The 227,411-nt window shown below is 36.6% G+C and overlaps 4 protein-coding genes and 1 long non-coding RNA gene across 13 annotated transcripts; 2 read left to right on the forward strand and 3 right to left on the reverse strand.

The window, feature by feature from the left end:
- Positions 1-1,006: 1,006 nt before the first annotated feature.
- On the forward strand, positions 1,007-6,131 carry LOC125778603 (uncharacterized). The gene is made up of 3 exons (XR_007422812.1): positions 1,007-1,803; positions 4,038-4,128; positions 4,219-6,131. It is a non-coding gene; the product is annotated as an uncharacterized LOC125778603 (long non-coding RNA).
- Positions 6,132-13,223: 7,092 nt separating this feature from the next.
- On the reverse strand, positions 13,224-24,168 carry LOC105224770 (tyrosine 3-monooxygenase). Of its 2 annotated transcripts, none has more exons than XM_049457092.1 (7): positions 23,535-24,168; positions 19,332-19,443; positions 18,716-18,844; positions 18,447-18,524; positions 16,927-17,746; positions 15,931-16,057; positions 13,224-14,629 (listed from the first exon to the last, which is right to left on the reverse strand). In XM_049457092.1, the coding sequence occupies exons 1-7, from the start codon at positions 23,601-23,603 to the stop codon at positions 14,231-14,233; spliced, it is 1,734 nt and encodes a 577-aa protein (XP_049313049.1). In that variant the 5' UTR covers positions 23,604-24,168; the 3' UTR covers positions 13,224-14,230. The 2 variants fall into 2 exon arrangements, with proteins under 2 accessions (XP_049313049.1, XP_049313048.1); XM_049457091.1 differs by having other exon boundaries at positions 18,447-18,527; positions 23,535-24,167.
- Positions 24,169-94,069: 69,901 nt separating this feature from the next.
- Positions 94,070-115,695, reverse strand: LOC105224772 (serine-rich adhesin for platelets). Of its 6 annotated transcripts, none has more exons than XM_049459034.1 (10): positions 115,141-115,695; positions 113,287-113,305; positions 112,471-112,761; positions 112,317-112,405; positions 111,581-112,251; positions 110,787-110,951; positions 106,595-108,100; positions 103,976-104,689; positions 103,344-103,468; positions 94,070-103,289 (listed from the first exon to the last, which is right to left on the reverse strand). In XM_049459034.1, the coding sequence occupies exons 3-10, from the start codon at positions 112,496-112,498 to the stop codon at positions 95,197-95,199; spliced, it is 11,391 nt and encodes a 3,796-aa protein (XP_049314991.1). In that variant the 5' UTR covers positions 112,499-112,761; positions 113,287-113,305; positions 115,141-115,695; the 3' UTR covers positions 94,070-95,196. The 6 variants fall into 6 exon arrangements, with proteins under 6 accessions (XP_049314991.1, XP_049314994.1, XP_049314992.1 ...); XM_049459037.1 differs by lacking the exon at positions 113,287-113,305 and having other exon boundaries at positions 112,471-112,705; positions 115,141-115,236; positions 115,586-115,678; XM_049459035.1 differs by lacking the exon at positions 113,287-113,305 and having other exon boundaries at positions 115,141-115,236; positions 115,586-115,678.
- A 1,993-nt stretch (positions 115,696-117,688) lies between these two features.
- On the forward strand, positions 117,689-217,746 carry LOC105224771 (uncharacterized). 2 transcript variants are annotated; one of them, XR_007422979.1, is made up of 6 exons: positions 117,689-118,263; positions 152,054-152,166; positions 203,224-209,935; positions 212,076-212,838; positions 212,902-214,542; positions 217,279-217,746. XR_007422979.1 is itself a non-coding variant. In XM_049458272.1 (6 exons), exons 3-5 carry the CDS (start codon positions 205,319-205,321, stop codon positions 214,488-214,490), a joined length of 6,969 nt encoding a protein of 2,322 aa, XP_049314229.1. In that variant the 5' UTR covers positions 117,689-118,263; positions 152,054-152,166; positions 203,224-205,318; the 3' UTR covers positions 214,491-214,537; positions 217,279-217,746. The 2 variants fall into 2 exon arrangements, 1 of the variants encoding a protein (XP_049314229.1); XM_049458272.1 differs by having other exon boundaries at positions 212,902-214,537.
- A 1,381-nt stretch (positions 217,747-219,127) lies between these two features.
- On the reverse strand, positions 219,128-222,417 carry LOC105224773 (TOX high mobility group box family member 4-B). 2 transcript variants are annotated; one of them, XM_049458273.1, is made up of 2 exons: positions 221,750-222,417; positions 219,128-220,862 (listed from the first exon to the last, which is right to left on the reverse strand). In XM_049458273.1, the coding sequence occupies exons 1-2, from the start codon at positions 221,927-221,929 to the stop codon at positions 220,056-220,058; spliced, it is 987 nt and encodes a 328-aa protein (XP_049314230.1). In that variant the 5' UTR covers positions 221,930-222,417; the 3' UTR covers positions 219,128-220,055. The 2 variants fall into 2 exon arrangements, with proteins under 2 accessions (XP_049314230.1, XP_029405474.2); XM_029549614.2 differs by lacking the exon at positions 221,750-222,417 and adding an exon at positions 220,979-221,236 and having other exon boundaries at positions 219,363-220,862.
- Between the last annotated feature and the right edge of the window lie 4,994 nt (positions 222,418-227,411).

The following is a 227,411-nucleotide window of genomic DNA, read 5'->3' on the forward strand; positions in this document are numbered from 1 at the left end:
GGCATCAAATAGTCGGTTATCATGGTGTAATAACAGTCACCATTGACGGTCACGTTTTCACCAGCATCACATTTGAAGAAATAAGGACCGATTATCACATAGGCCCACAAACCACACCAAACCGCTGTTTTTTCTGGATGAGATGACAGCTCTAGAATCTCTTCAGGCTGCTCTTCGTCCCAAAAGCGGCAATTTTGATTGTTTACATATATATTGAGCCAGAAAAGGGCCTCATTGCTTAAGAAAATTTGGCTCGAAAACGTTGGTTCTTCGTGGAATTTTTCAAAAGTCCATAGAACGAAACAATGTCGAGCGGTTTCAGTTTTACACGATCTGTGGTTTGATCGCTTTCAACTTAAGATCTCAACGGTTCCATACGTCAATCCGAATTTTTGCGAACGGCGCCGAATCTTCTCTGAACGGAAATTATCAAGCTAAAATACCTCTAAAAATTTTATTCCACTTAAAACATCCTTAGAATTCGGTATATTCGGTATAAAAAATTAAATAATAATTATTATAAAAATAACTCATTAGCTAGATTAGCTTATTCATTTAACTGCATGCATATAATAATGCATGTCAACACTAGCCTGCTAATTAATTAAGGCGTCTAAAAGAAAAAAAGTGTAAAACGCTGCTTTAACTTGTTTTTGTAGTACATAAATATATGGATATGAGTATAATTTACCGTTAATTACAGAAAAATATGCAAATTTTTTTACGATACTTATTAATCTTGCTTCAGGGTATTATTTCTTTAATTGCAATAAAGAATGCATTTCTAGCAGAAATAAGTGCAACCAAACAATTTACAAAAACAAAAGTAAAGCGAAAGCTGGAATTGTTAAGGCGGCAGTGGGCCAACCCGACGGCGTAATAGCACACCTGTTAAGCGTTTGTTAGCAGAATGTAGAATCCCCCTGTAGAACAACTTTTTCTAATCCATTTTAGAATCATTTCAGAATATGTATGAGCACACGTGTTTTTTAAATCAATGCCAGTAACTAAACACACATTCAACAGGTGTGCTTGACCAAAGCATAACTGCAGCCGCAATTGTCGCCATTAACGCCCACTTCCATACGGTTGCACACGCACATACATATGTATATCAGAGATATACATCGATAAAGCGCTTAACACATATTTTGCCCCATAAATCAATAACAACTTACTTACATAATCACATGAGTTTTATTCGCAACTTTTGCACTTTTCAATTATGCCATCTGTTGATCCACTCATATAATTGTTGCTGTTGTTATTGTAGTTATTATTACCTTTCCATATTTATTTATTTTAATTTTTTTGCCTATTTATTTTTATAGCATATAATTAGAAATTACAATGCCTCAATTTATGTAAATTGTCACCCCGACACATATGTATGTATGTATATATGTGGATATGCCAGCTTGTGGCCAAAGTTCGTGGTAAACCTATAAAAAGAGTAATAAAAGCTCGCAGCTAGTTTGGTTAAATTTTCTTATGTGTTCTAACATCAAATTGTCCACAGTAAATCTGGAAAATTGCACCTGAGTGAAAGAGTGAAATTGAGCATTTGAATCATTTATCTAGAAAGTGGCTATCATATATGATTGATTACTGGCTAAAGGTCAGTTAGTACGAACACGTGGAAATAAGTGTCTAACTTTTTGTCGCTATAATCAAAATTGGAATTTTAAATTGAATCGAGTGTAACCACCTTTAATTGGATTACTTTAAACATTGGAGCAAATGATTTGTTTCGATAAGCAAACCTAAGCCTTGTTAAGAGCTTGGGATTGTAAAATAATAAAAGTAAGTGGTAAATTAAAGTAACTAGCAACTAGTATTATACAAATTCTGAGATATATAGTCGACTAATCATGTCAAACTAAATAGTGTTTACTTTTGACAATGTAGTTCGGGTTTTCATTGAAATACCACTCAGCTATTTTCTTCTTCGCCATCTACAGCTTTACAATTGTCGATAGATACACATCAGATCAAAGAACTTAACCCCTTGAATATATCAATACCATATGTAGAGAGAAGGGAGGTGGGAAATATCAGAGGGTGTATATGCCGAGATATTTCAATATCAGAGTTGGAGAGTGTTCAGTCGAAACACCTACAATTGCGGTGAGATTGACTTTGCTAACAGCAAGTAATTCGGAGAACCGCTTACGGTTAACTCTTGGTCAGATGGATCTAGCAGTCGCACAATTTTTGTTTGTTCCCTAAAGCTTTCCTAGCATATTAGAATAGTCATAGGTCTGCACTAGAATGCAAATGAGCATCGGAAATCCGACTCGCTTCCAATCGGATGCCCTACCTTGCAATCTTATCGGTTTTGCAGTTACCAGCGATTCTCTACGGCGATTTTGGCTGCGCTGGCTTTTAGAGTATAATATCACCCATGATATAACATACTGTATGAGATAATTTAACCGAGTAGATGAAAGCCCATAACCATTTTAAATGAATCGTTGAGAAGTGATGGTCTGATAGTAAACTGTTTACGCTCATACTAAACTATCTATGATACGATATATCTATTATTCACGATTGTCATCTGTATATTAGTACCAAAACCCTAAATACTATGGGGAGGAAAATATAGTAATAAGACATTTTAATGAAATGTCGCGCGAATTCGTCGAAATATTTTTTTCAAGCTAAGTTTTACTCTCAATGTCATCTTTGTCAAATGTCACATCAAAATATTCATTAGTGTTAAGTATACGCTTGTCTTTCTGAACTACATAAAGAGCATTTGGCAATTTTTACGGTGAGTGAAATTATTCAACAAAAAAGTTCCATTATATTTCGTGTGCGAAATCAAATTTCTAGTGCCGAAACGTTCGGAATGTTGGAAAAGGACATCGGTGATAATTGTTTGTCGCAAGCAAGTATTTTTGATTATTATAAATTATTCAAAGAGGGCCGGGAACGCGTTGGCGACGAACCACGTCCAGGGCGGCCATCAACATCAACAGATGATCAACACATCAATAAATTAAAGGTATAGGTGATTTAGCATCGGCGATTAACAGTCAGAGATCTTACTGACATCGTTGGAATATCGGAAGGTTGAGGAAGAACATTTTGAAAAATCATTTGAGCCTAAAAAGAATGAAAGCACTTAACTTTTTCAAAAAGTAGCGACGCGTTAACGCCTGTGAAACAATGCTTTCCAACTACCAGGATGTCATTAAACGTATCTATTATTACTGCAGATGAGTCTTAGATCTATGCTTACGACCACCGTATTCGCTTGATTTAGCTCCGCGTGACTTCTGGCTATTCAGCAAACTCAAAACGACCGCTCCGAGGAAACCGTTTTGGGTCAATTGTCATTAACTTAAGTCATTAAACGTGAATCGCTAATCGCATTGAAAGCTATTCCGGAAATTGACTTTAACAACTGCTTCGAGGATTGGAAAAAACCATGGCACAAGTGTATTGTAGCCAAGGGGATTACTTAGAGGGAACGACATTAATAATTTCAATATTATGAACAAAGTTTTACTATTTTTTACCCATAGTACCATATTCTTTCTATGACATGTGGAGGTGTTGATTTGAGATTTTCTCCTAAAGTTAAAAATATCTTACAATCTACCTTAATTCCTTTGGCACTCTGTCATAAATTTAGACCACAGTAGCCTCTGTACTAAAAAATGTTGTATAATTTCATTGAAATATTGAATAGATCTTCTTGCTTTGCTCATATTCTCATAAAAATTGAAGAGTGTATTACCTGATGATTGATTAAAATTTTTCCAATCTGTAAGTTATAACAAAAAGATATTCGCACGTGGATCAGATTATTAGATACAGTTTTCGGGAAATCAGTGTAAAAGAAATTCCGATCTCAATCCCAACAAAACCTACGCTACATATAATACTTCGACACAACCAATTTATATGTGTTTAATCAATCATTATGTTAAATGTTCCTAATAAAGTAGGTAGAGAAAACTCATATTTGAAATTTGGAAGTAGATTCTAACTAAACTTAAAATAACATTATCCTCACTTATTTTAAGGATCCTCTCATGATTTGTCATACTTTTAAATTTTAAAAGGATCTCAGAAGACGCAATACAAGGACGGGTTACTTTGGATGAGATATGCATGGTATGTTTACAGCACAGAAGAAGTGTGTAGCAAAAATAATACAGAGATGAGTTTTGCCGTGTCTTTACATACTTGTATATTTATCTACAGATGCATTCGACTCTTTTTCGATCGCTTCTTCTAAAATCGTTTCACCCCGGTAGCCAATTACCAAACTCAGAGTGTATTCGCAAATGAAGAAACATGTCATGAAATTGATTAGTCGTAAATATAACTTCCACGATTACGTTATATTATTTCAGACAATAAATTTGGCGTCACTTCTGGTTTTTACATAATCGTCAACTGGATTAGCACGGCTTTTAATTACGAAAGCTTCTTAGCTATGCTTAAAATCAGTTATTGCTGCAATTGCAACTAACTTATTTAATATTAATTTATTGAACAACCAAGTTGTTATAATATATTCTACATCATATATGAGATGCTGGAGTGGACAAGTTCACTAAGATGCTAAAAAGAACCCTGCAACGTTTCGCCTTAAGAACCAATGAATACTAAAATGTTAATAAATCAACGGCTGCAACTGCAATTGGTCGGTTACGTCAAAAATGGCTGCAATAAATCTTTAATCGACACTAAAAAGATAAATAATAATGAAGTAAAAGCGGATATGTGGCAGATAATGCAGCAGTACTCATACTAAATAAACCCTTATGAGGTTGCTAACTAAATCAATTGGAAGTATGGAAAGGAGTACCAAGTACTTGCTGTTCAAACACTGAAACGACAACCTGCTTTTGACAGTTAAGCATTACAGTTACTTTATTGATTATTTCACGAATACCACATAGTTTAACATTTAAAAGCTTTAGATATTTATTTGTAAAGAATTACAATATATACTTGGATATACAGAAATATTTTAGTTATATGATTTTTAGTGTTTTAAATACAACAATGGTAGCACAACACACGTCAAAATATTTAAACTTCATTAAAATATATAATATATTTAAACACATATATTAGCCATTAATCGATTAGTTCTTTATAGTATAAGTAAGACATTCTTGCCAGCATTTTATATATGACTTTTAATTACTTGTACTTGGCTACAATTAATTATGTAAGCACCTTATTTTGACAAACATATTTACACACAATACAATATTTTGGATTTATAATATTTTATAAGTATTTTTATTTTAATTTAGTTTATTGTTAAAGCTGAGCGCCGGTTGCATTACTAGCGAAATATGTTAGAACAAAATTTCTCTTAACATAATTAGTAAAAATTCCCTAAAAATGTTTCAAATATTGCTGTTTTATGTATTGTAACATATTTGTATATACCTTTAATATAAGTATTATTTTTACTTTTGTTAAGCCATGCACAGCAATGATCCCTAATTTTCGGACGTAAGTTTACTATGTGCCTTTTAATGACCTCAAATTCGCAGATAAAGAACATTATGGCGAGTGCAAATGTAAGTGTAAATGAAAATTATTATAATTAGTAAGTATATATTTTTTTTTCATAAATTTTTCTGAAAATTGCAAAGCAAATAAAAGTCGTAACTTAAATCGACTTTGGAGTTTAAAAATTTTTAACGTTAATACTGCTCATTGCACATGAAAGTAATTTTAATACATTTAGATTTAGTTTTACAATCAAACAGCTGTCTTCGAATCGAACAAACTATGCCAGATGCTCAAACAAACGGACGGCACTTGTATTGTAACCCTGCGCCAACATGTTTTTGACGCAGACCCAATAGTATTATGATGCTTTCTTAAAGCAAAAATCCTTTCTTCGCGTCAAAAAAATTTTCCTGTAACCCTTTATTTTGGTTTTCTAATAATTACTATAATTTTAAATCTTATCTTTTTTTAATAATAATACCCAACGATTACTTTCCTCCTGCCCAACCGACGGTAGAGGCGCAATCCTCTGGTTTCATTTGATTTATAGTTCATTTAACTCAAAATTTGTTCTAGAAAATTTGAAATGTAAAGGTTTAAACTTCTTGGTTGAGCGAACGGGGATGTTATAACTAATATCGGACAACAATATCCTTGGAAGATGGATCTTAAAAAGAAAAAATATTACACCGAAGATATAATAACCTTTACAAACACAAAAGACTCTTTACAAGAACCTAGACTTCAATTTGTGTGGCAGCTGTATGCCAAAGTATCAGATCTTCCTTAGTTACTTTGAAGATTGCATTATTGTCTCATATAATAATCCGTGCCAAATTTTGTGTAGAAATCTTGTTAAATGAAAAAGTATTCCATACAAGCACTTAATTCGACAAATCAGCAGTTTTTTGGGCAGAGAAGAACGTTTGCAAAATTTCAGATCGGTAACTCAAAAACTGAAGGACTAGTTTGCGTATATTCAGACAGACGAATAGACAGAAAAACATGACCAAACCGACACTGTTCGACGCGCAGATCATATAGATATACATTTTATAGGGTCTCCGAAGTTTCCTACTAGGTGTTACAAACATTGTAGCAGACTTAATATACTCTTTTCTGAGTATATTCGTAATTATGGAAAACAAAACTTGGTAGCACTGCAGATAGTGGATAACCGCTTGCTCTCTTGTGCTTATTAAACTTGATAACATTGTTGTTGCTTTTACATGTAGTTTTTTTGAGAATAGAGCAGAAGCGAGCAGAGTAATGGCGAATCGAAGACAGCTAATGTCAAAATATAAACCAAATAATGGCATACTTTTTATATTTTGGAACACACTCTAAAGCTTATTCAAATACAACTCTATGGTTGGTTATTTTTAGTTATACTTAAGTCAGTAAACTCCAGCATAATTATTCAATTTTTTTTTCAAATTAGTACTTAAAGCTTGCAATCTCGAGTTAAAATTATGTAAAATTCCAAGATTTAGAAGTTTTAATTTTGAAATTCTCTCATGTACAGATTTAAATTGTAATTTTTAGTCAAGATAGCATTTATATCATCAAAAGTCAATTTCTTATAATAATTACTTTATAATTAGTTTTCACATCAATATTTTAATAGTTATATAAATGTATATTTTTTTTTACTTTTAGATATTTTAGACTAAATACACATTTATTTTGGTGTCTACAAGCATTATAATTACAACAATGATGTTTTATACTTATTTTCACGCTTTATATTAACGGATTTATAATAATAATTAATTTTCTTAGTTAGCAGTTATTATTATTTTCATTATTTTTGTTAAACTAACTTTTAATATATTTTTTTTAATTTTTTTCCGTTAGTTTTGTGTCTTTCTTCTTTTGTTTTTGTTGCTTCCTTCGCCTTGTATATTACTAAAGCTTAATGCATTTCTAATTTTCTCGCTTCTCGGTAATGAATACTGTTGTATGATTATTTGTTATAGTCATACATGTATTGTAATTTGTTGCTGCTGTTTGGATTTTTTTAATTTTATATTCCTTATTTTCAATAATATACATTTATGCATTTAAATATTTATACTCGCTAATTACTCTTGTAATTTGCTTTAAGGTGCAAATTTTGTATATATAATTTCTATTATATTATTATATATAAATTTCTATATTTTGTATTTTCTCACGTTTTCTTAAAACTAAAAATAATAAATACTAGCCATATTCAAAGTCTACATATTTCTTTTAACACTATAAGTACTACATACACATAAGCTATATATATTTAGATAATATCAATTTACGTTTTTCTTTATTTTCTAAGCACTCTAAATACTTGATATTTACAAAGCCCACATTTTTTTTTATTTTATTTTTTATCGAATTAGATGATATATTTATAATAATTATAAATATTTTTTTTTTAATTTTTCGCTTAACTGAGTGTTAAAGCTATATTTTTCAAAGTCATATTTGTTTTTTATTTTGATTTAAAGTTAAATGCCATCTTAATTTTTCAAAAGCGCACATATTTCTCTTTACTTTTTATAATAACATACCACAATATACACTACATATATTTAAGTATTACATTTAATAAATAATATAATTTTCCGTTTCACTTAAGTCGATGTTAAAGATGCCATATTTTTTCAAAGTCTACATAATTCTTTAACTTTTCTACTACTTTTATTTTGATATTAACTTCTTTTACTCTAAGTATAAATATTAATTAATATATATGTATAACTTATAAGTTCTATATTATGTAAATATATGTTTTTTTTTTTGTTTTTATAATTTCTATTTTTTTATCTAAGCAGAACAACATACAATTAAATAATATTATATAGTTTTGCCGATAACTACATAATATGTTAATAACACATTCAATTATGTAAGCAGTTAACTTTATATGTTACCATATACTGTTATCATATATGTATGTTGTTTATATTCATCAACTACTTTATATACTTGCTTGTATTTCAATGAGCAAGCGTTACAGCTAAATACTTGTATATCAATATACATACTTATATTCACATATAAATCTTAACTAACCAAGCGAAGACGATCTAAAGCTTCTAAGCACGGCATGATTTTGACCAATTAATTAGATAAATTGGTAGTATTTTTTTCATATTTCATCTCGTTCGTTAATTTTCAATGTTTTTCAAATACTAAATAAATCTTCCTAGAAAGATTTTTTTAAGAAAGTTTTGCTAATATTTTAATTCAGAGACGAATGCAGAATCAAAGATCATCAAAATCGGTAAAAGAAATATTGAATAATAAATGGTAATAATAACGGTAACTAACCGCAGGTACCACCGAGGGTACTTCGATAAATATTATTACAAATCAGTTCCGTTCCCAGAAAATAATGCAATCTACAAAAATAAAATACATATATAATTTTGTAGAAATGGGAGTAGCCCAGCCTCCTAATAAATTTAATGTATATGTCTTTTAAACCACTAAATATTGTAAGAGCTCCCACCGATAGTGTGAAAATAGATTAAATCAGATGATAACACCGCTCACTCCTATATGGCGGTACTGTTAATAACTACTTAAAGCGCGAAAAATTAATATCTAAATACACCAGAGACATTATGTGAGATGAGTGAAACCTTTTCTGCCAATAGTATTAACTATTTCTGGTTGAATCGGTTCAATACTTCCCTGAGCCCCCATATACCTAATATAAAGATTTCCGAACTTCCGGTTCACCTTATACTGCATATATCGGCCAATATTTCAGTTCCCTCAACAAAATTACAAAGCGTTTTTAACCCATAACAGTGTTTTTTTGTGTCTAAAATAGATAAAATTGGGCGAAAACTTGACCTAGCCCCCATATAACTACTATCCAGATTATCGAACATTCGGCTGATTGGTGATTCTGTGTGAGGTACCTTAATGAAACCTCAGGAACATTTTTTTAGTATGTGGTATGATATTAGGTAATAGATAAAATCGGGGCCATACTACCCCAACTACCATATATGTACTACAGGGTGCTTTCCAGAGTAAACAGGACTTTTGGAATCTATATGGCGGCTGGTGCGTTGGAATTTGCTATCCTTATCGATTGTCCAGTGAAAATTTCATGACATTTCATTGATTAGAAGTGAAGTTATTGCGTTTTAAGTGTCAGTATTTATGTGGTATCGATGCGAAAATGAGCTTCAAACAAAGAGCCAACATAAAATTTTGTTTTAAAATTGGTAAAACTTTTACCGAAACGTTTCAATTGATGAAACAAGTTTATGGCGATGATTGCCTATCCCGTAGCAGAGCGCACGAGTGGTTTCAACTTTTTCAAAGTGGACGTGAGGACATAAATGTCGGTCAACATGTGGGCCTTTCAAAACCCGTGATCATTGAAATTCATGCAAATGTAATTGAATTCATCAAAAATCAGACGAAATCGATTTATCGCATTTTGACCGAACATTTGGGTTTACGAAAGGTGTGTGCACGGTTTGTTCCGCACAAATTGACTGACGACCAAAAATTGCTCAGAACCAAACATTCGAAGGACGATTATTTGACTAAAAATCAAATATTAACAATTAACCACTCCCCGTATACACCTGGTATGGCACCGTGCGACTTCATCCTTTTCGGAAAAATGGCGGCCATACCGGCCAACGAGCTAAAACATTGGTTCGACATGCTTTTGGATCGTGCAAATAGCAGTATTGAAGCAGAAGGAGACTATTTTGAATAAAAAAAATTGATTTTGCCGAAATAATCATTTGTTGAGTTTTTTTTTTTAAGTCCTGTTTACTTTGGAACGCACCTTGTATATGAATATATAAAATTGCTTGGACTCCGATCTGATTAACTTTTACATCTTGAGGAACTTCCCTGGCTTTGTAAGTTGCAAGAGTATGAAATGTTTGGTTACATCCGAACTTAGCTCTTTCATACTTGTTTTGATTAGTTTTGAATTGTTTCGAAACAATTTTTCTCAGTATCAAGCTTAGTTTTGTTTGGAGAAGAGTACGAAAGTGTATACAGATTTTAATTTAATATGTATATCAATATGGAAATTAAGGTTTGTTTGCGTGCTCTTTATACCTGCAGCATACTAAACTATGCATTTGGTCATGTGATGATCTTTAACAAAGTATTTGTGCATGAGCCCGAGAAGGTTTCTGAGTTGGCATGACCCATTTCCGGCAGTAAAGAAAATTAATAAAATTACTCAAAATGCATTGAATATGTGCGCAATATCTTTCCTACAAAAGGTACAGCTAGTTTTTTAATAAAATTTTATTTTGTACCGCAAAATAAAACTAAACAAGTTAAGATATTACATTTCCAAAACTCGACACCTGCATTTACTATTCAACTCCAAGCAAATCTATAATAAATTCTAACTTAAGTTTCAGTTTTTCCCTTGCTAAAAACACGATATAATTTTTGATAACCGCAGAGTTGTGCAACTAGTTACATGAAAAAAATTGGTTCATCAAAGTCAAAATTTTAAAATATTGATTTTGGATTACACTGCTCATATTTGATATGTGAATAAACTTTGGTATAAAAAAAATATTTTAGAAATTTTAACAAAATAAAAATATATATTTTAGTGAAAAGCCTTATATGAAATTACTATAATATATATAGTATATAAAAAACATGCAATATCACGCAAAATCAGAAAGTCTGTAGGTATATAAAAATCCAAAGAACTGTTGATTATTTCTAAATTACAACAAATATAGAAGTCATGCTAAACCCTAAAAAAAAGAAAGAGCAATTGATTAAATATATTGTAAAAATAAACAGTTAATTTCTGAAAAGTGCTTCATTACTAATCAAGAGTGATTTGCGCTTTATAATACATTTGCATTTCCGCGCACTTTTAATGACTCTGTTGTGATAGCAAGTGCCAAGCAGACTAGGCCTCTGCGTGGAGACGCTGTATTATAATGAATATTATAATATATGAAAGTATTTAAATCAAAAAGTCAATTAGTTTTCCTCCCAAAAAAATAAGTTTCAAAGTAATTTCACAAAATTTTACTTTTAGAAAAAAAATAAAATTTAGTTACTACATTTCAAACTCAATGTTGATGTTGCTCAACAAAGGCAAGGTTTGATGTAGAGCTAAGCAGAGATAAAACTTCGAAAAAAAACGAAAAAAAATATTGGACTTAAATTGACGTTAGAAAACTAAACTATTTTGGAAAACCAAAATTTGCAAAAAAAAATTAAAAAAGTATTAATACAACAAGTATAATACAGCAAACAATTTCTTAAAATTTTTTTAAAATTAAAGCTAAAATTTGGGTTGTTAACCCACATGTAAGCTGAGTTAGCATCTTTTAATGATTTTTGGCACTTCACGAAAAAGCGTGTATCATTGGATTTAAATTAGTAATAAAAAATTTTACTTATTTTAAACTAAAATTTGTGAAAAAAATTTTAAATTTTAACAGAAAAAAAAATTTTGAATTTAGCAAAAAAATATTTTACTAAAACTCAAAGCTCATTTAACAACAAAGCTCACAAACAACAAGACAAAAACTATCATCCCAGAAAATTTTCATTCAACTTAAGTTAAATTTTTTATAATTTTTTGAACTTCACGGAAAAGCGTGAATTATTATATTTCAGTTAATATTAAAAACAAAAAAAAAATTTTAAAAATTAAAAATCAAAAATAAAATTTAATAATACAAAAATTTTAAAGAAATAAAATAATGTCAAAATTCAAAGGTTGCGAATTTTTTAACTCAAAAATTTTGCATTTAAAATCAAATTTTCATTTTGTAATTCAAAACTTTAATTTACATTTTTACTAATTTTTGGAACTTCATGAAAAGCGGGTATTTTTGGAATTAAGTTAGTATTAAAAATTTTAACTAACTTTCAACTAAAATTTGCGGAAAAACAAATTTTAAAATTTTAGCACAAACATTTTTTTTTTAATTTTAGCAAAAAAAAATTAATAAAACTCAAAGGTCATTTAACAACAAACAACAGGACAAATACTATCATCCGAGAAGGTATTCACCCAACTGTAGTTAATTTATTTTACAATTTTTTTAGCTTGAAGAAAAAGCGTAAATTATTATATTTTAGTTAATATTAAAAAACTTGATCAATTTTAAAAATTAAAAGTTGAAAATAAAAATTTAAAAATATATAAAAAAATGAGAAATAAAATAAAATTCAAAGTTTATTTCATAACAACTTAGGTTGCTCACTTTTAAATTCATAAAATTTTGTTTAAAAAATAAATTTTTTATTTTAGAATCCAAAATGTTTGATATTAAAAATCAAAACTCGAAAAACGTTATTTTAAAAACATTTTTTTAATTATTAATTATATACTTGAGGATAATTTTTTTTTATTTCAAAAAATTTTGCATTAAAAATTCAATTCAAAAATGCAAAAAAATATTCAAAATTTATTAATATTAAAAATCAATTTATTTTTCGTGTTTTTATTATTTTCCGAACTATTTAACTCAATGCCGAGAAAACTAATCAAATTCATTATTATTTTAGTGTCGACTTTAGTATTACAAATTTTAACCAAATTAATTTTTTAATGTTTAGTGCCGAACGAAATGTTGAACACTTCATTCAAATTATGAAAAAATAAAGGCGATTAAACACTGTACCAACACGTTGCAAGCGTATAAAAATCATTTAGTTCTATGCCAAGCCAACGCTTGCGCCCCCCCTTTACCCCACAAATAATAAAGGCCGTATTTATGCTTTTATTCATTTATATATTCTCTGTGTATATATGTATGTATATATAAAATATCTTTGCGCTCTTATAACATAACAAAAATTAAATTCTACATACCTACAAAATAGTTACATTTATATAATATTTAATAAGATACAAAATAAAAACGCACACAATTCGTAAAAACAAATATTTCACAATAATACAAAATAAACGCTTTACTAAGACACATCCAAATATGCGACTTTTAAATATGTATATAATAGTAAACAAAAACAAAAATGCTCAAACAAACTAAAAATCGAATAATAATAATAATACATTTCGAAATAATACAGTATACATATTTGGATGCACACATTTGTGTGCGTGCTTGTGTGGGTGTGTGTGATTTGTGTTTGTGTGAGTATGTGAATTCGCTTAATTACTAACGTTTGCTTTTTGGTCCAATACAGTTGCAGTGTTATACAAATAAAATAAATAAGAAAATACGTACATACAAGGTGAGTGGGTAGGGGGTGAAGGGTGTACAAGGTGGTGGTGGTGTTGGTGGTAATTGCATGTGCGGTGAATTATAACTTTACAATTAAACAAAAAGCTATGCATTTAACCAAAAATCAATACAAAAAGGGTAACAACAATTTAGCGTTCAATTTAGTTTAAAAAAAATTGTAAAAAATTCTCTATTAGCAATATCAACCACAACATCAAAATAACAGGATATATATATGTAAACATAAAAACATTGAGATTTATGTTAAGCAATATTTAAGAGATATTCAAATAAAAAACAAAAAACAGTAAACTTTAAAGCGGCATGTCAATTTAAGTTAACAAGAGGCGCGGCACAACTACACAAGTGCTGGCCACGGCTGCCGACACGACCGCTCCACGTTGCCTACACACGTACATTAGGTGGGTACGTATGCACAATTCAGCTAAATATATGTTAGGGTGAGTGTTTGAGTTGGGTCACACATGCATGGGAGAGCTTAGTGTTTGTATGATTTAGAGAGATTTACTTTAGAATGGACGCCTTAACTTGGCAATGGCATTTGTCAAGTGGAGGATTTCCGTGTTCATTTGCTGCACCAGTGTGTCCAATTTGTCGACGGAGTCCAAAATTTCGACGCGTTCGGTGTGTGGGTTGAAGCGCACCTCGAATGGACGCGACATGGTCGACACCCAGCGACGGAATTTGTCTTTGGCATCTTCGAAACTCTCGGCCACATAGTAGATGGGTTGGTATTCTTGATCTTGGTAGGGTTGCACGGCAGTGGAGGCTGGTTCGAAAGCGCGATGTTCGCACTTGTCGCTGATGGCATGCAAGAGTTCGCCGTATGACGAGAGCAAACCAGCGCCGTAGGCTTTCACCTGACCGTGTTCCTTGCAGAGACCAAACTCAACGGTGAACCAGTAGACCTAGAGATGAGATGAGAAAAGAAAACAGTGATTAGTTAGCAGTGTATATATATGTATATGTATTGTAACGTGTGTGTTCATATGTATGCATTTTGGTGGGTGTGAGAAACTTTGTTGTAATTGGAAAACTTGACACTGACACTTAGTCTTTGACGGCTTAACAATGGCTTGCGCGTGTCTGCGCCAATGGCACAGGGCCGCTCTCAGCGCCGGCTAGCGCCAATGTGCAGCGCGTTTTGACCTCAATCTTTGGTGATTGTCAAGCGCGCCAGTCATAGCTGCGGTTTAGCATTGAATAACAATTTGCAAGTACACTTGTTGCTTTTGCATGGCTATATATATGTATGTATCCATGAAATTTTGGCCGCGTATTTGCACTTTTCTGCATGTTCTTTGCATGCATAACATTTTTTATCGCTCATTAGAATTTTTGGCTGCCAAAGTCGCCATTTTGAGTATTTGTTTATTTCTGTTACTAAATGCACGCGTTTAGCTGCCGCGCAGGCGCAAGGCCAGCAGTAAGAACGCCAGTGCTGTGCACATGCGACTCAAAATTAAGATAACTTACTGCAAATAATTACAGCAATGCACTTGCCCTCGCGCCGCCTAGCGCGCTTGTATATGTGTGTGTGTCCCAGTGACCATAGCCGCTGTCATGCTGCCAAGCGCACGAACTTGAATTAAGCAGGCACCACAAGTTTTTTTTTGTGGTATTCGATAGCGCAAGCACTTCAACTTGGCTTAGAAAACTCGCTTGAGGTGGCGCGTTCTTGCGCTAATGCCAGTTTTGGTGCATGGTCTGGCGTCAGTGTTGGCGCGGTAAAGCCGCCGAGCGCGCGCGCGCTAGTTAGTAACACACTAGCACGTTAGTGGCCACAGCCAGCAAACGCTGTTTCAAGTTTACAGCTGGGGTGGCGGTTATGGCTAAGTGGGCGCGCGCGCGCGCTTCACAGCCGCTAGCCAACAGTCAGCAGCCTTCATAGCTACTAAAATATCTAAATTGGCAATTAAAGCGAGCATTTAGACAAATTAAACTGCAAATGTACATTTGTAGCCTGCGCGCATAACTGGCGCATTTATGCATATTTGCGCGTTCGTTTAGTTAGTGACCAGTTGACTTTTACAATCAAATTTGTTTAGAAAAGTGATATTTGCGATATCGAATTCGGGTTGGCGAAACATTCGCGTCAAGGCTACTAATCGAGATAATGCTAATAAGCGCGCTGCTTGGCTAAGCGTTCTAATTGCTTATTGTATGTGTGTTTTTTATATCAATGTTGCGCCAATATTGTCATACTTACAGTGGATAGCTTTTCGATTTCATCATCGGAGGCACCCAACGAAGCCAAACCGATTTCTTGTGAGAATTGTGCGAAACTGGGATCAGCTAAGAGCGGCATGTGACCGAGCAATTCGTGAATGCAATCGCTATTATTGAAAAGAGAAGAAAGAAGAATAAGAAATTAGTTAAACTGTGTAGAATTAGGGGTAAAATACAAGTTAAACTACTAGTTACTAATACTAGGAACAAGTTTTTACCTCAAAAAGTCCTAAAATTATTATCAATCTATCCCTAGCTCAGTTCTAGACGCCTTCGAGTTACTTTCACTACAACAACATAGCTTTATCTTTTTATTGGCACTTTAAATGAGTCACTTATAATTCAATCAAATATTGAAAATAGCTTTTATCGTACTTTCTCACTTCTCTCTGTTGGCAAGCAGCCCCTGAAGCTCGCTGTTGGTCATTTACTGTACCCTTACTGCTTGCCTGCTTGAACACTGTTATTATGCTAAACTAATTAAGCGTCGGTAATGGCGCTGTGCTGCCCTTAAAGTGCGTCGAAGTGCTAAAGTGTCGACAATTTGCGACAATTCCATTTTCAACACTAACACTGATGCTCTAACCTTCCTTTTGTTTCACTACCACGCAGCCCGCCCACTCATCAGCAACAGCATCAGCCCCCCACTCATCAGCGTCAGTAAAAGCATCAGCAGTGGCAGTGGCACTAAAAGTTCTGAGGCAATTACATGCTTCCGTCATGTCAACGCCTAGTCCTCACTGCATTGTCGCACAGCTATTGTGGTTGTTGGCACACGAAAGCATATTTCCTGTCAAATGAAATTAGAGCATTTGCCTTTGTGCTTTGATTGCTGATGCTTGAGTTAATTTGCCGCAACGCAACGCAACAATATGCGTAACCGGTAGTAGGAAGCGCACAGCGCAAAGTTGCCTTGCCTAAACTTTAGCCCATTTTACAGCTAGTAAACGTAGAATTCTAGTACTTAGATACTTACGGCTCGGGTGTGTGGTATGGTGAGTTGACGTGGCGCACATATTGTGTGCTCTGGAAGATGCGGAATGCCAGCGAGGCGAGGAAGTCGCGTGCGGTCAACAGACCGGCAGCGGGACGCAGTGTGAAACCGGTGTTGCGACGCAAAAAGTCCGACATCTCTTGCAATTGTGGCAGACGGTGTTCGACAAAGATCTGCTCATCGCGCAATTTCTGGAAAGCCGCACGGTATTCCTGGCAAGCGTGTTTCTTCGACAAATCGACAACGGTCAACAACACCGAACGCCATGTCTTAACCTCAACATCGGAGTATTCAATGTATGGGATTGGATCGCCATATTTGTAAGCGAAAGCAATTTCGGCAATCTCCTTACGACGCTGGCGATAGACTTTATCAGCAAAACCGGGATGATTCATATCCAAATCGGGTTCGTATTTGGTCATCAAATGATTGCAGTTATCCAATTCGGAGGCATGCTTGGGGAACCATGGTGCCTTGACGCTGATGTTATGTTCGGCCAACAGACTGATGCTTTGGAACGAGCCCGATTGACGTAGTGAGCGTACCAATTGCAATAGATTGCCACGCGTCATATCGACCTTAATGAGTACGTCGTGTTCGACGCCTTGTTCGCGTGACACACGCGATTCGACATGTTGTACGGCGCCCTTGAACGTTTCGATCGCCTTGAGTATGCGGCCAAGCGAGGAGATGCCCTCCTTGAGGCGTACGACGAGCGCAGCGCTCTGCACGGCATTCTCCGCTTCGGTGGACTCGGCGGCGGCGTTGGCAAGCAAAACTTCCTCTTCGGTAAGACCGGCATCTGTGCGTGTGAGAGAACGAGTGAAAAGCAATGCAAAGTTAATAAAAATATATCGAATAATATGTGTGTGTATTATATTTTAATTTTCAAGTTGTACTTTATGCCAAATAAATCCGCTTGGCTTGCTAAGCACGCATTCTAAGCGGCACGAATGGTAGACAAGTCGGCTTAAGCATGAAAGATGCTGGCCGCATGCATTGCACTAGTAGGTAAGTGAGTAGTTAAGTGAAGAAAACCCTTGGAGAGGGCGGCGATGGCGTATAATTGGAATAAATGTTGGGTGAAAAATTGCAAATCGGCTTTTGTCACAATTTACCCCCCCATTTCTCATTTTTTTAGCAGCAGCCATTGTTGCCGTGTAGTCAAGCGCGCAAGATTCGCCTTTTATCATACTCAAACGCGCACAGTGACATAATAAAATCAGCGCCATAAAAATAGCATCGGCGGAAATGTACGCAATGGCGTTGGCAAAAGAAATGGAGATATTAAAAGGAAATGTGCGATTTACACATTTGAAATGCTCGGCGTACGTGCTGGCGCACAAGCGTATCCTGGACTTGAGTGCGTGTGTGCGTGTGGCAAGCATATTAAGTGGCATATGCTTCATCATCATCATAATGCGCTTGAAGGCACTTATGTGACGACTCTCTGACATTAACCCGCACCCGTGCGTCTAGTGTGGCGCTCAACTGTTGCTTACCATTTGCATTGTTGCTGTTGTTATTGCCCTCACCCTGAGCAGCAGCGCCCAACGAGGCGTTGTTGGTTTCGTTATGGGCTTCTGTGGCGTAAGTAGTTTTTGAAATGAAAAGAAACGAAAATAAAACGAAAAAAATTATAGAAATCATAAAAATTAATAAAAATAATAAAAGCAAAATTAAAAGTGAAAATAAAAGCAAAATTGCACGTATTTAAATAAAATGGTGCAGAACTAAAATTTGCTTTTTTTGGCTTTTTTGGATAGACTACCTGCTGGGATGTCATGTACTTCAGCTGGTATTTCCACATTTTCCACCGACTGATCGGCTTGCAATTCGATTTCTTGCTCGATTGGAGTGCCCTTAGCTTGCTGAATGCATTGCTCCAAGGTAGCTTCGTCTAATTAATGGAAATTAAAATAAAATTAAAAAAACAAATTAAGTAAAATTTGTAAATAAATTAAGTAAAAATTAAGTAAAAAATTAATCATAATGATTAAAAAATTGTGAAAAATTAATTGAAAGCAAATTAATTAAAAATTAAAAAAAAATTAATTAATTAAAAAAACAAATTAAGTAAAATTTAAAAATAAATTAAGTAAAAATTAAGTAAAAAATTAATCATAATGATTAAAAAATTATGAAAAATTAATTGAAAGCAAATTAATTAAAAATTAAAAAAAAAAAATAATTAACCAAAAATTAAATTTAATTAATTAATTAAAAATTTAAGCGCAAATATTTAAGAAAGAAGTTTGACTGACTTCACTTTGCAGCGCAGAAATTTCACAGGCACTATTTTCTCATATTTTTTTTTATTATTTCAATTCACTTTTCAATTTCATTTTTTTCTTACAATTATGCTTAATTCTACGCCTCCTACTTACCATTGGTCTTTTGGCGCGCTTCCTCCAGCACGGTTTGTTTGTTTTGCTTGACAACCAAGCTTTCAAAGCGCGCATCGTCCACCAACGAGCGACGGCGTGATGGATAGCCATTCTGTAAGAGAGCAGATATTTTTCTGATTATTTTTTTGTTTTTGTATAAAAAAGTTAATATACTAACTATTAAATATTTAATATACTTTTTTTACCACCCTAATACCGTTAGTGCTTAGTGATCAACCGACAACCACCTGTCGGTCGTCTAATGCGTTGCCATTGGCTACAAAGCTTTTAAGCGCCTTTTCCACTCAAATGACCGAGCAGCGTGGGTGTTTGATTGAGTGATTGTGTGGAGACCGTTTGCAGGGTGGCAAATGCTTTAAGCACACTTAAAACCGTTAAGCGCATTTTTGCCTGAGTGTGTGGGTAAATGTGTGTAAATAAAGTAGTAAAGCGGAGATGTGCAGGAAATTGGCGCATCAGCCACAGATTAAAAAGGTTTGAAGAAGGAAAATGTGGTTGTGATTACAGAGAAAGCTGCGGTAGCAAGAGAGATTTGTACGAAAAAGAATTTTTTTGGTAAAAAATATTAAAGAATTAAGTTTCGAAAAAGAAATAAGAAGTTTTTTCAGTTGTCCAAAGTGTGTCTCGCTAGCCAGGCTAGTTTTGAAAAGACAAAGGAAATTTATATATGCATATATGTATAAGCCACAGCTTTGTTTACATTTCCAAACAGCCGCCAGTTGTGGAATTTTTTCCACTATGTCTGCAAATCACTTGACACTTATGCAATGTGATTTACTTTTCTCTCACACGCTTACGCTCCGCTGAACGCTCTCCACATAACTCTACAACTTCGAACAATTATACAGCAGTTAAAAATATTTTTTTTGTTTAGTTTTATGTTTATGGTATGACACAATTTAAACAAATAAAATTATGTAGGTATGTACGTGCTGGCCTGAAGATGCTGTATGGTCGGTGGCAAGGCAACAAGCACTAATTTCAACACAACCATAATAAACGGACAGACAAAGTGGCAGACAAGTCGCCAGTGAACAAGCGGCTGACGGTTGGCCCAATACTCCACTGAACTGAACTGAAATGCGATCCGCACTGTGATGCGCTGCTGTTGTTGTTGTTGCAGCCGTACATATGCGTAGCCGGTTACAAAATCTCCGCGCTTGACTTTATCATTTGGCAGTTGGCTTATTGAAAACGAAAGTGGCGCTTTGTTTTGTTTGCTGTGTTTTTGTTGTTCGTACAACAACAGCAAAATTTCGGTACTTTTTCGAAAACGCAGCTACATGGCGCACGTCAAAAGCGCGCATTGTGTGTTTTCGTATATTTTATCAGCAAACAAAAACAACAATAACAACAATGAAAGAAGCGCTTAAGCGCGGAAAACAGAAATTTGCCGGCTAAAAACTGGTTTATGCGCCAAAATAAAAAAAATATGGCTAAATGAAAAAAAGAAAAATAATTTGCATAGCATTAAGGCTTAGTTTTTTTGCTTCGCTGCTGGCTGGCGCGCAAGTTCAGTACGCGCATGCGCGCGCATCACATCGTCTTTGCGTGCTGAGGCTAAATGATAAGCGCATTTTGTAAAGAAAAAAATCGTCAAAATAACTTATTCATTGACACAAAATGTGTACCATCATCGTTGTTGTTGTTGTTGTTGCTGTTATTATTGTCATTTGTTTTTATTTGGTCTATTGTGTGCACTTTCGTTCGAAATCTTAAATAACCGTGCGCTTACAGGCGTTGACACCGAATGAAGTCGTCAAATAGCGCGAGCTCGACACGTAAGCGCCGGACTTTAAGTAATATTTTGACAGCTTAAGGTGTGAAAATCGCATAAATTTGCCGATCAATGAGTTAAGGCACCTAAGCGAACGAGTTTACGCCATTATTGGGCGCACAATGGGATTTATGGAATTGTATTTTGTATAGATATTTTATTTAAATTTTATTTTTTAAAGCGCTCAAATATAGGATTTGTATATTTTAATGGATGCAGAGCAGCGCTCGTGGCAAGCAGGAAGTATTAGCGCGCTTTAAAGAAGCAGCGGATAATGCGCGTACTATATTGGTCAGCTACAATGGCTTAAGTAAAATTTATGCGCTTTTCCTGTTGGCCATTAGCCATTGAGCCCTTTCTTATACAATCTTTGTTTTCAACAACAATTTTTTTGTTTTTTTTTTTGGTTTTTGTGTTACATTGACCTTCGTGTACTACGCCAAATTTAGGCACACGGTCACATGGAAAAGCTGATGAAAGAGCGTCCAGTTTTCGAATCAGCTAGTAAACGCGCATTTCAACATGTTTATTGAATTTTTGTGTGTAATGCCACGGAAATTTGTTTAAATTTACATTTTTGAAGAAAAAATTTGTTTTTTTTTTTAAAGAAAAATTGTGGCATGTAAGGGACCTAGCAGCAGCAGCGAGCTCGAAAACGCCAACTAATGCAATTTTTTGTCAACCAAATTTTTTCCTGCCGTTGTATGAGACAGCTGCTTAATTGTGCCGGTAGTATTATGTGTTGTTGCTGGCTTACTTGCGCATAATTTTCCCTTTCTTCTGCTGCGTTACTGTCTTAAGCGCATCACTACAACTCAGCACTGTGGGTACACGCCCACTTTCACTCTTAACGGTTTATTTGAGCAGTTTGTTAAGTAACTCTGCTGTCAATTTGTCAAGACTAACCATTAAAGGTTGTACAATGTGTTGGTTGTGTTTGAAGACTTCGTATTCTGAATACAACTAGGAGCTTGTATTTTGTAGGAAATTTTAGTTTTGTCTTTCCAGTTAATAAAATAATCAAAATGACAACAATTGTTGTTGATAAATTTGCTTCATAAGAAATGGGTATGGTTGGCATCTGTCACGTAGACCAAATTGTTTGCTTATAAAGTTTACATATATATATGTATATATAAGCATGTACATATGTATGTATATGTGAGTGAGGTTGAAAACTACGCAATAGTTGATACTGATTTTCGGAATTTTGGGTATTTTCGCAATACAAAAAATCAGCTGTGACAGCAAGCTATGTTTGTAAGGTGAAAGAGGAATATAAACAAATATTTTGCAATTTTGAGTTTCTCAGTTAATTATTAGGTGAAAAGGGTAAATGGTTAATGTAATTAGAAAAATGGAGGATTTTTTTAATTCTTTAAAAAAGGTATTGAAATTTAAGAAATAGAGGATTTTCATTAAGAAAGGTATTGAAATTTTTGGTTTTCATTATTTTTTTAATTCATAAAACAATGTATTATACAAAGCAATAAATCTGCTAATTTGAAGAAAACTAAAATTTAATTTAAAAAAAATTTAAAAATTAAAAAAATGCATTTTTAACGCCATTGAATCTAACACAATTCTCAAAAATAGACAAAAAATTTAAATACATTTTTAATTTATAATTTTTTTTATTTTTTCAAAAACACGCTTTCAAAAAACTGATTCAAAAACGTTTTCAAAACTCATTTTTCAAGAGAAATCATTGTCCATTTTATATAAAACAGTTAAAAGACTCAAATTAAGTTATCTATTTGTAGTAAAATTATTTTTCACTCAAAAATAGTTTTCAAAACGCACTTTTCAAGGTAAATAAATTGCTTTTCGCATAAAACTCTATAACGCAATAATTTTTGAAAAATTTTTAATTAATTCTTTTAATTTTTTTTACGAATTTTACGAACTCAATAACGAAATAATTTTTGGAGATTTTTTAATTAATTTTTTGAATTTTTTATTTAATTTTTTAAATTTTATTTTGAATTTCACATAAAATTCGATAACGAAATAATTTCTTAAAATTTTTGAAATATTTTTTCAACATTTTGTAGTTCATTTAAATCGTTTTTCGAAATTTTTTATACATTTTTAAATTTTAATATTAATTTTCGAACTAAATTCATTGAATTAAAAAATCTCTAAGCAGTTATTAGCGCATTGCAAGTTTTCCGCTAACCTTTCTATTTGAAATTAGCCTATAAAGATTTAATTTATTCAAGAATAAGCCTTTTTAATGACAAAATTGTATGACAAAAATCAAAATAATAAATTTTTAAGATTTCATTTCAACAAAAAATAATTTTTTGCCAACATACTTAGTAGCTCACACATATAACTCTTTTCCGAAAAAAAATATTTTCCAAGTTTTCCGAATTTTTTACGCAATTTTCAGTGTAACTCACCTCAATACTGTAGGATTTTTTGATAGCGAACATTTCGCGGTTCTTTTGTGCAGCAGCTACGGCCATCATTTTGTTAGTGTTTGTTTTTTATAAATATACGGATACGAAGAGAATTCAAAATTTATCGCAAAGTGCAATTTATGACACTTGACTTTATAAATTTGCGTTTTTTGAGTTTTTTATTTAGCAACTGTTCTCAGAAATAAGCCTACGAAATGCACTTTCACTGCTTATTTCACAATAACAAAAAAAATGGTTCTTGCCCAATTTTCTGTTAATCAACTTTGAAGTAGTTTGCTTAAACGGTGTTTGCGTCTATGCAGCTCCAGAAATCACACTTGTTTTTTTATGTTTGTACGTATGTAAAACACAGGATCTTTAACTTGTTGTAGAACTTCCAGTTATCGAAACTTTTCAAATACTTGAATGAACTTTTCGATTTAGCTTGCTTTAACTTTAGTATCCTTCGATTTGTGTAATTATTTTACTCGCAGGCAGAAAAGCTAATTATTATTTTATTACAACAAACACAGCGTTTTAAATATTTATTTTATATTTAACAAACTACTTAACTTCTTAACCAAAGTGGCAAGTCTTAAGAGCGAATGATAGCGAATCAATGCATGCTTGGTGTCCGGCGGCGTTCGCTTAAATACCCTCAAAGCGTATCGTATGAAACGATAAAAGAGCCGCTGAGCCGAAGCTCGGCCGCAGCGTTGTTGCTCTTGGGGTGGCAAGCGAACTTGAGTGCGGCTGTGTGTGTGTGCGCGCACATACGGTGGAGCCATGTGTGGTGAGCGTGCAGACGGCCGCTCGAAAATCCGCTACAGGTTTCAGTTGTTTCGGTTGTATTGTGTGTGTTGTTGCTGTAATTTTTGCTCCCATTAACAGGTGATGAAGACGTCATCAGCGCGGCAATCACTGCGCAGCATCAGCCACACAACAGTAAACGCTCACTACAAGCGCGCGCTCTCTCCGCACAAAAACAAAAAGCAATGTATATGAAAGACTTGGACGCTGGTCATGCTCGTGGGGTTCCCTCACGTTTGCGCAGCACACCAAGTTCAAGTTCCAGAGCGTATACGCGTTGTATGCGCGCTCGCATGCTCACCGAAAAACGATGCTGACGTTAATCGAAGTGTTGGAATCACCCGGCGTTCGGTTTGTTTGTTTGTGTTGTTGTTGTTTTTGTGGCGGCTGTTGTGATTTTTGTTTGGTCCAGCAGACGTACAGCGCAGCGGCAGCTGTGCGCTACAGGTGAGCGATCGAGTGCCAAATTCAGCTGGTTTAGCACGCTTGCGCACGTCATCGCGAGCCTCGGCGACGCGTCATTAACACGTCGTTCTTGGTGGTGTGATGGTGTGGCTGTTAAGAACGTGTGCGTGTATGGTAGACCACCGAAATACCCACCCGTAAGTTAAATTTGTTTATTGTTTTTTGTTTGTTTGGATTACGAGTGTTTCAGGTCATCCTTTCCAAGAAAGTCAACTGTTATTTTCTACTTCTGGCGGGGAATTTTCCCACCACTCCTACTGTGAAGTGAAAACAATGACGTAAAAAGACCACCAAAATATACTCTGCTAGTTTTTTGGGTTATCACTAGTTATACTTCAGTGGCATATCTAACTAATATGCAAAATATGTCTACTAAATAATGTCGAGTAAAAAATATTGACATATAGGGAATTGGAAAATCTTTATTTCATAACTTTAGAAAAACATTGATGACCAATTTCGCTTCAAAATACATTAGTGAAATATTTTTCTTAGCGCAAAGCAACCACTTAGCCTAAAAGAGACATTATTTTAGTAAAAATATGTGAAGAAAATTTTAACTTTGGTAAATAATTATGTAAATAGGATCTAACCTGCCAACTCCCGTCGTAATTGATAATTCAAATAAGAAAAAACAATTGAGTGGTGGCATTTGTGAAATGAAAAGATTTTACGGAAGCTCTATGTCGCGTTTCTGCACTTCGATCAAAGGAACAGTGAGTCAAGAAGTGGCAGTTATTAAAGTAGCTTCAGATGTACTTCACTGAAATGCGATTTCTTTCAGGAATGTTTGCATCTACTCCGATAGCGGCGAGGCTATACAGGCATTGAGCTCGCTGACTGTAAGTTCAAAACTAGTTAAGGAATGCATGACTTTATTAGCATTAATAGCAAGCTACTTCCATATTGTCGAAAATTATAATGCCAATGAGCTTGCAAGAAAAGGAACCTATATCCAATTCCATGGGGATGGAAACAAACAGGTATTCCACTGTCTTCGTCCATTTGGGTGTTGGATCTATGGAAGTTGCGCGAGCTCAGCAACCGCTGTCCATCAACCTGCACTTCTGGAGTTGCGCAACCTTCTGGACCAGAGTGGAAAACAAAAAGTCCATTGAACTGCTGGCTCTTAACAAGGCACACATGGCCGCAATGATAGGCGTCCTAACTGGGCACTGTCCCACTGACACTAATGCGGTGACACTAAGAATTTTAGAGGACGCAAGTTGTCAAAGTTAACATGATAAACCAATCAATAGACATTACTGTGCCTTATTGGATCGATTGGGACCATTATTAACCTCTATAACCTCTATTTATTTCAAATTATAGAGCCATTCCAAAACAGGTTCAGAGTTAGCATGAGGTTCCTCGAAAGGTCTTGACATCAGACTTTGAAAACACAGTCTAGAGAAAAACGGTTTAAAGTTTTAAGTGTACAATATAACCGTCCTCAAAAATGCAATTTTTCAATGTTGTGTCTTCCAAACTATTGCTTGTAACAGCTTGGCAAGCTAGGACAATATGCTAGAGTTTTTATGGAATTAAATAAGATAAGAAAAATACCATTTTCGAAGCAGTGAAATCTATGTAAATCTTAAAGCGAATCCGTGTTTTTATAACCTCAGAGTAGTCAATTTATCGCTTCTCACAATGAGTCAAACTATCAATTATACCTAACTAAAGCATACCCATATTTAAATACACATATGCAAAGGCAAATCGAAAGAGTTTCAGACATCAAACGCCGCTTAACCACAGGTGGTATTAGCATGAAAGTTTCAACGCCCAAAATATTTGAAGACATTTTTCATCAACAAAACACAAACACATCGTTATACAAAAAACAAAAAAAAAAAAACAAATTAATGCTAAAAATACGAAAAAGAAACCAATCAAATTGTCGACAAGCTATTTTTAGCATTCGCGCAAATTAAACCTGAACAAATTCTTAATTAATGAAAACAAAGTAAATTGCGAAACTTATTCATAACTATTATTCATAACTAATTATGTACTATAAAAAATAATTATGTAATATTATAAGAACTGTACTAAAAATAGTGCAAAGTTCCTTTTCCTACTTGATATCCAAGAATTCGCTTCGATTTACGGGCAACATTGTCTGGCTGACAGCCGGTGTAAGTGGGAAATCCGGCAACTAATAGTACACACATACATACATACCTATGTATGTATAAATAACTATTTTCAATAATTACCAATTGTTGTAGCATAAGCGCACAACAGGTCTTTCATATTCATTCCCAAGTGAGTGGTTGAGTGGTGTTCAAGTGTTGGCTTGTCTATTGTTGTTAACATAACAAAGAATAGCAACAGGATTTAGCATTATGCTGTAAGAACATTCAGCAATTTTCAAAGGAATTTCAGTGATTTCCTTTGGATCATAGTTGCATACCTTTCCCTTTCACTGGACTTCAGCAAATTCACGGACTTTGCTATTCGCTTCAAATGAAATTATTAGACACTAATTGAAATGCCTCTGTGTCGTCTACTAAACAGCCGCATAGCTTAGAATTGCAATGTATCATTTACTAAAATTGAAAGTAGAAAAGTTAATAGCAACCTTGTCATTAGCGTCTTACTAGAAACGCTTATTAGTCAATGAAATTATGTTAGCAATCAACTCATAAATCAGTGTACCTGTCTAAATGTCATTATAGACTCTCGCAAAGTATTGCACCTTGTCTAAAACAGCGTAGTATTATGGAGATAGATGTACTGTTATATGCATACGAGTATATCAAAGTAATTGAAATGAAGGGAGGAATATAAATTTAACCTGTGCGTTCGTTTCGCCATATGACTAAACAAACGATATATGTAGAAGTAGTTAATAATCATTCGACCGAACTTAGACTTGGCTTACTTTGTGAAAGAATATTTTTTTCCATTTGATTGGCAGTCATAGGAAATTGTACCTTCCCGAGAAAATATTTATTTCTCAATTAATATGAGTACATCAAAAACCCACACGCTTCTAAGTTGCACCATCTCCTTCTTCTTAATTCATAAGGTGCAACCTACCTGTTGATGTCTGACCTTTAGAGACCTAGATATTTAGAAGTCGCATTGTGAAATCATCGAGACTAAAATCACCTCACATTATCATGAGGTTTGTCAATTCGAAAAGTTTTACATGTGCAACTTTCGAGTCATCGCCAAGAAACCTTGATCGTTGGTGGAGATTTTATTCCTATACAAAGCCTTGCTTTCGCATAGAAGATCTTCTATATTCCCCCTTTTTCACTTTTTGAACACTTCTAAAATAATCATTGTATGGTGCTTCCAGTCTGGCAGTATAGCTTCTAACAAGACAGTGTAACCTGTTAGCATTTATACCAGAGTTCTCATGTCATTTCTTTTAAATTTCAATAATCGGCATGTGGAATCGATTTTTCAATAATACCACATTTATCTGCTTGTTGATCAAGACAGGGATAGTTTTCCCCTAGACTATAACTACAGCATGTTTGTCGATTAAATATCTGCAAGTAACCAGCCATAAATATTTCTTTTTATTTGAGTCTGAAGGATGATCCATCTCGAGGTTCCCTAACTTTTAAAGAAAAAAACACAGAAACTTCGAATGTAATGGGAAGTGTTTACTATGACTCGAAATAACATTCTTTGGCATTTATTTTTAAAACATTATGTTTTTCGAATGCTGGACGCGGCTACGTCTCATATGGGCCATCCGTTGATGGCCTTGCTCGAGCATTTCGACTCGACTAAGTGGCGAATGACACGCGTGCTATTTTGTCCCAAAGCCTGAATCGAAGCGGGATCATCCGCATAGACATTAGGCTGGATGGAATGGCAGCTCTTCAATTTCTTCAGATTGCTGTTCGTTCTAAATGCGGCAATTTCACTCGTTTACACACCCATTGAGCCAGAAATGGGCCTCATCAAAACAAAATTTGGCTCGAAAATGTTGGCTCTGCTTGAAACTTTTCAAGAGGGGAAGGGATGTCGCTTGGAAATGTCGACCGGCTTCAGTTTTTGCACAAGCTGTATTTTGTAGGGTTTCAATTTGAGCTCTCGACATGAAAAGCGCCAACTTGTTGAGGCGAACAGGTTCGGCTGAATATATATATTTTCTTCACTGCCTGCTGGACTGAATAGACCACGGTCAAATATTATCCAATTTTGACTGCTCGATCACCTGTTAATTGTAAGCTTGTGCGTGATATTGCTAGATCGTCTACCTCACTGTTATTTGAAATATCCCTCTGTTGTGGAACCTATTGCTAGATAATCGCGAAATAGAATGTTAGTTCTTCAATATCATTGATGAAATTTCGTTTAGTGCCTGATTCGGCATTTTGTTAAGAGTTCCATTCCGCCTTCGTTTATCAGAGATCCTGACCTTCATAAAAAGAAAAATTCCAATTACATTCGTTTATCGATATTCAAAGACGAAAATGAGAGTTTTTCCTGCAAACAATTCTGAAAACTCGTCAGTGGTTGTGAGGAGTTTAAAATTTGTAGCAATATTCATTAGTTTAATGGAAAGAAATGAAGAAGTTTGTCGAATAAAAGTCTGTATCCGTGATTTTCGACGACATATCGACCGTATATAGGAGGAACTTTACATTGATAGATTTATTTATTGATACAGCGAATAGTATCGAATGGAGAATTAAAGCCAGGTCAAGTTAGCAAATATAAAAATGTTAAAAATTTTGTTTCTGGTAAATATAGTACGTATATAACAGGTTGTCTGGAATGAAACTTATTTCGTGGACTTCTTTAAACAATCGTTTGGATTTCAAGTAGTTTTTGTAGACATTTATATGCATATTGGCTTTTCAATGTGGCATCATATTAAACACTACTTTCAGTCTCAATCCCAACATTATTTAGTGCCTTTCAGTATGACAAAATATTTAAAAAAAATTAAAAAAAATATAAAAACACAGCCAAAACAAAAAAGAAAAAAATATTATTGATCTCATTTCTTGTTCTCAATATTTTTTGCAGTTGCGCTGCTGACTGACTTATCAACTTGTGAAAGTAATAATTAATGAGTCATATGAGAGTCTATCAGAAGCGGTTTGAGAATGGCATACCATATACCCGAACAGAGGCTGCAGACACAATGTGGCTAAACGCTATTTGGGGAATACTTTATGCGTCTACAATAAAAGACTGCTTTTAAAAGAATAGTAATCACAACTATATTATTGTCAATCAATAAGTATATGATTATAAATCAAGAAATTTCAATACAATTTTCGATCCTACTCTGAAATGAATTATGACTAGCGTATTGCGTATGCAAACTAGAACAATTCTCATTAAATGCAACAATCGCTCGGCATTAGCATTTAACCTGTCAGCATCTACTGCCATCTGTGCGATTACATAACTTATACACATACATATACATACATATATATGCACAGATTACAGGCGACTGAAGCAATTGCAACGCTAGCGCAGCTGACGTCTAAGTCCACAAGCAAGCTCGTTTGCTATCGTTAGGTATTACCCAGACTGCGAATTTCTCGCTTTGGCTGCGCTTGTTTCAATGCGTAAGTTCGGTTTAGAGGAATTCCGCTTGCCACTGGTTTTTCCAAAGCACATGTTCCTGCTCGCGCCAAAATTGTGGCAAGTCTCAATACATAATTTTTACGCTGAAAGTAATTATCGCTAATTCATAAATTCTCAAAAATTCAGCAAGGCAGTTGATGGATTATGGATGAACTTTGTAATATTTTACGTGAATTAATATTATGTGAGAAAATTGCATACTTGCATTCGCAACTAGTTACACGGAATATAATAACTTTAGTTACCTCAAATTCACTTTTCGTGCACAGCTTTATCTTGATACGTTACATTATTGATTTGTATACTGGAAAGTAAAAGTTTCGAATGGAAATTAAAAATTGTGTTATATGGGAAGTAATCGAGAGTTGAAGAGAGAAACGAGACGCATTTGCAGGTGAAAAAGAAAGAGTCCAAAATGCGTGAGTATGAAGAGCTTGACAAGACGTCCAACAGGAATGCTCGAAAATTCTTCGAAAAAATGCGGCGACTTACGGAACGTTTCAAGACCGCACCATACTCTTGTAGAACTCAAGGTGATCAAGTAATCTAGTAACCGATGCCCAGAGCATACTGAAATTGTGGAGGGAACACTTCTCCAGCCTGTTGAATGGCAGTGAAAGTATAACACCAGAAGATAGTGAACCTGATTCCTTAATCGATGACGATGGAGCGGAAAGTCTATTGCCAACTATGAAGAAGTTCGAATAGCAATTACATTTCTGAACAACAACAAAGCGGCGGGGGCAGATGGATTGCCGGCCGAGCTATTCAAATACGATGGCGAAGCACTGAAAAAGAGCATGCATCAGCTTCCTTGTAGAATATGGTCTAGACGATTGGAATTTAAGTGTGCTCCACCCAATCCACAAAACCGGAGACCCCAAGAACATCGCATATAAGGTTCTATCGTGCGTATTGTGAGAAAGATTAAAGCCCACCGTCAACAAACTGATTAGACCTTATCAGTGTGGCTTTAGGCCTGGAAAATCAACAACTGACCAGATATTCACCATACGCCAAATCATTGAAAAAATCGTTGAAAAGATAGTCGACATACACCCCCTCTTCGTCGATTTCAAAACTGCTTTAGACAGCACAAAAAGGAGCTGCCTTTATGCCGCGATGTTTGAATTTGGTATCTCCGCAAAACTAATACCGCTGTGTAAAGTAACTTTTGACCCGTCAGGACCCATTCGATACCAAACGAGGTTTCAGATAAGGTGACTCCCTTTCCCGTGACTTCTTCAACTTACTTCTGGAGAAAATAATTCGAGCTGCAGAACTAAATAGAGAAGGTACCATTTTCTATAAGAGTGTACAGCTGTACAACACCACCAACAATGTCAGCCAGGAAAACCAACGCGGGATAACTCTTGCCAACAGGTGCTACTTCGGACTGAGTAGGCATTTGAGAAGTAAAGTCCTCTCTCGTCGAACAAAAACCAAACTATATAAGTCACTCATTACTCCCGTCCTGCTAAATGGTGCAGAGTCATGGATGATGACAACTTCTGCTGAGTCGGCCTTAGGAGTTTTCGAGAGAAAGGTTCTGCGAAAGATTTATGGTCCTTTGCGCGTTGGCCACGGCGAATATCGCATTCGATGGAACGATGAGCTGTATGAAATATACGACAACATTCACTTGGTTCAGCGAATTAAGAGACAGCGGCTGTGTTGGCTAGGTCATGTCGTACGTACGGGCGAAAACACTCCAGCTCAGAAAGTATTCGACGCAGTAACCACCGGGGGAAGCATAGGAAGAGGAAGACCTCCACTACACTTGCCAAAAGAAGAAACGACTGGCGCGCTGTTGTTAACTCGACTATAGCCGCGTTAGCGGTTTCTACGCCAGTAAAAAAGAAGAAGAGTGGTCTCATTACGCTTATCTACGAACTCGTACTTTTTTTGCCAAAGTTCTCGCATACCAAGCTTCGTCAAGTTATAACAGTTTTTACTCAGCTTGCACGCACGGATGGACCGACGGACAGACAGGCCCGGATTTCAACTTTTCTTGTCACTCTGATCATTTGTATATGATTATCTATCTGGTTTAGTTGTAAGTGATACAAACAACCGTTAAGTGAACAAAACTGTTATATTCTGTAGCAACATGTTGCTAGAGTTTAAAGAGTATGTACGTCTCAAGTTTTGTTCGTCATAAACTTTTGAACTACAGAACCAATTTCATTAATATGTACACATAGTTTGATCCAATTTAAAATATAGGATAGTTTATATCTCAAGTTAAAAGTAAAAAAAAAAAAAAATAATTAAAATTTTATTTTAAAACAAGCTCGTATTCAAAATTTCAAAAAAAAAATAAATTCTGAAAGTCTTTGTACTTATCCATATTTTTCAAAAATAAATTTCGACTATGTTCCCTTGGATTCTGATATAAGAAATAACGTTTCCTCTTTTACAATTGCCATAACGTCATCAACGCGTGACCGGATCTATTAGTAGTTATGTACATAAATCTTAATAATTTGTAGAAATAGGGGCATCGAAAAATAAGATCAAAGTGTGAGTCCCAACAAATTTAGCAAATAATTACTTCTAAGAACAAATTTACAGTCAACATAAAAATTATAAACATTTTATTTTTTGCCTCATTTACCGACACATATCCAATAGTTTACACCTTTCAATTTCAATGGCGTTTAACATTTTTTACACGTGCCATACTTTATATGTATATGTGGCATGCCACATAATAGACTAAATGCTAACAACAAGCTGTTTAAAAAACGTTAAATTATTGTACTAAGTATGTAACCAATGAATACAATTTTAATGCAAGGATAACTGGAAGCCAAACTGTTTTTCACAACTTTTTTTTTTGTTGTTATTATGAATTTCTCGACACTGAAACCTCGACTGCTCACTATAATTGTATGGAAGTGCGTTCATTCGTGTATGCGCCACATACAGACTTGTGTACATATGTAGACATGTAACTGATTTTATCGGCATATGTAGATCAATGGCAAACTAGTAACGGACAACTCACGCGTTTTGCTTTGTCACCTGATAATGCGTGCCATACGCACACGCGCCGCATGCGCATTCACTCAGCCCCGGACACATATGTATGTATGTACATATTCACACTTACCTTCCGATGCTTGCTGTTCTGTGTTGTTATTGCGTATTTATGCTGAAACGGTATGACAACTTTTCTACTAATTATGTTCGTTCTAAATTTAGTTATTCGCAATAAAGTTGAAATTTTTATATATTAATTAGGGTGCACTCTAAACGGTATTTGAATAATTTTGCAATTAAATTGACAGTAATGAGCGGAGCTGTGCCGAGAATTTTAAATATTGGCAATGATACACATATAAAGCATATTTATCGAATATAACGGGTGATCCAGGTAGAGGTACTTTTTTCAATAACTTGTTTTTCACAGATCACGCGTGAGTTGTGTCAAGTTGTCATGTTCTTTTCGTTGTGTACTGTTTGGCATTTCATCATGGAATGACTTACACCTGAACTGTAAACAATCGTTCAATTTTATTACGAAAAATTACGTTCTGTAAATAATTTACTGCAAATAATTACAATTCACAACAACATCACCCATCTTGAGACCCAGCACTCTTTATTAGATAATATTCGACCAAAACAGACCGCGTCCAACACGCATTTCCAAACGTTGAAGACATCACGGAACGCATTCCGGAACAGCCTTGAGAGCCGAGTGCATACTGCTTGAATCCCCTTTCATCGGCCTTTTCAGACAAGGAAACAAAAAAAGTCCGGGGGCCACGTCTGGTCTGTAGGGCGGCTGCGGAATCGCTGGGATACCGGCCTTGGTTAGGTAGTTGTTCACAAGAAAGGCGGTATGAACCAGGGCGTTGTCGTGGTGCAACTTCCAATCGGCTGCGATGTCTTGCCGGACCCGATTGGTTTGTCCAAGAGGAACAAATTCATGGTGGACGATGAGTTTTATGTCAAAAAAGACAACGAGCATCGTCTTCCTTATGGATTTGCTCATTCCTCCATTCTTTATCAACGACTTCTTACCTCCAAAAAAGGCTGGTGCCACCGAAACACACCACTTCTTGCTAAAGCAACATCTGGGCAAGCGTCTCTGTCCCAGTTTAGTTTCACACAGAATTTAATCGCGTACCTCTGCTCTAACGAACACTGCAACTTCGGCCTGCACCACTCATAGAAACACGTCGCACGAAAATAATTGTCCCGACTCTCCAGGTTCTCGGAAACAACGCACTAGCCGCCCTGTATGGAACAACTTGGCGCATTTTACATCGATATCTTATATTGAAAGCGTACAAAATCCAGCTTGTGCAATAACTGAAGCCACCCACCTTCCCTAGCGACATCGCTTCGCTTAATGGGCTGTTGAAAAATTCCAATAAAAGAAACTGGATACTTAAGGTGGAAAAAACGGAATTATACTTTTTATCAAACGGACAGTCGGCTCATGGTTTTTGGTGACAATACGGAACCAAATCATCGTTTTCATTTTCCAGTATATACATAAATTTGAGCAAATAGTTCTGCGAACGACAGTTCCAACGAGGAAATCTGCATGTTCACCGACGAATCAAAAGGTGAAAGAAGCTATCCGTAACGGCAATATTAGGTCTCACTGCAGGTAACTCCGTTAATACTAGGTACTAATTTGTATAGGAGTAGAAGGAAGCAGAAGGCAAACGAGTTAGGCTACTCGGGTATGGCTACCCCAAACCATTCAACTCCTTCAAGGTTTGTTTGAAGCAATCACTTTCGGCCTTAGAACACCAGCAATACTGGGCACACAACAAACTTACTTTGGAGTAGTGTTAACGGTAAGATCACACCTTTAGAAAAGGTAAAATGGAGATTCAGCTGAACGTAAAGCATGCGTGTAGGATGATGAGACGCAGTAATGTTATCTATGCAAAGGCCCAGTCTTCAGCCGAATGAGACGGCACGAGCTTAAGAGCAATTGGGCAGCATGAGGTAGAAAAATCAGATTTCCTGAGTTGGTGGATAAGGTTTAGTTTGGTTACCTTCTGGTAGTACAGTGGGCCTAAAATTGCCTAAATGCGGCCGCCTGCGGTCTGGCGCTCATGTGCCTCCCTTTTCAACCCACCCTCCTCTTTCTAAACCATTAAGTCGCTGAACGTCATTCAACTGGAACTCGCTTGTTGATCGCTAGATCTCCCCTATAGATAATATTTCATGACTAAAACTAATATATTTTAAAACTACTGTTTGTAAACATTTTTCGATGGGTAAACGAGTACACTTGTGTATTTAAAATTCCAAAAGAGGTTAATTGAATAAATGAGTGTTGGCATATAACATAGAATATTTCTAATTAAGTTGCCTGTTAGCAACAAATTAAGTAAATTCCAGTGATATTCTACTTTTCAAATTATATTTCAAGACTTTAATTGCTTGTCAGTTTTTGTAATTTCTAGCAACAAGATTAAGTGGAAATGTCACAACATATTAACTAATCTTGATTTATGTTATACAGAAAAAAATCTTAAAAGTTTTATCAAAAGAAAAGCGGCACAAAAACAAACGAAAAATGTGCGAAATCAGTAATTACACTGTCAGGGACATTTTTTACTAGCACTTCAATGAGCAATTACCATTGCAATAATAACACTAGTTTACAGTCATTTCGAGACTGTGTTGTTTGAGGCTGTTGCTTGCTAATTTTGGATTGCTAAAACTGAAAATGATTGTAAAAATATCCTAACACTTAGGATATTTTTGTTGCAGTCAAAAAGTGTAGTGTCCATTTAATAAAAGACAAAAATAGCTATACATATGTGATGGAAAATTTTTGAACTCAAATTCGTAATCAGGACAGCTCACATACCCATAGACCTTTTAGCACATCGGTCGCAAATTTTTCTTTCAGTTTTGTTGAGTAGTGTAATAATTGCAGCATGTTTAGAATTGTATAATTGCAACAAAGTCAAGTGTAAGAGATTTCTTATATACATACAATCTGTAACATATTCTACACATACATGCATATTTATTATTATGTAATAGAATCAGAAGTTCTCACGGTTTTCGTGACTTAGATTTAGTTGTTGAGGTCGAAAATATTTTTAGTATTTTACCGATAGTTGTCCGTTAAGAATGAATTGGCTTGGAGATTTTTAAGCAGATATCAGTGAATTGGATAGCAAGCGGTGCAGTCTTTGTTATTATAATGTGCTATTATTAAGTGAAAAGCGCTCAGAGAACTTGCCTGGATCCGTTCACCAGAAAGATAACGTCTAGTTTGAATTTATTTCAATTAAAGCTGTTTAACATACAAATTTCGTTCAGCTTTAATTATAAAAAATTAAGGAATAGAAAACAGTAAGGGAGAACAGAAACAGAACAGGAATAGAACAGGAAAAAAAGTATTCGGCCTTGTATAAGTTCTTGAAATATTTATTTCATTAATTTTATTACCTCTGACTTTATGACTTTACCTTTTAATTATTCTAATCAAAAGCTCAGTCGGCTTAAGCCTAACAAAGGAAGGCTTGTGACTCTTTACTGTATTCGCTTTACCGAAACTGGTGAAGTTGCCCAGTAAAGATTCTAGCGTAATATTTATGAGACTGTGAATTTAGTACGAGTCACGAGCTTCAAATTCAAGCATCAAATAGTCGGTCAGCATGGCGCCATTGACAGTTACGTTCTCACCGGCATAATATGAACCAATGAAAAAAATATGAACCAATGATTCCACCGGCCTACAAATCAACACTCTTTTTTCCGGAAAATATTCTCTATTTTTTGTGGCGATTCCAATGTTCCGATTCCAAGTTCTCATAAGTGAAACAGCAACTTATGTGACAAATAAATAAATGTACATACTTACATACATACTTTTTAAGCATAACAACTATGGACACATTCAATTTTATTCCATTTTTCATCTCAACAAATATATTCTGGTGCAATATTGGCATCCGAGTATGAGAGTGTTTTATTTGTATAAAATAGTTGAAACTTACGTAATTATACTGCTTTGTTTAAAAAAAAAAGTGGAAATAGCGAAGAAAAACAGCAAATAGCAAAATCGACATACGAAAATAGAATGAACAAATGTTCAAGGTCATAATAGTCACAAAATCAATAGCCGTGGCGACGTTCTGACTGTAACGATATTCTTGCCACCAGCAGCGCTTGTAGTACGTGCACAAGCATACATATATATATATACGAGTGTACAAGCACATATAATTATTTACACGTAATATAGATATACAATAAATGTTGCTGGAGTTCAAATCATTTGCGGTGACCAGTTAATCATGCGCTGATAAAGGTTTAATAGCAAGCTGCGCAGTCGCGCCGCCTCGCTTTGCCACATGCTCGCGACACGTTCTATGTGCCCATATGTACTTAGTAAATAGTTTTGTATGCACTATGAATGTTAGTTTTTAATTGTTTTACCTTTTATTTACTTTGAAAAACAGTCTGTTATGTTTATACCCTGAACAGGGTATTATAACTAATATGGCATATACATAAACGTTCAGCGTGATGACCTGAGTCGATTTAGCATGTAAATACGCCGACTAATCTTACAGTTTCTGAGATATCACTTAGAAATTTTGCACACATGCATTTCTTGGCTAGGTGCTGCTCATACGTTGGAATCGCAGATATCGGATCTATATAGCATATAGCTGCCATATAAACTAAACTTTCGAAAACAAGTTTTTATATGAAAACTTTTTTATTTGATGAGATATCTACACGAAATTTGGCGAGATTTAATGCCAAAAACAACATTACAAACTCGGAAGAAATTGTTTGGATCGGACCGCTATAGCATATAGCTGCCATATAAACTAAACTTTCGGAATCAAGTTTTTGTATGAAAAACTTTTTTATTTGGTGAGATATCTACACGAAATTTGGAAGCAGTTATTGCCAAAAACAACACTATAATATGGAAAGAAATTTTTCAAATCGGACAACTGAATCATGTACATAGCTGTCATACAAACTGAACCGGTCAAAATCAAGCTTTTACATGGGAACTTCTGTATTTGTGAAGGGTATTCTTGCTTCGTTGCAACCGCAGTTACAATTTTTTTCATATTATTTACTTCTGAGAGTTTTATCCGTGCCCCCAATGGCCATAGTTATCCATTCTCCACCGCTCCGCCACTTAATATTTATTCACCGCATAATTTTCTTTCAGCTCATGTACATACATACGCACAGACATAGTGGTGGCATAACCGCAAACCGCTCATTTTTCCCATCCTTGCTCTTGAACTTTATAGTTAAGCGTCTGGTAACACGATTCACCTTATGAAATATAAATTTAAATGTTAATTTATTGCAACAAAAAGTCATGACTCCAAAGTAGTTTCATGATAAAGTGTCGCTTTGTCGCCACGCTCGATTTGATTAGTTGACTTCCTTAAAGGTGTCGTAGTGCATAAAGGAAGTATTGTCGTTGCTAATCGACAAGTATTGTATTGAGAGTGAACAGGTGAAAAAAGCTAAATTAAAACAATTATGTGACCCCGCCACCTTAGCATACAACAATAAGCAAATAAGCAATGAAAGAATCGAAGTGATATTTGCCAATTGCACGCAAAATGCCCTCTAAGCGCTCGAAGGTCATTCTCGCTTCCGCAACATCCGTTCTTTTGCAATTCCTGCTCACTCTTACATAAGTTAAATAAATATTTGCCCACTCTTGCTGAGTTATTGTGGCTATTTTCGCTTAGTCCAGCAATTCGATCGCTGCAATTAATCACCGCAAACTCGCATTAACGCGCGCACAATTTGAATGCCTTTCAAAAAACGACATCTGAACAAAACGTTCAATGTTTGTTCAATTTACATACATACATATGTGTGTACTTGTGTTCTTAACGCATTCGAATGCTCGCTGAGCAATTCGATTTTACGCGGGTTTTTTTTAACGTGACTGTGCTTAATTAGCACTTTCCATCCGCTTTACTCAAGAGACGTTCTACGCAACGCCCAACGAAGTAAAAATAAGCAATAAGTAATAATGAATTATAATTAAAATAAGTAAGTGATTAAATAATTAAATAGAGAAATGTGTGCGTGGAGCCACATGTGACAAAAGTGAAACTTCACTGATTGTGTCGTAAGTACTCAGGTAAAAAGTTTCGTAAGATTTCAAGAATTATTTTCCCATTGAAATTGACTTTCAGCCTACCCCCTCTAGAGTTAACTACGAAGGATCCTACCAAGCGCCTGGCAGTAATTATGGTCAGCGGACTGACGTAGAAACTCAATATGGAAGAGAAGTTGAAAAATACAAGTGGTGATCTCTACGCCTTTAAAAAAATCCTAGGGTAAACATGAATTCTGTCACCTGTCCTTACACATTGATGTTACACAGCGGTAGTCAAGCCAATTTTATTTTACGGTGCTTTGGTATGGTGGGCTAGGTGTGCCAGCAAATCACGTAAGGGAAACTTTTCGGCTCGCAACTCTCTGCATTACAGGAGCCATAAGAGTCACTCCAACAGCTGCACTTGAATGGTTACTCAAGCTGCCACCAGTGATATTGCATTGGAAAGCAGTGGGTCTGTGGATGCAATAGATTATAAAATTTCAAATCACACTAAAAGTGGGTGCATGGTCTCTACACGACTCTTCAACGACCAACATCTACACGGACAGATCATAAGTGGTTGTTGGATTGGAAACCGGAATCTACCGCGCGGAGCTGGATCTCTGGCGATCCTTCAAGCTGGTAAAATACTGCAGTAGAAGTCAGAAAAGCTACTGAGATAGCTGAGAAGGCAGAAAACAAGATAAAGAACGTCAATATATACATACGTTGATATCCAAGCGGCATTTAAAGCAATAATCCCGCATCGCCTTTTGCCAGAGGATGTCTTTAGAAGCAGGGAAGACAGAAGTGGCTGCCCGAAAACGGCTTCATATATTGCTGAATGCCAGTCCACAAAGTCGTTCTGGAAAACGAAATAGCCAAAAGTGCCATCCGCTGAAATACCAAATCAAATCAGAAAATACGCAACGAAGGAAGCAAAAGAAAAATACGAAAGCATTCTATACACGGTCTCAAAAAGACTGGAGAACAGTTAATGACCTTGTCACAGGTTACAGGCATGCGAGTCATATGATCATTATTAACGATTACAAGACATTATCGACTTAGATATCTATGAACTTTGCACTTTAAGGGATTGGATGAAGTATCAAAATTAGATAGCAAGTCTCTGTAAAACTTCGCGAAAACTTTTCTCGACACAAAAGTCTCTAATCCTATCATTTTTTTTAAAAGGTGGCAACTGGGCTTATAAAATTTTCTTCAATAAAACCCATACAATAAGACTTGTTTCATTAATTTATTGATTCAAATCTTTGAAAAAGATTGGACGTGTATATCTTAGAACATTCCATTGTTCGGAACAAATCACGTACATCAGAGTGGGAACGAGCTGGATCCCCCCTGTCCTCCGACAGCACTGTACTGCTCTGCGTTTACGAGATCACTTCCGATATGGAGTAAATATTAGGATAGGTATCCATGCGGTAAGGTTAAATATATTATCGAACGCAAATCGTCAAAGTTGTATGAAGGAAGGCATGTTAGAAATAATCAAACTCTTTCTACTTCATAATACAGCTTTTGCATGACAGAGGTTATCGGCAATTATACTTTCGGCGAACCAGGAGAGGTAATCGAAACTAATGTTAATCGCTTCAAGAAATATGTGGTAGGCTAAAAGAGCTTTGTCTAATTATAAGATTCTTAGGATCACTACATACATAAGGGCTTTAGGTATTACAACAGACTCCATGCTGTTTCAGTAAGATAGTTGTAAGACGATTGTAACAGAATCGGTATTTTATACTAACTTAACCTAACCTGTAAATGGAATTTACAAGGCCTGGACTATAGGGAACTAGTATGAAATTACTTATTTTCTGATAGTGGGCTTGTAGTGTCACATTATTTAGGCTATATTGTAACATACTGAAACAGGAAATAGTCGCTGGATCAAAAACTGTAGAATATGGTGAATACGAGAGCAAGTTGAAGCCCAATTCGTAGATTTTTGCCATCGCGAGTGGCATAGAGCTTTTTCGTACCCAAATATATATAAATTAATAAGAATAAATACCAGGAACCGTAACAGTTATGAGGAAATTAGGAAAATTCAAGTTTAGTAATTATTTTTCAATTTATATTTTTTCTTCACAAAATAATCATTACATTTTGATTTTTATTTTTCCCTTACATATGAATTATTTCATAACTTGTAATTATTGCTCACAGAATAGTCGTTATGCGGTGAGTTGTAAATAATTTTTACGCAAGAGGAGTTGAAGAATAAGTTTTTCTTTTGCCTTGACAAATAATACACTCGTATAATTACTTTCAAATCGCAAAGGCAAAACAAAAAGCTTACTAATCAGTTATTATTACATAAGAGTTATGAAAAACTCATCGCATAACTATTGTTTTGAGAGTCATAAATAAAAGTTATAAAATACTTATATCTTATTTTGTAAGAAAAAAAATGAAATTAAAAATACAACGGTTATTTTCCCTCTCCACTGATACACAGCTATTCTAAGAACAATTCTGTTCTACCGTGCAGTAGGCGTACGGAAATCCACCTACCGGAAGCCAATGGAAAGGGCTCAGAGGCTCGCTTCGCTGTGCTTAGCAAAAGCTTTGAGACAATTTTCAACGGCGGCTCTTGAACTATGTAGTACTTGAACTAGTACTGTCACCTATAGGCCTCTTCGCTGAAAATTGCGCAGCAAACTCGGCTGTACGACTACTGGCTGCAGGAGAATTTATATAAAGAACCTTGGGCATAGCTCAGTGGGTAATGGCGGCTGACCAAACCCCGACTATGATTCCACTTTTCAACTGGGAAGGAAGGTTCAAGGTAAACATTTATACGAATGGTTCGAAAATGGACGATAGAGTTGGTGCGAGAATATACTGCCCAGAGTTAGCTTTTAAGTTGCTAGACCTCAACAGTGTTTTTAAAAATGAGGTCTTTGCTATTACTAAAGCCAAGGAGGTAGCCGCTAAGTTAACATCTACGTAGACATCCAAGCAGCACTCAAGGCAGTAACCAGGTATCGCATATCAGAAGCAAGCAACTTGACTTCTAGAGGGTGCCAAGCCACAAAGGCATCGTGGGCAATGAAATAGTAGACGAGATTACGAAACTCATGAATTGTCCGTACGACGATGTCGACCAAAGCATGGTAAAGAAAATCAAAACCCGATGGAAAAAGCTACCCGGTAGATCGGAAGTACGCAAAATTCCCACTAGCACTTGGTAGAAGAGATTATAAGTACATAATCGGAGTACTAACTGGTCACTGTCTGGTGGCGACACACGCCCGTAGGATGGGGCTGACAGAACGAGTAGACTGCAGGAAATGTCTAGAGCTGGGCGCTAGGGAAACAACGGAGCATCTCTTGTGTACTTGTCCTGCATCGGCAAGACTACGCTGTAAGCATCTGGAGTACCCACGGTATGATTCACTGGAAGAGGTATCGATAGGGCGGTCGCAGAGTCTGTTAAAATTCACAGCAAGCGCAGGCATCCTAAACGATGACTTCTCCTCTTGAATTTAGCAATTAAACTTCATCTGGTATCGCGAAAGACCAAAGCTGGTCTATGCGTGGCTTATTGGCCTACCAGATTAACCTAAGTTAACCTAACGATTATTTTGTGATAAAAAATGCAAATCAAATTTAAAAGTTTGAATGTTAGTGCTAACTAGAAATCATATAGATTTAATTCTAGTAGTGGGATCTATGTGTCAGGCCATCGATGTATCAATTGACCTGTCATTTACACTGAAAACAAGACTTCGTATCATGCGGAACTTGAGATAGTCCAAGAGACAACGTCCCCTCTTATCCTTCTCTGGGCTCTATCTCTTTTCTTTTTCGAGAAATTCTTAACTGAATGATATTATCTCTGTTTTCGTCTAATTTATCAAACATACAAGGTAATCCAAATAAAGGTTTGACAGACCACGCGTAAATCGTGTTATTTTTGTTCAGTAGTGTTTGGTATTGACGTTTGGAATGACTTGGTGCCAAGATCTTAAATTGAAAGCGTACAAAATACAGAGCAATAAAATGAAAAGATTTAAGAGCTTTCATATCATCCAGAAATAAAAGTGTGTGTTTTGTGAGCCGGAGGAATCATCAGTTCGTATTTCTTCAAAATGACGGCGGTGAGAACGTAACCGTCAATGACGACCGTTATCGCGTTATGAAAGAGATAATCTTCAAAAAATAATTGCCAAAGAATGTTCTTTCGAATGATAATAAACACTATCCATTAAATTTGAAGCTTCTCTGTTTTTTTCTTTAAAAAAGTAGGTAACCTTGAAATGGATCATCCTATATATATTTTTTGGACCGCAAAGGCAAAATGATGTATAACCTATATAGTCTGTTTTCAATTTTAAACATAACGAATACATTATAAGAACTTTACCAAGAATGACTGAACATAAGCAATTTTACAATGTCGCTAATTACATATATTAGACTAATTAAAAGTATCATTATTGCAACAGATCTTAACTTAATAATGCTAAGATAATTGTGCAGAAAGAAAACTCCAACCTCGCCGCCAGACATTCCACATCATCCTACCACATTCGATTACAACTAATTGAATGGAAAAACTAATTATGATAATGTTGAAATTTTTCTTTTTTACACCATATTAATTGTTTAAACTAGTACAGTAGTACATAGATATGTATGTATAGTATATTTAATTATATATTGATCGAAAGCCACATGATTCCCACGTTTTTCCATTTAACACGTGAGAATGTAATACACCGTTTAGAAATGTGTGTTGGTAATTATTCCTACATTGAAATCGAATTTTTATTACATTCATGGAACATTTCATTTACTCTCACATACATACATACATACCGACCTCATTCTATACATACATATGCATGATATTTTGATTTGCACGGAATTACTAAGGGCAATAATTCAATTGTAAAATCATTATGGCTGTTAATTAATGCATTCTAGGTAAGTGTAATTACGAATTCCTTAAATTTCTTTTATTGTTTAATTATGGCTAAATTACGTAAATTAAGCAAACGTATTTTAATCTACCTTTGTATATGTATAAACGCTGTTTTTTAACACACGCTTCCATAAATTAATTAATTTGCCATAAAAAAAAAATATTTAAAGAAATATACATACAAAAGAGGTCAAGTGAAAAGTCCCCGACTTACCATAGTAGAACACATATTTTGGGCAAAATTATTTTTTTATTCAACATAATTCTCTTCAAGGTTGATACACTGATTATATCGTCCCTCCAACATTTTGATGCAATTTTGTAGTCGATTTGTTCTTTGCCTTAAAGTAGGTCTTAGTATCGGCGCTCACCTTTCCACACGACGAAAATTTCTTGGTAGTGAGCATTTTTTAAGGTCTGTTAACAGGAAATAATCGCTGGGGGATATGATGAAGCAATTCGAAGCCTAATTTATGAGTTTTTTTATCATTTTCACTGACTTGTGAAACATCACTCTTGTATTTTTAAAACTAAGCCATTTTTTGGCGATATCGTCTTTGAAACGGTCTAACAACGCTATGATGATACATGCCCATCAATAAAAAATATTGCATGCGCATCCCAAAATGCAGACGCCATAACTTTTCCAGCCGTCTTTTGCGTTTTTCTACCCTTTGGAGCGGGTTCATTGTGTGCAGTCCACCGGGTGACTGTCGATTGGACTTTGGAGTAGAATGATGGAGCAATATTTCATCCAATTTCTTGCAATCTGTTGCTACAGAATAAAATAGTTTTGTTCATATAATGGTTGCACGTATTACCTAAACCTAATCGAGTTAGATATGTGGTTATATACGATCACAGTAGCAAGAAGCACTTGTGGATAGAAAATTTTGAAAAAGTGGGCAGTGTTCCGGCCTCTAATAAGTTTAATGTACGTATCTCCTAAACCACTAAAGTTACAACAACCAAATTTTCCCAGCTCAAATATTATACCGACAGTGTGAAAATTAGCGAAATCGGATGTTTATTCCGCCCACTCCCCATATAACGGCACTGTTAAAAATTAATAAAAGAACAATGAATCAATAACTAAATACGCCAAAAACATTAAATTTTACTTCTGAGATGTTATAAGAAGGCTTTTGGAGAGCCGATGTGAAAATTTTACCTTGGGCACGACACCGCCCACTTTTAGGTGAAATCCCATATCTCGGGACCCGACCGACCGATTTCGAAAAAAAATTGATATGTGTCATTCTTCTCATATTTCCATATCACAGTGCCGAAAATTGTTCAAATCCAACCAATAATGTTCAAGCCCCTAAGTACCGAATTTTTCGACCCCAGCTCCTATAGTTGACTTTTGATCGAAAATATTGGTCAATGTGTGAGATATATAATTGAAAATCATCTTTCTCCGACAATGGTATGTCTGTGTGTAAAAAATGGGTTGAGACGAGCCAATACTTCATTATGCCTAATATAAAGCTTTTTCAAACTTCCGGGTGACTTTGTACCACATACGTCGGCCAACATGTAAGTTATCTCAATAAAAATGAGAGAGCGTATTTTATACGTTAGAGTGTAACTTTGTGACTAAAATAGATAAATTTGAGCGAAAACTTGACCTAGCCACTATGTATCTAAGATCAGATTTTCGAACATCCGCCTGACTTTATTGTATATGATTGGTGAACGTATGTGAGGTATGTTAATGAAACCCAGAAAACATTGCTTTAGTGTGTGGCATGATAATAGTATGTGGTATTGGGAAAAATATATAAAATCGGATCGATACTATCCCAACTGTCACATATAGTACTACTTGTAACGATTTTCGTTTTTCTAACAAAACTTGTGTGTCTGTCAGTGTATGAGTTGTATATACTTAGTACTATATATATATGTACATATATATAAAATTGCTTGGATTTCGATCCTCTGGCCTTAAAGATTTTCCCTGACTTTGATTCTTGCAAGTTGTAAGAGTATCAAATGTTCGGTTGGACCTAAACTTAGCCCTTCCTTAGTTGTTTTGAGTTCAGTTTATAAGACATTTAACGAAATTGAAGTATTTCCATGATTCCCAAATGCGTACCATAAACGACCACCTTTGAAAGTTTCTAGTGAATCGGGTCGGAGTCCGGATAGTGACTGGAAGAAACAACCGACACCGAAATCGCGAGACTCTTACTTCTCTTCCTTTTATTAAAGGTGATTGGCATGTTTACCATTGTTCTTAGGGTCCTTTGATCAAATTTTGATAGTGTTCTTATTCCTTTTCAATATCGTGGAATTTTGTCTTAAGGACATTCCAATTTCTTGGTCTTCTCTCAACGAACATAGATCAAACTTTACAAGTCCCTCATCATTCCTGTTCTGCTATACGATCCAGAGGCATGGATGACGACAACATCTGTGAGTCGGCGTTCAGAGTTTTCGAGAGGAAGGTACTGCGGAAGATTTAAGGTTCTTTGCGTATTTGAAAACTCTAAAAAGCTTGTAAAATCGGCTATAACCGCGTAAGCGATGCCTACGCCAATATAGAAGAAGATATGGTATACCGACATATGTATGTCAGGACAGACATTCCTAACAGCTTATGAATAATATTTACACCATACACTGGGTTAATGAATTAATAAATACTGCACACGAAGTTTAATATTTGCCACAGTCGCATGTATTTACATATATAAATAAGATATACAAAAATACATACATACATTCTTACACATATGCCTTCATATACAACTCAAAAAAAGAATATTAACGCGTTAACAGCATTAAAGATGCTACAAAACCAGTTAAGACAAAAAAAGATAACAAAGTAAACAAAAAAATATATTTAAGCGAATTAATAACTAATTAAACACATTAATTTGTGGAATCATTCACCAAATCTGCATAAATAATTATTAGCCAAGCAATGTGTTAGCCAATATTGGCAGTGATTTTTCGAGATCACGTGCCAAAATGTACTATGTGGGTATGGCCAGTGATTACTCAACGCTGAATGTCACGCGACATAAACCATTTATATTTTTCGGGGATTTTCTTAAGTAAAAAAAATCTACGTCAACATTCATGTGACGTTGCATATGACACAGTTTTTTGTTGTTGGTTTTTGAGTTTTTAATTTTTTTTATACATATTAAGCAAGACAAATCGATACTAATTTGTACAGACTTTTTATGATAATTTCTTCTCATATTGTTTTATATTATAAATGCCAAGGCGCTTTAGAGGCTTGTATAAGGAATAACTAAAGAATGAATCACGAAAATTTAGTACAAACCAAAACAAAAGGTAAAATAAAAAACAAAAAGCTAAGTAAATATTTGGGCACCCTTCTGATCGCCTATACGGAAATTTAGTAATGAATGAGACCAAAATTAGTAGCTATTTAGATAATTTAAGCCCACCGAAATTTCATAATTGTTTCCGCCCTTTATAATGTTCGGCACTGAACCCTTCCTATCTTTCCACGTCACTTTGCTTAGAGTTTCTAGCAGTTGTCATCTTCTTGATATTTCATCATGATTTACTAATTAATTATTTCAAATTTGGACACTATTTGAACCACTTCTTCTACTGCTATTATAAATAAATAAAGTAGAAACTATGATTGGGTCTTAAATGTCCGTACTACGATTAAAGTAATATCTTGTCCTGAAACACTGATTAATTTCAGCACCGAATCGAAGCTAATTACAAAACAAAAGGTTGCTAGATCTTAAACAGCATTTAAAATCAGCCCAAAGATGTTACTCTCAATCCTCATGGAGTTGCCATGATTCGTGGAAACATGTATGGATTTTCTCATATGTATCTTTCCTCCACATTGCGCGTTTCGAAATTTCTTGTCACTGACGTTCGAAACCTCCGATTGGAGGTTGTACAGATTATACTTTTATACTTTGTTCAGAAACGAGAGAATAAAGTTAAAGGATTTTAGTCCGGCTGGTTTCATAATGGGCCTCCTAAAGCCTTTGATGTGTCGTCAGACACCCTACCTACCTATCTACAATTCTAAAGGCTTATTGCCGATAGTACGGTGGGCCCTAACACAATACGCTCTACATTATTACGTCTGCAGGAAATTTGTTGGAGATTATGATTTCACTTCTCTCATAGAGACAACATTGATATACTTTCAACCATAATATAATTATTTGCGCCTAAGTTCGTGTTATTGGAAAACTTATAGAATAAAAATCCTATTGGTCACTACTGTGGGCTTAAGTAAAATCTTATCATTTTGGAATATCCATTGTATATTCTATTCAGCTATTAGAAAAATCACTTTAATAAAGGTTGGCACATAATCCTGTAAAAGATATGTAAAGATGTCACAATATCGTCACCTAACATTAAATCGGAAGATATGATAGTAGTAGCTCGGAAAAGTTCAAAATTACTTGTTTGGATTTATTGGAGAAGGATCGCTGTTAAACGATTTATAAAATTATACAAGTATACGAGTAGGTATGTATTTTCCTCGGAAACGGTTTAGAACCCATAATCCGTCTAGACCGGGGTAGATGATTTCTGAAAGCAAAAACAAAATCAATTTAGGAAGGAAGATATTGGAAACGAAAGAGGAAATATCAAAAAATTTTTCCTTTAATTTTTTAATTTACGGGCATTCTGATGTCGGAAAAGGAATGGGGGCGGAGTAGAATTTTTAATGGTTAAAAACGGTTCAGATCGTCTTCCGTCAAAACCACAAGTCGTAGTGAAAACTTTTATATCGCAAAGTTGTAGATAATGAAAAGATCTATAACTTCTGTATTAACACCCTCCTTGGATAACCCCAATATTTATGTTCAAATGTTCATGTTTTTAGATTTTTGATTCTTGTCTTGTACAAAAAAATTTTTCGCAATATTTAGTGTACACAAAATAAATTAAAAAAAAAAAAAAATTTTCATCAAGTTATGCGTCCTTGAAGAAAAGGGGGGAAAAATAGGCCGTGTCCTAATCGCCATGATTTCTTCCCTTGTCGCCATCTGAAAAATAAAACAATGACAGATTCTTAATGAGTACGAATGTCGCTATGTCATGAAGCAGCAAAACTAAAAAAATAAAATTTCATAAAATGGCGGCTACTCTAAAAAAGGTCGATTTTTTAGTAATTTTTTAATTTTTGTCGATTTTTTAAAAAAATTATAAATTTCAATTTTTTATTTTTTGTTGCTTCTAGTAATATATTTAAAGAATATTTATGCCAAATTTCAAATAAATCGACTGATTAGAACCTGAGCCACAATATCCGCATCAAAAAGGGAGTTTTGAGAAAAACGCGTTTAAGGGGGCTACTCAAGCCTAGAGACATGGATTTTAGGTAATTTTTGAAACTTTTTTAACACCCTGTTTTTGACAGATCACGCGTGAGTCGTGTCAAGCCATCATGTTATTTTTGTTCAGTATAATTTGGCATTTTATCATAGAAAGACTTACGTCTGAACAGCGTTTACAAATCGCTCAACTTATGGTCAACACTATCAGCCTACTGAGCGTACTATATGCAACATCATCACACATTTTGTAACCCAGTATTTATTACTGCATAATATTCGTCTGAATAGACAACGTCCAGCACGCAGTGAAGAAAATATAGCAGCCAAAGCGGAGAGTGTACACGAAGTCCATGGAGAGACGACATAACTACGCTCTATGGGCTCTTTAAAAGTTAAAAAAAAAATCCGACGGTTCGAGCCAAAATTTTGTTCAGCGTCGAGGCTCATTTTGTGGCTAAAATCAACCTGAAGAGATTGAAGGGCTGCCATTTCATCCAGAAGAAACAACGGTTTGGTATGGTTTGCAGGCCGGTGTAATCATCGGTTCATATTTCTTCAAAAATGATGCCGGTGTAAACGCAACTGTCAATGGCGACCATTATCTTCCATGATAACCGACTATTTGATGCCTGAAATTAAAGTCCGAGATCTCGGCGGCATTTGGTTTGAACAAGACGACGCCACTTCACACACATCGCATCAATCAATGCATTTATTGATCGTGATTTAAAAGAGATAATCTTTAAAAAATAAATGCCAAAGAATGTTCTTTCGTATGATAATAAACATTAAATTTGAATTTTCTATGTCACTCTTCATATTTATTGAAATATTTAGTTTCTGATGGTATTAAAAACATATACCTCAGTATAGTAAATTTTTCGGAAAATGTAAAAAAGAACCCCAATAGATTTCAAAGGCTTCTGCACTGGTCCATTCAGATATCTCAAAATAAAATATAAATTTATATTCAATTAATTTATTAACACACTTGTGAAGGGGTATTTTCAAATGAAGAATAAATATATTGAAATTAAATCAATTGACTCAAATAATTTTATATAAAACGATTAGCGCTTGGAATTACAAAAGGGTTAATAAATTGAACCGAAGTTCATAAATAATAAGCAACTAAAAGAAATTTCAATAATCGTGACTTATTTTGCCGCATTTGCACACCAGTTGGGTGTGTTCGCTGTCACCACAAAGTACATACATACATACTATACCACTACGGACAAGCCCACTTTTTTGCTGCATCCACGACGTTCACAAGGGCATAAAATGCATTTATTTTAACCTTAATGTTGTCGAACGATAATTTACAATCACAATTGGTTTTCTTTTTATTTTGTTTTATTTATTTTTTTTTTTTGTGCGCTAAAGTAATTAGATAATTCCACTTCATATTAATTCTTGGCAGCGTCCTTTTCCCGCTAGCCTTAGTCACCTTATGACGGCTTCGAAATTTTCTTTGCCTCTTGTGAATTAACAAAGGAAGAATTTCATTTTATAAAATCTGTATATTATTCGCATTATTTTTATAACAGCAAAAGCAACTTAGCACAATTAACAATAATTAACACAACTTACAGTGGTGAAAATATCTGCAAACACATGCATGCACATATGTATGTATATGTATAAATCTGTTTGTGTGTGCGAGTATATTAAAAGCCAATAAGCGTAAAGCTTATTTAAATAAAATGGGGTATTTGAACTGGTTGTTAATCGTCGCTGTGTGCGTGTGTGTGCGTTTGCATATTTCCTTTGTTTTATTTATACACTTACCGCTGCGTACGTGATATATCCCCGACTGACGCCTGACGACGACAGCTGCATATGCTCTGCGGTGGTACAAGTATATGAGAAGCTGAAGTGCTGAGACTCAAGTGTATTCATCATACCACCCGTACCACCTCTATCCAATGGTTTATACATAGATGCTTATAGCAGCCTACATACATACCTGTAGCAGCCTAAATACATATGTGTAGTAGAGTGCACTTGACCCATAGTCGAAGCATTGTTGTTGTGGCTGCTGAATTTTCCCAAAATCGATACCAGGCATCACTTTATTGAGAGACTCAGCAACAACACAAAATCGACCTCGGCTTCACATGCATACACTTAAAACGAGCCTGTAGACACCTTTCATTGTCTAGCCTGTTAAAAGCATGTCGAAGCTGTCCATACACACCTCCACCCATAGGAGTTTAAACTCATGCAGAAGCAAACTTATATACATATATGTGTATGTGTGTGGCTGTCCTCGAATGAAAAGGCTCAATGTGATGACATGTTGCCATCGAAATTGGCGTTATGACTTTGACAGCACAACAATCGGTTAACCTGCTCATTGATTTGTTTAATCCTTCGTTCATTCGTCCAATGAAATATTGTCAATTTTAAATTGGAAGGCTTGCAGATTTTATGCAAATGAAAATTTGAATTTCAAGCTCATCACTTTATTTTCTTTATTTCCTGTATTTAATGTATACCTTATCGCGAATACGATTTATCAATAAATTTCAGCGTAGTAGATCTTTAAAGTAGCTCCCTATCATTAGGACTTACAACTGATTTCATTTTGCCAATATTTAACCGCATCAAAACTATGATTAAATCACTAAAGGATTATATTATTAATATTCGTTTACGAGGTGTGTTCAAAAAGTATCGCGAATTTTGAATTTTCGCGGGTTACGTGTATTCGAATTTCGAATTTTTTGTGGCGTTTTTAGTCATTAAAATTTTTTTTTGCGCACCGCAAAATACAAACCCCATAACCATGCTAGCCAACTGTTGCGTTATTCCACATTTTGGAGCAAGTTCATCGTGTTCAGTTCGCTCGGAGACTGTTGATTGGACTTGTCGTTGTTTTTGAAAATCATCGAAAATTATTTTCTGGACTTTTTTTTTGATACTATGTCATCGCATCCTGGGAGTACTCGATCATGTCCCCCGGGCTGCCAATATATTTTGACGCCAAAAAGAACGCAGAGCGATAATAGCGCGACCTCTTCGTGGCATCGTAACAAATTTCAATCTGTAATTGACCACTTTGGGTGAAACACACATAACGTTTTCACTAAATAATTTTCAAAAAAAATTTTTTTTTAATAAATTTGAACGATTCAATTAATTGAAAAACAAAGAAAAAAAAGTTAAAAAATAATGTTGTATGAAAAAAGTTACTTTTTGGAATTGTCCCATTTTCCGACTTTTGCTCACGAAAAGCATACGTTTTTTTTTTTTTCTAAACCTTCCCCGATCCACAGCGGACAACCTCTGAAAATTTCATTAAGATTGGTTCAGCCGTTCTCGAGCCTTAGCGTTGCTAACAAACATTCATTCGTTTGTATGGAAAGAAAGAAAAGGACTGTTTTTAGGGGGTTTCCGGTAATTATTCGAAATTTTCTTGTCGTAAAAACCATCTTTGATTCTCAACGAACATTTATAAAAAAGAATTGGCCAAACTGGTCCAGGCGTTGTTGAGTTACGCGCTTAACAACACATTTTGCAATTCATTTTTGTATACATATAAGATACTGATAAAATTAGTATAATTGTTATATTTTTATAAATCTATACTTTATGTTAAATCTCTTGCTTTAGAGGTCCGAAAATATTTTTTTATATTAGAAAATCTAGCTAGAAATCTATTTATGACCGCCACAATTTTGGCCCTGGTACATGCATTACAATTTCTGAAATACATCTAAAGTCTAATAGATCGTATATTCAAGATATGAAGACCGAAGACTAACACTGCCTATCCAGCTAAAGTTGAGCTATCATACTCAATCCTACGTCCGCGCCGAACACCCCGAACAACGTGAGTAATTTTTGTAAGATGCGGTTACCAACCACTGTAAGGGCCACTCCGCGGTTAAGGGCTTAAAGCCTCAACAAGGTTGCAGAGTACTAGGAGATACTCAATGAAATTGCTGGGGTTGTGCCGCTGGGTAACTCCAATGAAATAATTATGAAAGTCTCATATATTCACCTCCCCAAAAGTTGACAACCATATGCACCTAGATAGTCCGTATCGCTATCTAACTGGTAAATGTTCTCGAAAAATATGCCTCACTTCTTGGGAATTACGTCACTGTTAGAGGCTATAAATTTAATAAATGTAAGTACTTTGTATATTTCGGAAACGGCATAAGTTCCGCAAATAATCTAAACCTGGAAACCAAGCGCAGAACTCCTAACAACGGAGGCGACGAAAAAAAATAAGTATCTTATTATCCCCGTCTTCTTATATGGCGCAGAAGCAGGGACGTTGACGAACGAAGGTAGTTAGTGCTTTGAGCATTCGAAAGAACTATTTCCTGCAAGATTATTGGACCCGTCCGCGTGTGCGAAACTTTCAAGTTGATACGAGTAATAGTTTCGAAGATACAACCTTGGGAACGTGTGTACTCGTGGCTAGCTAGGCTAAGTGCGACATCTTTAAAAGCGTTTTTCTGGAATCTATGTTGTTCAAGTCGGTTAGCAAGATTTCTCAAGAACTACTTCATGAAATTTTACACAGGTCTTTAAAATATAATTCTTAATGACTTGAACGAAAGACTTTTTTTCGATTACAACTATGTATTTGAAAAAAAATGTCGCGAAGTTTTCACCGAAATTTTCATTTTATGTCTGCCAAAAATATATCAGAATTTCTTCGTTAATAGTGTATGTTTGTAAAAAAAATTATAATAAAATTTTTAATTTTTTATATGAGAGAAAAATTACCCCTTAATGGAAGGACCAAGAGCATAACAAACTGTCTGAAAACATATACTACAAAAATCATCATAATGTTAAAGTTTGTACTATATATGGGTATTTATATGATCATTCATACAAACTCAGATGTTTTTATTCTAATATTTCACCTTAAGCTGCTGCATAAGGTTTTATTTTATCATAAATATTAAGCGAATTTCAATAACAGATTCGTTTATGAACAAAATAATGTTTATATTAATCCATTCAAGTATATCGAAGATTTTAAATAAAATAATTTATAAATATAATTGATATTTTATTAAAGTTTCACTTCTTATACAAAAAGTTCGGGTTTGAAATCCTTAAATAAATCTATAAAGCCCTGAGCTTTATGATTTCTTTGTACAAATTATGAACAGAAATACAGGAACTTGTATTTCACACAGTTGCAAGTGCAAAGTGTATTTAAATACATATGCATGTATATGTAATATTTCCGATATGTGTTTGTATTAGTGAATGTCATACGCAAGCAGACAACGATGTAATAAAAATGCAATAACTAAATCGATTTAAAAAATCCCTTGCGATTCAGCCGGTAACAAGTTTAAAAGAAACGCTGCGAAAAAACAACAAACCAAACAAGCTTGGAGACCAATCCCACTTAGTTTGTCTGCAGAATGTAAGACAATGAATGCAAAAAGTTCACACCAAAAACAAAACAAAAAACGACCGCACAAATGTGAAATAAAACGAAGCCGCAACAACGTGTATGTACATATACACAGATATTTATATATATATATATAAATGAATATATGTGTATGGGCGTGCACAAATGCAATTGGCTCAGTTTGGAGGTAAATCCCCAGTCAAAGACCACGCGCCAAAGGCATGCAGCTCAATGAGCGTCTGCTGGTGGTAAGCGCACAGATGACTCAACCACTACCACTAGCTTTCTAGAAAAAAATGATAAACACAAATTTCCTAAAAACTGGAAATCCTGGATTTTCCAACTGTTGTGTGACTTTTTCGCTTTACTTTTGCCAGCGCTAGCGCATTCTGACGACATTAGCGCTAGATGTGCAGATGTTCATGCATATGCAAGTGTCGACAGAATCGTTTACATCGCCACTTAACCTGCGATCTACATCTACATCTTTCATAAAACCACAAAGTTAAATAGTTTTGTACATATTTATACCCTCACCACATGTTGCGCAAGTTATAATAGTTTTTCTAACTAAATATTTTATAATTCATTATTAAATAATCCATTATATTATACACATATATATTGTTTGTCGTGTACACCTTACCTTACCTTAGTAGGAATTGTGGCTTATTTACATAGTTTCTAATAAGGTTACCTTTGCAGTGCAAGAAATGTATTTAATGTGAATGCAATAACTAAATCGATTTAAAAAATCCCTTACGATTCAGCCGGTAACAAGTTTAAAAGAAACGCTGCGAAAAAACAACAAACCAAACAAGCTTGGAGACCAATCCCACTTAGTTTGTCTGCAGAATGTAAGACAATGAATGCAAAAAGTTCACACCAAAAACAAATACGACAGCACAAATGTGAAATAAAACGAAGCCGCAACAACGTGTATGTACATATACACAGATATTTATACATATATATAAATGTGCATAGTGTATGGGCGTGCACAAATGCAATTGGCTCAGTTTGGAGGTAAATCCCCCGTCAAAGACCACGCGCCAAAGGCATGCAGCACATTGAGCGTCTGCTGGTGGTAAGCGCACAGATGACTCAACCACTACCACTAGCTTTCTAGAAAAAAAAAGATAAACACAAATTTCCTAAAAACTGGAAATCCTGGATTTTCCAACTGTTGTGTGACTTTTTCGCTTTACTTTTGCCAGCGCTAGCGCATTCTGACGACATTAGCGCTAGATATGCAGATGTTCATGCATATGCATGTGCCGACAGAATCGTTTACATCGCCACTTAACCTGTGATCGACATCGACATCTATCATAAAACCACAAAGTTAAATAGTTTTATACATATTTATACCCTCTCCACATGTTGCACAGGTTATAATAGCTTTTCTAACTAAATATTTTATAATTCATTATTAAATAATCCATTTATATTATACATACATATATGTATATTGTTTGTCGATGTACACCTTGCCTTACCTTAGTAGGAATTGTGACTTATTTAAATAGTTTCTAATAAGGTTGCCATTGCAGTCAAGAAATGTTTTAATGTGAAGCAATATATAAAATTGATATTCAAAAGCAACTATCAGCATGCCATCAAGCACACAGTTATCGAATAGAGATTTTGACTGGTTACAATTTCTGCAATATCCAAGATATTGAAAAAAAATATCAAAATATTCTCCATTAAAATCTACACACTTATGCACGCGTTTAAACCAATTGTTGGAGCACTTTTACCACTACTTTTAAGGTGTCTCCAAAACATGCGTTCCGAAAGCATCATTAGCATCTTCAAGTGTAAAAAAACGTTGACCACTTGGCTTATTTTTACGAATGGGAATAAAAGAAATCATTCAGTGCCAAGTCAGGACAGGATACGGTGGATGACTCATCAAATCGTTGTTTTGAATGCTCAAAATGCAGAACAATTTTGTTTTCCCGATTTCTTGAAAGGAGACTACCAAACAATTCATTGTATACGACCCAGAATTTAATGTTCTGGGTTTTTCTAGTGGGATAGTTGCGAGACGTCCAGTTTCAAAAACAGAGGCAGCCATTTTTTAGTAACAGGTGATCCGAGCAAAGATATCTTTAATAGCCTTTTTTGACAGATCAGGCGTGAATGTGTGAAGCTTTCATGTTATTTTTATTTAGTATTATTTGGCACTTCATCATGGAAAGACTTACGCCTGAAAAAACGTTTCCAAATGCTTCAACTTTATTACAAAAATTCACGTATTTCGCACGCTTCGCTCAACTTATGATCAACATAATCGGCCTACTGAGCGTACTATTCGCAAAACCATCACCTATCTTGAGCCCCAGCGTTCATTATATCGCAATATTCGACCAAATAGACCACGTCCAGCATGTAGTAAAGAAAACATAGCACCCGTAGCTAAGAGTATACATGAAGACCGTGAGAGTCGATTCGGTGCCGTTTGCAGCAACTCGTACTCGCCTATGGAACGAACAAAATACAGCTTGTGCAAGAACTGAAGTCGCTTGACCTTCTCACGCGACATCGCTTTGCTCCATGAGTTCTTGAAAGTTTCAAAAAGATCCTATGTTTTCAAGTCAAATATTTTTCAGCGATTAAGCCCATTTCTGGCTCAATGGATATGTAAACAGGCAAATTTGCCGCATTTGGGACGAAGAGCAACCTGAAGAGACTCAAGAGCAGTCATTTCATTCAGAAAAAAATACGGTTTGGTGTGGTTTGTGGGCCGATGGAATAATCGGTCCATATTTTTTCAAAATATTGCGCCATGGTAACCGAATATTTGATACCAGAAATTGAAGCTGATGGTCTCGGCAACGTTTACTTTCAACAAGTTGGCGCCACTTCCCACTCATCGCATCAAACAATAGGTTTCTTGAGAGACGGCTTTGGTGAGCAGATAATATCACGCTTTGGGTCGGTCGATCTGCCACCAATATCATGTGATATCACACCGTTAGACTTTTTTCCTGTGAGAATATGTAAAGTCTAAAGTGTATACGGACAATCCCGCTTCGAATACCAGTCAAAGAAGTACATATCATCAAAAAAAAATCAAACTTTACGACAAAGTTATAAGCTGCAAGATTGCAGAAATATCTACATATAAAAGGCCACCCTCATATTGGTTGTAGTGGTACCGCAGAGCCATCTTGAGCCAAAATTTCAGACACAGTGCATACATTTTTCATTACATCCAAAAGGTGCTTCTAATACATGAAGCTCTGACCCAAATTATTGAAAATTGGTAAAAAAAAAAATTCATGAATGTTGACTTTATACCTCACATATCGGCTAGAGAAGATGATATTTCAATAAACTTAGACGGGAATAAGTATTGCACTAGGGCAAAAAAGTTTAAAACTAGAAATGGATGAAATGGCCTTTTCATCGGCTCCCCATATAATTATTTGGTCAATGTCTGCAAATGTTGAATTTACTAATAACATTTTTGATATAAAACTTCGCAGATATTTCACACGCCTTTATTTCTTACAAACTACAAAAACATATAATATTCGATTGCGTACGAATTTACATCCTTCTTACTAGCTTTTTACTATGGTACTTTTATTGGAAGAATGATTGCTTACTTGGAAATAGTTTAACCTAATAATATATTGATGCGAAATATCGAAGCAAAGGTTTGCGATTGCTTAGAATTCAAACCAGATGATCATAGTTGACAGGTTGGTAAAACTTCATAAGAATTGTGTAACAAAAAATACAAAACATCATTTACCAGGAATCACCTCGCACCGAAGTTGTAGTATGCGTATAAATCAATAAAGTTTAAAAGTACCAACAGAAGCAAGCATGTGACTTGTGTCATGTTATAATTAGGCCTTAATTTTTCAGCTGCTTACACTTAAGCACTTAATTTCAACTGAAAAATGCTACAATGAGTTGTGAATCATTAAAGTCGACTGATGTTTAATTGATGGTCTGCCTTTGGATCTGAATTGCCACAGTGAACTTTTAAAACCGACCATTATTATGCGTAGATCAGCTGCTTCGGGTATTTCCAGCAGCTCACCGTACGATTTATGTTAATTTTTATGTTCTTGATGCTGCGTGTTGTAGTGTTGTTGGATATTAAAAGCCACAGCAGTTAAGTTACTTGCTATTATTTCCGAGATAAACCAAAAGTCAAGGAGAAGAAACTGCTCACGTTCTAAATGCTTCACAGTGCTAATGATGTATATCTTTATGTCACCAATGACATACCAGCGGACATACATATACATATGAGATTATTAAATTTAAATATTCTTTTTTTTAATATTTTTTATCTGTGTTATATGACACGTTTTGTCACATACACACTTCTACTGGCAGATTTGCTAATAATACAACTTTATTTTGTATTAAATAAGTACAGTTACGTCTTTTGAAAATAAAACTTTACTTTAGCGGCACATATTTCTCTTTCCGCTTCAACTTTTTTTCATGTTTTCCTGTTTACAAGTTATTTTCCAACATATTGACTTTGCGGCAGTCTCTAATTAAAGAACTCATCCGATTAACAAAAAACATTTCAAACCACAAAGGAATATTTTCGATGGGGATATTCCACCGCATTTTAGAAGCACACGCAACAACAATTAACAAATTTGCAAATGCATGTAGGGGCATCTTAGCCGCTAAAAAGTGATTCACAAGAGGCTAGTATTTTTCTAATTTAGAAAGTTCACCGCAGATAATTAATTTATGAGCTGCTGTTAGACATGTGGTTATGTATTTATAACGTAGGATAAATGGATACCTGAAAATATTGTAAATATACATTGTGACAAAAAGGCACCTGGAAATTGTAATTAAATTAAATGATGTTTCAAAAAAGTGTATTTTGCTAAGCGCATGAGCGCGATCTGTCAACCAGTTAGTTTACAGTAGCTTCCTTAAGTTCGTACACCTCTGTAGTGCGTTGCTATTTTTACAAGGAATAAATATCGACAAAAGATTTTGTCTAAAATTTTGTATTTCAAACCAAATTTCGTATGCGGAATCGGTGTGAATACTGGAAAAGGCTAACATGCCTCGTCCTGGACTACCTACTCAAAATTCGCTGAAGGAGCTGAAGGCTATCCCATAAAATGCTTATGAAAATTATTTCGAGGACTGAAAAACTTGTTGCCATATTGCATCTGGTGGGTCACTTTGAATGCCACAAAAAAAATGTTGTTGAATAATTAAATATTTTTCGTTTTATTTATACTCGTAATTACCGTGTTCTCAATATTTTTTTCAATATTTTAAATTTAAGCAACCAACCATGTACCTATAAATCGCTCGTCATGTGCCCTCGTTTCAAAATGATATGACCAGTTAAAGACATTTTGCTAATAAAAAAGTGCTTGGGCCATAAGAAGGTAAGTTGACTCAATATTTCTTCTGGTTATTTGTATTTTTTAGAATTGGAGGATGTTAACGAACTTTGGTGCCAGAGAAACGCCGCTACTCACCATACAACCAACCAATGAAACAATTTATTGAAGGAAACTTTTAGTGAACGAATTAGCTCGTGTCGTGGACTGTGGCGTAATACCTCTGTAATATTTGTTGTGGAGTTATGTGAAGCCGCTTGTCGACGCCGAAAAGCCCGTCAAGGCTAGATACTATAAGAAATACACCTGTGAAGGGTATTATAAATTCGGTGGAGCGGAATTTCTTCTACTTTAGGCCCGAACCTGCATTAACACCAACAACAACGTCAACATCGAAATCAAACGCAGAATAACTCTTGCTAATGGGTGCTACTACGAACTGAATAAGCAATTGAGAATAAAGTCCTCTCTCGACGAACAAGGACCAAACCAGTCTTGGTGTATGGTGCATAGGCTTGGACGACGGTAACATCTGAAGAGTTGATGTTACGAAAAAAAGACCATGGAAATCGAAAAATAAAGGCTGCCCATTGTTTTCGCCTACTCTTTTGCAAGTTTCGGCACATTATTCAACTAGTCATGGGTCTGATCTTTACTGTACCTTATATATATATGTGTGTTGTATTTAACGTAAATTTGATTGTTGGACCTCATCATCATTCTAAATGCTTTTGTAAAAGCTTTCTTTCTTAGAAGTTTCCAAATTGCCTGTTCATCTATTTTCAACCTTATACCATATATGAAACCATGTTGGCAGTAGATGAGGAGTGCGTATAGGAGTGTATCTAAGCATTGTTCGTAGTTTAATTGTCTTTAAGTTCATCATTCAGTTAAGGATTGTTGAGATTTTATACATAATTTGGAAGCTTTTAAATTGTATTACCTTATAAAAGTGGGAGCTAAAACCTATATAGTAATAGATATTTGGCAAAGTGAGAATGGAAAGTGGAACAATTCGACGCTGCGGCTAGTTCCGCTATCCCATCCTGTTATTGGTGAAAAGTCATACTGAATATACTTTGTATTAATTCGAGGAGAGTTCAGTGACCTAGTTGGCAATGGAAGTTAATTATGTTTATGTTGTAGAAATCAAAAAAAATTGTTATAAATGACAAGAGAGTGATACGCAATATGTAAAAGATTTATAGTTGACCGAACGTATTAACCTAGTTGAAACAGAAACTGCCAAACAATGGCAAAAAACAGAAGCTCACGCAAACGCTTGAAGCGGCGTAAGCGCCAAACCATTATTATTAACTTTAAGAGAACGGTCTAAGTATTTTGATATAAGTCTATATATATGTATAAGTATTGTATGTATATATAATGTGCATAACTATGTGTGTTCCCATGCATGATTATTAAACTTTTGATAATCACTTCATAAATGGTTGCTATTCGCCATGCTATAAAAAATCTCAAATTAGCATACGTCAAAATGAATTGTATCTACGAATACACAAATATACACAACACTAAACATTTGTGTATACTTGTATAAAGCTATAAAAAGTTTCATATAAGAGTTTAAGTAAAAAAAGAAGTATAATGGAACCAAAACAAAACAAACCCCAAAAAAGTTTGCCCAACTTGTTTTGCGGCGTTTTAAAGCGGTAAAGCGGCTGAGTGGTTAATTTGTGGAATAAACACCAGATCGGGTTAAAATTAGTTAGAAATACTCTTTTTTTGGTTACTGAGAATTTTTTTATATTGCTGGTAATATTTTTAACGCTGATAATTTGTGGTTTATTGAATACTTTTCCTGATATTGCCGCATTCCAGGTAAACGTCAGCACACGCTCCACCTTCAGTTTGCGGTAAATGTGTTATATCCTAATCGTTTGAAATAAACTAAAATGTTCCAACGTGATAATGTTTTGAGGCTTGTCAACTGACAGCAAACATAGATAGGGCTGGATCGACAACCAAGGCACTTGCCCGTAAAGATCGTCGAAGGTTGTATGGCTGCGAAAGTTGCCACAGAAATCCACACTTATTTTGACTTCATTTTGGGTAGAATGCAATTTATCTTTGATTTTCCGAACATAAATCTTTATCTCGTTGTAAAATTCCCACGATAATGTTTGCTCGGCCTCGTACGTCTGGCGTCTAAGCGATTGATACTCACAAATTGGTTTTTCAACCCATGCTTAATGTCGCCAAATTGCGATAAATATACCATCTATTGTGAGCATAGTTTTTGCTCAAAGTTGACTCAGTAGAGAATTGATTTTTGTCAACTGGCATTTAAGTGCTTTTAAACATGCGCTCAATATGATAATTGCCAACTAGGGCTAAATAATGGCTCCTCTCATAAAAACTATACAAACTTGTATAACTCGGACTAAAATAAGTTATATAAGGATTGAAAACAAGACACTTATTTGTAATAGATATAAAATTTCCAACCCCAAATATTGTATATGACACTCGCCAAAAGTAAAAAAGAAGAAGTCTGCGTTTGGAATTGAACTTTGGCGACATACGTTATGCGTATAGCAAAGAAGTTCTTCATACCCGAAATATTATCCTATATAAGCCAATTAATTTTTCTGCCATCACACTAACGCTGAAAAACTGCTTAATTATTGAGCGATTATAGCCAATCAAATACTGGTTATCTATTAAGATCATCCCAAAATCAATTGTTCAACCTGAAAGAAAAATAAAAAAATGTTAACTTCAGTTTTACCTTCACAAATACAAAAGACACAGAACTTGATTTTAATCTTTCTTTATCATCCGTTCTGAAAAATTTCTCCTGCTATTATAGCATTGGCTTGTACAATAATAGATATGAATTTTTGTGAAGATGTCTTGTGAAACGAAAAACTTTTGCATACAAAAACATAATTTTAATTGTTCAGGTTGTGCGACAGATGTATGCTATAGTGGTCCTATATCTGTGGTTTCGACAAATAAGCAGCTTCTTGGGGAGAAAATAACGTGTGCAAAATTTTGAAGCGATATATCAACAACTGAGGGACGGACGAATTCGTTTGAACGTAAAAATACGAACATGGATATATTGACTTAGCTCATCATGCTGATAATTTATGGATGTATTTTAACAATCCTGAACGGAGAATTCAAGGGTTAATCCTGGACAACCAGCAACATCGACTGCAAAAGCAAATTGATTCGATAAGAAGCCAAAATGATATGGTTTGGTGGCATCAGAAGGAAGTGATCATGATCTTCAAAAAACTGTTGAAACTAATCGCTACAGACCCATTAGTTGTCTTTGAATTATGCATTGATCGAAAAACGACCAGAATTGACCAGAAGACACGACAAAGTAATTTTGTTACACTACAATGCACCATTATTTGTTTTCATCGATGGGGCAAGGATTGGCAGAACAGTCATTAGATGCCTAAGCATAAGTCGAAAATTGATAGTATGATTGATTAGCTTCGAACCTTTCTATTGGCATGGTACCCGCAAATTACCAGAAAGGTGGTCGAAATATGTAAAAAACATTTGCCAAAACTATGAGTACATTTTTTTTTTACTTTACCATTCAAAATTAGTATTTCATTTTCATAAAAAAACCCTGATTTTATACCGGCACACCTGACGTAGTTCGCGAGAAGTCTTGGCAATTGACTTTGAAAACGCAGTTTCCACAAAAACGCGCTTACAGTTTTAAGTGACTATATAGCCGATCTCAAAAGCCCTAATTTTCAAAGGTATATCTCCAAAACTGTAACTCGGAACAACCTGAGCATTTAAAACAAACTTCTAGACATGGTATAGAATAATATGAAACAACAAAAACAGTGTTTTGAAGCCGTGGAATTCTTACAACTCCTTAATGTACACAGCTCAGAATATAATTAAAAGAATATAGTGATGTTTCTAATTCGGCTTAATTGAATACGTGAAGTATGAGTAACTGATATTCAAAAAAATGATTTCTTATATGAATGCAAGTATGTCTTGATAACTATATATCCGGATAGGCTAAAGCTGTTTGCTAATGTATCAACCTACATGACGTTATATAAGAACATATCTATTTTTTATATACCCAGCAGTGAACAACAAAGAAGATTTTCTTAACTGAATACGAACTAATTTAAAAACTTTCAGACTTATGCTATTCTCTCTCAAAGTGCTTATACGTTCCGAAAGCGTTCGTAGTTTGGTTGAACAATATCCAAAGTAAAGTTTGCTGCCTTGTCAAAAAAACTATATATAGAAGCAACAACAAAGTTATCGAGTTTAATTCAAGAATGTATGCGACTTGGCGAATCGAAGACAGGACTATATACTAGACTGAAAGAAAACGTCATACTGAGAACAGATAATCAATCGGCTGACCAGTTGGGCTTGCGCTTGTTACTAGTTTGGAAGCAGTTTCTAACTAATTGATTTCTAAACAGAATACTTACACATTATAAAATATTACACTGTTGTATAACAATAATAAACAAATCACAACAATAAGACTTTGCCTGCTTGGCGTGTCGAGCAGGTGTTTGGCGGATTTACAATGCAAACCCGTCAGAATGACTATCACTTGGGGATACCAAGACGGATTGGCGACAGTTGTCGGCGCTGACTGTTGAATGGGTGTGTAACGCTGGCTGATGAATGTCAGCATATTCTTTGTGATATATTTCATCGAACGGAAAAAACACAAACAAACGCGAACATACTATAATAACAATCTAATTAGACATGTGAATTGCGAAGAAATTGGCAATAATGATGGTTATTAAATGAAATATGAGTACAAAGTAAGTCGAGGAAAAGCGCTGATAGTAAGGTGCGAAGCCTTCAACTTGACTAGCATTGGCTTTGTGACAAAGAAAATGCATTTCAAATGCTTTAATTACAATATTCGCAAGCATAATCACAGCGCGAGTAATAAAATGCAAACGGATAATTTTGCAAAATTATATACACACAGGTACCTGTATAAAGACATACACTCACGTACGCGCCAGCACATATAAAATAGTGCAGCGAAAAAAAAAAAATGTATTAAAAGTTGAAAAATATTGACCTTCAATAAACGACGTTCAAATCGAAGTTAGTTGGCGCTGGCTAAGGCTTTGTTGGCGGATTCTAATGCCGGCTTAGTTAAATTGTGCAGCTGATTATTATGTGTATTCATGTGTGTGTGTGTGTTGAGCTTGTTCTTGGCTAATTAGTACGCCTAGCATGCAACTCAACGAGCTCTAAGTAAATTCTAAGTTCAATATTATATGCCAGACTTAAGTACCACATATTGCTATTGTTGTTCTTGTAATTTTATACTAAACATGTAAGTATGCTTGTGTGTGTATGCGCAGTACAAGTGGTTATAGTTGAGTTTTTTTTGCAAACGATTGCAAAAAATGCGTGAACATTCACTTTTCAGAAATCAATTAATAAATAGAACTCTATGTAATATTGAACGAGCAGGGAATGTGTTATTATTTGTAATTATAATTATGTCATATTTGTTGCAAATGACTCACACACATGTGATAAGTGTGAAAATTAGTTAGATTATTATTGGGCACCAAATTACTGTTATTAAAGTAATGCAATTTTACATATAAGCATTAAGGTCATCAATTTATTAAAATCGCGCCTAGAATATTCAAATTATTTACTATTAGTTTCATTACTATGACTATATATATATATTGTAATTATTAAATATTAGTATTACTTTCGAATTTTAAAATACATAAATATGTATGTATGATCGCGTGATGCTGTGACTAAGTTATATAGTACATCCCCCGTCTTCTGAAAATTTCCATTCTTAAAATATAAAAGATGGTCAGAGAATATTCGAGGTGTGTTCAGATAAATTAGAGAATTTTGAAGTTTAAATTTTTTCGGGTTTGGAGAGTCCAAATGTCAAAATTTCAACTGTATTCATTATATTTTTGGCTATATTTGTCGACAGCCGCTAAGGTTAGACGTGTTTCAGAAGTATGGTATTTTTTTTTTAAAGCTCATACTTCGTTTCCTGATCGTGAGTTCTTTGCCAAAAATAATAATGTAACAATGCCCCAGGCTTCGTCCGACATGGCGTCATGTGACTTTTTCCTATTTCCAAGAATGTAAAGAGCTTTAAAGAGCCGTCCGTTTATCAGATAGAAGAATATCCTCTGGTTAGCCAACGAACATCTGTTTGAAGGCGAGCTAAAGTAAGAAGACGAACCATCGCCATGTACAAAAACGCCCTCAATGAAAAGGAAACAACGGCCTCGGAAGAAAAACCCTTCTTTTGATGACGACCATGGCAAACGCAATAACGATAACGATTTAACCCTTTCAGCCCCGAAGTTGCTTATAAGCAACTTCTATATATGTATGTTTGACATCGTTTAAAAAGTTAAATACACAAAAACTTCTTTAAAATACACATCCTATAGATCAACTTCATGAGCATGATTAACCCTTTTAGCCCCAAAGTTGCTTATAAGCAACTTCTATTTATGTTTGACATCGTTTAAAAATTCCTTTGGGGCTGAAAGGGTTAAGGGCATGCACTGAAATGTCCAGTCCCTTAATTGGGAAGGTGCCACTGCCTAGCTGGTTGATGTCCTCGTGAAAATGAAGGCTGACATCACCGCCGCCCAAGAAGTGTGATGGACGGGACAAGGACTGAAACGAGTTGATCCTTGTGGCATTTACAACAGCGACTCCGTCGCCTAGTGCTGGCATTCACTCCGGTGGATGAACCACGCCCCCGGCTGAAGAGTAGGACGAGAGCTTATGAGAGTTGCCCCTGCCACGATGTCAAGATCGTGCTTGGCAACTTTAACGCCAGGGTGGGCAAAAAGGGTATCTTTGGCGCAACGGTCGGCAAATTCAGCCTATATGAGTAAACATCCCCAAATGGGCCCGAAATATGGTTATCTGTGGTACTAGATTCCAGCATAGGAAAATTCTTTCAGCTACCTGTCTGCCTCTGGATCAAAGAGCCACCAAGCAAGATCAATCTTATTGTGATAGACGAAAGACACGTCTCCTGTGTTTTAGACGCGCGTACGCTCCGAGGTCCTAGCATCGACTCGAACCACTATCATGTAGCAGCTAAGATACACACCCACCTCTTTGCAGTAAAAAACGCACCTTAACAAACACAAGGAAGGTTCGACGTCGAGAAGATTCAATTACAACAGGCTGCAGAGCGATTTGCACTCCTGCTCTCTGAGGGCGCTCGTCAGCAACTTGGTATAAGGGAACTGTGGGATGGCATTTCAAGCTCCTTATGTACAACTGCAACCAAAACCATCGGTTTTCGGAAATACAGAAGAACAGCTGGTTCGATGAGGAGTGCCGTATCGCAGCGGTTAGAAAATCCACCACAACATGTGCAACATGTGAGTACGAAGAGTTTGATAAACTGCCTTGAAAATTCTTCCAAAAGATGAGGCGACTAACAGAAGGTTTCAAGATCGTGACATACTCTTGTAGAACCCCCAGAGGTTATCTAAGAGGTTTTTATGAAGAGTGAAATTATTCACCAGCATTAACACCACCAACAATGTCAGCCTGGAAATCCAACGCAGGATTACTCTTGCCAACAGGTGCTACTTCGGACTGAGTAGGCAATTGAAAAGTAAAGTCCTCTCTCGACGAACAAAAGCCAAACTCTATAAGTCGCTCATAATTCCCGTCCTGCTATATGGTGCAGAGGCTTGGACGATGACAACAACCGATGAGTCGACGTTGCGAGTTTTCGAGAGAAAAGTTCTGCGAAAGATTTATGGTCCTTTGCGCGTTGGCCACGGCGAATATCGCATTCGATGGAACGATGAGCTGTACGAGATATACGACGACATTGACATAGTTCAGCGAATTAAAAGACAGCGGCTACGCTGGCTAGGTCATGTTGTCCGGATGGATGAAAACACTCCAGCTCTGAAAGTATTCGACGCAGTACCCGCCGCGGGAAGCAGAGGAAGAGGAAGACCTCCACTCCGTTGGAAGGACCAAGTGGAGAAGGACCTGGCTTCGCTTGGAATATCCAATTGGCGCCACGTAGCGAAGAGAAGAAACGACTGGCGCGCTGTTGTTGACTCGGCTATAATCGCGTAAGCGGTGTCTACGGCAGTAAAGAAGAAGGAGAAATTATTCACCTAAGAAGTTCCATCATATTCTGCGTGATGAAGCAAGCTTCTGGTGACGAAACGTTTAGAAATTAGCAAGTCTTTTGGATTAATAAAAATTATTCAAAGTGGGTTGAGAACGAGAGAAAATTAATTGCTAGTAAAAAAAAACATATATTCTTAGCAACAAAGTTTCTTTGGCGTTGTTCGATTATGGAAGATATTATATCCGACAGTGCAGAGCTACACGTGTTGACATAAAGTTAATGCAATAGCGTATTGGCGCTTAATTATAAATTTCCACAATCGATTGTTTTTTCACTTTATGCTTGACATAAACGTTACAATTTTTTTAGTCTATATAAAAATATAAAACATTTAAAGTATTAAAAGTGACCTTCGACATAATTCTCTCAAAAAGATGTTGTAAATTTGAATGCTATTATTAACTTGAAAGCAAAAAAGTGAAAGTTTTGTAAGGTGATCCCAAACATCAAATGATTAATAACATTCAGACGCAACAATTGCCTGTAAAAGCGCTCATATTAAAATTCACAGCGTTTTTATGAGCGTGTGCAGCTTTTAACAATGCGCTTTTTATTCAAGTGCTGAACGCATAAATCAATATATATTTACCATACAAGCAATTATACCTAAATACCCAGCAGGTGTTTATCAACTGCCAGCGATAATATTAACAAACTTATTAGCAGCAATTACTTTCATTAAATCGCGCACAACCAGCTGTCGTGTTGTTTTTGCTAGAACTGTTGTTTATTTATTTTTTATTATTGCTATTATTTGCCTTTTTCTAACAGCTTAAAGTTAAGTCCCTCTATTTAAACATTTTGACAGCTATGATAATGAAACTGACTAAAATGGGCCGACACTGGAAGCAGCTCGTTTACGCTTATAACTTTCGAAATTACTGCTAATATATATGCATACTTATTTCCGATTTTCTAAAGACTTTAGTGAGCAACCTCTATTCTCCTAATTATTGATTTGATTGCTTTAGAACATAATTCGAGCCGACTTAAGCACATAATTAATTTGAATGCCAGCGCAAGCGTCAGCTCATTTCCATTGCAAATTAGGCGATTTTCAGTAAACGAGTCAGCAAGTGGTCTAAAATCGAGAACTCGCTTATCTCGAACTGAAAACCGCTTGCCAGCTCGAATTGTAGACAGAAGCGTAGCAAAATAAAGCCATAAATAAGACTAGAACCAAATCAGTTACAACAGTTCAATTGTATTAAATATGTATGTATACATACATACGCGAATAACGCTTTATATAAATTTGCAAAAACAAAAAGAAAACCTGCATTAATTATACATATTTAATATGAAGTGCAACACCTTTCGCATGCGCCGCCGCTTGGCGTGCAACTTCCAGCTGCCAGATGTGCTGTCAAGAATGCAAGTTAGTATGCAGATATGTCTAACTTTAAGTGTGTGTGTGTGTGTGTAGCTATTGCGGAGATCGGTTAGCGCGCAAAGCTGCTCGGCGTGCTGAGGAAGTGGCGTTTTAGAAGTAGCGGCTAGCGTTAGCAAATAACGTCTCGAAACAACCAGTAATACATATGTATCTATATGTGTGTTATTATGTCTATTGCTATAAAAATGTGTATATGTGTATAATTAGTTGTGCTAAATGCTTTTTAGTCGAATTTTTTCTCTTTTTTTATTCTTGAATAATTTACTTAATACCTTTCAAGAGCAAGAACCAATATAAAGCATAAAAGAAGTACGATATGTATATATGTATGTATATACTAAGCAATTCTGCTGCTGCAACAACAATTCAATTGTATGAGTAATAATAGAAACTAAGAATTAAGTATTAATAAATAAGAAGGGGTTAAGTAGGGGCGTAACCGTACATTTTATACTCTTGAAACTTGCAAAGGCCAGAGCCGAGGCAATCCTTAATACTTAAGTGTTGACCAAACTTTGTATTAAACAAAAACAATCTTGACTTCAATTGCATCGAAGCTATAATATCCTTTAGAAATAACGGCTGATCCAAGTAGAGATACTTTTTCAATAACCGTTTCTCAATAACCTTTTTTTGACAGATCACGCAAGAGTCGTGTCAAGCTGTCATGTTGTTCAGTATTGTTTGTCATTTCATCATGGAACGCCTGAAAAAACGTTTACAAATCATTTCACTTTATTATGACAATTCACGTTCTGTAAAGAATGCGTTTCGCGCGCTTCGCCCAACTTATGGGCAACGTAATCGGCCTAGAAAGCGTACTATTCGCAAAACCATTACCCATCTTGAGACCCAGCATTCATTATTGGATAATATTCACCTAATAGACCACGACCAGCACGCAGTAACTGAGAGTGCACACAAAAACCATGTAGAGTCGATTCGGTGCCCTTCGCAGCAACTCTGATTGACGTATGGAACGATTTAGCGCATTTTACGTCGAGATCTTAAATTCCCGAACGAAGATCCGACGTTTTCGAGCGAAATTTTGTTCAGCGATTTTTGGCTCAATGGGTATGTAAACAAACAAAATTGCCGCATTTAGAACGAAGAGCAACCTGAAGACACTCAAGAGCTGCCATTTCACCCAGAAAAAATAACGGTTTGCTGTGGTTTGTGGGTCAGTGGAATCGTTGGTTCATATTTCTTCAATAATCATGCCGGTGAGGCCATGATAACCGATTATTTGCTGCCTCTTGATCTTGACGACATTTGATTTCAACAAGAATGCGCCACGCATCACATCAATCAATGGATTTATTGAGAAAAAAATTTCGGTGAGCAGAAAATTTCAGTTTGGGTTAGAATTTCGTGACTTAATAGCGTTTGATCGGAAATGGACTTATTAGTTTATTTTTATATACAGGGTAGGCCATTTAAAGTTGACCCATTTGTTTCTAAAAAAAAGAACAAAAGAAAACAATGTTTTTTGTTCATTTTAAAAATAATTTATTTTGGTCCAAGGGGATTTGTTTCAGCTAATATTTAAAAATTAGATCGCGTAAATGGGCACCTTTAGCTTTGACAGCTAAATGCACTCTTTTTTCGACATTTTTCATGACTTTGGCTAATGTTTCGGATGATATGGCGGCTGTTTCACGCCGAATGTTGGCTTTCAGTTGAGCTAAGGTCTTTGGCTTATTAGCGTATACCTTGGATTTCAAATAACCCCACAAATAAAAGTCTGGTGGCGTCAAATCTGGTGGTCTCGGTGGCCAGTCAACATCACCATTTTTCGATATCAATCGTTTTCAGCCATTTCGATGGCCCATTTGCCAAAATTAAGGCGTCGCGGATAATCAGCTGGGTTTAGTTTTTGTGCCATTTGAATTTTATATGGAAACATCTTCAAATCTTTATGAATTATGCGTCGGAGAGTGGTGCGAGAGATGTCTAATTCCTGAGAGCGGCGATAACTCGATGTCGATGGAGTCTCCTCAATACTGGCTCGTACAGCTTCGATATTTTCATCAGAACGTCTTGTGCGTTGTCTGGATGCATGACTGGCATTACTGAGATTACCGGTGTTCACAAATTTTGCGTATAAAGACTTAATTGTGTTCTTAACTGGAGCACTTTTCACTTTATTTTTTTTGCGAAACGCACCTTGAGTTAACACAATTAAAAAATTATTTTGAATATAAAGCTGAACAATTTCAGCGCGTTCTTTTGGAGTGTACTGTTCCATGGTATAAATTGTCTTCGAATGACGCTTCTAACGCGGTATGACATTAGCCGATTTGTCAGCGCTGTTAAAAGTTACAGCGTTGCCAGATTGGTCAACTTTAAATGGCCTACCCTGTAGCTATAAACTGGACAGGATTAGGACATAAGTCTACGGAAATTTAATCACACCGGCCAGACAATATTAACTTTACAGGTCACAAATATGCTCTTTTATATGAGCTTGCTACTGGCGGTTGTAAGAGGCTGACAGACAATTTATATATACTATACCATACTATAACTACTATACTATGCTATAGCATACAGTTGGGATACAAACTGACCCATCGACATCAAATTCTTGTATGAAATCCTTTGCATCTTTTGGAATTTCCGATTGACTTTCTCCTTATGCACCCAATATTCTAAATTTCGCCTCATTTATAGGCTTATTTAAAAATTTCATTTGCAGTTTATAAACTATTTTGCATTATAATATACTTATGAACATATGTATAACACAAGCTGTTCCGCCTTAATGCATCAATGCATACATTATAGTATAAATCTGCATTTAGCAATGTCAAACCCTCAACACTTAAGTATATTTTAAGTATGGGAGCAAAAAATATTACAATATTCAAAAGGAAAGGTCAGACACTAAAGTAAATCTTAATGCAAGTAAGCAATTGTTCGTGACCCGGTTCGGTGCTTAAGTTTTTCGTTTCGTGCTGTTCTAATTGATACGAATAAAGGCTGTTTGGCTTATGTTGAAAACGTAAGCACTCGAGGGGTATATGAACAAACGAAGACCATTTAAGTTTATTTAATAGAATTTAGCTGCATTAAACATAATAATTTATATATATTTAATATGCCCACAGAAAGAAGTCAAACGGTGTGATATCACACGATCTTGGTGGTCAATCGGCCGGCAGAAAATGTGAAATTATCAGCTCATGGAAGTGTTCTCTCAATAAGTCCATTGACTGATGGGATGTGTGGGAAGTGGCGCCGTCTTGTTGAAACCAAAAGTCGCCGAGCTCACGAGCATCAAATATTCGGTTGCCTTGACGCAATAACGGTCGTCACTAACTGTTACAATCTCACCGGCATCATTTCTGAAGAAATATGGACCAATGATTCCACCGGCTCACAAATCACACTAAACTGTTGTTTTTCTATGGATGAAATGGCAGCTCTTGAATCTCCTCAGGTTACTCTTCGTCTCAAATGCGTTCGTTTTGCTTGTTTACATACCCATTGAGCCAGAAATGGGCCCCAGCGCTGAACAAAATTCCTTTTCTTGGAACTTTTCAAGGGCCCACAGAGCGAAGCAATGCTGCTTGGGCATGTGTAGCGGCTTAAGTTCTTGCATAAGCAGTATTTTGTACCCTTTTAATAAAAAATGGACTGGGACTACACCTTTTAATAAGTTTAATATACATATCTCCTTAGCCTAGGGACAAATTCCATAAGAATCTCTTCCCACAGTATGAAAAAGGATGATAACCCGAACACCCCCCATATAAGGTTTTGCTAAAAACTACTTAAAAACGATAAATGAATAACTAAATAGTGCCAGAAGCATTAAGTTTTACCGCCAGGATGATACAATACAATTTATAGAAGTCGGACAATGAGCGTCGTACCGCCCATATATCGATGAAATCACATATCTCCGTACATATTCGAGCAATTTTAATCAAATTATATTACAATAGTTATCATATGTCACATTGCGAAAATGGGTGCAGTCAGACCTTCTTCTCATATAACACAATTTTGATGATTTTTTCACTTTTTAGTACACAAAGCAAGCACCACTGAACATAACCGAATGAATGGTCAATTTGGGGTATGACATCGCGAGTCTAAAAATTGTCGGACCATATCTGTTCATTCCCACATGCCGAATATGTGGAACCCAATGCGAATGGTAGGGCAGAACGTATGGCGCGCTGTTGTAAACTCAGCTATAAACACGTAAGCGATGTCTACGCCACTAAAGAAGAAGAAGAAGAGTGATTTTAGTACGATTTTCGATGACGTACTACGCGTAAAACTAAGTGACCCTGTGGCAATAATATAAGATAATACCTTAGCAAATTTGGTTGTTATCCATTCATGCTATAGTCGAACAATGGAGGTGAGCCAACACCTGAAGGCGTTTATCAAGAGTATAAAATTTTCGGTTACAAGCGAACCCTTCCTTACTTGTTTTCATAAGTTTGCACCTTATTGAGGCAGTACATTAGAAAATGTTCTAGGGAATGTACATGAAAGTTATGAATGGTGAGAGAAAAACCTCTGGCTAATAACAAGAACTTAGTTACAGAATTTCCACACCGCGAGACAGTGGCCAAAAGCGGTAACCAGCATTATTTACCCCAATTAAGCAGCTCTTTAAATAATTTGCATTTCGTTTGAATAAAAGTGTAATGGACTTTAGTGATTAGTGTGTAATGAAAGTGCCGAACAAGTTTCAGGGCATTATGCATGTAGGTATGTATGTATCGCGCGTGTGCTTCATACATGTGGCCAATAACGCGCACATGACATTTGTGTCATTTGTCATCTTATTAAATTATAAAACGCCGTTTCCACATGAAATCCTCACTGCACATTTGAATTCATTTCAAATTAAAATTGATGCATAAAGCCCAAGGCATTTTCGGCACGCGTCCATTGAACTTTTATTACCGTTCGCATGAGTTTCTTTTGTATACGCTTTGTTATTTATTATTGTTGTTGCTTTTATTACTTTGTGCGTTTACTGTATATGTTACTGTTACCATGTGACGTGATTAGCAACAATTTCTAATGGATTTTTATGGAAATCCGCAATGTGACAGCTTGTCAAAGCCCTTTTGCTAAAAACTGAAACTATCTTTTTGTTTTTTAATTATTTAAGAGATTCAATGTGTGTGTGTTTGAAATTGTGTATTAAAGTTGCCGCCAGCTATTACATGTATACATTATTGGCATTATATATAGTATATAACGGGTGATCCAAGTAGAGGTACTATCACGTATGGAACGATTTGGCGCATTTTACGTAAATTTTGTTCAGTGATGAGGCCCATTTCTGGCTCAAAAGCAAAATTGCCACATTTGGAACGAAGAGCATCCGGAAGAGATTAGCCAAGAGCTGCCATTTCATCCAGAAAAAAACAACGCTTTGGTATGATTTTCGGGCCGTAGGAATATTTCTTCAACAATGATGCTGGCGAGAAGGTTTCTGTCAATGGCCATGGCAACAAGACGGCGCCACTTCCCACACATCGCATCAATGGATTAATTGAGAGAATACTTCGATGAGCAGATACTTTTCTGTTTTGGGTCGGTCTATTGACCATCTTCTTCTTCTTAATTGGCGTAGACACCGCTTACGCGATTATAGCCGAGTTAACAACCGCGCGCCAGTCGTTTCTTTTTTTTTTTTTTTTTTCGCTACGTGGCGCCAATTGGATATTCCAAGCGAAGCCAGGTCCTTCTTCACTTGGCCCTTCCAACGGAGTGGAGGTCTCCCTCTTCCTCTGCTTCCCCCGGCGGGTACTGCGTCGAATACTTTCAGAGCTGGAGTGTTTTCGTCCATCCGGACAACATGACCTAGCCAGCGTAGCCGCTGTCTTTTAATTCGCTGAACTATGTCAATGTCGTCGTATATCTCGTACAGCTCATCGTTCCATCGAATGCGATATTCGCCGTGGCCAACGCGCAAAGGACCATAAATCTTTCGCAGAATTTTTCTCTCGAAAACTCGCAACGTCGACTCATCCGCTGTTGACATCGTCCAAGCCTCTGCACCATATAGCAGGACGGGAATTATGAGAGACTTATAGAGTTTGGTTTTTGTTCGTCGAGAGAGGACTTTGCTTCTCAATTGCCTACTTAGTCCGAAGTAGCACCTGTTGGCAAGAGTTATCCTGCGTTGGATTTCAAAGCTGACATTGTTGGTGGTGTTTTACGCTGGTTCCAAGATAAACGAAATTATCTACTACTTCAAAGTTATGACAGTCAACAGTGACGTGAGTGCCAAGTCGCGAGTGCGACGACTGTTTGTTTGATGACAGGAGATATTTTCGTCTTGCCCTCGTTCACTGCCAGACCCATTCGTTTTGCTTCCTTGTCCAGCCTGGAGAAAGCAGAACTAACGGCGCGGGTGTTGAGGCCGATGATATCAATATCATCGGCATACGCCAGCAGCTGTACACTCTTATAGAAGATTGTACCTGCTCGATTAAGTTCTGCAGCTCGAACTATTTTCTCCAGCAGCAGATTGAAAAAGTCGCACGATAGGGAGTCGCCTTGTCTGAAACCTCGTTTGGTATCGAACGGCTCGGAGAGGTTCTTCCCGATCCTGACGGAGCTTTTGGTGCCGCTCAACGTCAGTTTACACAGCCGTATCAGTTTTGCGGGGATACCAAATTCAGACATCGCGGCATAAAGGCAGCTCCTTTTCGTGCTGTCGAAAGCAGCTTTGAAATCGACGAAGAGGTGGTGTGTGTGTCGATTCTCCTTTCACGGGTCTTTTCCAAGATTTGGCGCATGGTGAATATCTGGTCGGTTGTTGATTTGCCAGGTCTAAAGCCACACTGATAAGGTCCAATCAGTTTGTTGACGGTGGGCTTTAATCTTTCACACAATACGCTCGATAGAACCTTATATGCGATGTTGAGGAGGCTAATCCCACGGTAGTTGGCGCAGATTGTGGGGTCTCCTTTTTTATGGATTGGGCATAGCACACTTAAATTCCAGTCGTTGGGCATGCTTTCGTCCGACCATATTTTACAAAGAAGCTGATGCATGCTCCTTATCAGTTCTTCGCCGCCGTGTTTGAATAGCTCGGCCGGCAGTCCATCGGCCCCTGCCGCTTTGTTGTTCTTCAGGCGGGTGATTGCTATTCGGACTTCTTCATGGTCGGGTAATGGAACGTCTGCTCCATCGTCATCGATTGGGGAATCGGGTTCGCCTTCTCCCGGTGTTGTGCTTTCACTGCCATTCAGCAGGCTGGAGAAGTGTTCCCTCCATAATTTAAGTATGCTCTGGGCATCGGTAACTAGATCACCTTTGGGGGTTCTACAAGAGTATGCTCCGGTCTTGAAACCTTCTGTTAGCCGCCGCATCTTTTCGTAGAATTTTCGAGCATTACCCCTGTCGGCCAGCTTATCGAGCTGTTTGTACTCACGCATTTCGGCCTCTTTCTTCTTCTGTCTGCAAATGCGTCTCGCTTCCCTCTTCAACTCTCGGTATCTATCCCATCCCGCACGTGTTGTGGTCGATCGTAACGTTGCGAGGTAGGCAGCCTGTTTTCTCTCCGCTGCGACACGGCACTCCTCGTCGTACCAGCTGTTCTTTTGCACTTTCCGAAAACCAATGGTTTCCGTTGCAGCTGTACGTAAGGAGTTTGAAATGCCGTCCCACAGTTCCCTTATGACCATCTAGAGCATGTAAAATCACACTGTTAGACTTTTTTCCTGTATGGATTTGAAAAGTTGAAAGTCTATGCGGACAATCTAGCTTCAATTCAGGCCTTGGAGCAAAACATCGCGGCTGTCATTCGCCAGTTACCAGTCGAAATGCTCTAACGAGTCATCATAAATTGAATTCAACGGATGAACTCAATGGATGGACCATCTGAGACATAGCCGCGGCCAAACATTTGAAAGAGATAATCTTCAAAAAAATAAATACCTAAGACTGTTCTTTCGAATGATAATAAACCTTCTTCATTAAATTTGAAGTTTCTGTGTTTTTTCTTAAAAAAAATTGGAAACCTCGTATGGATCACCCTTTACGTACATATATACATATGTATATTTATATACCTTGCCGATTCTCAGCAAACAGTTAGCAACTTTGCAATAAATCACGCGTTTTGCATTTGCTTATTTTTTTGTTTGTCGGCGCGACGGACATACAGTTTGATTGGATTTCGCTAGACTAACACCGCGCAGACATAGTGTCTATGTATGTATGTATTTTAAAAGTTTTCTACAAATGTACCTACATTACATTTAATTGTTTTATGATATGTTTTGTTATTGTTTTTGCCTTTTTTATGTCTTTTATAAAGCTTCGACTGTGATAGATTAACCTTGATGCTACCGGTTCTTGAACTCTTTGAACAATTATACAGCCACTTCCAGCTTGGTTAAAGGAAATAAAAGTAACTAAGCATGCGCATATGTGCATAAACCTAGCAACATACATACATACATACCATAAATATATGTACATATATAAGCGTACATGCGCGACATAAAATTTTTATAACATCCAACTGTAGCCAACGATAAAGTATTCACCGCTGTCGTTTATATTACAACAGATCGCCTTGAACCTGACCCTACTGGTGTGGATCTCCCACACGATAGTTTAAATAAAAAATAAGAAAACGTTGGTTATATAAGTTTAAAAATAATGAGAGTAACAGTTTAGCTCTTCCGTTTTATATTAAAAAAAAAAAATTAGTACTTTTTTTTAAATATTTTTTATATTTATTTTTTGTATTTTATTTTTTTTTTCTCATCTCTAAGCACTTGCAGTATTTGCGTTCAATAATTAAACGAAGCATTTTATGCTCATTAATGTTCTAAAATTAAATGTTATTTTAAAAATTTACTGCGGCAATTTTTTTCCTACTTCCTACTTTAGGTCTGCAGCCAGCTTAGTCCGCGTGCAATTTTCGGTTAATTAAAATTTTACGTTGCTTAAATATTAGTAAGAGAATTACGTTCCAGTGGTCTTGGTCGGTAAGTACACATGGGTATGTAGATCGTTTAAGAATCTGGCATACGTGATTATGGTTCTACTCTTGAACGTAGCACTAGTAACACTATGACATAATTTCATAATAAAATTTACTGCTCTTGACCTTAAATGATGACTAATAAGTCAATTAGAAACTCGTGTGAGATTACTTTTCGAAAAGCAAAAATATTATTTATACAGGTACAGCGTATATATAACAAACATACATCCCTATATAAAACAATTGCCTGAGTTTAGTGCATTAAGTGCTTTATTACACTTCGAAGGCGATCATTTTTGTTTTTAATTTATTTATTTACTTTTTTCACGAAGTCTTTAAGTTATTTAGTTGAAAGTTTAATATTATTAAAAGAATTCAGACCTCTAAACTTAGTTCCCTTCCTGCTGAAAACGCTAGAGGAAAATTCTTGGGCGCGCACATTAGAGTCGCAGCGCCTCCTTGAAGCTTATCTAAGGCGCAGCACGTATATACGAAGGACAGATTAGTAGAGACTGCACTCCATACACTGGTATTTAATATTGAATGGGATGAATATAAGAAATGCGCTCTTGGAGCATTCCTCGATATGGAGCGTTCAACAACGTCTCTACGGATACAACGCTAGATCAGAAGCCTTTTGATCTCTAACGACGCTTAAATGACCAAGTCTGTAGAGGTACTTCCCCAGCTGGAGTGCTACCTTCGCTTCTTTGGACATTAGTGGTGAATAACCTGTTAAGGAACTTGGATGGCAAAGTCTCTAAGATAGTGCCATATGCGGACAACATTTTCGTCTTAATAACGGGCAATTGTGTACAGATCATTTTAGCAGTATTATGACCACCACTCTCACTACAGACCAGAATTGGTCATCGCTAGCGGGTATGGGGTTGAACACGGAGAAAACGAATATGCATGTGTTCACAAGAATGCACATAATTCCACTATGGGTGTTGCCTTCGATAAATGTGACACAACTGTCTCTCAAAGACCACACCAAGTACCTTGGGGTAGCCTTGGTTAGCAACAACGTATAGGCAAATGCTTGACACAGCCTGGGTGCTCTCTCTCCTATTTCATGCACTGGTGCTATACAGCTATAGTTAGACCAATTCTGCTCTACGGTGCAGTAGTATGGTGGACAGGTGTACGGAAATATATCTACCAGAAGCCAATGAAAAGGATTCAGAAGCTCACTGTGCTGCGCATAACGGAAACCTTAAGAACAACTCCAACAGCCGCTCTTGAACTGGTACTAAATCTGACCCCTTCGCTGAAAACTTAATAGCAAAACCAAAACTTCGGGAATAGCTCGGTGGGTAATGGCGGTAGAAAGAACACTCACTACATTACCCCACTTTTCAACTGGGAAAGAAGGTTTAAAGTTCAATAGAAAAAGATGGCTGGCATAAAGTCTAAATTGATATATAGAGACCAAAGTTGGGCATAAGACAGCCTTTTGCGAGGTTTGACAATTAAGTAATGAGACTGATTTTATTGCCGCGCTTGTGGTAAGCATGTAACCTTTAAATTCCCTTTTTCTTTTTCCGGCGTCCCTCCCCTCTCCATTGATATATGTACCATCGCTCTAGCTTGTTTAGTTCGCCTGCTGCGTCAAGTTGAGTAGACGTGTGTTTGCAGTGCTCCTCACGAAAATGGAATAACGAAATCAAGAGCGCCAGATTGGGCGAAACAGCTTCGGAAACGTACGCTAAAATTGTAAGAGTGTATGGTGATAGTGCTCTCAGTCGTGCCAAAGCTCACATTGGTTGTCTCTGCGTGCCCCCCGCCCGAAAACAGCTCGCATGAGCAAGTAGAAGGTGAAAACGATGATTATTGCCTTTTTTGATAGCCGTGGAATCGTCCACAAAGAATTCGTTCCACCAGGGTAAAACTAGTCTACTATTGCCAAGTACTCGAAAGATTGCAAAAACGAGTCAACAGGGTGCGCCCAGACATCGCTCGAAACTGGATCCTTCATCACGACAACGCGCCGTGCCACACCGCCCTCAGCGTGTCCCAGTATTTGGCCTCTAAAGGGATCGCCATGTTGCAACAGCCACCTTATTCGGCCCGACATGTCACCCTGTGTTTTTTTATTTCCTAAAACAAAATCGATTACGGACATTTGAGTCGATTACGGACATCCAGGCGGCCGTGATGAGGATACTCGCGGACATCCATGTTCCAGAAATGTTACGAAGCCTGGAAAACGCCTTGTAATCACTGTATAGCTGCCCAAGGGGACTACTTTGAAGGGGATGGCAGAGTTGTAGAATAATTTTCGAATATACAGTTTTTACGGAATCAGTCTCATTACTTAATTGTCACACCATGTATTTGCCGGATCACTGCAGTACATTTCAAGCTGAGATCACCTGCAGGTAATTCCAGGGTCAACATCTACGTAGACAGCCAAGCAGCAATCAAAGCAGTAACCTCGTATCGCATATCGGCCAGAAATGTCTTGGGAAACAGGGCAGTAGTGAAAAGTGTTGCCAGAAAGCACAAAGCATTGAGGGCAATTAAATAATGGACGATATTGAAAAGAATGGTGTACGACTAACACACGAATGTATAATAAACTAAGCACCGAATACAAATCAATCTTCACCACGACTCAGCGACTTAAAACTACTGCATTTTTGAGCACTCAAAGCATCGATTTGATGAGTTATACACCGCATAGTTCTGACTTGGCACCGAATGACTTCTTTTATTCCCTTACATAAAATAAAAACTGAAAGGTCAACGTTTTTCTACACCTGAAGAGGTGTTTATAAGGTATGCATTGGAGACCCCGTAGAGTGAAAAAAGCGCTTCAACATTTTGTTCGGATATAAAAGTGTAAGGATCTTAATGGAGAAGATTTTGAAAAACATTAAAGATACCAAAATATTTTGCGGAAGTACTATGAGGAGTCATTTAAAAGAACTGTCGCACAGTTGCCTCTTCCCAGAGCTAATATGAAGGGTTTCGATTTCTCACTGTTAACCTTTATTTTCCATTTCTTAAGCATTTGTTCTATTCAACTAAATCGTTTTGAATAACTTGAGATACCTCTGCTACAGTGTCTTTAGATCTTCACGTCTAAACCATTATCTGTAACCCTTTGGGCTGCTCTTAGCTATAGGCGCACTCAAGTAAGTCGCAACTTCTTTCCATTTTATATACATATGTAAATATATGTAGATTCCGTTTCCACAACAGTTGCGTACACGTTACCTCAACAGAACCAAAGATTTATACGGTAGTAAAATATGTTAAGTGTTGATAAGGTTGACGAATAAAACATTCTCACACCGATGAAAAACAGCAAAATAACTGCCATGTCTTAGCAACAATTACAAGAAACAAAAGTGAGCTCCTTCGTTGTGCTACTGTTAGAGCAGATGTTTCAAAGCAAATATACTTAATAATCGCAGCGGGGAACTCTTGCCAAAGGTATAATCCTCTAATTATTCCCATCTTATTGTAATATGTAAAGTGTCGTATTAACTTATCACCCAAAGCATTTTTAATCTTTTCCAATTAATATTCTTAGAATATTAGAAAGCTGCCGTTCAAAGTAAGAAGTGTTTTCTTCAAACAACACACACAATATACACGTGATAAACGCCTACGTGACTTTTCAGAAACTTTCAAATATCATTCTTATAATAGAACTTTTTTCTTTGTTGTTTGTTTTGTTTGTTACTCTTACGCGAGTCGAAATTCCCAAATCATTATCCGGTATGCAAAGCTACCCAATTGACTTGAAAAAACCTGAAAACCAATTGGCCACTTATATAGGCTAACAAATAATTGAACAATGAATGAGTAGAACGTCTTAATTATGATATGAGTTATTAGCTCGGACAGACGAAATGGCAAAATTAAGTGGCGGGTTTTTAACAGCTCGGAATGAGCTGATACATAATACCTGGTATAAATACATGTATAATTAATTATATGCGTTTTTCGGTTTAATCATGTCGACGAACAAAGGGTGTGTGTGTTTGTCTTATAGCCATGTATAGGGTGGTTAGAAATGTTTCTATTTCTTTCTTTTTGTTTTTTCTTTCTGCTTCATACGAGAATTCAAGTCAGAAAATGATGGAATAATATGGAATGTCTGTTCTGATACCGAATGCCTCTTAAGAGTTTTGAACAATCAGACCTAATCGCCTGGTAATCAAAACACCGCTTCCATGTACAATTCCGATCCTTTGAATATATTACAGAGTTTTAAAGTTTTGCAATTTATTTTCGACTCACGAAACCACACTTTTTAGATGCTGATTCCCCAGAGGTGATCTAGTGACTGATGTCCAAATCATACTAAAATTACGGAAGGAACACTTCTCCAGCCTGCTGAATGGCAGTGAAGGCATAACGCCAGGAGAAGGCGAATCCGATTCCCTAATCGATGACGATGGAGCGGACGTTCCATTGCCCGACCAAGAAGAAGTTCGAATAGTAATTATCCGTCTGAAGAACGACAAAGCGGCAGAGACCGATGGATTGCCGGCCAAGCTATTCAAACACGGTGGCGCAGAACTGATAAGGAGCATACATCAGCTTCTTTGTAGAATATGGTCGGACGAAAGCTGGCCCGATGATTGGAATCCACAAAAAGTGAAACCCCACAATATGAACCGATTACTGTGAGATAAACCTCCTTAATATCGCACATATGGTCTTCTCGAGAGTGGTGTGTGAAAGACTGAAACCACCGTCAAAAAATTGATTGGACCTGTCAGTGTGGCTTTAGACCTGTAAAATCTACTACTATCGACCAGATTTTCACCATGCGCTAAATCTTGGAGAGACACGTGAAAAGAAGATCGACACCCACCACCTCTTTGACAATTTTAAAACCACCTTCGACAGCACGAAAAGGAACTGACTCTATGCGACTGTGTATGTCTGAATTTGGTATCCCCGCAAAGCTAATACGGCTATGTGAACAAACGTTGAGCAATACCAAAAGCTTCGTCACGATCGGGGAGGACCTCTCCGAGCAGTTCGATACCAAACAAGGATTCAGACAAGGGGACTACTTATCTTGCGACTTTTTTATCTACTGATGGGGAAAATAATTCGAGCTGCAGAGCTGAATAGAGAAGGTACAGTCTTCTCCAAGAGTATACAGCTGCTGCTGTACGCCGATGACATCGATATCATTGGTTATAACAACCGCACCGTTAGTACTGCTTTCTCCAGATTGGACAAAGAAGCGAAGTAAATGGGTCTGGTAGTGAGCGAAGGCAATACAAAATATCTCCTATCATCAAACAAACAGTCGTCATATTCGCGACTTGGTTGGCACGTCAGTATTGACAGTCATAACTTCGAAGGAACCAGCATTATTACCAGCAACATCAGCCTCGAAATTCAACGTAAAAGAAGTTCTGCCAGGTCATGATCCCCGTTCTACTATATTATGGGGAGGTATGGAAGAGAAAGACCTCCACTCTATTGGAAAGATCAGGTGAAGAAGGACCTAGCTACACTTGGTATCTCCAATTTGCCAATAAAGAAGAGGTGAGGAAAACAAACCATCTCATAAACTCGAAACAGTTATCAATGTAGTTGTTCATAGCAAGCCTTACATCGCTGCTTTAGTAATCTCTATATATGCTACTGATTATCGATCTCATCTTCCAAGCAACATTATTTTTATATTCTTTCAACATGTTGCTAGAGAGTATAATAGTTTTCGTCACCTAACGGTTGTTTGTATCACTTAAAACTAATCGAGATAGGGTTATATATATATAAATGATCACGATAACGAGACGACTTGAAATTCGGGTGTCTGTCTGTGCGTCCATGCGTTCGCTAGAACCTGTTGCTTGAGTAAAAATTGAGATATCTTGATAAAACTTGTTACACATGTCTTTTGGCATCACAAGAAGTACAAGAATGGCTTCTATATCTGCATAACGCTTTCCTTTCATGGGCAAATGCATTTTTCCAAAAAGGAAGAGGTCGCACGGTACCATATCAGGTGAATACGGGGAGTGGTTAATGGATGAAATGTGATTTTTAATCAAATAGTCGGTCACAATGATGTCCTTCGAATGTTGAATTTTGAGCAATTTTTGATCAGTCAATTTGTGCGGAACAAACCGTGCACACACCTTTCGTAAGCCCAAATGTTCGGTCAAAATGCGATAAATCGATATTTTGGAGATCTCCAATTCCATTTCCATGAATTTCAATGATGATTTCGGCAGATTTTTGATGAATTCACGCACAGTTTCGATTTTTATAGGCCCACATAACTTCACTTCCAATTAATGAAATATCCTGAAATTCTCACCGGACAATCGATAAAGATAGCAGATTCTGACGCACCAGTCGACATATAGATGGGGCCGCTAGATTTAAAGAGTCCTGTTTACTTTGGAAAACACCTTGTATATGAGTATTCAGCTACTAATAAAATGTGTATAATAAAAAAATAAATATAAAGTCAGTCAGGAGTTCGAAAATTAGGTATATGGGACTAAGAGAAGTATTCAACCCATTTTTGACATACAGAAATAAAATAAAAACGAATGGTTTCTTTTGTTTGGTAATCTGAAAAATTGGTTGGTAGACATCTCTCAGAAAACTACACCAATAAGAGTTTTTTTATTTCAATGGGAACATCCTTCGCTTCAGCGTTAAATAAAAAGATCTTCATATCTCGTTGCTTTCTGAATTTGATTGAAATTTGTCGAGTAGGTAGTGATTTCGCCCAAAATGTAGACACCTCTGCAAATTTTTGATACCGGCTTCTATTATGCCCTCGTTTACTACTTCGACAGATAATATAATATAAAAAAGGCTTTCGAATCCCGAAGATTAAACCATTTAATATTTTTTTCGAAAAATTGTGTTTATGTCGAGCCGAAACAAAGCTAGGCTTACTTCACATTTAACCGCTTTCAGTAACTTATTACGCTTTAGTAACTACATCAAACAAATTCTCTAGACAAATCTTAACGCAACCAAGTGACCATATCTTTCTGTTAAAAATGTTATTTGATTTGCAAAACAAATGCAACGGATTCACATTCTTAATCTCCACATACCGAATACAAAACTAAGTAAGTGACTTTGGCCTGGTATCATGGTCTGTGCAACTAAATAAAGAATCGTGATTTGGACCAACTATAGAAATTGATGCTCATCTTTCTCTAAACCCAACATGAATACAAAACAGCAACAGGAAAGCAAATGCAGTTAGAATATTTGACGATGTCAGCATTGCAGTCACAAATGTGCAGACGGCTATATAAATCCATATGTATACATAATCTTCACTTCAACAATCAATAATTGCTAACTAATCAAGTAGCTGCATTGTTTTGACAAAACCAGTTATCGATCCATTATAAATGATTAAAAAATAAAGGAATTAATGCTGTTTTTACTACCGCATGGTTAACAATAGTGAAATAGGAAGAATTGCAAGGCACATAACACGAGTTCGTCGCTTAAATCTTCTGTTTGCTTGAAGCGGGGAAGAGCACAAAGGCACTTTGCAATTACATATGCTCATTTAGTTGATCTAATGCCACGCTTATTATGCGGTAAGCTAATTCCTGAATTGAATATTATTAGTCATTTTCACAATCTTTTTTGTAGTTGTAATCGCTTGTTGCGTCGTGTTGTTCTGTGACTTATCAAAATCACGCTTTGCATGGTATTACAAGCACAGACGCTCTCGTGCCGCCATTGTGTAATCGATGAATGGCGTGGAAAAAGTTTCGCAGACAGAATGTGCTTGTTCCAAATGCATATGTGTACAGGTATTGTTAATGTAGTTATGTTTGTCTGACTGCAGTGTGTCTCAGGTTGCACGTTGGTCGTCGGTTGTGGCAGCGGCGGCAGTAACAGCTGTTGAACTTGGCTCAATTTCCATCGTTCCGCGAATAAATTATATAAATATATTAGATAAGCATATATGTATGTATCTACGTTGTTGCTAATTTACATTGAATTATAATTTGAGTAAGAATAGAAAACACAGTTTTACACTCTTCATTGCATAAACATGAGCAGAGAGGGCGCTACAATCGGCTATTGTGAAATCTTTTGAACTTTTGGAACTACTAGCGCAACTAAATACAGTGAGAACATTGAACTCTCATGATATGCGATTTCACAATAGTCCAGTTCTAAAAATTAGAGTGGCATCAGATTTGAACCGGACTGACTACAAAAAAGAACACTTTCACATACCATATTTTAATACAACCTGTTAATGATCAGGCCTCTTTTTGGCTTTAATAAATTGAAATTTAATTATTATTTACGTTTAATTTAAGAGAATTTGTGTAGAATATACTCTAAAATTGGTCGAAACTAATAAATCGCTTCATATTTGGATTTGCACGCCAACGATTAATCTAATTTTCTATAAACTAGTTGTAAGCCTCGGCTAGGCCTTCAGCGCTTTCAGCGAATTTTGGCTACAGTTTCGACTGCATATTGCCACGTTTGATGAATGGAGGGTGCTCAGCTACGTTTTCAAGTATCTCTTTTTTGTGTAGGATTCTAGTATTCACGCGTTTCATACCCAAAACATTAACCAAAATGCGTCAAGACAATCCATAAGAGATGTTTATACCCTCTGCAATCTCTTTTATGTCAACACGATGATTTTTAAGCAAAGGATTTGGCTCGATAATTTTACTCCGGAGTGCAATCAACAGCTATCTGAGTATACTGAATGCGATAGACCGAGTGGAAAACAAAATTATATTTGCTAATACATATCATCGATTCTGTTGAAAGGAAAAAACATAATAACCCTTATATCTAGGCTTAATGGAAAATTTAGAGTCCCAAATCGAAGAAAACCATCTAAAGAAGAACGAAATACTGTCTCATAAAGGTAACGCACATAGTCACAATTCCATGACAAAAGGTGATTAAATTAATGTATATTTGTATTACTTTCTATTCAACATATTTTCTAGATTGGGCACCCACGAACATTTTCTGATCTCAAACATCAAAGCTGTAAAGAAATCAACAATACTGAGCCCTAGCGAAAGACAAATTGAAGTTAAGAGTTGAAAAAATTAAACAAATACGAATTTATGCAAAATCGTTAAAATCGTTGTGCTGCACTAAATGGCAAAAACAACAAGAAACAAGTAAGGAAGGACTAAGTTCGGGTGTAACCGAACATTTTATACTTTTGCGAGTTGAAAGAATCAAAGTGCAAGAAATTCCTTCAGGAAAATATGAGAATAACATTCGAGTATACTATTAACATGCAACATACTAAAAAAGAGCATAAAATGCCTCCTGAGTTTCATAAAGTGCCTCACATACATACTATCACCAATCATATGGAGTAAGGTCAGCCGGATGTTCGAAAATCCTGATATTACTTATATGTAGGGGCTAGATAAGAATACCCTCTGTATTTAAATTGCATATCCCATCCAGTGGCCGATATTTTCGGTCAAAACTCTACTATAAATACTGGTACCTAGGGACTTGAATAGTTTTGGTTGGATTTGGGCGCAGCTCATAACAGAAGATTCCTTGTGCCACTCTCACCAAACGCATAGTACATACCTCCTTTACCGAGAATCCGGACTTGGTCTCAGTTTGTGCTGGCTCTCCACGATTTAATCACACGTATTGTATCGTGTCCCATTTTTCAAAACCAATAACCATTCGTTACAGAATTCAATCGATGCTGTAGAGAATCGCAGATGAAAATTTTGTCCTTGAGGGTTTTACGTTAACTCCTGCTTCTTTTTATATCTGCCCTTATTTAAACGATACCAAATGGTGTCTTGTGCAATGCTTAAATCGTGGGAATCGAAACAGTTCTTACTCTCTCTCATGGCGATCGAACGCGGCCACTTTCATTATTTTATCGATATTTTCGACAGTTGGCTTTCCAGAGCGTTGCGCATTTTTAAATGTCGCAATAAAAGCAATTAATATTGTTAGTATCCATTTTTTTATTTATATACAAAAATATTACAAGAATATCTAGTAAAAAAATTTAAAAATTAGTAGCTGATGAAGGTGGGCTCTCGAAAACTTAGCACGTGATTATACCCATGATTTAAACCGTCCTAGCAAACTGAAACCAAAAACAAAAAAAAACAAAAAGTATGTGTATAGTTGTTTGTATATTTATTTCTTTTCCAATTAATTATCCTTTTTTTCTTTTTCACGATATGGATTGTTCCAGAAGACTCTACAAAATTTTCAGGTAAATCGGTCCGGAAGAACTTGAGAAATCAAGGGTATCGTATTGAAAAAGAATGGCCAGCAAAACATCTACATATCTGTATACTGTATATATCTCCGATAATAATTTGAATTTTGAAATTGTAAATAAAATGCAAAATATTTAATTATTCATCAATCTTTATTTTGTGGCCTTCAAAGTAATCCCTTCAAATGTAATACACTTATCCCAACGATTTTTCTAGACCTCGAAACACTTTTCATAAGCACTTTTTGGGATGGCCTTCAGCTCCTTCAACGAATTTTGTTTTATCCCTTCGATGTACTGGAAACCGATTCCATTGCGATGATTGCTGACTTGTTTACATGGATGTTTTCAACGATCTCTCGACCGTCTTTGAAGGCTTTATACCACTCGTAGGCTTTTTGATAAAACTGTAACCATAAGCTTTTTCCAACATTCTCAACAATTCCGATATTTGGATATAGACAGAAATTCAAAATTTGAGACAAATTCTTTGTTCGACATTTTTACCAATGTAAAAATCACAACGCACTACTGAGGCGCACCGACTTAAGCAGCTGCTGTAAACAAATTGGTTCACAGATTGTGCTCATATTTAGCAAAAAAAAAAAAATAACAAAATTAATTTTTTTAAGTATCAATTTAAATTACAATTCTCGGGTACTTTTTGGCACAATGTACATATATCTCCGAAAATAATTAGAATTTTGAAAAATTCTCTTACACATTCTTGAATAGTTAAACTTTAAAAAAGTAGTTTTTTTCTAACCTCCTTGAGCTAAGTATAAAAAAAAAATAGTTGACTTCAATAATATACAATAATATTCAATTTTTACCAACTCTTTTCTTGCCTTGATCGAGAAGTTAAAAATATTAGTATACTTTTAGGCGGTGATTGAAGTAGTCAACACTATTATTTCATTTCATTCAAAGATATCAATCGGCTAACTTAACTAGCGCAGATGCAAATATAAATTATTATTTATAATGTATATATCTATACTTGCAACTATTTGAGGTTTTAAAGAAAATCTTACATATTTGAAACGGTCTAACCGAATACATAGAGCCATTCCACAGCACATACGCAGTCTGAGAAGATCAAGTTATTTGACCATTTCCTAAACATTGAGAGCAAAAGCACAGCAAAACACACATAAATAAATCTACACATATTTTATACAATATTCAATATTTTTGTTTTTTTATTTGTATTAATATTTGTATCATAATTATATTTTACAGTGCAGAAAAACTACACCAATATTATACATATATAAATTTATATACGCATGTATACATATATGTTGTTGTTGTTGGTATAATCGTATACCTTTTTCATACTTGCCAGCTGCTTCGTGATTATATACGTATATGTGTATAGTTGTTTGTATATTTAATTTCTTTTTTAATTAATTAATTTTTTTTCTTTTTCAATTAATTTTTTTTTCTTTTTTAATTATTTTTTTTTTTCTTTTTTAATTAATTTTTTTCCTTTTAGTTAATTACTTTATTTTTATTTTTTAATTTATTTATTTTTTCTCATTTTATTTCTTTTCTTTCTTTTTTGATGTTGTGTCGCTTATAATATTTTTCATTTAGTTTTTAATATTTTTTTTCTTTATATTTCTGGTTACAGTTTCAGCTCTGTTTGCTGATAATCTTAAATATACTAGGTACATTTAAATGTTAATTATACTTTCTGCCATAGTATTTATGCTGTTTATTTAAATTAGTGAATACGCATCGAATTACCTTCAGATTTTTTTTTGTTTTTTTAATTATAGCTCAATATTAAGCACGCAAACCGTAAGCCTGTTTGCTTTGAGTTTTCTGTTTGGTTTTGTGTTTTGGTTTTTTTTTGTTACTTTTTTAGTGTGTATATTTTACATTTTTTAAGGTCATTAATTGTTTTATAACCTTACTTTTCAAGTTATTGCAATTTATTTATTTTATTTCATTTGTATTTTATATTAATTTGTTGCTATATATTTTTGATTTTATTCTTGCGAAATCATTTAAACTTCATGACTTTTGTTATACAATAAATTTGCTTATTGTTTTAATATATATTTACACAAATTTTTATTATATTTATTTTTCGTGTTTATTGTTTTTGATTTTATTTATTTTTTGATACTACTTATTATTTTACACTAATTATTTTTTTTAAATAATTTATATTATGGTGTTACTTCTTGTTTTATTTTATTTTTTTTTTATTATTCATTTTTTTAGTATTTATTTATTATGCATATAACTTTTATCATCTATTATTGGAAAGGATTAGTAAACCTGTAACAGTAAATTAGTGTTTGTAGTTCGAAAAAAATACAATTTTTTATTAGTAACAAATTATATATGTACAATAACAGCTGCGACACTTAAATATATTTTTTTATTTGAAGTTAAAACGCTACGAACGACAGCAGACTAACGTTAATGTTTGAAACTAAAAAGCATTTCAAGAGAAATAATGCATTTTTTTCCGTTGCAATGCTGATTTTTATTTTTTTATTTATTGATGTCTCAAGTAATGTTTAGGGGGTATTCTATGGTAGTCTATATTCATGAATTTCAGGAAGTACCGTAAAAAAGCAACCAAACTTTTTACTAATCTTTTGTTTTTGTTAGTTATATTACGTGAAAAATTAATTAAAAATTGAAAAAGTTAAAAATATAAAATATTAAACAATTAAAAATATAAAAATATAAAAAATTCAAAATTAAAAAAAAAATTTCATTATAAAAAATTAAAAAAAAAATTAAAACAAAAATTAAAAATAAATAAGAATATAAAAAAAAATAAATAAGAATTAAAAATTAAAAAAAAATTAGCACATGATGAATTACGGTGTCTCAAACAATAGGCACATGACCAAGAGATTTCAACTCTCCTAGCAATCAGAACCATAAAAAAATTATTAATTTAGAATAATGTCGCCATATCTGGTTCTGTATGAAAAAGTGGGAAAAGTATTTGTACGAAATTGGCTGCCTCAAAAAAAATTGTGAAGAAGTGTTATCTTTTTGTGGAAATTTTTTTTTGCCTGTTTTGAATTTTTTAAAAATTGGGATATTAAAAAAAATTAAATTAAAAAGAAAGTTAAATTAAAAAAAAAATGTAATTATAAAAAAATGAAATTAAAAAACAAATTAAATTAAAAAAAATTAAATAAAAAAAAATAAATTAAAGAAAAATTAAATTTAAAAAAAAAATTGGAAAATTTAAAAAAAAATAAATTAAAAAAAAATTAAATTAAAAAAATTTGGAAAATTAAAAAAAGGGAAATTAAAAAAAGGAAAATTAAAAAAAGGAAAATTAAAATAAAGGAAAATTAAAAAAAGGAAATTAAAAAAAAAATTGGAAAATTAAAAAAAAAATGGAAAATTAAAGAAAATGGAAAATTTAAAAAATAAAAAAATGGAAAATTTATAAAAGATTGGAATATTAAAAAACTTGAATAATTGAAAATTAAGAATTGAAAAATTAAAAATTTTCGAAAAAATTTAAGCATTTAAAAAAAAATTGGAAAATTTAAACAAAAATTGGAAAGTTTAAGAGAAAAATTGAAACATTTAAAAAAATTGTAAAATTTCGAATTTTGAAAATTATAAAGAAAATTGAAAAATATTTTTAAATAAAAAAAATTGGATTATTTCAGAAATATTTTTAAAATTTAAAAAAAAATTGGATTATTTCAAAAAAATTGGAAAATTAAAAAAAAATTAAAAATTTGAAAGTTTTTAAAAAACTGGTAAATTTAAAATAAATTGAAAAATATAAAAATAAATGGAGTTTTAAAAAATTGAACATTAAAAAAAAACTGGTAAATTTAAAAAAAATTAATTTAGGGCTATGGATAGTTCCAGACATAGACAAGCCTTTAAGCAAACCCTGCAAAAATTTAAGGAAAATCACTCCAATAGAAACTGAGGAATCGTGGGTATCATTTTGATAGAAATAGTTTTATGAAAAACGCCTTTAAAGTTTCGCGTGTTCCTACATCTCCTTACGGATACATAGGGAATATGCGATAAATATCTATATTTCCGATATAATTACTATATTTCCAATATAATATCTATATTTTCAATGTAATACGTAGTACCCATATCTCCGATAAAATATCCTTATCTCCGAAAATAATGTCAGTTTTGAAAAATGCTCTTGGCGAAATGTTATTGTATAGTTAAACTTAGAAAATAAATTTAAAAAAAAAATCGATTTTCTTTATTTAAAGACTACAATACCCCCAAAAATTTGTTTAAAATAAAAATGTTGACCTGTTTTTTTTTATTGCTTTTCCTTTAAAATTCTTACATTTTGAGTAAGCGTTTTACTTTGCAATGTTTTTGATCGCATGCTAGTGAAAATTACGCTATGCCATTCTGCAGCAGAACGCCAACAGGATATATATTTAGCATATTTAGGATTTTTGATTTGAAGCAGCTACGCTGTATAGTTTTCAAAACCAACGGATGCAACAAACAGAATACTGAACGCGGCGTATTTAGCTAACTAACAAAGCGAGTGACATAAACGCTAAACCAACTTTACAGCCACCCTTTTGCTTATTGCATTTTATTTTTTGATAATAATTTTATTTTTTTTTTCTCTTTTTTGAAATTATGCTTAAAACCAACACGCGTGAAACTGCAAATTATTTAAACGCAACAAATACTGACATTTATAAATTACAAAGCAACCACAAGTCCATGTGAAACAGCCGCGTAAGGAATGTTGACGAACTATTTCAATTCGTTGTCACACTGCCATACATGAATGAAGCAATTAAATGAAGCCTATTAAATTGTGAAATAAGTCGTTACATTTATTTCAAAGTTCCTGCCTACATTTGAAGCTATACAAATATTGAATGGGAAGAAACTAGCGCATAATGAAGGAATCATAAGATATATATAGTTATAGTGATAGTGATATTTTGCTTTGCTTAATCTCCTGTTAGCTTAATACATAGTATATGCGTAGAATTTTTTCACTTACATAATATTAAATTAAATGTTGTGTCTGTATGTATATATGTTTACATATGTATCTATATACAAATTTAAAAACTTACTGTTACAACAGTGTATTGAAACTTAAATGACTATGCTTTGTATGCTCTTATAGCATACTTATATATGAGTGTTTAAAATTAATCATTAATATAATGCTTCACACACACTTACATGTCTTATAGAGTCAGCGCATAGCGTAAAACGAGAATTTCTATTCACTTTAAATATAAGCAACATTTTACATAATAGTAAACTTAACTACGCAATAGTAATTCACCAACTTATCGAATCCCAAATGGAACCATAATATAACAATATTTTCGTTGACGACTGGGCGGCCGGTCAACACTTATCTACAGAAAAGCATAAATAGACTTTGTGCTTAATTATAAACATATGTACTAAACTAATAGAACGTTTTTGCATTTGCTCTAATCTAATTGCAATATGTTAGACATAAATGTATGTAGTATATATGAAGCGAAGTTGTTAACACTTGAACAACGCTAACACTTCCTTTACACTATTCATATCGGCTTAATGCTGATATATCCTTGTCGTAGAACTACTAAAGCTGCGCCTAAGGTAATGATAGTTGGCATGTTAGCAAAGCATACGATGCTAAACACACATATGTACGTGCACACAACAACAACATTTAGTTTTGTAGCGTAATAATGCACGCGGGTTGTTGCTGATATTAACCACGCCAGCGTCGTTGGTCATATGCTTCACAATTGATGCGGCTGCAACTGCTGATGTTGGTGGTCCAACTGTGGCTGCTGTTGTTGTTGTCCGCCCATTACATTGCTATTGTTGGACGCGCCTTCAACGCCTGGCATAGTTGCTGCTGGCGCTGCGGTCGTCAACTGTCCAGCTATGTCGTCTTGGGCGGTGTTGTTGGCGCACTGCTAAAACCACGAACGATTGATGTCATAAGGCTTGGGCATACCCAACGAGGATGGCCGGTATGCAGTTGGCGGCGGTGGCTGTCCATAACCAGCCGCACCAGCACCGCGTCCCAATAGACCTTGGTTGAACATGAGAAAGTCCTCGCGCCGCAAATATGACGAATATAACTGAGAATTGGGATCGGCCAATTGTGAGGCGCCCGTATTATGCATGAACGAGTAGGGTGTGGCGCGTGGTGTTGTGTGCGCTGTCAAGAATGGATATACGCTCGCTGCCGTTGCACCTGAGTTGAGTGCCGATTGCGCTTTCTCTGCCGCACTAGCATCACTGGTCGAATTGCGATGAGCCGGCGCCGGCGCAGTTGGCATATAGTATGGATTTGATGCATCTCGGAATTGATCCAGATAGCTGCTGGCCGCAGCTGCTGCCGCCTGATCGCCGTATAAACCGAGTGTGCCGGGTGTGGGGCCGAAATTGAAAGCGCTACCGGGCACCATGCCGGTGACTTCTGCGGCGGATGTCTTCAGCGATATTGCCGTCGCCACGTCGACGCCACCCGCAGCGTTTACATTTGAGGCTGCAGAGGCGGTTGCGGTGCTGTGGGCGGCTGATTGGCCGGTAGCAGCTGCCGCGGCGGAAGTGGTACTGCCAGTGGTGGCTAGCGGTGAACCAACGCCACCGGTTTTTAGGCCAGCATAGAGTGGAAAACCTTGTTGCAGGGCTTGCGCATGCGCTTGCAAATGTGCAGGCACGCCGCTGGAGCTTTGGTGGGCAGGCTGTGCTGAAGCTGCGGAGGCGGCGCTGGACAATTGCGACATGTGCGCCGCCGCTGTGTTGTATTGTGATGCGTGCAGGTGATTTTGAGTCATCTGTTGCTGATGCTGTTGCTGTTGCTGCTGCTGATGCTGCTGTTGTTGTTGCAATTGCTGTTGTTGTTGCTGCTGACGCTGCTGCAGCTGCTGCTGTTGTTGTTGATGCTGTTGTTGTTGTTGTTGCTGCTGCTGAAGTTTAGCAGCCGCTGTAGCTGCCGCTGCCGCCTCTGCGGCAATTGTTGACGCCTTCTTTTTGCGCCCACGCTTGGCTGGAGCCTGCACCACGGGAGTAACCGGCTTTGCAGCCTCTGCGACAGCAGTGGCATTCTGCTGTTGCTGATTGCCGGTATTATTACTGCAACTAGAATTGGTGTTCGGTACACCGTACGTATTGGACGCCGCCGCAGCAGCCGATAGTTGCTGAGGACTGCCGTACATACCAGCAGCGCTTGCGCTCATGGCCGCGATAGACGCAGGGTTAGAGTACAGCTGAGAAGTTGTGAGATTTTTCGCGCCTCCCGCTGCATTGTACATATGAGCCGCTGGCGGCATATTTTTGTCGTAAAAGCCGGCACTGGCAGACGACAAGCCGAACAAACTCTCGGCCAAAGGATGCAACAATGAGGCAGCCGGATTGCTGTATGTCTGCGTTGGTGGTGGCGGTGGCGTCGGCTTGTTATAGGCCGACAGATGGTGCGTGAGATGGTGGCTGGACATATTCAGCATGTTGCTGGCGTCCAGTGTTGTGCCGGCAACCGATGCTGAGGCAGTAGATGCAGTTGGTTTAGCGGACAACTGTTGGTGCTGCGTATTTTGTTGCTGCTGTTGTTGTTGTTGAGGTTGTGTTGCTTGCGATTGCTGCGTCTGTGCTGAATAACTCTGGTTTATTTGCTGTGCACGGCCTAATTGCTGATGTTGCTGCTGCTGTAAACTGCTTGCCCCATAATTTAACGGTTTATTTAGCAGACTGGCTGTTATGCTATCCATTCCCGACTTGGATAAATGTTGCGATTGTGTTTGCTGCTGTTGCACATGCTGATTATGTTGCAACTGTTGGTGGTGCTGGCTCTGCTGTTGCTGTTGACCATGCTGCAGCTGATTGTGTGATTGTTGTTGTAATTGTTGAGCCTGCTTCTGCTGTTGCAACTGCTGGTGGTGCTGCGGTTGCTGTTGGCTGCTAGCAGAATTTGATTGCTGATGTGATTGTTGTTGTTGCTGATGATGTTGCTGCTGCTGTTGTTGCATTTGACAGCTATTATCCTTGGCATAGTCTTTGGGAAACCCCATGGATGCCGCACGATTATACATTTCGAACGCCTTGTCCGGCGTAATGCTGCCTAAGTGCTTGCCAAACGGCATGGCGCCCAAGAAACTGTCGAACATTTGTTGTTGTTTGCTAATCTGCGTTGACAACTGTGACACTTGCTGCTGCAAGCCGGTATTATTCTCGCACTTTTGCATTTTGTTGGCTGTGCTGCCTGCACCCGTTCCGCTATAATCCATGCCAAGCATGTCTTCGGCTGTACGCTTGAGGGAGTTAGCGTTGGTGTTGGAATTCACCGCCGCAGTGCTTGAGGCCGTGGTTGAGGCTTGAGGCGCAGAACTCGAGGCCGTAGCCGTCGATATAGCGGTCATTGAGTTTTTATGTGCCTGCGCTTGTTGGTGCATGTGTTGCATAAATGCCACCATATCGTTGGCAGAGTTGTCACCGTAGCTGAGTGTGGCGTTTTGTCGCTTATCGCCATCTGTCTTATCTGCAACGAGCATTTCTTTGTTGGTGGAGGCGGCAGCAGCGGCGGCTGCAGCAGCTGCTTTCGATTGATATTGAGCGTAAGTAGGATATTGCGGCTTTGGTTGTTGCTGTTGTTGCGTTTGCGATTGCTGCTGCTGCTGCTGAAGAGTTTGCGGTTGTTGCTGCTGTTGCTGTTGCAGAGCTTGCGGTTGTTGCTGTTGCTGTTGCAGAGATTGCGATTGTTGCTGCTGCAGAGCTTGTGGTTGCTGTTGTTGTTGTTGCAATTGTTGTTGTGCATTCTGTTGCTTTTGCTGCTGCTGATGCAGAAGCTGCTGTTGTTGCTGCTGATGCGTTTGTTGTTGCTGTTGCTGCATTTGACCCTGCAACTGTTGCACTCCTGCCATGTTCCAATCCGTATGCTTTGCACCATCCAAAATGGACGCAGCGGCAGAAGTAAGCGCGGAGCCGTAAAGAGCACGCAAGTTGTCCGTCTGCTGATGTTGCTGTTGTTGTTGCTGCTGTTGTTGCTGTTGCTGCTGCTGTTGTATCATCGCCTGTGGCTGTGACTGCGTTGTCGTCATAGCCGCTGCATTATAAAGGTCATGCGGCGTGGGCACATAACTCGGCACCGCCGTTGCACTAGCAACATTGGAGGCAATGTTGTTGCTGTTATTATTAGTATTGTTGTTCGCAACACTCGGTTCTGCTGCTGGTGCAGACGTAGCCACCGGTGTCACTTTACCAACATCTACATTTTGTGTAATTTGATTGAAGTTTAAGGACTCCGGAGTGCCGACAGGTGCCTGGTATGGCGAGGGACTCATACTGCTTTGGCTGTATGGTGAGAGTGCATTTGTATTTGAATTTTGTTGCGACTGTTGTTTTTGCTGTGGCTGAGTCGGTTGCGTTTGCGACTGCGGCACTTGCGATTGATACGGCGAATTCATTGGCTGTTGGTAGGGCGAATGTGGCTGATCGGCCGGTGAATGTGCCAATGGTGTAGGCGGTTGTGTCGCAGCAGACGAAGCAGGCGAATCTACACTACTAGTCATAGGGCTATGCGGCTGCTGATGCAGAGGCGAATGAACCGAGGTAGCACCAACCGGCAATGCAGGTGTTGCATTGGATGATGTGTGTGCTGGGCTGCTGTGTGTCGGTTGGTGGAAAGGTGAGTGCTGTTGCTGATGATACGGTGAATTCGGATGGTGGTATGGTGATTGATGCGACTGCGTGGTGTATGGTGAGCTTTGCGGCTGCTGATATGGTGAATTTGGGTTGGGCGTACTCGGGCTCATCGATGAGTTATAGTCGGATTCTTGCGAACGTGGTTGCTTGTACTGATCGTAGAGGTTCGGCAGTGGTGAGGTGGATGAGTAAACGGGCGTTTTGGAAGCTTCAGAACCAGATGGATTATAACTATTTGCGCCACCGTACGGTGATGTGCCACTTAATTCCGGTGTTGAAACATTTGGCGATGAAGCCGATGAGTATATATGTTGTGAGTATTGAGGATATGGTGAAGGCATTTCACGTGGGCTACAACTTTTATCAGGACTGCTTTTGGTAGTGGTGTCTTGATAGAAACCCGCCTTAATAGCGCCATTCAATGGATAGGGTGAGGTAGGCTTGGTAATTTCATCGGGTTTCGGTGAAACCATTATTGGTGATGCACCGATTGGTGAAGCCCCAATTGGCGAAGTGTAATTTGCACCCGTATAGGAGCCGTAACGTTCATCGATTGCTATACGCGGCGAGTCGGGGTCCTGACTGAACGAAGAACGCTCGGATATGGTGCTGCCAGTGCTGGCTTTACGCTGTCTTGGCGCCGAGGGTAAGGAAAAGTCGACACCACCGGTAATCGAAGCCGAAGTGGGAGATCTGCTTGCAGCGGTGGCACCAGTCGAGGATATTGACGCTGACGCAGCGCCATCATTCGACTTGGTCGAGCTAGAACCAACACCGGCACTAGATGCCGATTCATTGGCGTCTGACTGTTGCTGTTGCTGCTTCTCTTCCTCCTCCGACTTCTTAGCTTTCTTTGGTACACCAAAGGCCTTCAACCAAGCACTTAAATTAGGCTTTTCCTTTGCGCCTGCACCGCTGGCAGAATCTGCACTTGCAGTAGATTTATTCTCCAACAGTTTTTCAAAAGGTTTCGTATAGTCGCTGCCAGACGCTTCAACCGCCTTCTTATCAGACGCCACCTCAGAATCTGCAGCAGCTGTTACTGGCACTTTTGGTGTGAAAGGCGAAATTATTTCAAGCGCAGAGCTGGTTTTGCTCGATTTCTCCTCAGCTTCCTTCTCTGTGCTGTTTATTGATTTCGCCTCAGTTTTACTAGCCAATTCATCGATGAAATTATGTGATTGCCCCAAGGCAAAATCATCGGTTTTTATAACCGTACCCAAGCTTAGTTTGGGCGCATTATCGCCAGTGTCTACAATCAGCGCATTTTTCACTTCTTTCGTTTTAGCCGCCACGGGACCCAAGGGGAAATGCTCGTCAGTTTTATTTAGATTCTGCAAAAGATTGCCTTTAGCTTTACCCGGTTGCAAACGTTCGATTGTGCGCAGTAAGTCTTTGCGCCGTGGGTTGGCAGCCGCTTGCAGCTTTTCTTTCAGCGATTTGCGCTTGGCTTCCTTAGCCAATTGGTTTTTAATATGTGGAGGTGGTGGTGGATTCAGCAACAATTGGGTGGTGCTGGGCTCTTTGGGTTTCGGTGGCGCCAAAGCAGTCAAGGCTGGCACAACTGTGGCGGGTGGTGGTGGTATCAGCAAAGTAGGTTGATTCGCAGCGGATGCAGATGCAATTGATGATATCGATGGTGCCGTTACAACTGAGTTATTTGATGAAGCATTTGCTGATGTGCTCCCAACTGAGTTGACAGACGTTACCGAATGTGGTGGTGTGCCACAACTCGAGCTTACACTGCTCGCTGTGCCGCCCACCGCGCTACCTGCGGGGCCCGTAGTTATTAACTCTGAGATCACTTCTTTCTTAAGGCCACCGGCAACGACTGTGTCACCATCGGCCACTAAATCAACTAGAACATCTGCTAGCTTCGTAGGCACTAAATCAATTTTAGGTGGCGCGATCGGTACTGGACGTCGAAAGTCGGCCGGTTCTAATTTGGCGGGTATTGCTGCATCGAACTCATCCAGATTGTAGCGTGAAGGCGAGTTGCTTGCCGAACTAAACTCCGAAAAACGTGGCGTATGCTCCAGCCAACGATTGATGTCTTTAAGCGTCTGCTCAGTTTCAACATCTAGTGCCTCAATGTTGGTCGAAGACGTCTTATTCGACATAGTGCTGCCGGTTGGCTTATTGTTAGCTTTCTTGTTGGCAGCAGCACTGGCGGCGGCCTTCTTTTGCAAAGCCTTTTTTGGTGGCACTGGCGCTACAGGCTTTTCAATGGGCTTCTTTGGCGGTTCTCCCTCTTGTACTACAGGAGCTGTTGGTTCCGGCTTAGGCTTCTCCTTTCGTTTTGATGCCGGTTTATCCGGCGTTGTAACCGGTTTCTTTTCAATGTTTTTAACACTTTTATTCTGAGAAATATTATTACTCGTTGGGTTATCATTGTGTTCTTCAACTGCAACCTCGGTTTTCATAGGTGACTTCAATGCTTTGGCAGATGTTTTCTCATCGTTTTTCGCACTTTTCTCCTCTTTTGGCGGCGTTTTGATTTCAGCAGTGTCAGATACTTCTTTCACTTCCTTTGCGCACGTATTCTTTTTGGCTTTCTTATTATTTTTGCGCGGCTTAGCATTTTCTCCGTTGGTCTTGTCAGCCGATTTCTCTACAGCTTTGGCTGTGTCTTTCTTCTTGGCAGCGCTTTCTTTCGAACGACCTCGCCCACTTTTCTGGCCCTCTTCAACTGTGTTCTGTGCTGCGGTCTGTTGCAAATTATTCGCTCGACTACGTCGATACTTAATCAGCTCATATTTATCCAAGAAAGGCAACAACATCTCCAGCTCGGCTTGTTTTGCTGCCTCAGCCGCCGCCGCTTCATCAATTTCGGCGTTCTTTTTCCTAGCATTTGTCGCTCCGCTCTTACCTTGTGGCTCATCTTTTTTCGCACTACGTGCATTCTTCTTAGGTGCGCGTTTTGTCTTGCGCTCCTCGCTGGAGCCACGCACTGGAGTTGAGCTACGACTCGACAAAGACTTGAAATCATCCTCTTCATCGTCAGTAACCGTGGTGTGCTTTTGATTCGAATTTATTGCCGTTGTGCTGCCGGGCACCTTTTTGACTGTTGTCAGTAAATCGCAGAGATCATCGTTAAGTGCACTTTTGGAATATTTCTTATGCAGATCCACCTTAAACGGTGACATACTGCGCGAACGCGAATCATCATCGTCGTCGATTACCTCTTCCTCCAACTCAGAAGCTGACGCGGCAAGCGCATCCACCGCTGGTGGTGGCATATCCTTATTGACATTGGATTTTTTCTTTAGCAGCTTTTCCGTTTCACTCTCACTCTCGCAGTCGCTATCGGCTTGCGCCGTTTTAGACTTTCCCTTCGACTTGCTGCTCTTGCATTTACCCTTTTGATGTTTGTTGGATGTGTGCTGCTTCGGATTTGATTTATTTGGTGTAGTCTTTTTCTTATGCCCAGCGGTAGCACTAGATTTAGTATGCGATTTGCTCTCTTTGCTTGTCTTAGTTTTGCTCTTTTTAGCAGCGGGATATTCAAAACTCTCATCATCGTCATCGGCGTCATCTTCAGTCTCCGGCTCAGGCTCCATATCCGATTGCTCATCAAGCTCCGGTTGTGGTTCCGGCTCTGGCTCCAATGTTGTCTCTAGCTCTTCGTCTTCAGACATAACCGAATCTTCAGAGTTATGACTTCTTGATTTGCTGCTTTTTTTGCTCTGCTTCTTTGATTTTCCACTATCACTTTTGCCTTTTGAAGACTTATTTGTAGTTTTGGAGGATTTTTCGCTTTTATCTTTGCTTTTCTTTCCTTTTTTCGATGAGTCTTTCGTTTGTTTAATTTTACTCTTTTTTGTGCTCTGTTCGTGTTCCAGATCTTCATGTATATCTTCATTAGCCACACTTTCCTCCATTTCGAGGTCATCTTCATCATCTGTGCCATGTTTTTCCACCATTGCTGCTTTGGTTTTCGATTTCTTCTTACGTCGTTTATCCTTTTCTTTACGCTTTCGCTTTGTGCTACGCTGCTCTGGTCCACCACCACCATTACCTTCATCAAAGTCTTCGTCCGCACTATCAGCATATTTGTCTTTATTTATCGGTACTACGGATTCATGTGAATGAGAATGCGCATGTTTTTTGCTGCTTTTCTTTTTCTGTGTGGCTTTATCCACAGCATTCTTCTCCGCATCCGTTGTTATGCTTTGACTGTCGCTACTTGCATCTTTTGAAGACTTTTTATTGAAATATTTCTCACGGAAGACATTCATCTTGGAATCTGCTGCCGGATAACCCAAACTAGGATCGTCCTCCTCATCGTCTGATAAATTATCAAAGTATTTCTTGGTGGCCTTATCGAACGCATCTTGCAAGTTATTTACCATTTCGGTGTATTCTAAAATAAGAATTTGATAATTCATTGTTCGATCTGTGTTGCTCATTTACTCACCATTGTTTTGTCCATTGTAGAGGCGACAGTTGTTCACAATCAATTTGAAATCATTGCGAAAGTCACTAAATTTATTGTATTTACCACTGTCCAGTTTGTCTTCCATCTTTAAGAGATCCATTGGTCTGTACCATAAAGAAAAAAAACATTAGAGAATTGCTTTTAGTTTACTATAGGGAAGTCGATATGAGCGACCAAACTCAAGTATTTGTATGGAAAGCTTTTTTATTTGAAAAGGTATCTTCACGAAATTTGGCATAGATTATTAACCAAGGCATCGCTTCAACAACCTAGAACGTAATTCACATCGGACTACTATACGATATAGCTATCATACAAACTAAACGATCAGAATCAAGTTCTTGTATGGAAAGCTTTTTTCTGAGAAGACATCTTTACGAAATTTCTTATGCATTCTTAATCAAGGCAATGCTATAACAAAAGCCAAACAAATTGTTCGGCGCAGGCCATTGTGGCGTATAGGTGCCATACAAACCGATGGATCAAAATCAAGTGCATGTATGAAAACTTTCCGAAGGGTATTCCAGCTTCAGTGCAATCGAAGTTAAAGTTTCTTCTTGTTTTACATAAATAATAAGAAATAAATATTAAAGAATTGTTTACAAACTCACCTTCGTATAATGGAATAATATCGTGGCGCTATGTCCTCCTCAACGGGATCCATAAAGGGCCAGGCATCGCGGTGGTTCTTCACATAGACGAGCACTTTGTGCATACCGATTTGTAGTACTTCTTCCGTTTCGGTGAAACTGAGAAAATTCGTATTCGTGGAATTTTTGGAAGCATAATTAAAGGCGTTCAACGATGTTGATGTCAATTGATTGGTGGCACAGGAATGCATTGGGAAATGGGAAACGTGCGTTTGGTGCGTATATTGGTGATGATAGCGGTTATGATTTTGGTTATAGTTATGGTTTGGGATGTGATGATGATTGTGATTATGATTATGATGTTGATGGTAATTGACAGATGAATTGGAGCAATTATTGGATTGGGAGGTTAAATAATTTTGATTAGTAGTTTTGTGAGAACTTTGGTTTTGATTGTTAGCATGTTTCAAATAGCATTTAGTCACTGCTGTCGCCATTGTATTGGCGCCTGACGACGACGTCGACACAAATGTTTTTGCTGCTGTTGCTGTTGTTGTTGTGACTACTGCTGCTTCTGCACCATGCGACGCATTTCTAAACACAGTCGAGGCGGTATGATTTGAAGTGATTTTGGTACTTGAGGTTGTGGTGGTAGTGATGGTTGCTGAGGTTGAGTTTTTGGTGTTTGAGGTGGTTGTGGTGGTGGTGGTGGTGCGATTTTTACTAAATACATTTCTACAATTTACAATTTTTTTTTTGTTTTTGTTTTTGTGTACAAAACCATATATGATGTTTGTAGTGGTTGTTGTTTACATTTGCGGTTGCGTTGATGATAATGATGAAATCGGAGAATAATTAAGATGGTAATACATAATTCATTATGAATTACATATATACATATGTACATATATTTAAGTATGTCAGTAATTAGGATGGGAATTCCAATGCATGATTGATATATTCACAAATTATTTACAAATCAGCAATATGAAAATTTTCAAATACGCATTTTTGTGTGTTTGGATGTGTGTGCAAGGATAATGTATGATGTATGATTGAATGTGGTACAAAATGAAAGAGAGTGTAAGCAAAAGAAAAAGGGAAATGAATTGTTAAATATTTACAATATTAACTAGTTTGGTTTTGGAGAGCACAAGAGTCAACCTTTTCATACAACAACAACTACATGGAAATGATAATAAGAAAATAGGAAGCATGCGCAAAGGGCTTCAATAAATTAAGTTGTTTAGAAAATTATATGAAAAGAATAACAACAAACAACACGTCTAAGAAACATACATAAGCACAAAAGCACATACATATTTACAGAAGCGAGTAATTGAAAGTTATAATGAAAGGACTGGAAATATTTGTGTAAATACATACATATATAAATTAGACGGCAATGAGCCCATGAACATACAGAGATACAAATGAGGAAGGTATTTACATACATATGCACAATAAGCTATTATGCCAGCAACCTGTGTCACCAATGTTTTTATCGAGAAGTTGTCACATCTAAATTTATAGGTTAAAGCATGTAGCACATTTGAGTAATTAATTGTTGGATTATGCGGATTAAAGAGAGTATGCAAAGTTAAATAATCTAAAATGTTCGTTAATTTAAAAACCGTATCTATTCAAGTTGATTTAGCTGATATGATGCAGGTGAATTCGTTCACATATTTCTTATAGCGTTTTCTTTACACGAAGAAAATGTTGGCTCATTATATACATATGTATGTATGTACATAGCAACATTGTGCATTTGTCTATGACAACCTGCAAAAATTCTCAACTTTAAATGATAAAAGAACAAAAAAATGGCACCCTATTATAAATCAGCTGTTGTATTGTTTTCGTTTTCATAAATAGTACATTGTAACTGTAATTTAAAAAATAATGAAATTAAGCTTGTTATTTAACAATATTTTTTATCTCTGAGTCTAAGAAAACATTCAGAATGTCTTCTACAAATCCTTACAGCCGGGGAGAGGATTTTCTTTCAACAACTACCATCCTCAGTTCCTTCAGTTCCTTCCTACTGAAAATAATAAGGATGATTCGACCAACTCATTTGCAATTTCTAATAATGATTTGTCACTTTGTGCGAAAACTTGATTAAATACTTTGCAACTTTAAGAAACTTACGTTTTGAGAAGGTAGAAAATGTTGCACTATTGCCTGGTTTGAAAACTTCTTCATTTGACGAGATTTCTCGCAAAATTGAATAATCGGAATCAAACGCTTGTATGGAAAACTGTTTTTACTTTGTCGTACTGTCAACAAAAGTAATAGTTGTTGGCAACAAGTATTCCACCCATAATTTTAAGGAATGCGGCCGAGTTGAAAATCCTTAGGCAAATGGAAATCCGATTTGTTCGTGAAAACGGTCTCAACAGAACTCTAAATGATTCCTGACACACGCATACTCTCTAAAATAACCGCGCATAATCTTTTATAGTAGTGTTTTTTGACGACATGAATTTGCACAAAACAAGCAACAGCAAGAGAATGCATAAACAATTTTTGTGTATTTTGTCACACACAATAAAACAAAATTCAAACTTTAGTGTGAATGAAAGTGATTAAGAAGCTTATTAAAGAACTTTTATTTAGTACATTTGAGACACTTACTCATCTGCGCTTTTATCCGAGTTCTGCGAGGATGACTTCGCACTAACCGCCGTTGTAGTTGTTGTCGCCACCGCTGCCGCAGCCGCCATTTTTTTCTTATGCCCACCACCGCCACTGCCATGATTTTTCTCCGCCGTCACACTGGCATCAGAGGACGCATTCGACCCCGATGCAGACCCACTGTGTTTATGATGCTTCTTGTGACCCGTACTGTTCCCTGATCCCGACGATGACTTAGACTTGCTTTCTGCACGTTCCGCTGTCGCAACTGTTGTTGCGTCTTCACGCAAAGCTGGCGGTATGAATATATTACCGGTCAACGATGAGAGTGAATTGTTGGTTTGTCTGCCGGGCAATTTCATATTGCTGGTTGGTGCCATATCAAGTACAACACCTACGCCCGCCTCTTTCTTTATGATGGTGGTTGCTATGTGCTGCGTGCCAGTGCCTACGACGCCTGTGGTATCACCCAGTGCATCAACAGCGACCGCGGCGGACAGTTCATGTAATTCACCAGTCGCTGTTGCGTCACCGGTAAATTGTCGACAGAAGTTCTCCTTATCCTCGGGACTCAGCGAAGGGGTATGCGTAAGTACGTGGTTGCTGGTGTGCTGGCCGTTGCTGTGACTTTGCGTTTGCGACCGCGTCTGCTGGTTTTTGCTATTGTGACTGTTGCGTGTTTTGGGTGATTTGTTGTTGCTATTGCTGCTTTGACTATTAGTATTACTATTGCTGCTACTGTTGCTACTGCTGCTAGCACTCTGTTTTGGTGTTATGTCTGCTGCTACAACTTCTTCTATGTCTTTTGTTATTGCACGAACTTGATCAGTGTTGTAAGCGTCAACGTTGTTACCGTTGTTGTCACTTGTACTGGTGACATGCTTGCGACGACGTCGGTGCTCGCGAGATTTCTTCTTCTGTTTCTTTTGCGACTTCTTCTTCTTGTGATGCGACTTTTTCACTTTAGCAGGAGCCAAATGAGCCGATGAAGTGAATTGTGTGCCGTCTAACGGTTGCTGCACCGTTAACTCCAACTGGTCACAGCGCAGAGGAAAGTGGTGCTCAGTTTCTGCTTTCTGCAGGGCGCACACGGAGGCGTTATTGTACGCAGTTGTAATTTGAGGATTCACACCATATTCTCTTTCGTCGTCTTGTGGCTCAACTTTGATATTTTGTAAAAGCAACTGTTGGTTTGGCAAACAGTGTTCGGGTGTAAGCGAATAATCTTTTGGAACCGAATCAATTGTGCTTACAACACCGCCGGTGGCACAATCAATAGGTGTGTTATGATTGATTTCAAGCTGCTGTGCACTATAACAATCGGCCGTTTGGTGCTCCCTGCCGTTCTCGTTCTCGTTATTGTTGTCAAGTTCTTCCTCTTCACCCTCCGGCGTTAGACAAAATGTTTCACGATGACAGAGAAACTCGCTGGAGTTTGTGGTGGCTGTGCGGCGTAAGGAGCTGGCGTATGTGGAGATGCCGCTGGCGGTCGATGTGGATTGGGAGCTGCAAAAAGTAACAGTTTTTAATTATTTTACATTAATATACGTTTTTTACTTTTATTAAACTCGATGCAAATGACAGCGATGGCATTAAGTGATTTTAATCGATATGTTGTGTTAGAATTGTGTATGAATTTGATGGTTTTGCAAAAGACCAAAGCAATATAAATAAATTGGATGCCAGTAGCGCTAAACATAAGGGAAAGATCTAATAAAAAGCTGTGTTTAAAATTTTTTTGAACACGGTTCAAGCTACCATTTTTGTCATCGGTCAAGAATTAATAGAATTGATACGATCATTGGACACAAAACAATTACTGAAGTTGTTTGTATGAGTAAAAAAAAAAAAAAAAAAAAAAAATATTTATATGTAAGAGTTATGTATTCGGAACTTCGATATTTGTTATGACTTAAAAAAATCATTTGGGCAAAAAACCTAGATGTTATTACCGATACGTTTTACCCAAATAAAAACTGTCCAGGGTTGTACATTCTTTAATTCACAAATTTTGAATTAAAAGAGCTCTTAAAATTATTCAAACTCGAACGACTATTCGAATAGTTGCTCTGCTGCGAGTATTTGAATGAAGGAATATTGTTTGAAATCCCAGCAGCTTTTGTTTTTTGCTTACTATACAGCAAAGTTTTTATAAACTTACATTCGTAGAAAGATTTTGTATTACTTTTGGAATAGTCGACAACAAATGAATAGGATAGTCGAAAATGAGCGGTTGATTGAATAGTCGACGACTTAGGGCTATCCGGGCACTCCGCAAACTGAATATTATTATCCGGTTAATCGATTATTCGAATACCAAGAGCTCTAGTACAAACGCTAAAAAAAAATATAAATTCTAAAACAACTTTCTCAATATTCTCCCATAATAATTTTTTGATTTTTCAATCCGGAATTAAGATTTTTTAAAATAATTTTTGACTTATCAAGATTAGTATTGTTATTTCTTTAAATTATTATTATTATTTTTAAATTTTTTTTTATAAATTTTTTTTTTTAATATTTTTTAATACATTTTTATTATTTTTTAATATTTTTTAATATTTTTTCCAATTACTTTTATTATAATTTTTTTTTAAACGCGCATTTGGAAAAGAATTAATTTTTTTTTTTTATTTTAATCCAGTATATGGACTTAAATATTATTTTTAATTAAGGTTTTTGTGATTACAAAATAAAAAAAATACTTCAAATGTTAATTAATTAATTTTTTAACTCATTAATTAAAACCCTGGGCTATTTATTTCAAATTGATATTTTAAACGCAACTGTCAAAGTTATGCTCTAATAATACCGCCTACTATTGAAATTCGAACTTCACGATGATTGTGGACAGAGTAAAAGTCGTCAGTCTTAATGTTTTTAAATAAAGCTCGCAACACAAATGGAGATGAAGCTTATATCTTAATAAATAACTTAACTAAATGTAAATGAAACACATGAGTAAATAAATAATTATATAAAAAAACTGAAATAAATGCTAGAAATTTAAGACGAAAAAGCATGCTTACATAGTTTTTAAAATTCTTTTATTAAATTTGTATAATTTTCTTTCGATTTTTAGTTGAATAACGAAACCAAACGTAAGTTCAGTCCAATTTTGCTGTGATTACCACAATAACCGAAATAAATGCAAATTAATGGCTGTCGTAGTCGGTAAATTTTTCATGTTCCGCTGCTGCTAACTGTTGCTGTTGCCACTGACGCCTCGTAAAAAGTTATTTTTTTTTTTTTGTATTGTTTTAATGCTTAATGTTGTTTTAGTTTTTCATTTTTATCACGATTTCCTTTTTCATAGTTTCATGGTACACCTTTCGCCGGCGCTACACTATTTCGCATAGCTTGAAATATTTTTCGGCAGGCAAATTTCCCAAAAGAAGCGTTCAATTTCTAGTGTGCTTACTTAGCAATGGTTTTGATTATTGTTTGTGAATGAGCGGTCAGTTGTAATTAGCTGTCTTATGAAATGTCAACTCATGGAAAATCTTTAAACGAAATTGACTTGTCTGCATTTGGCTGTTTTGCAATTTTGGTGACAACAATCAGTCCAATCAATTAATATTTATGCATAGTATATGTTCCATTAATAAAATTAAGCAAACAGAAATAGATCACAGCATAGGTATGAACAAATTTCAAGCGCATAAAATCATGAGCATACATAAAATGAAGCAAAACTTTTGTATTTAATGCAATATTAGTTTGGATGTTGTTGTATGTTTGACAGTTTGTAGTTCTTATGTTGTCAATGTATGTATGTTTGTTAAATTCTTGGATGAATGGACAAGTGAAAGCAGGTATAGATGTAATATATATGTAAATATTTATATGTATGTGTGTGCTTTTATGCCTCCACGAATTCAGTTTATTTCGCATGCGTGTGTTTTGAATGATTATTTCTAGATTTCGTTTTCTTCTGTTGTTCTTTTCGTTTGTTTGTTCTGTTGCTGTCTGAGTTCGGTGTATTTTAATGGATAATGAGCAATTGATATGCGTTCGCATTCATTTTCATTTGATTACAGTTCTCTAAGTGTTATGGTGTTTTTGGAATTTATAGGTTTTTGTATTTTGAAGGTTTGTTGTCGTTTTTTTTTATGACTTTTGTTCTTTCTTTCAATTTTGGCTGTCCCTAGTGGTAGTAGTAGAAGTAGTAGTGGCAAGTTCTCTCGCTAACCGTCTTCTTGCTCTGCTCTGTACTGACGACAACTGCTGATGTTTCAGATTCGTTGGCGGCTCGAATTGATAGCGCTGACGCTCTCGCAATAATCGTTCCTGCTCTTGGCGCGCTTTTAGCTCGACGATATTACGTATGCGTGTCGAATTGCGTACTTGAAGCAGTCTTTGAATGGAAGAAACGGAAAAAAGATGTAGAAATAATTTGCATACGCATGTAATTTTAAATTTACATATAATTAAAATATTTTTTAAATTCTAGATTTTTCCATTTATGTTTAAATTTCGCGAAAATTTAGCTTTAATCTTTTAATTTCCATGCCGAATTTCATGAAAATATGTAAAATAAAATTTTTTTCTTATAACGACTTGTTTTTGATCATTCAGATTGCATGGCAGCTATATCCTCTAGGCGATTCTGGCAAAAGAAAGAACATGTGCAAAATTTCAGACAGATAACTCAAAAACGGTGGGACTAATTTGCGTATATGCAGACAGACAGACAAACGGACATAGTTAAATCGGGCCTGTTTAGGGTTTAAACAGAAAATCTATATATATTTTTATGACATTGAACTCTTTTTAAATGATTCAAGTAAGAAATTTTTACTCAATAGTGAACACACAAATGACATTTTACAAATCTCTATGATATCTTTCATTGTAGTTGTATATTTCTTTTTTTTTTTTTAATTAAAAAACTATTCAAAAAATTATAGAAGCAACCCTAAAAATCGGCGAACGTATTTTCGCAAAAAGTGTATATGGTTTTAAATTCGTACAACATTTACTTACTTTCGGCGTCTCAAACGTTCTCGTTCGCGAAACAGTTGCGGCAATTTGGGTAGAAAATTCTCATCTAATATCTGATATAATTCACGCTCTTTTGCATTTGTTGAAGATTTAAACTTGCTGGCTAAATTTTGCCAATCCTCTTCGGTAAAACAAATCACTTGCCAAACTGCACCTTTAGCACTTTCGCTTCCCTTGCCATTCAATGATGTGGTCGTTGATTTACTACCACCAATACCACTGTAACTATTCAAAGACGATGCTGGCTTATCCTCGCGATATAATCGCGTGCCATAGAAATACCAATAGCCGGAATTTTTCGAATCGTATCCGAGCGGCTCAACACGCAAGCTATCCGCTTCCAAATTACTTAGTATAACTTGTACGTCGCAAGAGTCGAGACGAAAGTGGCATAAATCGTGTAGTATTTGTAAACGTTTGCGCACCGGCAGTGACTGAAAGTCAATGTCCGTATCAAAGTGGTTTTCGGTATTGTGTATGCGACACTGTTGGCGTAGAAAACGCCTCAAGAACATCTGATAATTGCTATGGGTTATTTCTTTGGCTACCGATTTGAGCGCATCGCATCCCTTTAATAAACGTACAATTAACTCGGGAACAAGCGCAATTTGGTCTTCATCCGTACCATCCGACAACAGCGCCGACTCAAGATCCTGTAATAAAATTTACAGTTTACAGTTGTATGTAATCAGTATTCCAAACATACAATATAACCTACCTCGATATCGATGTCGGGCAAGTCAAAAGCGGAACTAAACAATGAACAAAAATGAGATATGCACGGTATCTCCCACCATGATTGAATGTCTGTAAGACATAAATATAAATTTTAGTGATTCGAAAACGTTTATAAAAGGCAAGCATACACTCACCCAATAGCCCGATAAAAGTAGAAACCATTTATATATTACTTCACGCTTTTTTAAACAATTAATTAGCTATTTTTATGATTCCTTGAGTTTTGTTCCGTTGTTAAAATTTTCTTGTTTGTTTGTATGTTAAGCTGTTGTTACAATTATTGCTTCGGTTACTTAAATAGTATCTGCTTTCGTATAACATCCTTATGTGAGTAAGTTCAAGGCATTTTGTTTGCTCATTAGAAAACCACTTTACGAAAACAAACTAGATATAGTATATGCTATGTATGTATGTACATGTAACACCTGCAAGGAGAATGTTGTCACTTGCAAATTGCTTATTTGTCATATCCATACAATGTTCAAAATAAATAGATACGCTTCATGCAATAACTCGAAGTAATTCTTTTTATCGATACGGTACATAGCAGTAACTTATAAATAAACTGTAAATTCTGTGCGTAAAAAGTTGACTTTAACATATTTCCGCTTAGTTTTTAAAGAATTTTTGTTTATTAACGGGCAAAATAAATTTACAAGAAAATAAAACAAATGAATTGTTTATATTTCAATTATTAAACAAATATTTTGAGGTACAATTTCTTGATGTTCAGAAATATTTTTAATGAATATTTGTCAACTTTAAATACAAGGTTGTTGCACCGCAAAGCTAATCGACAGCTCAGCATTGCGGGGAAACAGGCGCCAAAATTGACATGAAGCTCCACAACTGGCAACCAAAAGCACATACTTACACATATACATATGTATGTATGTAGTTTATATAGAAGCTTAGTGTATGAAGGAAAAAATAAATTAGTATCGAATTACCGGTAACTCAGGTAGGTAACTAGAAGAAAGAAAACGAATGTAAGTATGAACATGCTCTTGATATAAACATACACATGTAGCATTGGAGATATTTAACAAGAACACAATAATACAGCAATAACAAAAATAAAACCATTTATATCGGATTCATTGCACAACTTAAGTGCCATCCTCAAACATATAGTATAACTAATTATTTTAAGTTATTTGTATATAAGGATCTCAAAAAAGTTGACAAATTATTTGCGCTTTCTTTACAAACGAAATAATAACGAAAATAATAATTAAAAAGAATCAAAAACATATGTGCGAAAATATCTATATTTCAAAAGGCATCTGTTTATTACAGATTATTGAAAGATATGAGAACGTTCATATATTTATACATATACATATGTATGTATGTAAATACTTATTTAGAACTCTATGCGAGTAATATTTGTGGTTATATCGGACATACATATGTATGTATATCGAGAAATCCCGCTTTAAAAGCAATCCAAAAAAGTGCAAAAAAAATATTACAAGCACAAACTCCTGAGTGTTACTAATTACTTTCCACGCTCTCTACGCGTTGCTGCAGCGAATTAAACTGTCGGAATTCCGGTGCCAGCTTTCATTAATCAGCCGTGCAATATTTTCCATTCGAATTTCAGGTTAATCAAAATTCCCTACTTCATCACATACATGCATGTATGTACACATGTGATGTGTATGTAAAAAGTTTGGCGCGCATATTGCACTACAAGTCAAGCACCTTATTAATACACCCACCCAAAATCATTGCATATGCTGCACCAAAATAAAGCAATCGGAAATCAAAACAAAATACGATTAGAAGGAACAAACAATCATCTACTTTCTTCGACGCCGACGTCAACACACTTTACGTTATTGTAGTCGACGACGTCGCCGTTGTTGCCGCTTACATCGCCGTAGTGATTTCCGATGTGTGGGATTGTTTTGATTTTGAAAATGCGAACACAATACCGCCAAAAGAGACAGTTAATTATATTATGCTTGCTGATGCAAAAATGAGTACGTTGTTGACTCTATGGCGGCAAAAAGATACATTAGCCGTGCTATTCATTACTTACATCTTACTATAAAATAAAAAAAAAAAACAACAAACAGAGCGATATAGCGACAGCTTGCAAAGCTTTATCAACATACGTGCGAAGGAAATGACTAATGCCACCTGCGCAATGATATGTATGCCTTTCCGTTTCCTTTATGTCAGTGAGATTGCTGTCAAAATGTTTGCATGCAGTAGAAAAAGGTATACGTGAAATTCTTCTAATGTGGTTATAAGAAAAATTATTACTTTGTAAATTCCCGCAATATAAGCTAAAAACTATGAAAATGCACTATATACATAAAAGACAAAGCGTATAATGCTACACTGGAATAGTATTTGGTATGATATTGAGCGCGTGTCTGTTTAGCCTAGCTGAAGGCGCGCAATCAGAATTTATTTACTCAAGGCACGCATATCTGAATGAATGTAGAAATGTATATACCTTTACGTAAATGTAATATATACATATGTATATTAGCGGAGCAAAGCCGAATGAAAGAGCTCTAGCGCACGAAGTGAGCTATTGGGAGCATTGTAGTGCGCAAATTGAGCGTTTTCATGAATACGCTTATAAACCAACAACTACAATACATTAAATACACACCTCCCGCCCATTTAAGAAATACATAATTCTATTTTCACGCTGTTTTGACACTTCTCTGCCTCCCAAGTATAACTTTATTTCATGCAAAGAACATAACAACATCCCTTTTTCGATAAAAAGCTTTAAAAAATAAAATTTAAACATAAATCGTGTATATTTTTTTTTTGCCTACCTCCACCGCCGACACTTAGTGCAAACAGTTGTTGCACCACTGCGATTTTAATTTTTAATTATAATTTAATTTCTTTTAATCGCAATTTTGTTTTATCTAAAAATATAGATTTATTATGTTTTATTTTATTTGTATTCGTTTTCGTCTTCTACATTTTACTTCATTGTTTCTTTATATTCTTTCTTGGTCAATAAATCATGTAGAAAGATTGTGAAAATTTTTTAGTTCCATCTTTACATTGGTTCGTATGTTTGTGTACGTGTTCATTTGTGTATGTGTGCTTGCGTGCGTTGAGCTCTTTCGTTTCCGATTCTAATTTTTAGCAATTTTATACATTTTTTAACTTTTCACTTTATATTTTCATGTCCAGACGAGAGGTATTTTATTGATATTCTACCATTAACACGATTTTAAGGCGTTTGCTTATTTTATCTTCACTTGATACCTCTTTTAAATTTTCACTTCATAATTTTTTCACATTACACATACACACGGTAAAACACTTTCTTAATTTTTTCACTTTTACCACAAAAGAGCACTACCGAATACGTTCAACGCACGAAATAAACTGAACAATTTTATTCTACTGTGCCTTACCACACGGCAATCAAACGAAACAGGATGACCAGAGCATAAGTATATGTTTCTGCTTCTGTCGCACACCATCGAAAGAGATGCCTTTACATACCTTGTAGTGAAAATGCATATTGTAAAAGGGGAATAACAACATACTAGAGATGTTGAGTTGATTTTCGGTGTTAACATTTTTAAAATAATGCTTAGAGGGGCCGGATAATGTAAAAATACTTATTCAATATTAATTAAAAATTATTACATAAACTAGAATAAGTTGGTAGAAATATTCGGATTAATTAGTTCATGACAATTATGTACCGCGATATTATATACTCATAAATTACAGATACACCTACTATAGGATGTCAATATTAGTTATGTTTTAACATTTAAATAACATTTACTTAATCAGTATTTCAGAGTATTTGTATTTAATTATTTCCCTGATTCATATTTGAAAACATTTTCCTTTTGTTGTTTTGATACACATACACAGACTGTGTGCATAAAACAAAAAGAAACAAACAATTAAAAGAAATTGTTTAAAATGGTTAAGAGACTGTTTACGGAAATAAAGATACTGTCAAATCAAAATATTCATGCTTTCATTCAAAATACTGACAATTATGTAATATGACAAGAAATTCTCATTCAAATTATGAAACCTCTTACTTATAGCTCATGGACATGAACCGAATGAGAATGTGCTAAGAGGAAGTCAAACGAAACTAACAATATTTGAAAATGGAAAATATAAAACGAAAAATTATGTAAACAATAAAACAATTAAGGACCCTAGTCAATACAGCTTGTAATTTATAATTAAATAGAGAACCCGTCCAAGCTTCACTGTGGCTGATACATAGATAATACTACTACTACCATTTATATGATTTCTATTAGTTGGATTATAACTATTAGTTAATGAGATATAGCATTTTTGTGAAGAAACTTGTGTTAGTTTACAAAAAAAAGTGGATCATAAAGCATTTCGTGTGTTAATAAAGCAATGCTTTTTGGGGGAAAATACTGTAGAACTTGGGCTCAGGGAAATCCAACATTGAAAAGATATTTGCTAAGCTGGAAACTGGCGAAATGAGCTCCGAGGACAATCATGCTCCAAAGAGGCGAAAGCTCTTGTGAAGTGGGTGCCTCGCAAGTTCATAATCCAACAATAAAACGATTAACTGATTCTGAGAAGTGTTTGAGTGCTCTTTAATCGTAATAAAACCGAATTTTTGCATAGGTGTGTAACAACAGAAACATAGCTCCATCATTTCCCACTTTTTTAACATATTTCTAAGGTACCTCCCTACCAATTTTCAGCCAAATCGGTTCAGCCGTTCTTGAGTTATATATGGTGTAACTAACACAACTTTCTTTTATATATTTAGATTAGTATAAATTCGGTTCCGAGCTAGCCTCGGGTTTAAGCAGGTACTGACATATTTCCCTATATAACATTCTCATATACTTTGAGCAATTATTATTAATATATTAATATCTAACAACTTTTATAATATTTCCGTGCATAGTTTGTTCGATGATTTTCATGTTTCTATTTCCGCCGAAGTAAAATTTTAATATATGGAGCAGAATTTTTCGTGAAAGGCATTTAAAGACTTTAATTTATTAATCAATTTGCAAATTATTTTGAAATGCAAAGCGAATTGGCATAACCGCAGTTTTCTACTAGCCATTTTCGGTATTATTACCTTTTGACTGTTAAAAAATACTCACACCTAACAGTAATTTTTGTAACTATTTTGCCGCTATTTTTATCTGTGATTTAAATTTCTTATTTGAATGACGTATGTTTCAGAACGCATTCCGGCAACTGACAGTTGGATTTCATGCCAATTCGTTTTCAAAACAATGCGAATGTCAAGCACAAAGCGAAGTAAGCGAATAACAATCGGTTTTCGGAAAATTGTCTGCTGCCACCGCCGACGTTTGTCGATGACCAATGTTTCCCTTCTGTGTTTGGGTGTTTCAATTCATTCGCAACTGTCGCGCTGTACGGACGTAAAATACGAACGCGGAAACGGATACGCGGACCAATACATACAGAATACAAAATTTTTTCTTTCTTTCAAAAGAAAGAAAATACTTTAGAAATACCTTTCTTTCGGGACGGACGAAACAACAAACCGCAAACATATTTCAATTAGAAAAACCAATAAGTTTTTCATAAAAGAAAAGTGAATTTATATTTTGAATGCGCATTTATATGAGAAGTGTGTGATGATTCAGTGAAAAGTAGACTTTGCAAAGTGCAGAATAGGAGTGAAAAAAAGTAGAAGTGGCTGCAGTGGTAGAAGTTGCAAAAGAAGAAGCAAAAAATCGAATTGTGGCGAAACGAAACGAGTGTAGTGTTAAAGCAGCAGATAAAACATATGTAAAAGTTAAAACGTAAACCAGTTTTATGAAAACGGACTGTTTTTCAAGCCAAGCTCAACTAAACAATTTAGTAAAAACAATAACAATCAATTGAACCAACCGGCCGACCAACTCCACTTGATGCGACACCATCATTCATTTCAAATGGTAAATGAAAGTGCAATTCTATTTAAGTGAAATTCGTATACTGAAAAGGAAAATTAAAATACAAAGCAATATTGTATATACATAATTAGCATATTAGCACTCCAATTAGAATTGTATATATACATGTGTACAAATATATAAAGTTGTAAAAATTAGTAGGGAGTTCGATGAAAAAAATGTAGGGATTACATAAACACAAATCTTAAGAAAATTGACACTTGCACATACATACATATGTACATATCGTAAGCAGGTGCGCATTTATACACGTATTATTATTATAGGTATATGAACAAATAAGCATATCCAAAACCTTTCGCAGTATTGTTGTTGCAACAAAAAGTTTGAATATACACAAATTTATTATGCCTGAAATATGAGTGAGTTTGTGGAGAAGCGTGTCCACAAAGGGCAGAATTATTAATGGGAAGCGCAGAGGCTTTGTGAGCTGTGTTATTGTTGTGGTCTAGTCTGGTGAAGAATGCAAGCACATGCCTACATAACAATATTGGTATAAGAGATGCGCAATTTTTCTCATAAACAAGTTGTATGTATGTACATAGATACAGCGGAAAGGGGTGCAAGGGAGTAGCTAAGTTAGCGAAGCAGGTACACACCGCAAGCATATTCAGATTTACGGTAGAATTGAATGCAGTGTTAACCACAGCACTGAAAGTGGATATGTTGGAGACAAACAAAGCTAAAGTTTGACATCAGAGTTTTATGCTCAAGGACGGTGAACACTTTCAAACGCTGCTTATATTACGACACATTTTTAAAATGTGTCTGAAAAAAATGAAAGCGGAAGAAAATTTCAGTTAGCAGGTGGCTTTATATTTAAAAAACTGTTTTTTACCGCAAAAATTGCATTGTAATTGAGGAGCGGCTGACGCAATCACGAACGCTGAAGTTAAGACATTTGCAATAGTCGTGAGTTTGTTTTACAAACAAGGATTACAACACATTGTTGTGGGCACGATTTTTCTCCATCTCCACTAAACGCCCACTTTTTAGGTTATGTCATTCGAAATGGCAATTAAATGAATTGACTATGTTTATAGAATGAATTGCTAATTGCTTGTGCTTTAGAATATTAAGTTAAATGTCTATATTTAACTTTTATTTAAAGCTGGAAGTTTTACTTGTACCTTAGTCTTACAATTGATATTTATGTTTCTTAAAAATATTAGAAATTGCAGTGAGAAGATGTTCTGAATATTCGTAGTTTTAACGTTAATCTTCAAAACCTTTTTTCTAAAAACTTTAACATTGCATATGTATATATTTTTTTCGTAAATATAGGGAAACGTTTTGGCTGAAACATTCCAATAAGGGCTAATATTTTTAGAACTTTATTTGTATGTATGTATGCTCATAATATGTACATATGTATGGTATCCCTTAAGTTGGTTGTGTGATGCGATTCGGCTTCATTTTGTGTCCAATACTTGGTTTATAGCTAAGATGCCTGTGCGAAGCTTCTTGTTTATCAAACATATGACTTTGTTTTTTTTTTATTCGTGATAATTTTTTACAACATTTAAAAGCCATATATTCTTGAGAAAAGGAGGAATTCCAACTTAACCATTTTTGTTTTTCATTACTCAGCACAGCCGCACCGATTTATCGCTAAAACAAAATTTTTATATGGATGGTATGCAACTCATCAAAAATTTTTGGAGAGTTTCTGATAACGCGGCTAACACGAAAGCATTTGGTTTCATTTACTTTTACGAAACTAGGACTTTGAATACAATTAATACAAAAGTTCAAATAGATTGTTGTGATTAAAAGGCACTAGACTTCCATATCCCGAAGGTAGGCTGTGGGTAGTTTCACAATCCTTTTTCTTCTTGAAGGGCGGTGATGTCAGCCTTCACTCTAACGATGACATAAACCAGCTTTGCAGCGGCACCTTCGCAATTAAGGGACCGGACATTCCAGGTGTATGCCCTCAAATCGTTATCCTTAATTCGTTTGCCATGGTCGTCATCGAAAGGGGGTCTCCCATCCGAGGCTTGTTGTACTTTTTCATTCAAATTATGACAACAGCTACCGTATTTTACATTTTGTTAGATCTCTTAAATATCTTCATACATACATATATAGAGTCTAGCATATTGATGGAAATTTTTAGTTGGTATAATCATTGATACAGTAAATTTTGTATTCGTATATGCATTTACAATATTAGTATACATATGTATGTACACATAGTGGCATTAAGTATTAACACACATGCATTAAGCAGCAAAAACTGTGATTAAAAACATCAAGAGAAATTGAAAGCAGATGTTAATAACACACAGAGAAACTGATAAGTTTCACAACACAAACAAAAGAGAAGGCAGGCCGAAGCCAGAGGAAAAATGACTGCAAATGACGGCAAGGGGCACTAAGAAATAATTACAAAGATTTGTAGCGATTTTCTTGCGTGCAAATGAAATACATGCATATGCATGTAAATACATGTGTAAGTGTGTAAATATAAGAAAAAACGTAAATGAAGAGTATAAAAGCAGAAAGCAGTGGGTTGCCGGTGGTGCAGCCCAGCGCATGGCGTGTGTGGTAACTTCCGCAATGACGTTTGGAAAAATCAATATCAGCTGTCACTTGCACTGTTACCATAACTGTTACTGTAAGCTGGAATTAATGGAAAAATGCAATGCAGAGTAATCATTAAGTCACTTGCATGGCAAACAAATCAAGTCGGGTACTTGTATTTATACATATTATGATATATGTATACATATAATGTAAATACATACATATGTATATACTCGTACATTTATATTTTCATATGTACATACTCGTATGTAGTACATATATGTAAATACTGATGTTTGCATAGCTCGAAGATAAAAAGTGAGTGAATTTAACGTTAACAAACAATCAAGTGCATCCCTGACATATGAACGGTTTTATATACATAAGTACATTATTGTTATACACATATTATATATAAGTACATATTATACATATGTATGTGTGTAAAAGCAATATATAATACTTAATGGAATGATATCGCTACACAAATTTGTAGCTGCAGTTAGCGGCGAATAGCACAAGAGTTTTATATGTAAATACACAAAAAATGAATTTATGTGCTACAACAACAAATTCACAAATATATATGCATATACATATAGTACATGCATATCCGTAAATAATCCACAGCTTTGGTGTAGAAGTAGCAAAACCCCATTGCAATCGTGCAAAAACGCTGAAATCGCGAAAACTCTTAGCCAAAATTAAAACAAAAACAAAAAATACAATGCTTGCATTTCACTTCTTTCCATTCTATTCGTTTTATTTCGTTTTTATTTGCTTCTGTATTTTGCTAAATGTGCTAAAAAATTTTGCACATACAACAATAAGTGAACTGAGTTAAAACACACAAAAATACTTAGTGTCTGGTTTACTCACGTCACGACGAGAAATGCACAATTAAACGCAAATACTATATGAAAACGGGCAGCTGGTTGGCTGACAGCTAGGAAAGAGGAAGAGATGAAATGATAATAGAGTCAAGTTTTAGACGCCGCGAAGTGATACTAGTAAAAGTAATTTTGCACGAACAATGGCATAATGAAATAGTTACACGATATATGTATGTACATACATACATACGTATACACAAATGTACATAAAAGTGTGTATGGTTTGTACAATTTTGTTCACAATGCATTCAAATAAACGCGATAAAATTGAGTTTGTAATTTGAGATGCAATGCCATTCGTAAAACCCACGCGGAGAGTTAACTTACATTTTGAAGTAATTATATTGAGGTAAAAGTGATAAGAGATATATGAGTAGCAAGTAGCTGTTTACATATACTGTACATATGTACATATTTAAGGATAGTACATGTATGCATTAAGTATGTACATATGTAGTCTTCCTAATGTTATTAGACAGTAAGTATAAAATAGCTACTTACAGATGCAGCTGAATTCTATATTCGGTGGCAATATGTAGGAATCAAAGGCATTGAAATATTGTCAGGTGTCAGCAAGTATTTTTAGTTCAGAAGCTGCAACTCAGTACTACGTAGACTTCTATTGAACTAATAAATGCGAGCTAACGTCAGCCAGAAGTGAAAGAATGGCAATTATGACATTAGTTTCTCTTGAACCACCGCGAACCTGACGGCACAAGCGCAATGTTGCTGAACTATGTATAAATTATGCACAATTTGCTTTTAAAATTTTATGAAATCTTGTCCGTTTAATTACAACAATTTGAACGAAAAAATACCAAAATGATGTCCGTGTCCCGACATTGTAACGTTTTAATTAACGCATATGAAAATTGGTTTTGTATGAAACTGTTATATTAATGAAGTCTGTCAGGTTATGCGAGGTGTCCGGTTATAAGGACTGTCCGTAATGGGTAATTTCACTGTAGTAACAAGTAAAGAAAGCTGAAGTCGGGTGTTACGTATCAATTCAACATTGTGACATTAAGGGGGTAAGGTTTTTAAGGTAAAACTAATGTTTTTTTGCGAATTTAATTCATAAACATGGATTGAGTAATTTTATCCGGTCTTTTTGTACATTATTTACCAATCAACCAATATCAAATACGTTTCATGACATCCATGTAGTCGGGTAGCATTGCTTCACAGACTTTAACGCTTCGCTGTTTTTCTAAATTGAAGGATTTTGGAACCAATCGTGCTTTCACTTTTCCTAGGCCCAAACGACCATCTTTCCATCCATCTTTCAAAGTGGTTTTTACTGATCCTTCCGATATGCCAACAATATCAGTAAGATCTCTGACTGTTAATCGTGGATTCTCTAGCAATAATTCTCTTATATTATTGACGTGTTGATCATCAGTTGATGCTGATGGCTGTCCTGAACGTGGTTCATCGTCAACGCGTTCTCAACCCTCTTTGAATAATTTGTGCCAATCAAAAACACTTGCTCGTGACAAACAATTATCGCATTTTCCAACATTTCTAACATTTCGGTACCAGCAATTTTTTTCTGGAACTTCGTTGTTGAATACTTTCACTCATCGTAAAAATCGCCGATAAAGGGATGCCCAACTCATCGCTCATTGGAAGTGAGAACGTCAAAACCTCCTGAAGTCCATCAACTGTCAATGTTCAGGAGATTTTGACGTTTAACAATTGGAAACGAAGGATGGCCAAATAGAAATCTTACCAAAAAATATGTAAACGGAGAGATTTGTTGCCTCGTTGAAGAGTTTGAGGCGCTTTTACACTGGAATAAGTTGGGAATCCCTTTGTCCCTCCTAAACACTAATGATTATTTTGATATATGGTATATGGCATAGATGTCACTGACAGTCATACATACCTAAAAAATATATTTCGACGAATAGGTTTTCGCATGAAAATTAAATTAAAAAGTCTTACTATTTTTGGCCCACAGTAGTATAAAGAGTTTCCGTCTTTATCTTTGGGGTTCAGGGCATAATGAAGCATTGCCGAAAGCTGATAGATATACTTAAATATGTATTTCAGTACATATTTATATATGTATACATATGCACATGTGTTCACAGTATATTTGTTTATTTTTTATTTTTTGCATTTTTGTATGGAAACAGTGTAGTCAAAATGCGATATCAGAATGTTGCTAACATGCACACAAATAGATAAATGAATAAAATTAAATATGTATTTATGCACATACTCGTCCAACTACTGTGTGCTGCCACAAACCCTTAAATAAAGCCAGTAAGATATCAAAAAGCGAGCTAATGACTTTCAGTTGAAGGAGTAGAGCTGCCAACAAAATAAATGCGCCTCCCCAAAAACACTCATGACATACTATACTGTGTGCTTACTTACTTACATTCATACATATTTGTATGCCGAAATTGCGAACTCAGACAAAAATATAAAAATCGATAAAGTACACTTTGCTTCTTCGCTATAACGCTTGCGGCACTCAACCAGTTTTGCAATGCCGGTTAAAAATGGATGTGCAAATATAATGCAAACGTGCAAACATAGCACAAAATTTTATTAAATACTCATATACATACATACATATGTATATATACAGTATATATGGTATATACATACTTGCATTTCATACATACATGTATAAACAAAAAGTGATAGCGTGAGCACTTCGTAAACTCACCGTATGATTTCAGCTGAATAAGTATAAAACACGCATAAATAATATAATAAAAGTAAGTGGATAACAAAACAAAAAAGTAGCCAAAATTTTAGACAACTTATTAACCCACTTTTGCACAGCTAATTTATTACCATCGTCAATATTTGAGAGTTCTGTTTATTATTCGCACTAGTTATATTGATTGCAGCGAAAATTTTCGCCACCAATTTACAAGTGTTTGAAATTAACACGAAACGCCTCGCAATAATGCCGATGAGTCATGGAACCAAATTTTTGGCAACAAAAAAAAGTAAACTAAAAAAACAGAAATGGCAAAAGACACGCGCATTTCTTTCTATTAAGTGGACAAAGTGGACATAAAACCAACATAAAAGTATTCACCGAAAAAAGAAATGGCAAAAAAAAAAACTGTTGACACAGAAAGAAAATAAAGAAGGAAAGCAAAAGTAATGTTGACTCAAATATATTAAGGTGAAATAAAAAATTAATTTAATGCTAATTTAAATAACAAAACGGTTAACGTCTTAGCCTAGTTAATACAACTTTATTTTGGGCTTAGGAAACCTTGGTGACAAATAACGGCGCCGATATGCCTTGTCGGCGCTGCTTCTTTTCACGCAAAAGCGTTTCGGCAAGTGTAAATTTAATGCGACACCTTCACGCATAAAACGCTACACGTACAGCTGCGCGAAAAATAAAAGCAATCACAGCAATGTTTTTAAATGTTCACATATTTATCTTTTCATCTAAAATTAAACACTGAATTTTCAAAATGAATCTTTTTGAGGGGTTCATGGGTTTCCTCGGGTAAAAAAACAACCTTTATTCAATAATCTTTTTCTCATATAAAAAATGAAATATTTTATTAGAATTTTAGATTGTTACAAACATACACTATTAACAAAGAAATTCTGAAATTTTTGGAAAAAATATAATTGGGGTACTCACAACCCGTCGTAAAGCATCGTGAAATCGTAAAATTATAAATTTTTCCACTTGTTGAAAAAAATTGTTGTTGGATCATCATAATTGAAAAATTCCGTGTTTTAACTAAAATCTTAACTTAGAACTTGGACGAAGGAAAAAACCTGAGAATTGGATTTTTGGCAGACTTTTTTCCAAAAAAAAAATAAAATTTCGCGACATTTTTTCCAAATAGTTGTAATCGAAAAAAATCCTTCGTCCAAGTTCTTAAGACTTGTATTCAAAGACCTGTGTAAAATTTCATAAAGATCGGTTGAGTAGTTTTTGAGAATTCTCGCCAACCGACTTCAAAAACATAGTTTCGAGAAAAACGCGTTTGAAGTTAGCCTAGCTAGCTTCGAGCGCACAAGTTCTCAAGGCTGTATCTCCGAAACTATTATAACATGAAAATTTAGAACAATATTCTGGAGGTTTTGTAGAATTTAATAAAACAAGAAAATACAAATTCGATTTTTTGAAATCCGTAAACCTACATATGTAACCCCTTTAAACTGACTTACCAAAATGAATATATTCACAATAAAATTTTCTCGATTAGAATTATTTGAGATATATTTAGATAAAGTGACAGTGATTTTATTTCTTTTCTTTCATTCTTATTATAAGAAATATACTGGAAGACTTTCTGTGTCTGCGGTCCCACGACAGTCGGGTCTAAGTAACCGGCCGGATCCGGATTTTCATACGGTTTAGGAATGAAAAATTTCCGAACACATTTCTGCTAAAAAATAGATTCACATAATATTTAGTAGATATTTAGCTACAAATCGATATTAAAACGAATAACTATTCACCAAATGTATGGGCAAGATTTTCGAGAGTAACTGCCAGAAAATAATTTTTGGTAGTGGCACTCTCTTTTCGGCAACCAATATGAATTTTTCGGGTCTATTTTTATTAACGAAGCAGCCCCTGAAATATTAATCAATAGTTCGGGTTTGTATTAAATGTTTCAGGGTCCACCGGTCGTCGGATAGCATCAAGACCACATCGCAAATTTTAGGAAAGAAGTTCAGCCAAATATCCAGCACATAATTTTAATGACTCTTTACGAATATCTTAGAAATTTTTGCTCCCTAATTATACCCTGAATAGGATATAAGCATAGATCCAAGACTCATCGCCAGTAAAAATACATCTCATGACATCCTTGCAAACCGAAAGCATTGTTTCACTGACGTTAACACAACGAAAAAAATTAGTGAATTTGGAGCCAATCGTGCTTTCACTTTCTTTGGCTCAAATGATCTTTCACAATGGTTTTCACTGATCCTTCCGATAATCCAACGATGTCAGTAAGATCTTTGACTGTTCATCGTCGATTCTCAATTTATTGACGTGTTGATCATCAGCTGATGTTGATGGCCGTCCTGTACGTGGTACGTCTTCCGTTCCCAAGCCTCCTTAAATAATTTGTGCCGATCAAAATCGCTTCCTCGCGACAAACAATTATCACCGAAGGCCTTTTTCAATATTCTGAACGTTTTGGGACCAGAAATTTGATTTGGCGCATAAAATGTAAGGCGACTTCTTTGTTGAATAAATTCACTCATCGTAAAAATCGTCGAATGCACTTTATTCAGAAAGACATGCGTATACAAAAAAATTAATATTTCAATAATTGGGTTTTCGCGCGAAAATTAAATTAAAAATGTTACTATTTTTTGCTCACCGTAGTATATAATTTATTTTTAGATGAGAACTTAAAATTTATTAATTTTTGTTTATTGTTTTCTTTCACTTAAAGGTGCCATGATTTTTTTCGCCACTGTATGTCATGCTTTCAACAATGCTTACCATTAGCAACCATAATAGCGATAAAGAAATATTGCTACCAACAATCAACCACTTAATCAAGTAAATCGAGTGGGCAATTCGTAGCCGTAACCGACAGAATTTGCAAATGTTTCAATCTCAATTGACGATTGACGACGATTCTACTTACATGCCATATATTGATTGCCCACATAAGTACATATGTACGCATGTGTGCCCGTCAATATAAATGTCTTCAAACACTTCACTTCTTTTCTCTAGTTATTTTCTGTGTGTACCATATGTATGTACATACATATGTATTTGTAATTATATTGCTTTTCGCAGCAAAACTATAGTGTTGTTATTGTTTTTGCATATGACGGAATTATTTATTGCTTTATTGCCACTGTTATGGTCGCTTCAAGTGCGCTTACTCTGCGTGCCATTGGCTCATGAATCTCTTGAATCTTTACGCCGCTAGACATCATCGAGTGTGCTGGTGCTGAGGCACTGAGAAGTGAGCCACTCGATGAGCACTTGGCAAAATATTGCTGTTGTCAAGTTTCCATTTGTTTTAGCAAAAATGAATAATTATTTAAATAGACATTTTTATTGGTCTCTAGAGTCGAAATATTTTTTTCCGAAACTTTCCTCATATTTTAATAAATAGTGTTGTTTCGTTTTATAAATTTGCAGCCATGAGTGCATATTGCAGGCCTACCTTGGGTGTAGACTACACCTGATGTGTAGATGTTTCGCCGAAAGCTTCAGCTCTGTAAATGCCATATATTTTTCAAAGAAATTAAATTGAAAACGTACAATGCTAACAAAGTCTTTCAATTTCAATTCAGTGAAGCAGTTCAATGCCGCTGATTTACACATGCGCAAACTTTATGCTTGTTAAGTCGGCTTCTTTGAAATTGACAAATTATTTGTTAGATGTCAGAAATTATTTTATTGTAGCTCTTTATAACGCAATTGTCCAATTTGATTTGGTAATTTTTATAATGAAGTGGTCACTATTACATACTTTTGAAAGAAAATAGAGCTCTTTTCGTTTCACTTTTTGTCTGCTCCGTAGTTTTGAGCGCTGCACTCATTTATAAAAAAAATATATGTGAAAGCCACAAGAAAGTTATATACTACGTCGATAGCCAAGCGACATTTAAAGCGTTAATCTCATATCGCACTGTGGTTCATGCGGTTGGGTAGTCATGCAGATGGCATCTCAGCCACTATTTCGTTTCCCCGAACGCCAAGATCAGAGGAATGTCTTTAGAAGCTGGGAGGCAGTACATATAGCGGTCAGCCCACAAGGGCGTTTCGTAAAACGAAATAGCAGATGAGGTAATGAAACTTCTGAAAGGGTTTGCAGATAGTTCAGTGTGAGATAGAATGCCATGGCATGCAGGATCACCAAGAAAACACGCAGGTTTTCTACCCACACGATCTCAAAAAGGCTGCAGGACGGTTATTGGTCTAATCACAACTTACTGCATCACATGCAACAACATCAATAATTATATTATAGAAATGGAGATACGACAGCTTCGACCCTTTACTATTGTGATGTGTGCCTGACAGGAAAATGCTTTAGTTTGAGACGTCACTAATGAAATAGGACACATTTTTGTTTACAATTATTTTCAATGTTTGACGGTTTCGCAGTTTCGTCTCAAATTCGTCTCAAACATCGATTGATTTTGACAATACTTACAATCATAGCAGGTTTTCACTGAATTTATAAATCGCTTTTGTGGAGTATTTTTAAAAATGAAATAAATAGTTGTATCAAAAACAAATGACGTGTCTGTTAACACTAGCAATAAACGTAGTGCTATATATGGTACACTTACAGATATTTAATTTCTTTTTCTCGTATTTTATTTGTCCATTTCATTAGCTGACCATTTGATGAAATTCCGAAAATTCAGCTGTTCAATTTGTGTTTGTTCATCAATTAACAAAGTTATTAGATTTCAGCCGATATTTGCGTTATTTTGCAGCTGTGAAATATAGCATAGCACTCTTTCCTATATACATACGTTTGTATATATATTTACGTTTTTATACCCCGAACAAGGTATATTAAGTTTACCACCTTGTTTGACACACCCTTACATCGAAGACTTTATAATATATATGTATATACACCGTTATTTAAATTCCTCGAGTGAATGATATTTCGAAAAAATGTATTTTATACAATTAGTAGGACTGTCCTTAATTACTATGCCAAATATGAACGCAATCTGTTAACCAGTTTGTTTACAGCAGCTGTTTAAGTCGGTACACCTCAGTAGTGCGTTGCGATAGATAAAGAGATGGAACAGAGAATTTGACTCAAATTTTGTAATTCTAACCAAATTTTGTCTTTTGAATCGAAACGAATGTTGAAAAAGGCTTACGGTGGTTCAGTTTCTTTCGACTGGAACAAAGCCTTCAAAGACGATCGAAAGATCGTTGAAGACATGCCTCTTTCTGGACGACTGTCGACCTCTCCATCCGATGAAAATATTAAAAAAGTGAAGGATGTGATGCTTGAAGATCGTCAAGCAAGTGTTAGAGAGATGTCAAGAGAGCTCAACATCTTTCGCGAGTCCGTACGAATGATTTTGGTGAATATTTTGGGTATGAAACGTCTTCTTGCTCGACTCGTCCCGATAAAGCTGTATTTTTTTCTAAAAGACTACCTTACACAGATGTCTTTGGACATGCTGGATCGTGTGAATTCCGATCCCACATTCATAGAGATCATTATAATTGCTGATGAGTCACGGGTTTATGAGTTTAACATACAAATAAGTCAACAATCATCGGAATGGAGGGAAAATAACGAGCCGAAACCAAAACAAACATGCCAAAGCCGCTGAAAAATCAAAGCGATGCTCATTGTTTTTTCAATATTCATGCATTGGTGCGTCACGAATTTGTTCCGGAGGGACAGGCGGTCAATAAGGAGTTCGGTTTGGCCATATTGAGGCCGTCGAAAGCGGCTGCAATTGTGGAAGAAAGATATGTATATGTAACACAAATGATCAGCATGAAGCTGAGTCGGTTAAGCCATGTCCGTCTGCTTTCCTTCCATCTTGCGGTATATACGCAAACTACTCCCTCAGTTTTTGAGATATCGATTTGAAATTTTGCCAACGTCTTTTTTCCCCAAGAAATTACTCATTCGTCGGAACGGTCGATATCGGACCATTACAACATAATCGGAATCAAGTGCTTGTATCGAATACTTTTTTATCTGACGAGATATATCCGTGAAATTGAGTATAGATTGCATATGGCAAAACTGAACGATCGGAATCATTTGACGAGATATCTTCAAGAAATGTGGCATGGATTATTACCTAAAGCAATAGTACAATCCTTGCAGAAATTGTTCAGATGGGATCACTGTGGCATACATACATATATTTGCCATACAGTTTGACCCATCAAAATCAAGTTCTTACAAGCAATCCTTTGTATTTGTGTAGGGCATTATAGCTTCTGTTAACATTTTTTCTTGTTTTCTTTACAAATATGTGTCTATATGTAATAAACGCGTCATCGAAGACTTTCTATTATCTGCACTATTTTATATGTACATATTTATACATATGTATATAATCAACCCCAATTTTAGTATTATAGATAGACGAAATAATTCGTTATCAAATTTAAACTCTGGGCTACTTATTGTACACCAATAACACACCATCATTGAGCTTGAATTATCTCAAAATGTTTACTGGTACTTTTAATATTATAATTGAAGGGCGTGCAGTTAATAAAATATTGTGATATAAATTCCGCTCTTTTCTTCTTTTTGAAATTGCAGCTCTTAAAGCATTATATTTTTGAAAATCGAAAAATTCAACCAACTACATATATATAATAGTACATAAATTAAACAAAGAGAGGAGTGTCAAACAAATAAATTTTCATTTATAATACATAAAGCACAACCCACGCAATTTTTGAACAAATTTACATAAATACATACATACATATATATGTACAAATATAAACTGATATACAACTAATAGCAAATACAATAAAATATATTATTTTTAATTAACTTTACATAAAAATCTATTTGTATATACCCACACACATACATATAATTGGATTAAATTTCCTCAAATTTTCCACACTTGAAGTTTTTCGTGTTACTCATTAATTCGAAGACCTTCCACTAATCGAATAGATACGCATTTATTTGTTTTGTGGTTCCGTACAATATTTTGTTATTGTTTGGCGTCTCATTTAGGCATGTCAAAGCGTATTCATGGAATTGTGATTAATAAATTTGTATAAACATACCTACATGTTTGTTTGTACATATTTGTCATACAAGCAACAAAACTGTTTTCGTCAAAAGAACACGTCAAATTGAGAAAGACTGGCCTTAAGTGACCAGTTTATGTGAACAAACTTTTTTGGACAACTTACGTTTGTTGTGATGCCTTGTTGATATTATTGATGAGGTGTGAAAATGACAGAGAGACACGAAAATAAACTACTAATGATTGGAAACACTAAAACCAGATTTTTTTTTGGGGCTCTTGTGTTGCCAATGACGATGACGTAATGGATTGTTTAGTTAGATGATATAACATTAGTATTTGATTGCAGCGTTCACAGAGAAACTGTTATGACAACTTTGAAATCATATGTTTTATGATGAAGTTGATTCAATAGTAAACATTTTCTAACACGTTGGACTATTGTGCTAGTCAAACCACCACCATATACTAAAAGGATACATTGACGTGAACTCAAATTCGTCATCAGAAACACCGCAGATCTCTTGGCACATCAGTCGCAAATTTTTTCAGAATTTTACAACTAATGATTCGAAGAATTCACGAGATATTGTGTTAAGTCTCCCTTAATGTGCAATGAAGTGGCAGGAGTTAATTATATTTTAAGTCAAATAATTTTAAATTTATATTATCAGTATATATACCCCAATTTAGCTTTCTACACTATACTTATATCACTCAGGGTTTCTGAAAATATCTGCATAGTTACTAAAACCACAAGCGTATGCTACATAATGTGCATGTACGAAGAAATCGTTGCTAATATCGAGATCAACTGGATCAATGGTAATTGCAAGAAAGAAACTCAAAAGCAAAGTGCGCAAGTGCGTATACGAATCCTATCAGTGGCTCTTCATGATACTAATCGATTACCAAATGCATTATTGATTTTTTTTTTCAAATTCGTGCCACCGTAAGCATGACGATGTTGTTTTTGTGACGTCAACAGCGTAACCCTGTATTCTATCAACCTAGATTTGATAATATAAAAATAAAAAAAAAATTATTGTGATAATCTAATAAAATATACTAAGTGTACTAGCTTAATCTGGAAAAAAACGAAAAAATATATATACACAGTACAAATGTATTTATGTAAACTAGGGTGGGTCGAAAAACGAATATTAGTATTTTCGGTTGATTTTCTATGAGCTCTTAACTGTAACGCGAAGGTCCTCCTCCTTATATCTATCTTATACTTTTTTTAATCAAAGTAATCCCACTTGGCCCCAATACACTTTGGCAACTTTTTTTCCAATCCTCAAAACAGTTGTTAAAAATAACTTCCGGAATAACATTCAATTCGCGTAGCGATTCGCATTTGAGGACTTAAATACATGGGTTTCCTCTGGTAAAAAATAGCCCTTTTTCAAATTTTTTTTTCTCATAAAAAATTAAACATTTTATTAGAATTTTTTTATTGATAAAAACATACACTATTATCAAAGAATTCTGAAAAAAATATTACAAGGTGCGTTCCAAAGTAAATAGGACTTTAAAAAACAGAACAAATGAATTTTTCTGCAAAATCAATTTACTTTACTCAAAATGGTCACCTTCTGCTTCAATACAGCTTTTTGCACGGTCCAAAAGCATGTCGAATGAGTGTTTTAGCTCGTTGGCAGCCAGTATGCCGGTGCAAGCCTTATGAATGGCCTCTACGTCTGCATAACGCTTTCCTTTCATGGACCATTGCATTTTTCCGAATAGGAAGAAGTCGCACGGTGCCATATCAGGTGAATGCGGGGAGTGGTTAATGATTAAAATGCGATTTTTGGTCAAATAATCGGTCACAAGATGTCCTTCGATTTTTTTTTTTTGCATTTTCTGTTCCCTTATACCCTTAGAATTAATGTAGAAACCCACTCTACCATTGGAAGGTTTCTCAAAAATAATAATACCGCTCGACGTTCGCAGCGTTCGAAGTGCACACTTGGCTTTTTAAACGCGTTTTTCTCAAAACATACTTTTTTAAACTGGCGGACATGATTCCGGTCGAACTACTGAACCGATTTCCTTAATTTTTTTTAAATGTTCACAAAACGCCTGGCTATCATCCCTACTAAATTCATAATTTTTTATAATTTATTGACAATGTTATGACAAAATTTATGTAAAAAAACATGGGGAAAAATTAAAAAGAAAAAAACGTTAATTACTTTTTTTCATGATTCTAGTAGGGACGATAACCATTCACGTACTTTTTAAGAATAAATTGGGGTTTTGTGTTTCAGATGATCCAAACATGAGATATCGTGTCCGCCAGTGAAAAACGCATCTCATTCACCCAGCCATTTCTCCGAGAGATTTCATCAAAAAATTCCGAAAAAATTTATTTATACACTCCACGATGTACCTCCATGATATGTGAAAAAAGTTCTATTGTAGAATAAAAATTTCTATGAAAAAAAATGTCAAAAAAAACAGGCCAGATTACCCTACTGACCGCTTAAGAAAATAAAAAAATTTGAAACCTTAATGCCGTAATTGACTCGAAACGGGTGCAAGTCACACGGATCTAAATTAGGCGAATACGACGGTTGCAGCACGATATTGGTTTAAAATTTGGCGAGAAACTATTTCGGCCTGTTTTTACGAATAGCTTCGCGCAAACAACGGATAACAATGAAATAATATTCCTTGTTTAGCCGGTCGAAATGAGTTCGGATAACTACGCCTCGATAATCGAAGAAAATTGTCAATATAACCTTTATTTTTTACTTCTTTTGACGTGGTTTTTTCGGCTTCGGCTCACCTCTGTCCCGATATTCGGCCGATTAGATCCTACACTCATCACCAGTAAGATCTCTGACTGTTAACTGTCGATTCCCAACCACCAATTCCACCACTATAGAATATAGCTGACATACAAACTGAACAATCTAATTAAAGTTCCTGTAAGGAATCCTTTGTATTTGCGAAGGGTATTATAGCGTCGGTTAACCTTTTTTGTCTTAGTTAACATTATCAATTAACTATCTGAATTGCAGTTCACTCTCGTTTATTTCAACGATGTAGTCAAGTGCTTTCTTGATTAATTAAATAATTGTGGTTTTATGTTTGACTTACATAACTAAGTACAAACAAATAGCTCGAGTATACTTCGAGTTACAGCGATAATAGACAATAGTTCACTTCAACTATAAGTTGACCTTCGCTAATTAACATAACCTCACAATTTGACTACTTTCCATCAAATGAGCGCTATGTCATACCCGTATACGGTCAAAGTTCAAAGTTATCGCAACAAATTTCTATATTTATTCGTATAAGTAGCACACTACTATGTTATCGAGGTTCTATATAGTTAATTTGCCAACTAAATAAATTCTTCGACATGCTTTAAATTCCGCAACGCTTCACTGAACATTATTTACACACCTACTTAAATTTGTTCATGACATTAAATACCTACATGTGCAAGTATGCCTACCTGCCTAGAACCTTTTTTGTGTAAACTATACAAATAGTAAGCTAATACTGGTACTGCACCCTCACAGTCACACGTGAGCTATCAAGTTACGACAATTAGAAAAACAAAAACAATAAAAAACATCGTTAGTTTCGATTACATGCGACTGATGGCAAGTGCACTTCAGCGCTCGTGGAATTGTTGGAGCAAAACACATTTTTCAATTTGTTAAACAAATTGACAAAATTTAAATTTCGATTTCAAAGTAGAGTCAATAAAAATGTACTAATAATACGACATGTTTTGCACTGATACCGTGACGCGTGCCCCCACCGTCCTTCATCCATCGCTGAGTATGGGTCTCTATTGCTGTTGTTCGCTTGGTTGATAAACACACCCATATATGTAAGTGTGGTTCGGAGTATTGTTTTAACAATAACGATGAGTATTGAATTTACTGGCGTATATTACTATATCAATACTAACTTAATTGCTATGTATGTACATACATACACACATATGTAGAAACATTAATAAGCATATGAAATTTATACTTCGAAATCAGTCAAAAGTCAATCGAAATGAAATGCTGATAGTGAGCAGCGGCAGAATAACGCCGTGTGTAATAAAAAAAACAAAAGTGAAACTGCTTCCGATAACTTATTTAACGGCACAAGTGACATCATATAAGACGAATCGATGACGAATGTGTAGTTAACTATGAACACTAAGTCTAAAGTGATGTAATATCTACAAAATCCAGTTAGATGGCAAAATTCTAATGGATTAGACTTTAACCTAACTATAATAGTTCTAAAGCGGTAGCTGAATATCGAATATTTTATAGCATTGTTATCTATTTTCATAAGTAATTAAATTTTTTCAATGATTATAGATAATCCCCTTGGAAGAAGAAAATAGGTAAAATAAGCTCATGACAGGTGGCGCCATAATCAAATTATCATGGAAAATCATATTGTGTTCGTCAATTAAATGATATTTTCGAAGGGTGTAGTCAATGTAAAAATAAGTTTAGAATGCCGTCAGATTTATGAAAATTTTTTTGCTAACGTAGTTGTTACGGGGAATTTTATAACACAAAAAACCTGCTTTTGCCATTAATTCTTATCAACAGCGACTATGAGAGACTATTTTTAGAATTTTTCGCGTAATTCAATAGTTGCAAGATATTTAATATACAAGGGAAGTTCTTGATTAGTGGAATCCTCAGGATCATTAGATGCAACACAGATTGTTTCCATCCCGAACAATTTTTGAAATTTTACAAATGTCCTTTTCTCTACAAGAAGTTACTTACTTGTTAGAATCACCGGCATCGGATATAATGTCACATCAAATCAATCAATAGTGATTAGTATGCGCTTGTCTTTCTGAAGAGCAAAGAACAAAGAAGTTACAATAAATTTTGTGTGCGGCATGAAATTTCTGGTGCCAAAACGTTCAGCGAGGAAGTGTTTTTGATTGGTACAAATTATTCAAAGAGAGTCGATAAGCCGTTGACAACGCCCATCAACATCAACTGGTAATCAACACGTCAATAAAATAAAGGAAATGGTGTTCGATCGATGATTAATAGTCAGGGATCTTACTGGCATCTTTGGAATATTGGAAGGATCAAATAAAACCATTTTGAAAGATAATTTGAACCTAAAAAAAGTGAACGCACGATTAGTTCCAACATCACTAAATTTTTCGAAAAATAGCACCGCGTTCATGTCTGTGAAACAATGCTTTCCGACTGAAAAGATATCATGAAATGTATTATTACTGACGATGAGTTTTCGATCTATGCTTACGACCCGGAAACAAACGACCAATCGGCCGAATACCGTGACAATGGTGAGCCGAAGCCGAAAAAATACGTCAAAGCAAATCATAAATCAAGATTACGCTGACAGTTTTCTTCGACTATCAAAGTGTGGTGCACTCCGAAATCCTTCCGACCGGCCAAACTGTCAACAAGGACTAATATTTGAGTTATAAGCGTCGTTTGCACGAAGCTATTCGTAGAAACATGCCGGAATTATTGGCTAATAACTCTAATTTTTTGCACCATGATAATGCACCGTCCATACGGCATTGATTCTTCGAGAGTTTTCCCCCAAACGTTCAATCAATATCGTGCAGGAACCACCGGATTGGTCTGATTTAGCTCCGTGTAACTTCTGGCTTTTCAGCAAACTCAAACGACCGCTCCGAAGAAACAATTGAGGACATTAAACGTGAATAGCTACGCGCTTTGAAGGCTATTGACTTTAAAAACTGATTCGAGAATTGGAAAAAACATTGGCGCAAGTGTATTGTGGCCAAGGAGGATTACTTTGAGGAGGACGACTTAGGTTTTGAAGAAGAAATTAAGATTTTTAAAATTATGAACAAAGTGTTGTAGTCTACTGATTATCAAAATAAAACTAAACTCATAAAGTATGTTATTTATTTGGTTGCTTATCCATATCAAAATTCTGGGTATTGATTTTTAAAGTGCCCTGGCCTTTCTGACATAGCAATGTGCATATGGGCTTAAGCAAATGTGTGGATGTGTGTCTGATTCAGATACCGCTCCAAAATTAACAACAATTCATATAGAATATGTGGTTGGTAAGAGCTTGTTGAGTTGAACCGCTACTGCTCTATTGAGGCGCATTCGCTGGGTACTCTAATATCGGACAAAATATACCACATACAAACAATTTATGGTGGTTAACCGAGCTATTGAAATTAATGAATAACAGACAACAAACGCTCATCAAAAAGCTATACTGTGTATAACAGTTAATCTTATCATGTACACTATGCATATCTATCTTCATTATATATATTTGTCCATACTTATGTACATATTTATATACAATGTGTAGTTATGTATAAAGCCTTAGAAAATATCCCACATTTCGATTGCTCAATTCATTTCATTAAGATTGCATTGTTGTTATCTGCTCCCTTCAATTTAGTTTTTCTATTAATTAATTAATAGTAACTGCGGTTTCTACTATTTATCAGCGTGCGGCCACTTATTGTAACGGCTGTTGTTAGAATCAGCATTTGAGTGTTAAAAACATTCAAACGAAATATCTTTGTAAACAAATACATACATGTGTGTGTGTGATATTTATGGGCGATGATAATTAAATTTCCAATCGCATTGCATTCCAACATGCTTCGAGCGTGTCTTGAAATACCTAATTTGTGGCGAGAACAAATTTCAGACATTCAATTGTTAAATTGTTTTTGTTATTACTGGCTTTATCGCCCGTTTTATGACAAACGTAGTACTCACAACATTGTGTTTGCCATATTTTTTCAAGCTACGATTATTTCTTAATATTTTACAAATACAATATACATAAATATTTATTAGGACATTTTTTGTACTACTGCGCTTTTAAAATCAGCTTTAGCGTGTTTGTGGTGTCTGGGTGTGGCGCGCATGCGAATTGCTTGCATAGCACGTTTGCGCCATCTTTGGCAAAGAAAGGGGAAAAAACAACAGCATGACAAAAAACATAAAGAAAATAATGCTGTAAAGTGAAGGTTTATGATTGAAAAACATTTATGTCTTTAGCCCATCGGCGGCGTCAACAAATTTACATATTTACACATGTGTGTGTGTGTTCACTGCCGCTAGTCATTGTGTGGCTTTACGTTTTTGAAGGTCCCCAATGAACCGTTGAACACGTATTTTGTTGTTTGTATACGCGGCAAGAGTTGATCTAACGGCAATAAATCAATAAATATGTCTTTACATAATTGAGGCTCATCTGTATTGAAGTCGCGAACTTCAATTTGTCTCCCATTTTTGGCAACGGATTTTTCTGCTGCTTTATGTCATTTTTATGGGTTCGAATTGTGTATTTTTAAGCTATCGACACGCATGCGCGGAATGAATATATTTTCAAGCCTTGCTGAAGTGTAAACCTCTGTTGCTGATGAAGATCTTGCATCCACACCCTTAAGTATGTATGTCGTACGCGAAATCTATAAATTTACCTGATTTGATCTACATAGTTTGTTAAATAGTTGTGACATTTTGGAGTCGGGATAATTTTTTCCATTCAGGTTTCAAGCTCACTTTGGTGGCACACATTCATATGAAATCATCTGCTCACCGAAGTCTTCTCTCAATAAATCCATTTATTGATGCGATGTGTGGGAAGTGGTGCCGTCTTGTTGAAATCATATGTCGCCCAGATCACGTTCTTCAATTTCAGACATCAAATAGTCGGTTATCATGACGCGATAATGGTCACCATTCACGGTTAAGTTCTCACTGGCATTATTTTTAAAGAATAACGACCCATGATTCCACCGGCCCACAAACCACATCAAACCGTTGTTTTTTTCTGGATGAAATGACAGCTCTTGAATCTCTTCAGGTTGCTCTTCGTCCCAAATGCGGTAATTGTGCATGAGCCAGAAATAGGCCTAATCGCGGAACAAAATTTGGCTCGAAAACGTCAGATCTTCTTGGAACTTTTCAAGAGCCCATAGAGCGAAGCGATGTCGCTTGGGAAGGTCGAGCGGTTTTAGTTCTTGCTCAAGCTGCATTTTGTACTCTTTCAATCTAAGATATCGACATAAAATGCGCGAAGTCGTTCCATGAGTCAGTTCGAGTTCCTGCCAACGCCGTCAAATCAATCTCCACGGTGTTCGTTTACATTCTCAGCTACGGCTGCTATAGTTTCTTCACTGCGTCCTGGGGGTGCTCTATTCGATCGAATATTATCCAGTAATGAATGCTGGGCCTCAAGATGGGTGATAGTATTTCGAATTGTACGCTCGGTTGACCACAAGTTGAGCGAAAAGTCCGAAATACATTCTTTGAAAAACGTGATTTTTTGTAATAAAGTTGAACGTTTTTGTGGAAAAACTGGACATCTGGTAACCATACAACTATAACAACGCATAACATGGCATTCTGGGTGGTACACGACAATTTTTTTGTCAGTTGTCTTTCAAGAAATTAAGAAAACCCACCGCCGAAGACGGATCACTTTACACCGTGATAATACGAGCTTTGACACATCGATGGAAAAAATCGTATAGGCTTGACATGACACTGAATGACGTCATGTAAAGATCTCAAAGTAGAATATTTTGAAAAACAATTAAGTGATTTCCGATAACTAATATTTGTTTCTGTTCTCTAATACGGAAGTATTAGAAATATAAAAGTTTGGTACTCGTATTAGAAATCGTAATTTGTTTAAAAAATTCATCAAATGAAATAATTATGAAATGGACTCCATATTATTTGAAAAATACGTTTTCATTAAGTATTTTAAGACATGCGGTAAGAATGGGAATCTTACCGGATGCCGACTGCAGAAGCTGTTTGGAAGAAGATGCGGTAGAAACAAGCCAGCACTTCCTGCTTGACTGTCCCGCTTTTGGGAGGTCAAGACTCAGACACTTGGGGACGCATACCTTTGGACACCCCACCGAACTGGCGGGTGTTGAAGTTAAGCGTCTGTGTAACTATGTATTGGCTACAAAGCGTTTCGCCAATCTGTAAGTCCGAACACGGGAGTTCCTTTTCAATGGCATCACAAAGGACTAATTGTTAGTCTACGTGGGATCTTTGATCAGCCATCTTACCTAACCTAACCTAAGTATTTTAAGAACAATTTTGAATTTTTTGGAGTTACATTTTTGTAAGTTACCTACCATATTAAGTGGGCTGTTGCATCCTACTATACTACCCTCGGACTGCTTGCCATCCATAATAGCAATTTTAGTGAACAAATACCTATTGATATTCAACACATTTTTCTAGATATTTGAACTTATTTTTACCTATTTCCACTTTCAATTATCAACCAGCTGATTAGGGTAGCATCGGCGCATGTGTAATACTCACACACCACACACTTTGGTTTACACATTTTGCGCTATTAGTAATGGACCGACGCCACTCGCTCGTAGCCACGCTTGTACCGCGCAATTTTCACTTGCTCTCCATTAACGCCGTCGTCATCAACTTCAACATCTTTGGTCTGCCCACACTAGAGCGCGCGATCATTTGTCATATTAATTGTGGCGGCAACTACTTTGCGCTGTTGTGGCGTTGCCAGCCACTTGTGCACAATGTGATTCATTACATTTCATATTCCATTCGCGGTGGCAATTATATGATTACTATTTATGCTAATTCATATTCGAGGTCAATGTGTAAGAATTTAACGCAATGTGACGACTTGTTGCAAGCTCGAAGCATAAAATAGGCCATGTGTGGCATTGAAACGCTCGTAATAAAGAATAAATTGCAAATTTGTAATAAGTTTTTATAGTTTCGCAATTTTTACGCTATAAAAACATTGTTTTACAACTTTTTTGTCTTTGTAAATCAACTCAAATAAAAAGCAATTAACACTTTTAATGCAAACCTAATAAAAAGGTGTAAAGTTCAACGATATTTGTGATATTTGTTAATATTTTAGTGTAAAAAGTAAATATTGCACCGGTCTAATTGTTTATACAGGTAGTGAAATGCAAAATTTTTATTTGTTGCTATAAAGGGTGTCTCAAATTTAACGCATGATTTTTAATAGAAAATACAGTTTTTAGTTCTTCGATTGTAATTTTTTTATTGAACATAGAATAGGTTTATTTATGGATCGGAAAAATGACCTCCACGTTTTTTCCTCAAAATATTTTACGACTTTTCTGTATAAATGTGGATAAATTTCGTTGATGCAACGTTGAATCTCTTCCTTTAAAGCACGCGTGGTTATGGGCTTGTTGCAATAGACCTGTGATTTTCAATATTCCAAATTCTCAGAACCCCAAAAGCGGCGATTAGCTATTTAATCAAGTTGAAAATGTGCTTCCTGGCCTAGGATGATTTTGCACCAAAAATCAGCATTCATTTATTGATGAAATTTAAAATATTGTTGAGTAATGAGGACACGTTATTCTAACCTTTATTTTTACTAAGTCTAAACAGTTGACACTGTTGATTTGGTTTTTTTTCAGGATTGTCAACACTTTACTATATAAACGGCGGCAAATTTAAATCTTGCGTTAATTTTGAAACACCCTTTAGCTATAAGGGCTAAGTCCCTCTAAATAGGAAAGTTATAGATACATATGTATATAATAATGAACATACATATATAATTGTGTTGCTAATCACTCATTGCTGGAGAAATACTACACTTCATTTTGTTGGTGTTACAAGTTTCACAAGAGAACAAATATCAATGATAGCGATCAGAGCAATCATATATCGACGACAGCTATAATTGGCTAATATGACGTAAGATGTAAGGAAAAATTGCTATAACAGCACTCTTTATATTCACTTATAAAGTGTGATCCAATTTGAGGTTCCCTACTTATTTAAAGAAAAAACACAGACTTTTAATTTAATGGGGAATGTTTATTATTATCCCAAAAAACATCCTTTGAGTTCAATTTTCGATGACTTGTTGGAGCATTTCGAAGTCCAAGGCCTGAATCAAAGTGGAATTGTTCGACCTTAGACTTTACACATCCCCACAAGAAAAGACAATCGATCGGCCGAATATGTGAAATTATCTACACACCGAAGTGTTCTCACAATAAATTCATTGATTCATGCGATGTGTGGGAAGTGGCGCCGTTTTGTTGAAACCAAATGTCGCTGAGATCACGAACTTCAAACCATTGTTATTTCTGAATAAAATGGCAGCTCTTGAATCTCTTCAGGTTACTTTTCGTCACAAATGCAGCAATTTTGCTTTTTTACATATCCATTGAGCCAGAAACGGGCCTAATCGCTGAACAAAATTTGGCTAAAAAACATCAGATCTTCTTGGAACTTTTCAAGAGCCCATAGAGTGAAGCGAAGTGACGTCACTTGGGAAGGTCGATTGGTTTTAGTTCTTGCACAAGCTGTATTTTGTACGCTCTCAATTTAAGATCTCGACGTAAAATGCGCCAAGTCGTTCCAGGAGTCAGTTCGAGTTCCTGCCAACGCCGCCGAATCGATTCTCTAAAGTCTTCGTTTAATTCTCAGCTACGGCTGCTATAGTTTAGTCACTGCTTGTTGGAAGTGGTTTATTTGATCGAATATTATCCAATAATAATTGCTGGGTCTTAATATGACACGATTCACGCGTGATCTGTCTTAAAAACCTATTGAAAAAGTACCTCTACTTAGAACACCCATTACGAATGTTATATCGGAAGCCTTTTACAAATGTTCAAGAAACCTTTATCATTTGTCTACCTCATTATAATGTGCCCCAAATGATTTAAATGAAAATAGAAATTACTTCTTCGGCAAATTCGAAGCAAATACGGTCGTTCTAAAAGTTTTGATACTTTTCTCAACTGAAGAAGATGCATTGAATATGCTATAAACTTGCCAGATGATCTTGCCTTTCGAATGTGCCTGGATGTAAGACCAAAAACAAACAGGCACCAATGGTAGTGAGAATTAAAAATCTATTTCACATTTCTTTAGGTGTTATGCCAATGTAAATTATAGTCCAAAAAAGTACGCATGTGTTCATATTTGATTACATAAAATTGTATTTATTGTGGCTACATAAAACTTTAATTACGCAATTAAACGTAAAAAGGTAAAAAAGTAATTTCACACATTCACACGGACACACGGACACTCCTAATTTTCAATTTGATTTCATAACCAAATGATTGACACAACGGCTTTTATGATGCTTCAGTGAATTGTTGAATAAATGAATTTATTAAACAGGCATGTACAAATGTTTATCTTAAGATAAAATAATAAAATTGCTGCATGCATAATTTAACAACAAAAAGCGAAATATAAGAAGAAAGATGTTGCTGCAATAAATCAACATTGATGGAAGTGTTTAGTTTGTTTTTGGACCCTAATCAAAGCGCAGCCAATTTCGCACACTTATGAAAGCTGTTAAAAAGCGCTGCTAACCCAAAAATGAAAGCCGCCAACAACACAAGGAAAAGGTACCGTAAAACCACTTACCTTCAAATAAATGAAAGCAAATAATACTCGTGCACATGTTCGTACAACAAAGTAATCGAGTTGAATGGCTTTTGAAATTTCCTCTATGCCGACACAATCTTTCGCTTTCTTTCAAATCACTACGGGTGCACTACAGCGAACCGAAATTCATACATAAACCAAAAACAAATTCAATCACGAGCAGCACGCTGAAGAGCCATTGCGATTTATTTCCTATAACTCCACTTTTTTATAGGTTATTATTCATGGTCTGTGATTTCAAGTGGCTCTATCATTTTACTCTTTTCAGTTCAACTAAATGAAAAACATTTAGACACGCAAGAGATTTTTTTGGTACGGTTTGCATCGCATTTCTCTCTTGGCTCATATACCTATTATATGTACATATATGTACATATGTATGTGATGTTTACTGAATTCATAGCATTTCTGTGTTTTCTGCAAACTGACATAATTATTTATTAAATTCTCTTACATATCTTTTAGTTTGTTCATTGCCACCGCAAAATAAATTAAACACAAGTTGTGTTCAAACATTAGTATGGTAATCTTATGCATGGACGATTACTAGAGTCTTCAGTAGGTGTCATCTAGTACTAATATGTTATTAGGTAAACATTTATACCGCTATTCATCATTTTGTTCAAGACCTGTTTTTATTTTCTTTGCTAACTCGTTAGAATATAGTTGCCTTATGGAATCTATAGTCTAGGATGATTTAACGAAATATAGATTACGTGACGTAACTAACGTTAATTTTTTTCAAGCGCATTTGACAGAAAAGTACTATATAATAGTAAGAGTTTGTTCCTAATTTTAAAATTCTAAATTTATTCTTCAGAATCTAAGTCGCCCCATTTGAAGTAATTCCCCTTAGCACCAATACACTGTTACCAACGTTTTTTCCAATCCTCGAAACAGTTCTTAAAGTAAATTTCCGGAATTGCTTTCAATGGACTTAGCGATTCACGTTTAATGCCTTCAATTGAATCAACACGGTTTCACAGTTGAATAGCCAGAAGTCACACGGATATGTGGCAAATACGTTGGTTGCAGCACGATATTGGTTGAAAATTTTAAACTCACGAAGAATCAATACAGGAAGTGAAGGTACATTTTCGTGGTAAAAAACCCAAAAGTGGTTGGTCTATAGTTCCAGCAACTCAAGCAACTCGTATTCCTTGCTGACAGCTTAGTCGGCAAAAACTCTGGGGAAGGAGTTCGAAAATGGCGTTAAGTTTCATGGTTGGAGTGGACCTTAGTGCACCAAACATGCTGATGAGCGCCGCCCGTTGAACACTCTGGAGTTTCTTCACAGGTGGGTCTTTTCAAGAGCATAATAGGCTTGACTATGGTGTTATAGAGGCAGAGAACCATTTTCGGTGAGAGTCCGCGCCTTTTGCCAAAGGCTAGTCTAGGGCAATCGATGCTCTTTCTTCGATATTCGGCTTCCAGAAAGCTTCCTATCTAGGATGAATCCTAGATATTTCACTGGTTCGGTTGCAGGCAGATGTCTCCCATTTGCGGCAGTGATGCTACCAAGATCTTATGTTTTCTAGAAAATAAAACGATAATGGTTTTACTTCAATTGATGGCGACACCACTTCCGACCGTCCAATTTGTTACGACACTGAGATACGCCTGCGTCAACTCAAGAACTTTCCTTTGACCATAAATGCTACATCGTCTACATAGGCAATCACCCGCCCGATCCTCACGATTAATGACCAGGATCACAGAGAAGGAAAGAGAACTCCACCCTGTGGAGTACCCCAACTTAGATTCCGTCGCGCACGCGCACGTGCGTTGCCCCATTCGGTTTCAATCACTCTGTTGCACAGAAGACTGATCGAGGTGTTCGAGGTTTGATTCAACTACAAGACCGTCCAGAGCAGCAACGACTGCCACCGGCAGGACATTGCTGAAAGTCCCTCAATATCGAGGAAGGTCCCAATAGCGAAATCCTTAACCCAAATGGCTTCCTCAAGCCATGACACGATAGATTGCAGGGCAGTCCCTCGGAATGCCCCTCCTTATGTACTTCTCCAGAGTTTTTGCTAAAAAAGAGAGGAGGTTGATAGACCTAAAGTCCTCAAAAGACTTACTATTTCGATAATTTTTGTTTACCGCCCTATTTATAATTTTTCCCAAATGTCTACAATTGTTTACAGAAAAAGAAGTGACCGTCCTCGCGTGGTTCGAACCAATTCGGTCATGAAAATTGATCGCGAACGAACGAAAAGAAAAAATTATGTTAAGAGAAATGGATAAATGGCTCAGATCAAAGTCCATCTTTATTCGAGATGATCTGCACATGAAAGCCTAGCGCTTGAAGCGAATTAGGCTTAACAAATGAAAGCGGCTTCTTTTTACAGATGAAACAATTTTCGTTGTTGAATAAGTTTTTAGTCAGCTAAACCACAAATTCTTCACAAAATTTCCAAAGACGCGATTGCCGTCCAGCTGCTGTAATGGTTTGGTGGAGAGTCTTCTGTGAAGGCACTACATCTGTTCAGTTCTATAATGAGTTAAAATTGGGGAAAAGTGTACCAACAGAATGATTTAAAAGGTGTGGTAACACATTTAAGCAATAATATTTTCAATTGAGAGCATTTGAATCAGATGATTGAGCTTCTGGAAGTCCAGATTTGAATTCATGGGACTGCAGTTGTAGTCAAAGCAAAGCATGTTCTCTAACCTATCGAATACCCCACGCAAATTTGGAAAGCCTCAAAAATTCTTTGTTTTGAGCAGCGTCGTTAATACCCAAAGAAGCTCTAAGAGCTGCTATTGATCAATTATCCCCCCATCGTTTGAGGGCTTGTGTGAAAGCAAAAGGTGATCATTTCGAGTATAACTTTTATAACCAGTTTAAGTCAGTTTAAGTTTTATAACGCCCAGAACTTTTACAAAACTTATGGCAGAATTATGTACCATACCTGTATACATGGCATTTCTATGAGTCTCTGCATTTCGAATTTAATTAACATCTAACTCGTGTCGGCAATATTTCTAAGTAAGATTTTATGTCTTGATTTCACGCTTTCCCAATTTTTAATTTTTTTTCGCGCGAGTGATAAAACTGAAATTTAGTTTATCTGCTTAATAAGCATGCAACAATAAATATTCGTAAAAATATACATATGTATGTATGTATGTGTGTATACCTTTGTTTACATAAATAGAAAAGTCACGCATGAGCACTTTGCCCCATAACTTTATTGCCGGCGTTTTAACAGTTTTTGCGCAAAGTTGGCCACAGACAATTTGAAAATAACCATAGAAAAATATGTAGTTCATTGACTCGTAAACGAAGTAGCGGCTTAGTAATTAAATATCTTTAATGAAAAAAGTGAACGGCACTTTGAAGCGAAATATGAGTGAAGTGGAGGGTTGAGGGATGGTGGTAAGCATGATGATGCAAAGAATTGGCGCAAGCATAGCTGAATATGCCCTATACAAATATATATTTTTGTATAAGTGTAAGTACAAACCCAGCTGGAATGTGGTTGGGTAAAAAGGTTCGCCCGATAATGAAATGATGATGAAATCTTACAAACATTTATATAGAACGGAAGGATATCCTAAATAGTTTTTAAGAATAACTTTAATAAGTATAAAATAGTAAAATCAGGTGCTAATATTTCTTGGGTTTAGTCTTGGTGCACTGGCAAAGAGAGTATGTTGAGTTCATCATGAAGATAATAACGCCCAGAAGGAAACGTGGAAGATCCTATAAACTTTAGACTTATATAAATGAAGAGCTAACGGATTTAGTCATGTAAGCCTGTACATTTGTCGCGTACTAGTCACTCAGTTTTTGGGATGTGGGTCTGAAATTTTTGCACACGTCAATTTCTCTCTAAGAAGCTGCTCATCTGTCTGAACGGAATATCACAGCATTTAGCCGCCATACAAACTAAACGATCAAAATGAAGTTCTTGTATGGAAAGCTTTTTTATTTGGCAAGATATCTATCTTCATGAAATTTGGCGCGGATTATTGACCAAAGATTCGGTATAATCTCCAAATAAAATGATTTGACCGCTATGATATATGGCTGCAACACAAACTGCCTGATCAAATTATAGTTCTTGTAAGAAAACATTTTTATTTGTCAAGTGTATTCTATTTTTCCTATAGGGCTTCATGCCATATCTATCTATACCTATAACTTTAACTACTAAGGGGTACTTGGCCATATACTTTTATATTGCTTTCTCTCGCTTTTCTTTCGTCATCTGCTTCCTTGTGTCATCTGCTTCCATACAGAATGACGTCATCTTTTCAACGGCAATGTGTGTCACTCGGCAAGTACTCGTACTTGAATTTTACCATAAGGGAAGTCTTACACCCACACATGCATACCCACTTGGGCAAAATGTGTATTATTCAGTTATTTCTTTTACATGGTGTGCTAATAAGTTTATACTCGAATAACTGCGGGTGTGCGATTTGACCATGCAAAAAGTGGATAGCGCCATTTACGATATTTATTCCAATAAATATGACATATAGTACAAAAATATTGTTATTAATTTGTTATGTATGTAGATTGTGTTATGGGAAAAATTCTAATCCAGCTGACTGATGCGGCCAGCCTTAGCGCTTCCTTAAATGTACATAATGGCTTTAAATTAAAAGATATCTGCTATGCACATACATATAATAGATATATGAATAATTTACCGGATTTAAATGGATTCTAGTAAAGAAGTTTTTTTTTTTTTCAATAAGAAAATTACACCGGTCAAAATTGAATCAGATTGTAATATCTCATGTTATTTATTTTTTACAAAACGGGGAACCCGTGTCATAACACTTAATTTCGTATCATGCGAAGTGTTACGTTTATTCGGATCTATCCTATAAAGAGACTATTTGAGCAAAGACCACAAAATGTGATTAATTGTATTCAAGCTTTCATCGACTAGTCATCCTTTGTGCTTCTAAATGATCCGTTTCGAGGTTGCCCACTTTTTTTTAAGAAAAAACACAGAAACTTCAACTTTAGTAGGGAATGTTTATTATCATTCGAAAGAACAATTTTTGGCATTTTTTTTTTGAAAATTATTTTTTTCAAATGTTGGCCGCGAATACGTTCGGTTACGTTCCCACCGGCATCATTTTTGAAGAAATATAGACTGAAGATTCCAACGGCCCACAAAACCGTTGTTTTTTCTGGACGAAATGGTAACTCTTGTATCGCTTGAGTTTGCTCTTGGTCCCAAACGTGCCAATTTTGTTTGTTTACATATCTATTGAGACAGAAATGGGCCTCATCGCTGAACAAAATTTGACTCGAAAACGTCGGATCTTCTTGGCACTTTTCAAGAGGCTATAGAGCGATGTCGTTTGGAAAGGTCGAACGGCTTCAGTTCTTGCAAAAGCTATGTTTTGTACGCCAAGTCGTTCTTAGGTCAGTCCGAAGTTCTGCGAACGGCGTCGAATCGACTCTCCACGGTCTCAGTTACGGCTGCTATATTTTCCTCACTGAGTGTTGGACGTAGTCTGGGGTCTGGATCACCCAACTGTAACATTTTATAAATAATTAATCTCCACTTACGAGTATGTCCTATAGAAATGTATATTAAAGACTATTAGTAATAATTTCAAATCATACCTCACAGAGAGTAAACCGTGTGTAGCATAAAAATTACTCATGCAATTTTTTTTCAGGGTACGTGCCTCACAAACCCGTGAGATAAGCACGAGCGCTTATAATTCTTTCAAACTATATCACCTGGATATTATTTACGACATATTATTGGATATATCGGCATACTTTGCATATGTATATCTAGATACACATACGTATGTGTGTATGTACACTATTATACATACGTATATGTATGTAGAGATTATATAGGTGCCTTCAGGTAGCTTGACACCTTTTTCATTGCCACCTTTTGTTTATATTTTCCTATTAATTTTCTTTATATGTAAATAGTTATTTATGGATTGCACATTAATTTCCATTAATTAGCTATGCACACCCCCTTTCTATAGACGCGTGGGTGGTCGTGGTCGTGATATGCAATTACTCAGTTGCATAAATATGGTTACGGGTTGACGCTTTTCAATGCTAATGAGCTGTGTTGATCTTCAGCATATTTATTGAGCGAAGAAATAAAAACTAAAACGATAAATTATGAAGGTTATACAAATTACATATTCATATGTAGATGTGTTAGTAAAATTGACTGTTCTTCTTTACTGGCGTAGACACCGCTTATGCGATTATAGCCGAGTCAACAATAGCGCGCCAGTCGTTTCTTCTCTTCGCTACGTGGCGCCAATTGGATATTCCAAGCGAAGCCAGGTCCTTCTCCACTTGGTCCTTTACTTTTATTTAACTAAAAAAATAATTTTTTAAAAATTTTTTAATACAACTTTTTCTGTCGATTAATTCCAGCAGTTTTTTTTTTAAAGAAAACATGCCATACTTACTAGTTAAGAAAACTTTTATTTTACTTAGGAAAAATGCAATAAAAATGTAAGCAGTAACTCATGTGAAAAAAGTCTTTCTAGTTCCAAAGAAGGTTATTTCTATCTCATAAATCGTCAAATGATTAGTTGATTGACTGAGAGTGATATATGTTTGTACATTTGCGTTTTGATTGATGTACTTATGTATGATTGATGGAATGAAATTAATGTGTTTAATCAAATTAAATTATTATTAGTAAAACAGTACGATTAAAAATGTATATTTTTTTCTCTACCATGCTGTTTGCTTGTTTGGGAATTCTAGACCTGAAGCAATACTCTAACTAGGCCTCAGCCTCTATGTTGGCCAGATGTGGCTCCGCCTGATTTTCCCATTTACAAAATTAAAGAGAACTTATAGGGTTGTCGTTTTACAAAAATTGAAAATCGTTGAAAGAACTTAAGGCTACCCCAAGAATAAAGTTTGAGAAGTGTTTCGACGTTTGAAAGAATAACTGATTGGCATAACTATAACATATAAAATATCGAAAGGAGTTTTTTTGAAGCCGACAATGTTAATAATAATAATGTAGAAGATTGCACCTTCTCTATTCAGATCTGCAGCTCTGAAGAGTCGTCTTTTCTGAAACATCGTTTGGTTTTGAACGGCTCGGAGAGGTCCCTCTCGATCCTGATGGAACTTTGTGTATTGCTCAACGTCAGTTTAGACAGCCGTTTACAGCTGGGGATACTAAGTTCAGACATCGCGGCATGAAGCCAGCTCCTTTTCGTGCTGTCAAAAGCAGCTTTGAAATCGACGAAGAGGTGGTCCGTGTCGATTCTCTTTTCACGGGTCTTTTCCAAGATTTTGCGCTTGGTGAATATCTGCCCCAGTTGTTGATTTTCCAAGCCTAAAGCCACACTGATAAGGTCCAATCAGTTTGTTGACGGTGGGCTTTAATCTTTCATACAATATACTCGATAGATCTATGCGATGTTGAGGAGACTTATCCCACGGTAGTTGGCGCAGATTGTGGGGTGTCCCTTTTTGTGGATTGGGCATACTTTAGTCCGACCATATTCTACAAAGAAGCTGATACATGCTTCTTACTCGTATTAGAGTCGAATTTGTATGGCTCGACCGACAATCCATCGGGTAATTGATATTAGAAGTTCTTCGTGGTCGGGCAATGGAACGTTCGCTTCATCGTCATCTCCTGGTGTTCTGCTTTCACTGCCACTCAGCAGATGGGTGTATTTGGATAAGTGTTCTCTCCATAATTTTAGTAAGCTCTGGGATAACCTCTACGGATTCTTCAAGAGTATGTTCCGGTCTTGAAACTTTCTCTTAATCGTGTAGAAATTTAAATATTTTTTAAATATACCACTCTCTGTTTTAGGTCGTTGTGCTAACCAGCCTTTTACAAAAGCATTTAGTAATATATTATACGTATTTATATACTTTTCATTGGTTAAGTTGTTAGAAACTTCGTTACAAAATTGAAACGATATAAATTAGTTATTAACGAGGACAAGGCAAATGAAGCTCAACAGAGACTACGTCAATATACCATGAACTTGATTTTATTACTAGTACCATAGAGTCTACCTCAAAGCGTATATCAGTTGCTTGCCTCCGAGCGAAGATGCTCACTAAATAGTTAATAGATAATGATTAATCGTAGCAGCTGCATCCAAGCCTTTAAACTGCACATGTACACACCTAAAATGTTCATATATAAGTATATTAGCTTAGAAGCTTTAAAATAAATATTTTGCTCTTTTCCATTTCAGTTGTATGACTCATATCTCATCAAGCAAATCATCATTCTGGAGGAATAAAACAGGTTCTTCGACTGTTTTCTATTCAATGCCAATGGAAAATTACGCTACCAAATAAATAAAATGTATGTATATACATATGTAGAATTATTCGTATTTTTATTTAGTTTAAGTATTTCACAGAAATTTTCACGAAATTTTATTATTTTTACTAATCAAAGAAATTTCTGCACATAATTTTTCATACAAATGGAATTCATAGAAAAAGAAATTTAAGTAAGAAGTAAGAAAAATTAAACAATGAAATCAAATTTCCCACACTTGACCAATGTGTCATCAGGCACAAAAATAGAAAATTCTGTTCGTAACACATAAGTATGGGAGGAGTCATCTGCGTCCTCACTATCGATACCTCTTCAAGTGTATCATATCGTGGGGACCCCAGATACTTACAGCGTAAAATTGCCAAGGTCAAGTACACAAGAGGTGGTCCTTTTTTTCCGTGATCCCTTGCTCTAGACATTTCCAGCCGTCTTCTCGATTCGTCAGCCCCATTCTGCATGCGTGTGTCGCCACCAGACAGTGACCAATTAGTATTCCGATCATGTCCGTACGGTCTCTTCCATCGAGCGCCTATAGGAAATTTGTGTACTTCCGATCTACCGTTTTACACATGACCTTTGCAGTTTTGCATCCAGGTAGCTCGTTACATCGTGTACTGATTTCGATATTCACCATGCTTCTGTCAAGATAGTCGTTTAGGTTTGGGTTTTCCAACGTTGATCACGTTTTCGGGTGTAAACACCATTCTTGGCAATCTCTACTATTCATTACCCTCGATGCCTTTGTGTCCTGTCACTCAGTAGAAGTGAAGTTGCTTACTTCTGGCAACACTTTCCACTGCTGCCCTGCTTCTCAAGACACTTCTGGCCGATATGCGATACGAGGTTACTGCCTTGATTGCTGCTTGGCGCTGTGCTGGAAGATTTTGACCCGCCAGCTCCCGCCGGTCCACCTAACTACTCCTAACTACTGCACCGTTGAACAAAATTGGTCTTACAACAGCTGTGTAGCACCAGTATGTGAGACAAGGAGAGAGCTGCTACTTTGTGCCGAGCATCTGCCTACACGCATATAAAGCTTTGCCAGCCTTTTCCCCATATTTACTGATACTTGTAAGCATTTCCAAAAATTCGATTGATTTTACACCTTATATATTGGTAAATATGTGGGGGTATCCTAATGAAACTCACTATACTTGTCCAGGCTACTATAAACGCATGAAATGGAAAGCTTTCCAAATATAAAAATCCAGATTGTCATTAAAAGTAAAGGTGATAATGGCAATGATTAAAATCGTGAATTGGGTGTTGTTCAATTTTGTACAAGTAGCCACAAAAAAACCAACAATTAGAAATTTTGTTGTCAAATCAGTGGCTAATGTGAAATTCATAGCTGAAGATATTAAATTTTGGGCGACACTAATTATTTCTATATTTTAATTGCTAAAAAAGCGCGTGCGCACTTCAAGTTTAACAGTATATTTTTATGCTGTTTTTATTATATTTTTAAATATTTAGTGAAGCTGTCGCCAGCCAAGTTTGGCGACCGAGGTGGCAATTTGTATAATATGGTAATGGCCAGCAAAGCTATCATATATGGCTAAGTGAGAGCATTATTACCACCATTAAACAGCAATAAACCCGCCAGTTAAATTAGAGAAGAAAAAATAAACAAAAATACAACAACGAACTTGAAATGTGTCACACGCCCCGATCGCTAATAGTTGAGCGCACTCCTTTGCGATTTGAAATCGCGACTTTTCGCAGCAATTTTTGGCGTTAATGTTTGTTGCTAATTTCTTTAAATATACCATATATTGGTTACAGGTAGACTCACTGGCTTGGCACAAATATTTGTAAACTCAAGGCAATTTTATGCAAACACAGGTACATTTCATTCCCGCAACTGAGGAGCAATTAGGCTGCGCTGTGCTGGAAAATTTGAATTTCATGTGAAAATCGGATGAAAATTTCATGCTCAACTTGCCACAAGCTACGGCACTAAGTAAATATTTGTGAGTATGTAAATGCTAACACACACACAAACGAGTTTATTAGTTTATGGATACTCATTAGGTTTTCAGTTCATTTGCGGCATAAATAATGCGTACACTGACGCAGTGGCATAAATTTGGCGCAGACGCGTAACGCAGCAAAAAGTTGCACACACTTGTGCTTACCAGACATACAAATATGCAGTTTGCTCATAAAAGTATAAATATTTGCGTGTTTACTACATAAAACTGTGAAATTTTTATTTGCCATTAAAAATGCATTCAGATAAATTTGCCTTATGCGTAGATTTATAAAAGAAAGCGATGTTTACTGCTCGAGTTTTCATGTGAAAATTTATTTGTAACGCTGTAAACACAGCTTAATAGGAAGGCGCTTATATAACAAGTCTTTTGCTGGCGCTGCATAGCAAAATTTACGGTAAAAAGAAATTGGTTAATACAGTGAAATTCCCCATTGCGGACAATCCTCATAACCGAACATCTCCCATAACCGGACATCCCCCATAGCCGGACAAATTTTATGAACACAATGTTTTCATTATTATTTTCATATAAAACCAGTTGCTATAACCGGACATGAAAATTTCCAATGGCCGCACACAATCACCATTTTGGTAATATTTCGTTCAAATTATTCTGATAAACGGACAAGTTTTCATAAAATTTGTCAATAAAATTGTGTACAATTTAAAGTTCCCGTTCTTTTAAATTCTCACTAATTTTTGGCGTTTTAAGACAGTTTCTGTTTTTTAGAACAATACGTAAGGTGGTCACAGCAAACAAATTGTCTTGCGCTGGTGCCACCTGCTTCGCGGTGGCTCAACGGAAACTAATTGGATAATTGGCATTTATTCACTCCTGGTGGACATTGGCTCGCATTTATTATTCAGTAGAATACATTTTAAACACTCGTTTTCGCCTCATAGTTATGGGGTTTGTCCAGAAAGTAATAGCACTGAGTCGATTTCAAAAATTTTATTGAACCAAACGTTACAATTCTTTAAAAACTTTCAAAATAGTCTCTTTCTGCGCCGATACAGCGCTGCCAGCGCGATTCCCAAGCATTGAAGGCGTCATGAGAGGCATTCTCCGAAATAGCCTTGAGAGTCGAGGTGCATGCTGCTTGGACAAAGTTGTCGTCTCAAAATGCTTGCTTTTCATCGACCTCTTCAGGCAAGAACACAAAAAAAGTGCGGGTGGACCCATCTGAGCTGTAGGGCGGCTGCGGAAACGGTGGGATGCCGGCCTTGGCTAAGTAGCTGTTCACAAGAAAGGCAGTGTGAGCCGGGGCGTTGTCGTGGTGCAACTTCCAATCGGCCACGATGTCTTGTCGGACTCTATTGACCCTCTGTTTGAGTCTCTTGAGGACTTCCACGTATTTGGCGTTGACGGTTTGTCCAGGAGGAACAAGTTCATTGTGGACTATGACTTTAACGTCAAAAAAAGACAATGGGCATCGTTTTCACTTTGGATTTGCTTATTTCTCCAATCTTCATCAGCGATCTCTTCCCGGCCATCTAAAAAGGCCTGATGCCACCGAAACACACCACTTGCTATAACAACATTTGGATAAGCCTGCTTGATCATATCAAACGTCTCTGACGCAGATTTACCGAGTTTCACACAGAATTTTTCATTCATTTCGGCATTTTGCGAATGTTCATTTTCGGCTTGCACCACTCATAGAAACACCACTCCCTCTCCAAGTGCTCGAAGACAACTGATCAGCCACACGTTCGTTAGCTCGGAACGCCATCTACCGAATCCAGAAGATGCCCGCTCCGAAGGACGGTCGCGTCAGAAGAAAATCAGTCCTATTACTTTCCAGACAAATCCTATATTTGAACAGCTCCCTTAGCCAGACCGAAACAACGTGACGGTGAGTGTCCGGTTGTGAGGAATTTCACTGTATTAGCGGTTTTCGTTTCACTATGCGTTAGTCTCCAGCGAATTGAACAAACTATACCATATGCTCAACGGTAGGGTTAAATATCAACCCGTCAAGAACAACCATTGTCCCTTTTACACGAAGATCTTTTCTGGGTAATGGCACAACACTGGCCCTTCTTCCTAGGGTCGACGTTACGAAGACGTTAAAAAGAAGTTAAGAGTTACTATCGATAGTGAGGCGAAGTGGAGTGATTCCACGCTCGACCTACTACTGAGGGGCAGCACTACTCGGTGGTACACTGACGGCTCGAAAACACCGGAAGGCATTGGAGCAAGGATTGCGGGACCACATACCAAACTGTCCATACCAATGGGACGTTTTCCGAGCATCTTTCAAGCAGAAGTCTTTGCTATTAGTCAGTGTGCAAAAATCAATATCTATCGCAGTCAGCGTATCCCTATGCTTACCTCAAGCAGCATTATAAGTGATATCAGTTTATAAGGTCAAATCGCTTTTAATGGAGGATTGTATAGGAAGGCTGAACCTCCTATCAGATTGCAACCGTGTATACCATGTGATTTGAGTGCCGGGGCATAAAGGGGTAGTTGGCAATGAGCTGGCTGACGAACTAGTCCGCTCTGCGATAACGTCCAGGATGATGTGTCCATAACCGTCCATTGCGGTGGGGCCCCACTCTATAAAGGAGTTGTTGCGCACGGAGGAAAAAGTGGTGAGAGAACGGCACTAGCAGCAGGGAGCAGATATGCACCACGCCAAGCTACTACTGGGAGCGTCCAACCTTTGAAGATTTAAAGATATGATCAACCTCCCCGAGATAAATTACGCCTCCTTGCCGCGCTCCATACAGGGCATTACGACCACAGGAAGCACTTGTCCACAATGCCGTTTGCGCAAACTGCCGGTTTTGTGATATGTAACAGGAAACTCCAGAACACCTGATTCTAGATTGACCAGCAATTTTTAGAAGTAGACTCAAGACCTTAGGTCCTCAGACGCGCCCAACTACTGAACTCTTTTGACCATATTTGATATAGGAGAAAACACAATAGACCAGAGGGTGCAGTGCAAAGCCTCAATTATTTTCTATATATTCCATATGCTCAAACAAACGGACAGCACTTTTGGTGCATCCAATCGCTAACATGTCTTCTGACGCATGCCTAATAGTGTCATGACTCATGATTCTTACTTAGTGGAGGAATTATTCATTTATTTATTTCTATAAAAACCTAAATAAACGCAATTTATACGTACATACATAAACAATAACAAGGCTACCACATCCTCTTTTCGGCATTCAGTAATGAGTTTAACATAATTTGATTTCACTTTCGCACTTCTTTTAGCTGTAAAAGTCCAAAAGTACATCAGCATCTTTATCAGTTTGTTCTCATGGACGAGCGTGTCTACATAAAATATAAACAGATATTTTCGAATTTGTTTCTTTATATGCATGTAGGTTGTTCCCTTGACTGTGCTCTTGTACCCTGACATTGCAACAGCACCCAGGCATACACACGCACCCGAACACACCCAGATTGCATAGCTGACAAAATTAAAATTTTCCTCGAACATTTATCGCATTTCGCCAACATCTGCGACGCGTTGGCCTTACTACTCATACGAATGAGAAGAATTTTACATACATTTTCTATTATAACATACACATGGATGTACTTATGTATGTAGATATACAGGCGTTGGTTCCTACGCACGAAATGCACACTTGTGACCGTAAGGGCATATGCACTCGTACAAGTCAAAATATCTGAGTATAAATATGTATTATATACCATGTTAAATGTGATTTGGATTTTTTTTTTAACTTTTCACTCTTTTGTGGTCAAATTAAATTTTTGTCTTTTCGACTCTGCCTTGTCAGCGTCACATTACGGCTACTGAAAGTAAGACATAAAGGGACCCCTTAAGAAAAATATGGTCATTAATATCATACTGTAATCTAAAAGTAAGGTGAATTTGTATTTATATTCAACTTATTAATTCTTTGGATATAGTATAGCCTTCAAGACCTACTTCTCCTCAATCGCGACAAAACGCCGTCCTCGCATAAGCCTTTTGAATTGGCTGAATAGCTAGTCTGTCACTTTTAAGCCACAAAATATTTTTCAAAATAGTTTTGGGCTGAGCCAAATGATATTCATTCCAACACTATCAGCGAGGTCTCTAATTGTGAATCGACATTTTTCAAGCACCAAATCTTTCAACGTGGATCACGTCGGTAAAAGTTGATGTACGTCCCGGCCGTGGTTCGTCTTTAAAGCGTTTTGGCTCGCTTTGAACCCATCGTACCCTTATAAATGGTTTTTTGTGCCATAATTTGATCGGCAAAACCCAGTAGTTTTAAATGCCAATTTCACCTTACTTTTGTATTACACACATACACATATACATCGTCTAGTTATAGGTTAGTTAACGGAAGAAATTATTATTATTTTATAATAAACATTTTGCGTCAGGAACTGGAGATTTCAAAAAGATGCCTTAACAGCAGTTCTTTTACAATGTCGAATAGTTCTCGAAAAATCACAGTTCTTATCAGTTCACCAATATGTCCTTATTATAAAACACTGTCTAATTTCACTCTATGGTTAAAAATCCATAAAATGTCAATTAGCCTACCTTACTGCCTATTCCATCTCTAAAAGACTTTATTCATAATTTTAAAATTTTTAATTTATTCTGCAAAATCTTTGTCGTCCCCTTCAAAGTAATCCCCCTTGGCCAAAAATCCACTTGTTCCAACGTCAAATCATCGAATCAGTTTTTAAAGTTAATTTTCGGAATAGCCTTCAATTCGCGTAGCCATTCCCGTTTAATATCTTCAATTGACTTAAAACGGCTTCCCCATAGCGGTCGTTTGCTGAATAGCCAGAAGTCACGCGGAGCTAAGTCAGGCAATTACGGTGGTTGCGCCCCAGATTCGTTGAAAATTTTCGGAAAAACTCACGAAGAATCAATACAGTATGCGATGGTGCATTGGTTTTCGGCTTCTGATTACCTTTGCCATGATATTCGGCCGATTGATCGTCTGGTTGCGGGTCATGAGCATAGATCCAAGACTCATCGCCAGTAATAATACGTTTCATGACATATTGGTAGTCGGAAAGAATTGTTTTACATACTTCTACGGGACGCTGTTTTTCAAACAAGCTGAAAGATTTTGGAACCAATCTTATAGGCCCAAATAATCTTTCAAAATGTGTTTCACCGATGCTTCCGATATTCCAACGATACTATTAAGATCTCTGACTATTAATGGCCGATTCTCAAGCACCAATTCCTCTATTTTATTGACGTGTTGATCATCAGCTGATGCTAATAGCCGTTCTGGGCGGGTTGTCATCAATCGTTCTTGAGCCTTCGTGTTTCGGCTATCATTACTTATTCAGCTTTACTAGAGATCTGTGTGCGAGAAATCGTACTCCGGATGTTATCCAGCCTTATATACAACGAATTAATAAAGTTTACATTTTTTAATTTTTATTCAAATAAATATAATTTCTCTTCAATTGCCCTGTAACCACAAGTGAAATTTGCTATATAAGCCATTTTAATTACGTCACTTTAGCGGTTAGTGGATTTTAATCAATTAAATAAACTTGACAAGAACTTCAATAATCATAATAATAACTAGAGTTAAAAACAAAAAAATGATTTTTATAAAGTCGTTCAAACTTAGTTGTTATACATGCAATTAAATGAATTCCTGCTGACCACATTGTGCTCTAAAGATGCCTGCCATTTACGCATAGTCATACCGCTTTATGGACACCATGCGTCGTTTGGCAAACGCATCGGTTCACTTGACACTCGGAGGGCGCATCAAGTAAAAATAAACTCATTTACAACAATTTTTATGTGATATCTGTAAAAGTTGGCGCATCAAAGCGCTGTAATGAAGTAATGCAATGCTCACACAGCTCTGGCAGCTGAGTACTCGTCTCTTTATGGGAATAAATATCAAGACATGAACTTTTAATAGCAATTACTTGTTAAAATGTCTTCTTTACATTTGCAAGTTTATTTATTTTCGGACTGATGCCTTACATTAAGAAATTTCGCCGTTAAATACGAATCGCGTTGAGAACTATTGTTTGCGTCGAGTAGATACCGTGCGAGTATCGGTTGGCGCATTTCACGCATGACATCATCACCATAACCGAGCGGTCCATCATTATCATTATAATCACTGCCTAGACGGATGGATGCGCAAATGAGCGCACCAACTGACTAACTGACTGACAGACGGGCTGAGTGATGGACAACTACATACATATGTACGTACGTAAACGTATAAAGTTGTTGCTTTAATAATATTATTCCCACTTCGCACAAATTATTCAACTTAAATACTAATTGTGCAAAGTCGATGTGTATCTAAAGCGATTTTATAAGGCTGTCGACGAAATGTGACTTAAAATAACTACAACAACATCTGTATGCCTGTAAACTTTGTCCTACTACACCCATAAAGCAAAGGCTCGTCTACGTTTAAGAGCGTAATTGCACCCAAAGCACGTAGAGAATTTAAATTAAAAAACTTTTTCAGACAGTTTACAATGGCGCACATGTCTTGCTTGAGCCTTGCAGTGACACCCACGTCGCGAAGTCTGCAAGTCAGCCTGAAACACTTTGCGTAACGTAAACTTCTTTGGCGCCAGCCTATTTGGCGAGTACATCTTCACGATCTCAGGCGTCTGAAGTTTATATAATGCCGAAAATTTGTATGGATTATTGTGTGAGTTTCACAACTTCGCGATTTACACTGGAGATGAATGCTTAATTACTGCGAAATAGATTTCAATCTAAATTACCTGTTCGCTGCCCAAAAAAAAGTGAAAATTAGAAAATAAAAACTGGTTTCATAATCTCACTGTCCAATTTTTCACATTAATATACATATGTACTATATATATATATATAATTTTTTTTTAACTTACAGTACGTTAACCCGTAATTAGTTATGCCTATCGCACATTTCAGCAATATGAGCACGTACTGTTATTAGTAGAGTTGTACTTATTTAAATCATAGTTTCATTGTAAACTGTTTTTGGAATGCCAAAAAGTTTCGTACTTTCGTTTAAAAGTTTACAACAACTACGTTCTGACAAAACAGTACCCGGCAAAATATTTAATTAGTCATCAATATTTATTTTTTCGCCTGAAAGTAATCCCCACCAGCTGTAATGCACTTATGCCAACGATTTTTCCAGTCCTCGACACAATTTTCATAAGCACTTTTTGGGATAAGCTTCATATTCTTTAGCGAATTTTGTTTTATCTCTTCGATCGACTGAAAACGGGTTCCATTCCGATGATTTATGACTTGTTTACATGTCAAACTCATAAATCCATATCTCGTCGGCAGTTATAATGCTCTCCATGAATCTGTTTACGGCACTGTTTTTGAAAAAAAAAATCAGCTTCATCCGGACAAGTCGAGCAGGAACGACTTCCATACCCAAAATATCCGCCAAAATCGTTCGAATGGACTCGCGAGTGATGTGTTGCTCTCTTGCCATCTCTCTAAGAACTAACCTGACAATTTTCAAGTACCATACCTTCACTTTTTTGGTATTTTCATTAGTTTAAAAGGTCGAAGATCGTCCAGAACGAGGCATGTTTTCAAACATATCTCGACCGTCTTTGAAGGCTCACTCATAGGCTAGTGTTTTTGAGATAAAACTGAACCACCGTAAATCTTTTCCAACATTCGCAACGATTCCGCACAACAAAATTTGTTTAGAAATACCAAATTTGAGATTCTTCGTTCGATAACTGTTATCAAACACATACTTTCCAAAACACTTATTGAAAAAAAGTTTGTTTGGACGGAAAACATAACCATTATAGGAGCAATTTAATATTTACAGAGTAGTCAACTTTGGTATTTTTCAATCCCTTGAAACGTGTTTGACTAAAAAAGGGAGAAATATTTATTCAAAAAATGTTAAGCACCCCAAAAGGTGCATGTTTACAGATGATTCTCTGCCCATGGATTGGATGCAAAAAGACAATGATCGGAAACATAGGAGCAGACTGTACTAAACTATTATTATAAATTGGTCATCACAGGCACCAAACGCCATTCCAATATATAATGTTTGGGCTTTAATAAAAACCAGAATATTAAGAAAACATTAAACGTTAACACGAGATTTCTCTCGGTTACTCCAACGTACCTGGAGGTGGCTTCCTTTGGAATATGCGGAAAATTTAGTTGCAAGTTGCCTTCAAACATGTCAAGCTATATGTGGGTTATCTTTACGAGTATATTTCGGTATTAGAGAACAGAAAACAATTAGTAATCATCGGAAATCATTTCACAGTTCTTCAAAATATTCTCCGTTAAGATCTCTATACTTTTACATGCGTTTGAAGCAATTGTCAAGGAACTTTTGCCACTCTGATTGAGCTATCACCAAAACATGCCTTTTGAACGCATCAACCGTTTCTTCAGGTGTCATACGCTGCCTGGCAAACAAATGGTTGTATTTAGATATTCCTATTCTGCGTTGTTCCGGTAGTATGGTCCGACAAGTCCAGTTTTTCCAAAAACATAGGTAACCATTTTGTTGGATTCGGCGCTAGTTGAAACACTCGGATTAAGAATTAAGTCCATCTATGCACTCTTGATGAGTAAATCCACGTCGAAAGTTGAAAAAAATAACTACGCGAAAATCGTGAACATTTCATATTTCGGTCGAGAAGAATATTTAAAGTCGCAGTAAACGACACAAAAAGCGTTCGTATGGCAAAATATTCTGAGTATACCTACCATCAAAAATGTCAAACTTTACGATAAGGTTGTGAGATGCCAGCTTACTAGGTTCCTAAATCCCAAAATGAAAAAGGCATTTCATCATATCTATTATTACACAATTTTTCCCCAATAAGCATTACCTACTCGTACACTTTGGAAAACAATAACGTTGTTTTTTGAACGCACTGTATGTGTAGACTACACGTATTTCAGTTGAACCAAACGTACACCTCGTCCAAATTCTTATCGCTCTTTCAAAATTTATAGAATTTACATTGTTTACATGCAGGTGAATACACGGCTTTTCGATCCCTTTTTTATTACGAGATATACCGGAATTTTATTAAATATATGACAAATTCATATTGTTATGGAAATCATAAAAGAGAAGAACAGAAATAAAAATTTACATTATAACAAAAATAAAACAAAAATTCATGGAACCGTTTTTGCGCTGACGCATGTCACGGTTCGTTTCCCGATCGCTCGAGCGCTTTTATGTTCGTAACTCTATTATTATTTCGGAGCTTTATGTTGGCAAATGGATTTTCTCTTTTTGGTAGCATAAAAATAGTGCAATGTTATGATGTATAATTTGATTACCACAGGGGGATGTAATTGGAATAGTACGTATGGCGCATACATATGTAAGTGCTGTATATAGTATACCGGGGCTTCGAATAGGGATGATATGATTTCTAAGTGTTGTTTCGGCCATTTTCAATTTTTCATGTTTTAATGTTTACAATTTCACCATGGAAAGTTATACGAAAGAAGAACATTTACCAACTCAATTTTATTATCAAAATAAGTAATCAATCGCCAATTGCAACTTTCCGTGTGTTTTTGCCATTTTATGCTCGGCGAATGGAAATTTCGAGCTCACATTTTCCTTACATATAGTTTAAGTACCAATAAGACAAGGAACCGGTTGAAGTAATGCAAATATTCCTGCCGTTCAGGCAAGTGTTTCCGGGGACCGCATTGTTCGATTTCAAGACTTCTCACGAAATGGGACTGTCTCAAACCACAACTTTGCGGATTTTTGGGCTTCTATCTAAATAAAATTGTTCTCAATCAAGAACTGAAACCATTGGATCACCGTAAACGTCACAAATTTGCTGATTTTGCCTTGGAACAATTTGAAAGCAATAACAATTTTTTTATGAAAATAATCTTCACCAACGAAACTATCTTTCATCTGGGTAGTAAATAAACAAAACTATAGATTCTGGTGCCAAGAAAATAAACAAATTATTCATGAACAACAATTACATTCACCTAAATTGACAGCTTGGTGTAGTTTTTTCTCTGGTGGAATCATCAGCCCGTACTTCTTTCGAAATTGTGTTATTTGAAGTCATTAGATCTTTAATAATAAACAAGACTCTCTTCAGAATTCAATATTGAATGTGCTGTTCAAAATCCTATATGTAGTATGTAAATATCTTGTGTGATTCGGGAAACGCAATTCAATCGTACCGTAAGTTGCGGATTATGGTATGGCGGCATCTTCGAGCAGTGCAGAGTTTGGCGAGTCTACGATTCGAGAAATGGCCCAGATTAACACTTTGCGACCGTTATAATTTTATATATGGGTGTCATGCAGGTCTCAATTAATTTTCGTTGAAAAAAAGCAATACACAGTGTGCAAGATTGCGAAGGAAAAATAAAATTTATTAATTCTTTACAAAACTTAAGATACATGTAATGTAATAATATGCTTAAATTTATATAAAAATTATATTTAATAGTTCTTTATCGTGTGGTATCAAAGCAGTCTCCAATATGAAGCCCTAGTTTTCGAGAACATGTGTCACAAAAATAGTTAGTTTGGCGTCTGAAATTTTTCTCTTTGAACATACGGTATAATCTTCACTTTTTGCATATATATAATATATGGAGTTTGCCATTTAGCCTTTCCTCTGTATCTGAGGACGATGGTCTTCCTGCTTTTAAAAATATTTCATCACGAAAATCACCTACGTCCTGTTTTCTCTTGTTGTCGACTCCTTATATAAGATGTATGCATTGATTGCGCTTATTTCTAATCCCCAGAAAAACATGTTTCTCCACCATTTACACTATTTTCTCATAAAACAATATGAACTTGAATATTGATCAGCCTTATCGACACCTCTCGTATTCAAATTGTAGTTTATGATAACTTTTGGTTTGCCAATGTTGACGGTGCTACCTCTTTTTAATGTTCTTTGAATACTTTTCATATCATCAGATCGATACGACTGGAATGGTAAAAAAGCTTTGGTGTCTGAGAACAGGCATACGGTCGCAAAGGGTTAAACGACTTAACGTTTGTAAATAATTTTTTCTGGGGTATGTTAAATCTAAGGGTTACGTTAAACAACCAGCAACGCTAGAGGAGCTCGAAGGCAACAGTCAGCGGACTATAGTCGAAATGTTGCTCGGGTCATTGAAAATTGGCGTGAAAGAGAGGAGGTTTGCAAAGGAGTCATGGTCCAAATGTTGGCGTAAAATTATCTCCATAAAAAAACAAAACCCATTTTGATCTAATTTGAGTGTTTTACTTCATTTTAACATCAAGTCGTTCTTGTTGGTAGACTCTTTATCTTATTGTGGTTGATGGATATCTTTAAGAGTTTTTCAATTTGTTCCTTGCTTCATCAAGAAGAAGTTAAAAACGTCCACAGTTAAGTTATGTGAACTTGTTTCCTGCCAAAGCTAACTTTTTAGTACTTCAGGCACACATGGACATACCTACGAGTTCTAACTTACTACAACGATTTTCAAAAAATATTAAACATAATGCAATTTACTTTATTTACAAGTGAACTTTGGGGACCTCACCGAAATTTGTAATAAAAATGTATTAACATTGCACAAAGTCCTAATGAATTAAAAATTACACAACCCGATCGAGTGTATGCTTAAACACTCAAAATTCGTTGTTGCAAGAAGCTTTCTGTTGCAATTTAAACTTAATTCGGATCGTTTTTCATTCAAAGCTTTTTTACGCTTTCAAAATCAACTGGCGCATAAAGTGCTCGTACATATTTCCGTTTCTTTCCATTTAGGTTATAATTAATTTGCTTTATTTACTAAAATTTTCAATTACTTTTCGGTTTCGTTTCGTTTTTAGCACAGCAATTATAACAGTTATCAGAGCATTTTAGAAATTAATTTCGGCGAATGAAATCTATTTCAGTTTTGTTTGCACGTTTGTACTTATAGCTTTTTGTTGTTGTTTTTTTTTTGCTAATTTTTCATGTACATAATTTATATTATTTAAATTGTGTTTTCGGCTAACATGAATAGCTGGAAACAGGGGGTAAAAGATATCAAACAAACGACTATTTGGCTCAACAAATGTTTAGGACTACGCCCTGTCGGAAAAATTAGCTAGTCATTTGAGTTCTACTTCACGGCATATTTGTGGTTGAGTTTTGTTTTGGATGAAGTATTTTTCCTAGAAATGTATTTTGAAAGCCGCAAGTATTAAAATATGGATCATAATTTATTATTATTAAATAATTTAATCAAAGTATTGCTAGCAATAGCACCAGGAAAAATACAGCTTATTGTATATTTTATTTATATTACAAAATTATGTGCTTATATAAACAAATTTTTAATAAATGAAATAACTAACACTGGATTATATATTACAATAACAAATTTATTTCACTTTTTCTTTTTAGGTAAGCAAAAAAACTAGTCACTTCATAAACATATGCTCACATTTTCCTAAGGTGCATTTTTGCAGGTAATTATTTAGCTATTGTTACAAATCTCTATACGTATAAGTACACATATGTATGAACTACACAATTCGAAAAAATTGTAATTACCGGGTGAAGATACTAATGAATATATAGGGTGATCCATTTCGAAGTTCTCTACTTTTTTTAAGGAAAAAACACAGAAACTTCAAATTTAATAGGGAATGTTTATTATCATTCAGGAGAACATTCTTTGGCATTTGTATTTTGAAGATCATCTCAGGTGGCGGTCCATCCATCTGTTTGAGTCCAATTTTCGATGACTCGTTTGAGTCGTTTCGCCTGCAAACTGACAAATGACACACGTTATATTTTGCTCCAATGTCTGAATCAAAGCAGGATTGTCCGCATAGACTTTAGACCTTACATATTCCTGCAGGAAAATGTCTGAGTGCTTCACACGATCTTGTGGCCAATCTAGGCTAAAACCTGAGTTATTACTCACCGAAGTGTTCCATCTATATGTTCGACTGGGAAGTGCACCGTCTTGTAGAAACCAAAAGTCGCCGACCGAGCTATCATTTAGGCATGAAATAGCCGGTTATCTTGATACGATAACAGTGGCTATTGACGGTTACGTTCCACTGTATCATCATGTTTGTGTTATCGTGGCCGAACTTTTACCGAAACCTTCTCACGCGGCAATTTTGGTTGTTTACATACCCATTGAGCTGGAAATGGTACTCATCGCTGAACAAAATTTGGCCGAAAACGACTAATCTTCTTGAAACTTTTCAAAAGCCCATAGAGCGAAGCGATGTCGCTTGGGAAGGTCGAACGGCTTCAGTTCTTACACAAACTATATTTTGTACGCTTTTAATTTCAGATCTCGACGTAAAATGCGCCAAGTCGTTCAATACGTCAATCTGAGTTGTTACAAACAGCCGCGAATCGAATCTCCACGGTTCGCGTAGCGCTCGAAACACATTCTTAACAGAAGGTGAATTTTCGTACTAAAGTTGAACCATTTGTAAACATTGTTCAGATGTTTGTCTATCCATGATGAAATACCAAACAATGGCTTTCGCCACAAAATACTACCAACTTGAGCTAAAACACTCGTTCGACTTGCTTTGACCTGCAAAAGCTGTATGAAGGCTATTGAAAAAGAATAATGGATTTCGGTGAGCGAAAAACCATTTTTACTCGAATATATACCATAATCTGTTTACTTTAAGCGAGGATACACTTGTTACCAAAATAAGGTATGTGATATCACACGATCTTGTGGCCAATCGTCCGTAAAACGTAAAGTTATTAGTAGTGTTCTAGATCAACGGTTAAACAATTGAACTTATGCGATGTGTGAAAACGGCCCGACTTGTTGAAACAATTATGTACGTTTAAGTCAAGTTTCATATAATTCATGTAAGTCGGTTGCCATGGTCGAAACGGTCGCTATAGACCGTAAACTCTCTCTTTCTGAATCATTTTTAAAAGAACTAATGACAATCGGATGATTCCACCGGCCTACAAACCACACCAAACTATTATTTTTTCTCTTTAGGTTGCTCTTAGTACCAAATGCGGCAATTTTGGTTGTTTACACACCCATTGAGATAGAAATGTGCATCGTCGCTGAACAAAATTTGGCTCGAAAACGGCAGATCTGCTTGAAACTTTTCAAGAGCCCATAGAGCCAAGCAATGACGCTTGGGAAGGTCATGTGGCTTCAGTTCTTGTACAAGCTGTACGCTTTCAATTTAAGAAAAAATGTGCGAAGTCGTTCCATACGTCAGGCTGCAAACGGCCCCTAATCGACTCTCCACGGTCTTCGTGTACACTTTAAGCTACGGCTGCCAAATTTTCTTTTCGAAGCACTTTTCCATCTCCGATTGAGCTGGGTTTCAAACATGGTGTTTGCGAATGCTTCAAAGGGCCTGTTATGTTGACGAAAGTTGAGCGAACGTACACGACATATACTTTACAGACGTGAATTGTGTGGGAATAAAAAAGTTGAAACGACTTGGAAACGCCAAGTCAGCTGTACCCCCATGATGACCAGACAACATCACTGAAGGGGGTTTTGGCCGTCTAGAAAGCATGAATTTCGCTAATTTTGAGCCGATGTGTAAAAAAGGCAATTAATCATGGTGCACCATCCAATTTTCTTCTCTTAGTTATTTGTTAATTTTAGGCGAGTACATTTCTCCGAAACTTCAAAGGCAAAATTTCAAATGGTGGCTGTACACTCAGAATTGACCACGTGGCCATACCATTGCTTTCAAGCGTCCTAGTTATCTGAAACCAAAAAAAACCAGTTATTAATCTAGAAACAGTCGCAATAGCCGGATTTGCTTCGAAAAGTGCTAAAAATTTTTCACGAACAATGTTGCGACTCGTCTTGGAAGACACAGTTTTTTGCTGTTTTTTTCGGCTCATATTTCGAATTTTTTAAAGATTCAATGAAAAATTTGGGGATGTGAGGCTATCTTATAAGCATGACAAACTTTATAGAAAGACTCTATAAAAATTTTTTTCAGCATTTCTTTACACCTAGATCGTCTGAGCCTTAAAGTTTGAGCGATTGTCAAAGTCTGTGCGGGAGTTCCAACGGCCGAAACCTTTTTGAATGCCTATCTCATGCAATATCGAATTTGTATGCTGGTGAAAAATGTACTAGGCATGCCTCTAATCTGAAGGTAGATTTTTTTAAATGACGGTCTTGCATTATCAGTTCACACGACAGTTTTCTGGCACTAACGGCTGTTTATCAAAAAAGGCACCTTGGAAAAAGTTCCTTTCTTGGCGTCGGATCCAAGTTTAATTCGTTGAGAGAATGCTTTTTCACAGTACAATACAGGATGGTGCTTCAGCCTTTACAAAGATTTTAGTTCATCGACCAAATATGGTCGTGATAATCCACGTCGAAAGTGTGAAATAGTAGTGATGCACGAATCAACGTTTACGAGTCTAAAACTTTATCTTTTTTTGACTAACTTATGAATTTTTTAATTCCCTCTGTGCGATACTACAAACAATTCGAATACTTTTGAAATGAACAAACTTTCTGAGTGATGTTCGAATAGAAAAGTCAAACTTATCCAATGGAAAATGTCGATTGCACTCGAAGACATACTTAGTAAATTGACAACCAGAGCATAATAATCCAATCAATACGCATTACTTCGGATATTGATAAGTGACATCAGAGTCTTCAGTATAGCGATTTCGAAACAGTAAAAAATAAGAATAACATATACTTACACATACGCATTTTTATGTTAGACAAATATATATTTTTTATTTTAAAGACATGTTATAGTAAGAAAGCTTTATAATGAAGCATGAAATTCACTTTTTGAATAGGCGTTTGAACACTCATTGGCATAAAACAAATAAGCCACACTTCCAAAAATGAACAAAGAACATGGTTCAACGCGTGTCTGGCGAGCCTCAATTCGCTGCCCGCTCGCATCTCACGTTTTCGCATTTAATTTGTAGTTAAATCTTTTTTCGATTTAATTTTTTAGTATTTTAGTTCTTTGTTAACCGAAAGCAAGCGGGCCAGTTATGCCTATTATTTATTGCCGGCACAGGATTTGTTGAACTTTCGACGAACAATGCCCGCTTAGTGACTATGATTCTAAGCCCATTTGATAGCCGACTATGGAGCAAATAGCTTAAGCCATTAACACTGCCAGCGTTGGATTAAAGATATGCGTGAACGGCAGCGAAAGGCGGCGAATGAGTGAGATCTTTTATGCGATATGTCAGTTGACTGTGTCTGTTTACATGTGTGTGTGTGTGTGTACTGAAAAATTTTGCATTACTTTCAACATACATTTCGGGGTCAAACATAATGGCAGTGCAAACAATAACAACACATAAAATATTCATTAAAACTCACGCATAAATAGTGAAACATACATTTTTTGTTGTTGCTCTCTTTATTAATAAACACTATTTTAATAGAAAATCTTAATTAAAAATAGTGAATGAAAAAGTAAATTGCTAAATGTTTCCAATTAAGTGGCTATATTGATCGATAAAACAACAAAGTTTCTTTACACTAACGCCTTCCATACAATCCAAGCCAATTAAGCAGCGCTGCTCATAGCAACGGACATTGGCCGCTAAATTTTATTGTTTGTTTCTGCGTTTATTGCAGTCTTTTTAGATTTCACGCATATTTATACAGACACCAAGCGTATTTGGTTTCACGTTGTATGCTGATTTTTATCTTTTGTGCGAAAAGTAGTGTCTTTCCACTGCAAAACCGCGAATCGTGTCTTCGCCAATCGATCATCAATCTTCGTTTGGCCCATCCTATCGATGTAAGCATGTGCATACTTATATATCAATAAAATTAATTTAAAATATGTTTACTATCAAATTTTTTGTTGTTGTTTCATTAGAAACTTTTTTGTGTTCGATTTTGACTAGATAAGCGCGCGTTTAAGGCAGCGTGTAGGTTTTATTAACCCCTCGCTATGAAAGCTGCCTTCTGACACTCCAATATGCTCGTACATCGACATTGACTTATTGACATATCACACACGAGTTTGCTTATAACTTTGACGCCAATGTTGGCCGCTGTCATAAATGTGCTCAAGTGGAAATGTGTAGTTTCTATTTTCCCCCATTTCAAAAATTAATGCGCACACCCATACAAACATATAAATATGTACAAAATAATGTGGTTTCTCTGCACTCTGCGTGTCAGTCAGTCACTCAAGCGCGAGTTGATAGAAAGTTTAACATATGACAGCTTAATTTCATACTTGCACATACATAAATATGTTTGTATCTAGTTGAACTCCATGCAGTAACGGTAAATGAAACAAAATTTCAGTTACTGTTTTTATTATCTTTACATCTAGTGCCCAGTAGCGGGCCAATAACCCGCTAACACTTTGCCATACAAACAGTAATCTCCTTAACACGTTAATTATGGAAATACAAGGGTGGGTCGTTGAATAATAAATTTTGGTTAATTCTAGTAGATTTTTATTTGACGATTTATCTTCAAAACAAATGTAATGAATTATTTTCCCAGTTAAGGCTATAATTTCCAAACATATTGTTCTGATCGGACTCTTACAGCATAAAATTGCCATTAAAACTGGCCGAACAAAGTCAATTTAAGGACACTCTTAAAAGATATTTTTCCTTATTAACTAACCTTAATTCAATTGACCTGAAAAGTCTCCAGCCTGACACATTGATAGAGCTTCTAGAGTTAAATCCATACGAATTTTAGTTAGCCCTAATCTTCAAAACACGCTTGGATGACCGTAAAGTGCAGTTATTCGAGATAGCAAACACTCTAAAAATCTCAAATGAACGTCTACATCATATCTTTCACAACTATTTGGGTACGAGAAAGTTCTGATCAAAAACAGCGACAATTCGGAGTACAGAGTTTTTCCGGAAAGTAATAGGACTGAGTCCATTTAAAAAAATTTATTGAACCGATGATTTCATTTCTTTAAAAACTTTCAAAATAAGCTCCTTTTGCGTCGTTGCTGCCAGCACGATTTCCAAGCATTGAAGTCGTCCCGGAAGTCATTCTCCGGAATAGCCTTGAGAATCGTGGTGCATGCTGCTTGGATCCTCTCTGTCGTCTCATAATGCTTGCCTTTCATCGGCCTTTTCAGTCAAGAAAACAAAAAAAGTTCCGGGGCCACATTTGGGCTGTAGGGTGGCTGCAGAAGTGTTGGGATGCCGGCCTTGGTTAGGTAGCTGTTCACAAGAAAGGCGGTGTGAACTGAGGCGTTGCCGTGATGTAACTTCCAATAGGCTGCGATGTCTTGTTGGACCCGATTCATCCTTCGTTTGAGTCTCTTAAGGACTTCCACGTAAAACTTACCGTTGACGGTTTGTCCAGGAGAAACAAATTCATGATGGACGATGCCTTTGATGTCAAAAAAGACAATGAGCATCGTTTTCCTTTTAGATTTGCTCATTCATCAGCAACTTCTTCCCGACCCTCCAAAAAGGTGCCTTCGACACACAGCACTTCTTGCTAAACCAACATCTGTGTAAGCCTGCTTGATCATATAAAACGTCTCTGTCGCAGATTTACCGAGTTTAACACCAAATTTAATCACGTACGAACGCTGCATTTTCGGCTTGCACCACTTACAGAAACACGTCGCGCGAAAATTGTCCAAGTCCTCGGTGACAACTGACCAGTCGCTCGTTCGTTAATTAGGAATCCCCTCTACCGAATCCAGTCGGTGCGCGCACGCTCCGTAGTACAGTCGCGCGGAAGAAAATCTGTACTATTTGTGTTACTTTCCGGATGAACCCTGTAGTGTTTAGAGATATTCAGGCGTAATAAACCAGAGTTTTCGCATCGATTGTGACAATGGATGAAAGACGGCTCCATCATTCCAATCCAAAGTCCAATCGACAGTCTTCCGAGTGGACTGCCTTCGATTAATCCGCTCCAAAGTGTAGAAAAACGCAACAATCGGCAGGCAAATCACATGTTTCATCAAGACAATGCATCGCATCACAAGTCAGTAAAAATCTATGAATTGAACTTCGAATTGCTTCCACATCTACCACCAAATTTTTCAGAGGCACAAAGTATTCAGTGAAGTTAGTGAACTCATCGAATACTTGTCTGAATCGAGTCATCCATGCATATTACACATCTTTATTATATAGTATATACATTTTTGGTACATCTCATCTTCTTCTTTATTGGTGTAGACACCGCTTACACGGTTATAACCAACAGCGAGCTAATTGTTTTTCCTTTTCCCTGTTTGGCGCCTATTGGAGATTCCAAGTGTAGCCAGGTCCTTTTCTACCTGGTCTTTTAAAGAGTGTGGAGGTCTTCCTCTTCCTTCTTTTCCCCGGCGTTTACTTCAGAACTGGAGTGTTTTCGTCCATCCGGACAACATGACCTAGCCAGCGTAGCCGCTGTCTTTTAATTCGCTGAACTATGTCCATGTCGTCGTATTATCTCATACAGCTCATCGTTCCATCGAATGCTGTATTCGGCGTAGTCTAAGCGAAAGGACCATAGTTTTTCCCCAGAACCTTACTCTCGAAAACACGTAATGCCGACTCATCAGATGTTGTCATCGAAAGGAAATGATTAGTGACAGTTTGGATTTTGTTGGCCGAGAGAGGACTTTACTTCTCAATTGCCTACTTAGACCGAAGTAACAACCGTTGGCGAGTTATTCTGCGTTGGATGTCGAGGCTGACGTTGTTACTGGTGTTAATGCCGTTTCCAAGATAGACGAGAATATCGACGACTTCGAAGTTATAACTGTCAACGGATATGTGTGAGCCAAGTTTCGAATGCGACCACTGTTTGTGTGATGGCAGGAAATATTTTGTTTTGCCTTCGTTCGCTACCAGACCTATTTCCTTATCCAGTCTGGAAAAATTAGAACTAATGGCGCGGTTGTTGAGGCCAATGATATCAATCTGCGTGATCGTTTGGTCGGTATTCTGTTGTGCTTTAGTACTATTATATACATTTGTATGTGTATGCATGTTTGTATGTAAGTAGTTATTCATACTAAAATACTATACATAAATATTTACTCATTAATTAATTAATATTTAAAATATAGTTTCGACTAAAAGCGCATATTGCACGCTCAATGCGAGGTCGCGTACTGCCATGAAGAAGGAAGCCTTCGAAAATGTGCTATTTTGCGCATGGTTAAAAATTAAAAACACTCAATTGGTGGGCATGCAAATTTTGTATGTCTGTGCAAATAAAAATATTTGTGCATATGTTAGCAAATATGATTTGAAAGCATCGCTGCCATCATTACATTAGTTAAGCCAATATTTAGCACAGAGTTGCATTCAAATGCCACAATAAATATGAAGCCCACACATGTGTATATATGTATGTATAGAACGTACATATATGTATATGTACAAGTATAAACATATATAAAATCCATGCCAGTGGCTAAAAGATGTGCATGCATTCATTATTGCAACCCTGTGCTGTGCGTGTGGTTTTCGTGATTTCGCAACCTTAATCGCATAAGGCAATAAATGCAGAAACACCTTGCTTTCGACACCTTTTTTGTTTGTATTGTTTGTGTTGTTATTTTTTACAACATATTTTTCTGTCATGTTAGCGAATATTTTTTATTTATTGCCTTTTCGTTTATTTGTTTGATATATTGCCTTTATTTTGAACCTCCATTGACTTGAAAGCAGATTTTGCATAACAGGCGTGGTGAGCTGACGGCTGTTTAAAAAGTATTTACATACATTTGTGAAAAACAAACAAACTTATAGTCCTCGAGGTACCCTGTAGCGATACCAATTAGTTATAAAACGAAAACTCAACTAGGTAGTTGACTGAAAAGTGCTGGTAACACATTAGTTATACCAGGTTTCTCGTGTACAGTACTTGTCCAATAAATTACGAACGAAGAAAAAATATGCAGAGTTCTAACTTTAATCCTTAATAAAAACATAAATATTTGGCGTATTTAAAAAAAAAATATTTTTTATATGCTATATACATTAAACTTAAATTATTATATTTTTATTTTGAATCATATTCAATATTTTGTCGCCCCGCCCTTATTTTTTAACACAGCCTTTATTCTATCAGGCAAGCTTTGAATGCATTTTTGTATCATGCTGTGCAGTTCGACGTTATTTGTTCAGACATCTTCAATGTTCCGCTTTAAAATGTCAATTGTTGTGTTACTTCGTTCATAAACCTTTCGTTTAAGATATGCCCAACAGTTCTCGATTGGATTTAGGTCCAGAGAATTGCCAGACCAAGGCAGGACTTCCAAATGCAATTCATTTAGGACATTCATGCTGTTTCTAGCTGTATGGCATGGAGCCCCATCTTGCATAAAGGTATATTCTTCTGGCGGAAAGTTAAGTTGGTTAACATAAGGCATCAACGTATCTTTAAGTACAGATATGTATTGAACAGATCGCATTGTGCCTTCAATGAATTGTAGGGGACCAGGCCCTTCTGCAGAAATGCAGCCCCAAAGAGCAATATAACGGTAATCTTACTCAATATTACACATTCTAGACATATCTACAAAAAAACAAACACATGGCTTACCATGTTTGCTTAAGTTTTTGAAATAAAAGAGAATGGAGTTGCCACAATCGAATGAAATATTAAAAAGCTTTTAATTGTTGCTCTCGTTCGTAATTTTTTGGACAAGTACTGTAAAAAACAGCCATTTTTTCAAAAAAAAATCTCATATAAAAAGTGAAATATTTTATTAACATTTTTTATTTTTTCAAACATACATACTATACACTATTAAAAAAGAAATTCTGAAACTTTTGGAAAAAAATATTTTCAACTCGGTCATTGTGACACCATTTCCGGTGACTCCTCGGAAAACAGATGCGCCCACGTTAGCAGGATAACTAGTTAGGGGTCATTGAAAAATATGTGTTTTCATTAAAACCTTAATTTAGAACTTAGACGAAGAGAAAAAAACTAAAAATTGGACTTTTGGCAGACATTCCAATTTCAGCGAAAATTTTGCGACATTATTTTATTTCAAATAGTTGTATTCGAAAAAAATTCCTTGGTCAAAGTCTTAAGAGAATTACATATCAAAGACCTGTGTAAAAGAAATCTTGCCAACCGACTTCAAAAACACAGTTTTGCGTAAAACGCGTTCTAAAACGGCGCACTTAGCCCAGCTAGCTTTAAGCGGACGAGTTTTCAAGGCTGTATCTCCAAAACTATTACTCGGATCAACTTAAAAGTTTAGGACAATATTCTAGAGGTGCTGTAGAATTTAAACCATCTAACCACTTAAAATAATGTTTCCCAAGAATATAGTGTCCAACGGCTGTAAAATTTAGGGTTAGGGTTAGGTCTAACCACAACAATTATGGATTCAGTTATATGTAGTGGCTCCCTTTCATAGAAACAACACGTACTTGTCCGCCTACATGCTATTATATAAATATATATTATGAAATCCTACTTTTTCCAAATAAAGCGAGGTTCCTACAGGGCATTGTGTTATCACACGTTTCGTCTCATTGGTTTATATATGCACCAGTAATTCGTAAAACATGCTGTATACAACCAACAACCAGTCCTTGATTTTAATTACCTCGTATTGGTGCGGATACTTAAGGTAACTTAACGCATAAGTTTACACTAATATATTTATGTACTTAGTTATGTACATAACGACTGTGCCGATACCTGTGTTTAATTACATTTCATTTACTTGGCCAAGGCAGCTCGCGGTTACCCATCGCCCATTGTTATGTTGCAATGCGTTGGTTCTAGCCACACTGCATAAAGGTATACAAACATACTTACACATATTTAAGTATAGTACATAAGTATTTTCACCGAGCCACACCGCACAACGCCCGGCACTTCAGCTTGTTGATTGCCTATCTGACAGCCGGTTTCATAATCGCCTTGTCGCTGCTCGTTCGTTTGGCCTTTCGAACTGTGCGATTCGTGCTGACTGTCTGTCTGCCGGCTTTCCGCCTGTTTGCAAGCCAACTTGCAACTGCAACAATATTTAGGCTTCAACACTTTGTGGCAACACGCATTTTACTTTGCTATTTTTAACCTTTCAGCAGTGTTTCTTCTCTTTTTAGTTTTATTCTTATACGCCCAGTCGCCTGCTTGGCCCCACAAATCAGTTTTGTCGGCTTTGGAACTGACCTCGTCGCCTGAATTTCGCTTAGCCTGTTTTATACTTGTAGATAAATATGTAAATATGCAAAGTAGTAAACGCGGTTTTATTTCCTTAGTGCTTACACTACTTCCTTCGTTGTTCTGATTCGGTTTCTTTCCTAGAAATACATATGTATGGTATGCTCTTTGTATGTATGTATATGCATTGTTGCTTATATACAATGTACTATATGTGGATATACTATATTAAACGCTTATCTACACATTTGTATATGTCCTAGTGAAGACTGCAGACCCACTTGCCTAAATTTTAGGTTTTATAGCTTTTCATTTCCTCTCTTTGCCATTTCGTATTGGTTGTTTCTTTTAACTTTTATGGTCGACAAGCGACCCACTTATCCAATATTTGACTGGTATAAAAGTGAAATTTTTATACATATAATATTACATATATATATATATATATATATATATATATACATATATGTACATATATGTTTCATACAAAGGAGTTTTTCGGAAAACAGGTTTATGAGTCACTGTTATAAAGCGTGGGTTAGGACGTTTGATTTATATTAGTTCTTTTGTAATGTCAGCATCTTTCATATGTTGAGAATAGCAAAATGGTAAGTTTAGACTGGATCGAATATGGACCGACGATTCCACCGGCCAAAAAACCTCACCAAACCGTTGTTTTCTGTATGAAATGGCAGCTGTTTAATCTCTTCAGGTTGCTCTTCGTCTCAAATGTGGCAATTTTGCTCGTTTACATATCCATTGAGCCAGAAATGGGCCTCATCGCTGAACAACATTTGCCTCAAAACCTTCCGATCTTCTTGGAACTTTTCAAACGCCCATAGAGCGAAGCGATGTCGCTTGGGCTGGTCGAGCGGTCGTAAAACACAGAATGTAAGTTTTCGTAATAAAGTTGAACGATTTGTAAACGTTGTTAAGAAAGTATTCCCATAAAGAAATGCCAAACAATACCGAATAAAAGTAACATGACAGCTTGAGACGACTCACACGTACGAGCACTTGTATGTCCATAAAAGGCTACTAAAACAAGGAAGGAAGGGCTAAGTTCGGGTGTCACCGAACATTTTATACTCTCGCATGATAAAGTGATAATCGAGATTTCATTATCCGTCATTTACATATTTTTCTATTTTGGTTCCTAATGTATATATTGTACTATACAGAGAAGGCATCAGATAGAATTCAAAATAGCGCTATATTGGAAGAAGGCCATCCCTCCATATTTCGTACATGTCATCAGGGTGTTAAAAAAGTATTATATACCAAATTTCATTGAAATCGGTCGAGTAGTTCCTGAGATACGGTTTTTGGGCCATAAGTGGGCGACGCCACGCCTATTTTCAATTTTTAAAAGAAACCTGAGTGCAGCTTCCTTTTGCCATTTCTTCGGTAAAATTTAGTGTTTCTAAGGTTTTTTGTTAGTCGGTTAACGCACTTTTAGTGACTTTCAACATAACTTTTGTATGGGAGGTGGGCGTGGTTATTATCCGATTTCTTCCATTTTTGAACTGTATATGGAAATGCCTGAAAGAAACAACCCTATAGAGTTTGGTTGACATAGCTGTAGTAGTTTCCGAGATATATACAAAAAACTTAGTAGGGGGCGGGGCCACGCCCACTTTCCAAAAAAAATTACGTCCAAATATGCCCCTCCCTAATGCTATCCTTCGTGCCAAATTTCACTTTAATACCTTTATTTATGGCTTAGTTATGACACTTTATAGGTTTTCGGTTTCCGCCATTTTGTGGGCGTGGCAGTGGGCCGATTTTGCCCATCTTCGAACTTAACCTTCCTATGGAGCCAAGAAATACGTGTACCAAGTTTCATCACGATATCTCAATTTTTACTCAAGTTACAGCTTGCACGGACGGACGGACGGACAGACGGACGGTCGGACAGACAGACATCCGGATTTCAACTCTACTCGTCACCCTGATCACTTTGGTATATATAACCCTATATCTGACTCTTTTAGTTTTAGGACTTACAAACAACCGTTATGTGAACAAAACTATAATACTCTCTTTAGCAACTTTGTTGCGAGAGTATAAAAAGTACTTTTACTTAGATCATAAAAGAGTACATATGTATATGTATAAGTATCTATACGTATGGGTAAAAACTATATAACCGAATAAAAGTAGTGTCATTTCAACAAAAAGTTGTTACCTTAATCGTCTTCGGACTACCAGACCGCTGCAGTGTCCTCCAAGCGGAGATCACAGTAATTAAAAAAAGCCTTCTTGTGCTGACAAAAAGTATATTCACAACAAGAAATATATTTATATGTAGTATTAATAAACGGCTTTGAAATCGCTAAAGCCTAAAGTGCTAAGTGCTAGGGTTTCATCAAAGATAGTGAAGTAATGCCTTGCTTGGAACATGGGCCGTACATGCCGACTATAAAAGTCGAAAAGGAAAGACATAATAATTCTAGTAGAAGTGCTAACAGTTCACTGTATAATTGGAGGGCATTCCAGCAGACTGGGAACACCATACAATCACTGTTATAAAAGCTGTCAAGAGGTAGAAAAGAGAAGAGACTGTTAGGCTTTGTGTAGGAAAAGAATCGCAACTATTGGTCGAGAGTTTCTTGATAGCGTCCAGGATATTTCACAAATAAAACTTTTAGTATTGATGAACTTCATTAGGAGCATAAGGTTTAAAAAAACTTATAGTAGTTATTAGATTTTAACGGCGGAGGTTAGACAATAGGCCTTTTAAAGGTCTAGGTGCATCGTCAGACATCGATCTCACTTGTCTATGTAACATAATAGAGGCAAGAAGTAAAAACATTGAACCTAAGTTACACTATCCTCCATTATTTTCTGCAAATTGAACTGAGAAACCGTTTGCAAGTCACCTCCGTCATCCGATAAGTCGAAAGTATTGATAATGAAATGTCGTAAAGTGATATCAAAAAGTTATATGTTGCATGACTTATTTAAGTTCTTTCAAAAAATTCAGATATGTATAGTATATCATAATCTCATATAATGTACATACATACATATGTATATGAATATTTAATTATATACGATTTGAAAAGAACCTGTTTAGCTACTGCTAGGCGTTGAACTCTCATGGCCATCATAACATTCATCCTTAAATAACTTGTTAAAGCCATTTACAGCCCAATGCACCTTTTGGGCCCCATACATTTTAACAGCTACTTCCTGTAGTGGTTAAGTCGTAAAATTGTTTAAGTACAAAAAATCATAAATTTTATTAGCATTTTGAAATCGCAGAGTAAGATTTTAATTTCGCTTTCGTTGACATTTTTCATGTTCGTATTTTATGGCAAGTATGGAACCTTTCTAGTTTATGGCTCTTTTTTAATGCAGTTGATCGTTTATCAACAACATGGGCGCTCCTTATATACGACATAACAAATTTGTATTTCTACCTACCCATTCACCATAAACACAGAAACACAAGCACACAAGTTTTAGAAGCATTTAAAAACCGCTACATTTTTTATCTGCAATGTCTGCGCACAATCAGTACGTTGCTTAGTCAAGGACTTGTTTCCTCGTACGCAGACATACCTATATACTAGCATTTACACATACACGTAGCTAGTATATACTATTTAAAAAAGGATTAACCTCGTTTGGACACAAGGCCGCTTGGAGTACAACCGATTTGCCGGTGTAAACAGCAGTAGTTTGCCGTCGCGAGCAAACAAGCACAAATATTTTTAGTCTTAGTATAGCCATTCTACTATGCATGTAGAATTCCAATGATGGAATACTTGCATTAAGGCCATACTTTAATCTTTGAATATAAGTATATCTGTAACTATAGTACGCTTGTTATATACAAAGTAAACACGGCACCCCACAAGGTAGCGTCCTTTCCCTTTTGTTTTGAATCATAGTGGTGCGCGACCTTATGAAGGAGCTTGAGGAACTAAGCTTCCGGGTCGGTCGATTTACCTCTTTGAATAAATGAAAAATTCGTAACACCGTTTATGATGTTCATTAAGGGTATCTAAATTTGTGGAGATAGAAATGCATTAGCCATAGATCCAAATAAAACCGAGCTTGTTTTATTTACTAGAATACTACAAAATCCCTGATGTTACTCTCCCCTTATTGAAAGGCTGTGCTCTGAAGCAATTGGGGTTTATCCTGAATAGAAAGTTCTTGTGGAAGAAACATCGGGAAGAAAGTGAGAAAGGCATCAATCGCCGTATCCTATTGTAGAGGGGCTATCGGGAAGAGGTGCGGCTTCTCATCAAAAGTGGTGTAGTAAATATTGGCTATATTGCTTTAATGGGTCGTTGCCAGAAGTTGGAGCGTGTTCAAAGAGCGGCTCTCAGAAATATTTGTGATACACTAAGGACAACATTGAAATTCAATTGGATTCTTTAAAATTTAGATCACTGCTCTCTATGTACTCTACTTTAAGACTACCAGATTACTAAAGTGTCTTTCAAGCGGAGGTGGCTGGCTGTGGTAAATGTTCTGCTCCGGAGTGCAGCTTCCCTCAGAAAGGTGTACATTCACTCCGAGAGCCGAGCGTCTATACTGTATTTGAGCTCGCTGACCGTGTGCTGCTCACCTCATTCGCAATAGGTGCTCGGTCATACCGGAATCGTCAGAAACTGCAAAGGCGATGTACTTGGTAGGGAGCGGTCCTTTAATTTCATCCGAGTGGAAGCGAGTTGGTTTTACGATGTGTTCTTGCGTTCTAGTGCTTGCATCTATGTTCAGTGACCTTGGTAAGCGCTGGTCAACAACCAGAATTCCGAGATCTTTCTGAACCAAAGTCAACAGTAAGAGGTTATCCACTATTTACACCTAGATAAGTCAATCTTGCCGCAATTATATGTGTTCTGACTGGACAATCTACACACGTGGTGCGACTAAGTATGCATTAAGCCGAGGTGGAGTCTTTGTGTCACTTTCTCTTCTATTACCCAGCTTTAGCTAGACTTAGATTAGAATATCTCGATAGACATACCTTTGGAGAATTTCGCGATATGACTGGTGATGGTGACCGCTTTAAAAAATTTGAGCTGATCTCAAAACGCTTTGTCAAGCTATAAGGTACAAGAAATAAATATCTGTCCAAGCGAGATCCATCAATTTTTTGTTTAGGATCAACTCTACGACCTAAACTAACCTAACCAGTTTCAAAAAAAGTGAAAAAATTAAATAAATCCCACAATATGGTCATAAAAAAAACTGAATAGACATCTTCAGAAAACTTACAGAAAAATAATTTTTTAACGGTATTGAATAATACTTAAACTTCTCATTCAAATTAATTTTGAATCTGGCAACGGTTTTCTAAAATTATTTTCGAATACTTCCAGTTTGATATTATATACTTTATTATTTATCTGTCCTGCTTTGTGTGAAGCGACAATTTGAGGAACATATGTATATCTAAGGATAATATTTAGTACTTTAAATAAGCTTTAAGCCGGGATTGAACTGCTGATGAGCTCGCCGCATCCACCAACACAGTAGGACCCGAACCTATCATTGCGGTCGGTCCTAATTACCATAAAGGCTTCATTAGGGTGATGGGTGGTTACAACCTTAAGGGGCACACCTGGTGTAATGGTCTAAAAAAAAAGGTGATTTGTGGGAATTTTTATTAAAAAAAAATACTTTATCAATTATTTCAAAATTTTAAGAATATATTTCAAGAATTACAGTGAAATTTTTGAAGAAAAAAAATGAAATATTTTTTAAGTTATAGTCGATCTCCAACGGCGCGAAAAAAAGGTTCTGCACTGCTGCAGTGATTCCGGCCTTCTCCGTGGATGAAATCTAAAAACAAAATTCTCATTAAACTAGATAATATTGTCTGTACAATGACCTACGATAAAAAAAAAAATCGAAAATTGACAATATGGCGGCGTTTTAAAAAAAAGAGTCGAATTTTACCCAAAATTTTGGTCGTTTTTGGCTTGCCAAAATTCGATTTTTTGATCAAAAATCGATAGGTCATTGTACGGAGAACTATATATAGAACATGTAAAAAAAATTGGATAGTGATCGGATCATTTGTTTTTGAGTAATCACTGAGGCAAATTCGAAAAATGCTGTTTCGAGAAAAATTAAACGGTTTAAATATGTAATCAACCTTGTAAAGGACCAACTTAAACTACTTGTCGCTTTCTACACTGGTCATTGTAAGAAGCACTTGCAATATAACATGGTACTAGCGACTTGTGCGTTTGCGGATTCTGCCTGAAACTCCAGGCGCAAAATAAAGGCCCTTGGATCCATGTTTCCAAATAGGGATCACATCGCCTCAAGTCAGGTGCTATGGCAGTATACTAGAATTTATCAACATGCTGGGACTAAATGAGTCGTTGTAACTTAAGAGAGGATATACTATATACTAGGTCGCGGTGCTATCTTTATTTATTTATCTAATTGAATCTACATTCCAAACGTCATATTTACTTGTCAACAACGCCTACTTACTATTCACCTTCAACAGGACTATGAAATTTATATTTATTTCTTTTATGAAGCATGCTTGCATGCACGAGTAAATTTATGCCAGTCAAGTGTCTCATGCACGCCACTTAACTTCTTCAATTTATTATCTTCTCACATATATTTGAAGACAATTATCGAATGTCCAACAAAAACATCAAAGTGTCTAAATATAAAATTGTTAAACAAGTGTACCTGCGATGGACTAGTGTGGAGTGGAAATTTTTAAATATTTATATGCATATACAAAGCGTACATAAATATATATATTTTTTGTATATACAAAAATAAATTTAATTAGTTTTTATGCTGAGTTTTTTGACTTATTTTTATCTAATTCTAATATTTGCTTGCTCATGCTAATAAATTTACTTATGTATGTACATATATGCATCTAGCAAAGCTAATTTATCGAAAATTAATATAAGTGTTTTCTTATTTTATCTTTTATCTGTCTTCTTTTATATTTTTATTTCTCGCTCAACTCAAGCACTTAAAAAGAATATAAAAAATATTGTAAATGATTAATTTGCTATAAAAAGGCATTAAAAGCCGATGTGTTATAAAACTGTTTTGAAGAGCAAGTCATCTGATATCATATATAACTTTTCATTAGAATTTTGAACAATCGATTAATTTTGTGAGATTAACGACATACAGGTATTTGTATAGTTATTTATTTACTACGAGACTCAATATTTGAATTCCTGAATAAAATGACAGCTTTTGAATCTCTTCAGATTGTTCTTTGTCCCAAATGCGGCCATTTTGTTTGTTTACATACTTATTGAGACAGAAATGGGTGTCATCGCTGAAAAAAAATTTGGCTCGAAAACATTGAATCTTCTTGGAACTTTTCAAGAGAGCAAAGCGATGTCATTTGGGAAGGTCGACTGGCTTCAGTTCTTGCCCAAGCTGTATTTTGTACGCTTTCAATTTAAGATCTCGACGTAAAATGCGCCAAATCGTTCCACACGTCAGTCTAAGTTGCTGTGATTACCGCAGAATTGACTACGGCTGAGATATTTTCTTCACTTCGTGCTGGACGTGGCCTTTCGGTCGAATAGTATCTAACAATGATTGTTGGGTCTAAAGATGGTTGATGGTGTTGCGAATAGTACCCTCAGTAGGTTTATTATGTTGACCATAAATTGAGCGAAGCGCGCGAAACACATTCTTTACAAAACATATATTTTCGTAATAAAGTTGAACGATTTGTAAAAGTTGTTCAGGCGTAAGTCTTTCCATGATGAAATGCCAAACAATACTGAACAAAAATTCCATGACAGCTTGACATACTCACGCGTGATCTGTCATAAAGAAGCTATTGAAAAAAGTCCTCTACTCCCGTCATATATAATTCTGTCGAAGTCCGCGCCTTAAATTTAAAAAAACTGAAATTAACGAGATTCTCTAATTCTTAATTGAAGAAAGATTACTTGGATCATCCGTTTTAAATGTTTCCGAAAGCATTCTGCGGGTGTGCATACAAAAATCTTAACCTATAAGTCGGACATTAAATAGCAATAAATAGTCAATGTTATTCCAAATTTGTTAGCTATACAATAAAATAATTTTATCGGTTAAGGTTTATGGCCACTTTGAAGAATCGAAAAAAAGTAAACATCAATAAATCATTAGATAATTTTAATGATGATGGGGGCATTTGAGAGAGCATTTTCAGCTAACAAAGAAATATTAGAAGAACAAAAGTCACATTATGTTAATTGTTTTCATAAATTCAAACTTCAAATTTGTGCTATCATCTTAATACCTATTTTGTATGCTTCGAATTCTCCACACAAAAGCTGTTTTTTATAAACATTGGCGTTTTTTTTTTTTGAATTTCAACTTACATTACGTCGCGCTTTCATTCGCTTCACACTATAAAACTGCATGCCGTAAAAGCGTGCGCTTTATCTTGAAGATTTCATCTTTTCATACAATCAGACAATATCTGCGCTTATTATCTGCCTTTTGGGGTATTCGCTGAGTATTTGGCATTCAATGCGCGTGCGCATATTATTCTCTCTTTTTTCAGTTTTCTGCCATTCAATCAATTGTGCATATTTCTATGGTTGTATTTATTCGGTTATTTGTATATATGTATGTATGTATTTATTATATATCTGTTCGTATTTTACTTATCATGACTTGCAATGTTTATTTTTCTGTTGTTCACTGCTCGAAATTACGTAAATTCTAGAAATACATAAATGCACCGTTGAGTGCAAAATCACTTATAGGAATAGGAGGTGTATAAATATATTTCGTTATTCTTATTTTTATTTTGTTGTTTGTAAAACTTTAGTATTTTTTCTTAACTTTTGTTAACAATAATATTATTTTATACCAAATTTTCGATATTCATATTTTTTAACGAATTCGATTTTTATATTCGACTTGAAATTCTCCAACCATTTATAAACCTGAGCCGTCATCGATTCGCCATTGATCTGCTAACTAACCTTTGGCGCTAACTTTGTCAAAAACTTACATGTAAAAGCAAAAACGGTGGTAAAGTGCGGGTTGGTTGTCATGAAAGTTATCGCAAGATAGGCCCAGGAATCGTGCTTTTTTGACAGAGTCAGACCATAGAAAAGTAATGTTAAATGAGTGAGCTTCGCTGGACATGCAAAACGTTAGTTAGAGTCATGCGACCACTTATGCACGCTGAACATATATATATTTGGTATGTCGTTGTCGATTCTTGATAAGTAGGAGTTTAACCAGCTACAGTATCCAGAACGAAGTAACGCAAGGGTCACCTAGATTCTCGGAGCAGCTTAAGGGGAACTTTGCTTTAGAGACTTCAATCGATTTTTTGAGGATTTTTTTGGGAGGGAAAGAAATAATTGATTAAAATTTCTAGAGTTTATAGTTATATATTTAAACATCATTCACAAATTTTTTGGGTACAAAACTTTAGTATTCTGACTTTGGGAAGCAATTGCCCGATGCACATCGCATGTACATTTGTCGGGCGGCGGGCAGGATGCAGGTCGTAATTTCTATCGGAAACAAAAAATTCATAGAGATTCATATTTTTTAATAATTCATCTTCTAGATAAACTAAGAAAACTTCAAAAAAAAGTGTAAAATTTTACAAATTTTTTAAAAATTGAAAAAAAAGTGGTTTTTGATTTGAAAATGTTAATTTATGTTGTTTAAAAATATGTTCAAACTTGGCTTTTCTCAGTTTTTTTTAGTTTAAATAGAAGATAATTTAATACCAAAGATAATACACTTTGCCCCAACTCCTATCGCTTTCTGCCCAAGCGTTAATATATCTGCTAGACGCTCGGTCACTACTTTCCTTGTAGCTTTGAAAATATTTCGAATTCCCATCTATAACTTTGGGGACATATTCTTAGATAATTTTTAAAGAGACTTAAGCAAAAACAAAAAATAGATTTTTTGAAGCTTCTAAAGCAGGCTCTCCTTAAGCTCTTCGTCTATAGTGGGTTATGATTAGACTCCTGGTACGTCATTCACTTGGACGGAGTCGGTGAAGTTGTTGTTCATGGCGGTGAGTACGTGTCTATAGTTTGTTGCGTCCGAAGTCTGATCGATGCACTATGAAAGCATACTCGCTGAAACTTGAAGAGGTGTGTATTATGTTCCTTGACCGGAAACATGCAAACTTCGCTTTGTCAATATACAACAGGAGCCCTCAAGAAGCATCGTGTAATCGTACAGCGTGCAATGTTTTGACACATCTGAAGCTTCTTCGGGATTTTACTACATCAACGCAACCAACAACTTATTATTTTTGTTCTTTCCCCACCTTCGTTCATTTCGTTAATATTGTCAATATATTGTCAGGCTCCTTATAGAGAATAAGCGAGAAAGATCGGAGAGATAGACCTTCGAACACATGCCATCTATTCCACTCCGTATATCTTCTACCAAATGTGCCGCCCTACAATGTACAATTCAACTTGTCGTGGTGTGCCTTCTTTAACGATTTCCTACGCTCACTAAAAAGCTTTTATGCTTCCCAGTCACAGCACGAAGCCTCGGGCTATGTAATTTTCTACCCTTTTATGGCATACTCAAGTGTTTCTATGCTGTGATTTTTTGAATTATTAATTTTTATTTTTGTCTTCTCATAGGCTTTGTTGACTCGTCATTATTCAAGACTTACAATGTGCTCGCGCCAAGTTGCATATTCCTAAACCATACACATTTGTACATACATGGCTATGGGTAAACAAAGATAAATGTATATATATTTGTAACAGGTTTGTGTTGGCAGCCCACGCTTGTTTGCCACACTTCAGCTAAATTTTATTATTTTTTTCTTTAACAGCCAAATATTAGATAGGTGTACATAAGTACATATGTAAATGTAAGTTGTAAGCATGTGAAGCTTAAAGCAGCACGTGCAATGCATGCTAATACTACAGTGGTGTCCACAATATCCGGACGTTCAAAAATTTATTTTGTATATTCTATCATAATATCCGGCATTGAAGAGATTGTTTTTGTAAGTTCATTAATTTATTATTGTTATAGCGCCAAAAAATATTTGTCAAATAATTCTCAGACAAGTTGCCGAGATTTCAGTCGTTGACTGTCAAATCCGTTTCCGTTCCTATAAGGTAGATCAGATCAGGTTTTTTTTAGACATTTGGTTTTCAAGAACAAATAAAATGCACGGAATATTCTCTTCCAAGGCGTCAATCGTCTCGGGCTTATCTGCGTAGCCAATCAAGTTCACATAACCCTATAAAAAATAGTCCAGCGATGAATTTTTGAAGAAGTATGAGCTAATGATTCCCCCCGTTCATAGAGCACATCATAAAGCGACTTTTTGATAATGTAGCAGCGGCTCAACAAAGGCTTTTGGATTATCATCACGAAGTTCTGAATATAACCTCATTCAAATGGCCTTCTTTTGCGGAAACCAATTCAATTAACCCAATTTTCAATTACTTTTCCAGTAAACCAAGTCGTATATCATGAATAGCAAGTTAAATATTGACTTCTAGAGCTTAAAGAAAGACCAGTGATTTGAAATAACTCTACAAAAAGTAGTCTAATGGTCTTAAATCACAACTTCTTGGAGGCCATTCAACATCACAATTTCTAAAAATAATCGAATCTTCAAACTTTTCTCGTAATAATTCGGTTGTTACACGTGTTGTTGTGAACGTAGCCCCGTCTTGTTGGAACCAGATATTGTCAAGATCAACTTATCCTAATGTGACCATAAAAAATTCGTTATCATCATTCAATACCGCTCTCCATTGACAGTAATGGTGTCACGAGCTTCATTTTGAAAGAAGTACAGCCCAATGAATCCGCCAGACGAAAAACCACACCAAACTGTCAACTTAGGTGAATGTAAGGGTGGTTCATGAATAATTCTTCACACCAGAATCGACAGTTTTGTTTATTTACCGCACCACCCAGTTGAAGAAAGCCTCGTTGGTGAAATGATTTTCATAAAAAATTGTTATCGTTTTCAAGTTGCTCCAAGGCAAAACCTGCAAATTCGTGACGTTTACGGTGATCCAATGGCTTCTGTTCTTGAGTGAGAACAACTTTATATAGATGGAAGCCCAAATCCTTTCTCAAAATCCGCCAGATTGTGGTTTGAGACGGTCCCATTTCTTGAGAACGTTTTGGGATCGACAAATTGCGGTCTTCAGTAACAATTGCCTGAACGGCAGAAATATTGCCAGCCATTTCTTCGAGCGGTTCTTTGTCTTATTGTCACTTGAGCATTATGTAAGAAAATATACGCTCGAATTTTTCAACATTTCGGTGAATAGAGAGCGCAGCTGGACGACTATTACGACCATAAAATGGCAGAAGGCCACGACAAGAAAATAATCATTTTGATAATAAAACTGAATAATTTCTAAGCGCTGTTCTTGCTTATATCTTTCCATAATGATATTGTAAACATTACATTACATAGTAAATTCTATTTTACGGCACCACTGTAATTCGAAGAGTTCAATAATTCCTCGCTCCAGTTACTCAACTTCTTAATAATAAAAGAGGTTTTTCTTCGCTTCTGACACAACCAAAGCATCACTCTGTCCGACTGTCGCTCTTAGTGACCGCCACAGAGCGTCACTCCAACACGCCACTTTGCCAAAATCATGCCTATTTCACGCTTGCTCTTCCATTTTTGGCAATAATCAGCCCGTGAAGTGGTTATTACGGTAGTTGGCTTATTCATTCTCGATTTTGGCTTATAGGAAGTGTTTGTATGATATACGATCTCGCAACTACATACATATGTACTATGTATATTATTTATATTTGTTTCTATACAAAAAAGTGATCTATTATCTGCCAATATTATAATGGGTGTTTTGTGTGTATGTTTAACAATAGCGAATATTCCAAAAGTTATCAATATTGAAAGCTTTTCGATAGAAAATCCATCAAAGCAATTATACATAATTATATGTACATCTATACATATGCGTATATATCCGTGTAAACATATGTACATATATACATAACTATTTACCGCATTGTACTCACGCTTTTCTAATGGCGAGACTTGGTGTCTCGCCATATTTGGCAATTGACCTTTAGCTAAGAATTTTTATTCTCGTGTGCGATTTTTATATTCAATCGGTGATTTGTTGGAGATTTTTATCGAAACTGACGTTGTCAGCATATAAATTGTTTCGCTTTAAATTTTAAACACATGGCACACGATCTATTATTGATTGAAAAGGTTATTAATTTACTACGCATTTCATGCTAAAATATGCTCAATTTGTATGATTATTAACCCTCTAACGGTAATTTACATGTCAGGCCTTCCATTTTTGCGTAAATCATTTCAGCAGTAGTATTTTAGTTATTGTCTCTTGCGATAAAGTGACAGATTCGTGCTTAGTTCTAAAGAATCGATTTTAATTTTCAGTACAAAAATCAAGAATTATTTCCATTTGCAACAGAAAATATAATTTATTTATCATAATAAGGCTATCAAAAAACTCTCAGAAAATAAATAGGAAGATGAAAGAACTCTTGATCTCATAGTTGAGATTAGTCAGTAGAGCTAATCATGGTTATGGACTGGCAAAATACGTGTCATTGTTAAGTATGTAAAGGGGAACAGTTCTGCGAAGTCTCTCTTTTTTAATTAATTTTTAAAGGCAGGCAACGGAAAAATGAAATAACTGAATAACCGGTTGTTGTTTCTGGTAGTGAACGAGGACAAGATGAAATATTTCCTGTTATCCAACAAACAGTCGCCGCACTCGCGACTTGGCTTCCACTTCGAAGTCGAATTGACAAGTAAAGTTCTCTCTTGGACGAACAAAAACCAAACTCTATAAGTCACTCAATATTCCCGTCATGCTGAATGGTGCAGAGGCATTGACGAAGACAATATCTGATGAGTCGCCAATACAAGTTTTCGGGAGAAAAGTTCTGACGAAAATATATGGTTCTTTGCGCATTAGGCACTGCGAAAATCGCACTCGATGGAACGATGAGCTGTATGAGATATATGTACGACGCCATTGATATAGTTCAGCGAGTTAAGAGACGGCGGATACGATGGCTAGGTCATGTTGTCCGAATGGACGAAAACACTCCAGGTCTAAAAGTGTTTGACACAGTATCCGCCGGGGGAAGCAGAGAACGAGGAAGATCTCCATTCAAAGACCAGGTGGAGTAGTACTCGACTAACTTGAAGTCTCCAATTGGCGCCACAAAAAAGAAGAGACGAAAAGAAGAAACGACTAGCGCGCTGTAAACGCGTAAGCGATGTCTACGCCAGTAAAGAGAAGAAGAATCGATTGTATGGGAGATGTGATAAATAGTTGTCCGATCATGAAAGAATTCGAAATATGATCAATAGAATGTCAAAGTTCACCTAGGTATTAAATTTCATTCGTATATCTCAAAAACTGACGAAGAAATATTTTTAATCCCGAATACTTAAACTTCACCTAAAAAGTTGCTATCTCGAAACCGGTTTTGGACCCATATTATCTTAGGCAAAGTTGTTCACAATGAACCGTAGAACATTTCCCGCATGAGCGATTTTTCCTTTCTTCGGCACCCTGTAAATAAACCCGCTCTAATGTAAATGGGCGTATACATATATGTATTTATTTATTATCTATTTAAATTTTCCTCCCATTTTTGAACTCATTTGTTCTTGTTTTTTCTTCACCCCAGTGTTAAATGTTTCCAATTACGCTGAACACTACATCCCAATCTTTATGGTACATTTCTTATACCCTGAACGGAGTTTATGTATTAAATTTGCCACAAAGTTTCTAAGCAAACATCGGATACTGTCTAACCGTTTGTTTGTATATACCCCTACTTAGTTTTTCAAATATCGCTATGAAATTTTAGACAACTCCTTTCCTCCCCAAGAAGCTCCTTTAACGGAACTGTCGATATCGGATCACTATCTCATTTAGATGCCATGCAAACTGAACGATCAAAATCATGTTCTTTTTGATGTGTGAAGGGCATTATATCTTCGGTGCAGCCGTTTTACTTGTTTTTGTTTTTATTTTCAATTTTTCTATTATTTCTCTTCATCTTGCATTGTGTATACGTATATGTAGTGCTTCATTGGTAGTGTTGACTTCTTGTTTTATTTATATGCACCCGTTTACTCGTTTATTGACCCGTCTGCTGTGCTGTGCCGCTAGAAATGATAAGAACTAAATTTGAATGCATTTGACCGTGTTTATCGCCAAGTGCTTTGGCATATAATGTGTATGATCTCTTCAGAGAGTTGTCTTTGTTTATATACGCTGTTGGGAAATTAAGCGCTTAACTGTAAATGAACTTTACTTTGGAGTTGTTGTCGAAAGAAAGTTTTTTGATTCATATTATATTTCCAAGATTTGTCACCATGATTCCAATAATGTGTGTAATATTGTATCTATTGAGTTCTCTTTTGTGTATGAAGTCAGCTTCGATGAAGTCGTTTTTCAATTAAACAGTTAATATCTGCGATAATGTGTTTTTTAACCCTAGTGTTGCTACTTTGTCGTTAAGTCTAACGTGTTTGATGTTATTTGTACATACTCAGAACGATTTGACACATCATCAAGGACTAGTGTTTATCGATCGACTGATGAATTCAATCGGAGTCGTAGATAACTACAAATGAACTTTGGTGAAGGTCGTCCAAAACCGGGTTTATTCCTGAAACTATTGATGTCGTACATAAACTGATATTCGCCACCTATCGTGAGATTGAGACAAATACAGGTATTAGTGGTACCATCATTTGACTGTAAAAAACAATTTGTTCACGTTGGATCCCTCTCAATTTGTCGAGATATATGTTAAACAAGTAAGGAAGGGCTACACTCGCATGATAAAGTGATAATCGAGATTTCATTATCCGTCATTTACATATTTTTTTATTTTGGTTCCTAATGTATGTACATATATATTGTATTATACAGAGAAGGCATCAGATGGAATTCAAAATAGCGTTATATTGGAAGAAGGCGTGGTTGTGAACCGATTTCACCCATATTTCGTACATGTCATCAGGGTGTTACCGATTTTATGATTTTCAACGTAACCTTTGTATGGGAGGTGGGCGTGGTCATTACCCGATTTCTTCCATTTTTGAACTGTACATGAAAATGCCTGAAGGAAACGACTCTATAGAGTTTGGATGACATAGCTATAGTAGTTTCCGAGATATGTACAAAAAACTTAGTAGGGGGCGGGGCCACGCCCACTTTTCCAAAAAAATTATGTCCAAATATGCCCCTCCTTAATGCGATCCTTTGTGCCAAATTCATTTTAATATCTTTATTTATGGCTTAGTTTTGACACTTTAAAGTTTTCGGTTTTCGCCATTTTGTGGGCGTGGCAGTGGACCGATTTTGCCCATCTTCGAACTTAACCTTCTTATGGAGCCAAGAAATATGTGTACCAAGTTTCATCATGATATCTCAATTTTTACTCAAGTTACAGCTTGCACGGACAGACAGAAATTCGGATTTCAACTCTACTCGTCACCCTGATCACTTTGGTATATATAACCCTATATCTGACTCTTTTAGTTTTAGGACTTACAAACAACCGTTATGTGACCAAACTATAATACTCTCCACACTTTGTTGCGAGAGTATAAAAATAAGTTAGCGTAACAGATGATGAATCTTGGATTGACGTGTATGAGCTCGTAAGTACGTTTTCAGATGAGCCGAATCCAAGAAAGGTTGTTCGTGCACGAGGCACTTCCAAGGTTATGGTTGCCTGTTTTTTGGAAAAACTGGACATCTGGGCAACGAACGAACAACGCAGCACAGTGAACTCTGAGTAGTAAACAATAAATTCTTTGATATTTGTCTTTCGAGAAATCAGGAAAACCCACCGCCGAAGACGGATCAATGTCAGCTTTCACATATCGACTGAAACAATCATATAGTCCTGGAGAATATTTTTAAGATTTTCGATTATTAACATTTGTTTTTGATTTCTAATCCCGAAATACAAAAGACAGCCTAAGTATAATGCTCCCCTTTAATAATTCTGACACTGTATTGCTTTAATGATTACTTCAAGGGAGGTTGAAATGTTGGCAAGCATTTCTGCTTGTTGCTTGAGTTCCAGCTGCAATGACTAGCTGACTAGAGTTCAAATAACTTTATAAATTCAATTTAAAAATAAAAATAAAATAGTTTATACTTTTTCGAAATAGCAAATCTAACTCAGCTTCTTATAACTGGGTCCTCTTTTGATTATTAGTGACCTCAGCTCAATTTGCAATTTATATGACCAATTCAAAATAAATTCATAGATATTCTCATGAAACACTAACAAGTTAAAATAAAGGGATTTCCAATATGAGTAAATAAGAGTATAATATTCATTGATCTATCGAACGTTTGTCAAAATTGACAATATATTATCTCGATTTTCCAAACCACCGAAAGTACTGAATCGAACAAGCAACTGTGATAAAGGCAATCAAGTCTTCACATTTTAATAGTCATTCGATTTTCCAAACCACCGAAAGTACTGAATCGAACAAGCAACTGTGATAAAGGCAATCAAGTCTTCACATTTTAATAGTCATACAGCTACACAAACAGCCTTTATGTTTGCTCCACGCATTCATACTCAAAGCTAAATGCAGCAAAAACTAATGAAAAGTGGCAGCAAATCGCTGATAATGGTCGACACCCACAATTAAGTGGCTCAAGCGTATTTCAACGTCAACACCCACTTGAGGAATGCATGCGCGCACACACATACAATATCTATGCAATATATGGTGCATATGTAAAGATATATGTATGTAAGTATTCAATGAGGATACCCTAGCGTATCCCATTTGAAGATTTCCGCACCATTTGCAGTGTATTTAAGAAAATATTCAAACATCGTGTTGTTTGCATTTCTCTGCAGGCCACTCGACGTGCGGTATGCGTGTCTGCGCATGTGTATGTGCGTAAATGAATGTTTGTATCTTCACCATCGATAGCCATTTAAAATTGATTGCTTGCTAAGAATTTCATACAAATACATACATGCATGCCTACATATACATATACAATGAAGATATATGCCATACAGCTGTTGGCCTGTGGCACGCCGGCATTTCGGCACGCACACGCCTCACCCACACACGCTAAACAATTGTAGCTGCGCTGGCTTCACATTTGTTGCAAGTAAAGTGAATGACTTCTGCTTGCCGCGCTGTTAAATTGTTTTCACAATATGCTGCTTCTTCTTCTAATAGTGTTCATATTATTTTTAGAATTGTGTGTAAAACAATCGAAAATATTTGTACATATTGGACTAACAGTTCTATTGAAAGCGTTCTATAGCTTTCGAAAGGCTTTTTAGTGCATTTAATAGCTGCAATTCATTTTGAAAGTTTCGAGCATTAAGCTAGTGGCTTTGATTATACCATACAATAGGGTACATTATGGATATAAGCGCACAGAATTTCTCATTAGGATATCTGGGAATTACTACCACTGACGAATAATATGGACCAATGAATCCACCGGCCTACAAACTACACCATTTCGTTTTATTTTCTGTTTGAAATGGCAGTTTTTGAATCTCTTCGGGTTGCGCTTCGTCCCAAATGCGGCAAGTTCGATTATTTACATACCCATTAAACCAGAATGAGGCCTGTTTCTAAAAAAAATGTGGTTCGAAAACGTCGGATCTTTTTGGAATTTTTAAAGAGCTCATTAAGCGAACCGACGTCACTTGGGAAGGCCGATCAGCTTCAGTTCTTGCACAAGGTGTATTTTGTATGCTTTCAATTAAAGATCTCAACGTATAATACGCCAAGTGGTTCCAAACTTCAGTCCAAGTTGCTGCGAACGTCGTCGAATCGCCTCTCCACGGTTTTCGTGTACACTCTCTGATGGTGTTGCGAATAGTAAGCTCAGTAGGCCGGTTATGTTGACTTAAATTGGGCGAACGGCGCGAAACACTTTCCTTACGGATCGTGAAATTTTGTAATAAGGAAACAATACTGAACAAAATTAACATAACAGCTTGACACGACTGACTTTTGATCTGTCATAAAAAGGCTATTGAAAAATGTAGCTCTTCTGGGATCACTCATTAAACAATACTATTTTTGGATAACAGAAAGCAGTATATCCTTTCCTTACTTCCTAAATACTTATCAAACACTCAATACCGAAAAATGCATTTCATTTTCCCACTTTTCAAACTTAAAAAGGCTCCCACGTAAGTGTTAATTACAAGTTTTGAGTTATTAATTGCGTGAAAAAAGTGTCTCTCGCAATACCAAATTTTTTTCCATACAAACCACATTGTATTTTCTAAAATAAAAAAAAAATGTGGTAAGTTATGACATATAAATATCATAAAAATAAGTTTTGTAAATATACATAAGAGAAATTAATAGTGTGAGTCGAAAATAAATAATGCATAAGTCACCTGTCACACGGCCTACACCAGCTTATCGATGTTGCCAATCAAAGGCGCTTGCTTTATTTAAACAGCCTGCGGCGACTAGGTGCCATTGAGCTTTGCGGAAATCCATTGTTGTCAGTTTTTGTTTATTTTTATTTTAAGGTAACGTATTTTTTTTGTTCGCTGGAAAAATTTGTGATTTTAAAAGGTTTACATACAAAAGAGTATTCACAGTATGTCTAGTATGCATGTCTGGTGCCTGTATTATTTTATTTACTTTCCATTTAACGCTACTGAAATAATTATTGGCATAAAGGCGGCGCTTGTAATTAATGCAAAAGCAATGTCTCATGGTCCATTCAAATTTATTCACTTGATAGCATTAAGCCCCTGGAAATCGCACATAAATAATAGTTTGTTGACTTAAAAGTCAAATTGTTTTATCCAATAATATTTTCGCATGAAATTTGTTTAAACAAAATGCGACTTCTAATTTGTTGTGAGGTTTAGTTTTGTTTAACTATCAATCTATATCTTTTTTAACATATTCAGAGGTTCCGCTGTGCGAGGCATCGACATATAGTATAGCGCATATAGTAGTATGCAGGGAGTAGTGGCTTATCTTTGACCCCCTTTACTACCACAACCGTCAGATCTTCCAGCCGATATTATACATAGTTCTTGCACGAAAACCATGTAATAGCCGCCTTTCTTGTTTGACAAAAAGCTCGGCAGAGACGATCCTATTTTTGTAGAGGTCCAACCGCAGTACCTTCAGCTCTCGGTTTCAGACCCTCAGAATGCTGAGTAGGTACCTTTTGCAACTCTAGTTAGAGAAGTGAAGTCACCATCATCTCTTCTAAGTCTAGATCCTGCTGCATTTGTCATGATGTCATATGCTCACATATTCTTTGTATATGATACTAATGCGATGATATGATTTATTTCAAGCTCGAAGCACTTTTGACCATGGATTTTTAAATTCTGTGCTTTTGTGTTTCTTCTTGGTTTTGCTAGACGCTTGAATCGCTTCAAAACCAACAAACAACCGATAAATATTAACGTTTCCCTAAAATTACGAGTACACATTATTTAAAATTTTACAAAAAAATAATCAAGTGCTTATTTACAAATGTCAACCTAAAGCAAAGTGCATTTATTTATTGTCGGAAATTGATCGCCTACAAATAAAGTAAAATGCGAGCAAACACATTGATATCTTTTTTTTAAAAGGAAATGCACAAAAAATTACTCATCACGGGTTAATAATTATATGCATATCTTTATGAACGTGCTCATGTACAGTAGGGTGGTCAAATTAATTAGCTATTTATAGGTATAGTTATGTTGCAAGAAATTGCAGAGAAATTAAGTCTCAACATTAACATCGCAAAACCAAAGAAACGCATATCAACACCATCTATACGCAAAACTTCCAAGTCTATGGTATACAACTCGAAGAAGCTAAATCTATTTTTTTTACTTGAGCAGTTTAATATCAACAAATGGACGATTAAAGGAACACCAACCGTATAAAAAAGGCCAAGCAATTCTTCGGCTACCTCTGAAATTCAAAACTTGCAAGTTCGAATGAAAGGAAGATATCATCAACCGTATAAAGAAAGTCAAGCAAGATTTCGGGATTTTCGATGCGCTTCCTAGCACTCCTCATTCATTAAGCGACATACCACAATAGAAATATCCGTCTGCGGCTGCAAACCATGGAATATCGTAGTCTCTGACATCAAAACAAAAGTTGCAAGCTCGGCAAGTTCACCAATCGTAAAAAAAATTCTAATCAATTTTCAGGGTTCCCGATGCGCTTCATGGTGCTCCTGGTTAATTAAGCGACATATCACAATAAAAATATTCCAAGATTATACTTATGTCTCTGCGAAACATGGAATACGTAGTCCCTGACATCCAAAAGCTTTTACAAGCCGACGCCTTCGCATTATTTGGGCCGTCATAGTCACTAACACACAAACCAAACACACCTGTGGACCGAAATTCTCAAAAGCAAATCGGCTGGCTCGGACATTTTCTGAGACGATATCTAGATACAATCACCAGGGCCGCTATCGACTTCAATCCTACAGAACGGATGATGGCACATGAACCTGCTCTAAGCCAAAGGAAACATTTTAACATCGTAATATCTGAGGACCAAAAAAAAGGTGGAGTCGAGATCCAGACACAATCACTCGGAACGATATCGACTGAAATCCCACAGAAAGGTCAACCTGCTATAATCCGGAGAAGAATTTTGGACATCGAAATATCTGAGGACCAAAAAATTTGGAGTCGAATCAGGAGGCTAAACAAGATTGAAATAAATGAAAAAGTTTCATTGCGATCCTTTGCTACCTCGCGAAGAAACTCATATAATTTTATCTTCTATTCAGAGTCGATAGAAAATTATGTCAACAAAGTTTTTTATGTAATACCCTCTGTAGTCGATTATTTGGGGTCAGCTGTGAGGCATACTGAGTTAAAGAGAGTCTTTAACTACACGTTAAAGTTTAAACTAAAAGTTTAGTTTAAACTTGTTGCCCAACTTCCCAGTGGCGATTTCCAAATATAGACCAAAGTGGTTAATTTGTTAAAGCAAACAAAAATTGTAGTAGAATGAAACCCATTGGAATTGGAAGCAAAAATAACAAAAAGGAAAGCAAAAATGGTTTCCGGGCGATCTGTGGTCATTAAGAAGCAAGTTTAAAAATGTAAGTGTAAAAAATATTATTTTTGGTTAATAACGGAAAATAATTTCGGACCACCCTAACAAAGTTTTTGTACAGTTATTATGCGTCAATATGTTTACACTCATGTAGACATATGCAATGTATATTTAATTATGCACTTTGTATTTCGTTCTTTTCATTTCTCTTTAACCATTTCCAAAATATTGATAAAGAATAACCAAATAAATGACTAGAAAAGGTTAATCAATTTCCTGTTTGTTTGAATAATACAAACATTACATCACAGCCATTTTGGGAGGTCTAAGTTAATGTTTTCGTTTTTTCTTTACTTTACGAAAATATTGAATAAACACTATTTAGAATAATATCAAAAAAAGACTACGAGATATTAGGAAACAGAACTACACGTATATTTCAATAGTCATTTTCTAAAAATTCTTTTAAGGGGTGATCCATTTCGAGGTTCCCTACTTTTTTAAAGAAAAAACACAGAAACTTCAAATGCGGAATGTATGTATATTATCATTCGAAAAAACATTCTTTGGCACTTATTTTGTTAAGATTATCTCTTTCAAGTGTTGGCTGCAACTACGTCTCAGATGGACCATCCTCTGAGTCCAATTTTCGATGACTCGTTCGATCATTTCGACTGTTAACTGTCGAATGACGCGTAATATTTTGCTCCAAGGTCTGAACCGAAGTGGGATTGTCTGCATAGACTTTAGACTTTACATATTCCCACAAGAAAAAGTCTGAAGGTGTGATATCACACGATCTTGGTGGTCAATCGACCGGCCAAACCGTGAAATTATCTGCTGCGAAGTGTTGTCTCAATAAATCCATTGTTTGACGCAATGTGTGGGAAGTGGCGCCATCTTGTTGAAACTAAATGCCGCCGAAATCACGGCCTTCAATTTCAGGCATCAAATAATCGATTATTATGGCGCGATAACAGTTGTCATTGACAGTTACGTTTTCACCGGCATCATTTTTAAAGAAATATGGATCGAAGATTCCACCAGACCACAAATCACGCTAAATCGTTGTTTTTTCTGGATGAAATGGCAGCTCTTGAATCTCTTTAGGATGATCTTCGTTCTAAATACGGCAATTTTGCTTGTTTATATACCCATTGTTATTATATTACAGTATATAGTAAAAATTTTATAAATATAAAAATTAAGAATATCTTACTCATTTTCTGTAATCTGTCACTGACAGCGCTTTGACAGCAAATTGAGTGATTATACACTAGCCATTACCACTCATTGGAACATGACTCAATAGCATAGCTCAGTATTTAAACTGTGTGAGCGAATACTAAAGAAATTAATTTAAAGTGAATGAAAATTTAAACGCTCTCCCTCACATTACTCACCAAAAACTGAAGAAAAAAGTTAATTGCTTATTTACATAAGTAATTTGTAACTTTAAAATCGTGATTGGCATTTTATTAACTTTATCTAACTTTATGAAATGAATTTCTCACTGACAAATAATTACTAATATTGTATTAAGAAAGCTACCGAACGGCTTATGAAAGAAATTTTTAGAAAACATCTTATTTTGCTATGACAGTTGAGCAGTCTATAACGGCACTCAACCATGACTAAGTGAAACTCTATTAAGCCGCATCTGCGCAAGCAAATTGAATACATGTGTTAAAATAAATTATTGCTTTCCTAAATATATTCAGATAGACAAGCAAATGGACAGGTTTTTTTGAATATTAATTAATATGAAATTTCCATTTGAATGCTTCGAGAATTTGCATGGAAATAAATACAAATTTAATTGCATAAAGAAATATATATATGTAAGTAGTTACTTATGAACACAATCGGTTCAAGTTGAATGAATTTTATGTGATTATATCCATATATGTAATTATTTATACTTTTGATATGCTTAAGAAAATATTACATTATATGCAGCCTGTGTTATGTGGAGTGCATTTAGAGGGTTTCAAAGACCTGGCTTAACATTTTTTATTGCAATGCAAAGTCCTCAGCAACCTGTTATGTTATACTATTTAATGATTTGTTTATACAAGCTATTAAACCATTTTAAAGAGACTGTGACTGCTTATTACCATAAATGGCGTATATATAATCAATTGATGGCGCTTACGTTTTACTATCGATATTTAAAATACATGTAATGATGCCAGTTTTTGCAATAAAATTGTCTCCAAGCAATTTATATCGTTAAGAAATATGAAATGTCTGAAGCTGAAATTGTTTTTGCTTAGTAAACAGACCACAGAGTACTTTAAGTTCAAAAATGAATGGAGGGAAAGAGTAAAGTAAAGTAAAAAAGGAAATGACAGATATTAACAAGTTTTAAGCAAACTCCGAGACGCATTAAACCCGGTTTCCACGATAGTCGTTTCTAAATAACTGAAACAGACACGGATTTTTATCCGGCCAAGAACTGCCAACTCTGCAAGATGCCTCGAAATTACTTTAGGAGTGTTTTCTGTCGCTACAACAACAACAACGTTTTAAAACATTACAAAAGTACTCTAGTAGGTTCGCTTTTACCGTCCGAGGCGATCGGTCGCACCACAAATTGAAAGAGATGATATATTTTATACCTTGAACATACATTCTGTATATAACTATTAATGGTAGCTTCACGAGCTGAGTAGATTTAGCCATGTCCGTCCGTCCGACTGTATATACGAGAGCCAGTTCCTCAGTTTGAGGGTTAATTTTTTTCAATCGCAAACAAAAAGAGAAGAGGCAACTGCATCTCAAAGTGATCCCCCTTGGCCACAATACACTTGTGTCAATGTTTTTGCAATCCTCTAAGCAGTTATTAAAGTCAATTTCCGGAATAGCTTTGAACCTGCTTAGCGATTCACTTTTAATGTCTTCAGTTGACTCGAAAACTGACTCCTCGGAGCGGTCGTTTGAGTTTGCTGAAAAGCCAGAAGTTACACGGAGCGAATATCAGGCGAATACAGTGGTTGCGGCACAATATGTGTAAGTTTGTCGAAAAACTCACGAAGAACCAAAACAGTATGCTACGGTGTATTATCATAGTCCAAAAACCAAGAGTTGTGGGCCCATAATTCTGGCCTCTTTTTACGAGAAGTTTCGCTTACACGACGCATGACCCTTAAATAGTATTCATTGTTAACATTTTGAGCGGTCGGAAGGAATTTGGAGTGCACCACACATCGATAATCGAAGAAAACTGTCAGCATAACTATTATTTCTGACCTGCCTTGACGTGGGTTTTTTGCCTTGGCTCACCTTTGTCACGATATTCGGCCGGTTGCTCGTCTGTTTCTGGGTCGTAAGCATAGATCCCACATTCATCGCCAGTAATCATACGTTTCATGACACGCTGGTAGTAGGAAAGCATTGTTTTACAGACGTTAACGCGATGCTGTTTTTTTCAAAAAAGTTGAGAGATTTTGGAACCAATCGTGCTTTAATTTTTCTTGGACCTAAATGAGCTTTCAAAATGGTTTTCACTGATCCTTACGATATTGCAACGATGCAAGTAAGATCTCTGACTATTAATCGTCGATTCTCAAGCAGTAATTCTAATTATTTTATTGACGTGTTGATCATCAGTTGATGATGATAGCCGTCGCCAATGCGTTCTCGACCTCTTTGAATAATTTGTATCAATCAAAAACACTTCCTCGCGACAAACAATTATCACCGAAGGCCTTTTCCAACATTTTTAATGTTTCGGCCCCAAAAATTTGATTCCACATACAAAATTTAATGGAACTTCTTTGTTGAATAATTAGTTAATAGATTTTCGCGCGAAATACAATTTGAAAAATCTTACTATTTTTTGCCCACAGTAGCATATTACATAGTATGAAAACAATTGAGAACACATTTAGATACAAATGTATGGTATAATTTATTTCACATCTGCTGACTTTTTAACTCAACTTATTGTTGTTTTACTTACTCATGTATTTGTTTATTTCTTCCCATTGCAGGTTAATTATACATTAATAGCGGCAACAACACAAAAACTAAGAAAAAACGCAGGCGCAAACAACTGCAACTACAAATAGCATTAAGAGAGCACGAACAATGCACATGCACACAAACACACGAGTACACAGCAACAAAATTGCCGCTTGAAGAAATAAACAACAACGCGAGTGGCGGCTGAGACTGCAACGCGGCAGAGGCAATAAATCAGTGACAACAACGGCAAAATGTTGACTGCAGTTTATCAACAACAACAGCAGCAACAACAACAAGTGCAGATAACTACTTACAACAACTTTATAGAAACTAAAGCACAAGACGAACATAAACGACGTCTCGCCACACGGCTGCTGCCAGAGCGACGCTAAGCAACGAGCAACGAGCACCGGCACCGGCAAACAAAGTGAACCTATTACAAAAGTGTAAACAAAAATACGAGCCGCAACAGCAAAAACAACAGCTAAGGTAATATACACGAATCAGCGCTTTGACAGCAGCAGCAACAACAACAACACACGTTGCTTATATGCATCCACAACCTAGAGTTATTGTTGCTATTGTAAACTGCGGATTTTTTTTTTATTTTTCTATGCAACAACAGCGCATTGCAATTGCAGCGCTGCATAGTAAGCGTACAAGCGTGAGCGTAAGCTGGAAGCAACCGAATACCTGGCGCTGCTTAATTGTTGCACGGCTTGGTGAACACTTTGTAGTGCAGCAACAGCAAGCAACATCGTCAACACAGACCCGCTGAGGTCTTTACACAAGTGACAGCTGCAATAACTTAAGCATTAGCAGCAAAGCAACAACAACAACGAAGTATACATATATAAATACAATAGATTTTTGTAAAATAGTCAACGGCAGTGGCAGCTCACACAATTAAATTGCGCGGCGGTAAAACTAATTGAACACTGTTGAACAGGTACAACAGAAGCAACAACAACAACTGCAAGAACGGCAGTGATCACTAACTAACAACGCGCCACACCGTTGTCGTTACAAGTGGGCAGCGATCCATTTTGATTGGCCGACGCCGCGCTGATTGAGTGTCACAAATAGCAGAAGAACGCAGCGCAAAGCAAAAGGCAAAAAGTTGCGTTCATCCGCATAGCAAAAGCAACAACGCAGTGCGCGCCTGTTGTCAACTATAATTGCAAAGCCAAGAATTCGCGCGTTTATTGCTTGTGTTGCCATGCGAAGTTGCAACGACGCACAGCGAAATAGTTGAAATAGAATAGCATTACGAAGTGTAAGTGCACACACACACACACTCACATACATATAAGCAGTTGTACATATATGCATTTTTACTTACATAAGCGACTATATAGTATATGTATTTATATACACAGCCGATCTCGTTGTTGCATTTAGTTTAATGTTGCCGCAATTGGAGCCGAGCACAGTAGCTTCGTATTTTTTTTAGCTGTTTTTGACTTCCTTCATTCGTTATTTTCGCTTTAAGAGGACGCTTAAACACAAGCAAAAGAATATTTGCTACAAACTGCAGTTGCGGCGACAAAGCATTGGCGGACAATAATCCACACAGTACCAACGGAATTCACGAAACGCTGCACAACAACAACAACAAGAATAGTAGCGCATAAAAAGTTGCAATTTAAACGCAACAGACAGACAGCATTTTTCATAGCTACCGGCGGCCAGCAACGCCTGCGAATAAAAAGCACTTCATTTGGCATAGCAAACGGGTGTTTTTTGCTTTTGTTGTTGTTTGTACGCTTATTTGTTGCCGCTAGATTGCATGCAAAAAGCAAAAGAAACTGCACGGTAAAAGAACAAACGCACGCCGAGTGGCGACAAACTGAAAGGAACTCGCCGAGCGTGACTGCAAAGTGTGCAGGCATTAAAGCAAAACGGCGGATCAGCTTGCCAGCATCAAAAAAACTGCGAAAAAAGCATAACAACAATAGCGTACGTTGGCAACAATAGCATGCGCTAACGGTACAGCAGCCATTTGCCTAATGAAGCATTAGATAGAGCAACAACTGGCAATTTAAAGCAAAAACAGCAACAAAACACAGACAGCGTTTGTAAGCGCAGCATAAAGAAATCACATCAACAACAACGGCAAACATGAACAGTGCAACGCATTCACCAACAGCCGCTACGCCATCGGCGGCGCAACGTGGCAGCGTGACAGCCAATGGCCTTGAGTTAACCACAACACCGCCAGTAGCGCCGGCGCGGCACACGCGCCCCTTGCCCGCACAACGCGCGGCCGGCAGCGGTTGTGTCAGCGGCAATGGTAGCAGCAACTCATCCACGACCACCTCTTCGCCACCGCAATATAGTGAGGATTTGCGGCGCGCCAATATGCCCACCACATTGGATTTACTGCCACGTCAAGGTAGCGTCTCCTCGACCAAGACCTGTGAAGTCGATTTGGGCGATGAAGAGCGTGACACTTTTTCGCCGGTAAGCACCGCCACCAGCAGCAGTGCGGACGAATGCGCCGACGGCAGCAGTCCCAGTGATACGGCCATGCTTGCTGCCGGTGGTGGTGCTGATAATGTTGGCAGCACCAGCGCGCGTGCAAACAATAGCGGCAGCAGCGCCTATGATAATAAAGTGTACGATGCTGTACATTTGCCGACAGTAGCACCAACGCCAGCGGCGCGCATGAAGGTGTCCAATGGCAGTGGTGTTGGTGGGGGTGGTAGTGTTGCTGCTACAACTGGTGGCGGTATTCATTCCACTTCGAAGGAGGAGAAGCAGCGACAGAATGAGGAGATTGTTATTATGGAAACGTCGTCAATTTCTTCAGAAACTGGCTCATGGGAATCGGTGTTTCCGCACGCCAACAGTATTGCAGCAGGCAGCGTGGTGTCAACGGCCGCAGCGAGCGTACCTACTGCTGTTCTTAGCACCATAGCTGCTGGCAAAGTGGCTGAGGTAAATTATCCAGCTTTTAGTACAGAATTTTCTCATGGTGAAAATAAACTGCCGAAAGCATCCTTCGAGCTGCCGCGGGAGCGCGATAAATGCGGCGCAGCAGAGCCGCAAGTTAATTTACTTAAAGAGCCTGATATCGCGCCCTACCTGCGGGAGCGCACCTACTCGACAGGGGCGTCAGTAACTGCAGATACCAGCTCGTTATTCACTGGCATCAGTGCACATTCGCTGTTGCGTGATCTGGAGAGGCGTGAGAACCCCATGAATTCTTCCGGGCATAGCGCCTGCTTCATTGACGCTTCTTCGCTGCGTGATGAAGATGAAGTGCTATCCTTTCCAAGTCTGGATGGACAGCAGTCGAATGAGGATGCTAAGGATATTGAAGAGCATGTGGAAGAGCAGCCAACGAAAGTGACTGGAGGAGAAGATGAAGATTCACCTACTAAGAAACTTGAATCATTCCATAAAGCATTTGCCAAGTGCAAAGTGAAATCTAAAGACTTGCCTGAAACTGCTGAAACATTTGATACATCAAAGTCAAGTTCCAGTTCAAATTCTGGTGCAGATTCGCCGCAGAAACAAATTTCGGTTGCCTCTGCCACATCCACAAATAATCTCTCGGACGAGGAAAAACTTTGGAAACGTGAACACGAAAATCAAAAAGCGCCACTGACTACCGAAGACAAGGACCCGGTTGGTAAGGCTCAACAAATTGCTACCCAGCAGCATATCTCCACGCAAGAGGATGCCACAGAGGCATCAGTTTCATTAGTCGCTGATGCCGATTCCTCGGACTCTTCGGAAATCGTTAAGTTGCGCCGTGAACAAGAACATAAACCACGACCGTATATTTTTCAGCACAATATGCAACAATTTAGTATTCATCCTTTGGCGGTGAGTCCTAAATTTTCGGTGCACAGCTCGACAGGTACCAGCATTTCACATCCAACTACAGTACATGCAGCACACAATGATCTCAGCTACACAACCGACTACTCTTCATCCAGTCCTGCGCCGAGCTTAGTTTGGTCCGAACACGAGCACCGTCCTAGTCTAAGCGGTCGTCCACATGTCGATGACTATGACGGGCACACACATAAGGCATTTACTCAACCGGACACACCGCATAACTCAATAGCACACATAGAGAATGCCTCAAGCAATAACTCTTCCATACATCGCGACTATACAATGTCTTCTTCATTATCGCACCAACGCGATTCCGGCGCATATTGCAGCGATGCCACAGACTCGCCAGTACCAATGCCGCGCACGCCAAAACGTTCCAAGTTCGATGAAGCAAATCCCATTATATCCGGTGGCGCTTCAATCAAAGATTTTGCGCCTAAGCAATGCGAAAGCCCACCAGTGCATCGGCGTTTGGAGTCGTGCCCCATCGTCTCGGGTGGATTTGCCTCGTTGGATTTTGAACCAACACGTCCGCTGGGCGATGATGATGAGGATCAGGTAGAGTTGCGTTCACGTCCTAAGACACGTAAGCCTATACCTGGTATTGCATCGTGGGTTGTGGATATGAGTGACTGTCGTACGGAGCGTCGTAAAAGCACCAGCTCAACTTCGAGCATGGAAGCATCTGCAAGTAAATTTCGGGAACGTTCCGATTCGACAAGTTCACATAAGAGCGGTTGCGGCTTTTATGTTTCCTTAGATAATATGGATGATAAGCCCAATAACGATGATCTCAATAAAAAACCAATGAAGCCACAGATGAGTAAATCATACACGGCACCGAAACCGGCCGGCTTCTTTGTAAATCTCTCGAAGAGTGAATATACAACGGCCGATGAAGTAAAACCTGAAGAGCCAAAGTCAGAGGAAACAACGGCTGCAGATAAGAAAAATATCTTTAGTATGTTTATAGATATAGGTGAGAGCAAGAAGCCTACTGGCACGCCAAGAAAGGAACCATTTAGTTTAGCGCAACGTTTATCTAGTTCGTACGCTTCGCACGCTGCTCAACGACGCGGCGATGATGTGATGCGCTCCAGCGCAAGCTCGACGGAAACATTAATGGCAAAAAGCAGCAGTCTAAAGATGAGTGCAGACAATGAATTAAGTGGGGAGAGTAAATCGCTTGATTATAAGTGCAACCTTGAACCACCCATCACAGTGGCGGCAATACGTCGCCTATCGCAGCAGCAACGCGCTCAAAACGACGCAACAAAGCGACATTCGTGGGGAACTAATGCAACAAAAGAAGGCGTTACGTGCGACTACAAACGCTCCATTAGCCTAACAGCAAATGGCGATTCAAAAGAGAATGGTGGTAATGGATTAATGAGTATCATTGATAAAATACCGTTAATATCGAAAGCGTCCTCCTTGTCGGTGGACAGCTCGTTGTCGCCTTTCGACGAATACACCGGTTCCAAGTCTGAATTGAGCACATGTTCAAACAATTCGGCAAGAAACTCTGTGTCGGGTGGTGAGCGTGACGATGAAGTTTTCCTCGCCGGTACTGGTGCCGCTAACGGTGGACGCGTCAAGAGACGACGTCGTGATGTACAAATCAACGAAACATTTGACAAAAGTAGTTTGGCTTCCATAACAGACGGTGTACTTTCTAAAGATTTGTCGCCAGCATCCACGACTGATACCGAAGACTTGACTTTCCAGCAGGATGAGGAACTGGCAATGCGTGAGGCGGCACTGCAACAGCAGCAGCAGCTACAACAACAGGTGCCCTCAAATCGCTCATCGGCTATTATTATGGAAACCATAATTGAGGCCAAAGAAACATCCTCGCCTAAGAAAAATGCCTCCGGTCACACCATGGAGACTCTACATGCAACCATAGAGAAGCAAAAAATGTTGCTCGAAACGGTGAATGAGCATGGCGAAGTTGAGAAGGGTACATTTGTGAAACTGTCGGATATGGATAAACCCGCAAAGTTCGAACTACATTCGCCCGAATCCATGAGTAAGAGTGTGGGCAATCATCGTCAAATCAATCGGCTATTTCGTGACGATTCGAAAACGCGCCCTCACTCATGGACCATGACACGTTCTCAAGGCAATAGTTTCCTCAGCATAACTAATTCGGTGGAGAACTTGCGCAGCTTGTCGCGTCTTTTCCCGAATTTTTCGAAAGAGTTCTCCAACTCTTTGCCGAACGACATTATCTGTGATCAAATGGACTATATACAAACGGATATCAGCGGTGATTCTAGTATGGCTTCAAGTATCAGTCGTTCCGGCATGGATGAGTCTTCCATATCGTGCCGTCAACCACGCCGATTGGGTGAGGATTTGTTGAAAATGTTCCTGCAAGAGATTGCCACAGACATGATCGTCGAAGTGCATGGCCGCCGCATAAAGGCGCACAAATGCATTCTACGCTCGCGCTGTCAGTATTTTGCTGCTATGTTGGCGGGTAGTGGTGCACAGAGTGTGGTCTCCCTGCAGGGTTACTCCTACTCGGCAGTACATTTTGCATTGTGTCACATTTATTCCGGCGCTTCGCATCCACCCGATGGTATTAGTTTGATGGAGTTGGCTGCTTTAGCTGATCTGCTTGGCTTAGAGGGACTGAAGGAAGTCACTGCGCACGCCTTGAAGACGAACTATTGTCACAATTTTCACAAACCCTGCTCGGGTTGTATCGATGGCATACTGCAGGTCCTGCCTGTGGCATTGACTCACTCGTTAGATGATTTGTATCGCAAATGTTTGCGCTGGACTTGTCGCCACTACATGAAAGTATGGCCCACACGTCAATTTGCTCAGCTGCCAGCAGACATATTGGGACGATGCCGGCAGCAAATTGTTGCTTACATGGTGAGTTTGCCTTTATTTGATTTGTTTATAACACTGAATTGAAGAGTTATTCTTAAAGTAATGAATTTTATTATGAGCTGTAGCTAGAATTTGAAATTGTATAAAATTGCAAGCCTTTGAAATTTCATCTTACTTCTCGGTTAGTAAAAATTATTTCAAAGTTTGACATATTAATGCTAAGTCATTGAGAAACAGTCGTTAATTGAACGCCAAGACAGATTAATAATAATTTTGACCCAACCTCACATTTTCTTTAAATAGATTAGCATATTCCTTCCACAATCCTTCACCGGATAATAATAAATAATCTGATATGTAGGGTTTCGTACCCTTTCGGATGATCCTTTGAATATTACTACCCAATGCTCGACAAATTTCAAGCATAAATGGGCCGATATTGCTGAAATGTCACATACGATATTCGTACGAAGTTCATCAATCGTCGCTGGCTTGTTGATATGGATCATAGACTTGACGTAGTCTCACTGGAAATAGTCTCACGGCGTCAAACCGCACGACCGAGGCGACCAATTGACTGGGCCATTTCGTAAGATCGCACGTTCACCAAACTTGCTTTTCTATAAATCGATTGTGACATTCGTTATGTGGCTTGTGGCGCAGTGCTATTGGAACCACATATTGTCCAATCATCCAATTCGGGCCAAAATTATATGATTATCATTGAGCGGTAGCGATTCCCATTCATAGTAACGTGCCGGTCTTGATCATCATGGAAGAAGTACGGCCCATGAATCACACCAAACCGTATTTTTTTCGGGATGCACTGGCGACTTACGAAGTACGTGTGGATTGCTGTCTGACCAATAACGCATATTTTGCTTATTGACGAAGCCATTCAGCCAGAAATGAGCCCCAAAGCTGAAGAAGATTTTCCGATGAAAATCCGTATCAATTTCAAGTTGTTTTTCAGCGTCCATTTGATCTTGAAAGCATTTAGGCCAAGAACTTTTTGCAAAATTCGCCACAACGACATCACAAAGATGCCCAACGCTTGAGAACGACGTGTGAGAGACTGATTTGGGTTTTCCTCAACTGATATTCTCGACACTACGGGTACTTCTTTGTATCACTGGCGCCGCAAAATTTTGTACTGTATCTGAGGTTTCAAGTTTTTCCGCTAGACGCTCAATTATTGATCTGACTGGGCGATTATGTCGAACATAAATTGACTTAGCGCTCTTAAAGTTGATGCAACTGACTCCGAATTTCTGTAGTAAATTTTAATAATTTTGACTCATTGTTGGATCGTATATCTTTCCGCTATTAAATGACAAACTTTACTGCAGAGAAATGTCAAAAGAGCGTGCAAAATATGGCGTCGTTTGCCGTCCCTATCGGTCTACTTTTGCAGCGTCGTTTTGAAAGAAACGCTTATTATTTGAACCATTGACTAGTTGAAGAGCTTGCATCGGGATTGCCAGACATAAAAGTGTCAATCGAGCTCCCAATGGCAAGTGGGCTTTATATGAAACCTGGCAGATATAACCTCGCCAACAGCGGTCTTTACAGTTGGGTACTCAACAAAAAACAAATTGTTTCAAAGAATTTACTTTAAAGTTAGATTGCTTGAAAAAAAATCGCATACAAACCTAATTTAAATTAACCCATATCTAAATACAATCTTGGAATCACTATCAATTTCATTGGCAATGCGTTTTAATCTACGAAACCTTGAGATATTATCAGCGCGAAATTGTTTATATGCCACTGAGTAGTACGGAATTTAATCAAATTCGCACAGCCTCTTATCTTTACGGCTTGTTTAGTATAGATGAACCCTATGAGAACGACCACTCCACTACCTTCGCTTCAAGCGATAAGAATTGAATGAGTGTGTGCCCACCTCTCGACAACTGCGATAAGCGAACAATGATTTGCATTATGTGAGGACTCCCAGGTATATTATATACCTGCATGAGTGCATATGCCTTATCTAGTGAGATATCGATCGATGATAAGCGACAAATTATGAGAATTATGAATCAGCTGTATTTGTAGGGACCAAGCGTCGTTATCAGCTTGTTAACCTACTTAAAATGCTACATATTTTGTATTTTATGTTTTAATAATTTATCGCATCCCCTTATCACTTTTTTCTATGCAAAATACTACGCCGCAGACATCGGAGAGCGTATTGGACACAGTGCTCGATTGTGATAACTTGCTGACACAGTTGGCGACCTACCGCTGGGGTGGCATTTGTGAGAGTCTTGTACGTGATATATTAGACGCCGCCTATACATACATTGCCGATCACTTTGCCAGCCTGATAGCGAGTGACTCCTTCCTATCGCTCGGTCACGATCGTAGCTGTCACATACCGCGACTCGAGAGCGTACTATTGCGCACAGCATCGTCGCTCACACCGGATCAGGCATGTCGCAGTTATCAGCGTGTGACACGCCTCAACACTGTGTTGCAGGCGAAAGTCATACAAATGCCGGCAAATCTTGGTGAATTGGCTAAGGAATTGCAGGGCTTGCAAGAGGAAGACTTGGATTGGGATGCTGAATACATACGTTTGGTCAGCGCCATACTGTCCGCAGTGGAGCAGTGTCTCATACGACAGTGTTCGCGCGCTATGCGTGTAACTGCTTGGCAACGTATGGATCTGGATTTGCGTAAGAAGATACAGACATTGGCACGTCTCACCGAACCGATGGATCTGAAGCGCAGCAAGCCAGTGTCGAAAGCGTTCACATTTAGTGGTAGCACACGCAACCAGGACCTGTATCAGGTGAAGTTGGCAATACAAGCGCATTCAAAGCGCGCCATGGCACAGGATACACAACTCTATAAGGCAACGCAGACTCAAGAGGCGGGAAATGTGCAGACCACCGAGCGCGGTGTGCAGGCCAACAACGATATACGTGAAGGCACAAGTGAGTATAAATAAATTCAAGCTTAAATGTATCGTTTTTTCTTAAACATATGTGCTTTCGCAGGTAAAATTCTGAAATCGAATACCCGTGTCCATGTGCCTCAAGCGCTGCGTGCTAGCTCACAGAGCGCTACAACTTCCGAACGCAACAGTTTAAACACACATCGTCGCACACAATCCGAAGCGCCAATGCATATAAATAAAGTCACCACAGCCGCACCAGCGTTGCCACCAAAACCTACCAGCGCCGAAGTGAAGAGCGACACCAGCAAGAAAATAGCAGCACGTCTGTCTGAGGTGCGACCACGCTACCTAGAGCCACGCAAAGTGCATGCGCCAGCAGGTTTTGGTAATGGCCCTGTGCGTAGCGCCACAAGTTCTAGTATACCGGCCACCACCAAAGGTAAAGGCCGTCAGATCTCATCTAGCGATAGTTCGCGCACTTCCAGTCCAGCCACGCGTAAAACCGCCAACCAAATCGGACGTAAATCCATTAATATGTCGCTGGACAGCTTGGCGTCGCCATCGCGGCGTGGTCGCACCATGCGTATGAAGGCCACCGACAATGCCGACCGTTTTTCGGATCGTGGCGGTGATTCGCTCGGCGATAGCATGAAAAGTTCGGTGATGACAAATAAAGCGATATCACAGGAATCACTTTCGAGCATAACCAAGCTGTCGCGTTCGAATCCGCTCATTGGCAACAGCGTCAAACAGTCGGCAGCTGTCGGTAGTAAGTCGCAAAACAGCAAGTTGACTAATGGTATTGTTAAGACGAATCGCGCTGCAAGCATCGGCACCAAACCGCCGAAGCATTTGCAGCAACAAAATATAAAATCAACCGGTTCGAGCCCCTCTTCGGTGACAACAACCAAGTCAGCCGCCAGCCGTCTCTCATCCGTTTCATCTACACACTCATCACGCGATATGTTCAAAAATCGTTCGATATCGATGCCGGGTCAACCAGCGTCGCAAAGCACTGCTGGTGGTCAACAGACATCTGGAGGTGGCCCGCGCCATAGTTTCTTATCGGCCAAATCACGTGAGATACTTGCCAAACGCGCGGAGAAAAACAAATTACAGCAGCAACAACAACAACTACAACAAACCGCCAATAGCTCCGGCGATGAACGGAGCAATACGAACGCCGTCCCTGCACCCACCAATAACCAACAACAACAAAAGCAACATCATCCGCACACCGGTCCAATACGTTCCGCCTCACACACAGCCGTCACAGCGACGTCAAATGCCAATTATACGCGCAATTCGCTACCATCGAATATACCAACACGTCGCCCCAACTCGCTGCAACTAAAGAAAACAACAAATAATCATCTTGTTAGCAATAAAAATAATAATACTGTCAATCAAATGGCACATTTGAATAATAAAAACAAAATCATTAACGCCACCAATGGTGTGTTGAAGGCAGCGCATGCGGTCAAGCAGAAAATCGAATTGTTCATCGATACGTCCACGTCAGCGGCTGGTCGCGGTGACAAGACAACACCGCCACCAACGCAACCGACTCAGAAAAGCAACGACCAACAACAGAAACCGACACGTGTCGAAACGAAATTGGAGCGTTCGAGTACGTTTTGCAAGGAGTCCTCCGATATGGATATCAATGAGTTGCAGATTATTGAGTAGAGAGAGGAAGCTTAATGCGACTTGGCGAAAGCTCAACCGCAAATGAGGTGTGGTATGGGGTTATTTAATATTTATATTTTTGTATATATTATATTATATTAGCAGGCAGAATTAATTATTATTTACAGTAATTATATGCTATGCGAGTGTAATAGTTCTGAGCCCCTATTGGTATTGTTTTCGAGGTACATATAGCTCATATATTTTTTGAAATTTGAAGAATGGTGTCAAGTTGACAGTCTTCGCCCGGATAAAAATCCGAGTACGTTCCGTTTAGGGCCATCCATAAATTACGTCACACGAATTTAAGGACTTTTTAACCCCTCCCCCCGTCCTTGTCTCAGGTTGTCACATTTTGAACTAGCCCTCCCCCTTTTCGTGACGTCACACATTTTCCAATTTTATGGATTTATCAAAAAATAAAAAAAACAGGTTATTTCTTATATTAGGTTGTCAAAAAAGTCTTGCGGTTTTTTCACTAGTTGGCGCTGAAAGCGTGTAGTTCTAGTTTTATTCGTCATGGGATCATGCTATACCTTTTTGGAAAGCTCATTTCACGCGCTTATACGTGTTTGATTGATTGTCGTTTCTTTTAAGTTGTTCGTGAGTTATAGCGTCGCAAACATGGAGCAAAATAAAGAGAAAATACGGCATATTTTACAGTACTACTACGATGAAGGCAAAATGCATCTCAAGCCGCCAATAACATTTGTGCAGTTTATGGACCCGATACAGTTTCCATTTCCACCACACAACGATGGTTTCAACGTTTTCGTTCTGGTGTAGAGATGGTCGAAGATGCGCCACGTTCCGGAAGGCCTGTCGTCGAAAATGGCGATAAAATCGCTGAATTGGTTGAAAGGAGACCGGCATAGTAATCATCAAACCGTTATAAACCATTTGAAAAAGCTTGGAGTCACTAAGAACCCGATGTATGGGTGCCACACGAATTGATTCAATACAAATATCGCAAGACTTTTTTTGACAACCCATATTTATTGAATAATCTTTAATAAATCAAAAATTTAGTTAAATGTTAAAGTACAGACACAACGAATGGCTAGTCAAGAAATAATAGATACTTAATTATGCTAATAAAAAATACAAAAACTTAATCATCTTGTGTCCATGGACTTTTATTACTGGTAAATCAGGTACTTCATTTTTCGTTCTGAAGTTGGATGTCAGGAACATTTTCGTATCAACATAGTCTTCTTCCATCCATCCCGGGCACTTCTAGCAGCAATTCTTTGATGACAAATTTTCGCAATAGGTAACTGCTCTTGTTTTTTTATGTGATTGTTTGTGTTGATTGGTGGCTTTATATGAAGAAAAATATAGGCCACATATGCTACACGATCTTTTAAATAAGTATGACTCTACACTAAGGCAATAACTATCATATGGAACTTGTTTCAGATGGGATGATGCTTGGAGATTTTAATAATATCTGTAGTAATAATGAAGCAAACTTAGCGTCGTTGTCATCACTCCCTGTGACTCCATAACCTTCTGATGTCTGTTTAATTAACATAGGTGGTCCCTCTTTGAATAATTTCCAAAGACTAGAACGTCTTACGCCGCAACATGTAATAGTTTCACATTTAACTATTTGTAAAAAATATTGTGACTCACGTACATGATTAGCGTACAAAGTAGAATTATTTTTCAACATCATAACCTGTTCAAATATCCAGTCCAGTAACAGTTGGTGCAACACATTCAGCAACGACTGAAAATTATCATGACTAACTTGCTCCAAATGTCAGCCACACATTGGCCGCACTTTCGAAGTTTCGTAGTTTCGTTTTTCTAGATCTAAGTCAGCAGTTTGATTACTTGAATCAAGATGTGACCCCAAAATCATCATGATTTAATAGTACACCAGTAAGTTTGCGACTGAGAGGTGCCATGCGTCGTGGGGCATTTGTAGCTATATAAATTGCATCTAATGAAAATCTTTGAAATCTTGTAAAGCTGAAACTATAACCCGGCAGACAATTTTGTAAGTTTGATTAAAATTATAATATAAAATAAAATACGATTCGCAGAAGAGCACCAATGTTAATACCAAAGCTTCTTACAACTTAAGTATTAAAAAACAAAATTGTGTTTTATAAATGTTAAATTTTTGTTTACCTACATATAAAATTTACGTTTGTACATCACAAATTTTGAAATGTGATGTCACAAAGCTTTTGACCCCCCTGCCCCTTGTCCACACAATGTCACTTCTGAATGATACCCTTCCCCCCCTTCAAAGTGTGACGTAATTTATGGATGGCCCCTTACTTAGACCCGATTATAATGGGACCAGAATACTATATATACTTGTATATATAACAAATCAGCTTAATTAGTCGATTTGTAGTCATTTTCCTTTCTATTCCTTTGTCCGCGAACTAACCGCTCAGTTTTTGAGGTATCGACCTCAAATTTTGCACACGTCATTTTCTCACCGCCGATATTGGATAACTATAGCTGTCATACAAATGCAACGATTGGCATCAAGTGTTTGTATGGAAAACTTTTTCATTTGTCAAGATATCTTCAAGCGATTTGGCACATGTTATTATCAGAAGCAACGCTACAAACTTGGAAAAAAGTGTTCAAATCGCACAACTATAGCATATAGCTACCATATAAACCGACCAATCAAAATCAAGTTCAAGTTCTTTTTATAATCATTTATTCTTATTTTTACCTAAAGTTAATTATTCAAATTTGCTTTTTTAACTACTAACCAAGTTATCTATTCCGTAATATATCTTAACCTTATTTTCAACAGTTTACTACCATACGAGCAAGAGGATGAATCTGCAATATTACCAATCTGGAGGCTGACAACGCAAGGAACAGCTCTACGAACGCTTTGGTTAAAAGAACGACTCTAGTCAATAATGATGGGAAAATTGCTAGCTATGAAAGACAAATTTAAAATGATGGTATATACAGAAATTGAGAAAAATATTCTTATATACAATAATTGGAAATTTGGAAAAATATATATACTTACACGTAGTTGTCAATAATCTAAAATTTGCATAAACCTGGACGTAACAGCAACTTTAATCAAAACTGACCGAAAGCCGTTAAAAAACCTAAAAACCATGCAGTAGCTACATGCAATAATAGTTATTCGTATATAGTACCTATTTGCATACCTACCACAAATTTACATACATACACAGCATAATAGTTGATGGCGAAGTAAAAATTGTTATTTGAAGAACAAATAAATATGAAAATTAGTAGTGTTTGTTACCGCAAAATATCCCTCCTCCACAAGGCCCATATAAAGTATAGGCAAACATTATACCCAAATAACGCCAGCTGTGTGCACAGCGGTTAGCAAGTTATGATATGAAGAAGAAATTAAAATAATAAGTACTTGCAATTTTCAAAAATGTATTGATAACAGAAACGAACGAACGAAGTTAAGGTTTTAGAAGAATAGTTGAAAGGTAGACTTTCGTGATATTATTTACAATGCAATGCTTCGTTTCTTTTTTGCAGAAAGTGCAAGCAAACATATACATATACATACATATGTACTTATATACATATGTATATTATACATACATATGTATATACATATGTGCACGCATAATGATATGTGTGCTTTAGGATTTTTAACTTTTGAATTTACATTCGCACCTGCGAGTCTTCGAAATACCAAAAATAAATATTTAATCATTGCTTATTGCGTGCAATTGTTTTTGTTTTTCTTTTTTAGTTTGCTTGTGCCACGTGCAATTGTTTTTGTTTGTGTTTTCTTTTTTAGATTGCTTGTGCCACGAAAGTAACAGATCGCTTAAAGCGTTCGAAAACCCTTCCGCCCTATACAGCAAATTTATATATTTTTTGCGCTTATAATATGCGCAAAATGTCAGCCAACAGCTGTTTTGTGTTTACCATTTGAAATGATTTTATATTTACATAGAAAATGCGCTTAACTGCATGCACAAGCGCTAAAGTGCATATATTTTTGCCAACATTGATCTTCAATTACTTCGAATGCGCTATTGCTTTTGCTTTTGCTTTTATACGCATAATAATTATATTGAATTGTGTGTGTATATTTTTTTATTTTTATTTTTTTTTGTGGTTTTCTTGCTTCTACATTTCCTATAAAATGCGTTAGATTGTACACTCACCAATATGCATACATATTTGTAAGTGTATATGTATTAGCCTATTGAAAAAACTTATTATATTCGTAAGCTCAACATACATTTTTACACGGATACTGCGAGAACGACTTAATTTTATAAATGCGGCAAACATGAAATTTTAGTTTTAAGTAACTGTATTATACATACATACAAACATATATATATATATAGATTTTTGAGCTTCTAAATTTATGATTTGATATTTTCTTTTGAAAGTTTGCCAGTTGATTCAATGCTGAATCTACAGAAATGTGTGTAATTGGTCTATTGGCTGGCTGCAAGTTAGCGAATATAGAAATTCACAAATTTATAAGTGTGTACGTTACTTGTATTATGCTATAAAATATACATTAATATTAAAATTAAAACAAAAAAATGGAATAAAATGTTTTTGCTTTTTCAAAGGATACAAATATTGCAAGAAAACCAAGAAATGTATTAATAAAACATTAATATAACAAATTCAGTAATAAATTTCGTTTTTATTTCAATTTTTTATGATTGTTTATAATTAGTTGCTTGTAAGTATATACAAATATGTTTGAAGTAACAAAATTGAAAAGGTATACATTCAAGAACCCAATGCAACTAGACACGAATATTACGTTTGCCTAATTTAAAATAAAAGAAATATTACATTTGGTAGAACGGTTATTTTTTGAAAAGTAGAGTTCAAATTTAGGACAACTCAAAAGTATTTAGTATTTATATAGTGTTTTATTAGATAATTAATTATATTCGACACGTTTTGCACACCTGTTGCTCTTACGTGCACTTTTGCAATATTCCTCAAAGGAACTGGAAATTCTCTACTCTCACTATTTTTTCTCAAATTGAGCCTTGAACACTTTTTGTTAAAAATCTCACTATTTTGGTTCGAACTAACCTCTCATCAATAGCAGTTAAAAATAAATATTAATTAGAACTCAAGTTTTCCGTTGTGTTTCCACAAAATGCCTTTAGACACAAAAAAAAGTCCTTAAATAATACGCTAAACTTATAGCTAACTTACAGATAAGTCAATATAATAAGATTTGATGGAAAGCTTAGGACAGTAAAATAATCCGAAATTACTTTGATGGAAAGCTTGGAACAATAAAATAATTCGAAATTACTTTTCGAAAACTTATCTTAGAGTTTTAATATAAATAATCAGATAAGACAATCTAGGTGATAGCACTGCCTGGGACTAGGCAGCTTTGAAAAGTCTACAGCAGTTTAATGGTGCGCAATAAGTTAGTGCAAAATGTTTTCCAGACTAAGGTTTTTGAAGTTGCTCTCCTTTCTCCACTTTTCGCTTGAGACGCTCCTTACAACCATTATTTTTTAAAAATTTCTGAAAGAAAGAGCCCTATTTTGGCGCAGTGCCGCCACTACAATAAGCCCGCTGTTATTGCTTGCGCGACTCAAGATTCGATTGCACCCAGGCGTTGAACACATTGCGGCAGTGTATGACGACGCACTCATTGCTGCAATATTCATCCTCCCAATCGGGATTGATGATGGCGCGTTTATTGCAATTCTCTCGTGTGCATTTTTGTACAGCACCCGCTTCACTGAGCATTTGAATTTGTGGCTGCGGTGGTTCGTTCGCTGCACTGTTTACTTCCGCAGTTGGCGCTGCCGTCTGCACCGGTGCGGCACTTACGTTCGTTTCACTGTTGCTGGCAACATTATTGGCAATGTTATTGTTAATGCTGCCGTCTGTGTTGTAACGAGATATTGTGAAAACAGCCGGTTTGGTTTGTAGAGCAGGCGTCGGTGTAGTATTAGCAACATTATTTGCTAATTGTTGCTGTTGTTCATCCTGTTGTTCACGATATATGCGCATTTGTTTCATATATTCCGCCTGCGCTACTTCATGTTTTTTGCTATAAACATTTTTATGGCTCACATCTAGTGCCTCCCACATAGATGAGACGATGCGCGACAACTCTTGAAAAGTACAGTTGGGATTTTGTTGTTTTATTGCGCTAACAGTATCACGAAAGAATAGTCCGTATGCTGACAGCGGTTTAGCGGGCTCATTGGCATCCGTAGCCGTTGGCGCTAGCTGCTTACGTGCAGCTAGTGTCGCTGTTGGTGTGTTTTGTGCGTTTTTCGTTGGAGATACCGCATACGCGGTATTCGCAAAGGATTCATCATTGGCGCTATGGTACTCATCCACAGACACGTCCATGCTACGAATTCTCTTTGTCTATAAGCAAAAACAAGAGAGCAATATGAGTTAATTAATAAATCTAAAACATTTAGGAAACAAAAATATAGAATTTAAAGAAAACATTCTTATTTTGATATACCCAGAAAACTTACTAAAATTTTCTTCATCTGTTCCTTAAAAACAAAAAAATTATCTCAATGCGAATGCCTTGCTGCTAATCAAAATATAATTAAACTTAATGTGGCGGCCGAAGCTTGGTGACTAAAATAATACAAACTGATTTGCGATAACGCACGCTCTATCTACACACAGTTCTACAAAACAAACCCGTACCGCATATGAATAATTGTTCATGGATATAATCGTCATGTGGTTTTGAATCCCGAGACAACAATATCGGAAACATTTAGTACAAGTTATAGCGAATGCACAAAAAACCACGTCAACGTTTATATCAATTGTGTACGCAGGGACCCTATGTGCCTCTCACCAAAAATGCTTTTCATTCCCCTTTGCCGAGCGCAGTACTCGCTTCATTGATTTTCAGCTTCTATTGATTGTCCATCAGTCTGCCGGCCACTATGTAGGTCTGTTATTTTTACACAAACAAATACTAATCCAACTTGGTAGCATCGTTTTTGTTGTGATTATAATCTTTGTTCAACTTAAATGACTGATTTATAAATGTTTTTTTAATTTACTCTTTATGAAACACGCTGCTACATCTATTTGCAATTATAAGTGTTTCCTCAAAAAGGAACGTTTCATAAAACAAATTTTGCTTCTTTTTTTTAGTTGGACAACTTATATTGCACATTGATTTTACTTGGGAAACAAAATGCAGCTTTCTCTCTAATTTAACCGATGTATACAATACTTTCACATTTTAGACATTAGAATAATAAGTATCTAATTACACTTACATTAAAATGCTGTTGTTGAATTAATCCTTCTTCCTGCTGTTGTTGATTTATAACGCTACTGGGGGCGTAAATTTCTGCACCACCTTGAACTTTATTTATAGTGTCGCAATCCGTTTCGTTGTCTGGCAAATCGAATATTACCTCGTCTCCGAATGATGGTGTATGAAACTGCGCATTCATTCTCACACGCCTTGCGTCGATTTGGGTTGCTATGTTAATTGTTTATTTATTAACAAGCAACAAACTATAAAAAAATGAAAGAAGCCCGAAAAACTATTTTTTCATTGATGTCTTCGAAGCTTGAGGAATATGAGAAATGTCAAAATGACGTTAAAAAATTTAGGGTTACCAGTCTGTTCAGTATGGTTTTTAAATACCGCAAGCTACCACCAAACTAAAATTTATTGTTGTGATGTAATGATTTAAATAACGTTACGTCTAACGTTCACGTGGTAACGTTACTCGGGAAATCGCTAAATTATTAAATAAAAATTAATAAATTTATCGCACGAATTCCTTATTGTAAATTAATTCACTGAAGAATAATTTTGCGCACAATTTTTAACAGATGACACAAAATATAATTTAATTATTTACTATTATTTTTTAGGACTTAAGTCGTTAATTTTTCTCCAACGAGTACTTTACTGGTGTAAGAGTTATAAACAACTGAGCCTCAATTACAGAAGTTATGGCCTTTAAATAGTATATCCTCAGCTTTCGCTCGCTTTCTCTCGCTTTCTTACTTTCTGTCTCTCCCTCTCTCTCTCTTATTCTCAGGTATTCTGAAAAATCTCTTTCGTCGGACATTTTGCATTTTCAACTTGAGTGCAAATAAATAAATTTAATAATTAAAAAAAAACATAACTTGCTTAAGGAATTTTTTTTTGTAATTGCAAATATTTGTTCTGTTCAAAATTATTTATTTCTTGTCTAATATTGAAAGAGTAATTATTTTATTCGTGTTTGTAAATGGTCGGTAAATTCTTCGTGACAGTGTGTACACTGTATCATCGCTACATGTCATAGCATATCAAAACATATGACGAATGGTGATGTTGGTATGACAATGATTTTTTTTTTAAATCGCAACAGTATGGCATTATCTGACAATATTACGTTTCAACGTAACAACGTAAGCCTAAATTTAAACTATTAACCCACTATAGACTTGAACTATTTGGAGTATTTATATGAAGTAGCCATCAAGTCGCAGCTACCTGAAACTTTAAGCATTGAAAGATTTTTCTGGAAACCTGCGCTTGACCTATAAATAGTAATTATAACTTAAGTATGTGTTTACGCTAGTTCTTTGCTCGTGCTAAGCGACGAGTGAGAGAAAGAGACAACAAGGGTTGTATTTAAACATATCACGCAGCATGTGGCAATAGCTGCTGGTGATTTCTATAAAATTTCAAATGTTTTCTCTTTAATTTAGAACACCAATTTCATTTGTTTTTTTTTATCATGAGTAAATTATTAATCATACGGAAAACTTTCTTGGGAATATAAAGTTCATATGTATGTGTAAACTCTGCAAGCCGGTTAAATCACCGGTTATTTATCCAACAGCGCTACAAGAGAATTCTGTTAAAGTTTCTATGTTTGTCGTAAGGCCCCGGCAATTATAACCGAAACCCATCTGTTCGTATGATCGTTCATCGAACGCAAAGTTCTTATGAGTTACACGATTACTATGGTATGTGTTAATTTCAGCGCTAATTATTTCAATGCATTACAGTTTTGGGTAGCCTTAACCTATTGGGTACGTCGCAACAAGTTAAAGGCTATGTTTAAGAAAGAGATAAACGATCACAAGCTTACCACAGTAGGCCTGTGTAATAACCGAGTGCTGCAAATATGTTTCTTCTTCTTCTTAATTGGCGTTAGACCCCGCTTACGCGATTATAGCCGAGTTAACAACCGCGCGCCAGTCGTTTCTTCTTTCTTCGCTTACGTGGCGCCAGTTGGATATTCCAAGCGTAGCCAGGTCCTTCTCCACTTGGTCCTTCCAAAAACGGAGTGGAGGTCTTCCTCGTCCTCTGCTTCCCCCGGCGGGCACTGCGTTTGAATACTTTCAGAGCTGGAGTGTTTCCATCCATCCGGACAACATGACCTAGCCAGCGTAGCCGCTGTCTTTTAATTCGGATGAACTATGGTCAATGTCGTCGTATTAATCCCAGACCGCTCATCGTTTCCATCGATGCGAATATTCGCGAGTGCGACGACTGTTTTGTTTGATGACAGGAGATATATTCGTCTTGCCTCGTTCACTGCCCATACCCATTCGTTTTGCTTCCTTGTCCAGCCTGGAGAAAGCAGAAACTAACGTTTTACAAACCGTTAAACCATAACAGAGGCCATAATTCCTTGAAATCAGATAATAACCTACTATAGTATAACGTTTTTGTTGAAGCCTACTAAAAGTGTGATAATTCACTGAGTAAATGTCCGCACATGCATTAAATTTTACAACACAGGTAGTATGGTAGGCTTTCGGACCAGGTTTAAAAATTGAACAATGGGCGTGACGTCACCCAGCTTTAAGTGAAATCCTATATCTCAGGAACTCCAAACAAAAATTGGTGTGTGAAGTTATTTAATTATTACTATTATACACTGCGAAAATAATCAAAATCCGACTACAATCATGTCTACTTCCCATACGACCAATTTTTAAATTCCATCTGATTTTTTCCCTATATGATATAGAAATTAAACATCAATGAAGTGATTAGAATACAACTTTGCAAAAATAATGCCCTCTAGATCTTTCATGTAAAGCCTAAAAATTACTGACTTCGGACTTTAACTTCTCAGAACCTAGACACCAAATCGACTCCAGCTGATGTATGATTTTATACCGAACATATCAGTCAATCTGTGAGGTATAGTATTGAAATTTGTGGAGTATATTTTTGTGATGACAGTATGCAGCGTGACAAAAATAGTAAAAATCACGGATTCTCTTACCTCCATTTGTATTACCTAATATAAATATTGTTTTTTCATTGGGGGTGTTTTGTTTACGTGGCGGGTCCCAAACCCAGCGCACAAGCAAACCCTAAGTAGGGGATATTTTCGCCTTCTCACTTTAGCTCGCCTTCAAACGGATGTTCTTAGGCTACCCAGAGGATACTTGGTCAAAGACGCGGAAGTCCGTGAGCTGCTTGAGTCATATGTAAAAAAAAATCGTTTTCTGGCCACTCCTCCCACGTGAATGGCGATCAGAGAATTTTCCTCACTTGCGTGAACTTCTACACATTGACTCTATTCCTCCTCCTGTGCAGCAAAAAACGCACACGCCAACAGACACAAGGAAGGTTTCCGACGTCCGAGAAGCTGCAATCGACAACAGACAGCCAACCCGATTTTCTACTAGGCTTGCACTCCTGCTCTCTGAGAGCACTCGTCAAACAAACTCGGTATAGGGAAACTGTGGGGACGGCATTTCAAACTCCTTACGTTACAGCTGTAGACCGAAACCATTGGTTTTCGGAAAGTGCAAAAGAACAGCTGGTACGACGAGGAGTGCCGTTTGTCCCAAGCGGAGAGAAAACAGCTGCCTACCTCGCAACAATTAACATCGACCATAAAAACAACACGTGCGGGATGGGATAGATACCGAAGATTTGAAGAGGGAAGCGAGACGCATTTGTAGACAGAAACAGAAAGAGGTCGAAATGCGTGAGTATGAAAGAGCTTGATAAGCTGGCGACGACAGGGGTAATGCTCGAAAAATTCTACGAAAAGATGCGGCCGGCTTGCAGAAGGTTTCAAGACCGGAGCAGACTCTTGTAGAACCCCCCAAGGTTGATCTAGCCACCGATGCCCAGATCATTGCTTAAATTATGGAGGGAACATTTCTCCAGCCCTGCTGAATGGCAGTTGAACGCACAAACACCACATATAAGTCGAACCGATACCTCAATCGATGACGATGGAAGCAGAACGTTCCATTGCCCGACTATGAAGAAGTTCGAATAGCAATTACCCGCCTGAAAAACACACCCCCCCCTCCCAAAAGCGGCAGGGGCCGATGGATTACCGGCCGAACTATTCAAACACGGCGACGAAGAACTGATAACATGCTCCTTATCAGTATCATCAGCTTCTTTGTAAATATGGTCGGATGAAAGCATGCCCATCGATGACGGTGGAGCAGACGTTTTCCATTTGCCCGACTATGAAGAAGTTCGAATAGCAATTACCCGCCTGAAAAAAAACAACAAAGCCGACAGAGGCCGATGGATTACCGGCCGCGCTATTCAAACACGGCGACGGAAGAACTGATAACATGCTCCTTATCAGTTATCATCAGCTTCTTTTGTAAAATATTGTCGGATGAAAGCATGCCCAACGTATGAAATTTAAGTGTGCTATTCCCAATCCATAAAAAGGAGACCCCACAATCTGCGCCAACTACCGTGGAATAAGCCTCCTCAACATCGCGTACAAGGTTCTATCGAGCGTATGTGGAAGTGTGAAAGATTAAAGCCCACCGTCCAACAAACTGATTGGACCTTATCAGTGTGGCTTCAGACCTGGTAAATCAACAACCGACCAGATATTCACCATGCGCCAAATTTTGGAAAAGACCGTTGAAAGGAGATCGCACACACCACCTATTCGTCGATTTCAAAGCTGCTTTCGACAGCACGAAAAGGAGCTGCCTTTATGCCGCGATGTCACTGAATTTGGTATCCCCGCACTAACTAATTATGGCTGTGTAAACTGACGTTGAGCACACAGAAAAAGCTCCTCGTCAGGATTCTGGAAGACCTCTCGAGCCGTTCGATACCAAACGAAGGTCTTTCAGACAAGGGCGGACTCCCCTATCGTGCGACTTTTTCAAATCTGTTTGCTGGAGAAAATTATTCGAGCTGCAGAACTGAATCGAGCAGGTACAATCTTTTTATAAGAGTGTACAGCTGCTGGCGTAGCCCGAGATGATATTGATATCATCGGTCTCAACACCCGCGCCGTTAGTTCGCTTTCTCCAGACTGAACAAGGAAGCAACGCAAATGGGTTTTTAGGCAGTGACACGAGGGCAAGACGAAATATCTGCCTGTCATCAAACAAACAGTCGTCACACACTCGCGACTTGGGCCCCCACGTCACTGTTTGACAGTCATAACTTTGAGTTGTGTGTAGATAATTTCGTCTATTTTAGGACCAGCATTAACACCACCAACAATGTCAGCCTGGAAATCCAAACGCAGGATTACTCTTGCCAAACAGGTGCTACTTCGGACTGAGTAGTGCAATTGAAAAGTAAAGTCCTCTCTCGACTAACAAAAGCCAAACTCTATAAGTCGCTCATAATTCCGTCCTGCTATATGGTGCAGAGGCTTGGGCGATGACAACAACCGATGAGTCGACGTTGCCGAGTTTTCGAGAAAAGTTCCTGCGAAAGATTTATGGTCCTTTTGCGGATTGGCCACGGCGAATATCGCATTCGATGGAACCTTGTACGAGATATACGACGACATTGACATAGTTCAGCGTATTAAGAGACAGCGGCTACTCTAGCTAGGTCATGCCGTCCGAATGGATGAAAACACTCCAGCTATGAAAAGTATATTCGACGCAGTACCACCCGCTGCGGCGGAAGCAGAGGAAGACCTCCACTCCGTTGGAAGAACCAAGTGAAGAGAAGGA

Source organism: Bactrocera dorsalis, chromosome 5, assembly GCF_023373825.1.
Source record: "Bactrocera dorsalis isolate Fly_Bdor chromosome 5, ASM2337382v1, whole genome shotgun sequence".
NCBI lineage: Eukaryota > Metazoa > Arthropoda > Insecta > Diptera > Tephritidae > Bactrocera > Bactrocera dorsalis.

Coding starts and splice junctions, on each gene's coding strand:
- LOC105224773 (XM_049458273.1), bottom strand. CDS start 221,929: ATGAATGCGCAGTTTCATACACCATCATTCGGAGACGAGGTAATATTC. Junction 220,863..221,749: donor TTCAACAACAGCATTTTAAT/GTAAGTGTAATT, acceptor TTTTGCTTATAG/ACAAAGAGAATTCGTAGCAT.
- LOC105224771 (XM_049458272.1), top strand. CDS start 205,319: ATGAACAGTGCAACGCATTCACCAACAGCCGCTACGCCATCGGCGGCG. Junction 209,936..212,075: donor AGCAAATTGTTGCTTACATG/GTGAGTTTGCCT, acceptor ACTACGCCGCAG/ACATCGGAGAGCGTATTGGA. Junction 212,839..212,901: donor CGATATACGTGAAGGCACAA/GTGAGTATAAAT, acceptor GTGCTTTCGCAG/GTAAAATTCTGAAATCGAAT.
- LOC105224772 (XM_049459034.1), bottom strand. CDS start 112,498: ATGGTTTCTACTTTTATCGGGCTATTGG. Junction 112,252..112,316: donor TGCCCGACATCGATATCGAG/GTAGGTTATATT, acceptor ATTTTATTACAG/GATCTTGAGTCGGCGCTGTT. Junction 110,952..111,580: donor GAACGTTTGAGACGCCGAAA/GTAAGTAAATGT, acceptor TTCCATTCAAAG/ACTGCTTCAAGTACGCAATT.
- LOC105224770 (XM_049457091.1), bottom strand. CDS start 23,603: ATGATGGCCGTAGCTGCTGCACAAAAGAACCGCGAAATGTTCGCTATC. Junction 19,444..23,534: donor AAAAATCCTACAGTATTGAG/GTGAGTTACACT, acceptor GCTCTCTTACAG/AATGGCTATCCATCACGCCG. Junction 16,058..16,926: donor CCATACCACACACCCGAGCC/GTAAGTATCTAA, acceptor TTTCAATAATAG/CGATTGCATTCACGAATTGC.